This window comes from Cuculus canorus, chromosome 4, assembly GCF_017976375.1.
Source record: "Cuculus canorus isolate bCucCan1 chromosome 4, bCucCan1.pri, whole genome shotgun sequence".
Taxonomy (NCBI): Eukaryota; Metazoa; Chordata; class Aves; order Cuculiformes; family Cuculidae; genus Cuculus; species Cuculus canorus.
This window is the reverse complement of record NC_071404.1, coordinates 61,069,166-61,357,523: the sequence shown is the minus strand read 5'-3', so window position 1 is coordinate 61,357,523 and position 288,358 is coordinate 61,069,166. Positions and strand designations below refer to the sequence as shown.

The window sequence follows — 288,358 nt, the reverse complement described above, 5'->3', positions numbered from 1 at the left end:
CTCAGCCTTCTCTTCTCCAGGCTGAAAAACCCCTACTCTCTCAGCCTGTCTTCATATGGAAGGTGTTCCAGCCCTCTGATCATCTTTGTAGCCCTCTTCTGTACCCGTTCCAACAGCTCCATATCCTTCTTATGTTGAGGATTCCAGAACTCGACACAGTAATCCAGGTTAGGCCTCACAAGAGAGGAATAAACTGCAGAATCACCTCCCTCAGCCTATTGGCCAAGCTTCTTTTGATGCAGCCCAGGATACGGTTGGCCTTCTGGTCTGTGAGCATGCATTGCCAGCTCATTTCAAGCTTCTCATCAATCAGCACCCCCAAGTCCTTCTCGGCAGGGCAGCTCTCGATCACGTCATCCCTCATCCTGTATTGAAATTGGGGATTACCCCAACCCAGGTGTAGAACCTTGCACTTGGCCTTGTTGAACCTCATGAAGTTCACACAGGCCCACTTCTCCAGCTTGTCCAGGTCCCTCTGGATTACATTCTGTCCTTCCTGTGTGGCAACTGCACCACTCATTTTGGTGTCATCTGCAAACTTGATGAAGGTGCACTCGATCTCACTGTCAATATAATTGATGAAGTTATTAAACAGCACTGGTCCCAATACGGACCCCCAAGAGACACCACTTGTCATGGATCTCCCATCTGGACTTCGAGCCATTGACAGCTACTCTCAGAATGTGACCATCCAACCAGTTACTTATCCACCGATCTGTCCAACCATCAAATCTGTATCTCTCCAATTTAGAGAGAAGGATGTTGTAGGGGACCGTGTCAAAGGCTTTACAGATGTCCAGATAGATCACATCCATTGTTTTTCCATTAATGAACTTTTCCTCTTATAAAAAGCCTAGGTTTTTATCAACAGTTCAATACTATCAAAAAAAAAGCCTCTAAACAACCTTAGTAATAGTTTACTACTAGAAAAAAACTAGCTTTATTCGAATTTTATCGTATATTAAATATAAGAACATATCAGTCACCTCTTTAAAAGCTGTAAAATCATAACTAATCATAGAACCATAGAATCACCAGGTTGGAAAAGACCTCTAAGATCATCAAGGCCAACCATACCAATCTGGCACTAAACTGTATCTTTAAGTATTTCATCTACTCATTTTTTAAATACCTCTAGGGATGGTGACTCAACCACCTCCCTGGGCAGCCTGTTCCAGTGCCTGATGACCCTTTCAGTAAAATTTTTTTCCTAATGTCCAATCTGAACCTCCCCTGGTGCAGCTTGAGGACATTCCCCCTTGTTCTTGGGAGAAGAGACAAGCACCCACCTCTCTACAACCTCCTTTCAGATGATTGTAGGCAGTGGTAAGTTCTCCCCTCAGCCTCCTCTTCTCCAGGCTTTAGGAGGAACCCCAGTTCCCTCAGCTGCTCCTCTTAAGACTTGTTCTCCAGCCCCTTTACCAACTTTGTTGCTCTGCTCTGGACATGCTCCATAACCTCAACATCCTTTTTGCAGTGAGGGGCCCAACCGAACAGAGTTTTTGAGGTGTGACCTCACCAATGCTGAGTACAGGGGCACAATCACCTCCCTAGACCTGCTGGCCACTCTGTTTCTGATACAGGCCAAGATGCTTTTGGCCTTCTTGGCCACTTGGGCACACTATTGGCTCATGTTCAGTTGTCTGTCAACCAACACCCCTACGTCCTTCTCCTCCAGGCAGCTTTCCAGCCACTCTTCTCTAAGCCTGTAGCACTGCACAGGGTTGTTGTGTCCAAAGTGCAGGACCTGGCATTTAGTATTGTTAAACCTCATACCATTGGTCTCAGCCCAGCGGTCCAGCCTGTTCAGATCCTTTGAAGACCGTCCCTACCCTCAAGCAGGTCAACACTTCCTCCCAGCTCAGTGTTGTCTGTGAACTTGTCAAAGATACATTCAATGCCTTCATCCAGGTTACTGATAAAGATATTGAACAGGACTGGACCCAGTACCAAGACCTGGGGAACCCCGCTTGTAACTGGCTCTCAAGTTAGATTGAGCTCCATTTACCACAACTGTTTGAGCCTGGCCATCCATCCAGTTTTCCACCCACTAGAGTGTGTGCCTCTCCAGGCCAATGGCAGCCAGTTTCTTGAGAAGAATGCTGTGAGAAACTGTGTCAAAGGCTTTACTGAAGTCAAAGTAGACTACGTCCACAGCCTTCCCCTCATCCAATAAGTGGGTCACATTGTTATAGAAGGCTATCAGGTTATTTTGGCAGGACCTGCCTTTCATGAACCCGTGTTGACCTGTCTTGCATGTGCTGTGTGATAGCACCCAAGATGACCTGTTCCATGACCTTCCCTGGCACTGAGGTCAGACTAACAGGCCAGTAGTTTGGTGGATCCTCCCTCCGACCCTTCTTGTAAATGGGTGTGACATCAGCCAGCCTCCAGTCAACTGGAACTTCCCCAGTCAGCCAGGACTGCTGGTAGATGATGGGAAGGGGTTTGGCAAGCACATCCACCATCTCCCTCAATACCCTTTGCTGGATCCCATCTGGCCCCATAGACTTATGAATGTCTAATTGATCAAGCAGGTCTCCAACCAATTCCTCATGGATCATGGGAGCTTTGTTCTGCTGTCCCTTCCTGTCCTCTGGCTGAATACTCAGGGAGCATCTTACCTTACTATTAAAGACTAAGGCAAAGAAAGCATTAAGTACCACAGCCTTGTCCTCATCCTTTGTCACAATTGTTCCCTTTGCATCCAATAAAGACTGGAGATTCTCCATGGTCCTTCTTTCACTGTTGATGTATTTGTGGAGAGATTTTTTATTATCTTTCACAGGATTGGTAATTCTGAGTTACAGTTGGGCTTTAGCCCTTCTGAATTTCTCTCTGATCTCACTTCATCGCTGTAGTCCTCCCAAGATGCCTGCCTCTTCTTCCAAAACTCATAGACTTTCCTCTTTTTTTTGATATCCACCCAGATCTCTCTCCTCAAACAAGCTGTGTTTTTCCCAGACGGCTCATTTTCCAGCACATGGGGACTGCTTGCTCTTGCACTGCCAGGATTTCTTCTTGAAGTGCACCCAGCCCTCTTGGGCTCCCTTGCCTTTAAGGACTGCCTCCCATGGAACTTTATCAACCAGCCTTCTGAACAGTCCAAAGTCTGCCATTTGGAAGTCTGAGATCGCCATTCTGCTGACCTGCCCCTCACCTCTCATAGAACTGAGAATTCTACCATCTCATGATCACTGTACCCTAGGTGTCCTCCAGCCATCACATCTCCCACAAGACCTTCTCTTCACAAACAGCAGGTCCAGCTGGGTGCTTTCCCTAGCCAGCTCATTCAGCAGTTGTGTGAGGAAGTTGTCTTCTACACACTCCATGAACCTCCTAGACTGTTTCCTCTCTGCTGTATTGTACTTCCAGCAGACATCTGGTAAGTTAAAGTTTCCCACAAGGACAAGGGCTAGTGATCGTGAGACTTCTCCCAGTTGTTTGTAAAATAACTCATCAATCTTTTCTTCCTGGCTAGGTGGTCTATAACAGACTCCCACCACATCATCTGCCTTATTGTCTGCTCCTCTGTTTTTTACCCACAGACATTCAGTCCTAATCATCATCATTGTCAAGCTCAAGGGTATCAAAATGCGTAGAAGGCTACCCCACTGCCTCTTCTACCTTTCCTATCCCGCCTGAAGAGTTTGTATGCAACCATAGCAGCACTGCAGTTATGTGAGTCATCCTGCCATATTTCTGTAATGGGAATTATGTCATAGTCTCCTTGCCTTACGATGGCTTCTAGTTCCTCCTGTTTGTTGCCCATGCTGTGTGCCTTAGTGTAGATGCACCTCAGATGGACTGTTAATCCCGCTGCACTCCTAAAGGGAAGAGTCTCTATTCCTAAATGACTGCTCATTAAATTATCTAACCCATCAGTGCCATTTACAATGCTGTCACTTGAAGTACTCACCCCCACTCCCTCTGAAGTGGCATACTGAAGGTCCTCACCAGTAGACCATCTCTCAGACACTGGAATGCCATTCCATTGCTCTTTACTGTCAAGCTTGGTTTTGTCCCCCTCCCCCTTCACACCTAGTGCTTCATTAATGAGCACTGCTAGATTCTTGAAGAATATTCTTACACCCCTTGGGGACAGGTGTACCCCATCCTTGGGAAGGAAGCCTAAAGGTGTGTAGGCCAGTCTGTCTAGTTATTTTGTTATGTCACCCCAAGGTACTTAGTCATTTTACTCTAGGAAGATTTTTTTTCTCTACTCTTCTATGTACATTGTTTCTAAATTTGCTAAAGGTGGTTCTCTTAGGGAAGGGAATTTCTGATTCTGGAACATTTTATGGTGGGGCTTCAATGGAGAGTAGGTTGCTGAATAGCTTTAGTCTTGCTTTTACCCACCTGCATCTTTATCAGTGCATTCACTATATTTGTTGGAGAACTGGTAATATGGCCCTCATGTATTTGTAAATGAGAAGGGGAGGTCTGAAAGATGAGTTTGTACATAATGAGTTGTAAAGACCGACTCATTTACTTGTATTTGTTATGTCTTGAACACTGTCTGAATACAGGGCTGGTGGCCATGAGGGGCTTTTCTGTGGCTCCTAGTTAAACCCACCCTCCCTGGAGAGTATGGGCTAACTATCCCACACAGCTGCAACAAAGGAGGGGGAGGAGATGCAGCAGCAGGTCCTGCCCCCTCCTCACCTCCTGACTGCACATGTGTACCCGAAGACTTCGCACAGAGTTTATTCTGGCAAGGGTCTGTTGAACTGCCAGTGAACCTGAAGCCCCCATCCCCAATTCCAGAACCTTCCTGAACCCCTGTGCATCCCTCAATTCAAGAACTTTCACGGCAAGACCACCCACCACCTGCTAATAGGGCATGGACTTGCCTTGTAAATAGTGTCTGCCGAGAAGGCACAGATCATACACACCCACCACCCCACAGAAGTGGCATAAAGAAGTGCTGCTGCTTGAGTGTTCTGAAGAACTACTGGATCACATGTTCCTGAAGAATTGCTGCTGGAGGAGTTGCTGCTGGATGGACCACATTTTCCTGATGTGCCACATTGGAGTGATGATAATTTATCTCTTCCCCCTGCTACTTCTTTTTCCTCTTTCTCTGACTTACTTTACTGTACCTTCTTTTTTTCTTGTCACTGTGGTGCATTGGGTCAAATCCAAATTGTATTGTAGTTTGTTTAGCGACCTTGGCTGTGTTCAAGGTATGAGATTGTGATTGGAACAGATTGGGATCTGCTTTTGCAACTTCAAGAAGCTGTGACTCAGAGTGCATCCACATATCTGTTTTGTGATTTTTGGCTGTGACCAAAACAAATTCTACATTTGATTGTACTCTGGAAGATTTATCGGTCTCAAATTTACCATGCAGATATCAAAAGAAGTCTTTTTACGCTCCATTTTTAACTGCGTGTGTTGGGGTTGGCCCTTACACTATGGGTGTCAGGAGAGGGCTGTAACATGAGGGAAGGTCTAAAGTATTTAACCTATTCCACTCTTGATTTTTTTAAGGAACAGTTAATTTTATCAGCTGTGTTGATTGAAGTGCACCTTAATTACATTGTCTTCCTGAAATCATGCAGTAAACTAGCTGACAATGTGTCTTACTAGCTTCTGCTAAACAATTCTTTTTTTTTTAATATATTCAGCATTTGCTGTTTCTTGCTTTCATTAATGCAAAATTTGTTCAGTTTCAGGTTTTTTGTTAAATGGAAATTCTTTTCTCTAATATTACTACCACAGCAGTCTCAATTCCCATTTTCCAGGGAGAAATAGGTTGCTAGTGTATTTATTGAGGGCTATTAGAATTGCTTCATAATTTCCTTTTTGCTTGTTACCATACGATAAAGCAAGCAATTGATAAAATATTTTCACAACAAAGCATATGTTGACTGTTTTGGAGAATGATTGAGGAAAATGTGTTTTTAATAGTTAACACATAATTCAGGTTGAGGCCTGACGTGGTTGTCTTTTTGTTGGCTTTCAAATGCAATCATCATTGGAACTTCTACGCTTACATCCATGTTTCCATTTTTCTCTGTATGGGATTTAAAAGAATGATACCTGTGTACCTACTAATTTCTGAATACAAACGACTGCACTGCTGCTGTGGCTTTGCTTTTGAAACATGCACTGTAGTTTCACACCTGAGTGCCTTTAAAGCAGCATATCATGATTTACAGTACTTGTTCCTGAGTGTTTTCAAAAGCCAGAAAACTTGAAGGCAGCACTCTCCAACATATTCTGCTTAGCTGGACTGTACTATGTGTAGACCATCCCAAGTTACTGCACTAAATATAAAACACAGGGAAATTGTAAGGTGTTGCATTCTTTAACTGTTTCTTTTGGTCCAAATCCACTGCCAGCTATAATTCTCTGCTCTGAAAACCAGCAAATAGTGACTTATGATAGTTACTATTGTCTTGTTTTCTTATGCTTGTTATGGCATTTCATTGTGACTTCTCTTAGCTTCTAGCATTGTAGGCAATACTATGTTAATTTTTTATCTTTGAATTAGCATATTTATTATCTGGAAACAGATAACTGCAGCTATGTATTTTTGCTTTATGGTAATGGATAAAACCAGGGAGGAACAGCTGGAGAATTTTTTTAAAGTACCACAGTCTTTGTAAGATGTCTTGTCACTTGAATGTGCGCCAAGCCTGCACTGTTTCCTTTTTAGAATCATAGAATCATAGAATAGTTAGGGTTGGAAGGGACCTTAAAGATCATCTAGTTCCAACCCCCCTGCCATGGGCAGGGACATCCCACTAAATCAGGCTGCCTAAGGCCCTGTCCAGCCTGGCTTTGAACACGTCCAGGGATGAGGACTTCCCTGGGTAACCTGTTCCAGTGTCTCGCCACTCTCATGGTGAAGAAATTCTTCCTAATGTCCAGTCTAAATCTGCCCCTCTCCAGTTTATACCCGTTCCCCCTCATCCTGTCACCACAAGCCTTTATGAATAGCCCCTCTCCAGCTTTCCTGTAGGCTCCTTTCAGGTACCGGAAGGTCGCTATTAAGATCTCCTCTGAGCCTTCTCTTTTCCAGGCTGAAGAAGCCCAACTCTCTCAGCCTGTCCTCGTATGGAAGGTGTTCCAGCCCTCTGATCATCTTTGTAGCCATCTTCTGTCATCTCCTTTTTCAAAATGAAGTAAATCCTAACATAATAGTCCCATTCTTCCCCAAGTGAAATGCCAGGCCTCTTGCAAAGCCTGCACTTGCAAAAGTATATGCATTAAGTAATTATGGAGACTCAAAATAAGATTTAGAAAAATTGTGGATTAAAAATGGGAAAAGGTAGTGCTTGTCTGTTCTCAGCGTGATGTGTTAATCTGTTCATATCCATCTTGCCGCACTGTGGGGACTTAAAGCACTGATTTGATGTGATATAATTTTTGAGCTTTAAATGAAGGTAGGTTCCTAGTTATCCTAGTTTATAGGTTTTGTTATGTACAGAGGAAAAAAAGACAATAAAAGGGTGTGTGTGAGCTGCTGAATGTAAGCCTCCACTAAAGGCTTCTTACAAACTTTTTAAGTACAGGAGATACATATATAACTAAAGCTGTAGCTTGATATAAGTCATTTCCTTTTGCTTAAAGCAGTTCTAAGAAATGTGGCTGGAAGTCTGGATCTATCTTTGTAACCCTTCTTTACCAGCTGCTGACAAATAGCTGTGACCTACGATATTTTGCTAGTATTACTATTATATAATATAATATATTATATAATATATATTATATTATATTTTGCTATTGTTCCTCTAAGCTGAAGGCATCTTCTCTGATCAGATGCTTTCTCCTTTCATGAAGGGTAACAGAGAGGGGAAGATTATGACTTCCCTGAAGGCTTTGTGTGGGTAGAGGGTGGTTGGAAATTCAGGATGAACACACAGCCAGTGAAGCTAAAATAATATGCATGGCCTAAGAGGGTGTATTTGTACTGTTGGGGTAACTGAAGACCTGAGACAGGATCAGAAGGACTTTTGGTGGTCTGTGCAAAAGGTGATACAACTTCTACAGCAAAAAAGCCCTTATTTTCTAACTCAGGTTTAATTTGATTTTTATAATTGGTGTTTTTAGCTGAAATTTGTCTTTGGATTGTAAGTGAAGTTTCTCCTCTTTGTGGCATGTGTGAAGAGCAAAATGGAAAGGAATTGATCACTAGGCTGGAAACTCAGTTTAGGGCTTTTAGGCTTGCTATTCTGTCAGTAATCCCAGGGAAAATGTATCAGAAGTGAAATGGGATTCACCCACAGGATGGGAATGTATTGGTTTAAGTCAATATGGCTTAAAGAAAACCAAATGCTAGCAAACAAGCCATGTGGTGTTTCTTAAGTAGAAGTACTAGGGTTGAAAAAAGTACTTGTGCATGTGTAGAAGACTTGGGAGACAAGAGGTACTTGCTTTCACAGGAGTCTGTGATTTGCAAGAGTTGGCTGTTCAGAGCTGATAGGATAAGAGTTTCAGAAGTCACTGAATCAGATAAGTTAACTACATTTTCTTTCATGGAAAGCAGGTTTACTAAACTAGGGTAAGAGATGCAATAACAAACGGGTAGATGTTGAAAACATGCAACTGTAATGAGAAACAAAGCAGCAGTTACCAGGAGCAGTGATTAAGCTCTGGAACTGACTTTCAAGGGGAAAGGGTACGTTTCCACTGATTTGCTTTCTTGAAATGCAGACCAGCTGCCTTGCTGCAAAGTGGCTAGTCAGCTAATACTAGCTGAGTTTAATCCAGAGGTAGTGGTGCAGTTTAAGGGTCTGATCTACAGGAGATCAGACCTGGTGACTTAATGGTCTGTTCAGGCCTTAGGCTTTTTGAAGCTATGAAATTATTTGAAGGTGAAAAGAATTTTGGCACAGCAGCCCTACTGCAGGTTTTAATTATTTTTATTCTGTGATGCTTATATTTGAGGCAGGGTAGCATCAGAAGTTTGTGGTCAGACAACAGAGCAAGCAAGCTCATCAAGTAGTATCTACATTAACGTCTGGGTTTGAGTGGAAGGCTACATTCTATTTTCTAAGAAGGTAATTGCACTTCATCTGAAAGTTTAAATTTAACTAATGAAATAATACATGTTTAAATAGCTTGATCAAAAATTGAGCTGCTAGAGTATGTATTGCCACATGTGAAACACTTTTTTTTCTTTTTCTTCCATTGTGGTTTGCTATAGCCAGGGATCCCACCTTTAGTTTTATACCACATACTTGCTTAGAAATGGTCTTGCAGTTTCTATTTTTTTTGCTAGTGAAGGAAGTCCATGGGCCTGGCAGAAAAGGAATTTCTCAGTGGGTGCTCAGCTGAAAGAGGTAGTGTAGTTTTTTTCTGTGGGAAGACGTAGGCTATCCTGAACACATGGGGCATTTTGAGCTATGCAGAGGTCAGGCTTTCTGGAAATGAACTATTCTTGCTTTGTGATAAACAGACATACTTTCAAGTACTGGTGTTGCAAGGAGTTAAGGAGCCTTGGTGAACAAAGGTCCAAGCTGATGCACTGGAAGGGTTAGACTATGTCAACATAGCACGAATGAACAAACCAAGTATGAATGAACAAACAGACGCAATGTGGCAGTAGCATTAGGTTCCAGGCTAAGAAAATGAAATTAAAGAGGACCCAGGATGAAGCCTGTTGTGTGCTTGTGCCGGGAGATTGGCAAATACTTACATCCTTCAGCAGTAGTGAGATGCATTCCTCTGTCTGGAGACTGGATCATCCCTGTTGTTTTCAGTTTCTTCCACTGATGGGTGGAGAGTGGTGTTAGACAGCTAAATCTATGAGAATATAGCCTCATCAACTATTTAATTTCTTGTTCGGGTTGTGGTCTCTGGTTTTAAAGCCCCTTCAGGATGGCCGGGTCTCTGGTGAAAGCTGTAGGGCTGTCATCAAATGACACCTCTATGCATGCTTCCAGACATAAGCCATGGCTATTTATTAAGTGCAAGTACCTTTGGGCAGACAAGGTAATAGCTGAATGATGGCATTGAGGAGTCAGTGGTGTCTGGCTGCTGGATTTGGGCACTCAACGAGGCAGAACAGCTACTAAGCAGCAATGCTTGAAGAACTGCATGTGTCAGAAGGGTAGATAGTATAGTCTTTGAATAGGTACATAAGTCTTTGAATCTCCTAATCACATGACTTTTTAGTCTGTATTTCCTGAGTTGCCTCTTGTAGGAGAATTATCAAATATGGATGAGAAGCTAATAGTAACTGTGCCTTGCCTGCTAGTGAGGACTAGTGAGTGATACTGACATTTTACTGATGCCAATGAATGACAGAGCTAGATACCTGGGGAAAATGAAAAGGTAGGTGGGTGGTTTTCAAGGATGTTTTATTACCTTGCATGTGTGGGGGCTGTTAGCAGAATGAGGAGGTTGTTCAGAAATGCCTTCTGCTGTCAGCTAGAGCCTGTGGCATTGGTCTTGCTCTTAACATAATTTTCAGATAGTGGTGCTGGTCATGAAATTTTGCAACTGCTCTTTTAAATCCCATCAGCACACTGCCTCCTGGCATAAACATGGATAGTCTTTAGAAGTCAGATTGGTAAAAGACCACTAAAAGGGAGAGATTGGATAATCAGTTGTAATACTTCATGACACTGGACTCTTGTGTAATTTTTAATTAAAAATTATGTGTCCTGACATGTAGACATTCAATTTCAAAAAATAGTTTCTCCTCTCTCTCTGCACAATGACAGATCTGATTTTGTCCTGATCTTGCTTTTGATGTCTTAACATCTGTCCATTCTGTGCTCACATTAGGCATTGGGGATATTTAGGTGTGTATATGCATATGGGAGCCGGGAGGAAAGTAAGGTAGTGGGCAGAATTGAAGGTGATTAAAGAGAAAGTGTGGTTTGCTTTGTGGAAATACTCTATTTTATGAATTTAAGTCAGGCTGTTGAGGACAAATCCTGTACTTTAGCTTGCACCAAGTTAATGGCTTAATTCCCACCGATGGCTGTTTCTGGGTCTTTCTTTCATTAAGATACTATAATTGATATGTTGGTTTCTGATTACTTATTTTTACTCAAAGATCTCACTAGGAGACAGACACCTGCCAGCTGCTACCTGCTCCTGAGGGTCTAAAACAATTATGATAGTGAAAGAAGATCGTTAAAGATGTAGCAGATTAATAGCTTAGTAGATGAAGGTGTTGTTTAACCAGAATTTAGTAAAACCTTTGACAACATTCTTCTGGAAAAACTGACTGTTCATGGTTTAGGCAGGTGCACTCTTTGCTTGGTAAAAAAATGGTTGGATGTCCAGGCCCAGAGAGTTGTGGTGAATGGAGTCAAATCCAGTTCACTACTGGTCACAGGTAGTGTTCCCTAGGCCAGTTCTGTTTAATAGCTTCATCATTGATTTAGATGAGGAGATTGAGTGCATCTTCAGTAAGATTGCAGACAACACCAAGCTGAGCAGGAGTTTTGATGTCTGAGAGTAGGAAGGCTCTGCAGAGTGATCTGGACAGGCTGGATCAATGGGCTGAAGCCAACTGTATGGAGTTCAATGAGGCAAAAATCAGGTCCTGCACTTGGGCCACAACAACCCCCTGCAGTGCTACAGGCTTGGGGCTAAGTGGCTGGAAAGCTGCCCATCAGAAAAGGACCTGGGGATTTTGGTTGACAGCCAATTGAACGTGAGCTAGCGGTGTGTCCAAGTGGCCAACAAGGTCAACAGCATCCTGGCGTGTATCAGAAATAGCGTGGCCAGCCGGAGTAGGGAAGGCATTGTCCCCCTGTACTTGATGCTAGTGAGGTTGCACCTCAAATACTTGTTCAGTTTTGGGTCCCTCACTATAAGAAGGATGTTGAGCTGCTGTAGCATGTCCAGAGAAGGGCAGTGAATCTGGTGAAGGGTCTGAAACACAAGACTTACTGGGAGCAGCTGCGGCAACTGATCTTGTTCAGTCTGGAGAAAAGGAGGCGGAGGGCAGACCTTATTGCTCTCTACAACTACCTGAAAGGAGGTTGTAGTGAAGGGGGTATTGGTCTCTTCTCCCAGACAACAACTGATAGGACAAGAGGAAATGGCCTCAAGTTGTGCCAGCCTGGTAGTGGATATTAGGAAAAATTTCATTACCAAAAGAGTGGTGAAAGATCAGAACAGGCTGCCCACAGAAGTGGTTGAGTCACCATCCCTGGAGATATTTAAAACATGTGTAGATGTGGCACTTCTGGGCATGGTTTAGTGGTGAACTTGGCAGTTTTACCTTAAGGGTTGGACTCTTAAACTTTTCCAACCTAAATGATTCTATGTGTATATGTTCCATGTGCTCCTCTGGGGTTGTTATTTTCTTTCCCACGCTTGTGGAGTTGTCAGGCATTTACTTCCTTTGTTGACATACTGCAATTGCTTCTGGCTACTGTCAGCATTGATCATGGTGTTAGCTTGTATTAAAATAGGAGAGAGTCTATGCAAATGGTTACTTGTTCTTTTTCACCAGTACATAGCAGTACATCACCACTCCTAAGCTGTGAGGTATAGCAGAACAAATCAATGAATTCTCATAAAATGGTATATATTCCACTTTGGCAGGAAGTCCTTTGTACTTACTTGGATTGATTTTCCTGAGAGTGCCACAAAGCTGAATTAGGGTTTCGGCAAGTTAGACGCAGTCTAACTGGGAAGGGAGTCTGTTGCCTCGCATTTTAAGGGCTTCTGAAATAAAGCATTGATTCTGCCTCACGGCAAATATTATTAGTTTGTAGTGGGTATACAGGCTTTCTGTTAGCATCTGTACATCTTATGCAGGTAACCAGTCTTGCTGTTCTTCTACAATAAGCATGGACAACTAATGCAATTTGAAGTCAGTGGTGTTCAGTAAATTTAATACAAGTTTTACTTGCTTTCTGTGCATATATTGGAGACTTTGCTCTTAAAGAAACATGACTGGGGGAGCTGAAGAGTGGGCCTCATCCTCTAACTGAAAGTTAGTCTTTTTAGGTAATTCTTTGAAATACCTTACAAAGTGGAGAATTGATTTAAAAAAATCACAGGGTAATTAAAATGAGGTCATCAGAGATAAAGGCAATAAAACTGTACAAGGCAAGATTTTTCCTGTAATTGACTATTTGTTCTCACTGTGTGACCAGAGGTTTTCACAATGGGTAATCCTGCTTTACAAGCAGTGTAATCTTTGCTGGCCTCATGGCAGACAGAAAACTGGCTTAGGTCCTTTGGTACTAGACACCCATGATAATTGCTGTCCTCAGACTGTCTCAGCCAGATGAAAAGCCTTTTGTGAAAACAGAATGTTCTCAGTTGTTAGTTCTGGGTGTTCATAAATCATTTTCTATGCTAGGTACAGTTACAAAACCCCTGAACTACATCTTTCCTGTTAAACAGAATCTGGTGAGCTGCGTGTGGTGGGGACGTGTGCCCTGGAGTTACAGCTCCAGCAGCTTAATGTGCTGCGTTTTCCCCAATAACAGTCATGGATTTGTAATTATGTCCGAAGAGCTACAGATATGCAAGAGTAACTTAGTAACTTGTTTACAAGATTTTTTTGTTTTGTTTGCATGATGGGGTAGCCACAGCAGTTGACATTGGTAAACCAATGGGCATGATCTATCTGGACTTCTGTAAAGCCTTTGACATGGTCCCCTACAACATCCTTCTCTCTAAATTGGAGAGATACAGATTTGATGGCTGGATGGTTCAGTGGATAAGTAACCGGTTGGGTGGTTGTATTCAAAGAGTAGTGGTCAGTTGCTCAAGGTCCAGATGGAGATCCGTGACAAGTGGTGTCCCTCAGAGGTCTGTACTGGGACTAGTACTGTTTAATATCTTCATCAATGATGTCGACAGTGAGATCGAGTGCAAATTTGCAGATGACACCAAAATGAGTGATGCAGTTGCCGCACCAGAAGGATAGGATGTAATCCAGAGGGACCTAGACAGGCTGGAGAAATAGGCCTGTGTGAACTTAATGAGGCTCAACAAGGCCAAGTGCAAGGTTCTACATCTGGCTCGAGGCAATCCCCAATTTCAATACAGGATGGGGGTTGATGTGATAGAGAGCTGCCCTGCCGAGAAGGACTTGGGGGTGCTGATTGATGAGAAGCTCAACATGAGCTGGCAATGCATGCTCAAAGACCAGAAGGCCGACCGTATCCTGGGCTGCATCAAAAGAAGCTTGGCCAGCAGGCTGAAGGAGGTGATTCTGCCATTTATTCCTCTCTTGTGAGACCTAACCTGGATTACTGTGTCCAGTTCTGGAATCCTCAGCGTAAGAAGGATATGGAGCTGTAGGTATGGATCCAGAAGAGAGCTATGAGGATGATCAGAGTGCTGGAACACCTTCCATATGAAGATAGGCTGAGGGAGTTGGCGTTGTTCAGTCTGGAGAAGAGAAGGCTCCAAGGAGATAGCAACTATCTGGTACCTGAAGGGGGCCTACAAGAAAGCTGGGGAAGGACTGTTTACAAAGACTTTTATTGATAGGACTAGGGGGAATGGACATAAACTGGAGAGGGGCAGATTTAGACTAGACGTAAGGAGGATGAGAGTGCTGAGGCACTGGAACAGGTTACCCAGGGAAGTTGTGGATGCCCCATCCCTGGAAGTGTTCAAGGCCAGGTTGGATGGGGCCTTAGGCAGCCTGATCTAGTAGGACATGTCCCTGCCCATGGCACGGGGGTTTGGAACTAGATGATCTTTAAGGTCCCTTCCAACCCAAACTATTCTATGATTCTATGATTCTGTGATTCTATGATTCTGTGATTCTATGATTGTACAAGAGGTAGACCATGAGACGGAGAGGGCCCAAGTTGAGTTAGCAGAACTGTACTTGTGAAAGCTGATGTTGCATAAAAAAGGGCTGTATTTTGGCACTGCCTTCACAGAACTGTGTTGGCATGGGCCAAATTCTGAGCAAGTGAGAAGTCTCTGAATGAAGTGGATCACAAGATTAAAGCATGTGCAGCAAATCTAGTTAGGAAACCAAGTGAAAATATCCTGTCACACTACCTAGTAGTACAAATGGCTGCTGTAAAATGACATCAGTTTTAGTACCTAAAACATTCTCTGATCTACATCCCACTAGAAAGTTACTCTTTAAAGTGATTAGCTGTTTTGGGGCATGTGTTAAACAGTTAATCATGTGCAGTATTAGTTTAATTTGTGATAAAGGCTTTCCTTTACTGCTCTGTACAGGGTATGTTTTATTCATGCATTCCTTGCAGTTCTTTGGTTTTATTTCCTGGAAATGGCTGCTATGCATGGTGACCCAGAGAGCCACCTAATGTCTAAACAGCATCTCCACACCTGTGACGATGCTATAAATGGGTTGTTTTCCTTAATAAGCAGCTGAGTCCCACAGTGCAAGGTTCCACTGCAAGGGGAAAGACTATGTCTGCAGGATGTAGCAAGCTTCTCTTGCATGCTATTTTGTCCATCAGGCAGTCACTCCCATGAGACCTGAAAGCAGAAGAACAAGATAGGAAGCCATGCAAACGCTCACTGCAAAGCATTTTGGGTTTTGACTCATGACAGTCCGGTGGCAGAATACGCGTTCCAGTTTCAAGCTTATGTTCATCCACTGTGTCCATGCTGCAAAGGGCTTTGTACCATAGAAATATCCAAGCTACTTAGTGAAGACAAGCAGGACAAACCAGACCGCTCTGAATTCTGAGCTTTTATGCATAACCTTTTGTAGGCTCTCAGTTCACCCCTGTTAAGGCTCACCTTTCTATCTCTTGATTGTGCTAAGTCTTAATCATGCCTCAGTCTTTAATAGTAAGGTAGGATGTTCTCTGGGTACCCAGCCCCCTGAGACAGAAGACAGGGATGGGGAGCAGAACAAAGGTCCCATGATCCAAGAGGAAATGGTTAGAGATCTGCTTGGTCAATTAGACATTCACAAGTCTATGGGGCCAAATGGGATCCACCCAAGAGTATTGAGGGAGCTGGCAGAGGTGCTTATCAAACCATTTTCCATCATCTACCAGCAGTCCTGGCTAACTGGGGAAGTTCCAGTTGACGGGAGGCTGACTGATGTTACACCCATCTACAAGAAGGGTCAGAGGGAGGATCTGAGGAACAACAGGCCTAGCAGTCTGATCTCAGTGCCAGGGAAGGTCATGGAGCAGGTCATCTTGAGTGCTATCACACAGTGCACACAGGACAACCAGGTGATCAGGCCCACTCAGCATGGGTTTATGAAAGGCAGGTCCTGCCAAACTGACCTGATTGCCTTCTATGACAAGGTGATCCCCTTAATGGATGAGGGAAAGGCTGTGGATATAGTGTACTTAGATTTCAATAAAGCCTTTGACACCATTTCCAACAGTGTTCTGCTTGAGAAACTGGCTGCCGCTGGCCTGGACAGGCATACCTTCTGCTTGGTAAAAAACTGTCTGGATGGCCAGGCGGAAAGAGTGGTGGTAAATGAAGTGAAATTCAGTTGGCAGCTGGTCACAAGTGGTGTTCCCCAGGGCTCAGTGCCGGGTCCATTTCCGTCCAATATCTTTATCACTGATCTGGATGAGGGGATCAAGTGTACCCTCAGTAAGTTCGTGGATGACACTAAGCTGGGCAGAAGTGTTGATCTGCTTGAAGGTAGGGAGCCTCTCCAAAGGGATCTGAACAGACTGGGTTGATGGACTATGATCAACAGGATGAGATTCAATAAGGCCAGGTGCCAAGTCCTGCGTTTGGGACACAACAACGCCACGCAACACCACAAGCCTGGGGAAGAGTGACTGGATATCTGCCTGGAGGAGAAGGTTCTGGGGATGATGGTTGACAGCTGACTGAATATGAGCCAGCAGTGTGCCCAGGTGACCAAGAAGGCCAGTGGAACCCTGGCCTATACCAGATGCAGTGTGGTCAATAGGATCAGGAAAGCGATTATGCCCCTGTACTCAGCATTGGTGAGGCTGCACCTCAGTTTTGGCCCCTCACTACAAAAAGGCCATTGAGGTCCTGGAGCACGTCCAGAGAAGGGCAACAAAGTTGGTGAAGGGGCTGGAGAACAAAGCTTATGAGAGTCAGCTGAGGGAACCTGGATTGTTTAGCCTGGAGGAAAGAAGGCTGAGGGGAGACCCTATCCCTGTCTACAATTGCCTGAAAGGAGGTTGTAGCGAGGTAGTTTTTGGTCTCTTCTCCCAAGCAACAACTAATACGACAAAAGGAAATAGCCTCAAGTTGCACCAGGAGAGGTTCAGATTGGGCATCAGGAAAAATTTCTTCACCGAAAGGGTTCTCAGGAACTGGAACAGGCTGCCCAGGGCGATGGTTGAGTCACCATCCCTCGAGGTATATAAAAGACAGGGAGATGAAATGCTCAGAGATATGGTTGGGCTTGATGACCTCAAAGGTCCTTTCCAACCAAGTGATTGTATGATTCTATGATAATGAGTTATGGCAATCTCAAGCAAAAATAGAGTCTGGGAGAAAAATTGATTGAGAGTAGCCCTGAAGAGAAGGTGGATGTGAAGCTCAACTTCATCCAGCAACGTGCACTTGCAGCCCATAAAGCCAACAATACCCTGTATTGCAGGAACAGAAGCTTGATCAGCAGGTTGTGGGAGGTGATTCTCCCCTCTACTCTGCTCTTGTAAGACCTCACCCGGGTACTGTGTTCAGTTCTGAAGTCCTTGGCACAGGAAGGACATGGATTTGTTCAAGTGAGTCCAGAGGAGGGTCACGTAGATGATCAAAGAGCTGGAGCACCTCCCATATGAGGACAGACTGAGAGAGCTGGGCTTGTTTAGTCTAGAGAAGAGAAGGCAGCCTTCAAGTACTTAAAGGGAGCCTGTAAGAAAGCTGGGGAGGGGCTCTTTATCAGGAATTGTAGTGATAGTTTTGCTACCATAAAACCTAGCCAGAGACAACACTTGGTTAATTCACGAACACTTGCTGCTTTGTCATTCTTCATGTACTCTGCAGCTGGTCTCCTTTGCTGCTCCTAATCTCTGCTGGAACAGAGATTAGATTTTAAGCTCATAAGAACACTCAGTGATTCACAGTTGTGTCATAGTTTATTTTCAGTATTAACATAAAGGAAGCATCATGTCACTGACCTCAAGAGCCTACAGGCTGGTACATTAGGGAGTCTCTGGAAAAGCCTAAAGGTTGCTGACCTGAGACTAAAAAATCCTTTCTTAAAAATAGTAAATTAAGAACTTTCTTAAAAAAATGATTTATTCTCTGCGGAAATCTGGGCTCTTGCTGGTGGTTTGCACGAATATCTGCATGTACTATGTTAGCCAGGGATTAATTTTTGCTAGATGAAAAATACCCTACAGGGTTTTCTCTAGCATTGGAAGGCAAACTGTTGAATTGTGCTTGTCCCTGGTGACACCTTCTGGGTTAAAATTCCTCAGAGAAAGGCTTGGGAGAATGCTCATCCACAGTGCTTTCTTCAATACCCGAGGGCAGAAATTAGTCTTTGCTCTTCTGTTGTTTCCTTTTTATGAAGAATAAGCGGCAGTCTATTTCTAAGATCTGTTTAGACAAGAAAAATTACAAAACATAGCCAAGTGTTATGTAAAACTTTAGGATCCCTTGGGGTTTGAATTTGTCAGGTTTGCTAGATCTGGAGGTGAATTTTGGGAGGAGTAGCTTGAAAATGTGATGGGAGGCCACACAGAGCACTTGCACGTCCATTCAGATGAGTATTTCTCAGAGGGAAAAAAGCAATCCCATCTAAAACCCCACTGATGCCAGTGGTTCAGATAAGGGAGTACACAGACTTTTGTCCTGTATCTTTAATTTACAGACAAGCTAATACTAGCCAAACTGAATTAGCATTTCTGAGTACCAGAGAGGACAGCCAGATATGAGTTGTCCCAAACAATCATAGCGTGGGCTGCAAGGTGGTCAGGCAGTGAGGATGCTTCTCATGCTGGATTACTCTGCGCAATAATCATCTGTCTCTGTAGCTGAGAGGCACCAGAGAAGTGGTTCACTTTTTAAGAAGTGTGGGACAACTCATACCCAGGAGAGCACTTGCCTATGGAGGGAACAAACACGCCTTGGATTGTTGCATGCTTACATCACCTTTAGACATCATTCATTGTGCAGAACAGGTGGTATTCAGAGCACTCTCCCTGTCACTGTGACTGCTTAGCCACATGATCCAAAGGGTTAACTGTTCCTCTAAGCATTATATCACCCCAACTGGTTAACTTCTTCTGTAGAGATTGAAACGAATCACAGATATGTTCACATGAAAAGGAAAACGTGCTTGTGTTGATGGTAACAGAATCAGTGTAACTAACTTGTGACAGTACATTAGTCTTGTCACTTCAAACTAGAGGGAAAAAAGCTAGTTTATTCATATGAAGAGAGATAATGGAACAAAGTTTTCTCCTCTTGTCTGAGCATGTTTCTCTTTAGAAATTTCTGGGATTGTCCCTGCCCTTCCTTTAACTTGTGAGTAACAATTTCCTTGACAATTCTTCCCTTGTTATCAGATCTTGCACTCTGATGTATAGAAAACTGCTATTCCATCTTTTAAAGCCAGTTGACCTACTGGAATAAGTGCACTTCAATTAGTCATTGTGGGTTTTCTTCCTCTTCTTCCTTGAGACAGCTGTCTTTTTGGAATAATCTTCCTTTCTACATTGCAACGTGATTGATTAGTAAAAAGCAATTGAATGTTACTGTCTCAGTTTAGCAAAACAACCCCTCTGGCCAGGTCAGTAGCTAAACTGGGCAGCTTTTAGTCCCAGTTCCTCCCTGACAGGGAAAGGGGAGAGGGAATGAGAAAACGATGGACTTGTGGTTTGGAAACTAACACTAAAGCAGCTTTAGTGAAAGAACAATAGTAAAAGGAAGATAATAGTAATAAGAAAATATATAAAAATATACAAAACCAACTCAAACTCCTCCTAGTGACCAATATGTCACTGCTGATGCTGCAGGGCAGGTGCTGGGAAGGTCCCACACTGGGCTCAGGAACTGATTTCAGGAACACACAGATAGGTTCAGGGTCAGACAGGCAGGCAGTCTTCGCTGAACTTTGCCACTGAAGAAGAGTGTTGATCCTCGTGATCTCCAAGCTTTTATAATGAGTATGATGTGTATGGTATGGAATACTTTGTTGGTCAAGCTGGGTCACCTATCCTGTTTGCCTCTCCTGCCAGGTGTGACAGCCTTCCACCAGCTCTGGGATGTGCTTAATTTATATAGGAGTAGGTGTGAGCAGTGGCCTCTCTGCACACCTTGGTGATAACTATCAGGCCTCTAGAGGCAGCCACTGTCCGAAAAACTCTGTTGTAAGCTTCAGCAGCTGAAGTTTTGAAAGAGGCTTAGGTGAAAAGTCCGAGGGTATGCTCTGCTTTAGCCCAAACCAGAACAGTTACTGATAGCATTTGGTGCTATCAATCTTCTAAGAAAGAGTATAGCAAGGGAAGCATGTGAGCCTGTTGATGTGCATGTGCCCTCTTGACTGCAGAGCTGTGGAAGCAGACAGGTTACAAGATGCTAATTATCAAACCGCAATTGCTTCCTGTTCAGTCCCTATTTCTTGGTTTCCTGTGGCTGCATGAGAATCCAAGTAGATTATTAATCTTAAGGGAGCAGTGGAATAAACACTTTTTCTTCAATGCATACAGTTTCATAAATTGTGTGTATGAAACTTTATATTTGTGTTCATCTAGAGTGAAGTTCCTTTACTCCTGTTTGCAATAAACACTTTATTGAGAAAGCAGAAACACGGGTGCTCAATGGTTCCCAGGACTGGGCTTTAGTGCAAATAAGTTTTGATAAGGACTATTTGCTCTTCCAGATGACATAAATACCCTTCCTCCCCTCACATGTTGGGTAATAGAACTTGACAAAAGCATTGATGGTGAGCAGAACTGAGAAGTCCTGCTTTGTAAGGAGATCTTTGAGGTAGCAATAAAGAAAATCTACAAAATCTAGCCTGAAGCAAGTGCCTGTTTTCAGCTGAAATCTTCCAGCATCTCCTTGTTAAAGGGAGGATGGAAGATACATAACTGGTTTTGATCCCTGGCTGTGACCTGAGCCGATCTTGAGTTTGGGGGTAACTTTAATACAAATATTAAAGTTTTGTTACTGTCACACAGTAACAACAGGAAAATATCTTCCTTATTTACTGTAATATAGACTTTCTTTGAGTAATGGAGTAGCAGTTAATAGGCAGTGCTGAGGGCAGCTGTGACGAAGATGGTGATTGGATATCTAAGGTTTTGTTGTCTTTGCAGAAACTATCTCAATACTTATAGCTGGAGAAACTGTTGTGTTATTCCTTCAATGTGCCACAATTAGCATTGCCTATGATTGAGAAAATGAGAACAGAGTTGTTTTGGCTGTGGTAGAATGAGAGCCACAAAAAAGGAATACAGATGTGTGGAGACTATTCCCTATTCTCTTGCACCTTCCATCAAGGAAGGAAGGCTAGGTAGGTATTAAGGTAGACTTAATAATTATGAGCTATAGGATAATGGATGGAATTAGCACTGCTAGAGCTGAGGTTATACAGTAGGATTCAGTGTGTTCTCAACACTTAGATTGTCGAAGAGGGATGAGTAGAGGAGCGAAATAAACTTATGAGGGAGTAGGAAGTGAGCCAGATAGAGTAGTGATGTGTCTGAAACTGAGTTTGAGGTGAGAATTTGTGTTGGCAGAACACATGATTGCAAGTGCCTGCTTAAGACACAGATCAGCAACTTTGTTGTTGTGTCTGCTAATCACACCCACTACAACCCCCTGTGCTTTTAAGGATCAGAAGTATTTGGCTTCTCGTTTATATGTTAACTGTGAAACCTACTCTTAATACTATCCTGAGCACAAAGATTTTGCAGCTGCACGTTGGAAAGGAGGAACTCAAACAAGGTCGAGGCTATTTCTTAATAAGCTGCTACTAGTGAAGTGTCCTGCTGGTCTCTGCTACTATTCTGTTTACCCAAATGCCAGTTATTATCTTACTTTTTAAATTGCCTGCATGAAAGTTGAGTAGGGACTGTCTCTGCCCCTTAAAATTTGTACAGATCTGTTAATATGGATTAATATATACTAATATATATTTAGGTAAAATATATACCACAGCTGCTGGGCAATTTATTTTCACTTGTGGAAAGACTATATTTCAAGACAGTGGTGAAATGTCAAGTGAATTATGGGGTTGGTTCTCTTGTGAAAATAAATTGCATATTCTATAATCTGAAAGAGACTAGGTTTTAATTATGTGCTGTTTTGCTTTGATTTACTAGGCAGGTTATCTAGAGGCCAAAACACTAGCAGATTTACCGTCATCAGTCTGGAATGACTTAAAGGGCAAACATTAGACAGAGTATTTAATTTTTAACAAACTACCACAGTTATTTGCTAGGCTTTCTTTCATCTTTTGCCTACGAGATTAACTCTTTTGTGGATTAGTATTAGCTTCTTCTTTCCGTTTTATGTGTTGACAATTCTTCATTAACTCTGTAGATTCTGCATAGAACTTAAATCCATAGGTTTCTGGAGAAATAGATGTAACTTGACTGTGTCTATCCATGGCTTTTAGCTAATTGACTGCTCTTTCTTGTGGAGATTTGAAGCTGAAAGATAAGTTAGAGGGATTTGGTGGTTCAGTGAGATATGTGCATCTATGTGCTCAGGCAGTGGTTGTCAGTTTGTGGCTGTTGGCCCTGTGACTGGGACCCTGGGCAAGACCAAAATTAAAGCCAAAAGAGACACTGCTGCTACTGTAGCAGATTGATAGAGAGAGACAAGAGAGCTCATAGACTTTAATTTCTTGGTACCACGGACCGGAGACAAGCAAAGATTGGGAACCAAGTGGCATCTGGTTAACTGGAGCCTTGTGGACCTCTTGGAATGGTTCTGGTTGGCAGCACATGAGGTAAGATGATACTCTCTCATGCTCACTATAGTCCGGCACTACTGATAGCAGCACTGATGTCTAATCTTCCTAAACATATGATGGTCCAGCCAAATACCAGTGAGATTTTACCCTTTTACATTGATTTCATACTTCAATTTTGTGTTCAATTCAAATGCTAAAATTTTCTGCAGAGAGATGAGTTTCAAGTTGGACAAGCATTTCTTAGCAGTGGATTGAGTGCTTGTGGTAAGTAGTGAAAGTCTAACATAACAGTTTTCTTTGCCTTTTTCCTATGTGCTGGTCATGGATAAGTCTGCTTTATGACAGCACATTGAGAAGCGTGGTGGGTAGACTTCCAAAGTTACAGAAGTGTGGCACCCTTGTGAGCAGTCAATTGAAATGGTTAGTTTGGATTAGTAAAGATAAGAGCTGTGAAAAGCTAAATGTAAGGACCACTTGTTAACATCCCAATCTGCCACATGGTTAATCCAGTAGATTTTAATAAATTCATAATACACTGAGGATGCAAAACTGTCATTGGCCTAGAATCCCTGTGTGAAGTACCTAATAAGCTTACCTAGTGTCAGGGAAGAAAATTTGGCCCTATTCCACAAGTAGTCTATTTCATTTTTAAAGTCAAACATCCCTGTTTTAAAGAAATTCCATAACCAGAAAAGCTGGGTGGAACTCTTTGTTCACCAGCTTTGCCTAACACTAAGTGTTGAGTGTTTGTGATGACCCTGCTATAAATATTACCAGAGTGTACTCTGAGCAGCCCAAGGCAAAGACTGCTTTTTTTTTTTTTTTCATTTATTCATTATCCAGTTACCATGCACTGGCAAGGTTATGGAGAGCTAGATGAATTACTTGATATATATTGGAAGCCAGATAGTGTCTAACTCAATTCTCCCCAGAGCTAAAGCTGCACTTGATTATTTTTTAACAGTAAGTTTTCAATTACCTTGTCATTGCGTACACCAAATTTGCAGACAGGTTTCAGTCTGTATATTGCAGTACAGCTACTGAGTGTAGCACATCCATGGATGACATGCTATATCTGGTAGGTCTGTCAAGAGGGGTTTTAATTCTTCACATTATTATCAAGTTATCATATATACAACTTCAGAAGTGTGCATTTAAAAGATTTTTCTCTGGTAAAACATCTGTTTGAAAAAAGAAACTCTACCAGTTGAGAAACACCTTTGAGCATCAAGAAATAGCACAATGTTCACTGGCTGTTGGTGTCAGGGTTGCTTCATAAAATTTTTTTACTCTTGTAGATCTTTTCTGCTAGAGCCATGTGACTAACTGTTGTTTAGGCAAATTATAGACAGATATAGAAGGAATTGTTGCACTTCTCAGAAAAGGAGGAAATAGCAATAGGGCAGCTAATTAAAGTAATGATCTTGTCAAGAGAAAGGGTGGGTCAAGGAAAGACACTGAAAGCTGAAGTATAGAGAAGTGGTTATGAGACAGGAAGAGAGGTGCTGCATTCACCTTCTGTCAGACGACTAAAAAATTAGCTACAGTTGTCTGTAATACTACCCTGGCTGTGGTCTAACAATCACCATTTATTCCTGAGCAATCTATTCCTCTCATGGAATCTGTTCTCCTGAAGTAAATCTGAGAGCATATTTATATAAAATCTTCTAAAGCAGTTAATTTGTAACTTCAGAAGGGCGTAGAGGGCTGTCATTTACACTTCCTTTTTTTTGCTTCACGTGACTCTGCCCACTACTTTTTCCTGGACATAATTGTACGCATTAATAAATAGTATAAGGTTTTCACAGCAAATGTCATTACTTAGCTGAGATTTTACACAAGCTAAAATTTAAAGTCAGTGAAATTTTTCTGTGTCACAGGAGAGTCAGATACTCCCCAATACACAACCCAAGTTTGCTCTCCACCTGAGACTAGACATGAAGGAGTAAACCAGGCAGTGAGTGAAAACAGTAATTTTGTGCTTCTGGAGATATTTTGTGTGTTGGTGGCATGCAGGAGGTCAGGTGGCATGATCAGGTCTATTCCTTTCAGATTTCAAATCAAGGAGTCTGTAAATTGAAGGAAATGTTTTACTGGTCATTAAGAGCCATACTTCAAATGTAGCCATTGAATTTCTCTGTTTAATGATAATGGCTTCAGAGACTGAAATATTTAATACTTGTTAACTTGAATTCAGGTAAATGTTTGCACAGCTGGGGATAAAACCACATACGAAACTTAGGTGTAACCTTGAAGAAAGCAGGTAATCTCCACTTAGCTGCATGAAAATATCCTGCTTTCAATACTGGTAATATACTTGTATTATGTAGCGTATTTCTAATTACATGTTGCTAGGTTGTCGGATGTGTGGCTGTTCCTTGGAGCCTTTATAGATGGATGAGTTGTGTGCTACTGAACACATCTATTAATCTTCATCTGATAGAATAACTAAATAAAGTAGTAAAAAGTAGAATTACAAAGATAGATATCTGTATAGGCTGGTTGCTTCATGTTCTGGTGTAATTGAAAATTGTTGGATAATAGCAGTGTAGTGTTACTCCAGGGCTTATCCAACTAGGATTATCAGGGTTCTCCAGCAATTGCTTCTAGCTGTTTCAAAGATAAGTGTGAGAAATGGAAAGCTTTGTGGAGAAGGGCTGGATGCAGATATGCAAACCCTTCAGAACCTTTGTCATAAATAATAACATGTGAATGCAAGCAGTGCTCCTCTGAGGGTGTGTAACAAGGATTTGGGGGATGGTGCTGTGTGGCAGGTATACTCAGTGCTGGGTGTGGAAAACATTAATTATATCCTGTAAAAGTAGTAATAGCAGTATCAGAAAAAATAGTTGTAGCACTTCACGTTAGTAAGGTTTCCTGACTGCTTGGTCATGCATAGTATGGAGACACAAAGAATCCAGTTACTCATTTGCTGTTACATTTCCTGAAGATAGAAGAGGAATTTCATTGCTTTTTGCAATTAATACGTTGGTATCTAAAGCAATTTGTTACACTGGATGCTTCAGTGAGGCCCTGTCCTGATACCCCCACTCCTGGTTATGCGGCAAACAAGCCATGAATACTACCAGAAGTGAGATTAAGTGAAGTAGAAATGAACACCACTTGTACAGCCAGGTCACAACATCTTTAGAAACTTGTGGGGAGTTCAAGGATTGTGCACACTCATTGTTTCCTATGGTCTTTGTCATCCAGGAGTTCGACACCTTGACTTGACAGCTGTTTTGGGCCCTGGAGACAGGAAGGTGTAGTCTAACAGAGCATCTACCTTGTAGCTGGAACAGTAAAGGAAAAAGTGCTATTTGTGAATTTGCTGCTATTTATTATTGATTCAGCAGCACTCAGTGCCTCAATACTGCAGTGACATGAAACACATAAGCACATGATACCACATTGGCAGGTACACCTCACTGTAATACTTCTCTTTGCCAGCGACCAAATTCAAATTATCCAAATCTTTTAGCCCCCTCAGAAGCTGGGCAAGTAATTTTCTCAACTTGCTCTCAGGAAACATTCCAGAGCTGTAAACTTTTGCAGTGGAAGCTGCTTCCAATGATGCTGAGAAGGCACCTTAGGAAAGAAGACACGTCAAGGACCTAAAGTCCAAAATCAGCTGATGTTCGAAAGGTGGGTCACACTTGTTGTGCCCTCCACATGTTTTATCCTGTATATAATTGTGTGTGAATGTTCCTATAAATATTTCACATCTTAGAGATATAGTTTTTTTAAAAAATTGATGAAGAGGGCACCCATTCATTAAGGTTTTTGCAAGGAAGGATCCCAGTTTTGTCTTAAATCAGAAAACTTTCAAAAATATTTTAGCCCCATTCATTGATGGGTTATGTTTCTGGAAAGACTCCTATAATAGAAACAAAATGCTTATAGTACTAGTAGCAAATTTCCCTTGAAAGGAAGTACATGTTCTACAAAAATGTTTTTCACAGTAGGTAAAAACCTCCAAACCATAAACTTCAGAATAAATATATATTATTGATATGCTAATAGCCAAGTTTATACCTTCTGGATGCTCATATGCTAAATTACAAATATTTTGATGAATAACTCAGCAATAAAAACTTGGCAAAATATCTTCTCTGCAGTCAATTGAGTTCATAAAATGTGGTAAGCAGAGAAAGCTCCTAGTTAAATTAAAAGAAAAACATCTGATGTCCAACAGGGGAAGGGCTAATAGTGTGTGCTTCAGATGACATTTTACTGTTTTGATCTGCTTGACTGAGATGTCTGAAGCACAGTTACGGTTTACACCACATAAAAAGCTTTGAGCAGCCTTCCTAGGGGTGATTTTCTGTGGAATATAGTATACCAAAAAGATGTACTGGTCTGCAATATCATCTGCAGTTCTAATGCAACTTCGACTGTAAGCTATCTAGGTTCCCACAGCTTTAGTGACCACAATCCCAATGCTAGGAAGTGCTGATCAGTGTTTTTCCCTACCACTTTCCTTGCCCAGTAGGACACCCAAACAAATATTTGTGCTTCCTTTCACTATCCTAGAATACAATGTTATTTCTGGAAGGTCTAAATATTTGTAAAAGCAGGTATGAATACATGGATTTTCCATTGGAATGATACAGCTGCTCCCACTGGAGTGGTCATGTGATCTAATAGTGTTTAATCTCTTCAAAAGGAGAGTTAGAAAGCTGCTATATCATTGCCCTATTTCAAAGAGAAATTGAAGAACAACAAATAACATTATAGTGTTTTCATACCGTTTCTTTTAATCAGAAGTTGAGAGAATGAGATAAAGTTTGGAGACACTAGTCACAACCCCTGTGGCTAAACTGGCTGTTTTCTCCTTGACTTCAGTCTTTTAAGTGACATTTTCTAGTAGTAACTCCAGGTATGCATTGAAATAGAATTTTAAGTATTCTAGAAACAATAGTTGGAATTTACTTTTTTTTAGCTATATAAATTATGTCAAAAACTTTCCCATCTACATTCTAGGTGTAATGTGCATTTGTTGTGTTTTTATTGGTAAAAAATATTTCTGAGTAAATCTGTTGTACTCCTTATTTATGGCCCTTATTTATGGTTAAGTAATGAAAAATTACACTGATCATAGTTGCACCAATACGCTTTTCATTCCAACCAATTCCTTACAAGCATGTAACACTAAGTGTTTGAAAAGTAAGCTTTCTTCTTGCAGCATGATAAGGAAGGGGAGACACTGTGGCGGCCACTGAATATAGAGCATCGCTCTGAGATTATGTGGTCCGGTGACAGTGCCCACTTTTCTACTGACTGACCGCACCAGCCAGGGCAAATCATGTGCCAAGACTGTATCAGTTCTGCTGTCTCTAAAATAGGGAGAGTAACTGACTGCTTTCTCCTAATGCTTTCACATGGATAGAGGAAAAGACAGCATCAATAGTAGCAAGGAAAATATTTTTCTCTTCAGTCTCACAACTTCTGTTGTCACAGTTTAAACACTTGAAAATTTGCTACCTGCGGAAATAAGCAGATCTGCCCTCACGTTAAGGTGTCTTCCTTGTGCAGAGCAAAATGTAGCACTAAATGTACCCTTTTCTTCTCAGGTTGCTACATTCACTTGTGGAGACAAAGGACAGAAATTACTATTCTGCGGTGCTACAGAGAATTGCAAAAAAATGCTTTCAGATTTAGTACAATTATTCATCTGAGTGGCGTAGTTCTGAAATTAGTCACCTGTTCAGGGACCACCTGGCTTTGACTTGAGAAATAATAAAGGAGAGGAAGAATAAAAAGAATGGTTTGTACACCATTTGGAGCAATGATACTTTGAGATGCTTCGGTAGACCCGTATCTTGAGTGCAGCCTTTCATGTTACCTCTGGCTGCACTCTTAGCTGCAGCCTCTACCTTTTTACTCATTTGGCTGTTCTTCTCTTTGAAAGGATTTATATTTTTTTCCTGTATGAACTGGCTGGAATCTGTTTCAAGGGCTTACTGATCCTGATGGAGTTTACTTGCTTTGGAATAAGGCTCTGATGAGGCATGATTGTAAGGCATTTCCTAAAATTCATAAATTTCTTTAATCTGTTCCCCCCGTAAACTTTCTGTGGCCATGTTTTTCCCAGTCTCAGCTTGCTCCTACTCCTCCAGTGAAGTGTGAGGATTCAGTGAGCCCCATCACATCTTGAAGGTGACTAGTGAGTAAGTCTTGTTTTTAAAGGAGTTGTGCCAACTTCCCCAAGGTGTGTGAGTTTTGGAAACTATGTAGAAATGCCTCTTGCCTCTTAGTACTGTGCCAGTATTAAGCTCAAATCAGTTCATGCTTTTCTTTTTTTTCCTGCCAAAGAACATGAACAGTCAGGTTTCTTCTCATCTGTTGCCTCTTGTTGAATTTTTGAGAGATTTCTTGAACTTCACAACTAAGATAAAACTGGGGATTTAAAGAAATGTGATATGCAGTGGCAGATCCCAACCTTGGAGTCATGTGATTTCTTGTTAGAAGGAAAACAGGTTTTGCAGTAAATATTCAGAGGCCCACATATCCTAAGCCTAAACTTCACAGCTGTAGCTGGCAGCCATGCCCTGGCTGGGCTGTGGTGTGACCTTTGTGCTGCAGGGAGGTGCTTATGCCAGGTGGGCGGTGCACCAGCCATGAGTGGGGCTGGGCATGGTGGTGAGGCCTCCCCGCTGCAAGTCAGGTTGGAAGCTGCTGGCAAGGCTGGGTGGGGTGCATTTGTGGACCGAAGAGGCTTTTAGGGATCCCTGCCACCACCCAGGAGTGGGTAGGACACGGTGAGGTTGAGGAGGAGGGTCCCCAACAAAATGAATATACCCCTGCCTTTTGAGTGGCTCTTTTTAGGCTATTTAGGGGTTTGAAAGATGCAAGACAATTTCCCAGTATAGAGCTGGAACTGTATGTATATGAGGTGTGGCACCTCAGAAAGAATTCGGTGGCTGATTTGCTTACAATGAACATGTATTTTATATATACAATGATTTTTGTTATTGAACTTCTAAAAGAAGGTATAGTTAAAGAATATATGTGTATGATATAGTTGTTAAACAAGAAATAATAATACTATTTCTCTGACATTATTTCTGGTATTGATAAGCAAACTGGGCAGTCTTCTCAGCTGTGTCCTAATTCCTTTTTTACAGTAGAATAAACAGTTAATTGGGACGGTTTCATTAATCACCAGTTTTGGATCTCAAATACATAAAATGCTACTGTGTGGTAGTATGGTAGATACTTTTTTCAATAAGCAGATAATTGACTTTGTAGCTGTTATGGAAAATTTAATTGATGAAAAGTGCAGCTATCGTCAATAGTTAATATAGTAAGGTGACTGTTCAATACCCTTTTTTTTTACCACAAAGCAGAATGTCAAGTTATGTGTATGATGGCCAGTGAGAGACTGCAAGTCACATTGAGCTCTGGATTGTTTAATATGCACATTTCTTGAATGGAAGTAAGACATCAGGTGTAATCCTACTATTACCTTTTTCTTGCAGCAGGCAAACTGATGAGGGAGGATTAGCTGTTTTACTGATAACCAATTAAGTTGTTACAAATGTGTAAAGTATTAGATAAGCACGGATTTGGTGTGGTTGGGTATTTAGTTACATGTAGGTGTCCTTACATAATGCCTATGCAATGATCATATCAGTAGAAGCAAATAATTCTGCAAAACCTGGTGAATTTTAGAGCTGTCCTTAAAGCCCCAACCTTGCCAAAGGGTCTATGTAAGAAGTCCTTCGCCTGTGTGGAGAATAAGTTATCAAATCAAAACTGACCATTTGCTTTGTGCATAGTAGTACTTTCATTAATGCAGTTTTGAATTCTTGTTGGGTTTTGCCTTGTGTTTATATATATTCAGCACTCTTAAAGGAAAGTGATCAGTATGTTTTGGGAACCGAGGCTTTTGTACTTGAACAGGGTCACTCAGAATAAGAAAGAGTATAGATTAAAAAGTGAAAGTTTTTGTTCTAGAAAACAATATGTGAAATCATATCTTATGTTTTTAAGAGTGCATCAAAAGCCTGAGTGCCATGAGCTTTATTAAATGTTCTGTAAGTGCTGTAAATTAATGTGGAACTCAATCTGTCCTTCAGCTCTAACACATGGACTGGTGAGAAAGCGTTAAAACCAAATGAACACGTTTAGATTAAGAGTTACGATTTTAGAATCGCAAAGCATCTTTTAAATGGAGATCTTCACATATTAACTGTGACATCTGGTTGTTTTTTACTGTGAGATCTGCTGAAATGGTCATAAAGAATTTCAAGTGTGGGATTTTTGGTGGGATCAGAAACCTTTCTCTTTCATAATTATAAGATGGGCAACAACTAAAAATATTCCAAGCACTTTAAAGACATAAATGAAATTTAGAGCATACTTACAGCTAAGTATCTGTATCCTGCAGATCTCCTCCAAGGTGGAGGCTTTGTGGCTTGTTCCGTGTAGCTACACAGTAATACATCAAAGTTATTAACCTCTAAGAAATGGGGGTTATGATAATGGAAATGCTGGCACATTTCATTTTTAGGGGTACAGGGAGTGCTACTGTAATAACACTGTCTTGTTTCACCATGTGAATATTGTGAAAAGAGACCTTCAGATGCTCAGCTCCTTTTTAAAAACAAATCTGATTTATCACAGAAGAAACTTTGGGACAGACAGCTCTTGAAATGAAATACTGGGTTTACCGTTAGTAGAGGTATAATGCAGACAGTAGAAGTGTGGGCTTCTTAACACTGATAACTAGGAACTGTGAGTTATTTTTAAGACTGGTTCATAGAGAATTATTTAGATTGTGAAAGACCCATGAGGTCATTGAGTCCCACTATAAACCTAACACTGCCAAGTCCTCTGCTAAACCATGTTCTTGAGCATCACATCTATACTTGTTTCAAGTATCTCCAGGGATGGTGACTGCACCTCTTCCCTGGGCAGCTTATTCCAATGCTTGACAGCTCTCTCAGTTGAGAACTTGTTCTCAATATCCTCTCTAAATCTCCGCTTTTGCAACTTGAGGACTTTTCCTCTTGTCCTATCACTTGTTACTTGGGAGAAGAGACCAACACCCTCCTTGCTGCAACCTCTTTTCAGGTAATTGTAGACGGTGATAAGGTCTCCCCTCAGCCTCCTTTTCTCCAGTTCTTTTGGTGGCTCCTCACAGGACTTGTGCAGTTGGTCTTGGCCCATCAATCCAGCCTTCCCAGATCGCTCCGTAGCGCCTTCCTGCTCTAAAGCAGGTTAACACTGCTGCAGATCTTGGTGTCATCTGCAAACTTACTGAGAGTTGCTCTCGATCCCTTTATCCAGACCATTGATAAAGATATTAAGCAGAGCTGGCCACGGTACTGAGCCATGGTGAACACCACTTGTGATCAGCTGCCAACTGGATTGAACTCCACTCACCACAGCTCTTTGGACTCAGTCACCTAGGCATTTTTTTACCCAGCAAAGTGTACACCCACCCAAGGCATGAGAAGCCAGTTTTTCTAGGAGATTCTTGTGGGAACCTGTGTCAAAGGGACAGGTATAGATATCCACAGCCTTTCCCTCATCCATTAAGTGGGTAACTTTGTTGTAGAAGGAGATCACATTAGTTTAGCAGGACCTGCCTTTCATAAACCCCTGTTGACTGGGCTGATTACCTGATTGTGCCGTACTTGTCATATGGTGGCACTCAAGATGATCTGCTGCATAACCCTTCCCAGCACTTCAGTCAGACTGACAAGCCTGTAGTTCCCCAGATCCTCCTTCTGGCCTTCTTTTAAATGGGCATTGCACTTGCTAACCTCTGTCAACTGCCATCTCCCTTGTTAGCCAAGACAGCTGAGCAATTCCACCAGCTCCTTCAGTATGCTTGGGTGGACGTAGCTTGTTTCTAAGTGGTGTAGCCGGTCACTAACCATTTCCCCTTGGATTATAGGGCCTTCATTCTGCTCCCCATAGAGATCTTCCAGCTCAAGGGCCTGGGTACACAGAGAACAATTGATTTTAGTATTAAAGACTGAAGTAAAGAAGGCATTAAGCACCTCAGTCTTTTCCTCGTCCTTTGTCACTATGTTTTCCTCACATGTCCAGTAAAGGATGGAGTTCTCCTTAGCCCTCCTTTTGTTGTTAATGTGTTTGTAGAAACATTTTTAATTGTTCCTTACTGCAGTAGCCAGATTAAGTTCAAGTTGGGCTTTGGCCATTCTAATGCATAATCTCCCTGCATAAAGTCATGACATCCTTGTAGTCCTCCTGACTTGTCTGCCCCTTCTTCCATAGGTCATAAACTCTCTTTTGTTCCCAGAGTTCTGGCTGGACCTCTCTGTTCAGCCAGGCTGGTTGTATTCTAGAGGCAGTCATCTCCAATGCCACATATGAAGTGTTCTTGTACATTGCAAAAACAGTCTGCTGTAGTTAGTGAATAAATATGAAGAATCATAACCACCTCAACTCTTCCTGGTGGCGGAATTACATGATTCCTCTTGCCATATGCATACTTGAACTTACAGGAGAGGTATTGCTGTGGATGCTGAAATGCTTGCTATGTAATATACTAGAAAAAGGAGATTATTCTATGGCAGTTGTTATTCATTAATAATTGTGTAACCTGTCAGGAAGAGTTGTAAATTTTGATGCTGGTCTTCTAAGGCAATGTAGTGAAAATAAAGAAGCAACAGAGGCCAATGGATTTCCTTAGAGAGCAGCTTGATTTAAGCAGAGGTAACTTACCTCTGTTCATTTTGTCTGAGCCTACAGAGAAGACTTAAGGTAAGTGCTTGTCTAGGGTAGTTAAGTAAGTGGTGGTAGGAGACTGCCTATTTTTCATGTTGTCTTTATCACCTCACTCTTTCCTAGATATGAGAGCTCTACAAAGGCAGGGGACTGAGGAGACACAAGATAGTGTCAGCTGAACAAGAGATCATTACCAAGAGGAAGAAATAGGAAAGCACTTAGAGGAGGTGAATTGTACAAATAGAAATAACTTGTGACAGTGCCTCGCTACTATACTTCTTTCCCTTTCTTACAAGGACTAGGTATGTGTTACAGGCTGTGGAGACAGAAGTTTTTCTAATATGGCTGGTTTGTACTGGCCCTGAAATAACACAGATAATGTTAAACTTGTAGTAACAATACTTCTTTTTTGGCTCCTAGAAAACCATGCCTTCGCTTAAATATTTTGCCTCTCTGACCTTAGCATGTTTGTTATGTCTGTAACCTGTTGCAGTAATTTGTGTACTGTAAACCAGTATTTATGTGTATAAATAGAAATGTGTGTTCAGCACTGACACATGCTGGGCTGTGTTTTTCAACCATGGCATCATCTGGTCAGCTTGACATGGTTTGGAAACATGCATTCAGGGAGCTACTAGCATATCCTCTGCTTGCCTGAAGAAATTGCTGAAGACTGCAGATGGGCAATACTTAGAGGTGGCCATGAACCATTTTAAAGGAGAAAAAGAGGGGAGAGGAGGACATGGGTCTTGATTCAACAGTTCCTGAAGGGAGACAGATGGCTGAGAAAGATGACAGAATTTTGTGAAACTAGAAGGAAAACAGAGATGTTACTAATTGGTTTTCTTTCTTTTTACCAAGATCCCCATGGCAAGGTGATTGAACACTTGGTGCTTATTTTTGTTGAGCTAGTTGAATGATTTAGCACCATCACATGCACTTAGGAGGTTAGCTGTCCTCTGCAATTGCATGACTTCATCTGCCTGAAAGGGCTTATGAAATTGAGTCCTATTGCTCCCTATTATGTCACTAGCTTGCACTGGGCCAAACCACAGGTAGACATTCAGGCAGAAGAACCTGCGTCTTGGTTCCTATTTATGCCAGGAGCAAGTCTGTTTTGTGCCCAAATTAGGCTGACAAAGGCATCTCTGCTCAGAACCTTAGAGTCTGAGCACAAACTGGGATTTCAGAGCTCATGTCATGCCATTGTTAATGCATGCTGTTGGGATGCATGCTGTCAATAAGGATAGAAACCTACCAGAACTAACAGCTTTGAGGTGTGTTAACAACATTTTGTCCAGCTGCTTGCTTACAGCTATTAAATACTTTTGAAAATTCTTAAGTCACTCATCAGCCATGGTATACAAGTGTACCAGTGGTTTGTGTCTGGAAAGTGGTTCAACTTGCATCTTACCCTTATGTCTGCTCTTCGTGAGTGGGAAAAATGTTATTTCTGCTTTACAGATGGGGAGCTGAGAGTGAGTAACTGGTTTCTCAAGAGCCTTATAAGAAGAAGCCATTGGAGACAATTATTTCTAGGGTTGCCAAATATTAATTTTACAAGTTGACCATTGGCTACCTTTCATGTCACAAAGACTGGAGATCTAAGTTGTGCTACAGTGCTTGAACAGTATGGTTACATTGCTTTATGATACACTGACCGGGGTGTTTGGAAATGTGGGAGACCATTGGTTCCTTCTTAACATATACCTAACATGAAAATTTTCAATAACAGAAATTTTTCAATATGTTATTATTTTCAATGTTATGTCAAAGTTTTCAATAACAGAATACAACTTCACATGGATGTATAAAACGGTCTCCTGCTAATACCAGGGAAACCTTTCCATTTAGTCTAACTTTATTAAGTTTCTGTCATCACAGAGAAGTAATAAAAGCCTTCTAAGCCTGAACACGGATTTTTGGTGTTTGCTCTGAACAAGGTTGGACTAAGGGTGTGCAATTTTAATTTTAATTTTTTTAAATTAATTTTAATTTCTCCTGTAAAAAGAAAGAAGGAGGGAGTAGTTGTATTCATAAGGTTCCCTGTATAGACTGTGTGTATAGGTGTCAGTGTCAGAAGACCATTTCTCATGATAGTACTAGCTGAGATGTCTTTCCGTGTTTTAAATAACTAGGCTTTCACTGAATGTTTCAGTGATGGGTGTGGCTTTTCAGTGTATCTTGTTTTCCCACCATTGTTTCTGCTTGGTCAAAAGCAGATCAAAAGTCTGAGGGAGAGTAAGATGGAAATTTGGGGCAGTTGAACAAAAACCACAAAAAAAAAGGCAGAGGTTTCATGGGGAGTGCCTCAGGGATGATGTCTGGACAACAAGATGCAGCAAATGTTTTGGAGCTGGAAATGAATGTGAAGAATGGGGACAATGGTATTTTTGTTTCCCGTTACTCCAAGGAGCAGAGAAGAGACATTTAGGGTGTGCAGTACAGCAACCCTTAGCAACAATCAAACTGGCTCCATGCAGAAGCAGTACTGGAGAGCAGCAAACTACCTCTCCATGAGCTCTGCTTTCTACTTGCATAGATCAGGCCTAGAGTTTTACAGAATGTCTCTTGGAGGGAAGGCAGCCTCTCCTGTAAGGAGGGGTTCTCCCAAAACCTGTTCTTGGTGCAGATGCATCCCAGTGGGCTGTTTCATGGGTTGGTGAACTCTCTGACTTCATACTCCAAATTCATGGTTAGCCCAGGAGCACTGGGGCAGTGCTCCTAGATGGACCCTGAGGCAGCCTGCCCCTTGAACTGTCTGCTATACTGACGTTTCCATTGGTGATAAAGTTTGATGAAGAACAGTAAGAGAATACAGATCCCTCAAGGATTTGTATACGACAGTCAGTATTTCTCGTAGCAAAGACAGATTTGAGGGGTTGCCCTTAGCACAAAATGGTGGACTACTTCAGGTGTTCTGTAGCTCATCCCGTGGAATGAATGAGGCTCTTAAAAAATTGAGCTCTCTGCTAGACCAGAATACAAGAGCACTTGTTATTAAGCTGCTGAAGTCCAGTGTATGGCTAAAGCTCTAGGAAATGAGCGCTCTAAAGCGACTTTATGCACTAAAGGTAGAAAATAATTTTCTTAATGGATGTAGGTGAAAGGAGAAAAATAGGGTTGCAAGATCATCGGCAATGTGGTAATTGCTTCAGTTGCCCACTTTGAGATGTGAGACATTGACAAATGAATTACAGATGCTGTCATCTGTCTGAAGCAGTCAGACTCCGATTTAATCTGAACAAGCTTGTCACCTTAATATTGTATGTGATCATAATGGTTGTCAGATATGAATTGAATGGATTGGGTAGAAAAAATAAATCTGCTACTTGAATGTGTGTCCTGACTCAAGGAAAGTAGCTTTCTTTCTATAATGTTTTAAATAATATCTTAACATTTGTAACAGTGATGTTAAGGGTAAGTAGCATTTCAGTCAAGTGCACATGATTATTTCCACCCTTGATCTCCAGCATGCTGTGCATTTTTGGACTGGAGGTCCAAAATATGACTCAGTCTGGATTTCATATCCTGCATATCAGGGACACTAAAGTCTGAGACTTGGCTGTTCAGCCAGTAGCGGACACTAGCTTCTCATCTAATCATTCCTGGTGTTATTCAAGTTTCTGTCCAGTCAGCTGTCTAATTTAATTTGTTAGTCCTGACTGCTCTTTCATGATAGCACTTTTGATGGCTCTGTTAACTCCAAAAGTCATATGCATGCCATCTAAGTTCGAAGAACCAGGGCACTGTGGTGTTAGTTCTGAGGCAGTCTGGACTGAATAGAAATTGTCAGTTAAAATCCTAGTAGATATGCCATCTTAGTTAAATCATTCCACCCAACCGTTCACAAAGGGAGCCTGGTTTCATTTGCTTAAAAGTGGAGGGCAGGGTAGGAAAGGAAGAAATAAATCTGTTGTCTAAAAGTAGCTTGACTTTCAAATATTTAAGGTGCTTCAGGATGTACTGAGGCAAAGATAGAATCTCCAGTAAGGAATTTTGCAAGGACTTGGGTTTAGTTCATCCTTCTGTCTTAGTTATGTAATTGGCTTTCATCACCTTGTTTCCCGAGTGCTTGCTGGCTGGTTACTGCTCTGAGATTTATGGAGAGGTCCATTCTTTCCAAGTCAGATACAGGGTAAACATCCAAGCAAAAGGCAGAACTCTTAAGGCAGTATTTGCTCTGTACTCAAGCAAATGACCTCTGGATATTCTAGTTTTGCAGAATTAAGTATCCTGTGATTATGGTATTACAGGTGCCATATTAAAGAAGTGTGAAAAATATTGAGCGGTATGATCAAGGGAGCAATGTTTTCTCAGGATATGTGAAAAAAGGCAAAGAAATGTTCCCTCTGGTAAGGCTCACTAATTATCTTAGAAGGAAGCAGAAACTAACTCATCTAGGAAGAGCAGAAGAAAAGTAAGTTTAAAACTTAAATTGGCCAATTCTGTGAAAGATAATAAAAAATGTTTCTACAAATATATTAACAACAAAAGGATGACCAAGGAGAATCTCCATCCTTTACTGGATGCAGGGGGAACTATAATGACAAAGGATGAGAATAAGTTTGAGATACTTAATGCCTTCTTTGCCTCAGTCTTTAATAGTAAGGTAAGATGTTCTCTGGGTACCCAGCCCCCTGAGACAGAAGACAGGGATGGGGAGCAGAACAAAGGTCCCATGATCCAAGAGGAAATGGTTAGAGATCTGCTTGGTCAATTAGACATTCACAAGTCTATGGGGCCAAATGGGATCCACCCAAGAGTATTGAGGGAGCTGGCAGAGGTGCTTATCAAACCATTTTCCATCATCTACCAGCAGTCCTGGCTAACTGGGGAAGTTCCAGTTGACGGGAGGCTGACTGATGTTACACCCATCTACAAGAAGGGTCAGAGGGAGGATCTGAGGAACAACAGGCCTAGCAGTCTGACCTCAGTGCCAGGGAAGGTCATGGAGCAGGTCATCTTGAGTGCTATCACACAGTGCACACAGGACAACCAGGTGATCAGGCCCACTCAGCATGGGTTTATGAAAGGCAGGTCCTGCCAAACTGACCTGATTGCCTTCTATGACAAGGTGATCCCCTTAATGGATGAGGGAAAGGCTGTGGATATAGTGTACTTAGATTTCAATAAAGCCTTTGACACCATTTCCAACAGTGTTCTGCTTGAGAAACTGGCTGCCGCTGGCCTGGACAGGCATACCTTCTGCTTGGTAAAAAACTGTCTGGATGGCCAGGCGGAAAGAGTGGTGGTAAATGAAGTGAAATTCAGTTGGCAGCTGGTCACAAGTGGTGTTCCCCAGGGCTCAGTGCCGGGTCCATTTCCGTCCAATATCTTTATCACTGATCTGGATGAGGGGATCAAGTGTACCCTCAGTAAGTTCGTGGATGACACTAAGCTGGGCAGAAGTGTTGATCTGCTTGAAGGTAGGGAGCCTCTCCAAAGGGATCTGAACAGACTGGGTTGATGGGCTATGATCAACAGGATGAGATTCAATAAGGCCAGGTGCCAAGTCCTGCGTTTGGGACACAACAACGCCACGCAACACCACAAGCCTGGGGAAGAGTGACTGGATATCTGCCTGGAGGAGAAGGTTCTGGGGATGATGGTTGACAGCTGACTGAATATGAGCAGTGTGCCCAGGTGACCAAGAAGGCCAGTGGAACCCTGGCCTATACCAGATGCAGTGTGGTCAATAGGATCAGGAAAGCGATTGTGCCCCTGTACTCAGCATTGGTGAGGCTGCACCTCAGTTTTGGCCCCTCACTACAAAAAGGCCATTGAGGTCCTGGAGCACGTCCAGAGAAGGGCAACAAAGTTGGTGAAGGGGCTGGAGAACAAAGCTTATGAGAGTCAGCTGAGGGAACCTGGATTGTTTAGCCTGGAGGAAAGAAGGCTGAGGGGAGACCCTATCCCTGTCTACAATTGCCTGAAAGGAGGTTGTAGCGAGGTAGTTTTTGGTCTCTTCTCCCAAGCAACAACTAATACGACAAAAGGAAATAGCCTCAAGTTGCACCAGGAGAGGTTCAGATTGGGCATCAGGAAAAATTTCTTTACCAAAAGGGTTCTCAGGAACTGGAACAGGCTGCCCAGGGTGATGATTGGGTCACTATACCTGGAGGTGTTTTAAAGATGGGTAGATGAGGTGCTCAGGGGTGTGGTTTAGGTATAGTTTAGGTAGAGTTGGACTTCATGATCTCAAAGGTTTCTTCCAACTAAATGATTCTAGGATTCTAAGTTAGTCAGAAGCTGCTAAGAACCTCATGCTTAAGCTTATTTATTTAGGTAGCTACCTGTCCTTCACAGTCATAATATCTACAGGAAAACCCTAACGTAATTAGGTACTTTAATGGGTTTATGTCTAAGCCTTCTATGCTAACATGTCCTTCCCTTTGCCAGACCATAAATAAGTATTATGCAATGTTTTCTTTAGTTTACTTAGCTTCATTCTAAACACTCAAGGTGTGGTAGTTCATACTAATTTGCCTGTAGGTAGCATATGGCAAATGCATGAAAAGGCAGTGTGGATATTTTAGTCTTACTATTTAGTCTAACAATTGAAAAACAATGCTGCTTATGTTATCTCATGCTTCTCTGTTTTAAGTCCCGTATCATTCCTTATTCCTTGGTATGTTAACATTATTGCACTTGCTGAATATGAGTGTGTCTTAAACTGGTGGAATGTGTCCATTTTTTTTTTTTAGAAAATAACTTTTACTTTCCATTTTGAGCGAAGTATTAGGATTTAGCAGTAGAATGGGGAAGCTGCTAATTGAACACATATCTAGTTTAACCCATCTTCAGGTCAGAGTTCTGGTTAGTTTCACTAGTGTGTCTAACTACAGACTATTCAATTTCAAGCCTTTGCTAAATCCTGTGATACTAATCCTAAAGCTTTGGCCACATGGTTGAACATTACCCGAGAAATGGGAATTGGCCTTGGTACCAAAATAAAAAAAATCTGTCTGGAAAGAGCTTCCATCAGAAAGCAAGAGTTGAAAAGCAGCTTAGGTCAACACCCTAAAAATTACTTTAATTGTAGATATGCATCTGTCAGCTTCTTTTTCTCTCATGGCCCCACCTAGGGCCAGGACTGTAACTTCTTCATATGCTATAAGAAAGTTTGTAAGAAAAGTCTGTCTCTGTGTTGCCTGGATAGCCTGTGAGGCAGACTACGCTCCCTTATGAATTCACTAAAGTCATGTTTATTTTAAGCTAAATCAGAAATTTAGAGCTTCAGGCTATTCTGTTTTCCTACCTGCTACTCAGTCTGTGCCTGTTTCTAGCAGTCATAAATTCTTTTTACCTTTCTATCAAAGGAGTCAATCGTGCATTTCTTGAAAAGTACTCACCTGTGCAAAGACTGTCCGAGCTGCAACTTGCTGAGATTGAATCATTTGCCACTGACTGATCCTGAATGCCTTAACCAGTCTTCCCAACCTCTGTAGTTTGCTTATACAGTTTATCCCGGTCAAAAAGAGCTACACAAGTTAAGGTTCAGGAGTACTTACATGTTTGTTTCAGATACTATATCCCCAGGTAAGGAGGAACTATGCTGTTGGGAGGTGGAAATACTTCCATCTTTAGTTAACCACTCAGAAGGCAGTATGATTTTTAGGGAACTCACAGCATTCTTTTGCTTGCTAGACTCCAGTCACAGTGCTTCAATACCCCGTGGCATAAAAGTAGCAATGAATCCTCATCGAAGGTGAGGAAAAAACAGAGCTTGTTGGAGTCTACTGAAGGTTGGCATCAGCTCTGATTTGCTTTAAGAAGTAATAGCGTACTATGATGCTTTACAGCTGGTTATTCAGCAGTTCACTGCTCTGAATGTGCCCGTGTATCCCTATCTTCACGTTGCCTTTGACTTCAGCTGAAACAGAATCACAGAATCACAGAATCACAGAATCACAAGGTTGGAAAGGACCCATTGGATCATCGAGTCCAACCGTTCCTAACACTCCCTAAACCATGTCCCTAAGTACTTCATCCACCCGTTCCTTAAACACCTCCAGGGAAGGCGACTCGACCACCTCCCTGGGCAGCCTGTTCCAGTACCCAATGACTCTTACTGTGAAGAATTTTTTTCTGATATCCAACCTGAACCTCCCCTGACGGAGCTTCAGGCCATTCCCTCTTGTCCTGTCCCCTGTCACTTGGGAGAAGAGGCCAGCTCCCTCCTCTCCACAACCTCCTTTCAGGTAGTTGTAGAGAGTAATAAGGTCTCCCCTCAGCCTCCTCTTCTCAAGGCTAAACAACCCCAGCTCTCTCAGCCGCTCCTCATAAGACTTGTTCTCCAGCCCCCTCACCAGCTTTGTTGCTCTTCTCTGGACACGCTCCAGAGCCTCAACATCCTTCTTGTGGTGAGGGGCTCAGAACTGAACACAGTATTCGAGGTGCGGTCTCACCAGTGCCGAGTACAGAGGGAGAATAACCTCCCTGGACCTGCTGGTGACCCCATTTCTGATACAAGCCAAGATGCCATTGGCCTTCTTGGCCACCTGGGCACACTGCTGGCTCATGTTCAGTCGGCTGTCAACCAGCACCCCCAGGTCCTTCTCTTCTGTGCAGCTCTCCAGCCATTCTTCCCCCAGTCTGTAGCGCTGCATAGGGTTGTTGTGCCCCAAGTGCAGGACCCGGCATTTGGTCTTGTTAAACCTCATCCCATTGGTCTCGGCCCAGCAGTCCAGCCTGTTCAGATCCCTTTGCAGAGCCTCCCTACCCTCCAGCAGGTCGACACTTCCTCCCAGCTTAGTGTCATCTGCAAACTTGCTGAGGGTGCACTCAATGCCTTCATCCAGGTCATTGATAAAGACATTGAACAGAGCTGGACCCAGTACTGAGCCCTGAGGAACTCCACTTGTGACTGGCCTCCAGCTGGAGTTAACTCCATTGACCACCACTCTCTGGGCCCGGCCATCCAACCAGTTTTCAACCCAGGAGAGTGTGCGCCTGTCCAGGCCAGAGGCTGACGGTTTCTGAAGCAGAATGCTGTGAGAAACTGTGTCAAAGGCTTTACTGAAGTCCAAGAAGACTACATCCACAGCCTTTCCCCCATCCAGTAGTTGAGTGATTTTGTCATAGAAGGTGATCAGGTTAGTTTGGCAAGATCTGCCTTTTGTAAACCCAAACATGGGGTTATGCCTTACAGTATGGTTCATGTCTGCACTAGCTCGCTGCTTGTCTGTCTTAAAGTAGGATTTGGTGTTGTGGGGATTTCAACTACACAGAGAACTAGTGCTTGCTGTTATGGACTAGTAAACCTTTTAAGAAGGAACTATCTTATCTGGTGGTAAGAAATAAACCAGATATACTTTTCTGTCACCCTGAGAAAAAAAGCAGAGTTGTGTAAGAATACTACTGTTTTATTAGATGGCTTTTTAATCTACCAGCTTTCTTACCGTGCTTGCCTTCAAATTTCAGAGTCACTGTTTTTTATTTAGGCAGTGAGACATACATTCTACGGGAACTCTTCTGAGTAAAAGAAAACATGATTGTTCACAGGAAGTAAAGACGAGAGAGCTAGATTACTCCTAATCTTATACCAGTGAAAAGGCAGCAATGGTCACAGACAGAAAAATAAGAAAATCTGTTTTAACATAAGAAATCTTTCAGATTTTCAGAAGTTGCTCAGAGAACCTGTGAAATCTCCATTCTTGGGGATGTTCAAAACTTAAATGAACGTTGTCCTGGACGGCTGACCTGTTAAATAGGGGCATTGGACCAAATGTTTTCCAGAGGTCTCTTCCAACTCAGTCCTCTGGTTTGTGTGCAGAGTGCAACCTTTCCCTCTGAAACATCTGCAGAAAGCTGATAATTTTACTACAGTAAGATAAAGAAAAGCTTTGTTAAGCCATGAAAGGAAAATAGACACAGGAAGTGCTGTCTTTTTGCAGGAAAGCTCAGGACACATATAATTCTCTTTGGAAATAAGCAGGAGTTAATACTTTCAGAAAAAATAAATCCCTAATTATGAATAACTTAAGCAGTCACTTCAAATTATAAACAAAGTGTGCTTGTAATGAAGTTGACTTTGAGGTGAGGCAGGTGGAACAAAATATGAGTTAGGCAGGGGTAAGATGAGAGACGATTGAGATTCTGAGCAACCAGCTTTGTATATTTACTGGTGCTTTGTTTGTTATAGCTACCTCATTCTGTTATGATTTTTTTTAAAGTTATCTTGTCTTTTTTTTTTTTCAGAGCCACAGATGGTAATAGGAAACATGCAGCTCATGAAGGACTAGACTTGTGCAAAAGTTGCCCACAAAAGCAAATTTCAGAAAGCATTATACTGAGTTTCAAAGGATGTGATCTGGATTAGTGTTCTGAAAGTCAACATTAAATATTCATAGTTCTATAAAATAAGACTGAAAGTGAAATTAGATCACAGCTGCTGCAGCTGTTCCATGTATTCCTAAAGCCTGCAGGATACCTTCTTTTCACTTGGATAGCTGTAACTGTCAAGAATCCTTGCTGCTCTTTCTGGAGAGTGGAAACATGACTCTTTATAGGGGGCATTCTTCATGTTTCAGTCTCTACAGAACTGAAGTGGAGTGATTTTCTTAAAAACTGGGAACAGTGAAGCTTTTTTAAAATCTGGGCTTTGTTATAATTTCCCTTTGGAATGTATTTAGTATAAGGGTTTTGTATCAGCAAATATACAAGCCTCTCAAACCAGGAAGAATACCCACAAGAAAAGTCTAAGCGGGGTGTCCTGTATTGTTCCCAGTTTTCATCCAAAAAATGAAGCTATTGATTTCGAACTGCCTGGCAGTGTTGATTTGTAAGCTTACTGACACTGAAGAGATGCTCTTCTGTAAGGCAGCTACTGAGAAAACTTATTGTGTAGGAAGAGTTTTCTGTTACCTTGGTCATCAGTGTTTAGTCTCAGAAACTAAATCTTTGAGAAGAGGACCTCTTCCTACCCCACTTCCTATGGAAGTGTTGATTCTAAGAAATATCTGACTGTCAGGGAAGGTCTTGGCTGAAAAGCCTGATGTTTCTCTCAGCCACATCTGCTGAATAGGTCTTTTTTTACCTGGCTAGGAATGAATTGGCAGTTAAAGCAGATGGAAAAATAGTTCAAATGAAATTTAGAATAAAAAAATTCCCCAGTGCCATTATGCTGGTTTACTTTGTCACTAAATCCAATAGTGACAGCTGTACTTAATAGACTGTAAAGGTAAACATCTGCAAAGCGTAACTTCTACTTTACTGGACTTTTGCTTCAGTGATATTTTAAGTTTTATGATGTGTAAAGAAGTTTCTGGCGTTGGTTGAAGTGAATTCTCATTTTAGTTTTCTCAACTACTCATTGCTTTTGATGCAAACACAAAAGGTAAGGTCTGTTTTCAGCTGATTTTTTTTTTTAAAAGGGCATTGAGAAAATTGATAAGTGCCTTATTGTTATGTTTTCCTTGATCCATGTGACTGCATAGGTGGTGTATACCATTAAGTCATCTCATTAGGTGAAACATGGAATGATGCAAAAATAGGAAGAAAACTTTGCAGGCCTTTTTAGACCTGATATTACTCAAATCTGGTTTAGGTCAAGAATGACTGAGAGGCATTTTCATGTTATGTTCTGATGTTTTGTTTTACAGCAGTTCGTGTCAGACACAAGTGAAGCTGTCAAAAAGGAGGTGTCTTTCAGCCTTTTGTGGGCAATATAGCCTGAGTTTGTCTGAAAGAACAGGTGATACACCAAAGAATTTGCTCCTTCAGTGAAATAATTCTTCCCAAGCTGCTGTTATGGAACTCGTTTGGATTTCCATGCCTTCCCTTACAAGACAGGATCTTGCACATCAGCCGCCTTCTGGAGTTTAAGTAGGACAATTAAGAAAATATTTAGCTAGGGTTCACTGGTGTAGAACATGTGGGAAGCTGCCTAGTTTGAGTGAGAAATTTTTTTTCGTTTACAAACAAAAGACATACAGGTGCTCTAGAATTCATGGTGGTGTGGCTGGTGGATTTCAAGGGGATGGAGGCAACTTAATGTTTTTTGTTTTGGTTTTGGTTTTTTTTTTTTTAACATTATTGCACTTTTTGACATATTTGAAGTGATCCATTTGACCAATGAGACTGCGTTTTCAGACAGAATTTTCCAGGCAAGGGGCATGATTCACTTATTAGCTGGCTGCCCTTAGACCACTGTGCTCATGGCTTTTGACTGCTAGTCTTAATCAATGAGCAAACTAAGGAAGAATTATGAAGAGGAGCATGTAAAAAGGCTGAGAAATTAAACTGAAGAATACTTGTAGTACTTGATTTACACTGCAAAGAAAATGCTCACCTTTTCAGCTGGAAATTCCTTCTTTTATTTGTCTTAATAGTTTTTATTTTTTATTTCTCTGGACACAGAGTTAAGCTGTCTGCTCTAGCATCTGTTCTGCAGAGGCCATCCTTTTGGGATAACTTGTTTACTTTAAGTCACTTCCTCTGAAAATGAAAATTCTATATTCCCATTAGTGTTCATGTTTCTTGATCGTGTCTATAAGAAGGAAGTAAATATTCTTTTTATACTGTTGTTTTTAATTGTTGCCCGTTCATGCTTTTGAATGCTCTAGGCATAGCAGTTGCATGATCTTGTGTTTCTCAAGGTCTTTTAAAGAGCCATGACACAACTTATTACTCCTACACAGCACTTCACCAGCAATCTTGATACATATATATATGTGTAAAAAAAAATAGTCTCTTGGATATAAAAAGAAAATACTTGAGAAAAGAGACCTGTGTGCTTTGTAATGTGACATGTTCTCCCAGAAGAGTCTTTAGTTGTGCCCATTTAAAAGTTTGGCATCTGTAGCACTAGTTTAATTATGAGGCTGTAAAACCCACAAATTCAGCTTAGTCCAGGCCCACATCTCTGAGATACTCAAATAAATGGCCATTATGTCTGCAGATTGCTGCTTTTCCACTTGGCTTATGTCAGATCCGATGGTTGGCTGACTCAGGTGGTGCTAACTGAACCTGCTTATAAAATGTTTTGTATGAAGTTGCATTACAAGCTCAATTGATGGAGTTGCTAGCAACAAAAAAACCTCAGGTACTTGTTTGATTTCATGATGGTAGTACTTTTATTAATCGTAGGTTTTAAATTCAACTACAAACAGAAGCTGTTTGCTTTTTAAATGCCTTCACTAGTTAACCACTTTCATTTATTTTAAACTTCTTGCATAAAATTCAGTTAGTTGAATGCCCGGCAAAATCAACAGTTCTACATACAGATATTTGCTCATTAAATGTGCTACTCGGTGGATATTTTTTCTCTGCTCTTTGGGTTGATATTTCAGCCTTGATGTACTGTACAGGTAATTTCTGTCTTATCAGGAGGTTATGATTGTGAGTTTAATCAAAGAAGCAAAAAATTAGGGAAAAGCCCAGTCCAGTAGTTAAAGAACAGGACTAATAGCAAGGCCTGCTGAATTCCAGCCTGCAGTGCAGTGCAGGTGTTACCATGGTAACTTTTTAAAATCAGAAAAGTATATGGGTTCACAAACTTAGCAGAGACTTGGGAGACAATTAGTTCTGTCCATGAGAGATACAGGCTCTGAGCTGTATCACAGCTGAGCTGCTCACTAAAAGCCAAGGGAATTAGGGAATAAATGAGCATTTGAAAAGTTAATTAATTAATAACACTTATTTTCTGAGCATTTACTGTAAGTGGATTGAATAATATGTGTAAGGGTGGCATGATCTGTCCTGAATTAAAATGGAAAAGAAAGTGTTTACTGGCAAGACCTGAGGGTTTCATTGTTCAATTGCCTCTGAATTCCAAATTAGTTCTATTTCAAATATATTTCTTGACAACTTCTTGAAGTGGCACCTGTTAAAGGAAGGATGATTATTTCCAAATCTGCACTATGCAAGAGGTTAATGGGCTGACTAGGCTGGCTTTCAGTCAGTCTTCACTGTGGTCTCAAGCAGACACGTTATGGAAGGCTGATGAGAAAGGGCAGCTCATCTGTCTTCTGCTGACTTTAACCCTATAAGCTGTTTGTTTTCAGTGCAGTATGAGACTGCCGGTACATCAATTCTGTGTTTGCTTTCCCAGAACATAGGAAAGCTGGTTTCCTGGCAACTGTTATGGTTTAATTAATATTTGAGATTTTTATGGGGTAGAACATTTTGTACCAGATTCACTGTCACTTGACATTCTGGTGATGAGAGCGATGAAATCCAATTCTGTTTGTATGTTCACGCATCCTGTCCTAAACTGGGGTTGCATGGATTATTTCCTTCAATGTAGTGGCCAGGTGCTAAGAACCTACTTTCAGAGAAACCACTGTTGTAATAATTCCCACAGACCTTATCACGTACACGCCCTGTGCAGTGCTCTCTGAAGGCTATCTCTAAGGCAGGCACAGCTCGTTGAATAATACCTAGGCTTTTTGCTGGTACTTCAAGAGGATTTACTGTAGTCGCCCTCCTAAAAAGAGGTCAGACTAAGCGAATTACAGAGAGGGGTTATTAATAACACGTGCTAGGAGAGGGCAGAAGAAGAAAATGGAGGAGACAAAAAGACACAGTTCCCTTACATAAGCTGTCTACCAGGCCAATGAATGAAAATGGTCAGTGGTGTGTCTGGAGGCTGAGTATGTTTTCACATGTTCCAGCTTGCTGGAACAGCTGCATGATACAGTCACCCCAGAGATAACTTCTGACTGGACACCCAGAGAGACCATAAAAAAATTGATCACAAGTCAGAAGTTACCCTGGCAAACCCCTTGGGAGATGGTTTATAGGACTTCAGACAGGTGAGCTCATCAGATGAAGAGGTGGCTGCCACTTGCTGTTTGCTGGTCACCTCTGGTACATCACAGAATCACAGAATCACAGAATCACAGAATCACAAGGTTGGAAAGGACCCATTGGATCATCGAGTCCAACCATTCCTAACACTCCCTAAACCATGTCCCTAAGCACTTCATCCACCCGTTCCTTAAACACCTCCAGGGAAGGCGACTCGACCACCTCCCTGGGCAGCCTGTTCCAGTACCCAATGACTCTTACTGTGAAAAATTTTTTTCTGATATCCAACCTGAACCTCCCCTGACGGAGCTTCAGGCCATTCCCTCTTGTCCTGTCCCCTGTCACCTGGGAGAAGAGGCCAGCTCCCTCCTCTCCACAACCTCCTTTCAGGTAGTTGTAGAGAGTAATAAGGTCTCCCCTCAGCCTCCTCTTCTCAAGGCTAAACAACCCCAGCTCTCTCAGCCGCTCCTCATAAGACTTGTTCTCCAGCCCCCTCACCAGCTTTGTTGCTCTTCTCTGGACACGCTCCAGAGCCTCAACATCCTTCTTGTGGTGAGGGGTCCAGAACTGAACACAGTACTCAAGGTGCGGTCTCACCAGTGCTGAGTACAGAGGGAGAATCACCTCCCTGGACCTGCTGGTGACCCCATTTCTGATACAAGCCAAGATGCCATTGGCCTTCTTGGCCACCTGGGCACACTGCTGGCTCATGTTCAGTCGGCTGTCAACCAGCACCCCCAGGTCCTTCTCTTCCGTGCAGCTCTCCAGCCATTCTTCCCCCAGTCTGTAGCGCTGCATAGGGTTGTTGTGCCCCAAGTGCAGGACCCGGCATTTGGCCTTGTTAAACCTCATCCCATTGGTCTTGGCCCAGCAGTCCAGCCTGTTCAGATCCCTTTGCAGAGCCTCCCTACCCTCCAGCAGATCGACACTTCCTCCCAGCTTAGTGTCATCTGCAAACTTGCTGAGGGTGCACTCGATGCCTTCATCCAGGTCATTGATAAAGACATTGAACAGAGCTGGACCCAGTACTGAGCCCTGAGGAACTCCACTTGTGACTGGCCTCCAGCTGGAGTTAACTCCGTTGACCACCACTCTCTGGGCCCAGCCATCCAACCAGTTTTCAACCCAGGAGAGTGTGCGCCTGTCCAGGCCAGAGGCTGACAGTTTCTGCAGCAGAATGCTGTGAGAAACTGTGTCAAAGGCTTTACTGAAGTCCAAGAAGACTACATCCACAGCCTTTCCCCCATCCAGTAGTTGAGTGATTTTGTCATAGAAGGTGATCAGGTTAGTTTGGCAAGATCTGCCTTTTGTAAACCCATGTTGACTGGGCCTGATCACCCGGTTCTCTTGCATGTGCTTCATGATAGCACTCAAGATCACCTGTTCCATGACTTTCCCTGGCACTGAGGTGAGACTGACAGGCCTGTAGTTCCCCGGATCCTCTCTGCAACCCTTCTTGTATATGGGCACAACATCAGCCAGCCTCCAGTCTAGTGGAACTTCCCCAGTCAGCCAGGACCTCTGGAAGATGATGGATAGGGGTTTGGAAAGGACATCCGCCAGCTCCTTCAATACTCTTGGGTGGATCCCATCCGGCCCCATAGACTTGTGGGCGTCTAGCTGGGCAAGCAAGTCTCTAACTGCCTCCTCTTGGATCACGGGAGCCTCAATCTGCCCCTCTAACTCTTGGATTTGTAAACAGAAGGAACAACTTTCTTTGCTATTAAAGACTGAGGCGAAGAAGGCATTAAGTACCTCAGCCTTGTCCTTATCCCCTGTCACTGTTATTCCTTCTGCATCCAATAGAGACTGGATATTCTCCCTCGTCCTCCTTTTCCTGTTAATGTACTTGTAGAAAGACTTTTTGTTGTCTTTCACAGACTTAGTGAGTTTTAATTCTAGTTGGGCCTTGGCCCTCCTGATTTTTTCCCTGCACGATCTCACTTCGTCCCTGTAGTCCACCCAAGATGCCTGTCCTTTCCTCCAGAGCACATAGAGCTTCTTCTTCTTATTGACGCATCTTGAGATCTCCCTGCTCCACCAAGCTGGCTTTTCCCCCCGCCGGCTCCTTTTCCGGAACACAGGGATGGCCTGCTCTTGAGCTGCTAGGATTTCATTTTTCAAGAGCGCCCAACCCTCATGGGCTCCCTTGCCCTGAAGGACTGTTTCCCACGGGACTTTGCTAATCAACCTTCTGAACAGGCCAAAGTCTGCCCTCTGGAAGTTTAATGTGACTGTTTTGCTAACCCCCTTCTTAATCCCACCTAGAACTGAAAACCCTATCATCTCATGATCGCTTAATCCCAGGCGTCCTCCAACCGTCAAATCCCCAACAAGACCTTCTCTATTCACAAACAGCAGGTCTAGGAAGGCACCCTCCCTTGTTGGTTCGCTAACCAGTTGTGCAAGGAAGTTGTCTTCGATGCACTCCAGGAACCTCCTAGACTGTTTCCTTTCTGCTGTATTGTACTCCCAGCAGACATCCGGAAAGTTAAAGTCTCCCACAAGGACAAGAGGCAGAGATTTAGAGACTGTCCCCAGCTGTTTATAGAAGAGCTCATCAGCAGCTTCTTCTTGGCTGGGTGGTCTGTAACAGACTCCTATCACAAAGTCCCCTTTCTTGTGGGCTCCTCTGATTTTAACCCATAGGCTCTCGATCCCGTCCTCACCGTAATCTAGTTCAAGAGTATCAAAGCACTCTTTGACATAGAGGGCTACCCCGCCTCCTTTCCTACCCTTCCTGTCCCGCCTGAAGAGTTTATATCCCAACATAGCTGTAGTCCAGTTATGTAAGTCATCCCACCACGTTTCTGTGATGGCAATGACATCATAGTCACCTTGCCCTACAACAGCTTCCAGCTCATCCTTCTTATTGCCCATGCTGCGTGCATTGGTGTAAATGCACTTCAGCTGGGCTGATGAACCTTCAGCCCTCGTAAAGGGAAGAGAGTTTATTCTTGATTGACTGGTCCTTGGAATAACTAATTCCACAGACCCAGTTTCATCCTTACTGTCCCCACTTGTACTCGCTCTCACTTGCCCTGTTGTGGTGTACTGGTGGTCCTCTCCAGCACACCATTTCTCAGCCGCTGGTTTCCCACTTCCAGGCTCATTCCCAACTAGCCTGGTCTCCTCCCCTTCCCCCTTCACATCCTCTGATGCTTTACTTTCCACTTCAATACTGCCACATCAAATGTCAAGGGAGGATTTTAAAGCTTAGAGCTTTTGTTGACTATGCTGACGTAAAATTATTTGACCACTAAATGCTGTGTATTGAAATGTGCTGCTTATGGGTCCTGGCATTTATTTTCTGGCTTAAATTCCAGATCTGTCAGCTTGCAAGTGACACAAACTCTGAAACTAAGAAAATGAAATGATGCACAGTGATATTCAGGTACTGATAGTTTTTTAGGATGGGTAAGAGCAGGTTATTGAAGCAAAGAAAGAGGTGTAAGGTTAGGCTGTTTCAGATCACATAGCCAGCTCTATATTAAGAGCCTTACGCATATTTTGGTAAAAGATTGAAGAATTACTGTTCCTTTATTAATCAGTATCTAAGTTATACCAGTTATTTGTACTTTATTTCAAGTGTTACTTCACAATAAGGTTTGTGACACTTATGAAAGCATAAGCTTTCATACTTATGCTTGCCCTGTTCACAATTTTCGTAAATTTATAGGAATAAATTTGTTTGAACATTCCTAGTTAAGTGTGAAAAAAATATCTTCCCATGAATATAATCTTTTTGGCAAGCATTTTTGTGAAAGTCCTGGTTTGGAAACTGTTCTGTGTGTTTGTGAAGGACTTCCTTTGAAATCCCTTCACAATGCTGCAAAAATAATTCAGTTAGTCATTGCACAAAAGGCCTGCAGAAACGAAATATAAATTTCATGCAATTGTCTGTGATATTGATAAATAGTGCTCTGCTCCCTGAAAGATTTTTGAGGATGAGGCTGAATATAAGGGCCATGTTTTCAACAGTATCTGAGTAAACGTTATGACCTGTTTGAACAACCAGGGTATACTCCTTATTTTAACACGTAAAAGTCAATCTTGTGTTGCAATGGTTTAGTGACTGGGAAAATTTGGTATTGATTTCTTGGGATGGAAATAATTCCACAGTTTAATTGTTATATGCTAATTTTACTAATGTAAGCACTGTTTTAATGGTAAGTATGTGATACAATGACTGTATATGAAAATGTAACATTTTCTGCTCAGCATATTGCAAAATCTTTGGTAGTTCCTTTTCAATACTCTGCTTACACTTACAGTACTGTTACATCTCTGAAGCGTTTCTGGAAGAAAGTCTCTATTTATAGGTAAAGTATTTATTTTCTCTTGATCAACTTTTCCTTTCACCTTGTGTATATAAAACCATGATATATCCTCAGCTTAAAGAGCTGGCATGAGCCACGTTAACAGGATATTATTGCAGTGTTCCCCCTCTCAATACCCTGTATATTATTTTTTTCACATATATAATTTTCCTTTTACTGTTCCCTGCATGCACACAGATTGTTGCAAGCAACTGACAGCTGTATTTTCAGTCACTGAAAGGCCTCATTGTTTACACATCTTTGTTCGGTGATTGACATGATAATTTCATGGTTTCAGGATAGGTCAAAATACAGGTAACTTGGTAAGCACATTTTTTAGTGATGGAGGAAAGTACAAAGACGGTGTTTCATGAAACTTTGTGAGAACACCTGGAATTACTTTTATATCTATTGGGCTTATTTCTTCTGTGTTGACAAAACTGTGCGCAGTGTTTGTATACATGGTATTTAACTCACATTTGCCAAGCTACCTGCAGTTCAGATCTCGGGATTCTGGGGACTGTCTTGGTTTGAATCGTAAATCTCTGAATGTGACATAGGTGCAGAAATTTCAGAAGGCTGCCTTAACTCCCCAGGCTTATGGGATGCTCCTTGAGAGGGTTGTCAAACCTTTCTCAGCAAGTTGGCTTCATATTTCTGAGGCTTTGCCTTCTGTGGTTCTCATCCACACATAGTTTTATTCCACACATAGTTTGTGCTCTGCTGGTGTCCTGGCAAGGAGGTCTGTGTTATGTTTTCCTGGCCAAGTTTGGCCTCAGCTCCTGCCTTGTATTTCTCTTCTTTAACCTGCTTTCCCTACAAAGGTCCTTCTAAAAAAGTTCTCATGGAGGTGGTTTTTTTTGTGTTGTTTTTTGTTTGGTTGGTTTGGTTTTAAGGCACCTGCATTTTACAAAACAGGGCTGAAACGTGACTGTCAGTGCCATGTATTTGACAAGCCACTCCTCCATAATGTTATTAATGTATTGGTGAAGAAAGGAAGCAGGACTTTTCCTTCTTGGTACATCGGTCCAGTACACCCATAGATCACCAGAATTTGTTTTTTATCTGCCACAATTTGACACCTCGTACTGGGATTGGAGGAGAACTCTTGCTTTTTATTACGTGTTAGCAAATTAAATATTTAGCAAATTAACTTGATAGCTCACCTACTCTTGCTGCACACCTACAACTGAGATGTTCAATTATCAAGTGCTACCACAAAGTTGAAATAAAATATTGATAGATAGTCAGTGAAGAATAATCAGCATGAAATCCCTAGCTTTCCATACCTGATGATAGCTTCCTTGTGCATGAGAGATACTGTCTCCCATACTTGTAGCATGCAGGTTCTACCCCACTCCAGTGCGTTCTTCCAGAAAGGTTGGTACACCAGCATATCCCAGCATCCAACTGGCCCTCAGAGAGGTAGGTAAGGGGTGGACTTGGTTCATCCAGCAGTTAAAGAATGAGGTCTGATGTTTGCATAGCCATACGATGAAAGTGATGCTTCTTGCTGGGTCTTTTACTGCATATTTCCTTGCCATGATATTTTTCTTGGTACTCGATCTGTGGCAGATAGATGGGAAACTAAAAGCAGTATAAAGTTTGGCACAGAGTTTTAGAGCCACTGACATAAAAGGGAGGGAACCCCTCAACCTTTGTTCAGTGTCTTTCTCTTTGGGCCTGATCTGTCTGCTGCGTCGTAGGCACTGCAGTTATTTAGCTTTGTTCTGGCTGAAGATGAAGAGCTCAATTTTCTTTCCTTCTACAATTCTAAATGGTAACACAGTGATAGGAGTAGAAAATTGGGACTGAAGGAAAGTTCTGTATTGCAGTAGCATGAGCCATGTGACAACCAGGTGAGTGAAACAAAATACAAACCAAAAGCTGTTTTGTAAATATATAGACACATTTTGTATCAATTTAATTATACCATCTGAAAAATGTTTTAAACCAATGCAGTTTAAACTGATATTATATGGATTTAAGCATACCGATTTTAAGCGAAGATCAAAACACTCTAGTTACACGATGGTAAAGTTAGGAACAATTTATCTAGGTCCTTATTTGTTTTGTCAGAATGGTGTTTGCAGCTATTCTTGCTTTGCTTTTTTTTGTGTAAGTGAACTTGTATTCAGTCTGTAACAAACTATCATTGTTTCAGTGTGGTTGCTGTGTCACCTTTTCTTCCATTCACACCAGTACTACCATTGCCTCAGAAACTTGGGTTAACTAGGGCTGCCTACAAGGAAGGTGCTGTGAGCCACTAAGCTTGCACAGATAGGGGAAGCCTCTAAGAGGCAGATGAGAAATAATAATTGACTTTTTTGAGTTTGAGAAGCTCACAGGAGGCAAAAGCTTGGGCTTAGACAGCATGAAGCTCTGTCTGGGCCAGGATAACACCACGAGTTTTGAACATATTTTAGTCTGTCATTCATTGAAAACTCCTTTCCGATAGATAAAGGAATTTGTGTTAAGTCTTTGTACTAGTGAAAGAAAGTATTTTGGGAGAAGTGACCTGGAGGTAGCAGCTGCCATGGATTACAGACTTAAAACAAAATATAACCAAACCAATTTACAGGTACTTTTAGAATAAAAGCAGTGAAAATAAATCAAATATATTCTCTTTGAGGTTAAGTTGTCTGAGCCTGAGGTATGGTATGACCTAGTGTCATCCATGAAAATAAACAAGATACCTGTTTTCATCATTTGGGAAATGGATGTTATAATCTCTATTTTTCTGATTTCTTGCTCATCAAACACTGAGGTAGGAGCCAGGATGAAAATTTAATTTAGCAGTTAAAGCAGCAATAACCCTCTCCACAGCCATAATAACTTTTTTGATATAAAACAACAGCATGTTGAAACATTAAAGCATATGGAAGGCTTCCAGATGAAAAAAGTAAATTAAACTAACTTAGGAGCTTCTGATTTATAGGACCAGTGGATACAAAGTGCAAGATTGTCTCTCTCAGATGCTTATAATTAGGGTATCAATTTTCTTGTGGGAAGCTGTTTCTTTGTATAACTGAAAGGACAAATTTCTTATTAGTTCTATAATCTACTTTTATTTATTTTACATGTTATGATTCAGCCAAAAGTATTTTTCAAAGGTTAAAAAGTCAGCAGTTCATGTTTGACAAGCTGTGGCTCAAATCTATGAAAAAAGAATTCACACATTAACTGACAAATAGCACTCTAGACTCTCTTTATTACACAAAAGTCTAAAGAATTTTGTGTTTTCGTAATACCTTAACCCTGAAATTAAGTTGGTTGAATCAGTCTTAAAAGCTGCTCTGTCTAAGCAGTCAAGTGAAGAACAGGAGAGCTTGTCAAATGGCCATTTCCCTAAGGACATGGTGCCATTTAATACCTGGGTAGAAACTTCTGGCTCCGTCTTGAGCCTCTTTAGCAAAGAAAATGGGAATAATAACCTAGTTAAGAATTATAGGCTCCACAACAAAGAACATGTGTGCACTCTGTTACTGTTCTGCCTGAACGTTTTGTATGTACATCAAAAGCAGGTGGTGGTTTCTTCACAGTTGAGAGATCATATAGCTCCTGTACTCTTCAGTTACCTCCTGTTTCTAAATGTCTGATTTGTTTTGCTATTTGTTCAAGGTTTCTTCCTGTAGTCAATAGTTTCCAGCTATTGGGAAAGTCAGCTTTTGGAAAAGTCAGATGTTTTCATTAACTAACACTATTAAATATTGCCTCCAAAAATCTAGGGGATTGTTCAATAGCCAGAAGGAGTCAAAACCAGTCAAAAAAATTAGATGTTGTGAATTATAACTTGATGAAAAATAGTTTTCTATGGTGGATCCTTCCTCTTTCTGCTTGAACTGCAGGATGATGGAAAAGAGCTTTAGTACTAAGGAAAAAGAGCTAGTAAAGGTTTGGACGTTTAAGGATTTATCAGATGGTATCTGCTGTTGCCTTTCTTCCAGGGCTTACTGCCCTGTGAGTTGTGTGAGTGCCAATGAGAGGGAACCTGTGGGTCTTCAATGACTGTTTTACACTGAAGTCCCGTGCCTGAGCTGAAGCTGCTGTCCTCTATACTTAACTGTGGCAAGAGGGCTCAGAGTAACACTTCCCACAAAAAAGAGTTGTGGGAAGAGTTAGGCCAGCCTAACTGCTAGGAAGAAAGAGTGTTGTCAGTCTGTAAGTAAATGTGTGTTTAAACCTTAGCACTTTTGTAAATTGCTCTATAGGAAATGTGCAGAAGCTATTAATGGTATTTAGCAATTATTGCACGCTGAAGGAGTTTTCAAATTAATTATCCTCTACATTTAGTTTCTGCATTGTACTTTTTAGTAACATATCTGATAGCTTCAAATGAAGCACTAATCATGCTTTCTTCCATTTACTGTATAGAGTTGATAGTATTTTGTTAGTGAGTAGTTTGCCATTTCTGTCTGAAAGGAATCTTATTTTGCCTGTCCATTTATTCACATGTGTTTAATACCATAAAAAGCAAACAAAAAAAAGAGGGGATGGAGATTGTTTTTTTAACTGAAAAGTTGATGCTAGACAAGGTCAATTATAAATGTAATTCAATGATATCCGAAATGGCTAACATCATCTTCTAAACAGGAGTTCTAACAAGATGTTTGAACATTTGCAGTTGCACTAGGGTACTGTAACTCTTTGCAGCATCAGTTATCACTTAGATTTTAGGTCATTTTGAGTGACAATGAAGTTGACTTACCATATTTAGTAATACTGGTCAGTATCTAGAATTAAATTTAAAGCCATTTGGTATGCTGGATTGCTCGACATGCAAACTTCCGTGTAATGGAAATAGGGTTAAATATTTTCTTTAGTAAAGGACAACCATGTAGTTGCATGTGTTTTATAAAAAAACCTATTCAGTTCCACTGAGATTAGATTCTTGTGGTGTAAGTAATTCTCCTTTGTTAAACATCACTTGAATTCAGCCTGTAGAGGCTTATGTGGGATTTCGGATAGGTTACACACCACCATCAATGGTCGGACTCGGTGATCCAGTGGGTCCTTTCCAAGCTGATGATTCTATGATTCTATGATTCTAGCTTTGTACTTAAACTGGAAAGTATAATTTTGTTTATTTCAAAATAATATGCAATTTTAAAATCTAAAAATGGTAGTTAGGATGAAAAATACTATTTTTCACTTTTAAAAGGGCACACACCTCTGAGCTGTTTTGGTCAGGCCTCATCTGCATTTTCTTCATTTCTACCTGTGCAGATAAGATTCCTATATTAAAAGTCTAAGGAAAACACTTGATACATTTCCTTTTTAAAGGTAAAGTGACTCAGATAACTGGAAAACAGAAAATAAATGTTCTACCTAGCTTGTGATGGGTCCAAATATACTTAAATATTTAAAGTTCAGCATTATTTGATAATAGCAAGGTATACTTGCAAGGACTGCATATCTATTAGAAATAATGGATTGTAGAGCTCTTGATACCCTTTTTAGGTTATTTCTGAAAATGAAAAGCTTGTTGAAGAAACCTTTTATGAATCTAACATATAAAAATTTGTATGTTGGTGTATGCAGAATTTGGAGTGCTGGCTTTTCATCCTAGCTGTTAGATGAAAGGCCAACCTTTAAATTGCTGTCAACGCTATGAGAACTGTGAATTTTTGGCCCATCAGTTAAAGACTGTGTCTAATGTTCCTTGTGACTATCGACATACTTCAGTGCTAGACAAAGAAGAGCTCACATATTGCCCCAGTTGCACAGTAGTCCCAGGCTCTGAAGAAGGACTAAGATCTATTTTGCATTTTCTTCAAGCAGCAATGCATGTTCAGAGCGAACATGAGTGATGAACCCTTTGTCATTGAGTAAATCAACAACAAAATTATTTCCAGAATATAATTACATTGTTATAAAATACGTTTTTTCTTTCAAAAATGATCTTCTACCTGTGCTGCTCTTATTTTGACACAAGAACCTTATCTGAAAAGTAAGTCTAGAACATCTGCGTGATGAACTGAATTGTTTAATCCAATTTAGAGTAAGGGTAGAATTGTTGTGTAAAAAGTGATATTTTAGCCTGTTGTACAGAGAGTATGTATTATCTTTACGGTCTCTGTTGTAAGCAATTTACTTGTTTGTATGGTGGCACATGGATAAGAGGGCAATATATGTGTCTAGGAAATAACTATTCCCAAAAATCGGAAAACTGCAATAATCTTTACTAAAATTCATGATCACTTCTGTATTGGGTTTTAAAGTTGACTTTTCTGCGTGTCTCCGAAAAAATACAATGCCTCTATTGATGAGGTGGCTATAGCATTCAGGAGGAATGGTGGGCTACTATATTGTATAAGCAAGTAATGTCTTTCAACAGTTTGCCTTGACAGTCTTACAATTTCTTCAGCAGATTTATAATCATCAAATATTTGCACAACTCCTTTCAAAACTTAAAGTTTCTATTTTGTTGCCATTAATTTAGGTCTACTCTTTCAGGAGGCCGTCTCTATCCAGTAAAAAGGACTCATCTGCTTTCATCTCCTCAGTAGTGCATGTTAAAGTTGGTTCTGCCCCCAAAATATATCTATCTTGGGCCGGTCTGTGTGTTATGCACAATTTGGTACAGATTTAACTTCCCAAAGTCCATACTCATTATGTCATTCTCTTATTTTTTGAGGATGCTTCGACCACAAAGGGTGAGTCAGTAGCTTACTGAAATGGAAAGTATTCTAGAATTTGTTATGTAACTAACATCTTCTTGGATGTTGCTTGGGTTGAGTGACTTACTTACTGTGTTATAAATGTATTTTGTCTCTTTGTGCCTCCAAATAAGAGTGGGGTGTAGTGAGTGGTTGGCTGACAGAGGTGATGGTTTAATTAATGGAGTTCATAAAGTACAATGCAGATTGCTTTGGGGAGGAATTAAGCATAAGTATCGGCACTGGGATATTACCACCAAAACATCTGTGCAATAGAATGTTTCTCCCCTTAGCTAAATTCTGGAAGTAATTTGTTTCATGTGACTAAGCAGTAGTAAAAATAGTTCTATTTTCTCCTCTAAGATGTGGTGTGAGTTGTGCATATCTATTTCTCCTTTGGGAGCCCCTTCCAACATCCCAGTTGTATTGTTTTAATAGCCAGGATACCGCTGCAGGTATATGCCTTCAGATAGTCCAGTGAAACAGTGGTGTGCCTGCTTAGGACTTTCTGCCCTGCTGCAGTGTATAGCTGGCCCTGTACTTATGAGCTTTGGAGAAGGTATGCTGCTGAGTCCTTTTATTCATGTTAGTGTGCATCTCAAAACAAGAGACCTCTCTAAATGTGGTTTATTTTACTAAAGCAATTTTCATCCCAGAGCTTCTAAGACCAAAATGCTGTGTACATCTCACTTGCTCTTTTGAGACTGTACCTCACCCAGTAGGACCAATACTGGGCTACTTTTTTCTCCCCTCTTCCAGGCCACCTATATGCCACCAAATGCAGAAAAAAAAAAAGAACTTGCCCAAAATAATCTTGTGCCAGAAAAAGTCCTAGAATCAGTGAGTTCTCTCTAATTTTTATGGTCTGTGTAAAAATTGGCAAGATATTGTTTACTTATGCTTTATACAGTTGCTTGAAGTGATATCTAGACACATTTCCTGATCTGTTGAGATAGGATTCACAAATCACATTCCTCTTAACTTTGCTTCCAGTGCAATGAAGGGGCAACTTCATCCTGTTCCTCTGCAGCAGATTATTACAACTATTATTACAACTATTACCCAAGAGTCAATGGGATAACTTTCCATAAAGGTAAATATTCTTCCTAATTTTATGTTTGTTGTTATTTTGTCTCACTTTCTGCCTGTTGAGATTTAGTATACATTTTTATCCACTAGTTTATATTCTCTGATACCTGATACAGATAGCAATACAAAGCATGAGGCAGATATGAATCCCTGGTAGCCTCTGTTGGATTGCCCTCTTGTTGTTCAGCATTTGTTGTACAGTTCGAATGCTAGAATTGTGTACTGACTTGCAAATGCTTCTGTCTACAAAGGATGAAAGGTGACAGCTTCCCTCATGTTGAGGAAAACTTCATGACTAAGGCTTTAGTGGGAGCAGCTGATGAGTTTCTCAATTCTGGAAATAGCAGATCCAGTCTTCATTTCTCCATTTCTGGATCTGGATATCTGTCACAGAAGGGTTCTTCACAGCTCTGAAGAAGCTGGAGAGCAGTCAATGTTGATTCCCATGCATAGCTTGCCTGTAAGAGGAGACAGATCTGTGCTTGCAGTATGTACTGTGAAAATGAGATTAATTTATTTTTTTTAAATAGGCAGCAGACTTTATTGCCATAATTAGATATCCAGTTATGTTGCTTCATTTGAATATCTGATTCCATGTAGCATCTGCTCATGTCATCACGTCCACACACTGCATCTGTTTTGCACAGTGTTGGGGAAACTGTGACAGAGGCTTAAGACATATGCAGGTGGCAAGCATAATATAGATACTTTAAAATACCTGGATGTAAAATTCTGCTCATGAGGGCAGAGTTCTTCTTGGGTAAAGGGTCTCAATGAAGAAGGGAGTATCCATAGAGAGCTCTAGGGGAAGGAAGAACAGATGACAATGTCATTGCAAGAGAGAAGCTAGATGGAGTTTTTTTCTGTTGGAAGATTTTTATTAAGCACCTGGAAGGCATAAAATATATAGCAGAAGTATACTGAGTCTATGGAATGGCCTTGAAAACAGCTTGTATGTGGGATAAGGATGGACAGATGCTAAAGAGGCATTCATGTACAGAATAGCAGAAAGAAGTCCTTATTTATGTTTCATCAAAAGCAAGTATGCAGAGTGGCAAGTGGGGCTTTTGGACTATGAAGATAAAGGCCTTATTTTGTTGTACTGTTAAAACTAAATGACTCGAGCTCTCTAGTATTTTAAAGTAAGTGCTGTTGTTTTAGATGGAGGATTGTGTGTCAGTCATGCCTCAGGATGCATCCAAAGGAATGGAAGAGAAAGGACTTTGGATGGCTGTGTTTTCTGTTAATATTGAATCTGTTGCTAGAACTGTTACTTGAATCCCCTTTCGGAATTTGAAGAGCTTAATTGGGAGATCCTGAAAGCTCTCAAAGCAAATAGTGGAGCAGAGTAAATGTTAAGCGGCTGACAGTTAGTGCTTAAATACTCAACTGGCTCTCCAGATGAAGCAGGGAACTGTAGCTGTATTTGTTATAGCTCTCAGCTCTGTGCTACAGTGGAGCAAATAGTTCATGTTTATCCCCAAAATCTCTGGTCATACTTTATGACATTATAGCTGACTTACTGCAGAGTGATAGCGTGGACTGCACGCAATCTGTCTTCTTTAAATTCTTTCACTAGTTGTTCCTGATGCCCTTCTGAATCGTGTTTTCATAGAAAAAGGGAATAAACATAGCAGGGCTATGGCATGAGTTTGGGAAGTGATGGATATTGTATTACTTAACTGTCTGCCATCAAGACAGGTGTACTGCACTACTGCTGGACTGAAGTAGCACTCAGGTTCTCCTTACCTCATGTTCATGTGAAATGCATGATGAAAATGAGGTTCCCTTGGCATACAATGCATTGGTAAAAGTAGGTCCAGATTTTATGCAAGTATTTATATACTCATGGTACAATTGGCATCATGATGATGTAATGAGAGAAGACTAGAAGGGATACTTGCACATGGAAGAACATCCATGAAAAAGACAAGATTTGCACAATCTGGGAAACGGTATGCTTAGTTTGTAAGGCATTGCACAAGTCTTGATAGTAGCAATCCTGACATAGTAACTTCATCGGATGAATTCAAGGCATCTTAGCAGTCTTTGGCATGTTCCTTAAAATAATCCTTTAGCAATATGGAACAGTCTCTTTGTTTTCATCATCTCTGCTTACTTTTCCTCAATAATGAAAGCTGACCTACAAACGCCATGCAAGGATTGTTTACTGTCTTATCGAGTCTTCAAAACCAAATTTTCAAAGTTGCCCCTGGTGACTAAGTCTGTTGCCTCATGCAGGAAATTGTTTTGTGGGCAAATTGCAAAACAATTGTGTTTAGGTTTTGTTCTCTTGGATTTTTTTTTTTTTTTGTGATTTGGTCACGTTTGTCTTACCTCTGTTGCCCTTTGCATCTTAAATGAAGTAGTTCATACGATGAGGCTTTTCATTCTTCAGAACTGCCATCCAACAGGTCAGAATTTCCCTTGGGGTATCTGTGTTCACGTTAAACTCTGGTTCTGTTAGGTTCCTCCTTTTCATGTGCCACCAGGGTAAAATACAATGCAATAGTTGTGTTCATTTTCTCAACTAAAAAATACAGACACTTCCTAATAAAAGGTGCTTGACTTCCTACCCCTCTGTGCTTGCTCTTTACTGATGTAACATAACAGTGACTGACTCAGAGGGTGGTATTTTGCTGCAGATGTCAGCAGAAGTCATAGATTTGCACTTGGGAATTTTTAAAAGGACATAAATTGTGCCTCATGGAATAACTATACCTATACACCTGCTGTAAAAGCTTTTTGTTACAAGAAAGCATACGAAGGAGTACAATATCAGTCCAAGAGGATGTTCTTTTTGGTGTTTTCATGTTTCTGCTTGGAGATGAGCCTTGCCAGTTAGATGAATGACTGCCCTCTGGACAGGATGTGCAGACAGCTCAGTACAAGTCATGAGGATTATGAAATACAGACACAGTGACAATGCCATAATTTCATTGTTGAGGTTTTTCTGAATTCTTTACCTGTTGACTTAACTGTGCTAAATTCATCTCATCTGATACATTTATTTCTGCAGCCAGGTTCACTGCAGGGTACTGTTTTTTCCTTGTAAATTTATGTCTGCTTCACTGCGTGGATGTTTCTAGTCCATGCCGCCTATTGAGAGGCAACATAAACTGCAGCTCCTGTTTACTGTTGATGAATAACATTCTCTTCCTAGTGGCTTGAGAAGATTTCTTGGCCAGTGGTGAGATCCTCTGAGCTCTTATGACTTGTTTTTGTTCTGCTACTTAAGCTGGTATGTTGCTTATGATCCCTTTGGGATCCTTGGCTTGTTTACTCCATTTAAAAAAAACCCCAGCATTATTTTTGTATGGCACAAAGGACTCTGTGAAACATCCAAAGTGAGAAGAAACCCCACGCTATTTGTATATTTGAAGGTTTTACTCTTTCTTCATAGTAAGGAACAGAAGTAAAATCATGTTCTGTTCTAATTGTCCTGTGCAAACAGGACCCAGAATTTGATAGTTTGAGCTTTGACTTATAATAGTAAATTAAGATTCACTGTCAGAATGGCTACATTAGAAAGGGGATTTTTGCTTTCATTCCTTCCTAACTGCTGCCATCCATTGCAGAGATACATATGCTTGTATTCTGTGCTTCTCACAAAAGATTCAGGTCTGCTTGTCCTATGAGTCCAAATGAAATTTGCTTTATGGCTGGGAAAGAACCTTAGATTTATGCTAGTAATGTCTAATTCCAAAGTAATCTTGGAGCAGTACTGGAAGATGTTTAGGCATAAAATCAGAGCTAATCTGAGATCCTGGCAATAGACTTGTGAAAGACTCAGATTTTGTAGTTACCAAGTACCTGAACAAAAACATTAGTTTCAAAGCTTTTTGTTGATGTACCTCATCTTGGTTGTCTGCCTTCTACATTTATGTATTGATCTGTCACATCCATAAATCACTATGTCTATTGAAGCTATCTTCCAACACTTTTCAGTTCTAAAAAATTAGTGTAACTTGAAGTGCATAGTATGTGGGTGACCATCTTTTCCTCAATCAGAATACAGTTGAACCAGCTTCCTTCTGTGTGTCTAGGGTAGCCTAATTTTGTTTTTCATAATGTTTTTAGTACAACTCTAGACTCAACAACCTGGACTTGAAGGAAGCAGACCAGATAAAAGGGAAGAGAAATTATCTGCTTAATACTGACATCTGGCTTCAACACTACGTTATTCTGAGCACCTGCGCAGAAAGGAAAAGGAAAGTGATATAAAATCTTTTTTAAAAATTTAATGTTTTGGTTCTCTCATGGGACTTGACATATGACATCACATCTCAACTGGGACTAATGTACTACTCTGGTCTAGACTGGAAAACAGAACATGTAGTTAGGAATTATGTTACTTGGTGCAGCTAAAGGTTACACATGAGGTTCATTTGCAAAGCACAGGACTGGAAGAAGTTGTAAGCCAGGGAAAGCAGAAAATCTACAAACGGGTAAGGAATATCTTGCTGCAGCTGAGGGAGGTGGATGTGAAAGTGACTAGATGCCCATGGGTTCTTTGAGATAAATGATACCCAGCTAGACATCTAGATTTTGATAGATTTGAAGACATATAAATCATCCAGACATTCTTGATGACTAAGTTTCCTTTATGTAGAGGGAAGATCATACACTTTTCAATCCATTTTCAGATACTTCAGATTTTGGTCCTGTCTCTGAGCACTTGCATGTCTGTGCTTTAGGGCTGCTAGTGTACATAGCTTTACTCATTTGTCAAACAGCTTGCAGAATCTTTCCCTATGGAAACAGAAAAGATTTAAGTGTCATCAATTAATTCTGAGTATGATTTGTCCTTTTCTTGCTGGAGACTAATTATACAGAAGAATATTTATTTGGTGAGCTGTGGTTATATATTCTACCTCATGGCCTTAAATTTTGCTGAAACCTGCTATAATAAATTCCAGCTCTTTCCTTATTGACAGCTGTAATACTGGATGAATCAAGGAAATAGAGGTGAGCCAGTACTCCAAAATATCCAATGAAAGTTAAAACAGTAGTGTTTAAAACATCCTATGTCTCCCAAAATATTCCGGGTACTGGGGAGATAAGGCAGATCTCTTCTGTAAATGAGTTCAGGGTAAGCTGAAATGAGTTCCACGAAACTGAAAATGGGAAATGACTGTCAGCCTGTTCTGTTGCATGACATAACCAGTGAAAATAGGATGAGAAGTTATTTCCTGAAATGTGTAGTGAATCCAGTACTGCCTTCCCCATTGCCAACAGAAGCTGCAGTGGTAGCAGATGCCTTCTGGATTTAGTTACCTTGAAAAAAGTGGTGTATTTTCCTGTTTGTTTATGCATTTGCCCACTTTTCTCGCCAGATTACAGTGATGCCTACAGAGAATCCCTGTTCCAAAGAATGTATGTATATATACACACGTGAACATGTAGAGTAAGAACAAGACTCCGATATATATATATATATTATCAAATCCACAAGATGTGCAAACCCACTCTTGCTAGATCAGCAAATGACTACAGAATAAGTTTGATTTACTGAATGAAACTGGTTTCTTTCCTGTTTGTGTTCCTGCGGGTCAGATCTCTTCAGCATATATCTTCAGTTGTTAACAGCCAGGAGTTAACTTTAGCAGTAGATTTAAAGTAAATTACCTGTTATGCCTTCTACAGTGAACAATTGAGAACGTGACCTCTGCACAGAGCAACAAAGTATATTTGCTGCTTCCACTGGTATAAAAGACTTGGACAAGAAGCTTAGTAGTGATCTATAAGTAGTTCAGTAGCTGTAGTAATTACAGATCTACATAAGATGAGCAAAGAAGAGGCCACTTGACTAAGGTATTCTGTGACCCCCAAACTAAGTGACCCCACTTGCCAAAGGAACATGTTTGCTCAGACGGGCAGAATTACCTTTGGAACTGCCTGGACTTGGCCATAGGTATTCCATGCCTGAGCAGACCCAAACTCTCCTGTGCAAATGTAGATTTCATCCTTCTCCTTTGTTTGATTGCTTGGTAAAGTGTTCCTGGTTTGTTACATTAGATGTTTTGGGGAAAATAAATGTTCTTCTCCCAGAGGGAAAGATTCAAAATCTTAGTTCCCTGCTATGCAAAGGTCAAGTCTTTGAAATGTCTCAGTCTGCTCAGATTTGTTATCCAAGGAGTTAGATAGGTACAGTCTTGGCACAGAAATCTGGGTACCTACCAGCACCAATGCAGGCTTTTCATAGCCCTAAGTGCATGTTGCATGGAGTCAGATAAACTTTTTCCAGTTATAGACCTGTTCCTACTGGCCTTTCCCTACTGTAGTGAATGAATGATTGGATAGTGATGATGTACATGTAGAAAAGACAACTCAGGCTGAAGGATTTCAATGCATCTCACAAATAAGTCTATAAGGCTGCAAATATTTATTGTTTTACAGTGTGAAACTCAGCTTTTAGAAGGATATCTGCTAGCAAACCATAACCACTGCAGAGAGAAAGAACAGTAGCAAAGGACCACCAGTAAGCAAAGTGAGGAAGGCAATCTGTCTATGAAGGGTCCCCTGATTGTTATAGTTGTAATTATGTTTTAATAGCCAGACTTTAGATGTGCAGTTCTTCAAGGATATGAATGTCTCTGCAGCTCAGTTTTTTAAAGTACCTGCATTGTGGGCACAAGGCTGTGAGCTTTCTTTCTGCTGTGCATGAGCAGGTCTGGTGTGGGTCCAGAGGTTCTGCACGTACCCACTGCTGTTCCAATCTGCCCTGCAGCTTGCTGCCTGCGTGTCTCTGCACTTAGGAAGTACATTGTGCTGCTCTTCTTTCTCTGTGGTAGCTGGAAATACCCCTGAGGTTACTTCTTTCTTAAGAGAACAGTACAGTAAGAAAGCAGTAATTGCCTATAATTTAAACAAGAGTTTTTTTTGTGTTAATATGGCTGTTGTTCAAATAAAGATGCAGAGTCGTGGAGATGAAAGTTACACAAGTGCCTGAATTAATTTTTTATATAATGTTGATTCCTGTGATGCATAAAGTGAGGCTTCCATATGTGCAGGCACGTTGGCAGAGCAGTCATGGTCCTTGACGGCGCAAGGCTTTCCAGCCCATTAGAAAATGTTTTTTCTAATGTGTCATTCTGGGTGTTTGCCCTGTGAGCCTGCATTTGGCAGCTAACGAAACTGAAGACCAACACAGGTGTCTTGCTGTATGTTTAATTTTGTCCTCCTCCTCACCATCTAAAGTTCGTGCATGTTTACTTTCTTTTCCTGAGCAGCCATATCATATCATAAGGGCATATGAGTATGCCCTCATTACTCTTTGAGTAAAGAAAATTACGCTGGCATAATGCCGGCAAGACTCAGTCAGCGATCGGATCTCTTTCCCGGGAGCGCCGTGAGAAATCCCGCCGCCCCACGCCAGCCGTGAGTCGCCCTGAGAGGGGGCGGGCCCTCCTTGGCGAGCGCGCTGAAAGAGTTAACCGAGGGGCTGCGAGGCGCTGTTGGGGCGGCGGGTGCCCTGCCGCTGGGATTTCCAGAGATGTCTGGGCAGGGACCCGGATGGCGCGGTGCGGAGCTACCAGTGAAACCTGAACCGCGGGGGCTGTGTCTGAGGGTTGGCCCCGGGACGCCGTTCCAGCCTCTCGTGGTGTGTATTTACGCGTTCACACACACTGAGTCAAGCTTTCGAACTTCTTGGGCTGCTCCTCGAAGGGGCGGCTGGGATTTCTCGAGGACCTACGCTGGGAGCTCCGTGCGCTGGTTGTAGCTCTGAGCTCGCACAGCTTTTCTGAGCGGCTGAGAGCGGTGGAAGGACAAGAAACTTGTAAGTGCAGTCAAGCTGAAATAAGCTGTCGCTGTTTCAGAATTTGTCTTGAGAAGCCGCCGTGTTTATGGGTGAAAATATTGAACGTGCTTGTGGAAGGTAGGAGTCCTTGTCCGGGACAGTTCTGGAGCTCTCGCTGGATCGGGTCAGCGCTGCAGCTAAAACCAGGGTGGGTGGCATTGATGCGATTTTTATCTCGGTGACAAAACTACGTGGTCTTTCCAGGACAAACAATTGCTGCAGATCAGGAAGCAGAGGCAGTAGCTGCCTTTGTATGTCTGCCAGGACCATGTAGGTGTAGGCATCTTCGTAGTAGAATTCGGTTTTTGTTGGTTTCAGTGGTACAAGCAGAGTGTGTGTCATCTGACTGCTTGTTGGTTTAATTATAAGTAAAAGCTCTCTGTTTTCTGCAGTCTCCATGTTAATGTTCATCTTTGGATTTGTGATGATTCTCTTACAATCTTCCTCCTTTTGCACAAATATCTGCAGCAGGTTTTCAGAGATAAATTCATTGGGACAGACTTTACAATAAGGACTTTGATTGTAATCACAAAAGAGTTGGGGAGTCTTCAGTGGACTTTTAGAGCTACCAAGTCGATTTAGTTTTAAGATAAGAGAGTGATTGTCTTTTCTTCCCCTCAGTTGGGCTTGTCTGGAATATTTCTCTTTCCTAGAACTAACATGCGTATACTCTGTCAGTTTGGGGGTTTTCTTCTTTCAGCAGAATGGAGAGCAGTAAATAATTCATGCTTGGTGATGTTAGAAATATTTTCATAACAAATGAAAATATCCCATAACAGATGAAAGTATCCCATCCCCTACCCCCCCCCCAAAAAAAAAAGCTCCATCATTAGTTAAAAATGTAAAGCAATGATTCCTTAAATGAAATTGCCTCCCATTAATAGTTTGAATTTTTGATAAGGTCATGTGTTCAGAAGCAACTAGGAGAGAAAACCCCTGCAAGTTCCACGTGCAGCGATAGCACACAGCCATCTCTCACAGGACCTTTTCATTTTCTGCTGCTTGATTCAATATTTTTTTTTTTTTTTTTTTTAAAGTGGGGGAGGAGAAAAGGGAGCAGAAAATCACGTTGGGTAGTTTGAAGTGATTTTCATCTTATTACTTTTAGCTGTCTTCTGCACAGGCTGTTCGATGTTTATTGTGCCCTGATGGCCTTTGGAACTATGCTTTATTCCTGAAGCTATTACCTGCTGGGTTTGGACAGAGGGAATGCTTAATATGATTGTGTTTTAAATAACATCCTGGAACAGAGTTCGACACTTTATCATACTGAGGTGGCATTTGTATTGTAAACTGTCTTGAATGAACTGTATGTTAGCATTAAGCCAGGAAGAAAAATAAAATATTATTTTCTCTTGGCATTCTAAAATGCCGAAGGAAAATATCTGCTATAGATTTTCTTCATTCACTATCTGGAACTTGGCTTTGTGTAATATTGAGGACTCCAGGTAAGATGAGTGGCTGATGTTGTTGAATGATAAGGAAGCACACAAGTTCTTATAAAACTTGTTGCTCCACTGCCAGTCTTGAGAGGAATAGAAGCTTAAGATAGTAGAGAGCAAATTTCCAGTTTAGATTCTTTTCCTAGATATAAAAATGCAGAAATTGCAAGTGGTAAGACTTGATCTATGTTATTTTCTAATATTATGCTAAAAGCAAGGATTTTAAATTATAATTGTTTTTTATAGTTGTTGCCTGCATTTATTTAGAAAACCTTGATTTTTTTTTCATTTTTTTTTTTCAAGCTGCGAGTGAAAAGGTGACTTGGTTCTATAGCACTCAAAAGGATATGAAAATGCCAGACATCTCAAAGATGAGTGTACTTTAGCTTCAGTAGCATAACAGACGTCAACAAACCGTATGTTGAGACAGATAAAGACTCTTCATCTGCAGAGATGTGATCAGATGATGCTGAAATCTCAGCCTTATGGCAGCAGGGAGGAAACACAACCTTCAATGACAGTGATACTGTGGGAGCCAGGAGAGGCTGCCTTGCCAGGCGCTGTACATGAGCTCCCAGAAGCAGCTGTATAGTGTTAGGAAGCAGCTTGCTTTGGTCCTGGCGCTGGTAGGAAAACCACTATGGTTGGTCCCAAGCCCCATGATTTTGTCGACTTTGTTTTCAATATGCTCCTCAGACACCTCCAGGATGTGCCCACAAGCTAGCCGTGGCAGCCAGTCTGTAGGTGGCTCATCAGGGTGTGAGGACCTGCTTGCTGAGAAACTTCTTCCTATTCTGCAGCTTCTTTCCTGGATCTTTTGTTCTACTTCACTTTTTTGCCAGTTATATATGAGTGATCAAGGTATGGATGGCAAGGACTAAAGTGAAGCTGTAAATTTATTTTGTGTTTAAGTGATTATGGATCCAAAATGAAACAGAAGAGTCCTTGATTAGAACATTTAGGAGCTAGAACATTTATTTTCAAAAAATAGCCTGCTTTGCTAACAGAAAGTCACATCATAGACTCTCAATGGTCTGCAATATATTCACTTGATGTAATTACCACTGTCTTAAATTACGTGCTTTAATGTTTGCTTAATTTGACTGTCCTTAACTACCGGCTTTGTTAGCTCTGGTTCTTATTAGCTCTTTGTATGTTTAATAGCCTTGTCAATCAAAATTTCTGCTCTTTCTACAGTTACTGTCTTATTCTTTACCTTCTCTTTGTGGAAGTGGAAAATATAGTTCCTTCATTATGTTTTCCCATTCTTTAATTATTCCAACCTTTTTAAAATGGTTTCGAGTTTTCTAAATGTTCTAGATGTTTCAATAGCAGTACTGGAGGTAATACTTGGGATGCAGTCCTGTGAAATCCAGAGACGCAATGACCTTTATACTTTCTTTTCCCTTATTATATAGTCTTGTGATGACACTAGAGATTGTTGAACAGGGATCTTGTTTTTTCTCTCAGGAGGACACTGTCAAGTACTGTCAGGTCTTCACAACTTCTTCATCTGTTGCACAAGAAGATGAAGGCTGGTGCACACAGATGGCTGTCTTTCAGTTGTCTTTCCTCCTTGTAATTAACAGCTTCCTTGGTACTTGTCACCTGCATAGTTTTTCAGTCACGATCTCACAATCTCACAGTCTTTTTTTTTTTAATTATTTTCTTCCAAGTCATTGGCTAAACTGCAAAATAAGATAGCTCCCCTGAGACTGAAACCACCTGCAGTATGATGTTTTTATGTTTATGGTCATGGTTTTTGACTTATGTGTTAGCTGTTGGAATGAATTTAATCTGCCTGGCTTGGCTCTTGTTTGGGCTTTCCTAATGAAAATGTTGTGCTTCACCAAGCCAGAGGCCTTGCAGAAGCACACAAACTCAGTGCTTTTAAATTAAACAAACTTCTGTTGTTTACTGTTTTACTGATTAGTTTGGAGGGTCTTTCATGCTCAATGAGGCAAACTTCAGGAACACATGTTGAATTCCTTGGGAATGTTTATATAGTTTCTTGTTCTGAAATACTTTTAGTTTTCATTTCCATTTAGTTATTTGCAATTCTGCATAATAGCAATTATGATTAGTAGCTCTTTAGCAAAACATTTTTCATGTCTGTTACTCCAAAGAAATAACTGGTGAGATGCTGTCATCCTTTTCTCTCGTCTGCTTTTGCTTTTAGAGCAGCTTAATTTTAAACTGGACTAGAAAAAGTAAAAGCAATAACCCAGCTATTCACCTGTATCTGGGAGGCACTAAGATCCCTCTAGATATCATTGATTGGGAGAACCAAACATGCTTTTTCCTGGGTTAATGTGATCTTGGCCAAAATATGTTGGCTATTTCCATATTTTGAGCTATTTCCCTATTTTGCAAGGACGTAAAGTGCTCCTTCAGTATGGAGAGTAAGTAGCCTTTTGGTTAATCCTTACTCAAATGACCTGACCTCAGCTCCAGTGGTAATATCCTGGATTTTCTGTAAGATGACTTTCTAGCTGTTTCTTTCACTTCCCTGAGTACCACATTGTTTCTTTTGTCAGAACAAAAATGTGAAGAAGGCTAGAGGTGACACCAGGGGAGTCCCTTGCTGCCTGAAAATCTAGTAGTTTACAGCTTAAGGTGGAAAAGATTTTAAAAAGGGCAACAAGAATGGTCAAGGGCACAACACGAATTCTGTCCAAGAAACAGTGAAGCAAGAAGGAACACTTCAGTCTGGAGATGAGATGACTGGGAAAACTGCATTAATGAGTGGCAGGGAAAGAGTGAGCAGGGTCCAACTCTGCTTATTTTCCAGTACAGGAATCCCAGAGTGTGTCCAGGAGTGACTGTGGCAGGCTCAAAACAAATTAAAGGAGTGTGCACAAGATGCAAACAAGGCCTAATTTAGGTGCAAAAGTACTTGCCAGAAAATGCTGTGGTTATTAAAGGGGAAACCCAGTTTTAAAAAGTAGATAGCCAAAAGTATTGTTGTGTGCTTGTCTTAGTTATCATGCTTGTCCCCGAGGTTTTACTTTAGTCACAGCTGGAGATGGGATGCTGGGCTGGGTAGACCCTTTCCATCCCATTGTAGCCTTCTTTGTTTAGGTTTAACTCACTTTTGTTTGGCTGTTACTTACATAGGGGGAAAAAAAACCCTGTTTCTGGCTTGATGGAAGGAGCTGAATGACCGCAGCAGACCATTGCTGTACATGAATACTTGCCTTCTGCAATTGGAAATGTGTGGACATCAGGGAAGATAACAGCTGGTGTTGCAAAGCAAGTTGTGCTGACTTTTTGAGCTTTTAATTTGTCAGGGTTACACACAACCTTGTTTCCAAGTAATGTTGTGAGGGCACAGTCTTACAAGATGAATATTTAAAAAATTAATGGCAAGAGTGGATCACATGAATTCAAGTAGACCAGACCCGTGAAAACACACTGGAGCTTACTCAAACAGGAAGTCTTTCTCTACATACCTATGTGACAGCTGGCACTGTAGAGGTAGAAAAAGAAGAAGCTGAAGTGCTACTGTGCTCCCACAATCCAAATGTGCTAAATGACTCTTTAGCAAATGGGACAGCACTATAGTCAAGAGTGGCTTAAGTATGCTTAAGGCCTCTCTTGACTTGCTTGAAAAAGAAAAATGATGCAGAGGCTTCAGATGCTTAGCGTTGCTTCTCATTCTTCAAATCCTACTCTGTGTATCATCTGGATGTGATGAGTGCCCTGCACAGCCAAACTGGTAGATAATTCTTTCAGGATTTTTGGGGAAAAAAAGTTTCAGTAAATCCTCAAACCTTGAGGAACTCTGCATTCTACAATAGCTCCAATATCTTGTCACCATGGCTGTGTGTATTTAGAAACAGCAACTTTAATTTAGTTGATTATTACTATAATGGAGTGCTAATGATATTCACCTAACGTACTTGAGCTTGGACTAGGAAATATGAATTGCAGTTACAATATATAGCAAAGAGCATGACAGATCTAATTCTTAATGCTACTGTTGTTGCGTAACAGATCACTGCTATATGAAGACAAGTATGTGAATGCAGACATGTATCTAGGAGATGCAGACAGACTTTCTAGAAATCTAATTATATAATTCCCTAATTATCAAAGTAGTGTCTTGGAAAGCATGATGAGTAATTTGGGGTCTTAGCGGTGTTGTTAAATGTGAGATAACAATGAGGGAAAAAGCTTAGAATTATAGGCTACCTACCATGGTATTATGGTGGTTCACAAGAAGGCAGAGCAAGCATCCTATTTGCTGTATAACCTTTTATATAGTCGGAGCCTATAGGCACTTTCTTCAAGGGTTTGGGTTTCTGGTTGTTTTCTCTGTGTGTGTGTTTGTATGTCTCCATAGTGTACTTGTGTTGAGCTTTTTCCTTTTATCTGTGATTGAGATCAAAACTGCGTATCACATGGATGGATAGTCACTGTGGTTATCCACTACTAAGTTGTCTTGCAAAACATAAACCAAGAAAACCTGGTTGCTAGAAGGAAATTTTATCTCTGGCAGTTGCAATATTTGTGCAGCTGTTTCCGCAGCTGTTTCTTTTTTCTTCTCTCTCTCTCTTTTTTTTTTTTTTTTTTTTTTTTAATATATTTCTCTTAAGAAGCAAGCAACCGAGGGAGAAAAGTTAAAGGGCCTGCCTGGAGAAAGGGAAAGCTTGCAATGCCTCTTAGATGGAGATTGTAATGTACCTTGTTTTAAAAGGACTATAAATTCTCACTTTATGTTTGCAGCTAAAAGCCTGCTTAGGCTTTGTATTCAGTAGAGTTAAATGGAAGTGTCCTAAAACGTGAGCTTTTCAAATGGGCTTTGACAGTCTGAATCTGGGTATAGTAATTGGGGATCTTAATAGCGTTGCTGGAACACAAATTGGTTTCATTTCAGTAACTTAAATGTAAAATTTGCTGAGTCTATAAGTACATAGGAAATGTCCTGGTCAAAAACCTTGTTCTGACAGAGTTCTGCAGTATGGCTAAATGTGAAGTTTCAGAATGAAAGCATGGTAGCAACCTTTCCCTCCCTGCAGATCAATAACTGGTTTCAAGGCTGGGGATAATTTTGTTCATATGTATTGTGAAATATCATTCAGCATCCACTGTAATATAGGTTTATTCATTGCCTTAAAAAAGGCAAATACAATTCAATTAATATGGCAGTGGGAAGTCTCGAAGATGCCATTTTAAATACAGTTCAAGTAAAAATTCCTCAAAAGTCAGTAAATTTAACTGAAATGTAAAGCATTATTAGCATTTGATGCATAATGCTATAGCGCTTCGTTGAGGAGAGTACAAGGCTCAAACTGGAGTCAATTAACTTCATCCTCCAGAAGTGTATAATAAATGTTATTTAGAAAAACATGCGTTTGTGTAAATCTGTCTTGATGTCAGCAGACTTTCTTAGGTTGGGGTTTTCTCACTGGTGGCACAACTAAGTAAGTGACAAGAAGCTGTAGGAAGGGCACGTTGTTAGTAGTGTCTTTGAGTAATGCCAAGTTATGAAAAACAATATTTAATTTTCTGTAAGCAAAAGAGAGGCTTTTGGGTTGTTTAGTTTTCCCTGTAACCTAGTATGTGCGTCACGTCTGCTGCCTAGACTTAACCAGCCACGCTTCAGTCCTCTTACTTAAGAGAAAATCAGACTTGGCTTTTTGTATTCTAGTGAAAATGAGAGAGCAGCCTTAATCTCTGCATGTAAATATATCAGGTGGGTAAACACCAGGGATTGAGCAGAATTATTTTGAGTGATAATGCAGAGAAATTGGTGTGGACTAGTACATGAGTGTGCTAGGATGAAAAAAAAATTCTAGCAGAGTAAGGAGTTCCCAGGTAGCCTTGGACTGTTGGGTTAGAGATATTAATTAATAATAATATTTAAAATACCTGTTTTGAAGATGCTATTTTATTATCAGAAAGTAAGTGTGGTGTTGTCTCCCATGGGGCTTCAGAAGCTGGGCTTAATGAGTCAGCAGGTCCTTTCTTTTCCTGCCCGTTAGTCATGTAAAAGTTGTAAAAGAATCTAGTCACTGATCTTAAGAATATTTTACGTGTATTATAAGATGTGCCACCAGAAAAAGATAATTATCAGCAAATCAACATGCCTACAGCAGGAACCTAATTATTTTCACTGTGATGCTCCTGTCCTGGAGCCATCTATTAATTAATTAATTTCTGGTAACTTTACTGATTTTGAAGAATTTACTAGGTTTTAACATTAAGGTTACAAACAATTCTGGTCACTTAACAGATAATTCAACTCCTCATTTGTTCAGACGCTACTAGTGGGCTTTATCACATCTAGAAACAGTTATTAATTCTGCCCTTTGCAATGGTCTGTGGGTCATTGTGTGGGAATAGCCACATTACTACCTGCTGCCTTCTGCCCCGCATAGGGGGAGAAGGAAACTTCTGGGAAGGAGCAGGGGGCAGCTGTGATGATGACTCTGTAAACTGGGGATCTTGCCTCAGTTTCCTATGCATAGCACTTAAAGTATCTTGCGGTTGGCTGTCAAGTCCTCTCCTGTTTAATATGAGCTGAATTTTCCTATGTAACTCTTGCGCTCCTGCTGTCAGCCTGGCCTCACAAAGCATACAGTGCTCTCAGCTGACACCAGGAAAGGACTAAAGCAGCCAGTTGAGTGTGCACCACATGATACATTCACTGTCAAGACTATTTATCACGTAATGAAATTAAGCCATCATGTAGCACTGCCATACAAGGCAGATTCACGCAGGTCCTGATAACTTTCCTTGAAGTGCAAAACAGGAATTTGGCAGACAGGTGATCTGCTAGCATATCTAGTAAGTGACGATGAAATACTTTACAATATGTGGTGGAAATACCCTGTAAAGGAAATAATTTCTAGTCTGTGCTGTTATACCTGAATGAAGCCAAGACAATGAAACAATAAAGAAAATGTTGCGCTACTACAGTGGTGGGGGAAAGACTGGAATAATAGGACAAAAGCAGTGTATCTGAGAGATTTCAGAGAGATATGCCTTTGCGGTATTTCAGTTTCTTTTCTGAGGCTGTGAAAAACGGTCAGTTATCACTGAGGTGATGCTGTGGACATGTAGGGATGACAGGGAATAAATCTGATTTCACTTGCAGACTGATTGTTTGATAGTGCTCCTGAACTGCCAAATTGTAAAGAGTGATTGGGATGTGTTGATAGGTGCGGAAATGTGGCACAAGGAAGTAATTATTTCTCAAATGACTAGTCAAGAAATTTTTGTGCTTTTTGTGCCTTAGAGTTCATTAAAAGCTTTCACATGCCATTTAGCACTCCCTTACAAGTCATTATTACCTTGAGGCAAGAAGGATCCTGTGCTTTGAAAACGCAGAGCTGTTTGTGCTTCCTCTGGCGAGGATGGGTTTGTGCTGCTGGGTTGTGCACTGAGCCTCCAGCCTTGTTGGAGGGGAAAGGAAAGGTCTGTGTGGAAGCAGAGTCACCTGCTATAGGTGACTGGCAAAGAAAGGGCTCAAGTCTTATCATCAAAAAAAAAAAAAAGATTGACTCTCGGAAATTTGAAGAACTATTTCATGGAGCCTAGTAGGCCTGTTAAACAAGCTTCTTGATTTGGACATGTTCAAAAGCAAGAAGGCTTGAATGGTTATTCTAGTTTATATTTTATTTATTCTGATATGTTTGTTCTGAGACTCATTGAAAAGTGGAACAAAAGGAAACTGGTTTTTAGCTAGTTTATCACATTTTTTTTTAGGCTAATAAGGTAGGAAAGATTGTAATATGGAAATTGTGACACGAATTTCTCCCCTTCAACCAGCCTATGAAATTTTTAGAAAGCTCCTTAGAGAGTATTTGTAAGCTTATCATATTTTTGGTGGTGGTGGTGCTGAAACACCTCTGCAGAAAGGCTGGGTATTTTAGCTGAAAGCTTATGTGAAAACATATCAGTTTTGACCAACTTACCCTCAGAAGGCCCCTGAACTCCAAGATGGTGTTGGTAAGACAGAAGATACTCGTTTGCTATCTTGAGACAAAAGAGCACAGGGTAGAATTGCTGTTTGATTAGAGTGACCTGATTTTTTTTTTTAATATTATGGGATTTGTACTGACCCTGTTTAATATATATATGTGCTATGTCAGATACTATAATAAAATTGTCAGTTCAATTAATATAAGTTACCTTTGAAGTCAAACACAAATAATGCTTTATTATTAAGTAGCATCTCTCACTAAGGCCTTGGTGCTCCATTATAACATTAGAATGGCTGATTGGTTTGTAAATTTTGTGAAAAAGTAAAGGAAGGTGCAGAGGTCGAAAAAATTTCTCATGGTAGGCATTCTAGAGATGGGAGAACAATACTAAAGCTTCTGAAGTTGAGAAATGGGGAAGAAGGCCTTGGTCTTAACCCTTGTATACATAGGACAGGATTAAATTGACTTCATAAAATGATGTTGTTCAGACAAGGTGATTTTTCTTGAATATTTTGTTTCTTTGTAGAAATATCTGAGCTACTTTGTCTTAGAGAGAACATAGTCCAAGATCGGTTGCTGCCAGTTTCTGCTACTGGTATCTATGTTTAAATTTGGCCTTGTGAGTGAATTTTTTTGTTTGACTTGGCAACATTTCAGCAGCTAGCAAATTAAATACAGATATATGTGATTGATTCTTGATGCCATATCTCTCGATTTTTTAGCATTACGTATTTCCTTAGGGACTGCCTAAAAGTACCTAATTTTCTAGGTCTAGCATTTTTCTACCAGTTTATCTTTTGTCATGCATTGGTTTGTCATATGCTATGCTAATTTACTCTGAAAAAAACTTTATTTGCTGGGACATAAGTGAAGGTGTTTTTCTGCATAATTGTGTGTAGAGTATGAATCTGCAAAATTCTCTGTTGCAAATGGATTATGGAATCTGGAAACTAAATTACAGGAAAAATAACCCTCTTTAGTCTCCTTGAGAAATGGTGTTGAACTTTTCTAAACATTGTCATTCTCGTTGTCCATACAGATGAGAAATTTAAATGAGAATAGTCATTTGCAGAACTGGGGAAAAAATTCTCCGTGGTGGAAAATCAGTAAATGCCATGGCTGTTCTGGCTTTTGCACTACTTCACTTTATCCAAGCCTGCACGTATCAGGTATATTTCATATTTTTAAAAGTCACCCTTTATGTCATTTAGTAGCACAAATACGTGTCTTTACACAGCTGCTAAACTTTCTAAAGCTTTTGTGAAAAGGAAGCATTAAAGGTGAGCAGTTTACAAGCATTCCCTTGCAAGAAAATAAATAAATCTCTCCATCAGTCAGGAAACAGACACTGTATCATGTTATTGATCACAAACATCAAACACAACCAAGAATAAAACTGTGTCTCACTGTAGAATATTATCTCACTGTAGAATTCAGGAAGATTTTGAATAGTTCAGGATGGCATTTTACAAAAATGCTGCATTTGAAGTGGGAGAATGAGAAGTTTAATTAAGTAATTACAAATGATCCCGAGTCCTTTAGTGCCTTGAAAATTGTCTTTAACTGTGAACTTGAAACTGCTTTTTTTTTTTTTTTCCAAGCGGTGATGAAAATGAGTCCTCTATCGTTTCAATTAGCCATCCACAATTTCATATTTCGTATGAGCTGACATTAATCATCCTCCCCTTTAAGCTGTTGTATTTCTCCTTGGTGTTTACACCCTTCAAACATTTGTGGAATGTTTTCTGTTCTTTGCTTGGCTGTCACTGTCAGTCCAACCAAAAGCTCATCTTTATTCCTCTGCCCTGAATGTTTCCCAAGTTGTCTTTGTTGTTTCCAGTGGAGAAAAATCAGACTCTGCTTGAGCAGACCTGATGATATCAAGCTGATGATGTGTTGATACAGTGTATTATTTCCCGTATTGAACTGGAAAGCAAGTTTGAAATAATTTGTTACATATTACTACTGGCAGGGAACTGTAATGAAGAAAGAGACCTATGTTTATTCTGTATTCCTTTCAGGCTACTTATATCAGAGAAGGCAAACTGTATTTTTCAAATGTGACTCTTGCAAGAAATAGGCCAGAGTTGCAGTGCCTTCTCTGTTTGTTCTTTGTACATCAAATGTGATTCTTGCAGTTCTTACGAGGATCAAATAATCTTACAAATCTTAAAGGTGGGTTTCTGTCCAAGAAAAACCACTTAACTACCTTAGTATAGGAAGGAAAAATCCAGAATAGGTTTGACCAAGTCTGAGTTTTATAAATTGTACCTTCACTTCCAAATTACGATTCCAAAGACTTGTTTTCAGGAATGCTGCAACAACTTGCTAAGGTTTTGCTTTGTAAGTTCAAGTTTTAAATACTTCCTTGGGAAAAGATTTGTTGCAGAGCTTCTTGAATATTAGGTTCTTTAGAAAATCTGGACCATGCAGTGAATTATGCCAGAATGCTTCCCAAGTCATAGATGTCAGATATCTTTTGGGGTACTCTAGATTCCTCAGCACTCTCTCAGGAAATATCACGCTGCTGCTAGAGCGGCTTACATCCTTCCTTCCTTCCTTACAAAATACAAAGAAAAATTCCCCAGTGAATGATGCAGATAATAAAACAACTTTGTTCTGTAAGACTTTTGAAATCTGTTCCTCTTAGAACTGGTTTTGATTTTTTCATTCCGTTATGTGCTATGCTGCTTTCATGGGCTTTTTGGTTTTGACAGCAGAAATTTGCCTCTTCTGGGTTTTTTAGTATTTCTGAAGTGCAATTCAGATAACTTGGGATTAGAGTTTAGCACAACTAATGCATATTTTCCAGAGAGAAAAACTGGTAGTCATGTTTAAAATATTTTGATTTCATAATATCCAGATGTGTCTAGACTTCCTTTGTCTGTCAGCTGTGGGAACATCTCAGTTTTCTTCTTTTCCTTTCACTTCATGTTCTTCACAATTGAGTAATTCAATGGATGAAATGTGGCTTAGTCCTTCACGTAAAGTGTGACACAGGGACATGATCAAGTTCCTCTCAGCATCTGTTCCAAATTGAAGTTATGTTCACTTTTTCATGCTGTTGGATTTCTGTCTCTAGGAGTCATGTAACACTCCAGTTGTGTATTGTATTAAAGAGAGCTGATCCTCAGCTTCCCAAAACACTTGCCCATCAGAAAGCAGTCATTCATGTAAGTTTAACCATTAGTGGGAACTTATCACTTGCATGATTTTTTTTTAATTGAAATACTGCATTGCTTGATTTTGAGAGTATTTTGTCAGCCAGCACCTAACATAAATAAAATACCATGTCTTGACTTTAAGGTATTAGGAGGTTTCTGAAATGATATTTCAGTGAAAAGTAGGACTCAGATTAAAGTTTGAGATGAGAAAATATTTAGAAAGGGGTGTATATGGGTTTCTTCAGAATGTGAAGTCTATGGTTCAGTACTGTCTGACAGGAATGCAGTCGTAATTGCACGTTTAACAATCTTAAAATTATGCTATTCATCTTCTCAGGAGCTGTTATGCATACTTGAGCTTGTACATGGATTTGGCAGTAAATAGCATACAAAGATTTATTACTAGGTATCAACTTAAAGTGATCATCATGATAAATGTCTACTTCTTTGTTTACATTGTTCTTCATTTAAAATTCTGTGTAACTCTTGGCACTGTAGTACTGTGAAAGAGCTGCCATTTGACCACTCTCTCTTTTTTTATTTCCCACCAGTATCTCAGTATCTTCTAGATGCAAAGAGCTGGTTGCAATATTTTCTTTGGACTGCCTCTTGTAATTTCCATGTGATGGCAAAATAGCCGTAGACCCTGGTTATATAGCATCAGTGATATGTTGGTCATTAGTTTTTTTGTCCCTCTGACAAAAACAGATTTCTTCAGAGATGGTCTCATCCTCACTTTACGATGGCTTTCAGATTGAAAAGTGTACAGTTGGGCCCTAAAATTTCCACTCAAGTTGTGGTTTCCAGTTCCTTTTGTGTCTTCATACTCTGGTTATATCTTGCAGAATTAGCAGTCCAAAGCAAATATCATTGGTTCTCTTTGCTGTCTTTTTCAGACTCCTTCTACAAAAGAGCTGATAATGTTTCAGTGTTGGAAAACCAACTAAAATGAAGGCATTATGGCTGAACTGATATTTGGCGGGTGTGGGAATTTCAGGATCAAAGAGATGGTGTGTCTTGAGAACTAGTTTCTCTAAGAAATCCATTTGGCAATGGATTCCAGCATTTCCCTGTTTTGCCGACCAGTAAAGCAGCATTTGTGGTTGCAAGCTAGGTTAGCTACAGGTACTTGTTTGTAATTCATCATCTGAGCTATGAATTCAGTAGAGAGGCAAACCTGAGAAAGTGAAATGATTAACCTTGTTTTGATTCGTATCAGTTCCTTATGAAAATTGATTTAACTAAAATGTATGATTGAAACAAGTTATATGCTAACTGAGCTCTATTTCTTGTATAAACAACAATATTGTACTGGAATAATTTATTAACAAACTTATTTGCTGAATGCCTCCTAATCTTACCAACCTGAAGATGTTACTTGATAGATGTGCCTTTTTAAAATATGGTTTCTGATGTTGTCTGATACTACTATTATCCCTGATCAGGTCTTATTTTTCTCTTTTTCCCCTCAAGTACTGTGTTCAGTTTTGAGCCCCTCCCTACAAAAAGGACTTGTGCAAAGAAGGGCAACAAAGCTGGTGAGGGTTCTGGAGCTTACGTCTTTCAGGGAGTGGCTGAGGGAGTTGGGTTTGTTTAGTCTGGAGAAAAAGAGACTGAGGGGAGACCTACCTGAAAGGAGGGTGTAGTGAGGTGAAGGTTGGTCTCTTCTCCCAAAGTAATGAGTGATAGGACAATGGGAAACAGCCCCAACCCGGGGAGGTTCAAATTGGATTTTTTCAGATTGGAAAATATTCATCACCTAAAGGATTCTCAAGCATTGGAACAGGCTGTCCAGAGAGGTGGTTGAATATTCTGGAGGTGATTAAAAGATGTGTAGATGTGGTGCTTAGGGACATGGTTTAGTGCTGAACTTGATAGTGTTAGGTTTATAGTTGGACTTGGTGATCCTAAGGGTCTTTTCCAATCTAAATGATTCTGTGATTCCACACATAGTGGAGGGAATGGCTTCTCTTCAAAGCAATAATCAGAAGTTGTATTAGCAATGGATGTAAAGAAATGTTCTTTCCATGCTGTAATTTTTTAAATAATAAAATTAACAAGATTTATATACTAGTGGCTGAGACTGAGGACTGCATGTGCTTGTGCTTTTAATTTATCTCTCAGTTAAATATCTCGTAGGCCTTGGTCTGCCTTGGGGGTGTTGGGAAATCAATGGATTTAGTTCTTTGCTCTTGGGTTTCCTGAGGCTGCCACTACTGAGAGGTGTACGTTCTTTCCCTTTTTGTCTTATTTTTTCCCTTTGAAGTGGAGATCAGGCTTCCATTGAAAGCAAAGGTTGTCCAGATACATGACACATGAACATCTGCCTTTATTCGAGGGTACGTGAAAGGCTTTTATTACTTTCTTTTAACATTTCTGTCTCATAATGTCTATATCGAACTATGAAATAAAACTGCCTGAGTTCCCTCTGTGTTGTAGAAAGCTTAATGCTGTATGTACAGGATCTTTCAAGGCCTAGCTGAGATTTCAGCTGCATTGTCTTCCATATATTTGGAAAAAGCCTTCATCATCTGCATCTAATTAGCAGTGTTGGCATGCCAGCAATATATTTTGTTTCTGATGAAATGTAACTGCGAGTACTTTGAGAGTGAAATATCGGATTGTAGTTGTTCCTCTGTTTGTGTAAAGCAGAGAGGATTTCCAAGTTCTAGCTGCTTTTATCTATTTATAGGTTATGGTCCATATCTCTTTGTTGTGGCCTGAGCCTTGAGGGCTGCAATGAGTAAATGCCAAAGTCATCAGGTCAGCTGTGGTTCAACTTAGCTATTGGTGCAGGGTAGAGGAGCCCTACTGCTGCTCAGTCCTTGCTGCATGCATATGTGTGATCTAAAGTCCTTAATGAGCTGACTACTCCTGTAGGCTTCTCACACATTCTAACAAAATGTATTTGGTGATATTTGATACCCTAAATCTTGTGCTTAGACTCTTCAGCTGACCTCGATGCAGAAGGAAAGTAGACGATGCTGCTCTATTACAACATCTAGTCATGAATAGCAATTGAATGAACATTTTTTTTTTCTTATTTTGCTGAAGCACATGGCAAATTTCATCATCCTAAGAGGCAAACTGAGTTTGTGCTTATAAGCTCTGACATGTTTTGTATGTATTTCATCCAGATCATTTTACTAGCTTATTGCCAGGGAAGATCAATGCCTTCCACAAACAAAGTGTGATATCTGTTAGCTATACTTAATTGTTTTTCTCTCTGTCAATTCTGAAAATTTTATGTATAAAGCTTTTTTTTTTTTTTTTAATTTATTTGAAGCTTCCAAAGAGTTTCATTAGGAAATTCAAGGTTAAAGATTATTTTTTTTATGAGTCTTCCTGCTTAATCTAACAGTTCTGAAGTGCCACCAGCAGTCTTATGTCTTCTGAAAGACAAAGGCCTTTGGAATAGTTGCAAACAAAAAAGTGAAGCATTAGAAAAGCTTTTCCAGAGCTAATGTAAAAAGAGAGCTTGGGTGATAGGACAATAATCAGGCCATCTGTTCTGCACATTCCCTAAGTATGAAGTTCCTTGTGCTTTCTGGAAAACCCAGCTGTTGCTGCAATGTCATCTATTATTTACACTGTTGAATGTATTTTTTTAAAAAAGATTAATTATATTTTTCTATTTGTAATGGTTGAAATGTTGTTTTGAGAACTAGTTCGTCTATTGGAAAATAAGCTGAAAAGTCTTACTCTTTGTAACTGATGTAATTAAACTCGATTCCTATATTTAGGTGAGAGATGAATCAAGCTGACATAAACTATTCAACTTAGAGAAAAAAATTGCTTACTGTGGGTTGTTATCTAGAAGCTTTACCTTCCAATTTGGAAGAACAGAGTTAAATTTCAAATCTTTATCTTATCAAGGGTAGATGAAAAAGTAAGAGTGTAGTTAGGTTTGCAGATGCAGAGAAAAAGAAAGTCGAGTATGAAGTCACCAAGAGAGATTTTAATTGCCTTACATTTTTTTTTTTTTCTGCAATATCTGTTCAAGAGTTCTAAGTATAATTCCTTGGGAAAAAATCATATATAAGTGATAGTTTAAAATAATAACAGTCACAATTGTAGCTTTTACCTGACTCTACTGCACTGGCTTGCATGTGGAATAAACTGTGATTTACTGTGATTTGCTGAAGTCACCAGTCATCATGTTAACACATCAGGATGCTTGGAGATGAAGTTACATAATATTCGCTGATTACTGTGTTTCTCAGCAATCACCTCATGTGATTCATGCTTTCCAGAATGCATCTTATCCTGAAAAAGTAAATCCTCAGACACTCTGTGCTTGGGCGAGTAAGGAGCTGGTTGAATTTGTGAGGCATTGATTTAAACTTCTGCTGCTTTTGTGCACCGATTAAACATTGGTTTTGAACTGCAGAATGATGTTGGTACAGGTTATACATAACCTGAAGGTTACAAGTAAGGGGAAAAAAAGGCATCCTTTCCTTCTTTATAAAAATAAATATTTTTGAAATGACTATTTTGAATTTCTGCTGTAGATGATGGAGGAAAAAATAATTATTCTATGAAAGGAATTTGATTTGTCCTGTTTTTCTTAACCTGTATACACCAAAAAGAAGGGAAAGATAAGAAAACTTACCTATGCATTACTCAGGGCTACTGAAACTCCTGAGAGAGCAAAACTGCATGAACGTGAGGGTGAATAGGTCCTTGAACAAAGCTTGAAACTAGAGACGATAGCTATCATGTACATGTTGTATGAAATATAAGAAAGGAAATAAACAGTTCAGCTAATAATAAAAGGTTAATAATATGGGTAGAAATTCTTGTAAAATATTACTTGGGATTCCTGACATTGCTCTTATTGAGGACAATAGTGTATAGAAGATATATTTGATATTTAAGTGCAAGGCACTACACTGCATAATATTTATGTTGCTGTTCTCTGACTTTTAATCTATTCAAGTCCTGTTTGTATTAGGTCAATGCAGTTCTATTTTCTTTCCTTTTAAAATATGAATCCTTATTCATGCTATTTGATTTGTGATCAAGCTTCCTTAATTTTATTGTTGTGGGAATTGCATAGCAAATATGTCTTTCCCAGCTTTATGGAGAGTTTATTAGACTGGGAAGGTCCTGTTTGTTCTGATCATCTACGTGTAGGAAGGCCTTTCTATTTTATTTCCTTCTTTATATTTCTGTGCTATTTACTGACTAGCATTGGCTGGCTGACTGTAAGTATCATAGAGCTGTTGCAGTTACTCATCTTGTGATGACAATTTTGAAAAGTCTGGTGTCAACAAAGGGGCAAAATTTAAAGAATGGAAGGGCGGCTCACTGGAAGAGGAATGCTTATTTGTCACATTGCATGAAGCTGCTTTTCCACTTGAGGCACAAAAAGAAGAAAGTCTGTATTGAGACCAAGAATATACTTTCCTATTGTTCAGGCACAAGCTAACCCTGTGCTACCACAGAGGCAAGGACCTCAGCTGGCAGCATTGCTAAAGACATTAGTGCAGCAAAATAGGCAGATGAGCCTGGTGATCCTAGTCCTCAAACCATGCTTGCTTGACAAGTTGATGACTGCCGTCTGCTGTTAACTTGTATCTGTAATACCAATGTGAATGTGGTTACTATCTTGTCCTCTAATTTTTTGCTTCTGATGGCATACGGCAAATAGGAATGAATTTTACTCAGTCATGATTGAGGATGTAATTTGGAGGGAAGTGAGGGGCAGGGATGACATAGTGTTATTAGCTAGCTGAGAAGACTAGGAAGTAATTTACAGAGGCTGTCTTGTGATCCTTCTGATCTTGCATGCTATCGTGAAGCACATGCAAGAGAACCAGGTGATCAGGCCCAGTCAACACGGGTTCATGAAAGGCAGGTCTTGCCAAACTAACCATATCGCCTTCTATGACAAAGTGTCCCGCCTACTGGATGAAGGAAAGGCCGTGGATGTAGTCTTCTTGTGCTTCAGTAAAGCCTTTGACACAGTTTTTCGTAGCATTCGGCTTAGGTAACTGTCTGCCTCTGGCCTGGACAGGTGCACCTTCTCCAGGGTGAAAAACTGGTTGGATGGCCGGGCCCAGAGAGTGGTTGTAAATGGAGTTAACTCCAGCTGGAGACCAGTTACATGGGGTGTCCCCCAGGGCTCAGTGCTGCGTCTACTCGTGTTCAATGTCTTTATCAATGACCTGGATGAGGGGATCGAGTGCACCCTAACTAAGTTTGCGGACAACACTAAGCTGGGTGGAAGTGTGGATCTGCTGGAGGGTAGGGAGGCTCTTCAAAGGGATCTGAACAGGCTGGACTGATGGGCTGAGACCAATGACATGAAGTTTAACAAGGCCAAATGCCGGGTCCTGCACTTGGGCCACAACAACCCTATGCAGTGCTACAGACTAGCGGAAGAGTGGCTAGAAAGCTGCATGCAGGAGAAGGCACTGGGGGTCTTGGTTGGCAGTGGCTGGCCATGAGCCAAGAAGGCCAATGGCATCTTGGCTTGTATCAGAAATGGTCTGACCAGCAGGTTGAGGGAGGTTATTCTCCCCCTGTACCTGGCACTGGTGAGACCGCACCTTGAATACTGTGTTCAGTTCTGGGCCCCTCACTACAAGAAGGATGTTGAGTCTCTGGTGCATGTCCAGAGAAGAGCAATGAAACTGGTGAAGGGGCTGGAGAACAGGTCTTACGAGGAGTGGCTGAGGGAACTGGGGTTGTTTAGCCTTGAGAAGAGGAGGCTGAGGGGAGACCTCATTGCTCTCTACAACTACCTGAAAGGACGCTTCTCCCAAGTGTCAGGGGACAGGACAATGGGGAATGGCCTCAAGCTCTACCAGGGGAGGTTCGGGCTGGACATCAGAAAAAAAAAAAATTCACGGAAGGGGTAATTGGGCACTGGAACAGGCTGCCGAGGGAGATGGTTGAGTCACCATCCCTGGAGGTATTTAAAAGATGGGTGGGTGAGATGCTCAGGGGCATGGTTTAGTGGTTCATAGGAATGGTTGGACTTGATGATCCTGGAGGCCTTTTCCAACCTACCGATTCTGTCATTCTGTGACATTAAGAGTGCAATATTATGTAACTTGGTCTCCAAGCATCCTGATGTGTTAACATGGTAACTGGTGACTTCTGGCAGCTCTCTGAAAAACTAATATCGTTCAAGAGTTATTCTATAATGTGTTTGTTTCCCTATTGATTTGTTACAGTCAGCAATTTTTTGAAAGATGAAAAAGTTGAAGTATGATGAGTAACATATCATCACAAAAAGCAAATGTGTGTCTTGGCATTGTCTTCAGAGATAGTGCTGAAAACATTTCAGATTTAAGCACCAAGTCTTGTAAGTACAGGTGTGAAGAAAAGGAGGTCTGTGAGGAAGTGAAGCATGCTTACTTTAAAATAATCCTGTATATTTCTGGTAGAGCTACAGACATAACTCAGACTCAGGCCCATATGTACTCCTTGTGAATTCATGCTGTAGGGGATGGGCTCAGTTAAAATGAGTGGTAACCTGAGTAACACTCAAGGAAATTCTGCATGTTCAGGTTTGTAAAAAAAAGAAGCCCCAACACTGAGGGGTTTTCCCCCCTTTCACACACCAACTAGAGAAATCTGTTCACAGGGTTCATGTTTCAAGATGTGCTTGTCCTAGGCAGCTTGTGAAATCACATCCATTGAAGTGGGAAGAGAAAGTTAAATCAAGAAAGCAACAGTGCAGAGCAATGATCTCCATACAAAGAGTTAAACTAATCTGAGGGGAGGGCAGTGAGACTTCTCCATTGCTTTGACTACAGTAATGTGAAATAGTAAGGTCCTCTGAATGATGGTCTCCTTTTCTTTGAGCATGCTGAAATCCTGCACTACAGATAGTGACTTACATAAAACACAGGCTCTCCTTACTGTAAAAGGAGTTAATAAGAGATGGTAGATCTTACTGCTTTGTTCTTAACATTTTAATGAGCTCTGTCATTCGTAGCAGAAGGAATTTATATTCTCAGGATACCTTGCCTCTCTTAAAGTAGATGTTGAGTAAACTGAACTATGTAAATATGAACATGCTCAGCACAGTTTCTAAGTAGCTACAGCTTCAGAACCTGCCATCGTTGGAGTGTTTCTCTGCTGCTTTTGCTGCTGTTTCTCTGAAGTAATAGTTCTATTTAATGCTTTCTCTCTCTTTTTGTAGTCAGTCTATTTAAAACCTGGGAAGTGCCTGGTTAGCTGGTGCTTTTTTTAAGTAAACAAACAAAAAAATTTTTACCTTAAGTTTTGTGTAGATAAGAAACATGCATGTCTCCTGTTTACGAATCTTGTGAGTAAGTTAACTTGGTTTTCACTTCTCTTTTTCTTTTGGTGCAGCTAGTGCCAGAAAAAGATGTTTACATGGTTTCAGCTAGCTTTCAGGTTGCTGAAGATCACCTATTTGAGCAGGAAGGCTACACACTATGGCAGCATGCAGTTATGTTTTATGTAATGACCAGAAAGACGCTCATGAACAAAAGAATGCTTTTGAAGAAGGTGTATTCACTTCGAAGTGTATGTTATAGTAACGAGCCTGAAGACTGTGGGTGCAGTACTGTAGAGTAGCAACTTTGGCTTTAATGGTTCCTTCAGTACAAGCTGGAAAAGTATGTGGTACCATCCATGCATAGATTGACCTTTTAAGGGGTAAGGACTACATTAATTTATACCATTCCTTCATATTAATTAATTTCAGAGTCAAGCGGTAATTTCTTGGTGCTGCCTTTGGGGCCAGTATTCACTTAGAGCTTTAGTGGAAAGGGCAATGCCACAATGGCCTTATTAGTGTAGTACAACATAATTTTTAATTTACTAAAACAATTTAGATGGCATAACATACTCAGTACTACTTTCTGAAATACATAGGAAGGATTGTAGAGTCTATTTTTCTGACACAATCTTGGTTTAAAATAAGTGAACAGTTAATTCCAAAGCTACAAATTAATGCTTTTCCTGGGCAGAAGATGGAGCTGTCAACTACAAAGTAACGGTGCTAATTTTGAGTTGGCTTTTTCCATGGCAAGACACACATCTGCTTTTAAAACTTTTGACTATATTGTCTCCAGTGTTCTAACATGGAAATTTATGTCAGTATGGTTAATGTTTTGAAGTGACAGAGGCAATCATCATTTATATAAGCATTTCTGAAGAGCATTAACATTATACTGATTTTTGTTTAAAAGTAGATTTATTTTAAGTTTAGCCCCTGCTGGGGCTGGTATGCAGAGAGAACACAAATCTTGGCTCTAGTGCTGCATTTATTAGGAGTGGAAGCGGATTTATCCTCAAGGGTGCCATGTTTGAGCCCTTGGTTTTAACTTGCATTGTTTTTTTTTTCAGTTGGGACAGTGCCCATGTACTCCCTGAAGCTGAGTGGTTGCTCACTACCTGTGAGCCTACTTATTTACTATTTATATGCTGTTATGGATGTGTACAATACATGTGTGACATGATCACATGCCATTACAGTTGCCCCCATGTGCTGCACTGTCTGTGCGCCTGCAGAGCAAGGTGAGAAATGGATGTGGTAATTCTGTATTTCAGTGCAGGCGAGTGCTGGAATTCTGTCAGTTCCTCTGAGACACTGGGCAGGATGCTTCCAAGTGCACATTTCTGTGATGTCCTGGTTCTTCTGGGGAACATATTTCTGAGTGTGAGAGGTTTGCTTCAGAGGATCTCTCAGAAGAATACTAAATGCTACTGTTACTTGAACTTCTTTGAACTGAAAAGGAAACACACTACATTGTACTTAACAAAGCAGAAGGAAGTAATTTCACATGCAATGCTAATAGTAAATATGTAAAAAATAAGTTTACACATTTTGTTTATCCATTGTGAACTAATGTAAGACTTAAAAGGTAATTATGGGATGAGTTGAGGTGGATTGAATCTTCCTTTATTTCCACTGTAGCCAGAAATAAGGTTCCTCTGCTGTGAATAGCACAACACAGAAAGTCCTGTTGTGTTGGATTTCCTAAAAGAGCACGCAGCCTCATTCCATTCTCAGTGACTCACTGTCAAAGAGCTGCTGACATATATACTCAGATGCCTTTGCCATCAGTCTTTGAGAACAAAGAGTAGTACTAGAGATTATTTTTATACTTTGAGAGATCATCTGTTGACATCATGCTTGGACACAACTCCAATAAGCGCTGAAGTATTCACCACTCCTATGTGGGAATTAGTTACTTTTAAGCTGTCCTATGATCACTTTCTGCATGTGAGGTATGAAGCTGTAAACAGGGTTTGAGATTTTTCAGTGTCATATATTCAGAGGCAGTGTAACCCATGGGAGAGATATGTGGGAGTTGGAATATCTTTTTGCTTTTCCAGATGCTTCTTTTGATTTGCTCCCTGACCTTTTCACTGCTCAGTATTTCACTTTGTGAGACTTGCCAACTGTTCCGCATTTCTTTGTGCATCTTGCATCGCTTGACCCTTCAGCTACCAGAGGCTCTTTCCTGTCTCGTCTGCAGTTTTGTTTGCCTCTCCAGACAGTTACAGCTGTATACAACTTCTATGATTGCCAGTTTTGCAGAGAAGGACACCTGAAGTGGAAGACTGGGCAGAAACATGGAAAGTGAGGGACCACTACATTCTAATCACGCCTTCACTTTTCTGATCACATTGATAGCAGCAATGTTGTCTTGCAGCTGTGTGGTACCATGTGAGGGCATAAGTGCATAATAAGTAATATGCAAAAATGTAACAGAGACAGTATCATCCTTGTAAGTTGTACCTTAAACCTTCAAAACCCCTTTTTAGGGTGTGACATTTCATAATCGCTGCTAAATTAGACATAATATATCTGCACTTGAGAAAAGACAGCCATATAGATTGTATGTAAATGTCTATTGGTTAAATAAATCTTCTACATGTGGAGTCCTTCTTGACTTAGAAAAGGCAGTGGGATTACAAGGTGATGGAGAGAACAAAAGTGTCATTTCTATGTGTCAGAATAGAGTTAAACGGCACACATGTATACTAACAATAATCACAACCACAGAAGATAAATATGAACACACACAAGTTGATATTTACAAAGGTGCCTAACACAATTTGTTAACTAATTTCCATTGTAATTCATAAGAAGTTGAGTACCTTCTTATTCTTTACAAATTCTCTAGTCTTGTTTTATTTGGGCTATTTGTAGCTGTGCTTGAATTTCTGTAAGTATAAAGTAGGCTTGCAAAAGTTTGACTAGTGTAGGAATATCTGTAGGATGGTTCTGGTGTGGAAATTAAATTCATGTCCTGCAGAGTTATATTTGACCAAGACAACAGATTTCTGGCAAAATTATTGGGTCTTCGTTTTGGAACATATCCCAAAATGCACTGAAAAGTAATGGAAGTCTTTTCCTTAGCTTCACTGGGAAGTGGATCAGGTTTTTTGCAGTCTGACTGCTGGTAACACCTCTCATGATTTTTTATTGCATAAGTAGTAAGTATTTCAGTCTCATAAGTGAAATTCTTTGAACCAAAATATCTTCAGGCTGTCCCTGATAGGACAAAGATGAGAGTGGGTAATGGGGAACAGACAGATGTATCTGTGATTAGGACTGTTACTGCCAGTAGTACAAAAAGGTTTTCAGATGTCTCAGAAAACCTTCCGGTTAAAAGTAGGTCTCTTCTAAAGGCTTGTGGACGAAAGCTACAGGCAAGTGCAGTGCTGGAGCTTTTGAAAAAGAACAAGACAGGAATGCTTTAAAATCTGTCCTTGCAGTAACAGAACTTGAGACATGGTGTTTGTAATGTGCATCTTATAAAAATGGTTGCTAAGCACTAGCAGAAAGCCAACTCTCTTTTTTAAGTTTTTTTTTTTTACCTCTTCGACATGTTTTTTCCTTCCATGTGCAATATCCTGTTGACATGAGTAGCAACTGATTTGAAGCATTCCGATGCTGAGAAATAGGCCACTCTTTTGCTTCCTGCAGCACTTCCTCACAAACTCATGCCTCTGTTGTATGAGGGATTCAGGTTTCTTGAGACATATTAGGAGTAAGATAAAGGCAGACCATGTTTTCATGTACTAAATGGTGTTACAAAGTTGGTACTCAGCCAGACTAAATAAAGAAAAAACAAAAGGAGAGTTACTGGTCAGAGTCAGCAGTCACGTACCTGAAAGATACTGATAATCATAAACTTGTGCACTGATGCACTATATAGAGATCCAATATCTGTTGGAGAAACAACAGAGCAAGCAATCCATGAGGTTCGTGGATGATAACTTCCTTCTTCAAGTGATACAAGAGCTAACGAAGAGAGGTGTTATGCTGGACCTTGTTTTCATTAACAGGGAAGGGCTGGTACTTGCTACCCTGGACTTCAGGAGAGCAGATATTGGCCTCTTAAGAGATCTGCTTGGTAGAGTACCATGGGATGAAGCCCTGGAGGGGAGAGTGGCCTGGGAAACCTGGTTAGTCTTCAAGGAGACTCTCTTCTAGGCTCAGAAGAGATGAATCTCAATGAAGAGAAAGTTAGGCAAAAATGCCCGGAGGTCTGCATGGATGAACAAGGATCTCCTGGACACGTATACCAGAGGGAAGGGATGCCATCCAGAGGGACCTTGACACACTTGAGGTGTGGGCCTGTGCAAACCTCGTGCAAGGACTTGCACCTGGGTTCTGGGGCATTCCCAAGCAGAAATACAGGCTCAGTAGGAAATGGTTTGAGAGTAGCCGTGAAGAGAAGGACTTGGAGTTGCTGGTATATGAGAAGCTCAACATGACCTGGCAAACTGCAGTTGCAGCCCAGAAAGCCAACAGTATCCTGGGCTGTATCAAAAGAAGTATGACCAGCGGGTAAAGGGAAGTGATTTTAGCTCTTCACTCTGCTCTCATGAGATCTCAGCTGGAGTCCTGCGTTCAGTTCTGGAATCTGCAGCACAGGAAGGATATGGATCTGTTAGAGCAAATCCAGAGGAGGTCTGTGAAGATGATCAGAGGGCTGGACCACCTCCCATATGAGGACAGGTTGAGAGAATTGGGGTTGTTCAGACTGAAAAACAGAAGGCTTTGGGAAGCCCTTAGAGCAGCCTTCCAGTAGTTAAATGGGGTCTACAGGAAAGCTGGGGAAGGGCTTTTTTTCAGGGAGCGCAGTGATAGGATGAGGGATGGTGGCTTTAAGCTGAAAAAGGGGAGTTTTAGATTAGGTATTAGAAAGAAATTTCTTTTACTGTGAGGATGGTGAGGCACTGGAACTGGTTGCCCAGAGAAGTCGTGGCTGCCCTAGCCTTGGAATTGTTCAAGGCCACGTTGGATGAAGCTTTTAGTGACCTGATCTAGTGGAAGGTATCCCTGACCATGGCAGGGTAGCTGGAACTAGGTGATCATTATGGTCCTTTCCAACCCAAACCATTCTATCATTCTATGATAGCTTACAGGAAATAAGTAGGCAGGTATCCAAAATTAAACATCACTTTGAAACTGATATTATCTCTTCATATTAGTGTTTCTGTGTTGAAATAACCTAGTTTTATATGGAAGTGTTGTGTCACAGAGATTTTTATGAATTTTACACATCTATATGTGTGTATATATGTATTGGGCAGACGTGTTCATCAATGAACAAGTCAATTGTTGCTGAAAAATTGCAGCCTTTTCCTGGATATCAGTTAACATATTTGACATAGAAAAGTCATTTGTGCAATGTTGCATTGCTTGCCATTTTGGAAGAGCAGGGGGAATAGATCTTGCAATGGGCTGGGGCAGGCACTTTGGTGGCTTCTTAACTTTGTTCATTTTATGCCAGGCTGGCGTTGGGCAGCAAAGGACCTGATATAGCATTTGAGCAACGGCAAAGATGAAGAAAGGTTGCTGAAAGTGAATGCTGATTATGTTTTGCGTGCTTGAAATGTGCTGTCTTGGCCGTGAGAAATTCCATTGAGAATAAAAACATGCTGCAAATCGTCAAGTTTTCTTGCCAAACAGGTCATCTTGGTGCAATCCTATGACTGTTCATTGTAACTGGATTTGCTGTGCTTTAAGGACTTTTGCTGTTTCCTGGCAAAGTGCTGGGATCTGGAGGAGCTGCCCAGTTTCACATTTCAAGTATTGAGTAAGTGGTAGCTGAGGAGAAACACTTCTCTGCTGTCTGTGTGTGGCACCAGCATGGCTCTTCCACATTGCTGAGAACATAAGTGCAGTTATTTGTCTTCTAGACAGATTAGTGAGAGAGGCAGATGACCTCATGGAAGCAGAAAAAGGTTGGATTGGTAGATGATGATGAGCTTCATGGACCAGGAGGTGTTTCTGCAGAGTCAGTGCATCAGGAAACATTTCTCATTTTGTTTACTTTGCACTCCCAATGTCCAGACAGTCCCAGGAGAGTTAGCTCATGGTGAGGCCCAAACAAACAGACTGTGTAGCATTTGTTTGGTTCTCGTCATTACCTAAACTAGAGATTGGCCAAGTCAGTAGACTTGACTCTGGCAGCAGGTACAATTTGTGTTTCCTGTTCAGGAGATGGGCTTGAGGAATACACTCATGTAGTGCTTGAAAATACACGGCATTCTGCCCTGTCTCATGAGAGCGAGAGGACTTGGAATATGTTGATGTAATTCCACACTTTGTCATGTATTATTTACATACTGTTTGCACTTCGCTGTTCTCTGCATCAGTGCCAGCACCTTGATATTTCTGCAACTTATTTTTATGATCTTGGTGTTGAAACAGCTGTAAAAACAGTTAGTGAAAGTGAGCCAGCTGCTGGAATTTCTGATTGCAAGTGTGGTTTGTAGTAGGTAGATTCTGAAAGGGAAGGAGAGATGGAAAACAACAAATAAACTTAATCTTGTGACTAAATAAAATTCCTTCTACCGAAAAAAAAAGTTAGGTGGCTTAAATTTTAACTGCTGAAGATAATTAAATCATTGATAAGTGAAATAATACACAGTTATGTAAAGAAAGTGTCCAAGGATATACTACTGCTTTAAAGGACATCTTATACTCGCCTGTGAAGACTTGGGAGCAGTAGAATGTCATCTCTCTTACACCTCATTTGGTTTGGCATTGTAAAAATAGTTCAAAATACAAATCTTACCAGACTGAGAGATATAGATCAATTAACATTTTCCATGGGTACCTAAATCCAAATACTTAATTTGTACACTGGTGTTAAAACTGGTAAAATGTGACTTTAAGAAACAAAATTAAGAATTTTCATCCAAGTAGTTAATTGCTTTTGACTTCAGTATTTAGATTCTTGTTGGTGGTCCAAGTGTAATAGAGACCTAGTGTCCTTAATGCTGCAGTGATACACATAATTACTGTATTTAAACTCCTTTGATCTGGCCTAAGATGCAGAGATAAACCGATAGGCTTAGCTGAAGCTGAGCACTGTCATTTTCTGCAGTTCTGCAGCAAGGGGAAGGGGTAACCTATGGGTAATGATTTTGTTACTTACTTTTTTCTGTTGCAATAACTTACCTGCTGTTTATAATGCTTCCCTTAAAATATTTGCTAATTTACTTTCTAAGGATTTGTGGAGTGCTTCTTCTTGACATGTGCTTTGGCCCAGCCAAAAACCAGAGGCAACCAAGAGATTTCTGCTTGTATTAAAAAAATGCCAATTACAAGTTGTGTGCATTTCGTTTTGGAGAGAATGATCTCATGTAGTACAGATGTTTTCATGTTTTCACCACACACAGTGATAAGCAGAGGTAGGTTACAAGTGAGTTTAATTAAGAGTAATGTGTATAGACGAAGTCAGTTCTTGGAGATTGTGTGATCATTGCTTATTCCAAATAATTTCATTTAATTAGTCTTCCTCTTCCTGAAGAGCTAATGTAAAAAGTGAGAGAGCTTGGGCATCCAGGGATAAAATTGTAGGGGTTTCAGAGGTTGCTTGGCCACTGCTTTGTTGCATTCCTAGTTAATTATTACTTGTGTAAAGTGAATGAAAAATGTTACAAGAGCCTACACCACCTTGCAGTGTGAGCAGATGTTTATGAACAAGGCACTGAGAAAGCAAGCTATTAATTTTGCTAGTGGTAGTTGTTAAATTTGCAGCTCCAGATTGGAAGGAGGCAAGATTCAGTTTAAAAACTCAGTGCAACTTCTATGGTACTCTGCAGCTCCAGGTTGCAGTTTTCAGAGCTGTACTCTGATGGTACGTAATGCTCACAGAAACGCTCTGTCAGTGTAGTCTGAGGGTTTATCAGCTGTTTCATTCTTGTTAGGATGTCATTGTAACTGCAGGCACAAAATAAATCTTCATCTGCTAGGCTGAGAGCCAGATACGTTTTTATGTTTTTCAGGGACGCTTTGCTGAAGTAAATAAATGGTACAAGTGTTCTGGGTGACACTAAGTGGAACCTTAAAGAGGCAGGAGAAGGATTTTCTTTACCTTTTTATGACTAGGATCCCGAGTGATTTATGTTTTCATCCTGCAATTTATACTTTCCAATGAATCCTCTGTGCTCCTGTTGAAGTCTGTTGACCTCAGTGGCACATGGTAGTTCAGAGTTTTAATCACAGCGATCAGATTCCAGGATCCAGCCTGTGATGTGGGGATGTGACAGCAGACTGTGTGTGTAGTAAAAGCAGAAGATGTAAATTCACAGCAGAGATGGCAGCTGGAGGAGTTCTTCCAAAGGAGAATAAGTGTGAATGATAGGAAGAAAGGAGGCAAATTAAAAATGGGCTGAAACCACTCCTGACTGGAATCTATTGATCCATTTATTTCTTCTTGCTTGATTATACTGCAATTTATTTCACAATGAGGTAAGACTATCTGGACAAAGTACTTGTATTAATTGTCAGGGGGATAGTGTTGTTCATCAAATTAATGTATATTTCCACCTCTAATCTACCTTAGGAACTGAGCACATGCCTTTGCAATGCTGATGTTACTATGTTCAGTAACAGTATTGTGGCACTGTAGGGGGCTGGAGCAGGAGTGCCAGGCTTGGACTCACCAGTCTACTTTGCCAAAGTTAGAACAGGAAGCTCTGTTCTAGATACTCGTAGTCAGAGATGTCTCCTGCTTACAATGTCTAGTATGCTTTACTCTTTCCTGCTCTGATGTTTGGAAACAATAGATACATTACCTATAAAGCTGTTTCTCCCATGCCCTAACGGCTGTGCAGTTCCTGACTAGGCAAGAAAGGCTGCCAGTGGTAGTGTAGAAAGAAAAGAAACATTTTGATCTTCAAACACAGACAGTGAATTTTCACCATTAATTTAGCACACTGCTGTGTTTGTGGTTATAGTCACAATTTATTCTGTTTAATTATGCACTATTTGGCATATACAGGTCTCAGCATGCATTGTATTTCAATTGAAAATATCAGAACTTGCAACTCAAAATCCTGGGTTTATTCAGCAATTTTAGTAATTTTAACAAGGCCAAAAAGCCATATGAAACTGTGCCAAGTTTAATTCCATACTTCAGCGCTTGTTTTGACATATTTTTTGTACCTTGAGTTGATGTGCCAAAATTCTGTGTGATTTGCAAAATGTCTGTAATAAGCATGGCTGGACACACACCCACTTCAGTAAGGGGGTTGCTTGTATGAGGGGATATTCTTGTATTTACTGTCATCATTCCATTAAATGGACTTTAGTAAAACAAAACAAAAGAAAACAAAAAAAGCCTGCTTGTCGGGTGGGATATTTTAAGACCTAGAAAAGCAGAGGCTTTAATATACCCTGAGAGCCCCAAGCCCATCAGGGAATATTAAATAAGCAGGCCTGGTCTTCCTCTGTGCCAGTTAAAATATCTTACGCTGTGCTTTTTGCGACAAATCTTTTGCCGCTTGCTTGCATTTTAGCAACTCATTTCTTTATTGTCGTCATCTATTATAGGTGAGTAATATTCACTCACTTGATGGGGTACTAGTAGAATAAGTAGGCAGGTGGTAAGTGCTTTTCTAGTACACCTTTGTAGTTGGGGTATGTTTCTTTTCCAGCTGCATTGAAAGGAGCAAGTTACTGCCTGGATAATAATCTAATTACTTTATCTTTTCCTCTTGTTTTCTCAACAGGAGAGTTGCCCAGTCCCAGTATGGAGGAACACAGTGGCTCTGCAGAGACTCCTCCACCAAGCCGAGGGCAGCAGTGTGCCCTTAAATGTGGCTGGCTGCGAAAGCAAGGAGGCTTTGTCAAGACCTGGCACACACGCTGGTTTGTTCTCAAGGGTGACCAACTTTACTATTTCAAAGATGAAGATGAAACCAGGCCGTTGGTAAGTGAAAGGAGGAGATAGGATGGGAGGTGAGGGAGGAAAAAAAATTAATGCAAGCAGAGTTGTCTGGTGTTTAAAGAAGCAAACCTCTCCTTCTCTGTCACTGATTCTGTACAAGTTGGGATTTTGATTACAGTGTTAAACCGAGTCACACTTCGGCAGTTAGTGTGTTTTCCCCATTAGGCTTGTTTCTAAAACTTCTTTTTCCAGGTCAGGTTCTCTCACTGAGCATTTTAAAGGGAGTGCAGTATACATGAGGTTTAAGTGACAAAAGTCGGTCAGGTGGAATTGATTGAGGCAGATAAATAAACCATATTTGAAAAGGTACTGCTTATTTTTCTGCTGCTTAAATTGTGAAGCATCCTTGCTTTGTGTCTCCCCAAACAGGAAATCCCGTAAGACTGTAGCCTGAATATGGTGCCATCTGTAACATGGAAAAGAATGTTGTCTGCTGCCTGTTTCTGTTGTGGTGATTTACTGCTCCTTAATGCTCATCTGTTTTCCTATTTATTTAGCTTTTTCACCAACATGCTGTACAGCTGCTTAACTCCAGAGTGCTGTAAGCATGGAGTAAATGATACTGGCTCTCAGGTCAAGGCAGGCCTGAGCCTCTGTGATAAAAGTAAAGGGAGACCTTGTGCTGGCATCTACAGGAGTATGATAATCCTCTGTTTTAATCCTAGATGCTCGTGACTTCAGAAAAAGCTCTGACATCTGTGATTTAACTCTGTGCAGATATTAAAAAATGACCAGTTGTATTTTTTGTCTACTAAATTTTTGATGGTGTACCTTTGTGTGGATTTTCACAGGGAGTTCTCAGATATGCAAAGCCCATAACATTGAGCTTTCTGTGTGAAAGAGGTCATCATACTTTCTCAAGCTTTACAGCATGCATTATGGTGCACATGTAATGCATTCAGTCTTGAGATAACTGCTCCCAAAGAAGGTTCTTGTATGAGTTAATTTCTAAGTACGAATTTCACAGGTTCAGTTGCTGTTTGCCCTTAAAATTATCCCAGATAGACAGGTTAATTACATAACACACTGCATATTTATGAATTATATGCTAGTGTGACTACTTTGAATGTGAAATAGCTAACAATTTCTGAGTAATCAAATGTATTTTTCACTATATACACTTTCAATTAATAAAATATATAAAGCAGCCATCAAAATAAAAATGTTTATGGGCCAGAGCCTGGATTTCCAGAATACAACTCTGCTTCCTAGTGCTTGACATCTCTCAGAATGTTTGCGTGCAAGGACTTAAAGGACTTAATTGGTTTTTGAGAGGGACACAATGCTGTATTGCATTGAGCCCAAATTATCATCTTGTCTGCCTCCAGCCGACCTATGGAATGACTTCAGAAGATCTACTGAATTTACTGCTTCCCTTTTGTGAAATGGAGGTGGTGATTCTGTTGTCTTTGGTTGTTTAGGTTGCAGTTGACTAAATAACTAAAAGTTTGCTTGAGTTTTCCTCATAAGTTTCAAGTGAGAAACAAGTAAAGACACCTAGAGATACAAAGTAGGGACAGAAGTGTCAGTAGAAGTATAACTTCAAATATGCCAGTAGGTTTGGAAAATGAATAAGCCTGTATAAATTTGGATCAGTCAATATCTCACCTTGCTGTAGCTTTGGAATCTTTCTGACAGATTCACAAGTGTTAGTTTCTGAAATATGTCCCACGTTCAATGCCATGTACAGAAATGGCTGTTTTTCCCCCACTACATTGAATGGTTTACAGAATTAACTTTGACAAGAAAATTACTGTGACTGTCTTGGAACCCTGTTGTCCTTACTGTGGAGAGCTAAAGCAAAGAACTCCACTGAGACCATGAATATTCAGTGCTTAGGGATGTCATTAGGGAATGGCAAGAAGCATTTGGTTATGTTGTTTTATTGGCCATGGAGTATTGGATCTGTATTTAGGATAAATACCTTTTTATTCACTACCAGATTGTTAAGTCTGTACAGTGTACAATTGCACAATAATTCTTTTAGACCATAATACATTGGAAGAGCTAATTGTAGTTTTTATTTTGCTTATTGGTCGATTGCATTTGGAAGGAAGAATAGAGTGGTGATTACTCTTCATGAGGAATGCTCTAACTGCACACCTTATGTATATATATTTATAGAAGGTGAAGAACTATAGCAGGAGAAGAGAAGCCAAGCCAGTGAGTTTATTTTCATAGCCTTAATGCGAATTAGACAAAAGCAGAATCTAGTTTCTGATATGAATTCAGCAGATGTCCTAAGCACCAGTCTGCTTAACATTTGGGCTTAGGTTCTGTCCAGTCTGTACCAGAAATTACACCATGACATTTGCATTTTTGAAAGTGATGGAGGTGTGAATAGAACATGTTTTCGGAAAAATATTATTGTCTGTCAGACTTTATTCTACAAGTGTCTGTGTGTAATGAGAGTAAAGAAAAGAAATAATGTCTTCTGTCTAAACCATCAGTAAATGCATTGGAATTCCTGAAACATGCTCATTTTCTGCTAGTAATATAGTTAGCTACTACATATGCTTTGGTTAATATGCGTATATCTACTTGGTGTTAGACAATTAAATTTAAAAGTCATTAACTGTCATTGTGAGTGTGAGGAAATGTCTATGCCAGTCTGTATCAGATGCCTACAGGCACACAGAGCTAGAGATGAGCTACAGAAAAAAAAGCAGTACACAGTCGGATAGTCAAGGTCAATGAACTGTCATTTATTCTTTATCATTATCAAACACAATTTCCCTTGTAATATTTTATCAGTAAGAATAGCAGCTATACTTTGCTCTGATATCCTTGAGATGCCTCTGGGGATCTGACAAAGATGGCATTTCTGATTTCTGAAGATGCAGGTATGGATAGCAGTGATGTAGTTAATTCCAGAAGACAACCCCTCCAATAAATAAGTGAGCAAAACAGGTGAAGAAATAAAATATAATTTCTGAAAGTTCTGTATAATTTTTACTTCTTGGAAGTCATACTGGATTTTGCCTTGTTAATTCTTTTTACTATCTTGGTAAGTCACCTTACTCCTGACATCCTGTTGTCTTTTAAAAAGCTAGTATTGTGCTAGATCTGAAGGTCAGCTATCCAAGTTTGAAATGTGGGCAATTGAGAGAAATTCCCATTTCACAGTGCAGCTGTTGTTTAAATGCAGACCATGAAAATGTATTTTTTTGCTTTCTTTTCTCTCTATGCTCAACTTCTCCAGTTGAGTCAGGGTTGGCATGGTCTTAACTGAAGACAGGAGAAAAAAGTCAGTGCCTCCTCAGTGAGACAGCTCGTTTTTTTTTCTGTGGTTTTGTGAGCTGCAGGAAGGAGCTTCCAAGCGTCATCTCCTTGTGGCAGGTTTGCTATCACACTCTCCTGGTGTTATCCTGGTGTTACTGAGGAAGTGCGCTTATGGGAGCAAAGATGGGTAATCCGTACTGATGGACCATCTTTGATACTATGTTGTAAATGAACAAGAATGAGCAAGTTCATTCAGTCACAACAGTGTTTTATGCTTAGGTATGTATTTAATGTAGTTGCCCCTCAACTTGGTTTATGGACTTCAATTTGAGGTGTGTACAGTAGAGAAATCTTAAAGAACTGTGGACTAACCTTCAAGAAATACTTGTGGCTTCATGCCTGAAAACAGGTGATAATCTGCAGTTTCAGGTTATATCCTATACTGAACACTTCTCTGTAGTTTTTATCCTCTAGGTCTTGTTAAGTTCTCAAGTGTTTGGCACTGGTAATGCTAAAGAGTGTTTAGTGACTCACAGAGAAACTCTGGGAAGGGACAGCAGATATGAGTGCTAAAGTGTGAATCTTAAATGTGGAATTTGAATTGGTCTTTGAAATGGAGTAAGTAGCAGCTGGAATCTTAAGTACAGGTCACCATTTGTCTGTAAGGTATAGGCTGTCTCTGATGTGCCAACTGAATATATTTTGAGGTATTGCTTTCCAGCAAAATACGTGTTTACCGTTTAATTAAATTTGTGTAAAAAATTCATTGACAGAGAAATCCATTTAATGACATTAATAGGAAACATGAGTAATTTCAGTTGCATTTTTTAATTAAAAGAAAGCTTCTGATGAATGTATTATATAGAGAATAACAGGATAATTACATAATTTGAAACTTACCCTGTTGGTAGGGAACATCTTTCAGTATTAGTATTGAATATGGTTAAAGATTGAGCATCACCTTTTTACAAGCTAAAAGGGAATGGATAACGTTTCTGGGTGGAGAGTAAAAAAAAATTGTACATGTACTTTGGAACTGCATTACAAAAAATGACCATCTCTCCTTGTTGCCTAGAGGCTTTTCGGTGAGGGACATCAGAGTATTATTCACTCTGATCCTTGCCGTTGAAAGCCGCAAGAACCAGCTTTTGTGTAAGTATTGAAAAGCAGCAAAGCAAGCAAAACAGCTTCTCAGTAGTTATTGCGTTGACTTGTAATGGCACCTCCCTCAGTCTTGCATAGTGGAGTATGTCAAACACCAAGTTTCTGTGTGTTTGGCTTTACGAGCCTAGCTCAGAACTCCACTTTTCATGAAGCAAATTCAGGGACTTGATGTGAAAACAGAGAGGAGTGTCCATACCACTGATGATATTTTTTTCCACATCTCTAGGCAAAACACTAGTCTAAGAAACAGAAATTTTCTTGGGATGGACTAGGCGATCTCCCACCTGCACTTTGAAATATTGAGTTACCTAAAGCCTATCGCAAACCGTGAGGGAGAAGTTAATCAAATACAGTTATACAATTATACAAGAAGTGGGGGCGTGGGGGATTGTGGTTGAGAAAGAAAGCATACTTCTCAGGTATTTCACTGGAAACTCAGTATTGCTGAATGAAATTATATAGGATTTTCTTGAGATAAGTACTGATGTTTGCCAATAGTGAAAGGATTTGCCAGAAAGGATTTCTGTATTGGCTTTTGGGTGCATTTTTTTGAGGGTGGTGAAAACAGAACTTAAAAACAAAACAAATAAAAACCCTCTACACAAAAATCTATCAGAAAGCACACCTTAAATAGTTCACATGAATGCAGTGGAATGGAGGGATGTCCAACACACCTTAGATGGAGGTTTAAAAAAGTCAAATAATATGGTATTCTGCAAAGGCGGTCAGCTGCCAATGACTTCTTGAGATAGTAACATGCTCTGGAGTGGTCCTGATAAAAGCTTTCCAGGTGGTCTTGCTGAACTTTGTTTAAAAGAAATATGTAGTAGACAGGAAATAGTGGTCCCACTGTTTAGATGTCTGAATGAATCGTCCTCGTGACTGGCTGTATGCCCTTTTTAACAATTTCTGCTCATGGGTTGCTTGTTGTTGGGTAAACTTACACTGCATGTTACAGCAGAGCGGTCAGCTCAAACTCAGCTCAGCACACTCATGGCCAGGTTGTCATTTAGTGGTCTGGAGTGTGATCTCTCCTTTATTTTATTTCCCTTCATGGCTTTTGACCTTGCACAATCTCACTAAAGTATGGTACTGCTCATTGCAGTTTTGCACACATCATGCAAACTAGAAACAGATTTTGGGTTAGCTGAATGTTCGTCTTGTAATGATATTTCCTATTTCTTGAAATGCTTTGGAAGGAAGCGTTTGAAGGAAGGGAAGCCTCTGTGTAACATACCTTTCTATTTATGATAAGTGCATTTTTTCCTTTCTGATTGTTCTTGATTTCCAATCACTGAACATAAGGGCTGTCAAGTTTTAAACTGAAAATTGGCTTCTTAACTCTATCACTCTTTGACTTTCAGATGAGGCAAGAAGAGTTGTATCCAGTCTGATGTGAACGGCAGAATATCATGCTTTTTTTCTGTGTGAGACAGAAATGACCTGGCATGGCAACAGGCAAAGCAATTTAATGCCTGGTCTTTTCCACATAGTGAATTGGTACAGTGGTGGCTATTCAGTGCAGAAAGTGAAGTGAAAGCTCCAGAACTACTTTTTCCTTTTGTATGGGTTTTCAGGAAAGCAGTCCTTGAGTAGATCAATATGAGTAGGCTTTTGCAACTCAAGCAGTAGAATTTCTGGAATAAAGGGATGGTTATTGAAGGATAGGTCTTGGCTTTTACATGCACGAGAAAGTTCTGCTATTTTTATTACCTGTGTGCCTTTGTCGGTTTTAAAGTCATTTATTGCTGCAGGTTTCAGCAACTTATTTGTAGAGACATATTTTTTTTTTTTCTGCAGTGACTTATGTCAGGGCTATTAAAAGCGTAAGAGACTTTGGTCAGTAGATACCCAAGGGAATTGTGTACAAAAGAGGTTAGGATGATAAGGCTAATTTTTTTTGAAAATAGGGTGTTTCTAATGCCATTATTCTGTTGCTTGGGAAAGGTTTCTCAGATTTGCAGGACTGAATTTCTGTCCTTAGCCTAACATGAATAGCTGCAAGATCAGTCACTGAGGTGCTCAACTTGGATGTGATCAAATTCCACCTTTAATTTCCTTTTCTGCTTTTTTTGAGACAAAAAACATGAGCTTAAATTTTTAATAATTGTCCTTTCTTTCCTTTGAAGACTTTGGAGGCTTTGGGGTTGATCCAGTAAGAACCTTAAAAATTTTCAGAGGAAGAAAAAAGATTTCTCCTCCAGCATTAACTGCCACATTAATTGCAGGAGTGTCACTAAACACTGTGCAAGGGTAGGGATTCTCTGCCAAAATGGGGCAGTTCTTGCTCAGTGCTTTGCCCCAGCTTATGCTGCTGGAAATTAATTTCAGAGTTTTTTTAGATTTCAGCCCAATGCAAGGGGTATTCAGTGTCTCTCTTACAGATTGAGCTTTGCTTGTAGCAGTTGTGTCATTGTCTGTGACTATCACAGATTCTGTGATTTTGTATTGGTCAAATCTACAAACTACTATCCTGCTATTGTACCAATTCATTTAAATCTGTACATACTTAATGCCTGAGGACATGTAGCTTTTCATTCTCCTTGGACTTGAGTGAATTTTCAGAACAGCTCTTAGGTGAGATCTTTGTCATTGCATTGTTGTTGTTCTTTTTCTTCAGACCCAGCTAAAACCCCAGCTTCCCCTGGGTTTTCCTTTGCCTCCAAATTAATTAGCTGGTGAAATAACTGCCCCTGTCCTCTCCCAATATCAATAACATTCATAAAGGACCAGTTGTGTGGTTGTTGCTCTCTGACACAACTCAATGTTTCCGTCCCATTTGATGACTTGAAAAATAACAAATTAAATTGTTACCTCCCTACTCCCCATGCCCCCAGCAGTTCCATGAGCTGCTTGAGTAGATCTTCAGTTTAAACTATAAGTTTGTAAGTATTTTCCATATTCAGCTTCTTTGTTGAATTTTGACACCCACCTGCCCCAAACCAAAAAAACACAAAGAGTGGGCCTAGATGCTGTGCAAATCTGAGAACATGTCTTTCTCCCTTCAGACTTCAGAAAACCAGTCCAGTGACTGAAGTTCAAAATTCTCTGAGGTGAGATGGTTTTGTAGGTGGGAAATGTGAACCTTTCATGGTGTTTGGACTAGGACCTTTTGTTGTTATAACCAAGCTTGGAAGGTCAGGATAGTAAAGAAAAGGTGATCCTACCCTAGACTGCCTATTGATGTGGGTGGCAACACAGCCCCAAGTCCTCTTCCAGGCCATTTGTGAAGAACAAATACATAGTTTCAGACTTACATATCTTTAATCAATCCAAACTCAGAAATTAGTTTTAGTAAATATTTTTATGGTAGAACAAAGCAAAAATGCCTTGTGGCATTAATTGAAAATGCTAGCACCATTGACCCATGTATGCATTCACAGCTCAAGTTCTCAAGTATGCTACTGTGTGTATAATTAGATGCAGCCACCAGCTGCTATTAGATTGGAAAAGATGGTTGCTCTAATAAAATGCAAACTAGCCAAAAGCTTAATTTCAGTTCTTGGTGGCCAGTGCTTCTGTTTAGTCCAAAAGTTTGGGCAACTGCCCCCACCTTTTGCTTTGTGGGACCAGGGAACTGACTTGTTTGTAGCAGCTGGCTAACTCTGAAGTAAGTTAAACCCTTAGTATACTTCACTGCATTTCACGGATGAGCAATATTTCCAGATATAAGAAGCTGCTACATGGTACAAAACTGCTTTTCCATAATGATGGGACTGTCCAGTCTATAACTGTCTGGAGTCTTGCGTTTATTTTTATGCTTGTACTATCTCTCCCTCCCTCCTTTCCTCTCCATTTCTGACTCGTGACAATTGACAGGATTTGGAACAAGAAGGAGAGGAGAGATACTCTCTTTCTGCTTTCCTCTGTCACCTGCCAGATGACAAGTGCGTTTCTGGTGGATACTAATGCCTTTGTATTTGATAGGTTAATGAAGTTGTGTGGAGAAGAGTAAGGATGGTGGTAGGCTGCTGGTTAAAAAATGTACCTAATGGTTGTCATTGATTGTCTTCTTACTGCTGCCTTCTTGTCTGAAAGATTGTTGATCTAAATTCTTAATCATGCTAGTGGTTTTATATTATCAATTCCAAAGCAGCACAGTGCCTTTTGTCAGATTCAGTTGCACAGCAATAGTCTGCTTTAGATGTTTCTCTTCCTTACTTAATAGCTGTTGTACCAGTACACTAAAGCAACTAGCATTGATACTGCTACAGAGCACGTGTGAGGGTACAATGTGAAATTCTGCAGAAACCAATCTCCAAATTAATCTTTAAGTAAATTCAATGATTTCTCTTCCAAGTATATGTGGAGCTTTAGCCATTATAAAAATTCTGGTTTTGCACTCTGTTAATTTGGGCAGCAGAGGCTGTGTGATAATTCTGTCTCATCAAAGGGTAAGTAGTTGAGTTAATGAGTAGACGTGGATGTTATGTTTTGGAGCCTGGCTGACCAAATTCAGTGACATATGATCAACTGATAACCTGGAGCTGCTGCAGGTAGCTTCTACCTAAGTGTTATGCCATTAAGGGAATGTTTGAGATGTGGAAAAGTTCAGCTGGTATCTTGTGTAGGTCACAGTTAACATTCCTGTTCAAATAAATCCTAGGTGTGCTTGCTTATTTCCTTGCGTATTACTAAGGAACTTATTGAATGTTGTTACTGAGGACTCATTCTAGCAATAATTTTTAGCAGTATTTGTACGAGTCCATTGATTTCAGCTTCATTCAGCTGGACTGCATAAATGTTCTTTTGTGTGAGCTTAGGCTCCTCATGTGAAAAAGGAACTGAATCCTATGCAAGTTCAAATGCAGTGAAATGGTGAAGACATGCTGTGTAATGCAGACACTGTGGACAAAAAAACCTCTTTCTCAATGTCTTAGTTATTACAGTCTTAGCATTGCCATGTGTTCCCTGACAAGCTGAGCCAGACCTTCATACAGAACAAGTTTATGAGAATGGCCATCACAGGTGATATTTGTGTTGGCAGCTTCAGAAGAGAGGCTAAGGGCTAAATGATAACAGAAGAAGCTAAATTAACTTCTAATGCTATAGGGACATCCTTTTCAGCAGTCTTGCAGCACAAAAGTTGAGCTAACAAAAGCTTTCTCTGTTACTGCTGGGGCTGTGAAATAAAACTAATCAAAAGCCAATGCCGCTACCCAGACAGAGCTCCTGCTCTGAGTAATTGCAGCATCGACAGGAAAAGCAGATGCTTTTAACTCTTGGCTAATGATGACAAGCAATTGAAGAGTACTAGGGACTTTTATAGACACGGACATGAGTTTTGGAAGCCTGTTGACGGGAATTGAGGAATTGAGCATTAGTATAATGATCTTGTCATGCAGGTGATAGAAAACAGACCGAAGGCTGTGATTTAAATAATGAGCTAATGCTTTAGTAAGCCATTAGGAGTGTATTTGCCACACTAAAGTGGGGATCTCACAAGAATCTTCTTGTATGATGGCTCGGCAGCTAGAGTTTCCTTACCTAATCCATAGGTTTCAATTCTGGTTTAGGACTACTTACTTGCCCCCTTTCCCTCTCTGTTTCCATAATGTCTGTTGCTTCAAAGTTCTCTTTGTTTCCCATAAACAAAGGCAGAATGGCAGGTCTCCTTTGCTTTGGAGGGATAACTGTTTCAGCCTTGAAAAAGTGCTATACATTTGAAGGATGGGGAGAAATTAAAAGCCTGGATGCTATGGTCCTGTATCGGTTAGAGTAATTAGTATATTTCTGTCCTTATGCTGTGAGGAGCATAGAGACCACCTTCAGACTCCCGCTTGGTCTTTGGTGAAGATCAACTCCTTTTTTTTTGCATGTTTATTCAGAGCTTTAATATCCTTAAAATGATTTTTAAAAAGCACACTCGAGCACGATGGGAAAAAAAGGTAAGTGAACAGCTTGAAAAAAACGATGGAAGTGTTTAGGTGTTTTGGAACCCAATAAGAATGGGACACACTTGTAAGTTTTTTCACTCTTCCTTCTTTCCCTTTTCTTCGCTTAAGAGTGATAAATAATGCTCCACATCTGAAGAAGAGGATTAATATTTGTGGGGAATGATGCCGTGAAAAAGCTAAACTCAGTAATCACTGCCGAGTTGATTATAAAGCAGGTATTCTTTTAATGCGATGCTGGACACACAGGGAATGATTCCACCTAATGTGTGTGACCATTGCAGCTGGTTACATGACTTTTATACTTGTTAAACATACATATCCATGTAGATTCTGGGAAACACATTACATATTCATTATTTTTCCATGAACTCATTATCATAGTTTATCACCCACTCTTGTATGCATATCATAATTTCTTCGTGTCTTCAGAAGCCTCTGATAGTCTTAATCTTGTCTCCTTCATCACTGTGCCCTCTTGGTGAGCTCAGGTCTCTTCTTTGTTTCTGCTGCAGCCAGCCTTGCTTCAGTGGCTTGGAGCATCAGTCAGAGATAAGTTTCTTTAAGATACACAATACTTGATTTCTTGCTTGTTTCAACTATTAAACAAGCTAAACTCCTGTTACAATCACCTTCTTTCAAACTGCAAGCTGGCCAAGATTAGCTTAAGCTTATTCTTATGATTCTTATTATTGCTAATTCATTTTCTTAACATAATGATTTATTCCTTCCTTCAGGAGAAAGGATATTGCTAAAAATTTCGGTCTGTCATTCTTATTAAAGGTACCGTTTGCCACATACTGCCTAGTGTCAAGGTGCCAGATTTCCTCTCTGGCCTTAAAAGCGATACCTATTCCATTGTATACCAGCAAGTACTGAAACTGTTTAGCTTTTGCAAGCTCAAAGTAAACTCAGCAAATTATTTATATGTTATGTTTTTCCTGATTTTTTTTCTGCAAATAAATGTTGCTCAGTACACTTCATTATAAAACCTCTCATTTCTAATATGGAATCACTAACCATGGACTATCTGGGAGCAAGCTTCACGACTTAATATCTTGATGCTTTTGTTGAACCGCATTACCTCTTCATCTGCATACTCTTAAATCCAGTATAATGATTGTTTCCTGTAGTGAGACAGATGATATGCTACATAAATGCAACTTTTACATGTCACAGCAACAGTCCCTTTCAACAGGGGAAAGATTGCCCAGAAGAACTTTTTGAGAAAACACCTCATGAGAAGTGCTAGTGTGATTTGTATTAGTTAACTTCTGTTAGCACTTCTCTGAAAAGGGTAAAGAAAAAAGACTGAGATCAATCTGTTTTCACAGTTCCTTACGTACATGTTTAAGATCAGAGAGATTGGCCATGGGTAGAGCTTGGATGAGATGTGCAGTGGTGTTGGGAAAGAAAAGGAGATTTAGCTACCTGAGGTTTACTGTGCTTCCTTTGTGCCTCCAGCGAATGCCAGATTAGTCTCATGAGCATCAAACCTGCTTAATTTCCTTTGAATGAACGTGTGTTAAATTCCATACATTATCAAAACTCTCTTGTCCACAAATATTTTGCCAGGAGTGGAAAGCTATATGAACATGAGGCTTAGCAAGGTGTGTGTAATAGCAGACGCATGATTTCATTTGGTATGAGAATTCACAGATTAGTCTGGATAAAGTCCAGTTTTATATTTCATTCACAGTCAAAGCCATAAAACAGGTATGTTGCATTTAGGTAATATCAGATCAACAGAAGACCTTTTTTGTTTTGCCTCATGAGTTGATTGTTATTCCAGGTGTGTTTCTTCATTTTCTTTCAGTATTTATATAATGTCATTTTTACAGCCAACTATTGTGCTATTGCCCAATGACAGTCTTCTTGCCGAAAATGGAGAAAATCTTCCTCCAGAAGGAGAAATTGAAAGTTTCACGTATTAAGCATGTGCATGCACAAGCAACCTGACCAATCCTGTAAGCAGAGGAATGAAAACTTCTGTTCAGCTGAAAGAACTTAGAGAAACTACAAAGTTAGGTTCCTAAAAGAAAAATATTCTTTTAAACCCATGGAGTATATTGTGTAAGGGACAAAGAGGGCTGAGCTCCCTGCAGCTGGAGAGAATAGGGTTAATGTGTCATGGAAAGACTCCATGAGAATGGCAACTATTCATTGCATCCTGGCTCTTCGTATCCAGGACCACATATGGAACTGGCCTTTTAAAACTTGCTTAAGACACAGTTCTGAATGTGTTTAGAGCTTGGGTGCACTTGGTTGAATTGCACAGATGTCTTGATGTTGCCTTCTGTGTGTTCTTAGCAGGTTGGTGAAAGTGCACCAGAGCTAGGAAATACAAGTGGGGTGAGCTGGTGCTTTGTACCCTATTCCACAGCATGGTTTCTGAAGGCTGTGGTATGGCTACTGGTAGCAGCAGTGTGCCAGTCACTGCTGAGAATAGTTGTAGCCATTTTAAGGACAAGTAAAATGGCTTTTGTATTATCTCTAAATTATCAGTAAATTGAATATAAGTGCAGCTGGCAGGAATCTGCAAATCTGCATTTGCAGTGTTGTAGCTCTTCACTAGAGAATTTTTGTGTGTGGTGAAATTGTCTTTGGTCTGCATTACTTATTTCACTTACCTGCAGGAAGGAACCATAAATTTTGGTTAGGGGGTAAACTGAGAATAAAACTTACTGTAATGCTCTCATTTCTAATTTCTTTCAAGAGACTGTAACTGCCCTGTCTTGAAATAATGAGTAAGGACCCTGTACATTCAGCTGTGGGGAAATAAAAAAGGAAGGACTTTTTATAACTTACTATGAGACTGAAAGTGCATTATTACTACAGAGTATAAAGGTAAAATACATTGGATATTGCACACTGTCCATGACTCGCATGGAGCTGGTGATACAGTCAAACATTATGTTTATTTATTTTAAATGTATAATTGAAAATTAAATGGACAGAACAGAAATTTCACTGTTTTATACTAGAGGTTTTTCTAAAATAGTAAAATATTTAATGACCTCCAAACATTTCTGTAAGGACTATATTATTCCCTATTGAATTCTACAGGATAACATCAAACCAGAAGCCACAGGTTTTTTTTACTAGCTTCTGCATGTTTTTTCCATAAGTGTCTCTCCTGTCCCATATGATTATAACAGAGAAGGCAAGCTCCCAACAGTTTTGGTTTGAGAGAATAACAATCCCAATAAATTAGAGATGACTGTCACTTTTTGTCATCTGAATTATAAAATAGAGCTTGCTGGAGTAGAAGAGATGTTGTTGATAGCGATGGTGAGGGTTATGGTGGGATGCCTAAGGTAACATAGTAGTGACTGGAAGCAAGTCTTAAAAGCTCTTCTGCACGACCAGCCATCCCGTGTGGTGGCTGCGTGGGCAGTTTTCTAGGAAATCAAGTGACTTTTGGTGAGGTGGGCTGTGGTAAGCCATTACTCACACTCTACAGTTTGAGAGGTGACCGCTGCGTTGCCAAAAAATTTCAGCAGGTGACTGTTGTGTTTTGTAAGGCAGTTTTGATTTTTGCATTCGTTTCTACTGCACACCAGAAGCTGATGTTTTCTTACCAGCTGTTTTCATTTCTTACTATGTTTACTCTGACTTGTGTAAGACTTCGACTCAGTAGCCTGTGCATTTACATAGGGAGTCAGATTGCGTTTTGTTCACTTAAAATTACTTACCTGAATATGCAAATAAAACACAAGATAAACTTGTGGAGGCATGATTGATGAGTTTTCAGTGCTCAACTGAATACATTGACTAGATGAAAACGAGGCGATGAGCTGAATGCCTAAAAGAACAGTTTGCTGCTTTACCAGCTTAACCCTGATGCTGCAGTGGATAATTAAAATACATCAATAATGCATTAATGTTGAAAAAAAAGTTTCTTTGGAGGTGGTTATTGTGAGTTACACACTGATCATAAGGAGTTCACATCTTCTGTAAGTTACATAGCTAAGTTACTGTAATGGTAGTTTATTTTGAATACTTGTTGCTCTGCTTATATGTAGTGAGAAGCTTGATTATAGGTATGTCTGTCTAATTAGAAGGAATGAGACAAAGCCTGTCCTGTGTCTAATGTTTGTTGTCTATCGACATGTTGCAGGTTAAATGACAAAGAGGAAATGAGCAGAAAAATAAAAGCCTTTTGTAACAAAAATGTTGCGATAGAGTTGGCATCAGCAAATGAACTTTGTTGGTCTGTTCTTGGCAAAATAAAACATCTTTTGCAAAGGATTTTATTATAGTTTGTTTTGCTGGAAAATTGATAGGAGTAGGAATGAAATGAGCAAAAAACATTGGAAAAAAGTATAGATATTAGGTATAGAATTAGGTATAGATAGCTGTCTTGGTGTGGTGGTAGAGAGAGAAGGGACCTAGTAGCATGCCTTGTGCTGTGTCCATGGCTAGCACTATGTGAGGAATGCTTGGAGCTAGAGGGTTGCAAATGGAATAGCAGTGACTTGGGGAATGGAGGTTATATTTTGATGGCAATAGAATGAAGTGCAGTTCTCAATAATTGTGTCTTAATTGTCTCTTTACTCTTTTTTTCCTTTTTTTTTTTTTGCATCATGCTTTTATTAAAGTATTAAACTTCAGTAGCAGAGGCCATATCATCACTACCTGACTTATCCAATCATTAACTATGATTGTTAGGTAGAAGGAATAATAATAAAATATGGAAAGTGCACAGATGTTGGCAAAAGAGTAAGATTTTCTCAACAAGATATAGGCCATCTTCCACCTTACTTCAAAACACCAGACATTAATATATGTCCACCAGTAGTTAGCAATACTCTTATGGTTTAAGTTTTTAAAGGTGTAATTAGAGGCTTGTGGCAATCAGTCTTGGGTAGGTACAGAGGAAGATAAAATGGGTAGCCTTCACAAGAAGTCATTCCCAAAAGTGGACATGACAAGCCGATAACAGTGGTCCTATTCCTTTTACTCTCATGTGATGTCTTTATCTTGTCAGAAAGGAGCTCTTGTGTGTTAGACCAATCATGATATCAGGTTGATATTGAATGGCCTGAGAATCACAGAATCATTCAGGTTGGAAAATACCTTTAAGATCGAGTCAAACCAGCACTCAAGTGTTTCCATCCTGCTCAGTCAAAATGCTAGTTGTAAATGTTTAAATGTTGCTCTAAAAATTCCCAAACAATTAGGAATGATAAGCAATTATGTGATAATCATTTTTGTCAATAGCTTATTGCTTGCAGCACCTATGTACTCTGATGGGCTTTTTGATGATCTTTCTCTTTTCTTGTTCTGCAGTGTAGGAGGTCTGTATCCCTTACAAAGGCCCATAATGATGATTTTTTTCCTCCCTTCTTTTTATTTACTTGGATGTGGTACAAGTGCCACATGGCTCCTGAATTAATAAAATGAATAGCTCACAAGTGAGCCTTGTTAGTCTTTAAATGAAAATAATTGAGTTCTTTTAGCCTATTAGTGCTGCTTAAGAATAGGCTTCTCTAAGTCCATTACCTCTAGGATAAAAGTGGTATTTGCAGCTGAATAAGCAGCATGTACAACATAACTTGTTCCTAGGGAAAGAGGCTTTCTTAGTTCTTTGACAAGGGAGTGGCTTGTGTACTAGATAAAAACTGAATGACCTCAAACTGCATTCTTTAAATCCTCTTTACTCTTCAGTTGGCGGTCTGAAAATATTTCCATAAATGACTCTGGCTTTCTGGAGCTGTTCTCCGTTCCCTTTCCAACACTGATATTCAGTCGCTTGGGAAAAAAGCCCATCCTGCTTATTGGGGCCAAATTTACGAGGCTAACACTCGCTGCAGACACTCATCTCATCCAAGTGAAATGCCCGGAGCTCAGCCTCGTGTGGCTTTTATTGAAGCCTGAGAGATATGGGCAGAATAGTCTGTTAAATTGGCAGTCTTTCTCATTTTCATCAGTGCAGCAAAGGGCAAACTTCTTTGCAATGCAAAAGAGAAATGCAGAATACGTCCTGGGAAGGCAGAATTTTACTAGCAAAACGTGTAGTAACTGACTCAAGGGAATAAAATAACTTGGAATAGCTTTGCAATTTTTTTAGTGTAGCTTTATCTCCGACCTTGCAATTGCTGCAGCCCCAAGCTGCTGGAAAGCCTATGATGCTGCTTCTGGATTTGGCACAATGCTGTGTGGGTAGTGGTGGGCTTTTGTTTTTAATGGTTGAACCCTGGTTTTGGTGGAGTCATTCCAAGGCTATTAAAATAGACTGGGGCAGTGTAAAAGTGCGTTGAGAGGAGTCTTGCCAGAGTACAAGACATTTAACTCTTTATCAGCAAAGAGGCATGTAAAAAAATGCTTTTTGCTCTTTAATAGCTGAAGTTTGTAACAACTGCACAAAACAGTGCAGTGGAGAAGAACTTGAGATGATGCTGTACTGATTAGTATAAGATCTTTCAATAGAGCTGGCCCATGACAGTGTCTTTATTCAGCTCAGATCCTTTTCAGATGGGTCGTTTACCCCTGTGGAAATGAGGACAGTTCTGTTTTAGAACTCATCCTTCTCCTTTAAGAGCAGCACATTCAGTAGTTGATACTGGATGGGCAGAAAAAAATGGTAGTTAATAGTTTTTCAAAGTATAAATGCCAAAAAGCGCTCAGTGGTTTTTGCACTGATACCTGCTGTCTTACTTTCCAATGTCTGTTTGTTGTGAAGACATTGCACAGGGCAACAGGGACCAGGACAGACTGCAACTCTCTTGATACTAGCATGATATTCGTAATAACGAGTGTCAGAAGCCAGAAAATCCTGATGGTGTCTATAATGTGAGGCTGCGTCGTACCCACCCTTTGGGCAGATGCTGTAGCTGTCTCAGTTTGATAATAGAGATATGAATCCACAAGGCTGTTGATGGCTGTTATTCATTTGACTGGCACTAGTATTTAAAAGGCCTCTTGACCAGAGAAATCTTAAGTCTTGAATATATGGTACAAACCGGCTGTGTATTAGTTAAAATGCTCAGAAACTCAGTGACGAGGGCTGTGTACTGAATATCAGACAGGAGCCTTTGCAGGCTTTGGTACTTGCATTGTTTTTTCTAGATGATAAATCTGTTTGTAGATGTATAAATCTATTTTCTTTATTCTAAATTCTTCTCATCACTTGAAGCTTCTTTAATCTTTATGTAAACAGGAACACAAGAATTTATACTTGGCAGGGAGGTCATTAAGATGTAGTATAAATTTGCGTCTCAAAATGAAAATCTACTCAATCACCTGGAGTGAAATAATATCTCATCTGTTTATCTTCTCTGCTTTAAAAGCTGGGAAGGGAGGAAGGGAGGAAGGAAGGAGACGTCTCCCTGCATCCGTAATTGATATAAACTCCCCTTATGAGAGGGAAAACAGGTCATTTAGAGATAGAGATTTCTAATTCAGTTCTGGAAAATAGTCTTTTGTTCCCTAACACAAACCCTGCTAAAAGCAGCTGAATACTGTTGCTTAAAATGAACCTGCTACTGTTTACGTTTGAGTCACTGTAATGTTTATCATCATACAATTTGAGGGAACTCTCAGGTTGAAGAGTTTTTTTTTTCTTTTTCTAAATGTATTTCAGGGAGTCAACACTTCTTGACTGGGGCGCTGGTGATAGATCATAGATGATAACCTGCTTCCTTCTGCACAGCTCCAAGCGTCTCTTGAAATATCTCTGATGATGCAAGCAGAAAATGAGATTGAACTCTTCTGTCTTTTATTTTTAGGCTTCAGTAGCTCTCTCAGTTCAGTTTTTCGTAGTATATATAATTGAATGTTTGTTGGGATAAGCAGCAAGTATATGTGAAAGTTTCCTACCTGGATGGATGGGATCTGGGATGTGAAGCCCTGGTGTTCTTCCTCTGAGGTGGGAATGTTTAACCTCTTTGTTGTTCCTAGTAGTTATGTGCACCCAGTCTTCGCTGACCTGCTCCACATAGAGGACCATCTCCTTTGGGTGCTCATTGGAAAACATGGGAATTGTGCCTGGTTTTTGTGCATCCGTGTGCATACACAAATAACTGTTTCTGATTAAAAATGGGAAATCATCGTAGTATAATGACTTTAATTTAGACAGATGTTTCCCAGGATAGCTGTTTAGAGAAAAGCCTTGAAATGTCTGAAATCTTGCTTTTTAATAAAAGTACCATATCTACCCCCCATTCAACTCCAAAATCTGCTTGTGACTCTAGATATCTCGTCTTGGCTTGCGATAGGGCATGTTCAGAAACAGCTCACCTGCAACAGTCTGCTTTGCTTGGTGTATCCGTCGAGCTACGTTAAATTAGTTAACCAGTTTGTGTTCAGTATTTTCTTGACAATTATTGGTTAAAATGCAAAAATTACCAGAATTGAAATAGGAAACAAATTGAGAGAGCTCCAAAGCAATAAATATGAGATGCTGATTGTAAAAGTTGATGCTAACATTTTTATAACAGTATTTGATTGATGTAACATTTAAAACGTCAGCCTGGAACTGTTGGGAAATGGTTAAGTGAAAAAGGACATGAGAATGTTGAAAAATGGATTGAGGAATGGTTAAGTGAACAAGGACATGATTCGATAGAAAAGCTTTGTGAGACACGTATTGTGTAAGTGGAAACCTTGTTAAACTCTGAGTGTAGATATGGACTGAAAGAACGGTAGGCATGCAAGGAGGAATCTCTAAGAAGAAACTTCTGAAGGACAAGCGAATCTTTCCCAAGGGAACAGGATGGAGCACCGAGCCCAGCTGTAACTGTAATATAACTGCAAGTAGATAAATGGAACTCAAAGTAGCAACATAGTAATAATGAATTAACAAGGGACAATGAATTAATAAAGAACAAATAGTTTTAAGTAACTAATCATGTATAAACTGTAACAAAGCATAAAGCACAAAGCATCTTTTGAATGTTAGGGTATATAATCCGTGTTGATTTTGAATAAAGTCGAAGCTTGCTCTATCACTCACACTGAATCATCCGCTTGCTTCCCTCGCCGTCGCAAAGTGGCGCCCGAACAGGGACCCCCAATCCCTGTTTCCACCGGACGGCGAGCTCGGCAAAAGCACTGGTATGCAGCGATCAGGGGGCGGAAAGATCGGGAGCACTGAATCAGTACGAACGATCCGCACCTGAACCCGGATATCTACATGAGGAGGTTCGCCGGCCGAGTAAGAGACTACCTACTCGTGAGTAAAAAGGCTGCAACCTTTCATGGCTGGTCCATGAAAAAGGGTCGGACCGGCTAACGTAAGAGGGTCCGTTAAAGCACGCATGCAATGGAACGAGAGGTAGCATTTGAAATTCTACGCTTTTTAGAAAAGCGGGGAGCAGGTCCGATTAAGGACTTAATAGACGAGTGGAGAAATTATGGAGATTGTTTGTAAAAGTTGGGAAAAGCGCCGGGATACAGCGGCCGGAAGGTGAAGATTAAGAGCTTATGATTTCATTAGGGATCGTTGCACTCTAGTTCGAATGCCTGAATCGTCAAAAAGGGATCCGCCGCCCGACATCATAAGGCTTTGGAGAGATAAGACGGAACAGGGCTACACGTAAGACTTTATAAATTTATAAGGGTTTTTTTTTCTCTGACCAGAAATGGATAAAGAAGTGGCTTATGAAATATTACAGAGCTTCTTAGAGAAGCGAGTCTTGACTCACAATATCTCAAACAACTTGCGGGCCTCATTGCCTTAGGAAAAACTAAGGGATGTTTTAAGGATCCGAATGAGATATTCGAGGAAAGTGAACGGCGCAAATTTGGGAACATCCCGCGGGAGTGATAAAACTGCAAAGAGACTAACGAAAGCTTGGAGAGAGATTACAAATTGTATAAAACGTTACAAGGTAGAAAAACAGTTAGATGTTGAAATCCAACACCAGAAAATAATAGCGAGGAATCAGAGGAGGAAGATGCCACGAAAATGCTGTAACAACCAAGGACTGTTACCTGTTAAACAATTGATACAAACCTTATTTTGTGATATATGTGCATGTTTTGAGTGTTGTGTGTGTTCGGTGCTGTGTGTAGTTTAAATATTCATACCATCATGCTGTTCTTACTGACTGGTCGTAAACAGTGTTGTATAGGTATATTAATCCAGCTCAAAAGAGTGGTTCTGTGTGTATGCGTGTGTGTTTAAAGCGCTTTAAACGTTTGTAAGACTTGCAAATTGCGTTTTGATTATATTGAGCCTCTGTTTTGATTAATCTTTAAAATGCAACTCTGAAACCTTTCAATCTCAAACGTCCACTAAGCTGGCAAACAGGTAGATTTACCTGGGACCTTTGAAGTGAAAGGCTACAGATGACAAGATTTTAAAATACATAGAAAAAAAATAGAAAAAAGAAAGAAAATATGAAATACAGAAAGAAAAACAGAAAAGAAAACAGAAAAAGAAAAAATAGAAAAATAGAAAAAAGAATGTAGAAAACAAAACAAAACAAAATGGAAAAAAACCCAGCCCTGTGGCTGTGTGTGTGAGTCCCCCTCCCCCCCATCTCCCCCCTTTTACTCCTGTAAGGTTTTTTGTTTTGTTTCAGCCTGGGAGTTTCTATCTCTCTCTAGGGGAGTAACAGTTTATGAAGAACACTCTGCATTCCAGTGTCCCTTATCAGATCAGCAACTGCTGGGTCCTAGTGCAGACAACCGTAAAGGGAATTTTAGCCAGATACTAATGAAGACATGATTTAAGAGTCCAAAAGGAGTATCCTCTGAGAGTAAAAACTGCAAAGGAATAGAAAAGTTAATGCATTTGCACCCTTGAGAATTCCCATACAGGTAAAAACAGATAAAAGAAGCCAAGGGTAAACCGTTAACATTAAAGAACGAAGGAAACCAGCAACCCAGCATGCAGCGGAGACGTGTGACAACAGTAAATGCTCCTGCTTGGATCTTCTCCATAGCCTCCTCAATAATAAGGGATTGAAGGTTTTGCTCTAAGCTTTTGGTCCTATTGGTAACGGTTTAAGTGTTTTGGTTAGTAGGTCATTCGAGTGTCACTTTGCAAAGTCTTTTTGTGTAACTTGGTGTTATTAATTCTAATTTTACTGGACAAATACAAGCCTTTCCCACCTGTGTATATCACCCAAAGCAGTTGTGTTAGTCAATTAATACCATTTCAAAGATTGTATTAGAGAAAATAGGCCTTCAAGTCGCAACTGGAAAAAATTCAAACCTGGAAATATTTTGAGTGGAAAATTTTGAATGCCACAATGGAACCCCAGCAAGCCAAATTGCAAATAGTAGTTAAAACAATTTACAAAAGCTCCTAGGAACAATCAATCGAGTTAAACCTTATTTGTGTCCATTATTTGATCTTCTTAAGAGAGGACATGGCTTTAACAGCACCTCAGTGATGCACAACAAACTTTGAGCAAAATTGAAAAAGGCATTACTCAGAGAAAACTCATAGTCGACTTGATGGTCATCCAATATGTGTGTTTTTGTTATTCTGTGTCAGGCATTTGCTGATCATAGACTTAAAGGACTGTTTCTTCACTATTCACTTACATCCTAATGACACTCAACGCTTTGCATTCACTTTACCCACAATCAATAGGGAAGGACCTGATTTGGGCTTTGAATGGACAGTATTGCCGCAGGGCATGAAAAATAGCCCCGCTTTGTGTCAGTTGTTTGTGGATAATGCTTTAAGAGAAATAAGGCATGCATGGCCACAAACCATGATCTATCACTATATGGACGATATTCTTTTTGCACAGAACCAGCCATTTACCACTCAACAAGAGAAATATTTGTTACACAACTAACCACACATGAATTGATTATAGCAATGGAAAAAATTCAATGTTCCCCTGTTTGGAAATATCTAGGATGGAACATAACGAATTCTCAAGTACAACCACAAAAATTAACCTTTTGCACCTCGCTTACAACAGTTAATGATGCTCAGCGACTTTTAGGAGACCTGCAATGGTTGCGACCTATAGCAGGAATCACCAATGATGAACTAGATGTTTTGCGTCCTCTTTTAAAAGGAACTGATCCAGCACGGAAAATTAACAATCGAACAACAACAAATGATACAACACCTTAGTGAAACTCTTGTCGACCGTACAGTGGACCGTATAGATCCCAACTTGCCTGTGGACCTCACAATTCTCCAAGAGCGATCCCAATTTATCGGAGCCCTTACGCAAACAAAAAAAAAAGGGGGAGACCAGGGTATTGGAGTGGCTCTTCACCAGCATTCAACCAAAAATGACAATTCAAGAAAAAACGGCTAATTTAGCAGAAATCATACAAAAAGGCCGTCTACGAATTAAACAAATTTTTGGAAAGGAACCTCACACCATCTATTTACCTATAAAAAGGCAAGATCTGGAATGGTGGATTCAAAACTCTCCCTCTTTACAGTTAAGCCTGTTGGAAAATGAAGCCACCATCAATTTGGAATCATTGAAGACACCTAATTTAAAATGGATAACTCATAATAAATGGCTTGAACGCCCCAAACGAAGTGAACGACCTTTGGAACAGGCAGTCACTATATGTACAGATGCAGGAGAGAAGTCACGACGAGCTGCTGCTACATGGTTTGAAGATGGAACTTGGAAACATGAAATATTGACTGCTAATGAGAGAGACTCATTACAGACACTAGAATTAGTTGCAGTCGTATGGGCTTTTAATTGATGGATGAGGAAATATCTCAATGTAGTAACCGATTCAATGTATGTGGCAGGAGTTGTAAGCAGAATAGAAGACGCCAGGATCAAGGAAATCATTGACAAAAGACTGTTTGAACTTATTCAACAATTACAGTCTGCTATCCAACAAAGAACTCATCACTATTGCATTATCCATATAAGAAGTCACATGTGGCAAGATGGATTAGGAAAAGGAAATCACTATGCCGATCGGCTAGTCTCAATGGCCGCACCAGTAAATGAGTTTGTCAAAGCAAGGGAGTCTCATTCTGCTTTCCATCAAAATGCCAGAGGACTACACAGGCAATTTAATATCACCATGGAAGAAGCTAAAGGGATAGTTCGAACATGTCCAATTTGCAGCCATCATGGCCCTGGATTAGGAATGGGAGTCAATCCTCGAGGGTTAAAAGTAGGAGAAGTGTGGCAAATGGACGTTATGCATGTCAATGCCTTTGGGAAACTGAAATATGTGCAATGTACTATTGACACTTATAGTAGATTCATTTGGGCTACAGCTCAGCAGGAGAAAAGGCTCTTCATGTCATCAGACATTTGATGCACATGCTTTGCCAATAATGGGGTACCACAGACTATAAAAACAGACAATGACGCAGCCTATACTAGCCTGAAGGTTTATAGATTCTTTCAAGCTGGGGGGTGCAACATAAGACGGGACTACCACATTCACCAACAGGACAGGCTATCATAGAGCGAGCTCATCAAGTATTTAAAAACGTACTTAAATAAGTTTAGGGAAGTTAAGGACATTCAGGAACGATTAAGTAAGACACTTCTTGTCTTAATCATTATGTCTATTTGGGGAACAAAAGGAACCAGCTGCATGGATTCACGGGAAAGGAGAGATACCTATGGGCCCTGTCATACATGTAATGTATAGAGATCCGTCAACAGGTATATGGCAAGGACCAGCTGAAGTAAAATACATGGGTAAAGGGTACATGTGTGTACTTACTCCCACAGGTCCTAAAAATGGATTCCCAGTAAATGGACTAAAGCAGCAATACTCAAGAAGTCAATGACCGACAGATTGTTTCTTCTGACGGAAGAAGACAAGCAGTGGGTCAATGACAAACTCTTGTTGATTGTAAAACCTATTATTGAGAGGTTAAGAGGCTATCAAAAAGAGATTGACGACAATAGTTGAAAGTTGTACATCCTTTGAAAAATATTGTAAATGGGATAGAAGAGTTAGCAACATTTAAAGTTGAGGGACCAGCTAAACAGGACTGTCTTGGATGCAAAAAACCACAATGTGCAGCATGGGTAGCTTTACAATGTGGAATGTGTAAGAAATATTTTGGATTAAGGCAAAAATTTTGAGAGCACTATGGTGTTCAACTTGTGAATTTAAATTTGGGTTTTATAATTGGCAGAGAGAGCTGCAGAGACAAAACTAAATTACCTTTGTCCATTTCCATAGCCTTGTTTTGAATCACCAGAACAAAAATATTGGCCTTTTATTGTTTCTGAGACTGAGGGCCTGTGTAAGAAGGAATTCAGGCTCAGTTAAGTTCAAAAATTTTAACCTATTGTTGTTCCAAGAAAGTACCATTTACAAGACATTCACTGTTTGGTCCTATCAAGGGAAATTTAAAGAGGAAATTGTATGAAGCAATTACAAAAGAAGATTCGCAATCATGTTTGCAAACTTTAATCACATTATATGGCTTGGTGTACTATTAACTGCTGTTTAGGAATAACGCGTTTTAATCAGCCAAGGGACAATATTTGGGTAACGTTTTGCAAATCAAATTGAACCAGTCTTCGCTTTGTCTTAGCTTAGGAGGAGTGACTAATCCTTTTCAAACTTGTTTAATAGGTCTACCAGTGTGGAAGCCTGAAGAGTTTTTGTGGTTAGTGAGCAATGAAACATTGTGTCCGAAATCTATCTGCGGTTAAGGTTTTAAGATGGAGCGATTAATGGAACTCCACCACTTCATGATGCCTATCGGCAGTGTCAATTAATACTGTCACTCAACACCACCTTGGCAATCGCCCCCTGAAGAGTTAGACCTTGGGAGCGCTAATGCCAGTCTGTCAAGAAACAATTCAGGAGGATGGGTTGACTTTACTCCTGTAAGTGACACAGCGCCCCAACTGTGGTTAAAATACAGGGGTGCTTGGTCTACTTTGGATTCTAATTTAGATTGGTTTTAGTGTTTTTTGACCAAACAACGTTGATCAATGCAATGCCAGCAAAATTGTCACCTCAAAAAGGCTACCGAAAGGCATCTTCTTGATTTGTGAGATAGGAGCATGGAATGGCATACCGGCACAACCACAAGGAGGGCCTTGTTATCTTGGCAGACTATCACTGTTTCATCACCCTAATGTATCTTTGATCATGCAGTGGAGCCAAAATACGAGCAGGAGAAAAGGCAGTGTACACGAGCTAGACTGCAATCAGATAGGAGACCCTACATTTTGGAGTGAATTCAAACAGGTAGCAATTGCGATCATCCTCCCTGGAGCTGCAGCTAATAAGGCAATGAATTTAGCATAACAATTGGGTTGTTGGGCAAAAGACGAATTGAACATGGCATCAGAAATTCTGGACATGCTCACAAGTGATGTGCAAAGCGTCAATCACGCAGTGTTACAAGATAGAGCTGCCATAGATTTCTTGCTCTTGGCACAAGGCCATGGGTGCGAGGAGTTTGAAGGTATGTGCTGCTTGAACCTGTCTGATCACTCCACATCCATACATGCTAAAATAAAAAGATTACAACAGGGCTTTCACCAACTGAAACAGGAAGATGGACGGGGAATAGACAATTGGATACGATCAATATTTGGCTCTTTATCACCTTGGCTCCTCTCTGTGATTAAAGAGGTATTGCGTTGGACAGGCTTAATACTGTTGCTTATAGTTGCGTTTAAGATAGGCTACAACTGTATTATGCGCAGTATAACAAAAAATCACCATGCTCTGCTTGTGCAAAAAGAAAAAGGGGGAAATGTTGGGAAATGGTTAAGTGAAAAAGGACATGAGAATGTTGAAAAATGGATTGAGGAATGGTTAAGTGAACAAGGACATGATTCAATAGAAAGGCTTTGTGAGACACGTATTGTATAAATGGAAACCTTGTTAAACTCTGAGTGTAGATATGGACTGAAAGAACAAGAAGGCATACAAGAAGGAATCTCTAAGAAGAAACTTCTGAAGGACAAGCGAATCTTTCCCAAGGGAACAGGATGGAGCACCGAGCCCAGCTGCAACTGTAATATAACTGCAAGTAGATAAACGGAACTCGAAGTAGCAACATAGTAATAATGAATTAACAAAGGACAATGAATCAATAGAGAACGAATAGTTTTAAGTAACTAATCATGTATAAGGTGTAACAAATTATAGAGCACAAAGCATCTTTTGAATGTTAGGGTATATAATCCGGGCTGATTTTGAATAAAGTCAAAGCTTGCTTTATCACTCATATTGAGTCGTCCGCTTGCTTCCCTCGCCGTCGCATGGAACAGGATACTTTTGTGAACAAGATAATTTATCTCAGCAAATACATTCACTTAAATGTTTTAAAGTGGAAGGTGAGCTAAATCTGTCTGGAGCCTACACACAGTACAGTTAAACCTGCCACCTGTTTAAAGAAGTTAAGAAACTGTTCTTTATTTAACAGAAAAAAGTCAAATTAATGCTGCCACTTGCCTTGCTGAGACTTCCCTCATCTCAGGCACTCCGAGATATCTTTTAGCAAATGCTTCTAAGTGGAACAACTCCGGTATTTTAATTAGACTTGCAGCAAAGTAGTGAAGAAGGCTATTAAATCATAATGTGGCTTTTGTGCAGCTTTGCCAAGAGGATGGTCTTTTTGTTCAAAAGCCATAGGGACCTGGTATTTTGTCAACAGCCAAAGGATGCCCAAGCTCCTGTTGGGCCATGAGAGTAATGGGAAATTAGTTCCTATAACTGGATGATATCTTTCTCAGGAGTAAACCAAAAAATGTATTAGGATGTTATAGTTCTGTGTGTGTGAAAGAGAAAGCCTTTGAGTTCATTATGCCCTATAAGACAGGACTCCTTTCTGCAGCCTGTTTTCAGAGGGGAATTAGGAGATATGTAATATGTCAGACTTCAAACATCTGCATAAGGACAAATGCCATCCTCTGAGAGTCTGCTTAGAGTGGCAATGGTTTGTAAGATTACAATTTATTAGAATATTTTTTCCGATGCTCTTCAATGAACCACCTACTTTTATTTTTCATCCAGAAGAATAGTGGATATTTTTGATGTAGTTTCCTTGATTGTCCTTCACTCAGTGTGGATGTGGAAAAACATTTCTTGCTGAGTGAATGGTATTCGACTTCTACTTAAGCTATGCAATAGCCAGACTGAAGCTTTCTGATATTGTAGAAAGGATTAGAAGGCGGAAAGGTGCTAGAAAAAGTAAAGCATATGCAAGGAGGTAGAATAGGAAGAGAGAAGAGATTGTGTTTTAGGACAGCTGTGGAGAGATTTCTGAGGTACATAGGCAGAGTAATGGGCGCAATCAATAGTAATCATTGGTAAACAGCACAGGATTTTAAAGTAAGTCCTTAAAAATAATAACAAAGCCTGTTAATTACCTTTCTCTATTCAGACTTAATAGACTTTGAAGTCAGCCTTGAGCCAATTCAAGTATGAAATTGAATTAATGAGTTTTTTCTTTTTTTTGTCCTTTTGACTGAATTACATTTTGTCCCGTAAGACAAAATAACGTGACAGTTTTAACAAGCAACTCTAAATTTGAGACACCCCCTCCCATTTTCTTGCTGTGTCCTAATTGGTGCCTCGGTTTCCTATGATGATCCAGTGTCCAGCATGGAGCATGCCAGAAAATGGGGCCCTTCTGGTTAGGCTCCAAAGTAACACATTTTTTACTTGCAGGTTGGGGGACTAACAGATTTGTCATCTTTGCCCTGTGTTTTCACTTTGAAGAAAATAAATATGCAACAGAAATAAATATGCATCTAAAAATACTTAAAACCTCAGGAACTGTCTCTCTTTTCAAAAAAGCAGATCCCAGAGTGTTGACAGCAAATGACTGGTATGAACTATTTTTTCTTGTTAGTTGGAAACGCACCTTTTCAACAATAGCTCCGGCAGGAAACAGGTCTGGTCCAGAACCTAGTGTGTTTGCCAGAGAACCTAAGAGTTTTGTTTCTGTTCACCTGCTGTGTGAACTTTGTCTTGGTTTCTTCTCTTGCATAAATTGCAGTTCATCCTCTGTTTTTGTAAGAGACGCCGTGGTCTCTCCCCCAGACTGTGAAGACCTTCATGGTTGTTTATATTTTGGTAATTTATTAAAATAGCAACATGAAATCTAAACTATTTATATCAATGCATTGTGGAACAGAGCAGCTGCTACAGTGAAGTTAATAATGTTGGCCTCCAGTCACCCTGAATCCATTGTAACGCTAGACTGTCTGGTACTCTGCAAGGTATTACCCCAACAGGTCTGCAGAAAGCTTGTCACACTGTCTTATGGAAAACCATATAAATGATGGCTCACTGTAATAAACCCAAGGACACTCAGTTATTCTTGCTGTACCTTTACAAAATGTTGTAAAATACTTCAGTGCTATTAGAAGTAAGTAAAACTCCAGATTATGTGTCTTATTTACTCTCACTGAAATAAATACTATTTTGAGACAGGATAATGGTTGAAAAATATTGGTTATTTTTAAAAGACATGTTTAATTCAAAAGGTCGGCTTCCCTGCAGGCCTTGATAAGGTCCAGGAGTGAGGCCTTCTGGGACCTTTTGGATACAGAGGAGGCAGCCATGCAGCTCAGCTTCATCGGAGGTTTGGATACAGTCTCCCATAGTGTCCTTATAGCTAACTGATGAGATTAAAGGCTGGAAAAGTGGACTTATTTACCCATGATTACCTTTTGAGTATAGCGCTTCCAGCCTATATATTAGCTTATGACTGTGTGATTTTCACAGTAAACTGGTCCCTTCCCGTCCTGACTGTCAAAGGAGGTAAGTGAGAAAGGGATATCCAAGAGGAAACAATAGGTCAATCAAGATGAGCGCTGAGAGGATTTGTTTGTGATGGTCCTTGAGTGGTTTTTGCATTATCCAATGTTGATTTTGTGATCCATATCAGTTCATGGACTTGCCTCAACTTGAAAGCCATGAATGTGTGGTGCAGGTTGAGGATTACAAAGAAACAGTGTGTACACAGAAACCTCTTCCAAAGCCAAGCAAGCAAAATTGGAGAAACTGGTGCACATGTTTTTGTACCCTGAACTGATCCAGAGGTTTGGGGCTGTTGTGATCTATTGGCATTTGACTTGACCTAAACCAGCTCCCACTTAGCAACTGCCTTTATTTTATAGTTTTTAAAGTGGGGAATAGCTGGCGATTTTTGTTACGTAGATAATAATTAAAGCATTGTTCCTGAAAAATGCATCATTTTTTTTTTGTACAGTGAAACCTGCAAGACCTATAGTCTGCAAAGCTCTTCTTTCCTTTCTTCCCAGCATGTAGGAAGGCACTAGAGCAAATTCAGCTGTAGCACCATGCAGTAACTTCCAGATGAAAACAAGTGTTTGATTTATATTGTCTCTCCAAAAGTCCACCTCAAGTTGTGAAAGTGTGTTTTTCATTCAACGGACAGTTGCGTAGGTATCTATTTTGCCCAAGAGCCTAGTTTTTAGGATACCTTCAACTTGCCAAAAGCATCAGCTTCCCATGGCAAACTCAGTATGGTTATAAACCATGTCAGAGTTTTTTATGCTTGCATCAGTCAAATATCAAGCAGTTCAGTTCCTAAGCAGTTTTTAATCAGCCAGAATTCTCTGCTCAATATTTGGTTGCATAATAAAAATATTTAAGTATACTTCTCTATACATTCTAATACATTGATCGAAACAGCCCAGATCTTATGCAAAAGCTATAAAAAATGTGACTCAGATTGCTTAAAGATGTGAAACTATCTGAAGTCCCAGTTTTTAAATTAGAAACAGTATCACAGAATGTAAGAAGCAGAATAATGCACTGAACTCAAAGTAAACCTGGAAAAAAAATATCTACTGTACAGAAATTGTGCTATTTGAGAAGTAATTTTTAATTGGTGAATCAGTTTTCCAGTTATATTAGTTGCTCAGATAGCATAGAAGACATGACCTCAGTCTGCCTGAGACATTGTTAATTAATGTAATCCCTTAGACAGGGACCAACAAAATATCTCTCATTAGATGTCAGAAAGCTAAATAGGCTATTTAATTTGTGTCAATGTGGTATTTGTAGTGCAGTAGCACTTAAGCCATGCTTATAAAATGTGGGCTATATAGACAAAATATAAATAATATATAGATGTTAAAACAACAAGCAGTACAGCCGCTTAAAAAAACTTGAAACAGAAACATAATCCTTGCCATTAAGCTCTAAAATTTTTCCATGTGAAAGTAATTTTTTTCAATAAAAAATGCGAGATAATAATTTATATAGGACAGGTAAACTCCACTGGAATATTCTTGCTAGCCAAAAGCCAGTAAGAATGTTTGCTCAGGAAAAGAAGTAACAACGTCAGAGGAGTCGTATTCCCATTTCCATCTCTGCCTGCCACCTTTCTTTTTTATGCTGTAAAAGTTGCACTTTATGTGTAATTTCTAGGAAATCTGCAGCAGCTTCAGACTTTACTGCATACTGACCTGGAAATGAATTGTTCTTAGATGGGATGCTTGGCTATATATAGCTTTCCTGGAAAAAAAGCTGAATGAGTTGGAGTTGGAAAGGATTTTACTTCTTAAATTCAACATGGAAGTCATTAACAAAACCAAAACCAAACAAACTGATTTGAATCATCCTGTTTCTCAGGGTTAAAACAGTTTTATGTTAATCATTCCTGATAAATACTTGTCTTTATCTGTATTTGAAGAGCTTTAGAGCTGAAAACTTCTGTTTCTCAAGGCTGTGCCCTCCAGCTATTTATTGTCACACTGCTGTTCACATTGCTGTTCACACTGGACCTGGACAACAAAGGTGGGTTTTGTATATTTATAAATAATTTCTCATTTGATTTTTTTCAGTTTAAAAAGCCTGATTTTGTCCTTTTGTAACAGCAGAGTTGTATAAGTTGTTTTAAGCAAGACTGTTAGCATAAGCTAAACCAGTAAGAAATGCTGAAATAGAGGGAGAGGGATGTGGGAGAAAAGGATAACGATCCTAGATGAGAAACTTTGAAAGTGCTAACTTATTTCTGGTGGTCAGAAGCAGTCTGACCTCGTCTTGGGATATACGTGGCCATGGTTTTAGCCACTGCTGTTTTTCTGACTCAGTGTGTTAGGGTAACTGTATTTGCGTGATAGTGAAAGGAGACTTCTTCTGGTGCTAAACAAGAGCAACTGCAGGGTTCCTGCTGGCACGTGTAGCAGGGTTGCTTGTGGTCCAGCCCCAAGCACCTGAGGAAGCTTCCTCCCCTACAAAGGCCCTTCTAGAAGGGTTTTCTGTGACTTGGAAATGGTGAAATCTTAATTATGGATTTAATTTGATTATTATTTTTCCATCATCATTCTTTTTTCTTTTAGTTCTTGTTGATGATCTTCAGAAAATGATGGCAAGCCACTACACTGAACCATGTGATTATTTTGCAGCAAATTGCTTCAGTTCCTTTTGGCCCACTGATAAGCTTTGAGAGAAATGTTGCAGAGTTTAGCAGTCTGAGCACTGTGGGTTTCCTCTGCCTTCTCTGTGCGGGATCTGCCCCCACCTTCCATGCAGTGCCCCAAAATGGGCCTAGTGCTCAGCACAATGCAGTTTAAGTTTGGTGGATGATAGACAGATTATTTGTTGCTTTATTATCTGTACTTCAGTGTGACATTTACTCATTTAAGTGTTGTGATATCTATTGCTTCTATTAATCTGTTAGCTGTTACAGTGGGTCAGGTCTTGACAATCTGCTCTGAAACCCAACCATAATTATCTAGCTGTATTTTTTTCCAACAAGGATGTAATGTTGTTAGTGTTTCCACAGATTGTTAGACTGTTTTCCCCCTAAAGTAATCCTGCAATGTGAAAGCATAGTCCAAAAATGAGACCCAACAAGGCACTTGATTATCATTAGCAGTTCTGATGACTCCAGTTGTGTTGCTTTTCATCATGGGCTTAATTCTAACCCTTCCCATCAGCTGTGGGAATTAAACTAAATAGAGTGTATGAACGATATCTACTTGACCCTTAGAGGTAAGAAAACTCTGTGCAGTCACCACTTGTTGTCCACCTTTTCAAATTAAAAAAGAAACCAAGATGGAATTAAAAGGTTTAGAGCCTTTTTTTTCCCACCCTCTGAACCTTAACTTGAAAAATGTTTAGTCCAATATTTAATTACTGACTTCATTTGACTTGCTCAGGCATACAAGATACATTCTCTCACAGTGTTGCTCTATCTGTCAAGTTTGTCATTGGACAGCTCTGTATAGAAATGAGAGACCATACTTGAAATTTTCTACTGCCAAGCATCATTGTTTTGGGGAGTAATTGGATTGTTTTGGCCTAGTCACTCTCAGGACTAGAAGTTAGTAAGTTTCCTTTGCAAAAGAGAGCTATAAAGCAAGACTTGGTCCTCTGTGTTCTGATGCTTTCATGCTTTATTGGCTTTTTCTCTTGGGAAAATAGTTTTATCTAATAGTAAGCTAAATTTCTTATTGACCATCACTACTGGAAGTAAGATTTTCCAATAGCTGCCTTTCTCTTCTATACTAACTCAGTAATGTCCAGTCCCATTATTATCTATTGATGAAAAGTTAATGATCATTACAAAGCCTAATTTTATCAAAACTTCCATGCATGCATCTGTTAATGAGCTTAGCTTGTACTCATGAGTCCTTAAACTCAGTGCAGTCTCTGAATTTATTTATATGTCTCCTTTTTCTTTGCCTTCCTTTCTGTAATTAACACATCATTTACAGAATAGGTTCCCTGGGAAGGCACCTTATATAGTGAAGCTCCTGCAATGCCTCTCAGCTGCTGTACCTGTCCTGTCATTTTAACTGAGCTCAGTCCCAACATATCTGTCTCCCCTCTCCCAAACTAGTAGTAGTCCTAATTACTTCTTTTGGAAGTGCTTGTGTGGGAGCAGCCTTCATGCCCAATGTAACTCTCAAGAGTTAGTCTTGATTTGACTCACCCCCTGTAACTGTCCTCCCCATATACACCTACCCTGTGACAAACTTGGGAAAGAAAAGCAAAATCTCTGCAGGAGGAGCAATGTTTCTCACAGAAGCTGGTGATATATAATTGAATAAGCTCTTCATTAGGGAGAAGTCAGGGTGAAATAGAGGTGTTAAAGCTTCTCTAGGTACCATAGAAAGTCTGCTTTAGAAAGGAAAGCTGCTTCATATTAATCCAAAATCTGTCTGAAACTTCAAATTAGCAGGCAGAATTTACATGTGGGAAGAGAGCATGTTAAATTTTACTTTCAACTGTAAGGTACAGAGGTTGGTGCTGGGAAACAGATTGAGAAAAAGAAAAAGCTTTTAATAATTTCAGACCTTGTCTCAGATGTGTCAGGAAATGATCACTCTTCTCTCTTGCCCTTACAAGAGAAATTAAAATCATAGGCATGCAATATACCTATATCTAGTCTCTGATTTTAGGCAAACTTTACTTTTATGTGTGGTTTTATAGCTTGACTTCGTGTGAGCTTGCTTTCTGTTGTGGAACAAAAAAGGGTGTTTCTTCTAGGAGCTGCTCATGCCAAGGGTGTGTCATTCTTGAGGAAAGAAGTTTCTCTCAGGCAGAAAAAGGCACTCAACCATTAAGTAAAATGTGTGGCAGGAGAGAAAGATAGAAAAATCTGTGAAGAAACTGTAATCACACTCTAGTAAAATTGCCATCTCTCATGTCAGTGAAAATGTTTTGGTGCTTATTGCCAAGCAAACAGTACATGTAGTATTCACCACAGAGCTGAATTTACTTTTGTTTAGAAAATTAAGGTATGAGGTAGGTTTGGATCTTCCATTAGGTAAAGGAAGAATCTTCTTGATACTCCTGTTCTCAGAATTTCTGAGAACTATACACAAATTCTCACTCTTCAACAGAAACAACCTGGAGTAATGTGTTAATGTAGTGGGACGAGAAAACATCAAATGCAAAGAAATTTATACCAGAAAATGGTATGCTGTGTATTGACTGATTTTTATCCAACCAACACGATTTCTTTTGTAGTTTCTCTGTCCTACTCTGTCTTCATTCCTGGCATGTTACCCCCTAAAAAATAGATACCCCTGGATGACTCAAATATGACAGCACTTGTTGTTCTCTCCTTGTTCACACTGCAAAACTGTAAATGGCTGCAATGACTGCAAGACAAGGACTGTGTTACCTCCTTTGGGAATTGTACTTCTTCCAGAGCTTTGTTTGTTTAAGTGGTATAAAAATCCACTCTTATAATAAAATTTTAGAAGTCTTATTCTTTATAAGAAAATAATATTATAAGAGAACATCCAGCTCCTTCATTCTCTTATAGTTTGTACTAACTTCTTTATTGTTGTCTTGTGTGCTAGAAAACCTTACATTATACATATATACATATATCTCTCTATCAGTGGCAATTCAGTAAAATCAGTAAAACTTTTTTTATGTAGTGTTTACCAATATGATTTAAAGCCCCTAATATAGGTGGAGGATAAGAGACCTCTGGACAAAAATACCTCCAATTCAAACTGAAGAACGGCAATTATGTACAGCTTCAAAGTATCACTAGAGATTAGTAGTCAGAGCATTTATACTGCTTGAATCACAATTACAACCTTTCAGGCTTATCCATGGATCTGTTTTTAACTAATCACACCAAATTACCTGATACATTATGATTGTAGGTCAGCAACAGGAATGGCTGAAATGTTTTGAAATCCACCATTGTTATTTAATGGGATAGAGAAGCCAGTGAATTTGAAGCAAACAGTTGGCCTTTGGCAGAAAATGTGTTCTAGGCAGACAAAAGCTCTGAAAGTAAGTTTTGTTTCATGATATGCAGTAACAGCAAACATTAGGGCTCCACAAGGGCAAAAGTAAACCAGAGGCATATCAGCCAGTGTGTTGTGAATGCTGTTGGGTCATGCTGTGCTGCGTGGCCGAGTGTGCTCGGGATCAATTAGGCTTTGCCACAGTATTGATTTGGGATTTGGAACCAGCTCATTAACTTTCACATGTTCCAATTGGAAATACAGGTATCTCTATGTAGATAGTTGTTACGCCCTGCTTCTGACCCCAGTAGTGGTAGGGCCCACTCTGACCTGCACAGTCAAAAAGTGAGGGTGAAAAGGGTTCTTTTGATATCTGTGTGGTAAATTGGAGAATGACAGATCTCCCAGGGTAAATTAAAAATGCAAAGTTTATTTTGTACACAGCCAAAATCACAAAATGGGTACTCTGATGCACTCTGTATCACAGCTTCCCGAAGTTGCAAAACCAGATCCCAGTCTGCTCATATCACAGTCTGATACTCTGAACACAGCCAAGGTTGCTAAACGAACTACAACACAACTTGGACTTGATCAATGCTTCATAGTGCCAAGAAAAAAGAAGGTACAATAAGATAAGTCAGAGAAGGAGAGGGAAAGAAGTAGCAAGGAAAAATTATGACCACTCCAGTGGACTTTTCTTTCTTATCTTATATCTCTAGGTTCCTGACAGTACAAAGGGCATACTTGAACTTGAGATAATCCAATTTTGTCATGGTTTGAAGGCAAATCAGTAGTTACATGATGATTTATAGTTAACTGATATCAGCTTATGTGTTCATTTTACCCTTCTTCGCTATGTATCCCTTGTTCATGAAATCAAGTATATGTACATTTCTGTGTGTACATTTGTATGTATCAGATATTTTATTTAATCCAGGTTGATTAACAGATGTTACTGTGAAATACAGTGGATGCTTTTCAGGCTGTGACCTTTTGAATACTAGTGATGTTGAGAGTATTACCCACTAGATGTATTTTGCAATTTAAGGTGCCATCCAAATTGAAGTGTACAGTTGTTCTAAGTATGACACTCGAGACTTTACAGAAACAGCAAAGGTGACAAAAGGAACCACACAAGAGCACTGTGTTGTACACTGCTGTAAGTCATATGAGAGACACATTTACCCAAAGATCCTTTCTGCCTCTTAATGCTCCCCATAAGCTGCCCTTTTCCTAGCTGATGACTTTCCTGCCTCTCTGGGAGCTGATTCTTCCTTACCCCTTCAGAGCAAAGCTTTTCTAAGAGCTATGGAGATGTTTAGTCTGGTACCACCTAGGGAGGAAGAGGGCTTGGCATGGGGAATAGCAGTTGATTGTGGGCTTCTTAGCACTGTTTCTGAAGACTGTTTTTTTCCTGAGAGGTGCAGTCCAGTAGATTTGGGAGCCTTCTTGCAGGGAGGCATGAGTACCTCAGCTGTGTTTGTTCAGAGGATGGGTTCAGTCTGGAAGGGTGCCTGTTAACATATTGCTGTGCAGCAAGAATGACATAAATTTAAATTGCAGTCTTACTTAAAGAGGTTTTTATCCCACATTGATCTCCTGCAACACTTTCAGCACCATTCAGAAGATGAACTTCATGAGGAAGTATGGAAGAAGAGTCAGGATGACCACCACATAAGAGCTTTATAACAATGAACTGACAGATGGTATTTCTGGTATGCACATTCTGTGTAAGTGAAGCAACTGTGTCTCTCTTTCTTTTCCATTACTCTTCCCTAGCCTTGCTTGAACTTCATTTTCTGAAGCAGACTTACCATCTGTTCAAGAAATAACAAGTTTTCCTCAAGAAACCTTACAACACAAAGAATTCACTTGCCTTTAAGATGCTGACTGGCAACTAAGAGGACAAATACAGGCCCAGTCCGCATGAGTTTATGAAAGGCAGTTCCTGCCAAACTAACCTGATTGCCTTCTCTGACAAGGTGACCCGCTTAATGGATGGGGAAAAGGCTGTGGATGCAGTGTATTTGCACTTCTGTAAAGCCTTTGATGCTGTTTCTCACAGTATGCTACTTGAGAAACTGGATTCCACCAGCCTGTACGCAGGACCAGGGAAGTGATTGTGCTCCTATACTCAACATTGGTGAGGCTGCACCTTGAATACTGTGTTCAGTTTTGGGCCCCTCACTACAAGAAAGTCATTGAGGTCCTGGAGCGTGTCCAGAGAAGAGCGACGAAACTGGTGAAGAGGCTGGAGAACAAGTCTTAGAGGAGCAGCTGAGGGAACTGGGGTTGTTTAGCCCTGAGGAGAGGAGGCTGAGGGGAGACCTTATCACTGCCTACAGCTACCTGAAAAGAGGATGTGGGGTTGTAGGTGTTGGTCTCTTCTCCCAAGTGATACGTAATAGGACAAAAAGGAATGGCCTCAAGCTGCGCCAGGATATGTTCAGATTGGACATTAGAAAAACTTCTTCAGAGAAGGGGTTATCAAGCACTGGAACAGGCTGCCCAGGGAGGTGATTAAGTCACCATCCCTGGAGGTATTTAAGAGATGGGTAGAGGTAGTGCTTAGGGATATGATTTAGTGGTGAACAAATATGGTTGGACTTGATGATCTCAAAGGTATTTTCCAACCAAGGGATTCCATGATTCTAGAGTTTAACTGACTAATAATATTTCTTCAGTTAAAGGTTTCATATATGCAGATTTTTAATTTTAACAGAAATGATGTTGTTCTGCTGTTTAAGTTATCTTTGGTTTGAAGCAACAGTGTACTGTAGTAAACAGTGTACTGTACACTTAACTAAGTGTGTGAAAAACTCCTTTGAAAGTGGACTTGATACTTGATTACAGAAAAGGCCAATGCTTTTTGAGCAACCCAGATTTCTGCATCCTGCAATTCACCCTCAGCACGCTACTAGAGGAGCAGAACTGCCCTGGTAAAGACAGAAGTGTTGGAACTTGAAAATTAACACAGGCTTACCACAGCTTTGCAAAATGCTGCTGACCTGGTGGAGAACAGAATGTTGCCCACTAACAGAATGGCAATGAGAGTGAGGAGCAGCTTGGGTCAGGGCCACGTTTTTCTCCTACTCCCCTTTATTCTATGTTTCTGCAGACTGCATGTCTTTCTCCTTGCTGGCACCATGTTTTCTTCTTTCCTGTTTGAAAGCAGAAGATTAGTCTGGTCTGATCTGCAGTCTTGGGATGAGATTTTTTTTAACTGTTTCAGTTGATTGTAGAGCTTGTTATGAAGCAATGTGAAGCTTTCTAATTATGGAGCATTTACATGCACTGTTATCCAGGTATTAAAAATATGTATTTCCTCTGGAAACCACCTTCATCTTTTATGTGCAAATTACTGTCTTGTTAGATGTCTGAGGCTAAGATAGTTGCTTTTTTCTTATTTCCCCTTGGAATTAAAGACTCAAGAGGGAAAACAGAGTCTTAACTTGTTGAATCTTTGCAACTCTCTGATAGTCCTTACTGATTGGGTTATCCTTGGGTAAGGATGGGCCAGATGTTGCACCTTAGGGACCCAGAAAGGCAACTGAGCAACAGGGACATGGGGACTGAGGGCCCTCTGCTTGCATCAAACACCTGGTAACTAGTGCTCTGTCACATGAGGTGCTGTTGGGGTTTTTGTTTCAGTACAGATGTGTTTCCTGAATGTCAGCACGTTCATGTGAAACACACTGCTGTGCTGAGAAAATAAGCAAAAGGACACTCCAGACAGCTATAAAACTTACTGAAGGGGAAGTGTTGCCATATGTTGAAGGCAGACAGATTAGTGTGAAAGCAGACAGAAAGGGAACTGAAAGAGCTGCAGTCACTCTCTTACACTTTCCCCATTAGTCTGGGGCATCCAGGTGTGTGTTGCACAAACAAAGGCATTTTCTTATTTAAAAAAAAAAAATCATGTATTTTTTTAAGTATTTAACATGCACTGATGTTTCTAATAATAGTTCTGAAAACAGACAGTAAAATCAATTTACCATTTGAGGATGTGTCTTCTTTTTAAACCACAGCAACATTCTGTATGGTGTTGCTATCTGGATTCCCTTCAGGTTAACTTTGCTGTCTACTCACTAGCGACAGACATGCTGCTTCTCATTATAATGCAATACTTTCAGTTTCTTTGACATAAAATCCTTTTAGTATTTAATTAATAGTGAGTTATCTTAATGACATTTTTTTGAGGATATAAGAAAAAAAAGTCAATATATTTATACCTTCAGTGCCTTCATTTCTTAGATGAAACCTGTTTCATCTACTCAAGTGTGAAGTCTAAAGCCAAACATGACAGTTAAGTGGAATGCAGTATTTATTTACTGTCTTGTAAATTGATTTTAGTTTACAGTGCTGTAAGCTAGGTCTCCTTAATTTTGTATTTTTGTTTAATTGAATAGCAAGAGGTACAAGTAACTTACATACATTGTATGCCCTCACTGACACAAGCTCCTGAGCCAGTGAAATTTAGTCCAGGATGAAGACTCTGACCTGCTCATCCACTGTGCTGGGTGGTGATTTTTTTAGGTGAAACCAGCTCAAGCTGAAAGTTAAAGCGGGCAAGAAAATTATAGCAGTTGTAATGCTCTCTTACGTGTGTTGTAAAATACCTGTGGTTAAAAATGTTTCTTAAGATATTCTTTATTCCTGGTCTTCCATAATTCTCAGAAAAATGTATTCCTTATATATACTTTTTTTTCCTCCAACTGTTTATATATATATATATATATTTATATAATCATTTTTGTTTATGGTACTATCCTTGCCTGAATAGTTATTTCACAGAAGGCTTTGAAGTGAGACAACTATTGCTGCTTGTAGCAGGAATGAAGGAAAATAGACTTCTAGTAAAGCTATTGGACCAAGGCACTTAATGCTTGTAATACATCTGTATATACAGTAAGTGGGGAAAGCTGCCCTCAACTGCTAATGCTTGCTGCTAATATACCTCAGCAGAGTACTGTTCTGTTTCATCTGTTTTCAGATGATTTTTGTATGATCTGATAAAATATCTGTGCACCTTGTCTTTGGCTTCTCATGACAGCTGTACTTGCTGTCAGACATGAATAAACTGAAAAGTTGGTGTAGAGCTAAACCTCCATAACAGCTGGTACAAATACTGATTTTTGTGAAATGTTTGTTACCTCTATCTTCAGATGACTCCTGTTAATTTGTAAGGTCTTCAAGAAGACTGTAAAATTATGCTTGTATTGTGAATGCTTCTACTTGTAATGAAGGTTACAGACCATAGCAATGAATACTGGATATCAGGATTAATGTTTTTCCTGTACCAGGATATCCTTACTACTGTTTAGATGAGGAGTTTGGCAGATATTTAGAAGCAGCATGTAGTGAAACTGCTATGGAGAACAGTGCTCTATGTTGAACTCAGTGGTCTTTATGAGGCCCTTCCAACTTGAGATATTCTATGTTTAATCCATGTAAGTTATGTAAATTGTTTGGAGATAAATGGATCCTGTTACGCACTAACCAGAGAATATTGGTAAGTAGGTATTATCTCTCCCGTGATGGAAAGCTCATACCTGATACAATTCCTAGGGTGCTGCTCCTATTTACCCCTGGGTAGCCATCCCAGCATAATTGCATTAAAGACTGCTTGCTAACTCAGGAGGAAATGGTACTATGAGGAACCATAATATCTAAAAATGAAAAAGAGCTCTCAGAGGAAAGGGGTGATCTATCCATTCCATGTGACAGCAGGGCAAAGTGGGGTGGGGGCAAGTTATGTTTTCACCCCATTACAGCCCCAGAAATATTTTGAGGGTTGCAGGCATTGTTCTTGGTAAACATACCCAATATGCACAGCTGAAAATCCCCATCTGCCTTTTCAAGGTATGATAAAGGCATTCAGTGCTCATAACAGAGATTATTCAACGTCTGTTGGTAGCAAATGCATCTTGAATAGGACTCTGGCTGTGCTTGCTGTGGCGTTGTGGCATGCCTGTATGCTGGCGCTGCCAGTGGGTAGAAGTAAGATGTTTTGTCTGTAGTGCTTCCCTGGGCGGTATGGCAAAAGAACACAGAGCTGGAACAGGGTACACACCCCACAAATTTGGGTTACTCTTTTGTCCACATATTCTTTGGCTTCAGCCAAGCATAGCTGCTAAGTTCACTTGCCACACACATACAATGTCATAGCTTTTCAGTAACAGAATCCACCTAATCTTTTCTTTTAGTATCGGATTTTTCCTGTAGAGCAGTGGAATTAGTGCATGTGATCAGTACAAAAATCTGCATGGTATCAAACACCCATGAGAGGGAAAAAACCCTAAAGCCATTATTGAATGCCATTGTTAATTAGGGGATCTGATACATTGGCTTTTGGGATAATCCTTCCGCGGTCTCCACTTTGGAATTTAACTGCCCAGGTGCAACACCACAAATTCATGTATACCCCAGTCAAAAAAGAAAGAAAGACATCTTAGTCTATTGTAAGTGTGGTAGCAGTTTTAATCCTATGTTTTTTGTTATTATTTTCTTTAGGGTACCATCTTTCTACCTGGCAACAGAGTAATTGAGCATCCCTGCAATGAAGAAAGTCCAGGAAAGTTTCTTTTTGAAGTTGTTCCAGGTAGGATAATTCTACTCCATGTAAAAAAATCTTTGCAGTTTTGTTCTTGGTGACAAATGGCCACGTCTGTTCTGCTGGAACAGAAGCTGGAGGTGATTAATGACTAGGAAAAAAGAAATTTCTAATTTTTTAATAATTTCATTCATAATTCTTTCATTCATTCCAGAGCATAGGAGAATGATATGGATTTTATTCATCAATGCAAAGCATGATTGTTCGCAGCATCAAGGGGCTGCACCACTGAGTGACGTAATGACAATACAAATGTAATTGATAATTATTTTACATTATATTGGATGTTATGAAGTAGTGTGTGAAGTAAGAATCTGTAAGTCAGCATCAGGAGCTTATCAATATAGGACATGGTCTTGATGACGTCAGTACCGTCACTTAAGAATGTTCCCTGGTCACTATGGGTGGATAAACAGATTGTAACGTCAGCAAGCATCACTGCTTTGAAATCCTAAGCTTGTTTTCAGCTGTTTTTTTTGATTGGGTGTTTTTTTCCTGGGGCGTAGATTTGTCTAAAGACCATTAAACTTTCAAGTGAATGGTACTTCTTTCTGTGTGTAGTGCTTACAGTGATTTAGTAGCCTTCTCTTTGCTACCTTGGACTTTGAGAGGACAGACTTCAGCCTCTTGACAGAGTCCCTTGGGAAGCAGTTCAGAAGGACAAGGGAATCCAGGAAGGATGGACATTCTTCAAGGAGGAAATCTTAAAGTTGCAAGAGCAGGCTGTCCCCATGTGCCAAAGGAGAAGCCAGTGGGGAAGATGACTGGCCTGGCTGAACAGAGAGCTCCAACTGGAACTCAGGAGTGTTTATGAGCTTTGGAAGAAAGGGTAGGCAATTCAAGAGGACTACAAAGCTGTTGTGTGGTTATGCAGGGAGAACATTAGAAGGGCCAAAGCCCAACTAGAACTCAATCTGGCTATTGTGGTAAAGGACAATAAAAATGTTTCTACAAATACATTAACAGCCAAAGGAGGTCTAAGGAGAATCTGCATCCTTTACTGGATGTGTGAGGGAAACATAGTGACAAAGGATGAAGTAAAGGCTGAGGTACTTAATGCCTTCTTGCCTCAGTGTTTAATAGTCAGACCAGTTGTTCCCCAGGTACTCAGGCCCCTGAGCTGGAAAGCCGGGATGGGGAGCAGAAAGAAGCCCCCATAATCCAAGGGGAAATGGTTAGCGACCTGCTGCAACGCACAAGTCTCTGGGTCCGGATGAGATCCACATGAGTGTACTGAAGGACTTGGTAGAAGTGCTCACTAGGGCACTTTCTGCAGTTTATCAGTAGTCCTGGCTAACTGGGGAGGTCCCAATTGACCGATCAGCAAGCATGGTGCCTATCTGCAAGAAGGGCCAAAGGGAGGATCGAAGGAACTACAGGCCTGTCAGCCTGACCTTGGTGCTGTGGCAGGTTATGGAGCAGATCATCTTGAGTGCCATCACGTGGTATGTACAAAACAACCAGGTGATCAGACCCACACAACAGGGCTTTATGGAAGTCAGGTCCTCTTTGACTAACCTGGTCTCCTATGACAAGATGACATGCCCAGTAGATGAGGGAAAAGCTGTGGATGTTGTTTATCTAGAATTCAGTAAAGCCTTTGACACGGTTTCCCACAGCACTCTTCTGAAGAAACTGGCTTCTTATGACTTGGATGCGTGTACACTTTGCTTGATAAAGAACTGTCTGGATGACCAAGCCCAAAGAGTTGTGGTGAATGCAGTTAAATTCAGTTGGCAGCTGGTCACAAGTGGTGTTCCCCAGGGCTCACTGTTGGGGCTGGTTCTGTTTAATATCTTTATCAATGATCTTGACAAGGCGATTGAGTGCAACCCTCAGTACATTTGCAGATAACACTAAGCTGGGTGGAAGTGTTGATCTGCTTGAGGGTAGGAAGGCTCTACAGAGGGATCTGGATAGGTTGGATTGATGAGCCCAGGTGAATTCTACGAGATTTTACACGGCCAGGTGCCAGGTCCCAGGTCCCACACTTGGGCCACAACAACCCCATGCAATGCTACGGGCTTGGGGCTGAATGGCTGGAAAGCTGCCCAGTGGAAAAGGACCTAGAGGTGTTGATTGACAGCCGGCTGAACATGAGCCAGTAGTGTGCCCAGGTAAGCAAAAAGGCCTGTATCAGAAATGGTGTGGCCAGCAGGAGTAGGGAAGGGATCGTCCCCCTCTAATTGGTGCTGCTGAGGCCACACCTCAAGTACTATGTTCAGTTTTGGGTCCCTCACTATAAGAAAGGTGTTGAGCTGTTGGAACACATGCAAAGAGCAATGAAGGTGGTGAAGGGTCTGGAGCACAAATCCTATGAGGAGCAGCTGAGAGAATTGGGATTGTTTAGTCTGGACAAGAGGAAGCTCTCTACAAGAGGTTGCCCAGGGAAGCTGTGGCTGCACCATCCCAGGAGGTGTTAAAGGCCAGGTTGGATGGGGCCTCGAGCAGCCTGGGGGTTGGAACTAGATGGTCTTTAAGGTCCCTTCCGACTCAAACCATTCTATGATTCTATGAATCTATTTGCAGGGTTGATTTTATTTTGTCATCTTAAATGAATGTTGTGTTAAATGTAAGGTGCAGAAGCTCATGATGCTCTTCGATTCTGTTTTCCCTGTATTAAAAGTTGAAGTAATTTTAATTATAATCTTAAAGGCTATGGTGACAAGTCCTCTTTTTGTATATCATGTCTGTGGGTGGCCTGAAAACTGGTGTGTACGTGTGTGTGTGTGTTTGTTTATTGGTAATATATGCAAATTATTTTGGGAATGTATGTGGGAGTACGTTTATACTATGAAACTAGTTTTCTGTCCATAGCCATCTCTGGAGACAAATGAAAAAAAAAATGTGTGTGGAGACAAGTATCTTGCAGTTTTGATGCTGTAATTAAAGTACAAATGTCTTTAATTTGCATTTTGAAAAATTCTATTCATTCCTTAAGTCATGATGTGGTTCAATACTCAAACCAGGTCATTTTTTTTCTTTTGCTGTGCTGAAGAGGTTTATTTACAAGAGTGAAACTGTCTCTTGTGTAGCATGGGGCCCACGCCACTCTTCTGTCAGGAGTTTTCTGTACCAGAGTCAATGTGACCAAGAGGTGGTTAGTGATGTCTGTAGTTATTAACAGCTTCTCTCATCCTTGGAGGAATGTTGCATACTCAACAAAACCAGGAGAGCATTTAAATAAATACCTTTTAAATGGGAAATATGCACATGTAGCTAAGTTGTGTGATTAGGTTTGTTCATGTGGTTGTGATTATTTTCTGATTGTTACTAGTTTTATTTAGAAGATAAAATCTCATTCGGTGTCTTTTTGGGAGTCCTCTGGACTTTGCAAGAATTGCTGCTTGAAGGCATTTTGAGTAAGGGCAGTGTGGAAAGCCTTGTGGTAGGAGCCTGCTTTCCCATGGATGTCCAGATGTTTGTAGGAGTTCCTAGGACTTGAATCCTCATCTTCTGATGCACTCAGGAAGGACCAATAGCTCCAAATAATCTGGGACTATGTAGGTAATTGCCTAGAAGAGATTATAGTTGTTAAATAGGTGAAGGAATGTGCTTCATCATTGACTGGACTTTAATCCTGGAAACTAAACTGCTCGTACTGCTACCTCCCCAGTTGCTGTTATTTGAGGTCCTTATGCAGTTTTGTATAGGAGTGAGAAATCATTTTACAGCTTGGCATCAGAGGTAAGAAGATACTTCACCACTCCAATGGTATTTCACCATTGGAATGTTATTGAATCATCTATGTCTTTGTCCCTGTCCTGTATTACGTGCAGATTACATGTAAAAACAGCACTGAAAGACGAGCTTACGGAACCTTGTTTGCCAGCATGGTATCTGTTTGCATAATCTGCTCTAATGCATGAATTCCTCTAGAGACACAAATATCCCAAAGATTTCTCTGATGATTTTTTCAATTGTATGAATGTTAATATTTAATTAGAGCTGTTTAAACTAGAACATAATTTCTGAATGTTGATCTTTGATATTCCTTGTGGAATCTTTTGCTTGTTAACTACATAAGTGTATGCTGTATTTTTTTTTTCATTATTAGCAAAGTGTCGTAGTCCAGCATGTGCATCGGTGTCTGTGAATCTTTACTTTGGCAGTACTGAGTTACCAAAGTCTGTTCAACCCACCAGCATTCTCAGTGCAGCCTTAAGTTACATGTCTGCAGAGTAAGGCGGGGTTTCATTCTTAGAGGTTATTCAGACCATTAGGAAATTAATATTAAGTAACTTTCATGGAAGTTACTTCTAAGTCTTTGCTGCTGCTTTTTTTCTGCATGTGCACATTTGTTGATTTCTTGTGTGTATGGCTCCTGGGCTATCTCCTTACCATCTGGGAATGTGAGATTTTTCTTGAGCATGGCTGGTAGAGATTGCAGAAGGCAGGAATTACCATCAGCACTGTATACTTTCATTTAGAATCACAGAATCATAGAATCACTAGGTTGGAAAGGACCCACTGGATCATCGAGTCCAACCATTCCTAAAAATGCCTAAACCATGCCCCTCAGCACCTCACCCACCCGTCCCTAAGGTGGGACGGGTTTGTTTAAAGTCAGTTTGTCCAGCCTGAGAGCTGTAGTCAAGAGAACAAGTGCAAATATATTGCTGAGGAAAATAACACCATTTTTATTCTCATTTAGATGATATCTCTCTGTACACATCTTTTTTTCTGCACATGTGTCTTTTCAAGAAGCAATTACTTAGTGATGCTCTGCAACGGAAGTGTTGGTTCTCTTTGTGGTACTAACTGAAAGCAAGCCAAAAGGAAAAAACTTACTTCAGCTTCTTCAAGCAGAAGAGGAGGATATAAATCAAAATATGACATGTACTTAAAATACTTAAACTGTCCTCCGAAATGCTTCAGCTGGAACGGATGTAAACCAAAAGCAGTTTCGCTGGACTGCCATGTACAAGCCTGTCTCAGGACTTAGTTTTGATACTCCAGCAGTCTTTACATCTATGATACTGTTCAAACATTTAGTTGCTTTTGCATCACAGCTTTTGTATTCAGAATTATTTTCAGATAATTTAGAAGTCTGCCGTAGGTTTTACAAACTGATGTTAGCAAAGTGCTGCGTAGTGCTGATGTGAAGAATGCCCTATGAAATATTTTTATCTTTTTATATTATTTTGGAAATCTTCAGTTATTGTTCACAGCATGTTTTGAATCCCATTTTTGTGGCATTAAATGTTTACACTGTGCTTTCTCAGAACAGTGAGCATATTTAATCAGATTTCTAGCCTGACTTTATGGATTTGTGAGTCATTGGCTACATAGCGTTTCCCAAGAGCCTGTGACTTTATTAGAGAATCTCTACAATGGAATGAAATATTAATTGCCAGAACTTTGACATTGTTAGACTGATTGTTTTTTTCATTAGTCAGAAAAACAAGAGAAGTGTCCACAGGCCTTTTTCTTTATTTCTTTATGTCTTTAATTGCATACCATCTGGCAAATGAAATTTCCTGCAGATTAACTGTTCTCATAGGGAGCATGAGGTGGGTTGTGCATGTGTGGTATGTTTAAGCTTTCTTTACGTAAAAGGTTGGATAGTAAACTATTTTGATTCTGCTGCTGCAATAGGCTTTTACTCCTCAAAGCTTATTGAATTTTTCAGTTCTGAAGGATGATGGTATTTCATTTCTGCATGATCGCTATTTTATACTTAAGTTAGCTTAGATTTGCTTAGGTCTGTGCACCCATGACTGAGTCAGGAGGGATCTGGTTTGAATATATGTATGTCACACTGATTTCACCGTCAGTCAACAGGCTCTTTAGACTCCATAAATATGTTGGGAGGTTTGAGAAGATAAATGGCTGCCAGCACGTTTTAAAGTTATTAAAAACACCCCAGTACCCTGTTGATACACAGTGCTTAGCAGATTAACTCTTTGAGACTTTTGCCATGAGTTCTCAAACATCTGAAATGGGAAGGACACAGTAAGTGATAATTCTTGTCACCTACTGATTGACAGCATATTTAACTAAGGCCTGGAAAATGTGGATAAATTCACTTGCATTTTTTCCCATAAGGGACATAAGTAACACAAACCAGGAATTACAGGAATTACAGATAAATCTTTTCTTGGCCAAACAAGCAGTTTTCTTTGTAGTGATCCCATTGGGATCATGTAGTGATCCAAACCTTAAGAAGTTGGATACTGTAGTTTCTATTTCAATATTCTTTGCTTCTGATATTAATACTTTGCAGTCCTACAAATCTTATGATAGTAGGACTGCTGTGGGGTGGGAAAGACTGGACTCTACATTGAGGCACCAAATGGGGGGGCAGATGATTACCTTTGACTCTGACTGGTATAAATCAACGTGATGTCTTGGGGATGGAAATGCTTTATAAGGTTTTGAACCCCGTTGTTTTGAAGTAGAACTGTTTGTTTTTCTGTAAGGATTTATCCTTGTGAGAAATAAGGGGCAAGAGATCCCATGCCTTATTGTCTCAGAAGTAATTGCCATGTCCAGGGTAAGAATACACCCACATGTATGGCAAATAGCTTTCTTTGAAGGCATAGCAGGGTGTTACAAACATAATGGACTAAGCAAATTCTCTTCCCTTGACTTTAGTAGAAAATTGTTTGTGTATAGATGTTTCTCATCGTGTTGTAAAAGATGCCTTTCCATGGTGCACATGTGCACACAGCCAGGCTCTGAGGTACTCTCTCTACCTATGCTGTCATGTATTCCTTTCATCAATAGCGTGGGTAATGCAAAATTGATTCCCTTTTCTCCATGATATAAACCCCCCAAATGAAGTGTTAAACCAGTCAGCTACTTTGACTTTTTCCTTGTACTGAATTCCTGTTTCCTCTTGGTGTGACCCTAGTGGGTTAATTTATGCTGCCACAAAGATGAATGCCTCCTCCTACACACACTGATAGCCCACAGTGCCTCTTCATTAGTTGTCAGGAGCACAGGACCTCAAGGGCATTGCTGATACTGCCAACTGAACTAATTGTGCCTCTGATATCTTCTGGAGAGAGCTCGCAGGCTGCTTAATCAAATAGGCACCAGCCTTACTGTGCATAGATACATAGATAGCTCCATATAATGGCATAATGCGCTAAAGCAGCTTTAAGTGCTGCTCATTCCCTGTTAAAGATTTCCTGAACACATTATCATCCTTAGTAACACAGTGAGTAACAGAGTTCTCAGAGTATGTTTGGTAGGGAGCCACCCCTTTGCATATGGACACATTGGCATTCTTATACTGTCTCATTCTTATACTTCAAAGGAAGCTGTAACAACTCTAACCTGCTTTTTTTTTTTTTTTTTTTTTTTTTTAAGCGACCCTTGGAAATTCTTAGTGATACAGCTTGGACGTGTAAAAAAAATTAGCGGAAGTATGAGTGAAACATGAGGCATTAGAAATTTTCATGTATGAACTTTGCTACCTTGAGTCCCTTCTGTCTTCGTAAGCAAGTACAGATTATAGGTTGAAAGTGTGTGTATTTGTATTAGAAGAAGTAGTAATACTGCCTGTTTCCTGAATGTTATTTCCTAGTTATGGCCTATTTTTAAGATAGACAATGGATGAAACTCTTCTGAAAGCTCCTGAACACTTGTAGCTTTCATCGTCTTTGCTGTAAAGTAATAATTCCACTTACTTTTCAATCATCTGTTCTCAATGGCATTAATTTGATGTAGCGGAACACTGCACAGAATCTGTAAAAATTCTGAATGAGTTAATTTTCTTTGCCTGCCTTTGCCATTACTCAGGGATGGCATATGAAGCTGAAGTCTAGAAGTTATTTTTCACTTCAGTCTTTTCATTTGGAAACAGACTGCTTTTATTGGTCCTGCTTAACATGCGGTGTGTGTGAGCTGATGCATGTTTGCTCCACAGGTTGAGTTAGTAATGTTACTCATTTGGACGAGCTTTTCTGTGTGACCCATTGGTGTCACTCTGGTGGCCATCTGCTACATACAAGAGTTTGGAACATAACAGCAGAGGCATCTTTAAAAACTTAGGTGTCATAAAAGCAAACTTAGAAATTGAGTTTGTGGTGAACATCTTCCACCATCAGTGTAAGCATACACCAGATTTTCTCTTAGTGAGGATGTAGCTTATGTAATGAAATGACGTGTGGTGACATGATTTATTCCTACCATGTTTTAAATGCTACCTGTTGAAATCACAGCAGTGATGAGATTTACCTCCACCTCAGCAGTGCAGCTGGCACTGAAGGTTGATGATCAATATAGATATTGGCAAATGGCTTAAGTAGTGCCAGACATGCAGAGATAGTTCCCATGAAGCCTGGTGGTCTGTGGGAAGTGAGAAAGGTAACTGGAATGAGAGCTTTTTGCTCTGATGATTTTTGATAGTGATTTGAGGGACCAAATGGAGGAGCAGGGGAAGCAATGGTGGCTTTTTCCATTGTTCTCTTAAGGTGGGACGAAATTCCTGAACTTTGATAGTGCACACTTAGTGGGGCTGAAGATAAATCACACTCCAGGTGTATGGCTTGAATGAGTTGTGAAGCTACAGCATGTCTTCAGCCTTGTCTGTGTTATATCCATTAAATATTGGACATGGCCATGCCATTTTGTTTGCCAATCCAAAATCATGTGTGTTAATACTTTAGGCGTTCTGTGGTGTGTAAATACAAACTGCATCTCAAAAGAAACAAAATGCCCTTTATCCTCCTAACTACAATAGCATCCTGAGCAGCATTTTTAACATCTACTAGCTTAATTTATTTAGTGCCATGTATGTCCCTCTAGTGGCGACATTAAGAAGACTTAGTGAAGTAATAGGTGCGCTTCTATGTTGGATGCCCTGTTCAGGGCTTCAGTTTTTAGGTTGACTCATGTAGCACAGCTTGAAACTTAGATTCGCAAACAAATTCTGTGAAGTCGGAAGACAGTACTGGCAAAAATCAGGCAGTGGTAACTCAAGCTTTTTTAGAAATTATGTTCCTCAATAGAATCATAGAATCACTAGGTTGGAAGGGACCCACTGGGTCATTGAGTCCAACCATTCCTAACACTCTCTAAACCATGGTCCTCAGCACCTCATCCACCCATCCCTTAAACACCTCTAGGGATGGTGACTCAACCACCTCCCTGGGCAGCCTATTCCAGTGCCCAGTGACCCTTTCTGTGAATATTTTTTTCCTGATGTCCGGCCTGAACCTCCCCTGGTGGAGCTTGAGGCCATTCCCTCCTGTCCTGTCCCCTGTCACTTGGGAGAAGAGGCCAGCTCTCTCCTCTCCACAACCTCCTTTCAGGTAGTTGTAGAGACCAATAAGTTCTCCCCTCTCCAGGCTAAACAACCCCAGCTCTCTCAGCCGCTCCTCATAAGATTTGTTCTCCAGCCCCCTCACCAGCCTCTTTGCTCTTCTCTGGACATACTCCAGAGCCTCAACATCCTTCTTGTGGTGAGGGGTCCAGAACTGAACACAGTACTCAAGGTGCGGTCTCACCAGTGCCAAGTACAGAGAGAGAATAACCTCCCTGGACCTGCTGGCCATGCCGTTTCTGATACAAGCCAAGATGCCATCGGCCTTCTTGGCCACCTGGGCACATTGCTGGCTCCTGTTCAGTTGGCTGTCAACCAACACCCCTAGGTCCTTCTCCTCCAGACAGTTTTCTAGCCAGACTTCTCCTAGTCTGTAGTACTGCATAGGGTTGTTACGCCCCAAGTGCAGGACCCGGCATTTGGCCTTGTTAAACCTCATGCCATTGCTCTCAGCCCAGTGGTCCAGCCTGTTCATATCCCTTTGCAGAGCCTCCCTACCCTCCATCAGATCCATGCTTCCACCCAGCTTAGTGTCATCTGCAAACTTCCTAAGAGTGCACTCAATGCCTTCATTCAGATTATTGATAAAGACATTGAACAGGGCTGGACCCAGTACCAAGCCCTGGGGAACCCCACTTGTAACTGGCCTTCAGCTGGAGTTAACTCCATTTACCACCACTTTCTGGGCCTGGCCATCCAACTGGTTTTCAACCCAGGAGAGTGTGCACCTGTCCAGGCCAGAGGCTGACAGTTTCTTGGGCAGAATGCTGAGGAGAAACCGTGTCAAATGCTTTACTGAAGTCCAAGAAGACTACATCCACAGCCTTTCCCCATCCAGTAGTCGAGTCACTTTGTCAAAGAAGGTGATTGGGTTAGTTTAGCAAGACCTGCCTTTTCTGAACCCGTGTTGACTGGGCCTGATCACCCGGTTCTCTTGCATGTGTTTCATGATAGCACTCAAGATCACCTGTTCCATGACTTTCCCCGGCACTGAGGTGAGACTGACAGGCCTGTAGTTCCCCGGATCCTCCCTGCAACCTTTCTTGTAGATGGGCACCTCCTCTCCTGCCCTTCCTGTCCCGCCTGAAGAGTTTATATCCCCCCCCTATGGATGCACTCCAGTTATACGAGTCGTCCCACCATGTTTCTGTGATGGCAACAACATCATAGTCACCTTGCCCTACAACAGCTTCCAGCTCCTCCTTCTTATTGCCCATGCTGTGTGCATTGGCGTACATGCACTTCAGCTGTGCTGGCAAACCTTAAGCCCTCATAAAGGGAATAGAGCTCATTCCCGATTGACTGGTCCATGGAATAACTAACTCCACTGTGCCAGTTTCATTCTTACTGTCCCCAGGTATAATTGCCCCCTCTTGCTCTGAGGTAATGTACTGGCAGTCCTCTCCAGCACACCATCTCTCAGTTACTGGAGTCCCACTTTCAGGCTCACTCCCGACTAGCCTGGTCTCGTCCCCCTCCCCCTTTCACATCTAGTTTAAAGCTCTATTTAAGAGCCTAACTAGATTTTTAGTAAGTCCCCCTATGAGACAAGTGTGTCCCATTCCTAGTAAGAAAGCCTAGGGGGGGGTGGGTCACTCCATGATCAAAGAACCCAGAGCCTTTTTTCTCACACCAGGCTGGGAGTCAGGCATTAATGAACTGTTTCTCTTTGACCTCCTGCTTCTCATTCCTTAGCATTGGAATGGAGCTAAACACTACTTGTGTCCCAGAGCCCTCCAACGTTCTCCCTAGAGTCCTGAAGTTTCTCTTTATGGCTTTCAGCTTTCTGCACCGTAAGTCATCATTGCCTATTTGAAATACTACTAAGAGGGTAGTAATCTCTCTCTTTCATCAAGGAAGGAAGTTTTCTAGTAACATCCTTCAATGATCCCCCCAGTAAGCAGCAGACCTCCCTGAGGAGCAGGTCTGGTCTGCAGATGGGTTCCTCTGTTCCTTTTAGAAGGGAAGCCCTAAGACAATCACTCTCTTCTTCTTATTTACTGAGGATGTTTTTATGGTCATCTGAGGGTGGCGCAGCCTAGGGAATGTTTCTAGGCTGTGGGAGCCATCTTCTTTATCCTTAGGGATGGATTCCACCTGCAGCGCTTCATATTTGTTCCTCAGGGGGATCTGGGAGTTTGTTGTCTGGTTGAGGGGAGCAGGTTTCCTGCACCAGGCAGGAACTTGTTGCCATTCCCCATCTCTTGTTCCCCCAGTCTTGCAGTTTGCAGGTGGGAGATGCTCAGCCGCACTAACTCTAGCAGCCTGCTGATTTTGTGGGAGGGCGCTGCTCCAGTGATCTATCTCCCTCTCACATTTCCTGATGGTCCTTAATCTATTCACCTCCTCCCTCAGCTCTGCCACCATGCGCAGAAGTTCCCATACACGAGCACAGCTTCCACAAGTGGAGCCAGTGCCAGAGGCGTGAGCTGGTGTAGGAGGGGGCTGCCTACAGCCCAGGGTCTGGGTAGCTGCATGGGCCCACAGGCTCTGTCTGGGTGGCAACATCTATCCTGCTCGCTGCAGCATTTGGAGCTGTTTTAATCTTCTGCCGGGTTGCTACCATAGTCCACGGTCCCTTATGCCCAGCCTCCAGCCCCTCTCTGTGCCCTCCCTGCTCGAACTGCCACTCAAACTGCCCTGTTACACTAATGTGCCCTGCAACTCTTTGCCATGCTCCTCTGCTGTGCTCCGGGTTGCCATGCTCCCAAGGGATGCAATCATATTGCTGACATTATTTTGATTAATTATCATATTGTTTGCCTTGCTGTCTGCCTCTGCTTATAGAATTGAGGATCCAAGCTTGATTTAGTCAACGTGCAAAGTTTTATGATAAGATATTGTTTTTATTACAATTACCTGTGTGCACTTCTTGTATTTCAGTTGTTATAAGATGATCTGTACTTAACTACACTAAGTAATGAAAGCAGCATTGTAGTAGGAAGTAAGACAGAAATGTTATGGGGGGGATGCTCCAAAGCATAGACATTCAAGATATCATTACATCTGGTGGGGCGTTCTACAGTACAGATGTCTGCCAGTCTTCTGCAACAACAACATCATTAAGAATAAATTCCCCTTGCTTGTTGCCATTGTCAGCAAGAATCTCTGCAGTAAATCAATGAAAATGCATATACTTCCTCTGTCAAATAGCTAGTGGTATCCCACGTGGAATGGCAGGAAAGATAGAAAGTAGGTGACTTGCCTAAAACTATCTGGGAAGCCCGTGGCTGAATCTGAAGGCAGATCTGGCCTCCTTGGTGTATGAAGGAGCTTGTGCCCCTGGTGTGGCAGTCAGAATTAGACAGGAAACAACTTGTGCAGCCCTCTTACCTCTGAAAGAAGCAGGAAATGCAAGATCTATTTGGAGCGAAGGCTGATTTAGCCAAACAGCCTCCAAATATGGTACTTCTAGTCCCTATGTAATCTGAATAGAAACTGGATTATTTTCGTAAAATTTACAGATCATAAGGCAGATATGCTTTGTGTTTTCTCATGTGCTTGGGTGTTACTGTCCAACCTTATTCTCCACCCTGTGGCTTTGGCGGTAAAAGGCTCACAAGTCCTTTGCTCTTCATCCACTTCTTGCAGACTTCTTTGTTTCCCCCCCTTTCCCTTATGGGTGCTAGGGAAACATTGATCCCTATTTAAAATAAAATGTTATCTTTCTTCTTCTTCAGGCTTGTATTAGAGGAGTAAGACACAACATTTTCACCCCGTGGGGATTGTGAGGATTTCAATTTAAGCCTGAAAAGCAGAATTTCTACCTCATATCTGCCAGTTTCACAGTTGTATCATGTACTAGTACATGGTGTTGATTTTTTATTCAGCATGGTAAAAGCCAGATTAACCTGACTCCTTCCCTTTTACAGGAAAGGAAGACTTTTCTATTTGATGTGAATGTCTTTGCCCAGGGTGACATTGTGTCATCTCCCCTTTATGGAGTCTAGCTTGTACTGCTACCTCTAGAGATGGAAATCTCAGCTATTTAAATAGTATGTCTTTCATAAAGCTAATAGACATAACTGTTTGTGAAATCTTGATCTTCTGTGCTGTATTTCAGATTCCTGCTATATTCATAACTTCAGTGAGTAGTTAGTTCTTATTTTCTGGAAGAAATAACAGGGAGGAACAAGTGATTGATGTAGGTTTGTGAAGAGATAGCTTCAAACTACAACTGCAAGGTTGACCGTCAGGTCCTAATTAAACTGGTCTACAATTCAGGTGATGATTAATGAAAGAAAAATGTAAAAGAGTAATGCTTGATGGTATTATCTTGATTTCTGCTGCAGACCAAATAGTCTCTTCTTTTGGAGGAGAAGGACTTCTGCACTGGCTTGAAACAAGCTGTACCCAGCAGCCAACATCCTCCATGGTATGCAGGCACCGCATGTCCAGGGGCAGCCTGCCTTTTCATCTGTGCACTGATTTTGTGCTGCCAAGGCTGGCAGGAGGATCTGTTCTGCAAAGGGCTTCTTTCAGGGTGACTACGAAAAATGTGATAGCCTCATCAACAAGTCTGCTGTGTGCCAGTGTGGAGGAGGGAGAAAGAAAATGCCCAGGGAAGGGTGATCTTTATGGCTTGCTAACTACAATGCCACAACTACAGAATCTAGGGGCAAGATGCCATCTGCTACCATTTGGCGTGACTCAGCCACAAGAGCATAGAGCACATTGCTGTCCTCGACCTTGGCAGTAAAAGCTGGCAGTAAGCTTGCTAGGCTGCTGTCTTCAGCAAGAGATGGGAGTGGGAGGGATATGGTGGCAAAATAGTAACCCTGTCCGTGCCTTCCATGCTGTGGTGCTGTGGCTGTCTGGGAAGAGGGACAGGGATGCCTCAGACACTGCATGCATCTCTGTTCCTGCCATGAAAGGCTTCACCAAGAGTGAATGGGTCCTGTTTACCCATGGGGCCAACAAGGGGCTTCCAGACTCCGGTGGAATAATGTGACTGTCAAGGACAATAACACCATTAAAGTTATGTTAGAGGGGTAATAACAGAAGGTTTACACAGGCTGATGAAAGAATGAGCTGGCTCAGTGGAGACCTTGGTGAACTTGGATAAACATCTCCAAGCAAGATTATCTACATCAGGGGCTGTTTTCCGTAAGAAGGACAGGGTGCCTTCAGCTTCATGCCTTTCAGTTTGTGTTGTGGTTTACTGTAATCTCTAAGTGTGGACCTCATTTTCTAGGGATAGAGAAGAAAGCAGGGGCTTAAGGAAAAACTTCAGATATACTCCTGAAACCCCCAGGTATATCTTTGCTCAGAGGACAAAATAAACATCTCTACTATATAAGATAGTTCAGAGGTGAGAGAATGTACTTTGAGTAGCAGGCGGGCCAACCAGTAAAATCAAGGTACGAGAGACTACAGAGGTTGGAGCTAAGGAGAATGAGTAATGGAATTAAACAGCGGGCTGCCAAAATGTAGGTAGCTCTCCAAAAGGGAAGTATTTAAATAGGGAGAACATGAAATGATTTGGGTAGTACTCTTCTTATTTCCTTATCAATGGAAAACCAAGTTAAGCTATGGGTAAAGGCAAAAAATATTCATAGTATAAAACTTGCTCATGCAAGGCATGCATGCCCTTACTGTCTTTCCATTTGTGATATAGCAGGGGATCAATGGTGAAAGAGAATCCAAGCACAGAGACCAGCCTACAGATTGTTATGGCCTGTGATGAATAAAAGCTTGTTTAGCTTCCATCTGTTCTGTCTGGACGGTGCCAGTAGAAAGGTCATAGCTTGGGCAGTGACAAATACTTGAAAACATTGCCATTTTTAGCTGTTTAATTTTTTTTCCCATTCTGTTTATTGGATGTCTAGTGTTGTGTTGGATATGGATTGCAAGATACTCTGCAGGTGGTGATTAGCTGCAAGGGTTGGGTATGAATGAAGCTCTCCTTGCTGTATCTCCCTCTTCCACACTGCTCTTGGTACAGAAATGATGGGTAATGGAATGGTTAGGGATATGTTTTGGCCTTCCAGATAAAGTAATTTTGCTTTCCTGGAATTATATGCATTAATTACCTACCGTTTATGTTTATGAAATATTATTACAGTGTCAGTGTAGCCTGAAAGTAATAAAGAACCTGGATGTTCAACTATAGTGCAATATAAGAAGTGGATTACTTGCCAAATACATTATTTCCTATGATTACTGAAACGTGAACAATTATATTTTTTTTGTTACATCTGTCCTGACTCATGATTTAAAAAGGCACTGGGGTGTGTCTTACATAGTTCTGTTTTAATTAAAATAAAAATGAACTGTGAATATGTAGCATGGTGCAATACACACAACTATAGCACTCAGTAGTTCTTCCTAGAAAGTGGCAAGAGAATAGCAGCACAGACACACTGAAAAGCCTGGGATACTACTTTAGAGAGTTGTCATTATGGTAGGAGCTGGGCCCATGGACAAGCCTGTCTTCCTTCCAAAGGTTTGGTCATTCGCTGTGTCTCTAGAGCAAGACTTTGCCAAAAGTTATTGCAAATCCATTTGTTGTGGTTCCATATTATTAATCTTTGTATTTTCTTGTGATACCTATTCAGGCTTTATTTAAAATACTGTAACTGTTCCATTGACTCCAAATGCATATTTGGGATTGTCATTTAAAAGCCTTGCCAAAGGCGAGTTAGATTTCAATGTACTAAAACCCATTTAAAGACTCCCCAAAGGCTTTTTACATGTCAGTCTTTTTAAAGCCACATAGAAGTGGAGTCTCTTAAAGGAGCTATAATAATCGTAGGTGTATATGTTGATGTTCTGTATTTTGAGTACAACTTTGTCCACACATGCAGGTGATGGGAGAATAAAAATGTGGAAGTTATTTTCCACTTGAAATTTCTTTTGATCTCTTGAGACTCCTACGTACCTTAGTGATAAAACCACAATTCAAGTATGTTTGGCAGAGAATGTTGACAATGGAGCTGTGATAACTGAGGTCTACATTCTCAGAGTACCATTAAGTACTGCTGAATCTGCAGCTGTTTTCTTAATGCATCATCTCTCTCTTGATTCCTTTTATGTTTTAACAGTGTCCAACTACGTATCAACATGTTATTTGAAATAAATAGACTGAGGATACTCCCCCTGGAAATGCCCTGAAAATCTTGGTCACATTCATAAGTTGCCTTACACCACAAAGGCTGGGGAAGAGATTTAATAAGGCTTTTATTCCATAGTAATTAATGTCTAAACTGTGACACTGTGGACTTAAAAGATTAAATTGCTATATGTGAAAGCATATAATGTCATGCATAGGTGCACAGACGTAATTACTAGTGCTGGATGGCACGTTTGTGACACCCCCTGAAACTGTGTAGCCTTGGTGGAGTTTCCCATGTCTGAAATAGAGGCAGTAATGCATTAAGTTTTTCCTAAGGTGTTTTGTGTGTCTTAGTCTACATGTGAAATTGAGACAAGTGTAATGCTACCGAGCTATGCAAATTTTGAACCTTAAACTGTTATTTTCAGTTTGCTCACTGTCCCCTGTTCCTTGATGGTTTTAGGATTATTGTTTGTTTTAATATAAATGTTTTTGTTATTTTCTAAAGCACATAATTCATAAAGTTCAGAGCCCAACTAAAATCTCTACCAAAAACATTTGGACAATTCGGCCTTGATGTAGCTGGAGTGCATATTCGGAGGTCTGTTGTACTTCACCTGCTTCTATTTCTGAAGAGAATAGGTAAAGATTAAATCCTGTGATTAGCTCTTCAACTTGCCCTTTCCTCCCTGAGTTGCATAACTTGCTGCAAAAAAAAATTATTAAGGTTCTGTACAGCCCTACTGCTCAGTGGAATACCTATTCTCTCTAACAGTACTATGAAAATTACTTTTGGGAATGATAGTGAGATCAATGTAATGCTGGAGTGATGTGGCAGTTCTTTTAGTGGTTTGCTTTGCTAATTTATACACCTTATTATATACTTATATCTTTGTGAGCTTACTAACAGAATGAGGTTTAGGATCCTCAGCTGGACTTTTTGTGCATCTGAGGCAGTTGATGCCTGACCTCTGTGCTCCCATGGCAATTATTTTGTTTTGCAGCTATGACAGAGAACTCCTTCTCCTAATTTCTACTGAACAGACCTACTGAATAGTTTATCTGTTCATAAGATTAATCTAAATACTCACAGAGTATCTTCTCCAAATCAGTTAGTTCTATCTACTGAGATGGGTTACAAAGTAGTATGTAAAGACATCTTCAATGTCCTGTGAACAGGCTGAACTCTGCCCTGGTATGTTGCCAGACAATTAGCTGAGAGCACCGCTTGTTTGCTGCTGCTTCCAATTTACTTAAGATTTTGTATCCTGTGGTAGCAAGCAGTCGTATTATAGCCAGGCCTTTGGTGATTCCTGCTTTTTCCATCTCTCTCTTTGTCCTGCTAAGGGAAAGAATTGCAATCCCCTTTTCATCCGTAATGAGCTTTTCCTATTTCTCTCCTACGTCTTCCTGCCTTAGGGTTAGCTTTGTTTCTGCTCTTGCTGTGGTCTCCGAGTGCTGGCAATACCAGTTCTGTCCTTGCTACTCGGCATCCCAGTATCCTTTTGGAAGGCACCCTGGTATTATTGGCCAAAGCCTTCATGCTGCCTCATGAAAAATCTTCCTCCTGAAAGTCTCAAGAAGGGGGCACATGGGCAGAACTGAAATGGGTGTTGTACCAGCTTTCATTATAAAGGGCCAGTTACTGCATAAGCATGTAAAAAATCTGATAATCATTAAGAGTCCTATGGTTTTCAGGAATCAAGGAAATTTAATGATCCATGCAACCATGAGGTTAATAAAGTTAATATTTTATTGCCTGTGATGGGTAATGCAAGCCAACTGCATTGCAGTGCTGCCCTCTGCAGCCTCCCACTTTGGTGGCCACGGTGGTCATCAGGAGTTGTTTTAGGGCAGCCCTAGCTGAGTATGGCTGGAAAGCTACCCACCTCAGCAGGGTATCTTAATGCTCCCTCCTTCTGTTGTCCATCTGCTAATGTGCTTTTGATGGCAGGCTACTATACACCTATACATATGATTTTGGTATTGACTTTATTGTTCTGTAGTCAGAGTTGTGAGCTGACAGAAGCAGAGAAACATGTCTTTTGGTAGCCAAAATAAAACCATGTTTCTGTGTGCTGTAAAGAACTGAGGGATTGATGCCATATATTATCAGCTGTGTAAAACTGAATGTGTCTGGGCTCTTCCAGCAGTTTAGCTACCGAGGTGAATCATCCCATTAAAAAGTCTCCATTGAGTATGAAGTAGCCTGAACAGATGGAGGTTTTTTTTATGAGCCCCTGCAGATGTTGTATCAGGTCCTGGAAGCAAAACTGGCAAGAAATTAAAGGTGAATGCTTAATAGAATCTGGCAGTACTCTAATCTCAAAGCTGGCAATTTATGATAGGCAGCAGGTAAATATATATTTAAGGCTGAATCGTTTTGCCTCTCTCTTGACAGGCACACAAATCTGTCTTTGATTAATATATATATGTTACAAGAAGAGAAAGTAAATACATAAAGAGTTTATTCTAGTTGCGTTTAAATTACAGATTATTTTGACATTAAAAACCCAACTGGTTTGTGCAAGCAAAAAGATTTAATATATGAATGTAAGTTTATGTTTATGTTTACTTTCTCCTCACTTGATTTATGTAAAATGGTTTCCAGTTGCTTTTCTGGTAGGCAGCTGTACTCCAAAATGCTGTATATGTTTGTCTTGTAACTGAAAAGAACAGCTTAGTGATACCATGCTAATGATACTGTAAGCATCTTGTTGTCCAGGGCTACTTAAGAGTTGGAGAGTATTCGAGGTAGTATAGCAGCTGCTGTAACCATTTTTGTGTGATGAACAATTAGGGTTTAAAAACATCTCAGTTCTGGCTGCTAGACTGAACGTTCAGGAAGTGTTAGCAGACAACAGGTATAAAGACCAATTCATCCAAATGCGCAAGAAAAAAATCAAGGTAATCAGAAAAAGCCCACCTCTCTAGAAGGTGGCCAGCCAAGTAGTTCAGCCAAATAGCAGCTGGAAGTATTTAATGGAATAAAAGTAAAAGAATTGAAAAATATACCAAGAAAAAAATATAGAATCTGGTGGAATTAAAGTAGATTTTGGAAATCATACATACACTTAAACCTGCTAAATTAATTCAAGATATTTTTCTATAATTGTACATAAGTATTTATAGGCTGAACTGTCCTGTTGTGTTGTGAATAGTCATCAAATGGAAAATTATGATTGATATTCACGTTATATTTTCATAAATTATGATCACCCTTTGCATCCTTTTGGAAAGTAACTGTTGTTTCTAAAATTGAATAAACTATATCTCCTTTCTAGGGAATAATCCTCTCCTGGCCTTGAGGGCTCTTAGAGAATTGAAAATGAGCCTTAAAGGTGGAAAAATTCACCTGAAGTACAAAACAATTCAGATTTTCTTTCCATCTGTGATATGTCCTCACAAGCAGTTTTTTTCTTAAGAGGATTGTTCTGCTCATGTTGCTACTCAACAGACTATCTTCTGAAAGTGCTGTCAGCCTCAGCGTGCAGCTCTCCCACCTCTTCTGCTTTGAGGATGAGTGCAGAAGAGTATGGAGGATTCCAAACTGTAATACAAGTACTGCTTCGTAATTGCCATAGAGTTTAAACTAATGACCACCAGTGGGAATGAAACCAACACTGGCTGACGATGCCCAGGTTGCTATGCCAAAACAGACTTCTCTGCAGGCTATCAGGACATGACACAGCGCTGTCTGTGAGGGTCACAGCAATCATCTGCAGACTTTTCAAAGGTTAAGGGGTAAATGTGGGCTGGTTTGCTAGATTGTAAAGACCCATTCTCAGTCCTGCAACACTGCTTACATTACCATAATCTTTCTGTTAATGCTGGGAAAAAGCTAGACTTACTGTTTTTGCACAGAAGCATGCATGCTCAAGAGAGATGATGCGTACTGTGGTACAGCATTTCTGTGACTGATTGTACTATGTGAATATAGATGCTTTATCTAGGATGGGTTTTGACACATGCAGCTATTTCAGAAAAGCCTTTCTTGAAAAACTGTGTGTTATGTTTTAAATAATAAATAAGAACGAAATATTCTGCCTTTGTTACTGTATTTCAAAACGAGCTTATGTTGAAGAGGGATGATTCACTCTGTTGTTGGAAAGGAAGTGTGCCCACACAGTTACTGAAGATTTTAAGGGTTTATTGTGACACTTGACCTTAATCTCTGTTTAACTCTGGGAATACTTGGAAGTCTGGCCCCAAATGTCCTCTAGGCACCTAGGAAGTTGTTTTGATTCCTGTTCTTCTCCCATTCCACTATTAAACATTTAACTATTCAGTCATTAGGGTAAAATGTTCCAGATATTATGCTAACTGGTGTCTCATCTAAGTGATGCAAGGAAAAGAACCATAAATATTTAAATGAAATTAATTTAATCATCTTTTGCTATTTTTTTTTTTAGGGGGGTCTGCTTATAGGTTTTGAATTTGTTATTTGCTTGTTTAAATTTTCTGGTTAATAATAATGTCTCAGGAAAACTGAAGAATGCTGAAGTTGTGCCTGTCTCTCACAGAACTTGTGCACAGACAAGTTCAGTTCATAACTGAGAATCCAAAACAGACATGCAGAACTGGAGTGGGAGAATTTCCCTGCAGGTGTACAGCCTCAAGGGAGAGAGGAGAGTATGCAGCAACATGGGTGTACCTGTGGGCTTGTCAGGAGAAGTTTGGGGTGCCACTTCCCCTGTGCATTCTCATGGGCAGTACTCAGTCATATGTTTGGCAGGGTAGAGGGGATTGAAATCTACTTCAAACATATCACTAAAGATTAATTAAAAATAAGTGGAGTGGATGATTGATAGAGCTGGAGGGAGAATGCCAATTCCGTATGGACTCCGGGCACGCAGATTGTAGCCTGCACGCTAGGTCCCACCCCCACATCAGCTGGAGCTACCTTCTCATTCTCAGATGTATTTGCAATGTAAATTATATTATGTGTTTAAAAGAAAAAATTAATCCTGTGCAAAAAAGAACTGTATGCACTCAGAATAAAAGGTGAGCTTGACTTCAAATTTCCTGGTTGCCTCCAGCTTCAGGCTGCAGACGAATAGGAATATAACTTGAACGAATGTGAGGACTGTACTGTGACACGTTTCAGGTCTTTGAACCACTTCTCTTTACATGTAGTTCTGAATAAGTAGACAGATTTATGGAGTTTTGGACAGTTGGTATTTATGATCTGAGAAGCTGCAAGCTGTGCTGCTACACCTCACTTTCAAGTACATTGAAATGTTTGGCAAAACTGACTTCTCAGTGGAGATGAATTTACATTTTTATCACTACTGGAGAGCTGCCATTTAATGTCATTGAAATAAATTTGCCTGAGAAAGGAAAAGAAACATGCAGCAAATGGGAATCCTCTAACAAAGTGGTTTAGTGCTTTAGCACTTTTTGAGAGAGTATGTTGTTACAAGAGAGATCTGCTTGTTATTATTTTTAGCTGACAGTGTTTTAATACTTCTTTAAGAGGCAATGTTGTAACTAAAACATACAGTTTAATTAATGCAGGGAGGAAGTAACTTAGTCAGGTGCTTGTGTGCTGATCCTACTTGTGGCTGGCTCAGTGATTCCAATAATGATTTGCAAGAACCAAGCTCCCAAATACTTTAAAAATCTTATAATGTATTTTCTCCTTTTTTTTCTGGTAAATCACCACTTGGAATTTTGTAGCATTATATCTCATTCCTGACCTGAGTGGCAAAATTCTCAGGAACTTCAATAGAGACAAGATTGCAGCCCAATTATGACAGGATATTGTGGAAAGTACCATAATATGTTGAAATGGCAAAGAGCATTTTAGGTTGAAAACTAGTAACTATCAAATTTGAATTTAGCTGTAACAGCTACGATTAAATATCTTTTCTCCACTCACTATTCCCATGTGAATGCCTGGGGAGGATAAGGGAGTCTAAAGTCATTGCAAGGGCTTGAATAATGGCATGTGGTCAGGAAGTCTGTTCCAGTAGCATCCGAAAGTTTTACATGTAATAAGATATACCACAGCTCTAAGGGTATGTTTCCAAGTGGAAAATCAAGCATAACATTGAAAGTTATTCTGTTGCTCTTTGTGGATCTAATTGCATTACAGAATTATGTAAAAAGAATAAGAAAACCACACAGCCATGCCCTCTCTAAGCTGTTCCTTTCCTGTAGTTAAAAATGTAGTTATTACAGTTAGAGAAAAAAGGTCTGTGAGATTGAGCTAACTCTGAAATGTGTTGACCTTTACATAAGAACAATATTTAAAATTTCATTTTTACTGGCTAGAAGCTTATTCTCTTAAATTAATTTAGAACAATGTTTGCAAAGATCAGTTCCTATTTCAGTGACAACCAACACGATTTTATTAATGAAAGCATCTACAGGGAACGTTTATACTCAGCAGAGGGATGTGTGTGTGTAAGTACATGTATGTATGTATACTTGCTATTGTTCATTTTTATATATGAGTATATGTTTAAAAAACAAACAACCCTCTCCTTTGTGAGCTCAAAATTTATGCCTAGTATTGATAAAATCCATCTCCATGGTGATGATTTTCAGAAACTTCAACAAAAGGTGCAACATTAGAACTCTTCTACTCCTTCTGCATCTTCTACACAGGCATCCTCCTGGGAAGTGCTTTTGCTTATAATGTATACATGCCTAACAATTCAGTACTCTACATCATGTAAATTTTTTATTCCATACAAAGGATTTTTCCCCCAAAGATATTTTTTTTACATACTTATTATTAGATAGAAGAGCATCATATTTTAAAATTATGAATTCTTTATTCTTTACCTTTTTTGCTTGTACCACAAATTTGCCTTTGAGTATATGTTTTTTGGGGTTTGGGTGGTGGAGGGATGGGAATTGCAGGTTTTCCCTTGATGCTGCTGAAATGTGTTTGTCAGTGCTCTGCATATTATGAAATCACATCAGCACGTCCCATGAGGCTTAGTCAAAGATGAAATTCATGTCCCTTTAACGGCAGGAAGGAGAAGAAAAAGGAAAAGGGCATTGATGTACAAACACTTTCTACACCAAGCTGACTCTCCCCGCCCCTCGAGTAGATTTAGCGGCATAGCTACTTAATGACTTCAAATAGCACTAAAATAAACAGCTACTTCCAGTACTTGCTAGCTAGTATAGCCTATCAGCTCCATGATTCATGGCAGAAAGATTAGATTCACTTCATTACTGATGAAGTAGCTGGGAGACTGTAGGGAAAGGTGTTTTAAAGAATAGCAGGCAGCTAACATCAGTCTGATGTCTCTGAAATGCTGGATGCTTTTCAACAGATTTGTTTTGGGAATTGGAGGGAAGAAAATTTGGGAGTGTTTGTAGCCTCTGAGAAGCACAGGCAATAAATTATGTGATGCTGCTCTGAGTCTTCGCAGTATTCTTGAGGACTTGGTCATCTTCAGAAGCTACTTTCTAGAGGGACCAAGTGAAGAAGACACTATTCCAACTGGGGAAGCATGCTGGTGAATAAAGGCTATCAGTTAAAGGGAAGGATTCAAGATCTTCACTCTTCATGATCTTCACTGCCTGGGAAACAAGATTGCTCAAGATCTGGGAGAAAAATGGTAAAGAAAACTTTAGTAGATGCATATGCTTCTCTTCTCAGCATTTGTGAATGTTGCAGTCAGTGCCAACATGGTTAAATATGGATCCTGGAAGCATAAATTTTGACCTTTAAATGATTGATATTTTATACTAAATGCAGAAAACATGCAGGTTAATACAATTATTGTTCTCTTTCCCGTACTGCAAGTAGGGAGGCTTTGTTCTCACTGAGATCTATCAGGAGCTGGGGAACGCTGTCCCTCATGGCACCACTGCTTTTGGTTCCTCTCTGTTGCTGTCCCCTGCTGCCTGTGGTGGTGGCCTTGGGCCAGCTGCTTGTCTTGGACCTTCTTCCCTTTGCTCTTAATTTTTTTGCTTGGAACATCAGTGCAGTTGAACCATCACCACTGATGGCCATGGGGTGCTCAGCTTTTCTCCTGCAGTACGTGTGAGTGCCATGAATCTCTTTTTAATTGCCTTTGTGCTGTTGCTGAAACTTGCCGAAACTTGCACTTACTTGTGCAGAACTTGTGGATCTACTTGCATTTTCAGGCTTTCCCTGCTGAAGCACCTTGTATGTGCCAAGAAGCAAAAGGCACAGGTGCCCATAAAGGACAGGTTACACAGTTGGTGGAGCACTACTGGAGGATTGACATCTAGTTGGTTTACACCTTTTTATTTGTAGTGAGATAACTCTTCCTGATACATTAACAAGATAAAGCCATGGTTTGAGTCTCTCAGATCTTTCAGTGCTGTAGCATCAAATAGGCTAAAAGGCTGAGTTACTGCAGATGCCAAGTTGTTGACATTTGATGTTGATACGGCTTACAGCTATAGTTCTCCCTCAGCAGCAGGCGAGGAGGCCTGGAAAATGTCCAACTCCATTAGCTGACTTGTGTTGGCCAAGTACCGCTACATTCTGCTGCTGAGTAGTCTTTATGCAGCGATATCAGGAGCACGTCTCCCGTTTCAGATTGCACAGGAAAAAGCCAACCATGCTTCTCATTCGGAAGTGGATATTCACTGGAGTGAACTGATACCAGCCAGGTAAATGTAAGAAAACATTGTTTTTACTTGCAAGTTGCTACTGTTAAGGATCTCCCATCTCTGTGTTTGTGGTTGCCTTGTTTTTCTCCTTTTCTCCATGGGGTGATACTCTTCCAGGTGCTTGGACCATGTAATTGCTTTCTTGGTGGTATAAAGTGCATCATGGTTGTGCTGAATTCGTGGCATACAATGGTTGTGTTTTAAGTGCGATGTCTTTATTTCAAAGTTTAGAACATACTTGGGAACCATGAGAGTGTAGTTTATTAATTATAAACCTCTAAAATGAAAAAAAGAATGCAGTCAATTGAAAGGGAATTCTAAAACCGTGAAATAAAAATTGTCCTGATCTTAGTTCTAGTTGTTAGAAAGCCTATAGTTTTTTTTTTTTTAAACAGAGAGACAGTACTGCTTTTGCTTCATGTATACTTTCTGGTGTGTTTTGTAGCATGAAACTGGATGCAAGTCTGCTAATCTTTGGCACTGAAAAGCAGAAAGCATAACCAAAACACACTGGAGTACCTGTGCACCATGAACTACTTTCAGTGGTTCCTAGTGTACCGCTGAGTTGTGTGACAAGCTTCCATAAATGGTGCTTCAAGCTCTCTGTTCATCATTTTACGTTGTGGAACTCTCATGGTCTTAAAATCTGGTGGAAGAAAGGAGGCAGAAAGAAACCTAATGGATGCTTTGTTAAACTAGCCAAATTTTAGTAGTGCTGTTTGTTTCAGAAACAACACACAAAGCCCAAGCAAGTGTATTTTTGTTGTGGCCACCACCAACAAATTCAAATACAAAGCACCTGCTGACAAAGCCATGTCAAAGAGTGGGTCTCTGGTTTGCATCTGGCTTGAATGGTTATTCACTTACCACAATGTAGGAAATGTATTGGGCTTCTAAGTAATTATTAGCCCAGTTATTCAGACCTACAACAATACATTGACAGCAGCTGAAAAACCTCCACTTCAAATACATGAAGTCTGACACAAAAAAACCCAACACTGTGCCTGTAATTCTTCTTTATTCAACGAATTAGGAAAATCCGCTACTATTGCCTTCAAAACAGTTCGTTTCTGAGTTGACACACAGCTATATATGATGCTGCCAGAGTTCAAAGCAACTCCCACAGATAATTTTATGAAAGGTTGTTTGGGATCTCCATAATTTTTGCTTGCATGTTTTTTACTGACAAAATATGGGTTCCTTTGAGTGCTGACTTGATCTTTGAAAAGAGGAAGAAATTGCAGGGGACTAGGTCTGTCTGGGTGCTCAAGCACAGTGACATTGTTATTAGCTAAAAACTGCTTCTCAGACAAAGTGTTGTGGGCTGGTATGCACAATATTCCAACCAAGAATAAGAAAATAAATATTTGGACATGTGTCCACTCGTATTGAGTGAGGCGATTGAGCTGAGCCTTGCCTCACTGTGACAGGTTAGAACATGTTCTATAAACATCTCTTTGTCTCTCCCCTCCCGCTCTTTGATCCCGAGTTATGGGGTTCGTCTTGGTTTTTTTGTGTTGGACCTTGTATTCTTCATAGTGTAATTTTGTTAGGGTAATTATCTGATTTTTAGATCCTTTCAACAGTACCTACTTGTTATTTCCCCTAGGAATCAGATAAAAAATGGTATTTTATTTCTTGGAGTAAGAATGTAGCCTAAAGATCTAGCATGGATGCATGTATTTGTCTTCAGTGCCACATAATGACTTGATCCCTCCTAAGACAAACGTTTCTTGACAAATGGAAGTAGTAATGCTCTGATATGGGAGGTTTTCCTAAGGAAGTTTAGGTTTATGAAAAGATATTTTGATTTTTAGGAGAGAAAGTCCATATCTGCAAGCTGTGGTGCCAGATGAACACTGGTATTTCCCCAAAGCTCAAATTTTTGCAGGCCATTTGAGTTTTCACATTAACTCAGAAAGTAAATAAAAGAGAAATTAAACTAGCAACTAGCTGGAAAGTAAGAGTTATTGCCTGATGGCTATGAGCCAAGTTGCATTCATGGAATATTTGCACTCATAGCAGTGGTATCTCTTTGATATGCCTACAGATAGTGGTAGTTTCACGATGCAGCCAGAAACTTGAATATTTGTGTGACTGGTATGGCAGACACACAAGCAAAACAAGCATCCTGTGGTTTTATCCTTCAGTTTTTCATTGATAGCGTAAAAGCACAGTAGTAAAAAGCTTTTATACTGCATTATTAAGGCAATTAATGTGAATGGGTTTTTATGATTTGATTGAGTAATACATTTTTTTTTTAGGAATGAAAAATTCTGAGGGAAGTCACCATACCATGTTTATTAATTCTATTCAATGAAAGATTCAAACTCCTTTTACAAGGAAAATAAGGCACATGCCTCGCAGCTGCCTTTCCGTAGCAGTCCAGAATTGTTCCTTTGAAGCCATTATGATTTGTATGTGAACATGTGTCCAGTTTCAGAGATTATTTCGTAGAGTAGTATGTGCTGTATGAATTTTGTAATAAAAACCACTGAAATAAGTGTTAGAACTATGTGGTATTTGTCACATATGAAGGAATGTGTGAAGCCACTATATGTAATTGTGAGTTCCCAGTGTTAGCCTTGTTAGGGAGGTTGCTTTGTGCCCACCTTTGGAGAAAAGAGCTGTGCCTTTTCTATTAGTTCTTAAAAACGCAATTCTATTAGGAAGGTCATTGGATGTCAACAAACTGAGGCATAAGTAAAAGCATTTTTTCTGGCTGTGAGTCATGTGAGCTATCTTATTGCAATGGTATATGCAGTGGCCAGCTAACCCTGTTGTAAACCTGGATTTAAATGATCTGATCCATGAGTATTTCTTCCCCTCATAGTATGCATGTAACAAGCCCTTCCTTTCTGACACAATGCTTCCCGCCCCTGTAGCTGCATAAACTATGCCTTAAGATACTAGGATGTCTAAGCCCTAGTACTAGTTAGGGTATGAGGTACCCTGAACAATAAAGGATTTGCCTTACATTATATAAGAGGAAATCACTATACAAACTGGGATTTTCCAGTCTGCTGAACCTTACACTTCCAGACTTATTCATTAAGAGATTTATTATAAAAGAGCTAAAAGGATTTATTGAAGATGTATTAAAGAATTATTAAAAGAGGGGAAAATACTCTTCAGAAACAGTTATTCACTACCTCTCCCGCTTCTCTGTGCTGATTTTAAGGCACTGTTGTAAATAGCCAAGCACACAACCTAGCAGTGGTTTGAAGAAGCCCCATACTGGGCCCAAACCTGTCTGGGCAGGCAATTTTAAGGCTGGAATCATGAAATGTAGCAGGTTTCTGCACAGACAAGAAGGTTTGGATTCTGGGTGCAACATGACCTTTCATTTCCACCCCAGGCAGACCTTGCCCTGCAAAGGGTGCGATTGAGCCTAACATGCATGTCTGGTAGTTGGGCAGGATTTGGTTAGTAAGCTGTAGGAAGCAAGCATGATAAGACAGAATAACTCTGATCTGCTCACTTTTTTCTTCGGGTAGGTGCCAGCATGCAGGGAGCAAGAGAAAGATTATTGCTTGTTGACAAAAATGAATGGCTTTGCATATAAAACATGGGAAACCTCCAAAACTATATGTATGTTTGCCCTGGGAAACTACACGCTCATGAATCCTACTCGGGCATCCCTGGCCCTGCTCAAAGCAATTCTGTGTGGTAACCTGCTGTACTCCTTCTTTAAAAGGCAATTCTGCATGGCAGATGCTATATTTTTTTATGCATCTAGCTAAATTCTAGACGTTAAAATAACTATATATTCTTGGGGACATTCACACCAGCCAAGAGAGCTAGATGGGAAGAACAGAGTGCGCTTGACTCATTATCTGGTTTCGGATGGAGTAGGGATCTTGGGAAGGGGTCCTAGATCCCTCTCTTTTCACCCACCTCAGCCCTTTCTCAAAATATTGTGTTAAATGAGTAGAAATCTGAAGAAGTGTTGCCTACTTGTGTAACATTAATCGTGAAAGATATGGTGAGCGTGTACCCTTGACCTTTAATGTAATTTTAAACTAATAACACAGCTTAGATATTGTAGAACGTATACAGCTCAGGTGGCTGAAATCGTTGTTCCAGCACCATGTCCCAGCACAAGGTGTGCTCTTGGGAGTATTTCAGGATAATGAGCTTCATGCTTTGGTTCTTATGGGTCTGTGTTACAGGATATGTGTATGTCTTGTTTGTGCACGTAAGTCTTTGATATGTTCGAAGTGTACATGCTTTTAAACCAGGTTGTGTGCTGGTCACTACTGCAGAAACCCCTAAGTACATGTGCCTCAGTGGACACAAACTCCAGGCATTGGATAGGGACTGAAAGACAACTGGAGTAGAGTTAATAAAACTGATAGGAAAATGTGTTTGAGGAGAGTCATCATGGAATAGACTAGGAAAATTTTGAAAGCCAGAAGAAACCCATGCTTGTAATTGGAGCCCTAGGACCTAAAACCTAAGAGGTAATGTAATTAATTTGTAGCTCTCTGGAAAGCTCAAGGTTGACACAGAGCAAGCCAAGAGATTGAATTATCTATAAAACTGTGATTTTCTGCAGAGAATGATTTGCTTTCTCCTTCCATAAATGTAATAAACATGTTAAAACCACAATTTTTCTTTTATTCTTGAAACATCAGTGACTGAAAGAGTCGCTTAAATTTCTCAGTGCTGGTGAGACTGTATTGTTTTGGGTTTATTACTGCAATGAGTTGAACTTGTACCATTCAAGAAAACAGTAAAGCCAGGAAGCTTGGGAAAGAAGTGTTGAGCCAGAATCCTCTTAGTTCCTGTTTAGAGAATTAGTTGCTCTTTTAGGCTAGTAAAAACTGTCCAGAGCATCAACTGTGCATTTACCATCTGAAGAGATTGGCCATCAATAACTTTTGAGCTTGAACTTAGAAGACGCAAACACATAAAATTGTCCATTTGTGTTGATAGTGTTATATCTTCTGATTTATGTTCACAGTTCATATTTCTTGTTATGTGTGAGGACAGAAGTAATTCACATGCATTTCTAAAGACTTCAAAATATACATGAACTGGAATGCAAAAGATGATTAAAATATCACGATTTGTTACTTACTATAACAAATCAGTCCAGTCTACTGCATATTTCTAACTCACTGATATTTCTGGATTCCTCCTTATAAGATTTTTAGAGAAAATGCTGAGATTGAGGGTAAACAGTAAATATTTCAGTAATGTACGTTTGAAAATCAAGTCATAATCAGAAAAACAATGGTGTACTGCATTTCTTTGAATGACTGACTTTAATGATGAATGATACCTTTGTTCTGCTAGTGCTTTCAGTGGAGAGGGACAAGAATTTGAAATTGTTCCTCTATCTATTCGCCCTCTGTTACTTTGCCTACTGAATCCCAAAAGGTGCTGTTGGGTCTGCTTATCCTGGATGAACAATTAAGAATAATGTCCTTTCTGTTTTTATGAAAAAATTGAATGGGAAAATGCTCATTTACACATAGAGAATGGATAAACTTTGCTTTGCAAGGGACATCAAAGAGCAGCACACCCATGGGTTTGCATTTGCCCAAGGAAGCTTTATATCCCAGCTAGTACTAGCCAGCAGCCTGTTGATGTTTGGTACTCGGCTGTGGCAATTGCTGCCATTTGGCAGACAGCAGCAGAAGTCAGTAGTAGGCCTGGGCAGGTTAACCTCAGTGAGTTTTACTCAAATTGTGCATGAAAATGTTAGTTTTGCGTGTGGGACCTGTTTCAGATACTGGCAAGGAACACTGATTCTGTATTTTGCCTGTTCGACTGGACACACTCTATAGTGTCAGTCTCTGGCAGAGGAGGTATGCTTAAAAGTTGTCTACAATGCCTTCAATTTTGAGGTGTCTCCATTTTATTTCCAGCACTTTGCTTCCATGCCATTCAGTCAAATGCCATTATTTCTATAATACTTCACACGCACAGTCTGGGAGCATGCTACCAAGGAGTCTCAAACTCTTGTCATGATGCTAGAGCTTTGTGCCATGACTTGAAGAGTTGAAAGTGGTTCTTTGTGGCTGTGCTGAGATAATACTGAAGTTAAATGAGAAGGTACCTTGTGTTTTCAAATCAGAGATTACTTTTAATTGCCTTTTGTCATTTCTTTCTTTCTTTCTTTCTTCCTTCCTTCCTTTCTTTCTTTCTTTCTTTCTTTCTTTCTTTCTTTCTTTCTTTCTTTCTTTCTTTCTTTCTTTCTCTTTCTTTCTTTCTTTCTTTCTCTCTTTCTCTCTTTCTTTCTTTCTTTCTTTCTCTCTTTCTTTCTTTCTTTCTTTCTTTCTTTCTTTCTTTCTTTCTTTCTTTCTTTCTTTCTTTCTTTCTGTTGTTGACCACACTTTCCTTTGCTGTTCAGAATGACCAAATACTAGCAACCTGGGACTGCGTAACAGCTGCGAGATACCAGTGCTCTGATACTTGATCATCTCCCCTATATTTGGACTGCTTGTGAAGGCTATGGATAAGGCTTGGAAGCAGTGCTGACATTCATTGCCATTAATTTTTGAAAACTTAAAATTATTCTAGGTGTAAGTGTAGTTGTTATGCTTGGCTTGTACCAGGTGGTCTGAAGAGAAGCAATTCAATGAGCCTGTTCTGTGTAAAGGTCACAGAACTGACCTGCTTCTTTACCATGTGGTGAAAGTGTATGCTGATGCACTTTGACTGCATAAGTAAAAAAGCAGGAAAACCCAAAGCACTGCCAGTCTGTTGCATCCTGCACCCTTGGTATGTGGTGGTATTGGTGTCACTCATGTTTGTTAGATATAGTTACTCCTGGCATTTCTGCAGGTTTCATACCTTAATGTATGTGTCAAGGGTTACAGCTTCCTGAGGAACATGAACCAAAAGTTCTCTGTTTCTTTCAGCAGTTAGAAATCTCATGCAGCACAAGTTTGACAGTCCTTTTGCTCAAACAGTTGACTCTGAAGGCACCATGGGTTGTCTGTCCTTTTATAGGAATTGCTTTATTTGTAGCTAGATTTGAAGTATTTCTAGTGCTCTGTGGCATCCTTTACTTTTATATGTAGCTGAAGTTGAAAAGCTGAAGTACTATTTTCAATAGGTAATAGTAATAAATTATAAAAATATATAGCATTTTTAGGAATCGGGAACCAACAAGGCATTATACAGCTAGAAGCAGCAGAAATGTGGGTTATCTAGTCTGTCACAGCATTGTTCACGTCAGACAACCACTTTAAGATCTTTTCCATTAATTACTCAGTAAGCAGTGCACACGGGTGTTTTCCCATTGCTTTTTGAAAGTGGATTGATATCATTTGACGAAGTGCTGTTGTCTGCTTAGGCTGCTGAAATGAATTGTACACCAAAGGCTAGATGGAAATTCTTGCCTTTCCTCTGGTGCCAAAGGATTTCAACTAGTCACTTTAGCTTTTAAAATGTTTATACAATATTGCACAACACAAAATCTTCTAAAGACTTGTACTCCCCAGTGTGAATGGACAACAAGCCTAGCTGATGCTGGCTGGATGAGCACAGTTTGGAGTCCACATGGTCCATATGGGCATCAGTTGTTCTGCTGGAGCTTATGTGGAGCTCTGCATTTCTCACTTGAATTGGCGACTGTTGTCTGCATTAACAAGTCTATCTCTCCTTTCCCAGACCACATCTTAATGGCGTCCTGACAACAGAAAGCTAGCAAAGTGAAACATTATGTAGACTACCTCCTTTCTCTGGGCTCTAAGAGTTAGGGATTTAAAAAAATTATTTCCTCAATTCTTCTTGCAGTAGAGAAACATAAGGTGAGATTTATGTCAAGGAATCCCGACCCTCTAGAAGATGACTTGGTGGACATGGTGGACAAGGAGCCGAGCAGGTGTCAGCTGGACATTCTGGGGCAAGGGCAGCCAACTGTAGCCTAGGCTGTTTTAGCAGCACAGTGAGAGAAGGGTGCCTGATCCAGTTGGGACTCCCCAGCACAAGGGAGACTACTACTAAGTTGTTAGGGGGATGGCTGGAGCGGTGACCAAAGAGGAGAAGTTGAGGGAGGTGGCCTTGAGAAGGTGAAGAGGAGTCAATGTTGCTGTCTGGTGCTACATTATGGAGGAGGGTATGGAGAAGGGAGGAGAGAGATACAGAAGTGTTGGGGTTTGGGGTTTTTTGTGTGTAAGTGAGCATTAGTATATTGTTGACAGCTTTTACAGCAGGCTTTTGATATCATGGGTAGTAGAATTAAAGTCGTGCCTCACAGGGATAAGGCAGAGGAGATGCACACACAGGTTTTTTTTTTTTTTTTCACCAGTATGATTAGAAGAGGTTTATTTTGTTCCTTTCAAAGTAAGCCAGCCTAAATCCCACAGCATCACAGCAGCTCAGTTATCTTCCTCCCTTTTTCTACTCTGACTTTTCCTTTCTGTGCAAGAAAGATAATTACCACTTGCATTCTGGTGGACAGCCTGCAGACTTCAGTGCTTCCAGGGATCCTTCTGTGTGCGTGCTGTGTCTGGGCTGGGGCGAGCTAGCAACAGGCATCCATATGGGAGGAATTTATATTGTCTGAGAGGCATGAACACTGGAGTACTGTAAATAGTGTTTTCACACACTGCAGTTAGTTCCCACAGTTTCCATTGCTTTAGGCTGTCTCTTCTGATGAAAAACAAACAAAACAGTCTGGGAGCTGAGGAATGTAGTCTGAAGTGCAGTCAGCATGCGGTCTCCATTGCAATGTACAACTGGAGTCAGGAATGGAGCTGTGTAATGCCTGTACAAAAGAGAGATGTCCAGGCATGGAGTTCAGCACTCCTCAGTGTCAAGGCTGCAAATCTCAGAGGCTTTAATATAGGTAATCCACTTCAGTGACTGGATGTTTTACCCTGTCAGTAAATGAAAGTGATTCTTTGAACACATGCTCAGAGCAAGTTTCAACACTGGATGTGCAGAGTTAGTAAAGCAGTTTTCCAGTCATAAGTGGGTAAGTGGAAATACTCACTATTGGGGAGGGTTTCCCAAATTTCTTATTGAAGAAGAAAATAACTCTGGTAGGGGTCAATGACCTTCCAGAAGTCTGCTGAGCAAGCATAGTGAGTGTATCATGTCTGTATTCTGTTAGGATGACCATGGATGTAATAATGCTTCAGCTTCCCCTTTGTACTGCTGCCTGCCTTTTGCTCAGGCCCTCGTGTTCCTCTCTGTATACCTGATCTTTCCTGTAGTACGTTGCTTGACTCCCCCTTGAAATTGGCATGCTGCACTTTTCTCATGAAGTGAAACGTATACAAAAAAAAGTCTGATTTCGACCCTAAGTAATTCTTCCAGTATGCATGCCATGGTTCCAAATGCTGATATTTATTATTAGTACATATTTATCACACCCACAAGTAATTGTCTGATTCTCGCACTGGACAAATTCAGCCTTTTTTTAGGATGCCCTTGCACAACAAAATATTTTGCTGTGTGCAACATCTAGAAATTTTTTCCTTGGCTAATTATGCCAAACCTGAGGAATTGTCCTCATTATTCTGCATTCTATCAAACTGACTTACTGTGGTTAAACATAAAAACTAATAGAAGTTTTTGTTGGGAAGTGAGTCATCAAGATTCAGTTGGGTTTTCATGGTTAGGGTTGACCAGTATCTGATCATCAGTGGCAATAGCTTTTTGACACCCACAGATGCATCAAAAGACCTGTAGAATCTTCCTGTTAGACGTTATTAATGTGCCTGTGCAGTCTTGCCGCAGGCTGCTTGTAGATGAATGCCACAGACTTGGGTAGTTCATACAGCTAGAGCTGAGATGCACGAGTCAGCTGTGGGCCTGACAAGGAAATCACTTTCTGGGTAATAACATGATTGATGTTTCTGAACTATCTGAGCATGCCACAGCTGGCATTCTCCCTTCATTCCCTTCAGGAAATGCCATAGCTCTCTGTGTGCATGTCTGCTGTAGAGGTTAGGAGAAAGGAGTGTGTACAGTTTTGACTACTTATCATCCTCTTGACTGCACTTTGGGAAAAGAAAGGAGAATATTTTTGTCATATTAACAAACTCATAGGCTCTGACTTGTGAATGCGAAGTCAGCTCCCAGAAGGATGACATGGGCTCGTATGACAAGGAATCTCTGGGAACAGAGGATTCACAATTCACTGTGTTTAGGAGTATTATTTCCCTTGTGACTTATAGTGCTTCTCATTTTGATCATGATATGTGGAAGCTTCATTTGAGGTCACGGAAGTTCCCAAGTGTTGTCTGCTTGGGATGTCAAATTGTTCCAGGGTGCAGCTGCCATGGCAATCTCTGTGTAGGAGCTGCCCTTCTGTCCTTTCGTAGGGGGAAAAAAAACCAACCAACCCAGCAGAACCAAAAATACATTGCTCTGAGATGGGGAGAGTTTGCGTTTTATATTACGGTGTCTCTGTATATGAATCTGTAAAATCCCCTTCTAATTATGACATGAGTGTCACTATCTCACTATATATATCACTATATAGTGGCACATGTCTACAAAGAGAGAAAGTAAGTTAATTTTTTTTTTCCTCAAGTGTCTTCCGTGTCCTAGAGGCTCCATAAAAAAATGTTTGTTTTAACAAAATATTAGCAAGACTTTGCTTTAAACACAGTGTAACTAACATCAGCAGTCAGTCGCTGAGGTGGGCTGTTCTGAAGCTGGCCTGAGCTGCAGTGAAGTGGCAGATCTTGGCACACAGAGGTTTTCCTGAGGCAGGGAAGCACTAGGGCAGCAGAGAGATGAGCCAGCTGGCGCCTCATTGTGGGAGCCACTGATAAGGTGTGGGCATTGGCAAAGAAACAGTGACATCACACTTCCCACCCCTTACTCCAGAAAAAGCAGCCTGGGGTAACTTCATTTGGTAGTCATCATCCTATCAGAAGGAACCCAGCTATGGTGTCCACACGGTGGAAAACTATGTCCTCTGCATTCACCAAAATGAATGTGGCAACCCAGACAGAGCTCTCGTGAAAACATGCGGCTGTCCAGGTCTCAGGCTGCAGGAAGTGCCAGTGCCTTTCACTGGCAAGGAATAACAGTAGTAAGAACAGCTGTGTAAGGTGTGACCCTGACTCACGGAATAACAGCACCAAACGCAGAGTTAGGTGCAGGTATGCGGCTGTGCACAGGGTGCAAGGGGGATCTTTCCTCCAAGCTTGCACACCGTGCTTCAAAGCCGACACATATTTATTGTGCTATGTTGCATCACCTTGCAAAGCTATGAAAAGTGGTTGGCCTTTGTGCTAGAGGGTTAGTTCCTCATCTTGTTCTTTTCCATGATGACCTTATTATACCACTAGGAATCTCTGATTGATTGAATATTTTACTCTAGGTTATCAGGAATCCTCCCGCACATATTCCTGTCTAATTAATGGGTAGACTCTTTCTGGCCCATCCATCCCCACAAAGCCACCAAAATCCAGGGCCCAGCTTACGTTGCTCAGTTCTCTTACTTAGATAGAATAACTTGCCTTTCTCCTTCTTATTAATCTCTTTGAGGATTACATTTAGGTTTCTAAGTGATTCAAATGTCCCCACATTTTGGCCTCCTGTTTGGTTGTTTAGATATATTATATTTTTCTCGTTCCATACTTGTAAATCAAATTTGGGCCCCTTCTTTTTCTGCACATCCTTTCCAAAGGTGCAATGGGTCTTATTCCAGGCATTCAAAGTCAAATTTGTAGATAATATTCCAAACAAAGGCAGCCCTGGACTTCCTCTGGGAAGAGCTGTACACATCCAACAATCTGAATGATTAAGATGGCTTGCTATGGATTTAGTCATCTTTACATATGAGTTCTGTTCCCAGAAATCACTATTTCTACCGATAATTCCAGTATGACAAACACAGTTATTTTCCATCCTTTCGCTGGATTCGGAGCTTTAGGGGTCCAGTCAGTGTTGATTCCCAGCGTGGCGTAGGAGCTGTCTTCATTCTGGTATGATGTATCCATGATGCTTGTTCCTTAATCCTGACTGCGGTATGAGATGTTAGTAGAACTTGAAAGGGTCCTTCCCACTTCGGTTCTAAAGATGAGTCTGAAATAGATCTGACATACACATAGTCACCTGGCACAATATTATGAACTGGTCCATCAAGACCTCTCACTTGAGTTTCCAAAACCTGTTTTTCAACCTTTTGGAGTTGTTTTTGTGAACATATTCAGACAATATCTCATTTATGATTTGTGTTGTTGTACCCATTTGTATACCATAAGGTCTGCCGTTTAATATTTCAAAGGGACTCAATTCTTCCTTGGCCCTCAGCTTCGTTCTAATTCTCAACAGGGCCAAAGGTAACAACTGAGGACAGGGCAATCCAGCTTCTTGCCCCAATATTACAATTTGCAACTTAATCAAATGGTTCATCTTTTCCACCTGGCCACTTGCTTGTGGCCTCTAAGGTGTATGTAATTGCCAATATATTCCCAATACTTTATTAACTTGCTGAACAGCTTTTGCAATGAAATGCTACCCTCGATACGAAGATATTACTGCTAGGACCCCAAACCTTGGTACTATTTCTTATAACAATACTTTAGTTACCTCTCTAAATTTATTAGTTCAGCAAGTGAAAGCTTCTGGCCATCCTGAAAAGGTATCCGTTAAATCCAGTAAATACCTATACCCTCCTTTCTTTGGCAATTCTGTGAAATCAATTTGCCAATGCTGTCCTGGGTGACTTCCTTTTCCTATTTGTCCTAACTTAGTCTTCCGTTTTACTGGAGGATTTGTTTTTAGACATATTTCACACTGTTGAGTTACCTGCTTGATGGTGGTATATAGGTTACAAGCAACTATATTTTGACTTAAATATGCATATAGGGCTTCTATGCCCCAATATGTCTTTCCATGCTCTGCCATAATTATGGCCCATAATAATGTAGACAGTATTACTGTTTTCACTTGCAGAGTCTTTGTCCACTGCCCTTCTTCTACCCTTCCCTCTAAATCTTCAATTAATTTTTTATCTTCTCTGGAATATTTAGGGTCACAGTTATCGATTTCTATTTTACCATCAGGGACCAGGGATTGCACTTCTATTTCTGGTGGGCTAAACTCAGCCACTCTTTTAGCTTCAAAGTCTGCCATAGATTTTCCCAGCTCTTCACTAGTTGTTCCTTTTTGATGAGCTTTGCAGTACATGATAGCCACCTTTTCTGGCAACTGGACTGCCTCCAATAACTTAAGAATTTCTTCAGCATGTTTTATGTGTTTTCCTTGAGTAGCAAAAGTCCCCTCTCTTTCCAGACTGCCCCGTGGGCATGAACTACTCGGAAGGCATATTTGGAATCTGTCCAAATAGTGATTCTTTTCCCTTTTGCCAGTTCCAAAGTCCAAGTCAGGGCTATAATTTCTACCTTTTGTGCTGGGGTATTTGGGGACAGGGCCTTGAATTCTATCACCTGATCTGTGATGGTCACCACATATCCAACCTGTCCAGCTTTATGAATGCCTTGTTGAAGCTACTCCCATCTGTGTACCAGGAGCCTTCAGCATCTTCCAGTGGTTCTTCTTTCAGGTCTGGGCAGCTGGAGTACACAGCTTCAGTCCTTTCCAAACAGTCATGAGATATTGGATCTCCCATAGTTCTGCTAAGAAAAGATGCTGGGTTGACAATGTTAGTAACCACTATTTCCACATCATCTTGCTCTACCATAATGGCTTGGTACTTTAGGAATCTCTGTGGTGATAACCAATATCCCCCTTTTACTTCTAATTCTGCAGATACAGTATGTGATGCAAACACTGTAATTTTCTGGCCTAGTGTGAATTTTCAGGCCTCCTGTATGTTGAGTATAACCGCTGCTACTGCTCTCAGGCAGCTTGGCCATCCTTTGCTCACTTCATCAAGTTGCTTTGAAAAATATGCCACTGCTCTTCCATATGGCCCTAAATTTTGGGCCAAAACTCCTAAGGCTATTCCTTATCTTTCGTAAGAGAATAACCAAAAGGGTTTTGTTGTGTCCGGTAAACACAGGGCTGGTGCTTTCCTCAGTTCTTGTTTTAATTGGTGGAAGGCCTTGTTAACCTCTCTGCCCCAGACAAGATTCTTCAAATTTGTTTTCAAAAGGTCATATAAAGGTTTTACCAAAAGTCCATAGTTAAGGATCCATAAACGGCACCACCCCGTCATACCCCAGAAGGTGCGAAGTTCCTCGACTGTTTGTGGCCTGGGAGTTTGACATATGGTTTCCTTTCTTGCTGTTCTAAGTGTCCGTTGTCCTGCGGTAATCTCATATCCTAGGTATGTTACTTGTTGTTGAACCATTTAGGCTTTCTGTGGAGAGACTTGATACCCAATTAGTCCAAGGAAGTTTAGCAAATTAACTGTCCGTATCATACACAGTTCCTTTGTTTCAGTGGCTATTAATAGGTCATCATATTGCAATAGTACTCCTGCCCCAGATGGCCATTCCCATTGCTCCAGATCCTTGGCTAATTGATTTCCAAAAGATTACGACTGTTTTTAAATCCTTGAGGTAACACTGTCAATGTAAGTTGAGTTCATCTCCCAGAGTCGGGATTTTTCCACTCGAAAGCAAACAATGGCTGGCTTTCTGGGCTCAAAGGCAGACAGAAGAAGCATCCTTCAGGTCCATTACAGTAAATCAAGCTAATTCAGATACTAATTTGGTTAATAATGTATAGGGATTAGCCACCACAGGGTGTCCCCAGTTATTTTATTAATATCCCTAAGATCTTGTACTATCCTGTATTTCCCATCTGGTTTCTTTACTGGTAAAATAGGGGTATGATATTCTGTCTCACATTCTACCAATAGCCCATATTTAATAAACTGAGCTGTTATTGATCAGATACTTTCCCGCTCTTCCATTCTTAGTGGATATTGTTTGATTCTTTCAGGATTTTCCCCTTGCTTTGCCTTAAATACTGTTGGGGAGGCAGTTTTTGCTTTTTCCCGGTGCCTCTGATGCCCATCCCCACTGGGTATACCTGGTTCTGGACTTCTTCAGGTATCTAAATTTTGATGAGGGTATTGATGAGAGCTAAGCTTAAAACTTCAATTAGTTGTTGGTCTTTTACATTAAATTCTACTTTTCCATTTTCAAATTTTATTTCCGCTTTCAATTGTTCCAACAAATCCCTCCCCAACAAAGGTTTTGATGAATTTGGCATATACAAAAGTTTATGCCACCCCCCACTGTTTTCCCAGTTCAAAACGTTTCAAAAAGTTTCAAAAAGTACGTCTTTTCCTTCTGGCCAGTAGCTCCCCTTACCATTACAAAATCATCATCAATAGGTGTTAAATCTTGGTTTAAAACTGAAAATGTTGCTCCTGTATCAACCAAAAACTCTAATTTTTGTTGTTGTTGCCCTAGCTTTAATACAACCATTGGATCCGCTAGGGTAGATTCCCCGGTCCCCGTCAGTCTTCCTTGACATGAGCCTGTATCCCATTTCCTTTTCTTCTTTCGGGGCATTCTTTCTTCCAGTGTCCCTTTCTTTTACACCATGAACATTGCTTTCTTCCCAAAACCCTCCTAGATCCAGGTTTCTTTATTTCCCAAGTTTCCTGTAACGCTGCAACCAGCATCCTCCTATCCTTCTTCTTTTCTTCTTCTCAGTTACTATATATTCTCCAGGCTTCATCTAACAGCCTCTCTAGATTCCTACTTTCCGTTGGCCTTAATTTTTGTGAATTCCTTCGAACGTCCAGTGTTGATTTTTCTAAGAATATAAATATTAGCTATTGCATCCCTACTTCTGACTCTGGATCAAGGGGGGTACGTCTCTGCATGGTGTTCTGTCCTATCCTACATATTGAACAATATCTTCTCGACTTTATTTTTCCTTTTTTCTTGTTTTCCTTTATCAATGTTAATACCATAGGGTCTTGTGGAGGTGTCAGTCCACAGTTTCTCTGATAGTCCTGGTGATTTCAGAGGGTGAAAAACATATCCGCATGTACTGCCTCATCCCACTTTCTTGCTTTTCTTTAAAAACAATATCAGTTGTAGAAGGGTATTATAACTGAAAGTCCCATTCAGGGGCCATTTTTCCCCATCATCCAGCTTGTAGAGAGGCTACCACTGACTGCAATATTTTATAAGAGTTTTCTTATTCTCTGTTCCCCAATGTCCAACTAATTTTTCCCAGTGTGCTAGAATAATGCTAAAATTTCACCCTCTGCAGCTTTCCACTCCAAAGGTCCTCAGGTAAATCTACCTATTTGCCGGCTTAATGGACATTTGAGATTGAAAGGTCTCAGAGATGTATTTCAAAGATTAACCAAGACAAGCAGGGGCTTCAGACCCCTGTAGCAAAACCAGTATGCAAGTGTTACAAATGTTTTCATCGCTTCATCTGTCTCTGGCCACACCCCTCATGGGGTCACAGAACCGCAGATCAGGACTTCGCAGCGATGCTGCGTATCAAACGCACACACACACACACAGCCACTCGTTTCAAAGCTAGCTCAATACAATGTTGGTTATGCCCAGTCAATAACAGCGTGAGTTGTTCACTATTGAATCCACAGTGTTCCGATGTTATGGATATTTAAACTATACTCGGTGCTGGGGACATCATACAACACTTAGAGTATGCACATGCAATAATTATTACTCCAAGGAGTGCAACTCCAGGAGTGCAATACCACAACCCATCAAAACACCACTGGAAACTGGGCTTTTAACCAAACCAGACCTGACCAAACCAAACCTCCCGGGAGCCCCTGGGGGTAAGTCACGCAGACTTTTCTTTAACCATACGTGAGATGTCTCTCTGCGATTTATAGGTCCCCCCTTTACCTCACATACCTTGTCCGCTCAAAGATGGTCCTTGTCTGTCCCTGCAGTGATCTGGGTGAGTGAAGGGAGTCCTCCCAAGAAATCCCGTGGGTGCCCAGAGGAGTCCCCATCCTCAGCAGGTCCCACAGCCAGACAGAGAGGGTCCCATCTAGGGTGCCAAAATTGACTCGTGGAGTAACGACACCAAATGCAGAGTTAGGTGCGGGTATGCGGCTGTGCACAGGGTGCAAGGGGGATCTTTCCTCCAAGCTTACATACCATACGTCAAAGCCGACACATATTTATTGTGCTGTGTTATAAAGATGCATGAGGGTAACATACATAGTCATGACTTTTCCAAGAAGTGGGTAGGGTTAGTAAGATTAGACACTGGAACTCATTATCATAGTAAGATTAATTCCGGGAACTCATTATCATAGGTCTCTTCCTCTTAGCGCTTGCGCATTTTCTTGTGGTAGTGGTCGATGGGGTCTTTGGGGATGAAGACAGGCAGTCTTCCTCGCGTTGAACTTTTCACCTTTCCTACTTGCACATGCTCTAGGCTGCCTTTGGGCCTTATCTGGCCCAGCTGGTGGTCTTTCCTATGTACCAGTCCTTGTTATCTGGCTTCAACCAGATACAGTCACCGCCCCGCTAAAAAACCCTTTATGTCAGAATTCTGTATTTTAGTTAATTCAAACTTATAACTTTTAACAAATGATTTCTTCTTTCAACCAAATGGATGACCCAATCAACATGGTAGCAGAGATACACGAGGAGGTAGAAAGGTTAAGGAGCATGAGGGAGTCTGAAAAAGAGTGATGGAGTCAGGCCCTGCCCTCCCTGAGACAGAAACAGAAGCAGTCACCAGAGGAAACACAAGATCAAGGGGATCCTGTATCCCTTCCCACCTGGTTGAAAGCAGCAGCTCAAAGGAAAACAGAATCACAGAATCACAGAATCACAAGGTTGGAAAGGACCCATTGGATCATCGAGTCCAACCATTCCTAACACTCCCTAAACCATGTCCCTAAGCACTTCATCCACCCGTTCTCTTAAACACCTCCAGGGAAGGCGACTCGACCACCTCCCTGGGCAGCCTGTTCCAGTACCCAATGACTCTTACTGTGAAGAATTTTTTTCTGATATCCAACCTGAACCTCCCCTGACGGAGCTTCAGGCCATTCCCTCTTGTCCTGTCCTCTGTCACTTGGGAGAAGAGGCCAGCTCCCTCCTCTCCACAACCTCCTTTCAGGTAGTTGTAGAGAGTAATAAGATCTCCCCTCAGCCTCCTCTTCTCCAGGCTAAACAACCCCAGCTCTCTCAGCTGCTCCTTGTAAGACTTGTTCTCCAGCCCCCTCACCAGCTTTGTTGCTCTTCTCTGGACACGCTCCAGAGCCTCAACATCCTTCTTGTGGTGAGGGGTCCAGAACTGAACACAGTACTCAAGGTGCGGTCTCACCACTGCTGAGTACAGAGGGAGAATTACCTCCCTGGACCTGCTGGTGACCCCATTTCTGATACAAGCCAAGATGCCGTTGGCCTTCTTGGCCACCTGGGCACACTGCTGGCTCATGTTAAGCGGCTGTCAACCAGCACCCCCAGGTCCTTCTCTTCCGTGCAGCTCTCCAGCCATTCTTCCCCCAGTCTGTAGCGCTGCATAGGGTGTTGCGCCCAAGTGCAGGACCCGGCATTGGCCTTGTTAAACCTCATCCCAATTGGTCTTGGCCCAGTGGTCCAGCCTGTTCAGATCCCTTTTGCAGAGCCCTCCCTACCCTCCAGCAGATCGACACTTCCTCCCAGCGTAATGTCATCTGCAAACTTGCTGAGGGTTGCACTCAATGCCTTCATCCAGGTCATTGATAAAGACATTGAACAGAGCTGGACCCAGTTACTGAGCCCCTTGAGGAAACTCCACTTGTGACTGGCCTCCAGCTGGAGTTAACTCCATTGACCAACACTCTCTGGGCCCGGCCCATCCAACCAGTTTTTCAACCCAGGAGAGTGTACGCCTGTCCAGGCCAGAGGCTGACAGTTTCTGAAGCAGAATGCTGTGAGAAACTGTGTCAAAGGCTTTACTGAAGTCCAAGAAGACTACATCCACAGCCTTCCCCCATCCAGTAGTCGAGTGATTTTGTCATAGAAGGTGATCAGGTTAGTTTGGCAAGATCTGCCCTTTGTAAACCCATGTGACTGGGCCTGATCACCAGTTCTCTTGCATGTGCTTCATGATAGCACTCAAGATCACCTGTTCCATGACTTTCCCTGGCACTGAGGTGAGACTGACAGGCCTGTAGTTCCCCGGATCCTCTCTGCAACCCTTCTTGTATATGGGCACAACATCAGCCAGCCTCCAGTCTAGTGGAACTTCCCCCAGTCAGCCAGGACCTCTGGAAGATGATGGATAGGGGTTTGGAAAGGACATCCGCCAGCTCCTTCAATACTCTTGGGTGGATCCCATCCGGCCCCATAGACTTGTGGGCGTCTAGCTGGGCAAGCAAGTCTCTAACCGCCTCCCTCTGGATCACGGGAGCCTCAATCTGCCCCTCTACTCTTGGATTTGTAAACAGGAGGAACAACTTTCTTTGCTATTAAAGACTGAGGCGAAGAAGGCATTAAGTACCTCAGCCTTGTCCTTATCCCCTGTCACTGTTATTCCTTCTGCATCCAATAGAGACTGGATATTCTCCCTCGTCCTCCTTTTCCTGTTAATGTTAATGTAGAAAGACTTTTTGTTGTCTTTCACAGACTTAGCGAGTTTTAATTCTAGTTGGGCCTCTGGCCCTCCTGATTTTTTCCCTGCACGATCTCACTTCGTCCCTGTAGTCCACCCAAGATGCCTGTCCTTTCATCCAAAGCACATAGAGTTCTTCTTCTTATTGACAGCATCTGAGATCTCCCTGCTCCACCAAGCTGGCTTTTCCCCCCGCCGGGCTCCTTTTCCGGAACACAGGGATGGCCTGCTCTTGAGCTGCTAGGATTTCATTTTTTCAAGAGCGCCCAACCCCTCATGGGCTCCCTTGCCCTGAAGGACTGTTCCCACGGGACTTTGCTAATCAACCTTCTAACAGGCAAAGTCTCTGCCCTCGGAAGTTTAATGGACTGTTTTGCTAACCCCTTCTTAATCCCACCTAGAACTGAAAACCCCTATCATCTCATGATCGCTTAATCCAGGCGTCCTCCAACCGTCAAATCCCCAACAAGACCCTTCTCTATTTCACAAAACAGCAGGTCTAGGAGGCACCCTCCCTTGTTGGTTCGCTAACCAGTTGTGCAAGGAAGTTGTCTTCGATGCACTCCAGGAAACCTCCTAGACTGTTTCCCTTCTGCTGTATTGTACTCCCAGCAGACATCCGGTAAAGTTAAAGTCTCCCACAAGGCCAAGAGGCAGAGATTTAGAGACTGGTCCCCAGCTGTTTATAAAAGAGCTCATCAGCAGCTTCTTTCTTGGTGGTGGTCTGTAACCGACTCCTATCCAAAGTCCCCTTTTCTTGTGGGCTCCTCTGATTTTTAACCCATAGGCACTCGATCCCGTCCTCACCGTAATCCAGTTCAAGAGTATCAAAGCACTCTTTGACATAGAGGGCTACCCCGCCTCCTTTCCTACCCTTCCTGTCCCGCCTGAAGAGTTTATATCCCAACATAGCTGTAGTCCAGTTATGTAAGTCATCCCACCACGTTTCTGTGATGGCAATGACATCATAGTCACCTTGCCCTACAACAGCTTCCAGCTCATCCTTCTTATTGCCCATGCTGCGTGCATTGGTGTAAATGCACTTCAGCTGGGCTGATGAACCTTCAGCCCTCGTAAAGGGAAGAGAGTTTATTCTCGATTGACTGGTCCTTGGAGTAACTAATTCCACAGACCCAGTTTCATCCTTACTGTCCCCACTTGTACTCGCCCTCACTTGCCCTGTTGTGGTGTACTGGTGGTCCTCTCCAGCACACCATTTCTCAGCCGCCGGTTTCCCACTTCCAGGCTCATTCCCAACTAGCCTGGTCTCCTCCCCTTCCCCCTTCACATCTAGTTTAAAGCTCTATTTAAGAGCCTAACTAGATTTTTAGAGATAACTTTAGTCCCCCTTGGAGACAAGTATGATCCATCCCTAGTAAGAAAACCTGGGGGTGGGTGGGCCACCCCATGATCAAAGAAGCCAAAGCCTCTCTCCTCACACCAGGCTCGGAGCCAGGCATTAATCATCTGTATGTTCCTGACCTCCTGTTCCATATTCCTTAGTATTGGGATGGAGCTAAACACCACTTGTGTTCCAGAGCCCTCCATCATCTTCCCTAAAGCCCTGAAGTCTCTTTTGATGGCTTTCAGCTTTCTGCGCTGTAAGTCATCATTACCTATTTGAAATACTAACAGGGGATAGTAATCCATTTCCTTCACCAAGGAAGGGAGTTTTCTATTGATATCCCTCACTGATGCTCCCGGCAAGCAGCAGACCTCCCTGTGGAGCGGGTCCGGTCTGCAGATGGGACCCTCCATTCCTTTAAGAAGGGAATCCCCTAAGACGATCACTCTCCTCTTTTTCTTGACAGAGGATGTTTTTAGGGCCCTCCGAGGATGCTGGAGCCTAGGGAATGTTTCCAGGCTGTGGGGACCATCTCCTTCTTCCTCTGCTTCTTCCTGGGGGATAGGTTCCACCTGCAGTGTTTCATATTTATTTCTGAGGGCTATCTGGGGATTAGTTGTCCGGGTGGGGGGAGCAGGTTTCCTGCGCCGGACAGGAACTTGCTGCCATCCCCCATCTCTTGTTCCCCCTGCCTCACAGATTATAGGATCGAGCTGCTCCGCCACATTGGCTCCAGCAGCCTGCTGGGTTTGTGCGAGGGCACTGCTCCAAAGATCTATGTCCCTCTCACATTCCCTGATAGTCCTTAACCTGTTCACCTCCTCCCTCAGCTCCGCCACCACGTGAAGGAGCTCTGCGACTCGTGCACAGCTCCCGCAAGTGTAGCGGTACCAGAGGCACGGGCTGGTGTGGGAGGGGGGCACTGCCTACAGCCCAGGGTCTGCGTGGCTGCATGGACCCACTGAGGCTCTGTCTGGGTGGCAGTATCCATCCTGCTCGCTGCAGCACCCGGAGCAGTTTTAATCTTCTGTCTGGTAGCCACCAGCCTCTCCCTGAGCCCTTCCTGCTCGCCCTGACCGCTCGCCCTGCCGCTCAAACTGCCCCTTTGTAATAACGTGCCCCGCACCTCTTTGCCGCGCTCCTCTTCGCCGCGCTCCCAGTCGCCGTGCTCCCAAGAGACCGTTTAAATCTCCCGCGGTATCCGCCGGGACCGCCCCCGGTGAATGGAGGCAAGTTCATGCTCAGGGCAGCAGAGGAATGCCCTTCTTACCTACCTCACCTCCCAGGGTTCCTTCGCGTAACAGGTATGAGGCTCTGGAGGTGGAAAACCAGTCAGTGGATGATGTGGATAAGTGTCCACCTATAGCAGAGGTACTGCCAGCACCAGAAAGGTCTACGCCCTGTATCAAAAATGCCTCCACATAGAAGGAAAGGTGGATTATAGTTGGAGGCAACCCTGAGGCGTGGGTTAAGGACATTGCTAGGAAGCTTCCTAGCCTGGTACAGCCCTCATACTATTACCTATTACTGCTTTTCCGTGTGGGAGGTGAAGAAGCTGCAACACGTAGTCCAAGGGCAATCAAAAGAGACTTCAGGACCTTGGGGCAGCTGGTAAGGGACTGTGGAGCACAGGTTATTTTCTTCTCTCTCTTTCCAGTTATAGGCAGTGACACCAGAAGAAACAGATGCACCCAGTCTATTAACACATTGGCTCCATGGCTGGTGTCATCACTATAGTTTTGGGATTTTTGATAATAAGGTGGCTTACATGGCACCAGGCTTGCTGGTTTCTGATGAGGTTCACCTTCCTCAAAGAGGGAAGAGAGCCTTTGCCCATGCTATAGTGGGGCTCATTGACAGAGCTTTAAACTAGACTTGGAGGGGGAGGAGGATAATATCAGGATTGCTAGGGACAAGCTGAGACATGACACACCAAGGTCAGAGGGACAAGATGCTAGTGAGAGCCCTCAGCCTATATCTCTGAGATGTGCTGGGTACACTGGAGCACAGTTAAAGTCACACAGAGATTATCCAGGGGCTACTGAGGAAACAGGAGCCAAGGGGGAAACACCAGTGAAATACCTCAAAGGAATTAAAGGGTGTTCCTTTAAGAAGGTGACATAGACGACAGCCCAGCTGAAGTGCCTCTATGCCAATGCATGCAGCATGGACAACAAACAGGAGGAGCTGGAAACCATTGTACAGCAGGAAACCTACGTTATATTGCCATCATAGAAATATGATGGGATGACTTGCACACTCGAGTGCTGCAATGGATGGCTGTAAACTCTTCGGAAGGGATAGGCAAGGAAGGAAAGGTGATAAGGTAGCTTTTAGGTAGGTAGGGTTTGGATTATCTTGAGCTTAATGATAGTGTTGATAGGATTGAGTGCTTCTGAGTGAGAATCGGGGGGAAGGTCAGACAGAGGTCAGACTTTGGCTTGTTCAGGAGCCTGGTTGACCAAGTCCCTTGGAAAGCAGTTCTGAAGGGCAAGGGAATCCAGGAAGGATGGACATTCTTCAAGGAGGAAATCTTAAAAGTTGCAAGAGCAGGCTGTCCCCATGTGCCAAAGGACAAGCCAGTGGGGAAGATGACTGGCCTGGCTGAACAGAGAGCTCCAACTGGAACTCAGGAGAGTTTATGAGCTTTGGAAGAAAGGGTAGGCAATTCAAGAGGACTACAAAGCTGTTGTGTGGTTATGCAGGGAGAACATTAGAAGGGCCAAAGCCCAACTAGAACTCAATCTGGCTATTGTGGTAAAGGACAATAAAAATGTTTCTACAAATACATTAACAGCCAAAGGAGGTCTAAGGAGAATCTGCATCCTTTACTGGATGTGTGAGGGAAACATAGTGACAAAGGATGAAGGAAAGGCTGAGGTACTTAATGCCTTCTTGCCTCAGTGTTTAATAGTCAGACCAGTTGTTCCCCAGGTACTCAGGCCCCTGAGCTGGAAAGCCGGGATGGGGAGCAGAAAGAAGCCCCCATAATCCAAGGGGAAATGGTTAGCGACCTGCTGCAACGCACAAGTCTCTGGGTCCGGATGAGATCCACATGAGTGTACTGAAGGACTTGGTAGAAGTGCTCACTAGGGCACTTTCTGCAGTTTATCAGTAGTCCTGGCTAACTGGGGAGGTCCCAATTGACCGATCAGCAAGCATGGTGCCTATCTGCAAGAAGGGCCAAAGGGAGGATCGAAGGAACTACAGGCCTGTCAGCCTGACCTTGGTGCTGTGGCAGGTTATGGAGCAGATCATCTTGAGTGCCATCACGTGGTATGTACAAAACAACCAGGTGATCAGACCCACACAACAGGGCTTTATGGAAGTCAGGTCCTCTTTGACTAACCTGGTCTCCTATGACAAGATGACATGCCCAGTAGATGAGGGAAAAGCTGTGGATGTTGTTTATCTAGAATTCAGTAAAGCCTTTGACACGGTTTCCCACAGCACTCTTCTGAAGAAACTGGCTTCTTATGACTTGGATGCGTGTACACTTTGCTTGATAAAGAACTGTCTGGATGACCAAGCCCAAAGAGTTGTGGTGAATGCAGTTAAATTCAGTTGGCAGCTGGTCACAAGTGGTGTTCCCCAGGGCTCACTGTTGGGGCTGGTTCTGTTTAATATCTTTATCAATGATCTTGACAAGGGGATTGAGTGCAACCCTCAGTACATTTGCAGATAACACTAAGCTGGGTGGAAGTGTTGATCTGCTTGAGGGTAGGAAGGCTCTACAGAGGGATCTGGATAGGTTGGATTGATGAGCCCAGGTGAATTCTACGAGATTTTACACGGCCAGGTGCCAGGTCCCAGGTCCCACACTTGGGCCACAACAACCCCATGCAATGCTACGGGCTTGGGGCTGAATGGCTGGAAAGCTGCCCAGTGGAAAAGGACCTAGAGGTGTTGATTGACAGCCGGCTGAACATGAGCCAGTAGTGTGCCCAGGTAAGCAAAAAGGCCTGTATCAGAAATGGTGTGGCCAGCAGGAGTAGGGAAGGGATCGTCCCCCTCTAATTGGTGCTGCTGAGGCCACACCTCAAGTACTATGTTCAGTTTTGGGTCCCTCACTATAAGAAAGGTGTTGAGCTGTTGGAACACATGCAAAGAGCAATGAAGGTGGTGAAGGGTCTGGAGCACAAATCCTATGAGGAGCAGCTGAGAGAATTGGGATTGTTTAGTCTGGACAAGAGGAAGCTCTCTACAAGTACCTGAAAGGAGGTTGTATTGAGGCAAGTGTTGATCTCTTCCCCCAACTAACAACTGATAGGATGAGAGGAAATTGCCTCAATTTGCATCAGGAGAGGTTTAGACTGGATATTAGGAAAAAATTTTTCACCAAAAGGATTGTCAAGCATTGGAACAGGCTGCTCGGGGAAGTGGTTGCGTTGCAGTCCCTGCAGGTATTTAAAAGACATGCAGATGTGGTGCTTAAGAACAAGCTTTAACGGTGGTCTTAGCAGTGTTAGGTTAAGGGTTGTACTCGATGATCGCCAAGTTCTTTTCCAACCCGAACTATTCTGTGATTCTGTCATTAGCGCAATACCTTGGACTCCCTGTCACGGGATAGTATAATGTGTTTTCCAATACCTGTGTTTAATTGCTGCAAATCCAGCAGTTCTCATGCCTTGTTACAAATTCTTCCTACTAAAATTGCTGAATCTTGGAATTCACGCTATCAAAAACTGCATCTGTGAAAGTAATAAAACTCACCTTATAGTAAATACCGAATGATTTGAGATCACTACCTTAACTGTTTTCCTTCTTCTACCTCCCCTGGCAAGTTTTGTGGGGTTTTTTTGTTTTTTTTTTTTTGTTTTTTTTTTTTTTAACCTTATTTTCTGCAGAACTCTGCTATTCCACCTGTGAGCAATATTCTTTTTTTTCTTTGAAGACTTTTATTACTCAGATTGGAAGGGCAGTGTCATCTCAAACACAGTTGGTGTTTTGTCACTTTGTTTGCAATATAAAGTAAGTTCTTCTTCAAAACACTGCATGAGTAGAAAGAGTTCTATAACCCTTTTGAAAGAAATGGTGGAGAAATTTACAATTACGAATTTCTCATGAACACATATGCAGCCTGAGTGTGCTAAGACTGTGCAGCCAGGGAGCAGATTGCCTTTCCTAAGCCTCAGTGGCTAAATTAAAAAAAAAAGCTAATATAAATGACAATAGAAATTGTGAACAGCTAAATAATATATCAATGGGTTTTTTAATCATACCAGACATCATTTTTAAGAGAAAAGATAACTTTGCTGGGGGTTATTTTAATAATGTGATAGATGGTAATTTAGATTATCTCTTCACAATCACATTGTTGCACATAGATATATACACTACTGAAAATTCAGCAACCTAATGGCTCTCAAAGGATTTAACTGCATAATCAGATCACTCTACAGCTAAGCAGTCTCTAAACCCAGGGTTCAATAGGTGTCTTGCTCCTCCAGTATGCACATACTAAAGAAAGGAAAAATTTAGGAAAATTGGTGTGGCTTCTTTCAGAGAAATGCACTGGTGTGAGGACATATGAGGATATGTTCTTTCTGTGAAGTAAAGCAAGAGGTCTCTGTATCTATTTTTTAATCCCCCTCCCCCCTTTCTCCCTTAAAGTAAATAAGATCAACTTGACCCTTAAGATTCAATTCTTACTGAAAATCTTTTTCCCAGAGGTGAAAAAAGTGTTTGAACGAGCTTCCAATTAACAAAAAAGCCCCTTACTAAGATAAATTAGCTAAATGCCCATTGAAGGGGTGAAAAAAACCATAAATGAGTATCAAGTCTGTGAAAGTATTATATTTCCTTCCCTCGTCCAGTACAAAACTAGTGGTATTTTAAATGTCTTGGTAACTGCAGGCCTGGGAGGGATCTCCAGCAGCAGGTCAGTTCACTGGGTCACGAGTCAGAACTGACCCTGTGGGTCACCCTATGAACAATGAGTTGTACAAGGTAACAGTGGAGAAGTAGTGACAGTGTATTGGCTAAGTGGGGATGGGCAGTATTGGTGTATATGGATTGCCACTGGAGTACCCTGTTGCTTATTCTCTGCTTGACAAGGTACTTTGCCTCTCCCACCTTTTGGGATCAGAGCCCATGGTGTCTCCTTGCATATGTGTTTGGGGCACCTGCCCTTGCCTATTTCCTTTGTGAGGCTCAGCCGTCCTTACACTGCCAATGGTGTATGCATCCCCTGCACCTGGGAGTATTTTAGGGGGAGATAACAGATGGATTTTAAAGCTATAGCTGTATGTCAGAACCCTTTGACAAGGCATTTGCTTATCCCATACAAGATCAAAACAATACAATGATGATCTGAGTTCATTTTACTTACAGATACCTTTGAGGAGTGTACTGTAACACAAGCTTCCCCACACTCACATCTTCCTTTATTATACACAGTTTGCTCTATACATTAGCCAAATAAATTACTGCTCAGCTGTTTCCCAGCAAGGGTAATCCCTCTGTTAACAGGCGTTGATTCAGATAATTATCCCTACTTCAAAGCAGGCCAGCTTGGATTCACATCAACTTAGGAAAGTTATCTTTATCTCTGTTATTAAATTAGAAAATGAATAATAACTTCAGAATGTTTTTGAAAGAACAGACTATATAAGGAGCTAAACTGGGTATCATACAATTTATTGCAGCTGCATAATGTTTCAAGTGATCCAAATGTGCTTAGCGCAACTAGATATCACATTAAAATGAAGGAAGATTATATTTGTAATTGCTCAACATTTATATTTTTCTTGAAACATTTATAGTTTGTGAAACATTTATACCTATTTATGCTAAGAAGCAAGTAGAAAGTAAGTAATTCCACATAGTCTTAGTATTCTAAGAAAGATGTACACAGTTGTGCTCAGTAAACTTGAAAATGAAGGAATAATTTACCAGCTGTCTTAGAGAGATGTGGGCATCTCAGTGTTAGCTCCAATTCAAATGGCCTCAAGTTGTGCCTGGGAGGTTTAGACTGGAAATTAGGAGAAATTTCTTTATGGAAAGAGTGGTGTAGCATTGGAACAGGCTGCCCAGGGAAGTGGTGGATTCACCATCCCTGGAGGTGTTCAAAAACCACGTAGACTAACCACCTTCTGGAAGTGGTTTAGTAGGCATGGTGGTCTTGGGCTGCTGATTGAACTTGAGGATCTTGGAGGTCTTTTCCAGTCTTAATGATTGATTTCTTCTGAAAAAAAGTAGTTCAACTTCTCCAAGTGCTAAGCACAGTTGAATTTTTTCATAAACTAGCTAAGAATAAGTGCATAATAAGGGAGGAATTATTGCTGGTGAAGTTATGCGTAGACAATAACTGGTCCCCAGTTCATCAGAGAACTTACTCCATGTTAATTTCCTTTACATTTGCTCTTAATGCATTAGCTTTAAGCAGGAAAAAAAATTATCGTGCATATAGGACAAAGAATCGACAATGGCAGAGTACCTAGTGTTCAGTGAATCCCCAGCCTATGCCTGGAGTACCAGCTTTCTCCCTTAAAGCGATGGGAGGAGGTTTGGTCCAGCATTTTAGTCTTGCCTTTTTATGTTTTAATCTACTTGCCTGTGAACTGCTCATCTCCATTCTCCCTCAAGATGAAACTTTCCTTGGTTGAAAAGAAATCTTTTCTAGCTCTTGAAGACATCTGTTACATGCTTCCTTTTATGAACTAGTAGTTTGTTCCCTCTTCCACTGTGTTGTGGGCATGGCAAACTCTACCTGCTGAAGGTAGGGCCAAGCCAAGGCAGCTCCAATGATAAGGAGTATCTTAAAACCCAAGTGTGAGAGGACCTGCAGAAGAAAGCTGCTCATTTGGTGGTTCTATGTAAGTGCATACTTAAGCAATGTCAAATTATTTGGCATTTACTAATGTTGTTTCCAGCTAAGTATGAGCAATTCCGAGATGGATGTATAAGGAAAAGGGAAGTAACTTTATTGTACAGTAATTTTATAAATGGGTGTTGCAGGATCAATGAAGTTAAAAGATGCTAAAGATCCTTTCAGATCTTTTAAAGTTTCTGTTCCTCTTCTTTTCCCATCTTCCTTACTGCTATAAAGTATAACTTGTGACTCACCGTGGACCCAGATTGTTTTTCAGCCTCTTCTTTTCTTTTAATATTCACTTGAAATCAAGTGAGCTACTTACTGCCTAATTGCTTTAATTTGTGTACTGATAAGCTGAAGTGATGGTAACTGAGTTTGAAAAGCTCTCTGAGCAATTCTTACAGAAGACAGGTAATGTCTCTGTTAAAATTGCTTTCATGTCTTGAGGCGTCTCAGATTCAGAGAGCTTTTGCATAGAATCATAAAAATGAGACAATTTGCTTACTCAGATTGGAACAGTCTGTGTTTAAACAGGCAGGCCTCTGGTAAGAGAGGACTGCATCTCTGGATGGTGTCTCCTTTGCAATTTGACAGACCCAACTGTTTATTTTGAAAGCTCCTTGCCCTTCTTCATTGTGTAGGTGACCCTGCAGCTTTTCTCTGTGCTTCTGGCTTTTTGAACATTATTCTGAGATGAAACTGTTTATTGTGGTACATTGCATATTTGAGTCTTTGGAAGTGCAACTTCCCTAGCTAGAAAAGAAAATGTTACCCTATCAAAATGTAGCATTTTCTTACACCAATACAGATAATCTGCTCCATGAATAGTTTGTAGGGTCACATTTGTTTTAAACAGTCTGTCATCCCTTTGATATTGTTGTCAATTATTTTGCCTTCACGGGTAATTGGACTGATTTTTGTAATGCAAACACTTCACTAATATGGTTCAGTCCCTGGAGCAAAAGCTTGCTGGCTCCTCTGCCCTTCCTTGTCAAGATCTCTACATAGAACAGGTTAATCATGCATGGGTTGCACCTCTCGTTTGGATGCCAGGGTGCACAGTGAGTCTTTTCTGTGCACCTGCAGATTTCACTTTGCCATGGACGCTCTTGAAGCCACCAAAATGAGGGTTATGTTACAGCCTTCCCTTGTCTTAGGCAAACTGATCTCCAGGTTCTTTTTTCTTATTTTAACTCATGCCTGCATTTTTTTGTGGACATCCTGAACAGATTAGATGAAATAAAATGTGGAAAAAGGCCTATTGAAAATTAAGGCATGCTTTTCATCATTAAAGGTTTTTCTCCTGAAATCTTAAAAAAGGCTGTCTGTAATCATATGGTGTTTTCTCAAAGCAGATGACCTTGACCAGGAAACTTGGCTTATGCTGTCCTGTAGAGCAGCCAAAGAAGTAATATTTACCAGAGTTGACATGAGAGATTGATAGCAATGTACACAGAATAGTCCTTCAAAAGACACTGTTGTTAGAGCAATCATCCTGCAGCTTTGACAAATTTACTAACATCTGTTCTGGTGCCACTTCTGCTGTACAGACCTTCCATTAACCATAGAGAGGAAAGGGTTTTAATTAAATAAGCAGATTGACATGTCAAATTTAGATAAGATCGTGCCATCTGGGTGCATTATATTTGTAATTCTCTCCGCTGCCTCTTTGTTGAGGGGATACTTCAGCAACATTCCTGGCTATTCTCAGGAAGATGTACTAACACCAGAGCATTGGGGTTACTAAGCTGAAGTATCGAGCTGTATTTGTAATAAGATATATATTGCAGCATTGAATTTCCTAGCTGCATAATTTTTCTTTTATGATTTCGTTTTTGCTATAAGGTCTTGTTTCACTATTATATTGCTACCTAGTGCTAGCCATAACTGGTACTTCTAGATTTCAGATAGTACAAGGTATATGAAAATTATTTATTTACAATGACTAAACATAAGTCAGTAGACAGTCAATATGGGACACAGATTAAGAAATGCTTAAGACATGCCTTAGCCAAAGCCATGGTGCTGATGCTGTGTCTTGGCTGGTTCCTTATGTTCCTCACAGTGGAATAACAGTGTGCCTGGTGGAGGGGTCAAAATCTGATGCTGGGGAGTTAAAATCAACAAGGGACTGCATTTTAGCTTGCAGTGTAGTATAGGAGGCTGTGCAGGAGCTGCCTGTGTTGGCTATCACTGCACAGACAGATAGCTGTCCTCTATTCAGATAGGTCAGAACAGCCATGAAATGGAGATTAATAAAACCCCATGGTGTTCATCCCTGCTAGCAATGTATTGCTAGGTTTGTACAAAATAGTCAGTTAAAGAAAGTACTGCTCTTCATTTAGATGGAAATCGATAAGTAAAACTTTGCACTGCTTTTAAATGCATCATGCTCTGAGTGTATAGCTTATGCTTTAAGTGTCATCCCTTCAGCTTGTAATAGATTAGAGCAAGGTGTTTAATATGATGAGATGTGTCTATAAATAAAAGGCTTATATAAACTTTATACAGTTTAATTATGCAGACGTGTTCAAATCCCAGGAAGGCCAAGAGGGAAATTAATTGATAATTTTAACCCAGACTCAACTTTCCTCTGTTTTCAAAACATTCAACAATCTGTTTTTGCTGAAGTAGCAAGCACATTGTGGCTGGTGTATTACTTGAATTGGGCTCCCCCTTACACAGAACCAAAGTAGCTGCTGAACAGGTGAGGCCTTTTGAGAGCTGGTACTGCTATGCTGGTATTGACCTATTTAAGCTCAGGTAACTAATTATTTATCTGACAACCTTTTATTTCTGAGTGAGATCATCTTTCTGGTGCAATTTGTGACCTGATGCTAAAAGGTGCTCTTGCAAAATACTGCCTGCTTCCTGCCTTTGCAACTGCAGAATGGTGTCTCAAATGTTGCAGGAACCTAAAGGAAAGGATTTGTCAGGATTTGAAGGGATTTAAATGTCTGAAAAAGTCTGAATGACTGCATGGGAGGCTATTGCTAAAATCTAGTAATCTGTGTAAAGCACAGGAAAACAGCTCCAGACTCTCTCTCTCTCCCCTGATAATGGCGCTTGGTAAAAATAATAACAACTTTTACTTTAGTTTTCGTGTATACCAATTTAATCAAAATACAAGAACGAGGAACTAGGTTGTCTTTGATCAGTGAGGCCACCTTTTACCCATGAGGCAGCGAACTTCCTGGCGAATGCCCACAACTTGCAGTATTTTTCATCTCTGTTTTTGTGTACTTGCTGTAAATGCAGGATTTTGTTGAGCTACTTGAGTTTATTTGAAGGAAGGATGTCAACTAAGACAGGTGTGTTTGTAAATCCTCATAATGCCTGACTGTAGCTTATCTAGTACATGGAAGGACATTAAGGTTTGGTATGTGTTGTTAGTCTGGCTATAATACCACGCCTGTGTACACATTTTGTCTGGATAGGCTTTAAACAGAAAGCAATATGAGCATCAGATGAAGAGTCACATGCTACCAGATGTAGGTGTAAAGCCAAGGAAGAGGGTAAAGAAAGATGTGCAAAATAAGAGAAGTGTGTGCTTATCATAGTGAATGCATATCTGCATTTTGAAACATGCTGTATTTCTAGTATCAATGAAAAATTCATGTATGCTTTTGCAATACTCTTAATCTAGTTGAAATTATTTAAAGTATGCTTACTGGTCATAACACACACATCCTGTGTGTCGCAGTGTGTCTGAAGGTTGCCTCTCACTGTACAACTGCATTGGTTGGAAAAATTTTTATTATTTATACTCCAGTAAATAGTACTGGCTGTTTCCAAATGTTATGAAACAGTTACGTCTTTTGATGTGATAGTGTGTAGGATATGGATAGTTTAGAATACCTGAGCCAAGGCTTTGTGGTTGCTCGTACTTGTGGATTGTGTGTGTATGTGTGTGTCATGTGAGAAGAATGACCCTCCTTAACATGATCATGCTGAGCTTGGAAATACATGGGATATTCAGGGATGATTCCTCTATAAAAAATTTGTGTACTTGTTTCCCCAAGCAGGAATAAAACTGTCTTGTGTTTATGTCCATAGGTGCCAGGGTTGCAGTGAACCTGCTGCACAGGTCAGGGAGCATAGCACAGTGGAAGGCTCTAACAAGCCCTGTCAAACTATGAATCCCGTAAATATAAATGGAGCTGTGAATCTATCCACAAGCCTCTGTTTGTATGTTAAACCGATCATTTATAGAGTACTGGCAAGTCTAGTTGGTTTCTGATAGGGCTTTTCTCTCAGCACATTTTGATTCTGCCATTTGGAAGATACTCACAATTTCTTCTGTAGCCTGAATTGACCAAGAAATTAAGGGTTTCTTGAGTAGCTACTAAAAGGCGTGCAGTGAGCATGACAGCTCAGCACCATCAGGCAGCAAAAATGGGCCATTTGGGTAGGAGGCCCTTTGGAGTGGCAAGTTCTGGGATTTCTCAGGGATGCCCGCCCCATACTGCTGTTGAGCAAGCCAGACTGGAAATATGAACATGGCTATTCCCAGTGTTCACTGCAGAACAGAGGTGTGTCTGCTGAGGGAATCTCTGCCGTAGGCAAAACAAATAAGTTACTATTTTATCCTGGTTATTGATGGAGCAAGTAGTGGCAACAGCTAAGGAAGGAATGCATTACATTTTTGTTCCTGGAGCTGTTTCTCTGAGGGCTGTTTTAGGTATTTCACTGTTGCCTCATTACATTTGCTCTGCCATCTGTGGAAAGGGGATAAAAATATTTCTCCACTTACTGCAGCCTAGAGAAATATGTTTATGTTTATGAAGCTTCTTTCTCAAATATATTTTATTAGCATTAGCCATAGGAATAACTGTTTTCTTGTTTTAGTCCCCAGAAGACAGTGGTTTATACCCAGTAGACCCTTATTATTGTAGGATTTACCTCCAAGGGTTATGGAAAATGAGTATTCACTACTCTAATTTTGACTCTGCTTATAAACTGCACAAAAGAAGTGAGGTTTCTGCCTTCTTACTATGTTTTCCCATGACCTCTTCTCAAAGTTAGGGCAATGCAAAGTACAGAAATATAGCTTTAGCTTCCAGTTTGCTGTTAAGTCCATATTTTTGGAATAACCTACTGACCCTAGCTGTCAAGTTGTAGCTGATGTGTCTGTGTGTGAGTTGGGAAATGGTGGTGCACTGCTAATTCTTGTCTCATTGCTATGCTCCTCTCCTGGAAGCTTTAGAATAAATACAAGCATGAATTAATCCATGCCCTAATCGGAAAGGGAAAGTGTTTGGTCTCCTGACAGAGACCAAGTTACACAGAATAAGACAAGTCTCTTCTGGGATCTATGCTGTAATTTGGGAAAACTACCAGGGCCCATATGTGTAATTTGTCTATTATTAATATTTTATAAATTAGCTGTAAGTTGCAGTTTGCTGTAGGACCTCTGAAAGTGCCACAGAGGATATAAAAAGGCAAAGCACTTTTGAATAAGTGTGTTTTCATCCTTTCAGCAAAATAGTGTTTACCAACATCTTATTCAGCATAGTGCAGCAGAAATGTTAGTATTGCCAAGTATGTCTAAGAGTTAGCAGGTAACAGAAAGAATATCCAGAACTTTTAAGAGAGCTGAGACTCAGTATGTCTTTTCTTCTGTAAGCTTTTCTTTCCAGAACAAGAAAAAATCATAGGACGAGTTAGAGTCTGTCCTCCACACGTGTCCTGCCCTTGGCCTTTTTAATAGAGCTGGGTATCGGATGTGCTACTGATTACGGTCACTTTTACAGTGATGCTTCTCCAGCAGCAACATGAATAAAACCACTGTGTTGTTTCACTGGAGCTGCTTTGCAGGTGTCAGGCTATAGCAGGTTTCAGTCATTTCATATCAGGGCTGTGTTTGAACGGATGGCCCAGGAGGGAACAGCTTTAAAGAGTCTGATTCATAACTGTGGTGCTGCAGATGAACTGTACCACTCTGGTGGCACATGTCACTAACTTGTAGAAAAAAACTCACATGAAACCAATCCTTTGACTCACAGGATGTGCTGTCTGTGTTTCCCAAAGGAAAAGAGTTTGAGAAGTTTTGTTTTCCATGTAAGAGAAAGTAATATGCTTTTCTGGCTCACCTAGAGGGTTATTTTTCATGGTCTAACCTCAAAACCATATTCATTTTTAGAACTTCTTTGTTATTTTCTGGATTTGAAGCCAAGTCACCAACATTTCACTGTGCAGAAGGAGACACAGGTGGAAAAGCATATGGCCACTTCTCTGTATATGTATAACTCAATTTTGCTTGAGCACATGAGATACTAAAGTCTATGCTTGATTATGTCAGACAAGATGTTAATACCACATGTAAATTAAGTGCCAAGTTACCACTACAGAGAATATACTGGGGTATCCATCTTGTTTCATGTGCTCTCCTGGACTCAAAATGATGTGATTGTATAATAAGTTTTAAATCCAAATCTTAGCTTTCTGAATTCCCTATTTAATTAATAAGTTTTTGTTTACTCATATTTTTAATCTAAGGAAATAACAGCTGGTGTTTGCTTATGTCAAAAAGACAGATACAGTATACCCTTCACCTCAGCTGGCCAGCAGAAGACGAAAACTTGTTAAACGATCTGAACACAGGGAGCTGCAGTCAGGATTATGACAGTTGCAGACAGCGAAGTTGATATTTTTTCCATCTCCCTGTCCCACCCCTTGTTCCTTACCCACCTACACACACAGCTGCTTCATGCTTTGGGCAGCCCTGGTGTAAATCCACATCCAAAAACTTCAGGAACGCAGTCCCACAGAGCTGTGGCAGACACAGAAACATGCTGTTTACAAAAGATTGCTATAGATATCCCTTGGTGCAACAGAGAGCAGAAGTGTGAGGCGATATAGGGAACAGAGAGAGATTTTTCACCTTTCCCATTACCTGCAGGAAAGGTGGAAGGTTATTTATAAATTAATTTTTATTAAGGGAATTCAAAAGTTGAGAGCCTGATCTCTGATGTAGTGCACCTTGTGAGGCTATTGACTTGCTCATCTGAAATGTGTAATTCACCATTCACACACAGAAATGGTGTTTATCCTCCTCTTGAATTGGAGCAGCTGGTGAGGGGGCTGGAGAACAAATCTTATGAGGAGCGGCTGAGAGAGCTGGGGTTGTTTAGCCTGGAGATGAGGAGGCTGAGGGGAGAGCCTATTGCTCTCAACTACCTGAAAGGAGGTTGTGGAGAGGAGGGAGCTGGCCTTTTCTCCCAAGTGACAGGGGACAGGACAAGAGGAAATGGCCTTAAGCTCCACCAGGGAGGTTCAGGCTGGATATCAGGAAAAAATTTTTCATGGAAAGGGTCATTGGGCACTGGAATAGGCTGCCCAGGGAGGTGGTTGAGTCACCTTCCCTGGAGGTGTTTAAGGGACAGGTGGAAGAGATGCTGAAGGGCATGGTTTAGGGACTGTTAGGAATGGTTGGACTTGATGACCCAGTGGGTCCCTTCCAACCTAGTCATTCTATGATTCTATGAATTGCTGTGCTTGATCAGAAACCATAACTCCTGTGCTTTAGAATCTGTTTTAAAAAATCCCCTTACCAAAAAGGGACTAAGTTACTAAGTGAAACTCACTCTTCTGGTTTTTACACAGTATGATGACTCAAGGTTGCGATTAGGACACTGAATATCGTTACTTGTGCACTTGTTGGGTTAGTTTTTTTTGAGTTACGAGACGAGTCCTTCAGAATATGGAATTACGTTCTGTAGCATACTTTACACTTTTCACCAGTGATTAATCTTCACTTTTTGTGGTGTTTGTCTTCCATAAGTCACGCTTCTACAGTGTCTACCCTATTCCCTACATGTAAGGTGTAAATACAACAAATTAGAACAAAAGCAACATTGCTAAGCTACCCATAGCAAGTTGCAGTCTGCTTACCTAACGCTTCAAAATATGGTTTTGTGATGTTAATGACCCATTCTGTTGCTTATCAAAAGCAGTTTCGCAGGTGGGGAAGTTGACACATCATCACAAATAGAAGTAGTAACTTCTACATTTGTACTAGGAGCAACAGTTTATCTTAGTGGTGATGAATTGCATTCAGTCTTCACCTTTGAGCCCTGGGCAGAGCAAGTGGCCAAGGAGCTCTGCAGGCTCGTGGCAAGGCTTTTTCAGTACTCTCCCAAATCCAGCTGATTTGCTTAGGTGCGGTAACAGAGAGGATTCAGGTTAGCCGAGACGTGTAATGAGGAATTCTACAGCACAAAGCTTTAGATGTTTTATATCAAACAATTAAAAAACGACCACTCTTTTTCAGGGTATTCTTGGGCCCAGAAGGTATATGTTGTTCTTGCTTATATGCTTTTGACCAAACTATGCAGTAAACTTATCGGCTGGTTCCCAACCAAATACATCTTGTAGTCTGTCTCACCCTTATATGGGACCACCAGACTCTGAGGGATTTGGATGGATATTTAGAAGGAATTTTCTCAGGAGGACAGGGAGGCTTAACCTCAGCATTTATAGTGATACTTGCCATGATATTGTTCAGCTGCCTGCAGGGCAGCGGCAGTAGCAATCCCATTGTGCGTTCAGTAGTGAACTTCTCTAAATCTTGGCAACCATGGTCCTGTATTTCCACTCTTCATTCCCTGCATAGTGTCAGCCCATGTCTGACTTCTTGGGCAGTGGCTTCTTGTTGAACATTTACATTGCTGGCCCACTATTAAACAGGAGAGGTGAATTAATTACCAACAGTGCTGAAAAGACAGAGCTTCTCAATACTTTCTCCACTTCTGTCTTTATGAGTGTTGCTGGGCCTTGGGAACAAAAATCTAGGTTGATGCAAGCATAGATGCACCACCCATGAATGAACCATTGGTATGTGAACTAGTATAGGAGCTTGACCCCTACAAATCTAGGGGCCCTGACAAATCCACCTGAGGGTGTTAGGAGAGCTGGCTGATGTCATCGCAGGGCCACTCTCTATAATCTTTGAGACATTGTAGAGATAGAGGGCCATCCCAGAAGACCGGAAAGAAGTCTAATCTTACCCCTGTCCAAAAGAATGGCTTAAATGAGGATCCAGGAAATTATAGGCTTGTCAGGGACTTACTTCAGTCCCTGTGAAAGTTATGAAATGACTCCTGGGGGCTATCACAAGTCAAATGAAACACGTGATTGGGAAAAGTCAGCATGGATTCACCAAAGGCAAATCATGCTTGACAAACTTGATTGTCTTCTATGACAAAGTAACCCACTTGGTTATGTGGGGCAAGCAGTGGACATTGTCTACCTGGATTTCTCCAAGGCTTTTGATACAGTCTCCCACCACCTCCTCCTTGAGAAACTGATGCATTATGGTCTAGACAAGCAGTTTGTGCAGTTGGTGGGAAACTGACTGGTTGCACTCAGAGGGTGGTGGTAAATATCTCCTTTTCAAACTGGCAGTCACATGTGGGGTCCTCCAAGTATCGATTGTGGGCCCAGCCCTGTTTAGTATCTTCATAAGTGATCTGGATGATGGGATCCCAGAGAAGTGGTAGATTTCCCAACACTGGACACTTAAGATTCAGCTGGACAAGGTATTAGGCCATCTTGACTAGACCATTCTTTTGCCACGGAAGTTTGGACCAGATGATCCTTGACGTCCCTTCCAACTTTCTGTGATTCTATGATCACTCTGTAGATGAACGCACTGCAGAAGTAGCTGCAGAAAGCTGGCTGCTTGAGCCTGGGGAATGGGTAATGTTTGTACCTCTCTTATTGCCCCTCTGACTGGGTAGAGAGTTGTGAACTATTGACAAAAACAATAGAGTGAGATACTTGCTCAATATGACTGCAATATGGCAGCATTCACCTAGATTTTGGCAGGGGAAGGAGCTGCTATGTAGCATTGGAGTATGACGTATTCAGAGGGGAATATTCCTATCCTCTGGTGATTTCACTGGATGCAGCTGCTCCTCAAATGTGTTTTGAAGTAGTTTCTCATTAGGATCATGGGCAGTAACAGATAGTGAAGAGAGGCTGAATTAGCGAGAGCTTTGTGCTTTGTTAATGTTCTTTCTCCCTATAAATAATAGCTGGGGATTGGAGCAGAAATGAGATGCTGTATGTTTGTTTACTACCCTGCTGCTAGTAGATGTTAAATGCTGCATTGCACCATGTTTGTCAGCATAGAATGGAGTAGGAGACTTTTCCAGCCCCTATTACAAGGTGAAAAATGTGTGCATTTCTACTGCAAAACAATAAATCGAAGCAATGTTGAAAGACTTAGATGGGAAAAAAAACTGTGGGAGACATTTTAAATTACAGCCAATAGTCATACAACTACCCTCTTCTTTTCAGTTTCAACTTCTTCCAATGAAAATCAGTGAAATGAATATTTCTGATATTCAGTATACTCACTGATTTTAGTGTTTAGTTCCATCCTAAATCTCCTATACATATAGGTATCTATAGATTTCTCTTTCCATGTATAGGGGTGTGTGTGTATGTTTATATGCAAATATGGATGTATGTACAGTACTACTCTAGCCTGCAGAGCTACTTCTGGAAAGCTTCTCTGGCAGTGGCAGTTTATTTGTTGTTATTTTCTTGCAAAGTTATCCTGACTTACAAAGTCACTAGGCATAGTCATATATGACTAAAGTTAAAGGTGCCACCTTCTCACTGGTGTGTGTTTTGTGATGTAGTCTGTATTTCTAGATGCTTTTACAGATTAACGTACTGGCAGTAGTAAGACTTAACTCTCTGTGGTTCAGACATCCTGGCTGGTGCCCATTTCACAGCTGAATCAACTACCAGGAGAATGACGGTGGCTTTACCAGCCTTTTAAAATGCCACAAATATTTGCTGCCAACCACCATCTGCACCTTATCATTTCTTGGCTTATCCATCTGTGTGCCACTGTGTGAACGTGTATGAGTCTGCTGTGTGCTGACTGGAAGTTTTGCATCTAAATGTGCTTCTGGGATCTCAGCATGGACATTGACAGCAGTGCTGGCATCTATATCTTATTTTTTGGAACCTTTGTCTTTAGTGATTGGTTTCAGGGCCAGTAGTACTGAAAAGCTTTGCAAAAATAATTCCCTCTGAGCTGGTTTGTTTTTTTCTGACTTGCCAGTCTAATTGCTGTAAACTTTCATATTCAGCATCCTCATGGGCCACTTTTCTGTACCTTATTAAAAGCCCTGGAGGACAGATGCTTCTGTTAATCATCCTCTTGAGATGTTAGTCTGAAATCCTGCTCTGTTTCCCATGCTGGCGCTAACTCTGTAGTCGAAACAGGTGTTTAAAACGCAAAACCAAAAACCCCAAAAATGTGAAATTGTTTTTCAGGGGGGGCATATGGCTCTCTAAACAGCCCAGAGGTTACTAAGGAGAGATATACTTCCTCCAGGGATCTTTTATCAGAGAAAGCAGCTTAAGTGACTCACTCCGTGAGGATACTCTTAAAACTCCATTCATTTTATCCTTTAGCAGTCAGAAACAGGTTTTATTTTGTACTGTCTTCAAAAAAAAATAATCTTCTAAAAAAGTCATTGGCCATATTTCCAGGAGGATCAAACCCTTGACTGTAAGACCTGGAAACTGCCACCCTGCCTGCCAGGGATCTGCTGGAAAAGCAGGAGGACAAGGGTGTGGCGGCGTGCTAGCCATGCCCAGGACTCCCAGCTGATGCAGAGAAGTACACATCACAAAAGAGCTATTTTAAAGCATTCTGTTAGCCCTCTCTGCCCAGAAAGTGAATCTGCCGGTCAGAGACAGGGAATGAACGTACTAGCGGGTTGGCTCTATCTGCTCCTGCCCTTAAAGATTTCATTTCATAAATTCCTGTCCTGGCCATCGCTTATTAAATCGTCTCTGCTGCGTTTCCCTAGTCTATTCTGGGCTTTTGCAGGATCTCTGGCAAGTTCACAAATGACAATAGACGAAGCAGAAGTTTTCCACTGCGACGGCATTCCTCTTTAAGGAAACACACCGTTTGGGTGCACGAGTGAGTAGCCTGTAAACAAGTACCGCTCTCCATTCCTTTCTGCTAACTGCATTAACTTGTAAAAGAAACAGCTCGGCTTTGTCGCCGGCCGGCGGAGGAGGACCCGATCAGAACCAGCCCGGGGTGGGGGGGTTTTGCGGGCAGGCTCTGAGCGCAGGGACAACGCGGTGCCTGGCGGCCGCCGCTCTACCCGCTGTCACCGCTCTCCCTCTGGCAGCGCTCCTGACCTCTTCTTGTCCCCGCGGTGCTTTCCGCAGGTCGGTCCTACGCGAAGGGAGGCTTAGGGTCCGCTCCTGGCGTGTCCGGTCCCCGCGTTCGCGGGGCGAGGGGTCGGGGGAGAGGCTGCAGATAGCGGGGGCTGGGGGGGCCGGCGCGGCCGCGGGCAGGACCGGCTGCTCCTGCCAGGTGAGCGCTCGAAGCTTCGCATTTGTTTCCTAGGCACATATTTGATCGAACGTGTTGTGTCACAAACCTGCTACCCGGGGGATGAGGTGTCGGCAGCATCCCGCCCGCCTCCTCCGGTTCGTAAGAGCTAGGGCTGTGTAACAGCTTCTTAGAATGTGCTTTTTTTTTTTTTCCAGCAAGGCTTGCAGCCTGCTGGGTCACACGAGAGTCCCCAGCTTTCGCAGGGTGCTGGAGCAGCAGATGCACTTAGGCAAGGAGACTTTCGCATATCTAATATAGCTTGGGTGGCTCTGCTGCCTTGCATTTGCTTGCCCTGTTCTCCGCCCCCCCCCCCTTTTTTTTTTTTTGACTTGGTTGTACAGTTTTGGCAAATTCCTTGCTTCAGAGTCAGACCCAGACTTTGAGGTGACACTCGATAAAGTTTAGCTGCGTTGCTGTGTTTTAAAATAACTACTCATATTTTACCCTTAATGATGCCGTTATCTTAAAATAGCATGACATGCTGCGTATTTTGAGTCATTTGGTAGAGAATGCAAGGAACGGGAACTGTCAAATTCCCATGAACTTTGTGTTTAAAGATCCTGCCTAGATTTTGGCGTGCTGTGCTGCTACAGCCTCCTCTGTGCACTAGAAATGGGTGCACAATGAAAAGCACCGTCCCTGTGCTGCTGTCTGTGCTGCTGTGGTCACGTTCTCTGCCTCAGCTGCACTTTAGGTACTTTGAAAAAGCCAAGTGAAGGTGACAGTTTCATAATCGAGTTTTCAAAGTGTAGTCCTGCTAGAGGGTGTGCATTTGTACATAAGCAGTGCAGAAGGCACATGCCGAGGTAGCCTGTAGCTCGTGTTGGCTTATGTTTGCATGAACTTTCGGATAATTAGCCCAGTAATTAGTAATGTTCATGTGAGATTAGATAATAAATGTTTTGGGGCTTGTTTAAAAAAAACATTCATATATTAAAGTTTTAAATACCCTGGTTTGTTCTTCAATTTTTTTATCCTCCAGAACAGTCCTCAGCACTGCTGAGCTGCTAGTACTCAGCCAACTGATTTTTAAATTGAAGGCATGTGGAATGAAAGGTCAGTTACTTCATGAGCTGAATTCATTAAACTGAGTCTGTGTGGTCTAGAACTCATTACTTTATGAATAATTAGGATAAATTAGCTGGGTTTTCTTTTGGAAAAAATAAAAGTAGGTGAGATTTCATCAAAATTTCAATAACAAATGTTTTAGTGCTATGGCAAATGCCATTTCTTTGGGATACATAGTACATGTTTGTGTAAATTAAAGCTGTATGTCTAGTTTTGGTGATAAAATTCATTAACTTTACCAAACTGCTGGAAAGGTTGACTGGATGTTTCTTAATCAACGTTATATCTTCCTATCTTCCTCCTGTTATCCTGAGTTTCTCAGCAGCAGTTACTGAAAAAATCCACTTCTGGACATTTGAGCAGTTGTCAAATTCATTCTCCTTTCACATCCTGTAAATGCAGAGCTGTAAATCACAGTTACATGGTTTTAAACTACTGTCTGTTTTGGGTTTGTTTTTTTTTTTCTTCTCCTGAATTTCATTAGCTATTTTTAACTAAAATAGCTCATTAATTAACCTGAGATTTCTAATGAATCCAGCTCATCCTTTTTAAGCCAAGTCTGATACAAACCCAAACTCATTCTAATCCTTAAATCATTGAATGAAGTCATTGACTTTTCTGTCTGTGAATGTCAGATGGCAGCAGGTTACTGAAGTACTTAATCCGAACATTATCTGTAGACCACAGCTCCCTCTTCTTCCAAGGCATATACTTTAATACAGTGCATGTGAAAATTTGCAAGTTCTCACCATTCATTCCTGCTGGTAGAGGAGCAATTATAACCTGCGCTTGGGAACAGGTATTGTGAAAAATACGTGTTTGATTTAATGATGAAAGTAAGTGGCAGACTTCGAAAATACCCAGGAACATATTGAGATCATTCAGGCCATGACAAGATCTGCTGTTTCTATGATGCTTCTGAGAACCTTCCCCTTTTCCAGATATGCAGATAGGTTCTTGACTACTTGTGAAAACCTGACCCCATCTGTGGGAATAGGACTCACCAAAGCATAGCCATGAATTTTACTGGCAATGAAAAAGTAACATAGTTTTCAGGGACCCTGAGGTTTCCCATGTCTGCTGATTGGATACCAGTGTGCTGGGACTGGTCTGTGGGGTCTCCAGGCTGTGTGTCATGGCATCTAAAGTCAGGGAAAAAGGAGGAGGGTTCCTGACTTAAGGGTAGGAGCAGGACACACATCCCCAAGGGGTTGGCTGCAGTGTTACACTAGTGGAGGTGCAGGGTTTCCTAGCCCAAAGCTATGTCCCTATTGTGACAGCTCTCTGCTTGGTCAGGACCAGGCTTGTCTTTGCAGGTAACATCCTAACAACCCTACAGGTGACCCACACAGTGCAGTCACTGGGAGGAGTGTCTGACTGGGAGAGGTCACTTAAGGAGTTGGTGTGGCAGTTCTGAGAATATGCAGGTTGCATAAAACTGCAGGGAGTCGTGTTTGTTGGTAGCTGTAGAGGTCACTGAGCCAAACTTTGATAGGTTGACGTTGTTATTTCTGTTTTCTGTGCTCTTTTTGGATGACCCCATCTTTGCATGTAGCTGATTTGACCAGTGCATTTTTCATTCCGCTGGCCAGGGTGAAGAGTGGCCATACTTGTGCACAAAAATAATAAGCTGAGCTGAGCTGTGCTCAGCTTCCGTGGTCAGAAAGATGTCAATGAATACCTGAATTTACACTTTACACTTAGAAATATGAAATAAGACAGCTAGGAAGCAGCAAAGAATGTTTGTTTAAAAGCAGGATCATACGCTTGCAGATGAGATAGGATAGGATAGGATAGGATAGGATAGATAGGATAGGATAGGATAGGGATAGGATAGGGATAGGATAGGATAGAATGTTTGAGTTGTAGGGACCTGCAATGATTATCCATCCAACTGCCTGACCACTTCAGGGCTGACTAAAAGTTAAGCACCTTATTAGGCCATTGTCCAAATGCCTCTTAAACACTGACAGGGATGGGGCATCGACTACCCCTCTGGAAAGCCTGTTCTAGTGTTTGACCACCCTCTCTGTAAAGGAATGCTTCATAATGTCCAGTTTAAACTTCCCCTGATGCAGCTTTGAACTATTCCTCCGCCAGATAATGCTGTGTACTTAAGAGTGTTTCCTGAAAATGTGTGGAAGAGTTACCAATATCCAAAATGTTTTTTAGCTTCATATATATATATTCTGCTTCAGGCTTCTCTTGGTTCACTAAATTCTCCCCAGGGGATACCTCCATTACAAATGAGCTGTATTTGTGATGATAAAGTACTAAGTTTCAAATACTGAGTGGACAAACCCCCAGAATGATTCCTTGAAGAGTAAAAACCCATGGTGCTTGTCTGTGGACTTTAGAACATCTGCCACTTGGGGATCTGATTGATAGTCTTTTGTTACCAGAGGAAAGAGATGGGTGTGTTTTGGCAGGCATGTAATGTTTGTGTCTGTTCACATCCTCCCATGGCCTGCTGTTGATATCTTTGTTTCAGTATAGAAGAAAAGGAGGGTTAGCAGCTTTTTGAGATTTTGAACTTCACATTCCTAACATTAAAACTAATGAAAGGATAGGATGCAGGTGTAAAAAGTGGGCTGCAAATGACTTAAAATATGGGATAGATGGACATGCCGTTGGAGCCTGCAATAAATGTCAAAATATAAAATGGGAAAAATGAGCTGTGGGCTGCTTTGAATGAGAAAATGTGTCTTTGAAGACAGTAATTTTTTTCATTGAAACTGAATTTTAGGATGTTTGAAGTGTAAATGTATTCCTGTGAATTGGATTATGCCTTGATTATTGTGTTTCCTCTTCTACAGCATCTTTTCTTTCTCAGATTCATGAAATAGCTTTTTCCATCCTGGTTGCTACTGGGCCTGTAAAATCCTTTTTTTTTTTTTGTCAACACAAAAACAGGTGAATTGGAAATGCTGTGGGTGGAAGTTTTGCGTCATTAGAAGGAGGCACTGAAGAGATACAAGGTCAATTAGCCAGATATAAGCAAGCTCAAATGTTTTTTCAGAAACAGCATGGTGATAAATTAGTGTCAGCAACCTCACTGCTGGATCACAGTATCATGTGCTTTTCTGCAGCCTACATAAGCTGTACTGCACAAGCTCTTTCTGCAGAAATCAGGTTGCACACTTTACCCGCCCACATCACACACATATTATCTAGTGACCATTGCTGGCAGGAATGGATGTTGAACCACAGCCTAGTGCATTTAAGTACTGACATCCTGAGGAGAACAAATGAACATGGGTGATTATCTTTGCCGTTTTTCCTGCACCTCGAAAAGATATGATAATAGATTGGGAAGTAACAGCTCACTTTGCCTTTCCGCTGGGTACCTTGATACATGGCAGAGCCTGTGCTGTGACTGGTGAAGGAGAGGGGGAGGGGGGGCTGCTGCCCAAAGAGCTGAGGAAGCTGTCAGGTGGATCAATGGAAATAAGATGCTGAGAGCCTTCAGCATAGATTTTCTTACATTAAGCAGTCACTATCTGGTTCCAAAAGAGTGTTAAGCCATTGCTGAGTTCTGCTTTTAAAGGGACTTTGATATACTGAAATCATGTGTTGCTCCCAGCAAAACCGGGAAGGGTGACGCCTAAGTGCTTCACCCTTGCTGGCTGTGCTCCTTCCAGTCTTTGCAAGAAGTGATATATGCCCCAAGGCATTCACAAAGGCCTGTAAGGAGGACTGCTTGGGGAAAGGAACAGTGCTGACAGGATTTGGGAACAAAGGAGATGGACAATTACATAAACTTTGGTAGCTTTAAGGGCACCCAAATGACCTTCAAAAACATTGCTGGGCCTGCTTTCAAGCAGGAGTACTGGTGCTCGCTGTGGCTAGTTGTTTACTGACTGAAGCATAAGGTACCCAGGCTCTTCTGGAGGGTAGCAATGGCCTGCTACCCTCCCTCATCTGTGGTCTGACTATGTTTGCAATCCTCCAGCTTTAGCATAAGGGTCCCAAGGCAGCAGTGAGAGCTCATGAGATGGTGTGGTCACGGCTATGTAAATTATTACATGGAGGACTGTGAAGTATTTGCCCTAATCTGTGACTTAATTCGTGATGCTACCTGGTCAGGCCGGCAGCTGGCAAGTTTTTAAGCTGTTGAATGGTAATGTTGCTTTACAGCAGTAAGGTGTGAAAATGTCCTGGGGCCAAAAGTCCACCGCTGACCTTGCACACATTTCTGCGGTAGAAGCGGCAGCCTGTCCTCTGCCAAGGAGCTGATTTCTTTTTTAACACCAAAACTTAAAAGTGGCTTTTAGTTAAAGCTCTTGATAAGTAGTATTGAGTAGCAATTTTGCTTGTGCTTGCGTGGGCCCTCACTCTGTCTTTTACAGCTTAAAGCAGATAATACACCAACATTTATAATTATATTTCTGCCAGGTGTCTGATTGCAAAATCACCTTTAAATAAATTCCTTCCAGGTTCACCAAGTAGCATGCGGGAATTATGAACTCTTTGGATTACTACTGTAAAAATCTCAGTTAAGATACTGTGGGAAGCATTGTAGTATTTAAATTACAACTTATTTCTTTACATCTAAATGGGATCTTATTTGACACACTTCAGATCTGACCCTTTGTGTTTCATTTTCTGGGTTTATGTTGCACTTCACATTACTATAAAGCCCTTCACTGGGTGATCTTAAATCTTTACAAACTTTAATTAACTGAAGTTGAACTCTCCCTGTGAGGTCAGTAAAATAATTGCTTTTGTGAAGAGGAAAAACGTGGCAGACAAATTTTAAAGGAATTCACCAATGCTGGGCGAAAAGCTACTGAGGGGGCAGGAGCAGAGGCTGCGATTCCTGACCCCCTTTGACTGCGCCATTTCTCTTTATTAAATAAACATGCACAGGAAAGATGTAGTCTAGAATAGTGAGGCAAGATGTAGGTCGGGTTTCCTTTGTCAGTACATTATGTGTTTTTTGACCTGTAAGTTGCTGAAAGCAACTAAAGTCTATGAATGAGGGAGTCTTTTCAAAACTGGTTAAAAAAAGCAAGAAGAAACCCTGACAGACTTGTTCCCCTCTAAAGACCTAGTTTTTAGGAAGTTAAGTAAAGAAGAATACCCTGGGGGGTCTGTACCCAAAGTTTCTGTCTAGCTAGCTGCTTTGGATAGCTTAAGTTTTAATGCATTTGTCAGGCTGTTGCCATTTGTGCCTGGTGAGAAACAGGGACCAGAACGAGCAGATCATGCTGATGGCACAACATAGCTGCTATATAGTGTGCTGCTATGCAGGAAGGGGACAGATCCTTCTTCGAGGCTGCTGGTGCTAAGCCTATTAACAGGAGGTTTTGTGAAGAGGCAACATGCAGTGTTAAGACAGCTTTCATTCCCATTTTGACGACAGGATGTTGTTGACTGTGTCCTGGGCAAAAGAGGGAAAAAAGATTTCAAACAGGTATTGTTGCTGACAGCTTTATCAGAAAAAATGGCAGCATGCAGAGCATGAGCAGAAGATACCATATTTATTGATGGCAATCCATGATGTCCAGTTTTGAGGACCACCGAGGAAGGAGGCTTAACATCATTGTTTTCCTTCCATAGGAGTGAAAATCAGTTTGCTGTGTCTGTTGCTTCAACCATGCTCCATCCCACATTGAAATTTGTTTACCGTTGGGTACTTTGTTGTTTACTTTTGGTGAAGGTAGAGTAACTCTAATGACAACGCTGGAAGGCTTTCTTCTGCATTTGAATGTCCTGAATGCAGGAGAGCTGTTCTGTTGAGACACAGGGGAAAAAAAGTGCTCCCTCGGGGTGTAAGAGGCTCAGGGCAGTAGCAGCACCGTGGGAAGGCAGTCCTCACTGCTGGTGTTTCCAAAACACTTGGGTGAGAGCTAGAAGCACTGGCTTTGCACATTTGCAAAGAAGCTGGGGCAGGGAAAGCAAAACCTTCATTTACTGAAGTCCTTAGCAGTGGTTATACCATTTTCTTTTACCCAGTACATGATAAGTAGATATATTAGTAAGTGCAGTCATGACACTACAAAACTGTATGATTTAAAAAAAAGCTGATTTGGGGTAAAATGAGAATTGATGAGGAGTTAGCTCTAGACTATTATTGCTTTGATGTTTATAGTTCACATATTTTCTTCCTCTCCTATTCTTCCTAGAAAATAAACCTTTTTTTCTACAAGGACACTAGAAGGATGAGTTACACACAACTGATACTGAACTGTCAAGCTGAAATAAACAAAGAAAAGCATGACCCCCCAAGAAAGCCTCAATAAAGCAGGGAAAGCTGGAAACATTATAGCAGCACATTTGGGTGGCCTTGAATTCTGCTGCTACAGAATAGTTGTTCGGTTTTGAAACAGCAGTTATCATTTTAAAATTGCTTTGAATTCTTGCCTTGACACATTAATTGGGAAATTGAAACAGAATTGGCTGATAGAAAAGAGCTGTGATAGATCATGGGGTAAGTTAAGGCAGTGTAAACTAAAACAAGTGCAAGTGATGGTAATACTCATTTAAAACAGACAAAAATACTATCAACATGGAGAGGAGCATACCCATAATCTGGTATGTAAATGCTGGGAACCACTCTGTTAGCAAACAGACCATCCCAGTCAGCCATCCCAAACTGAGGGAAGCATGTGGGAGAGGTGTATTACCTAAGAATTGATTCATAGGCACCAACACAGCACGTAGGTTTGGTAGGTATGCTGTATAACAAAATTGGAGTTGTGATTTTGCCTATCTCTTGTGGTTATTGCTGTTAAATTTGGAGTGTGAGAGTGATTTAGTTAGCTAAACAAAACTTCAACTGTTACAGCTAAAGTGACTTTTTGTCTGCTGTAGATTGTGCATCTGTAGTCATCCAGGGACTTGTAATCTATAAGACTGGTTTATAACATGTTTTAAGGACACATTGTTTTGTGAGCATTTGATACCCAATACTTCTTGGCAAGTTGTCACAGCATGGGTTCAGTGTTAAAACTTGTTAGCACCTCATAACAGATACCAGGCAGCAGTCCTGTATTAATGAATCCACATGTACATTCAGTGCTCATTACAAAGGCTCTGTCTGCTGACATGATGCTCTCTAAGGACACAGCTGCCTGACAGCAGGCTTGCATGGCAGTGTGGTATTTCTTGTTGTGTGGCAGGGTGCTGTATGAGGCAGTGTTGGCTGCCTGCCCTGCCACTGCCCCCCCCCCCCAGGTGAAAGCAAACCCAAAAGCAGGCCCTGCCTCAACCAAGAAACGGAACATGGCTTGTGAGCCAGGACCTCACACCTGGCAGAAATAATTTATTGTTAGGCAAGCTAATGCTTCCGTGTTTTTCAGCCAATTCAGTTAAAGATTATTTTGAAAACACTAGAAAGCTGAAATTACTAGAAAGTTTGAAATTCCCTTAATTGTGACAGCAGGAAGTTACTAATACTGAGGATTTCAGTGTTAGAAGTCTTCTGTCTTGGAAAAGCTGGCTTTCATTGGGGTGGGATGGCGGGATAACTCCACAAACCCTTTTGCTGCTTATACGTTTTTCCTGTTGTCTGCCTGTGTTGTCTGCTGTGTTGTAGAGTGAAACAATATTTCTCCTGCATCTTATTATGAACTAGGATAAATCTATTCAACTAAACAGTCAGGAGGACAGAGTGAATCTGACCTTTATTTTTGACAGCCTGTCTTCAGAGTTCACGGTAGGATTCCCAGTACTGGAGCACTTATATAGGGAAGTGAATCTTTCATTCTTACATTTTTCTCTAACTAATGTGACTAAAGTTACTTAGCAGCCACAGTGTGGAGTAGGAAGTACTTCTTGGCCATAAGCAGGGCAAAATGCTGTGTAGCTGATTAATTATCAGATCTGGAAGAGGAAATGCTGAAATGTCACTGCTTTAAATTTCTTTGGGTGCTGTTTAGCTTCTAGTTTGTGGAGACTGACAGGCTTGAGGGTAAAAGTATAGCTTTATTCTAGGAAATGTAATATGTATGAATAATATCCTGTGTGGTGGTAGGCACCTGAGCATTTTCAGTATTGCCATCCAAGCATCAACAAAAACACATGACAGGTATGTTCTTTTTCTGTAATCTGTAGGATCAGTGGTAACTTTCCATCATTGCAAAGTCACTGCTGTGCTGTCCATCCATTTTGTTAAATGCCTCTTTGGGTTTTTGTTGCTATTTTATCTACTTCGCACCTCCCGCTCATTGATATATTGGATCAGAATTTCGGTTATTCTAAGTGAATTGTATGCGTACACGGAGCATCCTAATATTCTTCTAGTGGCAGCTGAAACCATGCTGTGAGTTGAATTGCATGCCTAAACTGAAAGAATTCCCTTAGATCTTTTTTACACTAATATACGAGAACAAGGTTACTTGTACTCATAGTATAAAAGGAATAGGTGATTGTATCTGGGACTGTATAACACTAGTTTTAGTAGCCTACTCCTTACACCACCTCCCCCTTACAGTCCACTTTTACATCTGACAAATCAAAAACTGTGTTTTCTAAACTAATTTTTTTTTTTGAAGCTTAACAGCCAGCCCCAGAAAGCTTGTTCTGTGGTGGTTGGCAGCCAGCTGACTTGAAGGCAGCACAATCTCAGTCCTCAGAACTGCAGGTCACAGGGTTAGGTGGAGCAGCATCACAACTGCTACAGGCATGACAGACATTAATGGGAAATGGCTCTTCCATTTAGAAATTGCTGTGGCGGCATAGGTCCTTGTCCAGTGCTCTTTAGGCAGCAAACTGAGCTGCCCTCATGGGGAATAGAACATACGTTGGACCAGTGGTGGAGAGCTGCAATTTGGCTTGTTAACAGATGAAGTGTGGGGCTGGGGTCAGCCGGAGTGTCTTCTATCCGAAAAACTGGAAAAGAGGTAACTAGCAGAGGTAATCTGTGTGCTCTTTGGCTTTGTACTGGGTGAGTAAAAAGGGACAGCAGCTGTTAGAGGGGACATTGTGTTTTGTGGTGAAGTGAAAAAGTCTTTTTTCAAAAATATATACTGAAAAGCTACTAGTTGTCCCAGGGTAAATATCGGATGAAGTTTGTTGATTTCTGCTTGAATGTGTTTGCCAATACTGCCATCTGTAATCACATGAAGACATTTACATCATGTAGCATATACTGTTATCTGTTTGCAAAAGCCTATATCTGCTGAAACTTTCTGTATGTGGAAAATTTCAACTCATGTCAGCTCCTCTGAACAAAACACATAGGAGCTGTGGGCATAAAACACCTTCAGCTGGAGGGAACAGTAGTGCTTCCTGATGAGAGAATTTCTATTGTGTCCATCCTGGAAAAGCCTGCGTATGTGTCAGCATGTGCTAAGAACGATTCTCAGAGAGAATTCTTGCTTAGGAGTTTTACAGTTATTACATAGCAGAAATACAAATTATTCTGGACAGAATCATTTCACTAGTCCTAAAACAACAGGCAGAATTATTTGTGGGTGTATTATTTTTTTGCCATCAAAAAATGATCAGAGACTAAGGAAAAATCCTCTGGACTTCTCAAAAAAAACGATCAGAATTGGAATAAGTCAAGATTTGTTAATCTGTGCTGCAGTCATGCCAGCTTTATAATGGTAGCTGTTACATAATATAGTAGCATAGAACTGTGGTTGTTTGGGAAGTTGTCTGCAAACAGTAACGTTAGCATAACTCTCGCATTTCATATATAGTATCATCTTCTCACGTTAGATCATAAATCACTACTTTTTTAACAAAAGCCTGCTATGAAAGAGATTTTAATGCAGCAGAAACAGAGAGTTAAAATGAATGAGATGAAAAAGAATTATAGGTTGAAGTATTGTTCTTGTAAATATGAAGGGGAAATAACATACTAAAACATGTAGGTAGGGTATTCTGAAACACAGCTGTTGGGAAAAGGCTAACAATATAATTCAAGAAAAATTTGGATTTACTGTGATTGTCATTTAGAGGATGACCTATGCAATACTGGAAGGTTTATTTGTGGCGCTTCTTCCTTACAGTGCTATACTTCACCTGCGAACTTTTTTGTCTGAAGGGAGCAATTGACAAGATAGGAGAAGTCAGAGAGGAAGCAAGAGGAGAATAACCTGGAAGCAATGGCTGCATCTGTATCGCCTCTGTACCATGGCTGTAACAAAGGCCAGGAGAGGTCAGTCTGAAAGCAGAGCTCCTGAAGGGAGGCTAGGGAGGAAGTGGAAGTGACAGGCTACTTTGCGGAGATTACAAATCATAGAATCATAGAATAGTTTGGATTGGAAGGAAAATTAAAGGTGATCCCGTTCCAACTCCCCTGCCATGGGCAGGGACACCTTCCACCACACCAGGCTGTTCAAGGCCTCATCCAACCTGGCCTTGAACACTTCAAGGAATGAGGCATCCACCAGCTTCCTGAGCAACCTGTGCCAGTGCCTCACCACCCTCATCGTGAAAGAATTTCTTCCTAATGTCTAATCTAAATCCTTTTCCCTTCCACTTTAAAGCCACTTTTCCTGTCAACTCTATGCCCCTGTAAAAAGTTCCTCCCCAGCTTCCTGTAGGCCCCCTTCAGGTGCTGAAGGCTGCTCTAAGGTCTCCCCAGAGCCTTCTCTTCTACAGGCTGAATAACCCCAAGGCTCTCAGCCTGTCCTCATAGGGGAGGTGCTCCAGCCCTCTGGTCATATTTGTAGCCCTCCTCTGGAGCCATTCCAACAGTTCCATATCCTTCTTATGCTGAAGATTCCAGGACTGGACACAGTACTCCAGATGGGGTCTCATAAGAGTGGAGTAGAGGGGCAGTATCGCCTCCCTCAAACTGCTGGCTGTGCTTCTTTTGATGCAGCCCAGGATACTGTTGGCCTTCTGGGCTGTGCACATTGCTGGCTCATGCTGATTCTCATCAATCAGCACCCCCAAGTCCATCTCCGCAGGGCTCCCCTCAATCACAGCACCCCCATCCTGTATTGAAACTGCAGGTTGTCTCAGTCCAGGTGTAGGACCTTGCACTCGGCCTTGTTGAAGTTCGTGAGGCTCACACAGGCCTACTTCTCCAGCTTGTCCAGGTCCCTCTGGATGGCGTCCAGCCCTTCTGGTGTGACAACTGCACCACTCAGCTTGGTGTCTTCTGCAAACTTGCTGAGGGTGCTCTCAATCCTGCTGTCTATATAACTGATGAAAATATTAAACAGCACTGTGGTATTTTGTATCATTTCAGCAAATTTGCATGCTGCAGGCAGGATGAAGTTAGAGCTGGTACTCATTCAGTGATCAGTGATAAGTTTTTAGAGATGGATAGAAAAGACTCCATACTTTTATAGTCAAATTCTTTATCTTTTTCCCCTCTTGGTTTTCAGTCTTCTGCAGGTGTCGGTATAAAACTGCATATCAGCTTTGTTTTCATCCTCTTTGATACCACCATGTTGGAAGGAACTGGCTCCTCCTGTCTGTTCAGCCAGCTGTGCTCATAAAATACTTTGCTTCTAATCCAGATGCTGAGGAAAGCATCATGGGTCATGCTCGTAGGTCAGCTTCCTCAGCCTACTGTGACTTGCCTGGGTGACTCTTTTGATATATCTTATGCTTGAGCATTTTCATATTCAGGGGCTGGGCTCAAAGCAACACATTCAGAGAAAAAGTGGTAGCAGCTTGCACCTGCCCTCTCCTTGGCACTGCTGCCAGATCTACATTGAGGTTATGCGGAGTGTGAACTCTAAAATGAGATCTGTGTTGGCTGAGGCTGGTCCCTTTGGAGAAAATAGGATTCCAAAGTGTGTAAAAGCTGACCTGAATGCCTGTCTTGCTGTTGGCACAGGTTTCTGGTCTCTGTTATTAGTATAGTGTAATTCAGTTGCAAGGTTTAGCTTGCCATTTTTGCTGGCACCTAGAGGGATTTCACCAAGATAATTAGATCTTAAGCTACGTAAAGGATGTGGTTTAAAAGTTCTGTAATTGTTGTAAGGCTCAGTTTAAATCAGTTGAAATACAGGCAGGAGTTATCAGGTAGGTTTCTGTTAGTGCTGTCATCGCTCCTGTTTTTCTCTTTGGCTTTTAAATCCTTTATTTGTTTCTTAAAAAAGCAATTCATGGAACAGTTTTCCTTGTGGAAGCTTTTCTTAGCGTCCTATCTTTCCATTTGTAACTGAAGAACTTAGGGCAAATACAAGAGCTGGAAGACTGCAAGAATAACAAAATGTGAGTTGGAAATAAATTTTTTTTCAGTGTGTTAAATACCATCCATGAGTTAGGACACAGTCTGTCTTTTGTGGAGAGAGACGGACACGTTCTTGAGAAAATCAGGATGAGATTCCTCTGAGGAAACGTGTGGAAGAGTGGGAGAGGAGAAATGAGGCCATGACAAGCTGTCACTCCCCAAAGGTGCTTCTGGCAGGCAAATACGAATGAAGAGGAAGAGCACAGGGAAAGGGGGCATGCTATGGATTGCCTGGGGAGGCCAGAATTGAGGGCCCAAATGCTGCAGAGTTTTGGCTCCTGTGGCTGAAGGTGACCTTCAGGAAATGCCTGTTGGACAGAGTGTGGTCATACTGGCCCCTAGAGCTCAGCTAGTAAGAGATGCTGAAGTAAAGGTTAGAGTAAGGGAATGGCATTGGTGTTTGCTAAGTTGTCAGACTGTAACTTTTATGCCTTTTCTGTATAACTTTTAAAGTAAGATTAACTCAGCATATGAGGTGTGAAAAGCAGATGTGCTTTGTATTTCCTTCAGCAAAAGGAACCACAGGATAATGGTGTTACAGATGACGTGACTCAGGACGAGACAGAACTGTTAGAGCTAGGGTCAAAACACACAGGGCATGGTTGCCCCACTGACTACTAAAAAAAGCTCTTTGCGCAGGGATGTGTGCTCAGGGGCAATAGCTAGGTGAAGGACTGACACTGCTGACTGACTGCATGCAAGGAAGTTGAATGCGTTAGAGTGTGTGTAAAAATTCAGAACATATATTGCTTGTTTTCATAGAATCATTAGGTTCGAAAATACCTTAGAGATCAACTCCAACCATACCTGTCTATTACTAAATCATGTCCCCAAGCACCTCTTCTAACCGCCTTTTAAACACGTCCAGGGATCGTGACTCAGCCACCTCCCTGGGCAGCCTGTTTCATTGCCTGATAACTGTTTCTGTAAAGAAAGGTTTTCCTAATGTCCAACCTAAACTTCGCCTGATGCAGCTTGAGGCCATTGCCTCTTATCTTATTGTCTGTCACTTGGGAGGAGAGACCAGCACCCACCTCTCTGCAACCTCCTTGTAGGTAATTGTAGAGAGAAATAAGGTCTCCCCTCAGCCCCTCCTTCTCCAGGCTAAACAACCTCAGTTCCCTCAGCCGCTCCTCAGCCTCATCCTCGTCCTTTTTCAGTATTGTTCCCCCTGCATCCAGTAAAGGATGGAGATTTTCCTTGGTCCTTCTTTTGTTGTTGATGTATTTGTAGAAGGACTTCTTAGTATCTTTCACAGAATGGGCCAGTCTAAGTTCTAACAGGTCGTTAGACCTTCTGATTTTCTCTCTATGAGATCTCACTTTATCTTTATAATCCTCGTGAGTTGCCTGTCCCTTCTTCTAGAGTTTGTAAATTTTCCTCTTTTTCCTGATTTCCCCATTCCAGCCAGGCTGGGTTTCTATCCCACCAGCTCATTTTCCAGCACACGTATATGGCTTGCTCTTGTGCTGCCAGGAATTCCTCCTCAAAGAGCAACCAGCCCTCGTAAACTTCTTTGCCCTTAAGGACTGTTGCCCATGGAACTTGATCAAGGAGCCTTGTGAACAGACCAAAGTCTGGCCTCTTGAAGTCCAAGGTGGCCATTCTACTGACTTCCTGCCTTGCTTCTCCTAGAACTGAGAAATCTATCATCTCAAGATTGCCATTCCCTGGGCGTTCTCCAGCTGTCACATCTCCCACAAGTCTTTCTCTGTTAACAAACGGCAGATCCAGTGGGGCATCTTCTCTAGTCAGCTCACTCACCAATTGTGTGAGGAAGTTGTCCACACACTCCACAAACCGCCTAGATTGTTTCCTCTCTGCTGTATTATACTTCCAGCAGACGTCTGGTAAGTTGAAGTCTCCCACAAGGACAAGAGCTAGCAATGATGAGACTTCTCCCAGTTGCTTATAGAATAACTCGTCAGGCTCCCCATCGTGGCTGGGTGGTCTATAGCAGACTCCCACCATGATATCTGACTTATTAGGTGAATCTCTGATTTTCACCCATAGACATTCAACCTTATCATCACTGTCAATGAGTTTGAGTCTGTAAAAACTCTCTCTAATATAGAGGGCTGTGATTTTATGGGATTCAGCCCAGGCTGGACCTGCTGGCTCATGAAGAGAGGTGCCATTCTCTTTCTTGCTGCTGGGATTCCTGCGTTAAACCAAGCAACACAAACACTTTTGCTGAGATCTGTGCATCAACAGACCAAAGAAATTATTCCTGGTCTTTGTGCATTATATTTGATTCCCCCTATTGTATATTTAATTGCCTGTCTTAATGGTTTGTTACTAGAACTAGAAATTCCCAGCTTGCTTGCAAAATAAGCAAAATACTGCAGTTGGCAGCCAGATCCCAGGCAATGTGTTACTGTGGTATCAAACATCTGGCAGTGATCAAGGTGCACACATACAAGGTATCAGAGTGATAATGACTATTTACTCTTGCTTTATGCTAGTGGACAAGACCGGTGTATGTGGAGGAGGGAGAGCAGGGAGGAATTGAACAGATGGTGGCTGGAGTTGGTGCTTTGTATTGAGGGGAGCTGTGCCCAGGCTGTGGATGCTGCCTGCAGCCATGGAGAGGCTTTGCCGTTGCCTGTGACTGCACAGATGCTGCAAGCGGTGTTTTATTTATTCAGAACAAAAATTCTTAGAACAGAAAGGGAGAAAAACTATCTTCAGTTAAGTAGCGCTTGGGTGCTGTGGTAAAAGGGAGCTGGAAAACTTGCTTAACATTCTTGGTTGACTAAAGCTATACATGAAGTTGACTTGAATTTATCAAGTGGGTCAGGTAAAAAACATAAGTAGATACTGTTTGATATTTTCAACAAGTAATGGATTTGGAGGTGGTTTTCATCTTGCTGTTATAATGTGGCATATAATGAACAAAGTCCTTTCATATTGGATATCCATATTTTGTATTGCTCTTAAATGAGCATTTTCAGTTTTGTTTTACCAAGGAAACCAAAAAGCTTGTAATTTTTAGTTAGTGAAGTGACTGGTTTTCTTTGGCCAACACTCCACAAACTCACTCACATAGCCATAAATAAGGATATTTTAATATTTTCATATCTACACGTTTTGATTTATAGCAGCAGCAGCTAAAGAAAATAGCTTTTCCCAGTCTACGGCAAACTGCTGAAAAATACGCTCGCATATCACTTTTCTTTTCATAACTGAGTTATACACATCACAGAAAAATCCTGATGATATAAAAATGTGTGTTGCCTTTGTGCCACAGCCTGTGATAGGAATTAAAAAAAAAAAAAAATCTATGTGGGGGTCAAAGGTATTTGTTGAGAGAGATTTTCATAAAGCAACAGTAACAAAGCAGAGGTCCTTCAGACTCCCTTGTGACACAGAGCAGACAATCCCTAGTTGTGAGGGAAGTTGAGAAAATACTGACTTTCCCACCTTCAGTCTCTTCCATGGCTAAAAGCACATTCAACTAGAAGCAGACCTGGTTGCTATAGCTGTTAATTTTCCTTCATCCTTCCTTTCCTTCCACGCAAATGTGTGTGTGTCTGATGGACTTGAGAGCGTGTCCTCTCCTAAAGGCTTCCTTTATATTGCCAGGGTGTTGCAGGAGTCTCAATGACATGTGTTTACCCTTCTGCCTCACAGCCTCCTTGGAGGAGCTTGTTGCTTTTTGCTAGCTGTACTGGAAACACATTTCAGAAAAAACCCGGAAACATAATAATCTTGTGTATCACAGGTTACATATCTCCTGTGGAGAATTAATTCACAGAGCCTGGGGCAGGCTGTTGACACCAGGCTGGAGAGAGGATGTGGGAAAAGGCATGCTTGTGCTGCTAAATGTGATCAGTAAAGTGGAGGACTTGCTTGTAATGGAGCCATATGTTTTCTCTTCTTGAGTTTTTTAGGGAAGTAGAGATTTTTTTTTTTGACTCTCCTTCCAGCAGGAGATATGATTTGGTGAAACTGAAGTGGCAGTATTGCAAGGACAGCAGAGATGTGAGACATTCTTTTAATGTTTGCAGCCCTAAGGGGAATGAACAGTTACCTGAGAGGGTGTAAGGCGAGCTGGACAGTGTTGCTTCCAGGCAAAGGCTTCTGCCATTCAGAAATAGCTGTATCTGTTTCTGGTGCTTCTCCTTCTGCTGCTCTGAGACAGCCAGCCCCAATGGCATCTGCTGAGGCTGTTCGTTGGTCAAGTCCTGGCTCTGATTTTTATCTTTGTAGGGTCATTAGCAACTTGGCATCCACTAGCAGGTAGAGTCCTCACCTTGTCATAACTGCCTTTTGCTATACTTCTGCAGTTACAATGGCCTTTTGTAAAGGGGAGTTCCACATGTACATTAGAAAAAGTAGTAGCTGTGAGCCAATGTTTTGCTGAGGTAGGAGTTGTCACCCTGAGAGCTCAAAGTAAAGTCTCATATTTCCTTCTCATCTGTGATGCTTGCTGTCCAGGTTGCTACAGCTGTGCCAGCATGAGGCTTGTTCCCCAGCAGAAAGACATGAAGAGAGGTAGCCGCCTTTATGTTCTTTTATTAGAATATACCGGGGTACTGAGCAACCTGGAAGGCCTGTGTTTTTTAATAAATCCATGGCTGTAGCAGCCAGTTGTTCAGCATCTCTCCGTGACTTTTCACTGTGGTAACTGTGGTGGTTATTAATGCCTTCTGCAGTTGCTAAGAATAGAATAGAGCTGCTGTTGTTCAGCTGCTTGTTAGAAGCAATCCCTGTGTGAGGCAGCCTTGGCTATTTAACCTGCTCTAGGCATCCTTATTTAGGAAGAATGTCTCCAGTGACAGACCATCAAGCTGCGGAAAACAGCACTGCTGATGGCAGCAGCAGTTTGCCAGCTTCATTTGTTGTGAGTTGATGTATTTGCTTGCGCTATCAGCAAGAATACAGAGTCCCATTATAGCTGCTGGTTTTATGGAGAGATGAGGACATCTACTTCCTACAAAAGCTGTTGCTGTAGCAGATATGTGCTAGAATGGCTAGTTATTTAAGGTATGCTGTAAGGGTTAAATGCAGCACAAAACAATCAATTTAAGAACCAACGTAATTGGACATTATGCTAAACCATAAGCATAACTGGAATTAAGCCTTTGGGGCTAACTCTCCTTATCCAAGCATCTCCACACCCATCACATCAGCAGTATGTAGATATGTCACGTTCAGAATTGCAGAACTGCTTGTTGTAAGCCGACTTATCTACCTGTGTGAAAATAATACCGTATGTTACTTTTACTGCAGCTTGGCAGAGTGTGTGAGTCTGCATGTTTTCCATGACTAAGTGGAATTGTATCATAACAAGGACTTAAAATTTTTTAATGATGCAACGAAGACCAAGTTTAAGAATGAGCTACATGAGTCTATGGAAATTACAATACCAGAAATGGGACTGAGGAAGACAAGACCGAGGCTGTTCTGCACATTCTTCCTATGCACATATATATGAAAAGATACTCAGAAAGAAAGGAAGCTTGAGCTGCAAATGTCAGGCTGCAGCACGGTTAACTTCCCAACTGATTTTTTTTTTTTTTTTTTTTTTTAATGCTATGTCATGTCTGAGATCTAATTTCTACCTAACTGGGAGAAGGAATTTTAGTATAAACTGTAGTGTCATTCTCCTCTTGCTACATTAGCATGGAAAGTGGTAGAATGTTATTTGTTTGTATAAATATTTTACTTTCTCATTCTTCATGCATATTCCCTAAACAAATCAAAATTCCTTAGGATTTAATAGCCAAATTTTACTGAGGTCCTTTGTGAATCTGGAATGAGAGTTTAAATGAATAGAGAAGAGGAGAAATGAGAGTTTTGTCAGTTGTTTGTTCTCAGCTGTCATTCTCTGGGGGCTAGGTGCAGTGCAGGGTTACACTGAGTAAAATCCTTGTCAAAACAGAAATGTCATCTGTAGCTGACTAATAGAGTAGAGTGCTCCTTTGTCTGCCTGGTCCATCTTTGGACTGGAGACCACATGCACTGTCTTCCATTAGCCTTAGTTGTCATAAGCAGGACCAGGCGTCATCCCATGCGTGCACACGTTTCTAGACTGGTCGCTCTCTTCCTCTGATTAATGTGCTGTAGTCAGTAGTCTGAGTCAGAGCCTTTTTCTTCAGTAATCAAGCTTAAGTGTCACTGTTGAAACACTACAGCTGAAACAGGACCAGGTCAGAAATGTGCCACGATTGGCTGTTTGTGGAGGTCATCTGATGCCCATGTGGCATGGTGGACAGGCAGCTTTCTGTTCAGAACAGATGCTCACCTCCCAAGACAGGTAGTAAGCAATGTGCTCACTTAGCCCTGAGACAGGCTCCTGCCTGCTACCTACACTGAGCCACAACCTGCTTTTTTCCCCACCACAGATCTGTACTATTTTTAGGGGACCCATCTTCAATATTTATTTATCCATATAATTTGAAGCACCTGGTAGAAATTTCATCTGCCAGTTAATGTTTGTCTGCAATATTTTGAATACAGAATACTAGAGAAACACTCTTCTCCCTCAGTCTCCTTCCACTCCCTACCATTAATTTTAGCTTTGCAGGCAAAGACATCACATACAGCCCCTGTGAAAAATACCATTGGTGCACGTGGGACTACATGCTGTCCCACACTGGTCAGCACTGAATAAAATGCTTTGCCAACATGGTTATTGGGTGACTTGGAGCCAGAGGGGTCATCACATGCCTCTGTAACCCGACCGCTGCAGCTCTGTTTGTGCTGACCACTGCAGGTTTGGACAAGGAACTGCAAGACAAGGTACGTTATTCTCACAATCTCTACTTTTTTGATCTCATAATTTACCAACTGTATATATTTTTCAAATATATCAGAGTAAATTAAATTTGTAATTCCATCTCATTTTTCTTTTGTAATTATACCACTATATGCTCAAAGGTTTATGTTACCAAGTCCAACTCTTGAATTACAAACACAGTCTGTTGAGTTGGAAGTATCATCCTCGATAGATATTGTAGTCACTGTGCAAAAATAATACACCAGTCACATCAATACATAGGGAAGCCTAATAGCATGGGTTAAAGCCTTTTTAACAGTGTCCTTTTTACCAGAACTTAGTGTGGCAATTATGTGAATCAAAACTAAGGTAAAATGTCTATTAATGTAAAGCCTGGAAAACAACTGCACTGCACTCCAGCTTGAAATGCCGTCTTGGTATGTTTTAACATGTGCTTTAGATGGACTGAAAAATTCAAAGTGTATCTGAAAGAATGAGCTCTGAATGAGTGTAAGAGGCAAGCTTCTTTTTAATAAATGACAGCCTAAATTTTGCTTTCCTCCCTTCAGAGCTCTGGATGTTAGTGCTGTCTTCATAGCTGCATCCCTGCTGCCCTCTAGGAATTTTTATTAATTAAATATTGTCGGCAATACCACTATACTTATATCACAATCGTGGATTCCCTTATTAATATTCAGTCATAATGTTATTGAAAATACTTCAGATTTCCACAAGGACTGCTGAATTATCATATCCTATTTTTATGAGACCTTCAGGAGTTCTGCAAAACCTCTCTGTTACTGTGATGTGCATGTGCAGCATAACTGCAAGAGTTGGCTGCAGTGTCACTTGTGACTGCTGGATTTGTTTTCACAGGCCTGTTTGGTAGCACGGGCTTTGCAGAGAAGAAAATATTATAGGATCTTCTGATTGCTGTGATGATGAAAGTGTAAAAGAAGAGTGTGTCCTTCTGCACTATCCTTAACTGTGTCACAGTGTTCAGTGAGCTGTTGTATTTTTTCCTGAATAGTTTCATGAAGGCTGAATGAGAGACTGCAGTGTTTTCCGTAGAATTGAAAATGAAATATATTTGGAGTAATGTTTTTGGCTGAAATATATTCAGTTGTGCATTCTTTCATGACATGATTACCATTTATATCAACATGTTTGAGAAAGAAATAGGAGAGTGTTATGTTTTAGTTAAAAAATATTTAGTTAGTTAAAAGATTAGCTTGCAAAAGCATTCTGTTAATATGTTTAGACTAGTTTAACCGTATTGTTTTCAGTGGAAATATTCCCCACTTGCGCTTATGCTGCGGTTAGAATTGGCTGGTTACTTGTTGTGTAACACCATAGTATATCTGTCATCACATGCAGTACAGAAAAGATGTTGATCCAGAAACATGTGCTTTTATTCATATGTTGTAATCAATTAAACAGTTATGTCTGAGGTGAAATTGACAGCTTAAAATTAAGATTGGTGGAAGTTAATACAAAGGGCTGTAGTGGAGTCAGGGATTTCATTTGCTGTAGACTGATTTACACTAGTGAAAACTTTATTATCTACCCAGGATTGGTAAAACACATAATGAATACATACATGCTATTAATGGATGTCCCTGAAAGTTGTTTGTCTTCCATCTAACTTCTGTCAGCCAATGCTGTCTGACACACAAGGTTGTTACAGAGGGGGAATTTGTTTGTTGAGGAACAGATTAACCCAAACACCTTTTCGAGCAGCTGGACCAAATTCTCAGCAGGTCTCAAAGTGAAGGAGGAGCAGCCTGGGCTGCCTCTGGAGGCACAGCACGGTGTGGGGAATGGGTCACTACAGTTGCTGACCTTCTGGTAGCAGGAAGGTCTGTGCCCCGTGGGTTATGGGTGTTGTTTCTGTATAATACTTTGGGATTTCCATACTAGACTGCCCTCATTGCAGTGTAGGATCGCTGCAGTCTCTGGTTGCTGGGGGTCTGGATGTTTGCTACAACTGCAGTTCTTAGTCTCTCCCATGTTTTTTATTTCCCTTGAAATAAACCCAGCACACGGCTTTTGACACAGCTCAATGGCTCTTAACTCCGAGAGCTTCTCTGGGCCCAGCATTCTGTTTCACAGACTTCACATGCAAACATCACTGGGGACTTGTCCTTTCTTTGTGTTTGAGGCTTGTGAATGGTGCTACCACAACTCATATGTGATCAGTGACTTTGAAAACCTCAGGTGCCTGCCTCCTATGCCCTTCTGCTGCTGAGTTTCAGTCATATTTGTGCTTTGAAGTATAGTTTTCTAGGTCTGGTTAAGAGCAAAAAGAATGTCTCAGCCTGTTGCTGCTAGGCAGGTATGCCTTGCTGGAGTCCTAATAGTGTATCCTTCAGGAAGCACTGGAGTCTAAATGCTGTTTATTCCACATGCAGAAGGGGCCAGATGCTTATCATTTTGTGTCCTGTACCTGAGGCTTTTGTTCTCACAGAAGTTGATAATGCTGCTTCTGATAATTGGGCTTCCCCTCCTGTGCTCCTCACCAGCTATGGAGGAGATGGGAGGCACAGCCAACCTGGTGGCTCACCACTGTTGAATCACCACTGTTGATTCAGTAGTGTCAGCTTTCCTGTCGAAACTGGATCCTGAAGCTCGAAATGGGACAGTGGTTCCCATTGGACAACTGTGCTTGAAATGCCTCCACTGTAAACAGTGAGCATTCAGCAGGTTCCGGGAGACATGGAGAGCTGCTGAGTCCGTGGGTGATTTGCCATGATTTTTATGATCCTATAACTTAATTTCTCTCATTAATTCTCTCATTAATTTCTCTGATGGAGAAGTTATGCTTTGGGTTTACTTGGGGTTTCTGTTGTTGCTTTGGACTTTTTGTTGCTGTTTTTAGGAATCAAATACTTGTTTTTTTACTTTTAATTCATAGAATCATAGAAGAGTTTGGGTTGGAAGGAACCTTTAAAGGTCATCCTGTTCCAACACCCTTGTCTTGGGCAGGGACACCTCCCACTAGGTCAGGTTGGGGCATCCGCAGCTTCTTTGGGCAACCTGTTGCAGCACTTCACCACCCTCACAGTAAAAAAAATTTCCTCTTAATATCTAATCTAAATATCCCTTCTTTCATCTTAAAACCATTACCCCTCCTCCTAGTACAGACTATGTACTGTGTGGTTACAGTATTTTCAGCAGAGGATTTAGGCTCAGAATATCTCAGTGAATAAATGCAATATCCAGTCTGTTCAGAAGGCAGCTTTTTCATATCAGTAACTGTTATCTGTGCCTTGAAAACTAGTGTGTCAATAAGTTTCTGTTCTTGTAGTGGGCCAGTGGAAAGTCTGTTCTTACATTATAGGGCTGAATTCTGCTTGTCTCTATCTCTAACCTCACAGAACACTCATGGAGATTGCTTTGATCAGGAGTTGAAGTAGCCTCTTGTTATCTAAGTCATCACAAATGCTGAAAATTTCAGAGACCAATTAATTATATTTCTGACTATCTTTGACATTTGCAGATCACATGACAGAAAAAGCTATTGAACTTGTGTGCAACAATAGATAAAAGTCTTGCCAACAGCCTGTTTAGCAGCCACTTTGTTTTTTCCAGTTCATTGAACTGTACTGCATGCAGCAGTGTGTTCAGCATGCAGGACACAGAAAGGAGAGCATATTTCTTGGCTAAATGTACCCAAATGTAATCTTGGTGTACAGGATGGTGATATACTTGTATTCATTAATTGCTGTTTCCAAATACATTGTCATCTGGAATTATATTAATTAAATTTTCTGCTGCTTCCCAGAACCTGGCTGTGAGACTCAGTAATTTCTCTGGTATATCTACCAAAAGCAGCTTTCTATGTTATCTGCTTCATGGAGCCTATGGTCAGGATCAGCAACTGCTTTACCCTTAAAGTAACAGCTCAGGGATGAAATACAGAGGAATTGGCTTGGTGTGTAGGAAATATTTTTGGCTAGTTTCTTTGTTTTTACATAAAGCCTATCTACACTTGTCCAGCTAGAAAATGTGAAGTTTTCTTTCAGAACTTGAACCAGTATATGTGTTATTCCTCCCTTCCCCAAATGCAGTCTGGGAATTATTTCAGCTAAGTTTGTCCTTAGAGATTTGCTGTTTTTAAAATGGGTGGCTGCTGCAAATCCCATGGTCTCCCTCACCTTGTTCCCTTTTACAGTACTTTTTTTGCATCAGACGACATTTGTTATATGCCCAATACTGCATACACTGGGATAACTTATATGAATAGCAGTCATTCTTTTAAGAGAAAACATATGCACATACAAACAAAATACCCATCGAAGATCTTTTATGTAACAGCTATGTTTCAATTCTCAGTCTTGCATCTTAACCCCAAAATGAATTTATCAATTCAGTCAGCTAGCTGAACTGCTTCACCTCACCCTCTTACTGCAAATAAACTGTTTGATCTGTATAGTTTGTGATGCAAATGACAGAGACCTCCCAAGTTACTTTCTAATCCTGCCTGTTGGATAGGATTAGCAGTTTATCCCAAGTGTAGTCTACCAGCATAACTCTTCTGTAATAGAATTGCTCTCTCCAGCATGGTGCCTGCACCTCCATGCACACATCAGAAACCTCCTTTCATTCCTGAGAAATACCTTCTGTCCTTCTTCTTCCTTGTTCAAGGAATAACTATGTTTTCAAGGTTAACAGTATGTTTAAAAATAATTTGTACATAAGGACACTGAATTCTAAGGCTGGAATGGCAACTTTATTCCTAGTGATAGGATGGCATCAAGGCAGCTGACTTTGAGGACTCAGCCACCTTCTTTCATAAAGTAACTGTTCTGGCTTTGCTCTTGTAATTTACTATTGGGTTGGTTTGTTGTATGCTATGTTCTTCTAAGAGAAGTCTAGCAGTTGCCAGCCTCTGACACAACAGGCTTGGTGCCCAGCTATGTTTTTTCCCCAATTGTGTGCTTAAATAGAGAAACTCAAGTGGTTTTGTTGTCATCTCTGAGGGAGAATGGATGTGCTGTCGGGGGGGGGTGTCAGTTTAATTTGGTAGTGTCTGAGAGAAATTTAGTTTATTTTGCAAACACATTCTTGTTCATAGGTCTTACTAAGGCTGCTTGCAGCTGCTTCAATAAAGCTTATATCAAAGCTTAGCAAAACAAAATAAACAGATGCATTTGTCAAACCTGCCAGTGTCACAGCTGTTTTGCACTAGCAGACAGTGAAATGGAAGATTTCATGCAGTATACACACAAGCCTGCCCTTCGGCTAACTATTTTAGTACCTGTGGCCCATGCAAAGTGGCTTAGGGAGTAATGAAGCAGCCGGACTCCTAAAGGATTGGATTTGACATTATTTGTCCAAATTGCGGAGAAAAGAGTAGCTGGAATAGGGTATTTTAGATTATTATTATACCTGGTGTTTGCTTTCCATCTTCACCTCATTAGAATATAACCATTTTCTATTGCACTATTTACCAAATTCTTCCAACACCTCGCTACTTCAGGGGATTACTCTAATGAGCTACGTCTTAAGGGCACTCATAAACTGAAACTTGTGCAAGAGGCCATGATTTTCTTATTAAGTGGAGTTGGATGAGGCTAACTTGACCATAGTACTTTGGGACGCAGAGTGGCAGCGTGCTGGTATGTAGGTGACTGCGTTGTACCTTTTACAGTTTGGGTGACAGTTAACTGATGAGCAGATCTCTTCCTGTGTTGGTCTGTTTTACAGAGCTGTAAGGCAGATCTGTGCTGCTGTGAGGACAGGATTGCCAGGAGGAGATGCTCTTCTCCAGTTGCAGTAGAGTGCCTCTCTGCACCATACAGCATGACTGGGCTGTTGTGGGTCTGGGCTGTGTAGATCTGTTGGTCGTTGTGCGAGATGTGTTTTTTTCCATTGTATGGTGGGAGGGTAAATGAAGCTATGTGCTGCAGTTGGTTGTCAGATTTCAATGTGCTTGTTTCAGCCTGGGATTTAGCTCTGAGATTTCTGTGTGAGTCAGTAGCAAAAAGCTGTGTGGAGTGTGGAAAATGAGGTTGTTCTCTTCTGTGCCCAACTGCTGGAAAACTTATGTGGTGACTTGGGCATATCCATAACTGCTACAGTAACTGGCTAGTGGAGGAAAGGACCAGTCTGGTCACTGGAGTGCGAGGCTTGATCTGTGGGCCTTTGAGACTGTGTTAATCCATTTGTTGATCTTTCAGCATACTGTCAGCTGGAAAAGAAGTTATTTCTGTAGTGGTCCCACTAAGAAGGAAGCTTGCAGATTACTGCTGCCAGATGCTTTTCAAGGCATTGATAGTTAATCCTTCCTTAGAAGAGAAATCATCAAGTTCTTTTGTGTAAATTATGTTTATTTACTCTGCGTATACAAGATGTAGAACAGATTAATCTGAATATTGAACCGGTGGTTTCCCCTCGTGGAAATCTCTATTCAAGGGCTAAAACCTAATTCTCTGGGAGTGATTCTGCATAAAAAGTGAGTCTAGTCAGAGACTGTAAAGAAGGAGAAATTGTGGCAGAAAACAAACTACCTTGCCACAGCAGAAACTCCAACCTACAGCAGAGCAGTGCAGCATTTCTAGGAGGCTGATAGCGTGTATACATGAAGGACTTTCTCTTAAGTGTTGTTCTGAAGTGTCACATAGATTTACCGGGGTGAGATTTGACTTGGCTCATTAAGGTATGGCTAGCAGCCTGGCCACAGCCAGTGCAGATCTCAGTCTGGTTCTTTTATTAGGTACCTTGATTCCCAGGTGGGGCTTTTTTTTTTTAGCCTGGTTTGAGTTGCTACCTCCATTGCCAGGTCACTTTTTCTGTGTCTGTGTGTACTGTCTGTAGCAGCTCTGGACAGATAAGCTGTTGGAGTATGGTGGCTTCTTGTCTTTTCACCAGGAAGTCCTTTGGTCTTTCAACTCACTTCTCATGGCATTTATTTTGAACAAGTCTATTCTGATAAAAAAACACTGCTACTGGCAGTCAAGTAATTATTCTCTCCACTTCACTGTGGTGTAGTCACAGAGTAATTTATAATGCTGCACATCAGCTAATGTTGTATTTAATACGTAAGGCACATGGTGAGATCAACTGGATGTTGACCATCTATCAATGGCAAGAAGATATCAAATCATCAAAAATTAAGTTGTAGTAAGTTTTAAGTCTGTTTCCCTGTTTAATTAGCCATAATCAACTTGGATTTTTCTTTTCTTTGTGAGATTTTATTACAGATTTACTGTGTAGTTCTTCCGGAAATATCTGTGCTTTCAATTTCAAAATGTACTGTGTGTGATAGAAACTGTGTTCCTGTATACCTTGTTACCAATACATGTTTCTACAGTAGAATACTTGCAGAAAGAAACACAGAGAATGCAGTTCCAGGGAATTTGCTTAAATAACTGAATGTTCTGACTGACTTTGCATGCAGTTTATTTTCTTAACAGTTTGGAAAGTGACAGGGGAAATGTGCTTGCAAGGGAAGTACAGCCCTAGAGATTAGACCATGCTACTTTTTCTGGAGCTGTACAATAGATTATTTTTTTTTCTCTAAAGCTTTGAACAAATTATGGTAAACAGATGCTTTTTAGGTGCTTTTATTATTTTATTCATAATTTAAAGATGCTATATCTGTGATCATAGCAATGTTTTGTAAACAAGTTCTTTGAAAGGAAGTGAAAATTGTGCTGCAAGTGCAACACGTGGTTTGGTCTCATCAAAACATCGACTTTCTAGTATTTTCATTTGCTCTTTTTCAGTTTCAGTTTCTTTTTTCAGTTTCTTTTTTCCACAGTCTGCTCTATGGCCACTCTACCACTTGCCATTGTTGGCTTTGGGCTAGGTAGGAAACTTGCATGGGAGAAGTGACTCAGCTTTCATTATAGTAGGAAACCTCTCTTTGACAGCTGCTGGCTGTACTCTAAAATACTTGGAGAAATAATTTTAAAGTTCTGTGTCAAGCTCACCTGGGATTTCTGTTCAGTTCTCGGGAGCGCAGCTGTGCTGCTGTATTGAGTGTGCCCCTTAAAACCACCCTGCTCTTGAGGGCAGTTGCCTTCTCTTCCCAAGCCTCAGTACACCTCAAAAAGGCTCAGCAGTTCGGCTTGGATAAGCATCAGAGAGTTTGTGTCATTATGTCCCTATCAGAAAACTTAATTTCTAGAAATTATATAGGATACCTTACAAGAGCTGTCTGTCTCACAGTCTTTCTAATACTTGCCAGTTCAGGGTGTGCCACTGAGAGTCTAAGATACCAGAGTCACCTTTCAAAAAAAAATCACTCGGGCAACTTCCATGCACAGCATGATATGGGATCCTGCAGTTCCCACTATATTTGGAATAGGAGGTCTTGTTGATTAATTTAGTCATCTTACCAGCAAATACTTATCTCTTACTGACTTTTAACTTAATCTAATTTCTATTTCTGTTTTTATAAAAATACCTTCTGCCGTACATGCTTCATGGTTTAGGGACAGTTGCTTATTTTGTCTGTCTTCAGCACACATACAAAAAAATATTCCTTACCCTCCATGTGGAAATAACATCTGTAGTGAAGGGTGTCAGTGAATGAGTAAACCCTCTCATTGACTTTATAAACGTAATGTGAGGATAAGACAGAAATTTTAAAAAAGCAAAAAAAAAACAAACCTCAAAAGAACATAACTTACTATTCAATAATTTTATACCTTAAAAAAACATAGCTGGAGAATCTTGTTAAATTGTATGAAAATCATCTTGGCTAACTTCCAGGTAACGTTAGCATTCTCTTTAATTGTTCTGTGAAGACATCAGAAAGTTGTACCAACTTCTTTATAGAGGCCTCAGTTTACAGTGCACGTGGTCGTTATGAACATTATTTTTTTTGAAGAACCAGTAGCAGTTAAATTCCTGTCTCCTGTTTTGTCAATAGCAGATATTTGCATATCATCATTAGTTCCTTATTCCAAGCTTTTAACTTTTTCTTGCTTCAGGCTTTGTGCTTCTTAAGAGGGTCAGTATTTACCTAAAAGATGGATACTGTCTTTTCAGTATTAGCCAGCGTCTGCTGATTGTGTGGCTTTTGTTAATACATCGATGGTGCCCAGGTTGTCATTGATGGATTTTTGACACCTTTCCCATTGACAGAGTATAGAGTCCTTCCACTGATGTATAGAAATTTGCCAGAAATTGTGTCAAAAGCAGAAGTGCCTACCGGTTACCTCTCATGTTTGTCATGCACTGTCTTGACTTTATTATATGAAGTTTTTATTTCTTTTCTAGTACGAAGAGCAAATGTCTTGAATAACTTTTTCCTGCTTACTTACAAATTATTTACTTTGTATGTTTACTGATCTTTCTTGATAAAGAAATGGTTTGTAGATACTTCAGGGATATGTTTTCAATCACCAGCCATTTAAGAAATGCTAATACTTCTTCGAGTCTTCACAATCATAAACTTGTGCATATCTAAAAGTTGGTATGTTGACCAGAATGGCCCAGAGAACAAGCTGCTAATATTTGCAAGAGAAATGGACCCTTAAAGCATGCGTGTGCATGTCCATGAACTTGTAAAGAAAGCCAGTGTGAGTGTTCCTGCACGAATGGCTCAGAAGAGAAGTGATAGGTCCACAGTGTGATTCATCTCATCCTAAAAGAGGCTCCAAAGATAGCTCACATGAATCACTCTTGGGCAGTTGTTCTTCCTTGCAGTAAAAAGAGCTTGTGGTTACTAGATAAAATTTAACTATCTGACTGCTTTCTTAAAGGTGTATCTGTGCTTATCTGTGAGTTGTGTTCAGATGGAATGAGGGTGGGGGAGTAGTCCACTGATATGAGAAGTTGAAGATCCATTGGCTGAAACTACTGAAGGCTATGACTAGCTGAGCCTAAAATCTGTGATAGGTTCTCTTTGACTAGCCTAGTGATGTACTTGTGAGTAAGAAGATATAAGAAATGGACAGTTTTCCTTCGAGCTAAACAGCAGCTGTTGGGTTATACATAATATCCCCCCTTGCCACATCTGCCTGATAAAGGGCATTGATATCTGCTGTTTCCTTATTCATACAGATGGCATCAATCCTGAAGTGTTGTTTAATTTCTTGGAACTGAAGAATTCCTGGTATTTCTCCTAAGAAGGAATGGACCCATGATGAGCATTTCCCAGTGTTGTGCATGCTGCTGCCAAACAGTTTTTGAGTTTGTTACATGTATTAGGCTTTCTCTGGATTTCTTCTGTGTGGGAAGTTGACCGGGAGTCAGCAGACAAGGAAGGAGGGAAGGGTCATCTTCACCTGTTACAGACAGGTTTGTGGCTGTGGGAGATCATTCCTGCTTCATTGGTGGTCTTCTTCCCAGTGTTACAAAGAAAGGAAATTAGACACGGCACAATCTTTTCTTTGTACAAGATCTGTCTGTGAAAATGTATGTGTATTATCCATTCTACATATTTTTCTGTACCATGAACCAAGTTAGCATCCCATATAATGTCCTTTAAAAAGCAATACTTCAAAATACACTGTGTTTCTCCTTGGAAGTACTTTCTGTTAGCATAGACTGCCAAATATGAGTTCCAAGTGATCTTTGTCTGAAAAAGACATCCTGTGGTATGCAGGCTCCAGCTGTCAAGGCAAAAGCACAGACCTACCCAAATTAGATGTAAATATCCTCTGGGATCACTCAATGCTCATATATGAGAAGGGGAAATGCGGATGGTATTATCAACAGGTGTCTGTCTGTGGCATATATTTTACAAAATAAAGCTGAAATTAGATTTCTGTTCATTCTTAGCTTGACCGGCTCTAATTGCAAGATTTGGAGGTTTACAGAACACTAAGCACTGTTTGTGCTCTGCAGATAACTGGTGTTTGGTGGCTCTTTCTTGAGGAAAGCTGCACTTGAATTAGGAATTTCAGTCATTTAAAGGACTGGAGAGTTGAGCTGATTATCTGTTGTGGCATGCTTCTATCTGAGTTAATATTGAGCTGACATCCCAAAATGGTGCTAAGAGAGACTATGTTCCTGGAGATGGTTGACTTCAGATCAGCTATGTAACCAATATCCTGAACTGAGGGCTACAATCTCCTGTTACGTTAGACAAGCAAGACTGTGTTATGCTAATCCTTAACTCTGTGTTAGGTAATTGTCTTCTACGTAAGTAAATTAGCCCATGTTTTATTGAATAATGTATTCAATATTTATTCAAGGTTTATTTTCTAAACTGCTTAAAACATGACTTTGCATTTCTAAACAAGTGGAATTACGATGAAATTATGTGCATGCATGATATATACTTGCTCAGTTAGGATATTTGTATCCTTTTGCCATGTATCCATGCCATGAAGAGCTGGGTTTTTTTCATCTGTGATCAAATTTAAAGTCAGATATGAGCTGAAATAACTGGTGGCTCTCTGGAGAAATGAAATTTTTCTATATTTGGGCATAATTCAGTGCAGACCAGAAAGCATAATGTCCAGAAGTTGAGAGAGTATGGTCAGTTCCTGGGAACATTACTGGGAATAAAGTAAGGGCAGTAAAAGTGTAGGAGAGGAAGAATGAGACGTGCCTGAAAATATTAATTATTCTGAAAAAGATCAAAGCTCTTTTATTGTACAAGGGATGATTTGAATTTACATCTCTCTTCCTTACTAATGCCATTTTTCTAACACAGTTATAACTGCTGGTGAGCAAGCGTCTTAGCTTTTTGCTCAGGTGTTCAAGCAATAGTCATTAGGTTAGGAAAAAGACTTAGTAGCTGTGCAATACATAACATGCTTAAATATGGCACTGATTTTATGCTTTTATTGTGCAAGACACTAAACTTTATATAGACAGATGTAATGCAGTTGTAGCCCTGCAACACAGAAGAAAGCTACCTGTAGAGTATTAGTTGTGTTACACATGATGAATACATTTTCTGAGATTGATTTCAGGTATTCAACAGCAGCTGGTTCAGAGCTTCAGGAAAACAACACTTTGGAAAAGCCATGCTATCTTCCAGGCATTGTACAAATACAGAAATTGTGACACAGCACAATGCCCACCAAGGAATGTGCTTGGGTTAGCAGTCTTTTTCCATTTAGCACTTATTTTTAGTCTGCAGCTGTTATGTTAAATAGTCCCCAAAACCACTACAGCCTTAGTGCAGAAAACTGCTGTTCAAGATTATTAATGCAAAAATTTGGCTTGTATACTAGCAGCAGAAAATGGTATTTATACTGAGGTATTTAAAAGCAGTATTGTCATCATTGAATTGTTTGGAGTTACTTAATTCCCCTCTTTAGAAAAGTGTGTTCAGAAACAGAATTTTTGTAGTGTACCTGATGTGGTTTGGTAGTAAAAAAAACCAGTTTGATAACTCTGTATTTTAAAATTCAGATTTTTCAGTGGTGGGGCTATTAGTCTTTTAAAACACATAGGTGGTCTAAGCGTATCTTCCAGCAATCTCAATCTCCTTTAAGAAGACAGAGCAGCATTAAGCAACAGAGGATGTAACAGGACAGGACTGTCCTGTAAAAGAATTGAAATGTAGTTTTTATATCTTCTTCAACCCAGTCTGTTATCTGTCATGAGGGCTTCAGAGGTAATGCAACTGTGTAGTGGAATTCAAAATAATGAATTGAGTCTGCTACCTACTCTAGTTTTACTAGAACAACAGAGGATATTATTCAAGTTCTGTGAAACACCTTAGGAAATGCTTATTAGTTAAATTCAATGATAGCCACTCTTGTGTTGTAACATCCAGCCATCTATTTATCTGCCTAAACATCTGTGGAAAACCACTTAAAATACTTTTTCATCTAATACTGTTAAGACTTTTAACGTACATGGGAGTTCCTCTTAATATCTTTATGATCTTTGGAATCTGGTTTTCCCTATCTTATGTAATAGGACCAGTGACAAGTTCCTTGTCATGTCCCAATTGTTTTTTATTTTCACATATAGGTGAAATGTTTTCAGTGTCTTTTTCACCATCTCTTATGATGGTATACTAAGAAACATGAATTTATTAACTTAGGTGCTTAAGTTTTTTGTTTGTTTGTTTGTTTGTTTCCTAGAAACTAGTTTCTACATTCCGTTTTGTTGTAAAGGTCCTCAAAATACAAATCCTAAAAATCTCAGGAATCATAAGATAATAAACTAAGATACATGATTACTCATATCTCTTAGATTTTAAGCTGGACAGTGTTTCTTTGTGGATCTGAATGAAATGCTAAGAGCTCATGGGTTGTACCTTCAATTTAGTATCTGGGGAGCTCAGTGCAAGATGAAACAATTGGGCATTTAGGATTTGATTGTTCAGTATGCAAGGAGCCTGTAACTTTCTCAGTGCAGCCTAGCGTAGTGCGGGCTTTCTGTCTTACTTGGCTATTGGGGTTTCCATCGCTGATGTCTCTGATAATGTCTCTTAAATAGAGACCTTTCTAGGGTGCTGTCCTTTATACTCCAAGATCAAGCTCCCTCCCTGCTCTGCTTTGGTCTTAGCATCTTGGTTGATTTTCAGCCTCAGAAGTCCATATCTTCAGCTCATGGACATCATTCACTCCTGTAAAACATATGCTTTGCTGCTTAGCACGCAGTATGTGCAGGTCAACAATATTCTGAGTTTCAAATAGCTATGTCTCTGTTCTTTAAATTGGCCATATGAGAAGCAGCATTTTCTAAGCCTTCAACACAGATTCTCACTTGCTATGAAGAAAGGCTTCTCAATGAATCCCAGAGCAAATAAGACATTAAAATATCATTAAATTACAATTGCATCACAGAGGGTAGCTCCTTCATTTTGCTTTGCAAATTTCAACCTGTGTTCTGACCAAGATTTTTGCAGTTAGGTTTCTCCACTGTCCCTGTTGGAATGAACATAAAATTTCTTAGTACTCAAACAGTTTGAAGGCAGTTTGAAGGGCAAACTGACCCATATCACTTCAATGCAGGAATGCAAATCATCCTTGAAAGACACCTACGTGTGGTTTTCATCAGACTTGGGATACACAGAGTTCATGAGTACAGGTGGTGGCCAGCAGAAAACTTCTTATGTCCTGTTAAGTTGAATGTGAGTCTAAGATATAACTGCTGAGACAGAGTCTTCTTGGCTTACTTGAGGGAAGATGGATCCTGTAGTTGCCAGTGTCAATATGTGGAAGACAGACATGTATGGATTTGAACTGTCTTTTAGTAAGTCATAAGTATGTCAAGTCAGACTTCTAAGCTTAAAGCAGCAGTGGTTAGTGTTAATATCAAGGTTAGGTAATCATAATTTTTGTTTCCTTCTTGCATGAGGAGAAAGGAAAGGAAAGGAAAGGAAAGGAAAGGAAAGGAAAGGAAAGGAAAGGAAAGGGAAGGAAAGGGAAGGAAAGGAAAGGAAAGGAAAGGAAAGGAAAGGAAAGGGAAGGAAAGGAAAGGAAAGGAAAGGAAAGGAAAGGAAAGGAAAGGAAAGGAAAGGAAAGGAAAGGAAAGGAAAGGAAAGGAAAGGAAAGGAAAGGAAAGGAAAGGAAAGGAAAGGAAAGGAAAGGAAAGGAAAGGGAAGGAAAGGAAAGGAAAGGAAAGGAAAGGAAAGGAAAGGAAAGGAAAGGAAAGGAAAGGAAAGGAAAGGAAAGGAAAGGAAAGGAAAGGAAAGGAAAGGAAAGGAAAGGAAAGGAAAGGAAAGGAAAGGAAAGGAAAGGAAAGGAAAGGAAAGGAAAGGAAAGGAAAGGAAAGGAAAGGAAAGGAAAGGAAAGGAAAGGAAAGGGAAGGGAAGGGAAGGGAAGGGAAGGGAAGGGAAGGGAAGGGAAGGGAAGGGAAGGGAAGGGAAGGGAAGGGGATTGTTCATCTTGGTTTCTGATATTCTAGCCTTGCAGAGATGATTTCTGTTTAGGATTTAAAAAGTCTGAATGCAAATGCTATAAAATGACAGTTGATTAAGGAAATGCAGGTGTATTTTCCCCAGAGAAATGGTTTAAATATGTCACTTAATGTGCAGCTCATTTGCAGCATAGAGGAAAATTTAAGAACATTATGTGTAGTGGAAGAATCAAGAATTCTATTGTAATTATTGGTGTTTTCCTTGTGAAGGATTAATAATTAGAATCCTGATCAGGAATTATAAATTATATACTATTATTATGCATCTGAATGGAGAAGAGCACGCTGGGTTCATTGCACAGGGTGATATGTACATTTCTGAGTTGCAAACGTTTTGTATGGAATATCAAAGATCAGTTCTTCTACCACAAAGGCTAGTACAACTCTGAGGATTCAGGTAATACTGGGATGTGTGGGAGAAGAAGGCACTGTTCGGTGCACTTATGCAGAAATGTGGTAATGGACAGTAGTAGTTCGAAGAGAATTCCAGACCATGACATGGTAAGAATTATTTGAAAGACAAAAAAAAAAAAAGACCATGGAAGTGAACACAGAGTACAGTAGAAAGTAAGCAAAGGACTCCTCAGGCAAGACTTTCAGAAATTAGTGTCTGAATATTGATTCCTCTTTTTGTAATTGTATGGCTTGATACTTTCTGTGCAGTGTGATGAGTAGCCAAGAGTTCATATATGAATATCATATGGAGGTATATCTGAAACATTAGAAAGCTAAAATCTTAAATAGTTAGCATCTTCCTGACAAAATATAACTGTAGGAAACAAATCTGAAGCATCCAAGCAGGAGGACATTTCTAAAGAAAACCTGATAGATTGTTTTATAATGCCAGTCTGCTTTTCAGCATCTTAACTGGAGTGCAGCCATCGTGGGGTATAAACTCTTCAGGCGGGACAGGAAGGGTAGAACAGGAGGTGGGGTAGCCCTCTGTGTTAGAGAGTGCTTTGATACGCTTGAGCTCAATTATGGTGAGGAAGGGACTGAGTGCCTATGGGTTAAAATCAGAGGAGCTCACAAGAAGGCAGATATTGTGATGGGAGTCTGTTACAGACCACCCAGCCAAGAAGAAGCAGCTGATGAGCTCTTCTATAAAAAGCTAGGGATAGTCTCTAGATTGCTACCTCCTATCCTAGTGAGAGACTTCAATCTTCCTGATATCTGCTGGAAGTACAATACAGCAGAAAGGAAGCAGTCTAGGAGGTTCCTGGAGTGTGTGGAAGGCAACTTCCTCACACAACTGATGAGTGAGCCAACAAGGAACAGTGCCCTCCTGGTCCTGCTGTTTGTGAACAGAGAAGGCCTTGTGGGGGATATGACGGTTGGAGGACACCTGGGACAAAGCAATCATGAGATGATAGGGTTTTCAGTTCTAGGTGAGATGAAGAAGGGGATTAGCAAAACAGTCACATTAAGCTTCCAGGGGGCAGACTTTGGACTGTTCAAAGTCCCACGGGAGACAGTCCTTCAGGGCAGGGGAGCCCACAAGGGCTGGGCGCTCTTCAAAAATGAAATCCTAGCAGCTCAGGAGCAAGCCATCCCCATGTTCCAGGAACCAAGCTGGTGGGGAGAAAAAGCCAGCTTGGTTGAGTAGGGAGATCTTGAGAGGTGTCAAAAAGAAGAGGAATGTCTATGAGCTTTGGAAGAAGGAACAGGCGTCTTGCGTGGACTACAGGGAGGAAGTGAGATCATGCAGGGAAAAAAACAGGAGGGCTAAGGCCCAACTAGAAATCAAACTGGCTAAGTCTGTGAAAGGTAATAAAAAATCTTTCCACAAATACATTAACAAGAAAAGGAGAACTAGGGAGAATATCCAGTCTCTATTGGATGCAGAAGGAACAACAGTGACAAGGGATGAGGACGAGGCTGAAGTACTTAATGCCTTCTTTGCCTCAGTCTTTAATAGTAAGGAAAGTTGTTCCCTCTGTGTACAAACCCAGGAGTTAGAGGAGCAGAATGAGGCTCTCATCATCCAAGAGGAGATGGTTGGAGACTTTCTTGCCCAGCTAGACATCTACAGGTCTATGAGGTGAGTTGGCATCCACCCAGGAGTATTAAAGGAGCTGTCAGATGTCCTTTCCAAAGCCCTTTGCATCATCCTCCAGCAGTCCTGGCTGACTGGGGAAGTTCCACTGGACTGGAGGCTGGTTGATGTTGTGCCCATCTACAAGAAAGGTTGCAGGGAGGATCCAGGGAACTACAGGCCTGTCGGTCTGACCTCAGTGCCGGGGAAAGTCATGGAACAGGTAATCTTGAGTGCTGTCATGAAGCACATGCAAGAGAACCGGGTGATCAGGCCCAGTCAACACGGGTTCATGAAAGGCAGGTCTTGCCAAACTAACCTGATCACCTTCTATGACAAAGTGACTCAACTTCTGGATGGAGGAAAGGCTGTGGATGTAGTCTTCTTGGACTTCAGTAAAGCCTTTGACACAGTTGCTCACAGCATTCTGCTGCAGAATCTGTCAGCCTCTGGTCTGGACAGGCGCACACTCTCCTGGTCTGAAAACTGATTGGATGGCCGGGCCCAGAAAGTGGTGGTATATGGAATTAACTCCAGTTAACAAGGAGGCCAGTTACAAGTGGGGTTCCCCAGGGCTCGGCACTGGGTCCAGCCCTGTTCAATGTCTTTATCAATGACCTGGATGAAGGCACTTTTAGCAAGTTTGTGGATGACACTAAGCTGTGTGGAAGCGTGGATCTGATGGAGGATAGGTAGGCTCTGCAAAGGGATCTGAACAGGCTGGACTGCTGGGCTGAGACCAATGGCATGAGGTTTAACAAGGCCAAATGCCGGGTTCTGCACTTGGGGCTGGAGAACAAGTCTTATGAGGAGCGGCAGAGAGAGCTGGGGTTGTTTAGCCTGGAGAAGAGGAGGCTGAGGGGAGACTCTATTGCTCTCTACAACTACCTGAAAGGAGGTTGTGGAGAGGAGGGAGCTGGCCTTTTCTCCCAAGTGACAGGGGACAGGACGATGGGGAATGGCCTCATCCACCACCAGGGGAGGTTCAGGCTGGACATCAGGAAAAAATTTTTCGTGGAGAGGGTCATTGGTCACTGGAACAGGCTGCCCAGGGAGGTGGTTGAGTCACCTTCCCTGGAGGTGTTTAAGGGACGGGTGGATGAGGTGCTGAGGGGCATGGTTTAGGGACTGTTAGGAATGGTTGGACTCGATGATCCAATGGGTCCTTTCCAACCTAGTGATTCTGTGACAAGTCTTCAGTAGAATCTGCGCATGTCTGGGAAAATCTGGATTTTGTGTTCACCAAGTTCCAATGTAGTCACTTATATAGTTTTGTGTTATAATTATGTGAAGTGTGGACTATACAAGCATGTTCATTCAGAAACAGTTGTGCTAGGAAGTTGTGGTTGCATTTTCTAGCCATTAAGAAATTTCCGTTAAAAACCTAGCTGTTCCAGTGCCCAGTACTAAGCATGCCAGTCTTCAGAAGGCCTCCCAGGAACAGTATTCCTGCTGTGATGAGCAAAGATATTTACTTTAGATGTCAGTAGAATCAAAATTAGGGATGGGAGAAGCTGGAAAGAGAGGAACAGAGAAGTCATGCAATTTGTAGGTGCGTCATGTTTGTGTGTGAAGTATATATGCATGCCCTTGGCTCGGTGAAAGGGCTTCAAAATGTCTGGCAGTATCTTTCTGGAAGGATTTGCTCCTTATACAGTGCTGGAAAGGTGGTTTGAATCTCTGTGCGCTCTTGCACTAACATAGTACCCATTAAAATGGAGATGAAGCAGCACTACAGTTGTGAAAACCTGAAGCTGTGGCAAACCAAGTTATGGTTTTGACCTTCTTAGTGTTGGCCCATGCTTTAAATAAAGGATAGTAAGGCAGTGTGTTCCCTCTTAATCTAACCATCATTGGACCTGTCTAAGGCAGTGGGTTGTACTATGTCACTTGCCACTGTTGGCTGCCTTCACTTAGAGATTCACAGCATTGCTTGGGTGTATCAAATGTTGTTGCCATGAATGTGACATATCGTGTTCCTGAAAATAAAAATGGATTCATCCTCACTTGTTCAAAGCATGCTTATTTCTCTCTGCATTTATTCTTTCTACCATGGTACAATAACTACTGCAGAATTTCTAGTGTGTATATCAAGCTACAGATCAGTGTGGGCCTCCATGGTTCTTAGAATGGCATGGGGCTGTTTTCATTTACCAATGACATTCATCCTCTCATTTTCTTTGGGAAGCATGACAGCTTCTCACTGTTGCATGGGGAATGTACTGACAGAACCTTTTTTTTGTGCCATGTCTGACAATGAACACTACACTGCACATTACCTGTCTCTGCTTGCTGTGGACCCACTAACTGCTTTCCACAGTCAGTTTGGGAGAACTTGGCTGGACAGGAAAGCAAGTGCAATTTTAAGTGCAATTCTCTTCTCTTGCAGGAGGAGACCGAGAGCGGATGACAGCTAATCACGAGACTTACCTTCTTATGGCGAGCACTCAGAATGACATGGAGGATTGGGTGAAATCCATTCGCAGGGTTATATGGGCACCATTTGGAGGAGGTGAGTCAATGAGGGAATGTGCAAGGCTTCCGAATACACAGACATAAAGATTCTTTTGTTGTCTCTGTCACAACCAGAGTTTTAAGTGGAGAATGGTCTAGAACTTGATTTTCACTTGCACTGCAGGTATCAGTCATGTTCCCATGAATAGGGCTCAATTAAAAGGCTTTAAACTCTCTGGAACCATTTCCCTTGATGTGGATAGTACATGATAGTGCATTACCAAGGTGAGGGAAAGTTTTCAGAGGTTAGTCTTCCATATGAAATCATCTTTCCTGTGGGGAGAAGCATGGTAATTCTTCTGGTCACCAGCTAAAAGACTCTCCATGTGTTTCATAAATGCCTGTTACAAGAAGGTGTCAGTGATTCTACTGCAAGTATATAAAGCTATGCACTCCAATATACGTCTCAAAGTATTAGCACTAGCGGTACAGGACAGATTATTTTTCTTTTGATTGGCATACTCAATAATTTTAGTAGTACTTAATCAAAATTTATTGTTGGATGTCCAGCTGTTTTTTTTTAAAAGCTCTCATGTTGAATGGGCTGCAAATTATTATCATTATTTTCATCATTATTATTTAGTGATAATGTCTCTATTATTATAATACAAGTATGATTGATGTATGTATGCAAAATGTCAGTACACTAATCAGTCTTGTTCTTTTGAGCTCTCAGTTCTCCAGGTCTGGGGATAGAAATATTTTTCTACTGCGAAAGAGGACCCGTATTGCATCAGACACTTTTTGGTCTTGTCTGCAGGTTGCTGGAAAAGTGAGTCAGGCAGGATTGTCCGTGCTGTTTAATGACTGAGAGGTGCGGTTATGACTGAAAACTGTGATGGCTGACCGCAAGTGTGTTCTTCTCAACTGCCAGGTAGACCACAGGAGAGAGGATGGGAGGGACTGAAAGCAAACTCCCATTTTAAACACAACTTTTCTTTTAAGCCACCCGTCTTCCTTTGTGCTCTGTTCAGGTCACACAGTTCTTAAGAGAAGGCTTTGGCCTTGCTGGTGATATGCGCTGAGGAACTTGGTTAACTAGGGCCTGCCTGGCACCTCTTCAGACACGATGGTCTTCTCTTTGGCTCCTCCTGGGGAAATATGTCCTGCAAAGATGGTGCTAAGCAGACATCTCACTGGGATCTGGCCCTATATGTTAATAAACTGGCACGGTCCTGGATACAGACATGTGGGAGGATGCTTAAAAAACCCCCAAACAACAACAACAACAGAAAAAAAAAAGCCCTAAAAACCACAAGGGAAAAGGTTTTTCTTAAAAGGTGTGATCTTTTACTGGCAGGCAGTTGGTTTGCTAGAGAGGAGGTGCGAGGAGTACTGTCTTCTGCTATTAGGCTTGGTAAGGAATCTGCTTGTTTATTTAGCATAAAGATTACCCATCCCGACTTTCATTTTGTAAAGCAGGCCTCATTCTAAGCTCCTTAGAGTTCTCTTACTCAAGTCCAGTAGTAGCAGAAGCAACTGTGGCAATGATAAATTTTGGGGGTGTAACACAACTGGATTTTTCCAAGAGTATCTTTGGTTTTTTGCACCTGGCTTCCAGCATCACTGTATCTTTCTGTGGCAAATTGAGAGGAAAGGCCACAGTTCTAGTTCTTCACCAAGTGGAGAATTGTCTTCAAGTTTGAATAGGTGGGAAGCTAGATTAGGTGAAACTTCATTTCTAGCCCAAGTCTATGCACACAGCTGCTAATAGAAACCAAATCTCCCAAGTCCTGACCCCATCCTTCCTTCATCAGCCCCTCATTTGCTTTTTATAGGTCAGGAGCTATTTCTGGCTTACAGTTGGGAATCCTTCCAACCATCGTGAAAATTCTCAGTACACTGTCATTGTTGTAGGAGCGTTTAATACCAGTTACTGAGGGGAGCAGCTCACTGAAGATTTCATGTGCTGATTTGCATAGAACAAGACACAGGTGCGATCCTTGAATTACTATTTAATTATTGGAGGTTTTTTCTGTTTTATTTCTTGAGAAAATACACTGAACTGGGATTATTTGTGTTGGGAAACAAACAATTAACTCCCTGGAAAACACGAGAATAGACAGAACATCATTTTGCATTTAGTGTTCATGAAGAAGATTTGACCCTGGTAACAATGCAAAAGCAGTATCATTGGGATCTGTCACCATTAAGAACTGTGCTGCTAGCATGTTCCCCATTTTGTTAACTACGTGTTCCTTAAGTTGATAGTCTGAGCTATCTGAACAAGTCTTCATAAGCCCTATTAAACGTTCTGTAATTATGTATGGCTGGACACTCATATTTTTATTGTCATCCGTTGCTACATGGGTGTTGCCACAGCTCTTATGGTAGTCTGCCCCTTCTAAAGAAGGGCACTTCTGGCCCATGTTGCCTATCTGCCTGCCTTTATAAGCTGTAGCCACTGAAGTTAAAAATGTTACCTCTTACATTAGCTATAAACAAGATATGGAAAAGTTGCAGTCGCATGATGATGACTAGCCAGTAACAAGTAATGACTTGCAATGCAAAATTATTGCAAACAGCTAACTAATCAAAACACCATTTTTATATCGGCTTCCTAAATTTCAGTACTAGATGGTAAACCACAATAGTCTAGTGTCATACAAGTCAGGTGCCACTTTAAGTAACATATTTGAATTTTTGTTCTTTTAAGCAGTGTAAGCAAGCTGCATGTGTGTCTGTGCACTCATGCAATGGATGTGTCTGAGCCTTGGTGAGCCAGTAATATTTGAAGTTTGTCTGGCAGTGGGAAAGGACTCCTGGTACCAGAGCAAGGAGCTCAGTAAATTATTAACAACTTAATTAAATTGTTATTTGTTAACCTGTGCTAGAAAGAGAAGGCAGGAGGAGGTCAGGTGGAAATCTGCTAAGGTAGTCAGAAACAATTTTTTTTTGCACCAGAAGAATAAGATAGCTATGGAAAAAATACTGAAAGGAAAAAGAAATGTAAATGAGGCAGGGCACAGAAGCCTGGAAGCCTGTTTACACATGAAATTCCTTTCCTGATTAGATTTAAAAGGTAATTATTTTTACGGGAGGGAAGGCCTGAGCTTTAATTGCAGATCTTACAACTCAGAGGGAGGGAGGAAGTGGGAAGCCGAATTTTAGCAGAGATAGTAGCGTAAGGTCTGGCACCTCCTGTGGGAGCCAGACACAGCTTTCTTGCTTTTCAGGCTGCTGCACACAACAGCTGCCTGAAGTCAACTCAAAGTCACACAGAGAAGCAGACAAATCTGTGTTGTGGCGGCTCCCTCCTCTGCATCATTTCCCTGCACCTGCAGCACGCGAGGGTCTGGCGCAGACAGTAGCAGCAGCCGTGGCTGCCATTGCCAGGCACAGGACTGGGAGGGAGTTAGCAAGCACAGCAACCTCACGTGGAGGCGCATACTCCTCAGCAGCTCCCCAGGATCCTGCCGGCAAAGATGTGCTGCTGCCGCATCTGAAGTGCCTCTCCCATGAGAGCTTCTGGTGGTTCGAAGGCAATAAAACAAGCAAGAAGCCCATGACTACATCAGACAGGGTACTGGGTATGTAAAGGGCTTTTTGAAAGGAATCCATTGTGGACAGAGAGCCTTTTGGGTGAAGGGGCTGTTTTTGCTTTTTGGTTGCAAAGATAAAGGGAGCCAGCAAGAAGTATCGTATCCCAGCAAATTCTTCAGTGGCCTTTTTGGTATTGTTCTTCTCTATCCCCTTGTGCAGCACGAAGCACTGACCTTTTCCTGTGGAATTGGAGTTTCTGCCACTCAACCGCTGTTCCAGCTGGTAGAAGAGATTTTTCTCCTCCTCTGTCTGTGCAGGCGCTTCTGTTTGAATGAAAGATATACTTTTTTGCTGAAACTCTTTTGGTATGACTTTGCGTAATAGACAGTTGTCTTGCTGCAGGAAATAAAAGAAACAAAAGGAAATAAGGAGACGGAAGGAAATTATTCCCCAAAGCAAAATTGAAGCAGAGAAGAGAACATTTAATTTACTGCAAGCCCTACCCAAGATCTAGAAGACCACAAATCTCCTAGCTCCAGCAGAAAATACACTATTATTAAAACTCCTCAGCAGTCAGTAATGGTGAGAAGTCGTGGTATTTTGTCTGGAAGCAGCTGGTAAAGGAAGGCTTTGGAGGGACGTGGGAGCTCTGGCCTGTATGATGCCTGAAAACAGGAATGCTGGATTCCGCAGCCCAGGTGCCTTAGCAGCAGCTCCTTTCATTCCTAAAACTACTTATAGGAGAATTAAGCGGTGTTTTAGTTTCCGTAAAGGTAGGTCCATTTTGTCAGTGTGTTCTGTTTTGCTAGTGAAGCCATGGTTTCTGAGAAGTCAGGGGGCTGTGTGTGCACGGACAGATGAGATTACTGAAACAAAAGGCATTAAAAAATGCAGATGTCAACATTTCACAAATTATTTATTTACTTCTTTGTTCATTTGTTTGTACTGTTTGTAGCTGTCCAGCTGATATGGACTTCTCTACATAATAGCCCATGAATGGGCTTCCTGAATGAGGTAGCTTGAGACAAGATTATTGCACAGTCTCTGTGCAAAAATCAGTGAGAGCAGTGGGGGAATCAGACCTGTGGTGCTCCGAGTAGCCGGTTTGTCTGGCAGAACATTAGTAAAAGGAATTTGGGTTTTCATTTTGTCTGCGTGGGAGGAGGAGGGATAAGAGAGGGAGCAAAGCAACATGACAAATGTGCATTTGTGTAGAATCCAAGAAGTCCTTGGATTCAGAGATTTCTGATGGATTGAAGTGTAGCCTTCCAATGCATTGTCCTGTTGCAAGTGCTGCATTGCCAGTTCATCCTGCTGCCCTGCAGCCTGCATTTGCCTTTCCACCTGCTGCATAGAGATGTTTAAAGCCAGTTTTCTTCTGCATTGCACATACTAATGTTGGAGCAGAACATGTCAGTACTGCGGGAAGGAGGGCAAAGAGGAGGCTGGCTTTCAAAGTATATCAGCTGGAAGGAAAACACACGTTTGAGAAAGAGATATGACAAATGATGATAAAATATCACGGTGCTTGAGGTCAGTGAGGACAAACTGTGATGAGGACAAAAACTTCGTGTGTGGAAGGAGGACAAGATTGGTGGTACCTTAAAAACTGCTGGACAGGGGAATCTAAGTGAAAGGACTGAACTGTCATGTTGTTCTGAAGTGTGAGAAATGATCTTACTCAGGGCTTATACAAATGCAGTCATATTTATCTCCTGCTCCTCCCTAAACTGTTTGTCCATGCTACCATTTGTTCTTTTGCAAGACCATGCAGCTCTTTGCTTGGAAGACTTGGTAGTGATGTAGTGGCATCATTGCTTTTGAGGGTTGTGTGTGCAGGCAGTCAGGGCTGATGCCTTCAAATGAGGGTACGTAACCAGTGAGGGACTTGCTGCAGAACTGCAGTAGAGATCAGCTATCACCTGCAGCTGAGATAGTATTGAAAACTGTTTGTCCCTTTCCCAAGGTCAGCGTTTCCCTTGGTTGCTGCAATTCAGTCCTTCTGTGGACTGGACAGGAGGACATGTATTTGTCTGTATGAAGTGTGCTAGTGCATTTCAAGGTGTTAGTGTGAATTAGAGCTGTCTGTGCCCTGTTTGTATGCTAAACTATTTGAGATATGTTTGGAAATTGAATAAAGGATTAACTGATGATTTGCAGACAGCTGCCTTTGTGCCTGGGGTGCAACTTCAGCCGCTCCAAGAGCTTCAGCTGCCGATTCTTTCTCTGTAAATTCTGGCACACAAGCTCTTCATGTCTAAAACTCCAAGTGAGACTGCAGCACTTGGTGCAGAGGACAGAATGATGGAGGCCATGCTGCTAATTTGCTTTACTTTAGGTATTGTGTGTTTCAGTTGCTTTCTTATACTGTTTTCGGTCAAGGGTTTTGTCACAAGGCCTATAGATCAGAGCTGCAGAATGTTGGGTGCGCATGTTTAACCAGCTCCATGTGCCACTCAAGTCAACAGAAAGATAAATGTTAACTGGATTTTCATTCAAGCTTTTACTATGGTTGCACAGTCAAATTAGGCTAGCTACACTACTCTTACTAATGGCATACTGAATTATTATCACTTTGCTTGCAGACTGTATACCTAAACATAAGGAGAGGCAAAAGTAACCTTCTGCAAATCTAGCCCATGCTTGCATAAAACAGATCAGTTAGTTCTAAGCTACACAACACCACACAGAAAATAAAAACAAGCAGAAACAACAGTTGGGTAGTCATTGGAAGAACTGCAAGGGTATCAGGATATTATATGCTTAGGCAGAAATACATCATCATCTTCACTGAGAATTCAAGGTGCAGAACCTTTCCTGGAAATCCAGATCAAAGCTGCATTGTGATAGATACCAAAATATTAAATGTCAGACCTGTTTGGAGGTCATGTCATAGGAGAAGTCAGTGCTTAGAGGGCAGCATCTGAACAGAAACAGAACCAATTGTCTTTAAAATACAATCTAGGGAAGATACTTTCTGTTTAAGTACCACCACAGGAACCTCCTGAGAGCTCATGCAGGGTAAATGGAGAAAGCAAGAACTGAGGATAACTTTCTGGCATGCAGTGGTGAGTGCATTCAATAGCATGGTGAATGGGGGGGGGGGGGGGCAGAGTTTTGGAAGAGGAGTAAGTGGCATTGGCCATAGCCAGAGAAATGGCATAGGCCCTCATGTGATCAACTCTGATAAGTTCGTGGTGATGTTTTTAAAATTGCCTCTCTTCCTTTCCAGCCCGTAACAAGTTCTGCTCTTATATCAGCATTGTTTTCTTTAAAGCAGTAACCCCTGGTGTGCAGCTGTGCAGGAGTTTATCCTATCCTGTTAACTGCTGGCATTACACTGTCTGTGGGGTGGGAGGAAGCTTGAAGGAAAGAAAATGAGTCAGGCACAAACAAAATTCTGCCACCACTATTTCTGTGGGTTTTTTTCCTCTCATGTACATTACAAAATTCTGTATAGAAAAAGAAAATACTCTCCACCTTTGTTCTACTCAAAACAGAAGTTAGAGCTGGGGTTCACTGGAGCAGAAAGATGATAAATAATTATTTAAAACTCCAGATTAAGTGTCATGTGACCATGACAGCCACTTCTTTGTGTCATTCCAGGACCTTTGTTCCCAGCTCTACTGTTGAAAGCTATTCATACCTGATCTGTTATTTTCACTGGCAGTGAGTTACTGGTGTAGAATTGAGAGCTGCTTAAAATTCTCATCCAGATTATAAACTGAGATCAATTCCTTAACTGACCTTTTCTGATCAGTGTGGCCCATAAACTCAGAACTTGTTTTGGAAGGATGCAAGTTGAGCGAACACATGTACAAGTGTGGGTCTTCTGTACTGAAAGCATCAGGCTTCTGTACTTTTTGCTGTCTGAAAATTATTCTGTCACCTGAATTGGTAAGAAGTGGCTTGGGAAACGCAGAAACCTGGCTCACTGTGCACGCACTGTGGTAGAGCTAGACTGGCAGGTGAGCTTTTTGAAGTTATTCCTTATAGAGCAAGGAGACAGAACTGCTGCCTAGGTCTTTCTCCTTTTTCCTTACTGAATCAGAAGCTTGGAGTAAATAGACTTCAGATGTGGCTCCTGCCTGCATTCAGTAGCTAAGGAAATCATTGACTAATAGGATTGTTTGGTTTTAAAATCCTACTCTGTGAATGTGTACCATTGAAAATACTATGATGCTTTCACAGTTCTTGAGTAGACATATGCGGAATTTAGATGTAGCATTGTAGTGTCTTTCATAAACTATATAGGTATCTGCCAGGCTTGGAAATCCAGTTTCCTAAAATATTTACAAAATTTTTGCCACAGGAATGTTCTAGTTAATCAATAACTGCTCAGCATACCCTTTACTATCATGTGATTTTCCTCTTCGATGTTGCACGTGATCTTGGCTTAATTGGATATAGCTTTAAAGACCTCCAAGAGCCTCCTTGAAAAAGCAGTTCTGCTGATTAAATCTAATAACTGCTCAGAACTGGAATCCTGTACATTTCCCTGCCTTCTGACAGCTGTGGAAGAGCCAAGCTGCTGCTATTCAGAATCTCAAGGTTTGTTGTTGGTTTTGGTTGTTTTTTTCCCCTCTGGCACCCTATCCGAGGGATAAAAACACCACAGGTCGGCATTTTTGCATCTGTCCATTTCTAGATTTTAGAAATATTGAGACTGAGGAGGAGAATTTGGGATTGCAACATGAGTTATGAAGGGTCTCTTTTATTTCCTTCTCCGCAGAGGTGTTATTTTTTAGTTCCTGTAGTGGAAATTTACTTTCAAAAAACAGTCTATGCAATTGTCTGTGTGGTTTGCTTATGTTGTAGTCTCCATAAATTGGACTGTCTTTTCCTTGCTTCTTTGCAAAGGAGATGGTAGTAATTACCAGGTATAGCTGATACTGTGCACCATTGTCACAATGGAAGAAGGTGCACCTTACAGGGCAATAATCATGGCTTTTATTTTAAAACAGTGAAAAACACGGCAGCAGAAAGGTGATGGACAAGGTAGAAGTTATGACAATGTGATGTGGAAGCAGAGTTTTGATGTTGAGGCAGAGTTCCTGCACTTCCACCCCTGGCAACAAAGTACTTTTTCCATAAGGCATCAGCTAACTTTAAGTCAGTATTTATGCAGGTTTATCATGACTGATTCCTTTCACAGCCAAGTGCTGCCTAGTGCAGTGTTCTGCATTTGTTAGGTGCAGGAAATACTTCCTTCGGAGAAGTTCAGCCTAGACTTTGAAACCAAACCAAGCCTGCCTGAAATGAATTCCAAAACCAAACAAATTGGAGTGTGCAGAGTATAGTAAGTAGTGACTTCAGAAGCATTTCATAGTGTGACATGGTGATTTCCGTGAGACTTTGGTATTAACTTCATGTTATTACATGGATGGCAGAATTACCACGCTAGTTATGACTTTCCCAAGGCTGTGTGGAGATACTCTTGCCTGTGAAGTAGATATGTTGTCATCACCAGTCAGACAGATGGGAAGCCAAGTCCCTGAGGCTTTATCTAACATATGAGGGATGGCAAGGCATATGCCTACCCCTCTGGCCATGAAGTATATGTGGGCAGACTCAATGTAGCTGTATACTGAGGATTGAGTAGGATCTGAATCCAATCAGTCAAATCCAAGACAACTGCTATAGTTATTCCGTCTCTCCTTTAGGCATTCCTTGCTTTAAGTATTTTAAGTGTTTCAATGAAAGTCCTTTGATTTACAATGTCTGTTATTAAAGTCAGTAGTAGAAATAATTGAATGTTTACATTTAACGGACCTGATTTGGATTTTCTTTTTTTAGTTGACACTGGTTACCTCTCCATCATATCAGGTTTTATTTTCCTTCAGGCATGGGTATTTATGGTTTCCTTCACTTAGTACCTGTAACTTGCTACTGCAATACAATACCAAGTTTGTAAATATCCATTTAATATGTCACCTTTCATATGCAAATCACTTATTACTATCTATTTGTCTTAAAAAGCCCTAGTTTGACGCGAGTTACAGACATCTTAATACTTCATGGTTGCCTCCTGTTTTCAGTGCATGATATGTCAGCGATTTATGATAATATAAGAATGCTTTTTTCCCCCACTGTGCAAAACCCCTCTTATTCTGATTTTATTCATTATCTGTTAGACATGCTTTGAAAGCCAGTTCTAAAATGAAGGGGGGGGAGGAAGTCAGCATCCTGAAAAATTTTTTAATAGGAAGTGATGTGTTTTGACTGCAGTGTCATTACTAATAGGAGTTTCAAAGCAGTCTGGTAGTCTAGGGGAGTTCCACTAGACTGGAGGCTGGCTGATGTTGTGCCCATATACATGAAGGGTTGCAGAGAGGATCCGGGGAACTACAGGCCTGTCAGTCTCACCTCAGTGCCAGGGAAAGTCATGGAACAGGTAATCTTGAGTGCTATCATGAAGCACATGCAAGAGAACCGGGTGATCAGGCCCAGTCAACATGGGTTTACAAAAGGCAGATCTTGCCAAACTAACCTGATCACCTTCTATGACAAAATCACTCGACTACTGGATGGGGGAAAGGCTGTGGATGTAGTCTTCTTGGACTTCAGTAAAGCCTTTGACACAGTTTCTCACAGCATTCTGCTGCAGAAACTGTCTGCCTCTGGCCTGGACAGGCGCACACTCTCCTGCGTTGAAAACCGGTTGGATGGCTGGGCCCAGAGAGTGGTGGTCAATGGAGTTAACTCCAGCTGGAGGCCAGTCACAAGTGGGGTTCCCCAGGGCTCAGTACTGGGTCCAGCTCTGTTCAATGTCTTTATCAATGACCTGGATGAAGGCATTGAGTGCACCCTCAGCAAGTTTGCAGATGACACTAAGCTGGGAGGAAGTGTGGATCTGCTGGAGGCTCTGCAAAGGTAGGGAGGCTCTGCAAAGGGATTTGAACAGGCTGGACTGCTGGGCTGAGACCAATGGCATGAGGTTTAACAAGACCAAATGCCGGGTCCTGGACTTGGGTCACAACAACCCTATGCAGCGCTACAGACTGGGGGAAGAATGGCTGGAGAGCTGCACGGAAGAGAAGGACCTGGGGGTGCTGGTTGACAGCTGACTGAACATGAGCCAGCAGTGTGCCCAGGTGGCCAAGGAGGCCAATGGCATCTTGGCTTGTATCAGAAATGGGGTCACCAGCAGGTCCAGGGAGGTTATTCTCCCTCTGTACTCGGCACTGGTGAGACCGCACCTTGAGTACTGTGTTCAGTTCTGGACCCCTCACCACAAGAAGGATGTTGAGGCTCTGGAGCGTGTCCAGAGAAGAGCAACGAAGCTGGTGAAGGGGCTGGAGAACAAGTCGTACGAGGAGCGGCTGAGAGAGCTGGGGTTGTTTAGCCTGGAGAAGAGGAGGCTGAGGGGAGACCTTATTACTCTCTACAACTACCTGAAAGGAGGTTGTGGAGAGGAGGGAGCTGGGCTCTTCTCCCAAGTGACAGGGGACAGGACAAGAGGGAATGGCCTGAAGCTCCATCAGGGGAGGTTCAGGTTGGATATCAGAAAAAAATTCTTCACAGTAAGAGTCATTGGGTACTGGAAACAGGCTGCCCAGGGAGGTGGTCGAGTCGCCTTCCCTGGAGGTGTTTAAGGAATGGGTGAATGAAGTGCTGAGGGACATGGTTTAGGGAGTGGTTAGGAATGGTTGGACTCGATGATCCAATGGGTTCCTTTCCAACCTTGTGATTCTGTGACTCTGTGATTCTGTTTGAGAACTTAACTATTCCATCTGCAAATGTAAGCTGTGATATGCACATTGCTGATTAAATAATGTTAGCATGGAGAGAGGAAAGTATATCCAATAGAACAAAGCTTATTAATACTTATTGTACTGTCAGTGAGCATGGGTTGTAATCATGCATCATGTAACTGGAATATCGTGTCTTCTACTAATTAATTTTGTTTGAAGAGCGGCATAACCTATTTTGTTTAAAACCAAGAGAGCTCATGGACTCTTGGAGGGAAGCTGAGACTGTATGTTCATAGGACAAACTGGAGTCCCAGTCCTACTCTTAGGAAGACATAACCCCAGGGAAACAACTCTGCAGAAAGGACCTCAGTGCCTTCGGGAACAGTAAACTGGATGAGCCAGCAGTGGGCCTGGCAGCAAGGGAAGTTTGACAGCCAGTATCAGCAGGAGTAGTGCCAAAACAAGGAGGGGAGTGGTTAACCCCTTCTCCCCAGCATTTTGTTTTTGAACATTTTTAAAATACTGTGTCCATTAAAAAAGTAGGGGGAGAAGAAGGGAGGCAGGGACAGAGGTAAAACTGAAGGGCCACCAAGATGCTTGGGAGCTGGAGCACACACTCTTTGAGAAGAGGCAGAGGAAGATGGGCTTGTTCAGCTAGGAGAAAGGACAATTTTGGGGGCACTGAACAGCAGCCCTCTTGTATATTAAAGGAGGACATTGAAATCCCCAAATTCCCATAATCACACAGATTCCTTAACTGACTTTCTGTGGACCTTCCTCCTTAACTCCACTACTATTGGAAGGAAGGTCTAGAAAACAGAGACCTGAGGGTTTCCTCTATGTTGAGCAGCAGCAACCATTAACTCAGACAAATACAAGAAACTTGAATTAGTTTAGTACTCCTGCCATCTCCATAGGCAATTCACAGCAGGTTAGGAAACTATGTAAGAATGAAGAAAACATACTTTAACTCCTCTGCCAGCAGGAAGAGGCTGAAATTCGGGGACACCAAGTATTCCACATCAATCAGTAGTCTTCTAAGTTTGACTAACTGACATTTCAAAAGTTTCTCCTTTGCTTGCTGATTGTTGGGATGTGTTTGTGCAACATGAAAAAAGTGAATTAATGAGGAGTGACTGTGTGATGTTTCAGTTCCTCTGTCTGCTGCTGGTTTTGGCATACACAGGTGTGGGTACCGTGAAAATTGCAGAATATGCAGCTCTGCATCTCAGAATACTTTCTGGATGTCATAGCTGGACTTCAGTTACTCTCTACAATTATTTCCTGTGCTACAGTAAAAATGCACTTAATACAAACCCCAGACCTTCAGTATAGGCAACTGACAGCTTGCTACCATCTTGCTTTGTCATCCTGGAGCACATGAAAGGCAAATTTCCCCTACAGTTGAGCTGTGAGTTATCTTTCTTTTGTTGGGGGAAAAATGTACACATTGTAGGTTATCCTGAAGAATGCTGCGATCTGAATGCTGTCTTAGCTTCTGGTTACTTGTTAATGGTAACTGCAGTTTATGGGGGAGTGAAATTTTGAAGCTGACTAGCTCAACTTCGGGCTTTCTTAGAAAAAGCAGAACAAAACAATTCTGTTCTCCTTGCTAAATGTTTTTTAAACTGATAGTAACTGAATGCTCAGTGGAGGGCACAATTTGACTTGCTGCTTTGGGGTTTTTTTTCCACTTTAGAGTGTACGTAATTGGAAAAGGAGCCTGCCAAGCATAAGTAGTTATTTGGTCCTATGTTTCTGATGAGGACTGCCTTAGAACTATTCGTTGTCTTGATATATGTAGCAATTGAGTTGCCTCAATTCAGCATCAGTACGATTCAACAAATGGTAGTCTCAAGCTTCCATGCCTCATATTCCGTGCCTCACATGCCTCAATATTATTGTGTTCCTATGTTGGCTGGTTCTGCATCCTGAAAGGGAGAAGCAAAATAAGTTATGAAGAGTAGCTGCCTTCCCATTAGTAGCAATGATATAATGCAATTGGTAATACGTTATAGGAATGGTCTTTTCATGTGAGAAAACTTAGTTAATAATTTGATTTAGAAGGAATCAAAGCCTTTGACACAGTTTCTCACAGCATTCTGCTTCAGAAACTATTAGCCTCTGGACTGGACAGGCGCACACTCTCCTGAGTTGAAAACTGGTTGGATGGCCAGGTCCAGAGAGTGGTGGTAAATGGAGTTAACTCCAGCTGAAGGCCAGTTACAAGTGGGGTTCCCCAGGGCTTGGCACTGGGTCCAGCTCTGTTCAATGTCTTTATCAATGACCTGGATGAAGGCATTGAGTGCACTCTTAGCAAGTTTGCGAATGACACTAAGCTGTGTGGAAGCGTGGATCTGATGGAGGATAGGTAGGCTCTGCAAAGGGATCTGAACAGGCTGGACTGCTGGGCAGAGACCAATGGCATGAGGTTTAACAAGGCCAAATGCCGGGTCCTGCACTTGGGTCACAACAACCCTATGCAGTGCTACAGACTAGGAGAAGTCTGGCTAGAAAGCTCTCTAGAGGAGGACCTGGGGGTGTTGGTTGACAGCTGACTGAACATGAGCCAGCAGTGTGCCCAGGTGGCCAAGGAGGCCAATGGCATCTTGGCTTGTATCAGAAACGGCGTGACCAGGAGGTCCAGGGAGGTTATTCTCCCTCTGTACTCGGCACTGGTGAGACCGCACCTTGAGTACTGTGTTCAGTTCTGGGCCCCTCACCACAAGAAGGATGTTGAGGCTCTGGAGCGTGTCCAGAGAAGAGCAAAGAGGCGGGTGAGGGGGCTGGAGAACAAGTTGTACGAGGAGCGGCTGAGAGAGCTGGGGTTGTTTAGCCTGGAGAAGAGGAGGCTGAGGGGAGACCTTATTACTCTCTACAACTACCTGAAAGGAGGTTGTGGAGAGGAGGGAGCTGGCCTCTTCTCCCAAGTGACAGGGGACAGGACAAGAGGGAATGGCCACAAGCTCCACCAGGGGAAGTTCAGGCTGGACATCAGGAAAAAATTTTTCGTGGAGAGGGTCATTGGTCACTGGAACAGGCTGCCCAGGGAGGTGGTTGAGTCACCTTCCCTGGAGGTGTTTAAGGGACGGGTGGATGAGGTGCTGAGGGGCATGGTTTAGGGATTATTAGGAATGGTTGGACTCGATGATCCAGTGGGTCCTTTCCAACTTAGTGATTCTATGATTCTATGAATGAAATCGTGATTTATATTTATAAATCTTTTGATCTCCATGTGTAAAGGTAATTTTTGTATTCTATTGAAACTGATACAGGAACTGCTTACTTTTTTATAGATAATTAGGAGATTAAAGAAGTTGGAGGTGTGTGTCACTTTTGAATCAGATGTTTTGTCACAGAAAAATCCTATTTGTATGATTTCTATGTTTTCTGTGCCTGTCATCTGAAAAGAAAAAAATTTACGGTATTTTATTTTTATTAATGCTTTTAAGCATTGTCGTAAAATATGTCAGCATTTTATTTCCATGAGTGTATCAAGGTGAAATTGAGCATTTCATCGTTATGAAAGGAGTAAATTAATTGTCCGTGCATTTAAATAACCTGTAAATTGTGTGCATTTAAGTAGAAGAGATGGGCTCTTCAGAAGTTTTTATGACTCTCAGTGAAGTCACATCTCTTTTTCGTGCAGGTATTTTTGGCCAGAAGCTGGAAGATACTGTCCGATATGAAAAGCGATATGGGAACCGCCTGGCTCCTATGCTGGTGGAACAGTGTGTGGATTTTATCCGACAGAGGGGGTTAAAGGAAGAAGGCCTTTTTCGACTGCCTGGGCAGGCTAATCTTGTCAAGGAGTTACAGGATGCCTTTGACTGTGGAGAAAAGCCTTCTTTTGACAGGTAAAATCCTCCAGCTGTCCCCACTTGCTGAAGCCTAGACAGGACATAATCTGCTGCACTGGCTGACCCATGATACAGATCTGTAGTACTGGCTGACCCATGGTGTTGTAAATCACTTGGCAGCAACAGATAGAATTATGTGGTTTTGTAGGTTTTCTGTATGATTCCTATTAGCACTATGAAATGTCTTGGTTTTTTTCTGACTTTGATGTCTGGTTTCAAAGCGTGTCTGGAGAATTTCCATTTGTGAAAAGTTGGTTAGGAAAAATATTGTTAATGGTTTGGCTTAATCAAAAATAACTGGATTGCCTTGATCTCAGTGTCCTTTGAAATATAGCGGGTGATGCTGGCATTTAGTCAGTTCCACAAAGAAAGAATTTCTCCTATCACCAATTTAAATATGTTCTGTTACCTTTAAACTGATTGGAATGGAAGTCTGCTTTTTGTGTGTTCCTTTATAATTTTAGGCCTTTGGTCTTAAAATAAAATTAATTCTGATCATAATAACAAACCCACATGGTTGTTGAGGGTCCAGGGCCAATTTGTATTCCAATATTTATACAGTTTTGCAAGCTCATGAGAATTTTCTGGGCCAAGGAAGAAATCAGTCCTGTTCACATAGCTGTGTGTGACATTAGTCTTTTTTAAGGCTAATACTTTGAGCAAGTTCAGCTCTCCTCCTATAAGCACTGGTAGCAGCAGTTCACCTACTCTGAGTGCGCAATCGGAGAAAAGAACTATTGGATTATGAATGCCCCGTGGCCTTTTTGAACTCTCTTAATATGATGGTGTTGACATTGCAATTCAAGAGACTGTTAAACAGTGGTTGTCCTCTGTGTGTGCCATAAGTGATGAAACTCCAAAATGGAATCAGGATGCTTCCCTCAAGTTAAAGATCTCATGTGAATTAGGAGAAGAGGCAGGTTATATTTATTTTGTGAGACCTTTTGCTGATACCAATGCCAGGAACAGAAAGAAAGCATAGCTTGATCTTTTAGTGTGAAAACGTGCCATGATATGAACCTAATGGCTGGAAATTATTTACCTCCTTCCTCTCCTCTATGAACTGACGAAATTTGTTATGCTTCAAGGTATGTGTATTACAGGTGCCCAGAAGGCAGACGTCTGTAATGCTGTTTTATCCCTCATGATTTCTTCAGTCCTGACCTTCACTTTTATAAATTGACATTTCTTACGCTCTGGAAAAGTGAATTGTCTTCGTATGAGGCTTATTAGTTTCTCATCAGAAGGTGAGAGTTAGGATACTTAACCAGAAGGAGCCAAAGGACTGTGGGAAGTGACGATGTCAGCTGATAAATGTTTGTAGTGTACTCACTGACACTACTGTGTAACTTATTTAGAAATGGTAAAGAAGCATCCATTGGTTATGTTTTCCTTACTGGGATATTAAGATAAATATTTTTGATGACATCTCTGCACAACCTTGTATGTCCACAAGTCTTGTTGTGAGGGGGACTTCTGCTGTTTACTTTTTCACATTGTGTTTGGAGAAGAGTGATTTAGGTGTAGCAATGGTCTACAAGTCAGACAGATATAAATTCTGTTCTGGTAATTACCATTGTATCTGTTGGGCATCTACTTTTTTTTCCCTCCAGCCTTTTGTTCCATTTGTAAACTTTTGAGGGTGAAGTTCATTTCACAGTGTTTATATAATGGCTGTGTGATTACCTTGGTTTGGGGTAACTTTTATTTTCACTGTGCTGAACAGCAGCTTAACCTCCATATTTCATGCAATCTGTTTGGCAAGTTGAGCTCTTGGAAGGCGGGCCACAATATGAAAAGTTGCTGTAGCGAAAAGAAAAAAATATATACTTTAGGAGTCTATACCTGCTTTTTTCTCATGAACCTCCAGATCTGCTGTGTTTAATCTATAATTATAAGTTTCTATTAGTTGAAAGTCCAGTAGCATAAAATCTTTCTATGTTCTGTTTATTAATTTGCATTTTGCCCACTCTCATACATCAATAACAATAAAGATGTTTGCAGTTAGGGCTGTGCTCATGTTTTATTGATGAAACACAAACCACAATGGAATCCAGGTCATGCTTCCATTGGGGTGCTGGGTCACTGGCTTTGACATCAGCTGACTAGCTGCTGTCATCAGTGCTGGAACTAATACAAAGAGCTGATGTTTGAGCATTTTTCATGCTGATATTTTTTCTGTGTATTAGTGCACATAAGTCAAACAAAGACTATAGAGCAAGTGAATATGCTTTGAAGTGTGTGTGTAGGCTAGTATATGTGAGAAATTTATTATTAAATAATCCTTCTCTTTATGCTTTCTTAGCTAATTCAGTAAAATATGTAACTATTAGAATTAAAAGCAGAACCAAAAGTAAAATCATACAGTCATGATTAATACTCCTTTAAAATGTTATCTTAAGATAGTGCAGCTATCTTAAAACAACTTATCACTGTTGGGAGATTGAGTTCAAAGACACAGATCTGTTCTTTTGCCCAGAGTTCAGCTGCTATCCACAGTTCTGTGGAGACTTTGCCCTTCTCCCCTCTTGCATTCCTTGTCTGATTCCCTTTGCCAAAGAAGACCACAGAATGTATGCAACGAGAACAATGTGGCACATGTGAAAGAAGTAGGAAAATAGCTTTGCTCAAAAGAAATGCAACCATGTTTGAAACATAAAACAGTGTTTGACAAATGGTTGCTGTCAAATGAGCTAGCAGCTAGATGTTCCAATACTGAAGTCAATTATAAAAATGCAGAGTGAATCCAGGACAGATCAGAGAGTGGAAAAACACTTTGTATTACTGTAATCCTGATTTGAGAGTTGGATAAAATGTTCCTGAAGAGTTATGAGCTATATGTGTGAGAATGGAGCCAAAATTTGAAATTTCTCAAACTCACAGATGAGAAAACGTAATGTCTGATCTGAAACAGCCAACACCTCTTCCTCTCTAGTATGAAAACTGGAACATTCAGCATTTCTTGTAGTCTTGAGAAGGGGAGGTACAGCTGCTACAACTGAAAACTGCTGAAGCCTTTCATGTGAAGAAAAAAAAAATCTGAAAATTATATAAAATTTTAAATTAAAATCAGTAAATACTCCTTCCGTAAGTGTCTGCACATATTGTGAAATCTGCTTTAAGGAGCTAACAGTGTAATTAGACAATCACTTATGCTTGCTGCTACTTGAAATATCCTTGGTATTTCCAGTACTGCTCCCCCTCTGTGTAAAATTGTCCCCTCCAGGGAATTTATTTTGCTTGCCCTTGGGGTATTTGCTTCTCTCTGCTTGTATGGCTTATATTTTAAGTTTAAAGTCTCTCAGCTTCTTTATAAATCATACATTTGTAATGAGATAAAGTGGATTATAACTGTTTGTTCTGTAAATTAGCATAGTGAATATGGCACTACATAACAAAAGTAACATAAGGGTTTGTTCTACAATTACTACCAGATGACATGACAGTTAAGATTGCTTTAGGGAGTAAAAAATATTTGAAATGTCATTGAAACAAATATTAATGCTTAATATTGATTGGTGTATGTGGCTTGTATTTTCATAACTACTACTATTCATGTATATAGTCCAGTAGTTCAGAAGAGTTTGTGTGCTGTTTGTGTGTATACATGACTGAGAAGGAAAGCATATAAGTGCATATTTAGCAAAACAAAACCCCTGTTATGTTCTCTCATGGATATGAATTCCTCTAAAGAAGAATGCAAGTTCATTGTAGGACAAAATATTACATACTGCTCTAGTCACCATGCAGTCAGCTGAGAAAAGAGCGTGTAAGTGACAGTGTGTGGTAGTTGGCAAATGCTGTTATTCACTGGGCCAGATAATCCAAAATGTAGAACTGCTATGTTCCCGTGCACTTAATTACTGTGATTGTTGAAGCAAAAAAAGGATAATGATGAAGACGGTGCTCATGTAATATCCTCAAGGTGAGAAGGACCATATGCACAATGTTACTCTCCTCCAGATGTAAAGAATGGTTTGAAATTTTGATGAATACAAGAAATTTGATCTGTCTCAGTGGGGCTGCAGCCTGCACTGCCACTGCACAGACTGTGACTAGATTTCGACTGATTATGGAAACTGTTCTTTTATTTTTGCAGATACAAACCTGTAGATAAGTATTTCTTTGTTTAGGATCAGGTAGTTGTCCATAAGAAAGGGGCTTCATTCCCTTCCTAGTGAGAAGATGCAGCAACCTCTAAACAAAAACATCTGTGTGAAATGAAGCCTTCACTAGGAAGTTGGTTCCTGCCAAACACAAATGGCCTTTAGCATGTGAAAGTGGTTGGTTGTTTCTGCCTGTTCCAGGCTTTCTTCCTGATTCTCACAATCTGCTCATCAGTTGTACCTCTGGAGCCACTTCCATGTCCTTTCTAATTCCAGCCCTGTTTCTAATCACCTAGGAGAAATAACTGTTTCATATGGCACAACTTAAAAGAGCCAGTCTAACAAGTAAACACATGTTAGGAGACAGACATATTTGTAGCATGATGCAAGGGTCATTAAATCAGCTTAATTGGTATCTTGCTGTAGGAGGGTGTGGTTTTAGTTATCAGTAGCAAATGAACATGTGTAGTAGCTTCAGGTGAAATGGAGTTGGTGTGTCAATCATGATTTAAAAAAAAAAAAAAGGCAGCCACGTATTTCACTTGCCAATGACAAATGACTTCTTAGATGGGCATGGTCACCCCTAAGAAAGGATGATAATTTGTTACTACATGGAAGGAAGGGTGTGGGTTTTTTAAGCATCCTTTTTTAGGGTTGCAAGATTTGTGGCTTTTTCTTCCAGTAAACAAGAACAGGGGTTTTTTGGTTGGTGGTTGTTTTTTTTTTTTTTTGTGATGTTAAATACTTCTAATTCTTGTAAAATCTTACAGGAACTTAACAGCCTTTCTAAGCAACCTGTCAAATGATAAAATAATTTAGCAGTTTTCACTGGAACTGGTTGATTTTTTTTTTTTCCTGGTGGGAACTCATTCTTAGGCCTCTGCCTACCTCACCTGAAAGCACTTGTGTCCCTTCAAGGATATGTATTATTCTAATTAATTTTTAAGGTCATGCTGCCATAGACTTTATCTTGTTATTTGTCTGTCATAAATTGCTGTCTTCATTGCTGCTTTTAAAGCTTCACTCTAACCTGCATGAATTAACTGCTGGTGTAATTACTGAAGTGGATGTCTAACTTGAAAATAGAATCTTCAGTATTCCTTGCAGTGCTTACTCCTCTGAATGGGTCCCTGGCAGATAGCATGGATTGTAAAAATATTGAGCACAAAGATAAAGGAGAAGAATACATGTTTGTTTTTTTTCTCTGTCTAAACAGAAAAATAAAAATTGAGATGAGTGTTAAATTAGTAGAGGCAGGTTCTTGCAGCAGCAAGGAGAGGAAAGACAGCTCAGGGCTTAAAATAGCAAATGCTTTCATATATGTTCCACAAGTTGTTGGCCAAATTTCAACTGTTACATAGATTAGACGTGATACTGCTTCTGCTAGATATGCATTATATAGGAAATGATATGGAGAGTAATATTTTTAAGATACCTATACAGGGGAACAAAAATCACATAGGACATTCAACCAGCATTTTAGCTGACCTTTGAATTGCTGGACCAAAGTCTGACTCCCAAAATCAGTTCCACCACTCCTGATTCACCATAACATTGCTGAACACAGGCTCTACCCTCGTAGCCTCTGGCTGCTGGCTTCTCAGTAGTAGCAATGGTCTAATTTACTCTATATGTACTTATGCATATTTGTAATATTTCCTTAATTTTGCTTGCTCAGTGTTTCATCACTGGATTATCGTGGACTTCAGCATCTCACTTAAGATGTCTGCAGACTGGCAGCAAAAGTTACACACTGGGCAGCCAGTTTAGGAGCTCATCCTCCCATGTCAGGAAGACATCTGTACTGGTTGGAGAGCACTTAATGGTACTTGTGAATTGAAACACCTAAAATACAGTAGATTAAACCTGGAGTCTGCACTTTTGAGATTTCCCCTGTATTTTAAAATAAAAGGTCAACAAAACAATACTAGACTGCGAGGTCTAAACAGGTCTTAGATTATATGAAACACTCTTTTAGTTACATAGTTATAAAAATATTGACTTATTTTTATACCAACATATACATAGAAAAAAAGGTTTCTAGCTTTTGTCTAATTGTTGCTGAATAGAATGTAAAAAATTCAGTTCTTAAAGAACTGCAAAATCTGTGTGGTAATTTCTGTGCAGATAAATTAAGTCCTAAGAAGTGTTCCAGTACAGTTTAGAGAAAAGAAAAAGGCAACAAATTTTCCAAAATTTTGCAGTCCCACCTGCAGTTGTGCCTTAGCATTAGGTCAGCAGAAGCAAATTAAAGAAAAGATAAAAAATAAAATTGAGAATGTGTCCTCATCTACTGATTGGAAACTGAGTTCCTGGGTTTCTAACCCCAGCTCAGAAAGCACTTTTCTCTAGGCTCATATACAGCATGTACTTAGGAGTTTAAGAACACAGAACTTAATGTTTCCTTCCTTCTGGCATCCTGCCTTCCTATTTCTTTCTCAGTTCCTTGCTAGAGCCACAGTTTTTAGCACTGAAGTAACCCTTCATGGTGATAGTATTGGTATATCACGTTGAAAGGAGGGAATATATAAATTGCATCAGTTTTCTGGGCTTTTGTCCTCCTTCTTCAACCTTTTTATCCTCCATCTGCTGTGCCCTCATGGAGCAAGTATTCCGCTTCACACCAAAGGACTGGTGTAAAATTATTCTTATGTACCACACAAAGATGATCCTGGCAGTACAAAGAAGGGAGAATTCTCTCATGGGGAGACCTGTGTGCCAGCTTTAAATTATTCTTCAGTAATTTCTTGTTTGAATCTTGTATTTTGAGAAGGCCTTTCTAGTTTTATGCAAGTCTCTGGAAAGTTGTTGTTCAGTTCTTCAGCAAGGTGTGGTGAGTTCCCTTGTTTAAGTAAAAATAGTAATAATAACATCTTCAGAAAGATTATCAATGCTGAAACCAGTGTTAAATTCTCTGCAGATTAAGGGCCTGTGCTCTCTTTCATGTTGCAGTGTAGGGCACAGGCTACCAGTTCACATGTGCTCTTTGTGGCTGCTACTCTCCTTCAGTATCTGACTAAGCAAAAGTCTTTCTCTCATTTCATTTTTGCTTTCCTGATGCTCCAACAACTTGGGAAACTGAAGACCTCTCTATAAAATTTACTTCTTGGATAAGGCTGAAAAGTAGCAACTGCCTGGGCTTGCATGCCAAGGTTGTGCTCAAAAAACTAACACCAGTGGCAACAAGATGTGAGAGCAACTACCTTAGAGATTACTGGGGTCTGGGTTTTAAGACCTGAAGTCGTGTAGTCTGTAAAGAATTTTGTTGGTCAGGATGTCAAGAAGAGCTTCTGTTCACTTAGTTTGCATCTGGATCTGGGATAGATAGAAGGCAAAGGTTAGAGGCCAAATCTGAGCTTGCATTTGAAATCTCATAAAATAGTAGAACTGTATCTGGTTTCATGTATAGTACTGTTCCTTACGTATGTTATATGTACGCCTGAGGAGCAGAGTGGGGTAAACACAGTATTCCCATTTTGGATCAAAGCCAGTCTGCAAGTAAAGGGTTGCAATCAACAGATTAGAATTTGAACCTTCTTTAAAAATGTGGATTTGCACTAGTGCTTTTGTTTATAGAGTTTCTCTAGAAAACACTTTCGGGAATTTTGGATGGGAATTATTCATGATTGAAATAGAAATATTTTCAGGGAATTTATTTTGAGAAGGGGGTGGTGGTTTACATTTAAATATATACAGTACTTTATAATTTCTCTTCTTCTGCTTTGACTTAGATTGCTTATAGTATAGCACGTTAATCTAAGGTTGTTCCCATAATTCTTGTTAAGATTTAATTTAGTAAAGGCCATTACTGTTTTAACAGATCATTCCAAAGTAATGATTAACATACCCCTAGCAAAGCTTAAGTGCTTCAAATACCAGTGGCTCAGAGTTTAAAAACTATTCCAAGTGTGAAGTCTTCAAATAAAAAGAAAATACCCTGTAATGTACATTGTAGAAATATCTGTGAATTTTCCTGTTTCTTATGAATGGAATTAGCATAATTTAGTATGTGGGTTTTTTTTGGTTTTTTTTTCAGAATGAGAGGGGAGGGTATCAGCTTGCAGTACCACTCTTATCTGAATCAGGGAAGGCATGTAGAACATTCCACTAAGGTTTTGAATAAGGGCCTGAGTAGCTAAACAAAGAGAGATTTCTTCATGCTAAATTGTAGTTTTTATCTATTTCTATTTTATTTCTTTTCAGAGAAGTGCTCCTAAGTTACTACAATATAACTTTACACACCACAGAAACCTTTAAGCAAGTTTTATTGCATACTCTAACCTTGTGATTTTGATCTTTCTCTCAATCTTCTTATGGATAAACAGCCCAGTTTATAGCTATATCAAAAGAAACCCCTTAATATAATTCTGAGAAAAAATGTGTATGTCATACCAGATATTTGACTATCAGCGCTGTAGCGTTGCTTGTTGTACTGGCACTCAGACATTATCTATGCTTGGTGACTTGTAATACCTTAGCTTACTTGGTACAGTATAAAGCTAAAACTCATTTCCAGTGCATTTACAGTTCTGTGGGTAAGTATATCCAAGTTCACAGTGTAATGGTACAGCTAAAAGGCACAGTAGTCATTTTATGGGGGCCCATAGAAAAAAGATGCATGCCAGGGGAAGAATGGTAATTCGCATGGGGGAGTTTCAATTATATACCTGTGGCACATATGGTCTCCTTTAAAACTCGCTTACTTAATACTGATACCAGAGGGAGATGGTGATACAGTGGAACGCTGAGCATGTTTTGAGAGCTAGCCTGGTCTCTGTCTCAAGTGAATATGAAAAGCATCAGTTAAGATGGATTTTGCATGCCTGATGTGAGATGCCTGACAACGAAAGCCAGGATGTTCTCTACATCTGTGCCTCCAAATAAGGTGTTATTTGTAAGTATTCACAGTAATGAGTCAGCAGAATTGATAGATTCTTGCTTGCAGGTATCCTAAGTTCTTTATAGGACGCTCCCTTCACCCGCCCCCAAAAGGACCAAACAAACCAGATCACAGATATGATCTATAGAATCATAGAATGACTAGGTTGGAAGGGACCCACTGGGTCATCGCGTTCAATCATTCCTAACACTCCCTAAGTCATGCCCCTCAGCATCTCGTCCACCTGTCCCTTAAACACCTCCCTGGAAGGTCACTCAATCACCTCCCTGGGCAGCCTGTTCCAGTGACCAATGACCCTTTCAGTGAAAAATTTTTCCTGATGTCCAGCCTGAACCTCCCCTGGTGGAGCTTGAGGCCATTCCCCATTGTCCTGTCCCTGACACTTGGGGAAAAAAAGGCCAGCTCCCTCTTCTCCACAACCTCCTTTCAGGTAGTTGTAGAGACCAATAAGTTCTCCCCTCAGCCTCCTCCTCTCCAGGCTAAACAACCCAGCTCTCTCAGCCGCTCCTCATAAGACTTGTTCTCCAGCCCCCTCACCAGCTTCGTTGCTCTTCTCTGGACACACTCCAGAGCCTCAACATCCTTCTTGTGGTGAGGGGCCCAGAACTGAACACAGTACTCTAGCTGCGGTCTCACCAGTGCCGAGTACAGAGGGAGAATAACCTCCCTGGACCTCCTGGTCACACCGTTTCTGATACAAGCCAAGATGCCATTGGCCTCCTTGGCCACCTGGGCACACTGCTGTCAACCAACACCCCCAGGTCCTTCTCCTCTAGGCAGCTTTCTAGCCAGACTTCTCCTAGTCTGTAGCTCTGCATAGGGCTCGTGCCACAAGTGCAGGACCCATGCAAGCATCTGGCCTTGTTAAACCTCATGCCATTGGTCTCAGCCCAGCAGTCCAGCCTGTTCAGGTCCCTTTGCAGAGCCTCCCTACCCTCCAGGAGATCCACGCTTCCACCCAGCTTAGTGTCATCTGCAAACTTACTAAGAGTCCACTCAATGCCTTCATCCAGGTTATTGATAATGACATTGAACAGGGCTGGACCCAGTACTGAGCCCTGGGGAACCCCACTGTAACTGGCCTCCAGCTGGAGTTAACTCCATTTACTACCACTCTCTGGGCCCAGCCATCCAACAGTTTTTCAACCCAGTGTGCGCCTGTCCAGGCCAGAGGCTGACAGTTTCTTGGGCAGAATGCTGAGGAGAAACTGTGTTGAAGGCTTTACTGAAGTCCAAGAAGACTACACCCACAGCCTTTCCCCCATCCAGTAGTTGAGTCACTTTGTCAAAGAAGGTGATCGGGTTAGTTTGGCAAGACCTGCCTTTTCTGAACCTGTGTTGACTGGGCCTGATCACCCGGTTCTCTTGCATGTGCTTCATGATAGCACTCAAGATCACCTGTTCCATGACTTTCCCTGGCACTGAGGTGAGACTGACAGGCCTGTAGTTCCCTGGATCCTCCCTGCAACCTTTCTTGTAGATGGGTACAACATCAACCAGCCTCCAGTCCAGTGGAACTTCCCCAGTCAGCCAGGACTGCTAGAAGGTGACGGAAAGGGCTTTGGAAAGGACATCCGACAGGTCCTTTAATACTCCTGGGGTGGATGCCATCCGGCCCCATAGACTTGTGGGTGTCTAGCTTGTGGGCAAGCAAGTCTCTAACCACCTCCTCTTGGATCATGGGAGCCTCATTCTGCTCCTCTAACTCCTGGGTTTGTACACAGAGGGAACAACTTTCCTTACTATTAAAGACTGAGGCAAAGAAGGCATTAAGTACTTCAGCCTTGTCCTCATCCCTTGTCACTGTTGTTCCTTCTGCATCCAATAGGGACTGCATATTCTCCCTAGTCCTCCTTTTCTTGTTAATGTATTTGTGGAAAGATTTTTTATTATCTTTCACAGACTTAGCCAGTTTGATTTCTAGTTGGGCTTTAGGCCTCCTGATTTTTTTCCCTGCATGATCTCACTTCCTCCATGTAGTCCATGCAAGACACCTGTCCTTTCTTCCAAAGCTCATAGACATTCCTCTTCTTTTTGATGCCTCTCAAGATCTCCCTACTCAACCAAGCTGGTTTTTTCCCCCACCGGCTCCTTTTCTGGAACATGGGGATGGCTTGCTCCTGAGCTGCTAGGATTTCATTTTTGAAGAGTGCCCAGCCCTTGTGGGCTCCCTTGCCCTGAAGGACTGTCTCCCCTGGGACTTTGCTAACCAGCCTTCTGAACAGTCCAAAGTCTGTCCTCTGGAAGCTTAATGTGACTGTTTTGCTAGTCTCCTTCTTCATCTCACCTAGAACTGAAAACCCTATCATCTCATGATTGCTTTGTTCCAGGTGTCCTCCAACCATCACATCCCCCACAAGGCCTTCTCTGTTCACAAACAGCATGTCCAGGAGGGCACCGTCCCTTGTTGGCTCACTCACCAGTTTTGTGAGGAAGTTGTCTTCCACACACTCCAGGAACCTCCTAGACTGCTTCCTTTCTGCTGTATTGTACTTCCAGCAGATATCAGGAAGATTGAAGTCTCCTACGAGGGCAAGAGGTAGCTATTTAGAGGCTATCCCCAGCTGTTTATAGACGAGCAAATCAGCTGCTTCTTCTTGGCTGGGTTGTCTGTAACAGACTCCCATCACGATGTCTGCCTTCTTGTGAGCTCCTCTGATTTTAACCCATAGGCACTCAGTCCCTTCCTCACCATAATTGAGCTCAAGGGTATCAAAGCACTCTCGAACACAGAGGGCTACACCACCTCCTGTTCTACCCTTCCTGTCCCGCCTGAAGAGTTTATACCTCACCATAGCTGCACTACAGTTATACGAGTCGTCCCACCATGTTTCTGTGATGGCAATGACATCATAGTCACCTTGTCCTACAACAGCTTCCAGCTCCTCCTTCTTATTGCCCATGCTGTGTGCATTGGCGTAAATGCACTTCAGCTGGGCTGACGAACCTTCAGCCCTCATAAAGGGAATAGAGGTTATTCCCGATTGACTTGTCCTTGGAGTAACTAACTCCACAGTGCCAGTTTCATCCTTACTGTCCCCAGGTATAATCGCCCCCTTTTGCTCTGAGGTGATGTACTGGCAGTCCTCTCCAGCACACCATCTCTCAGTTACTGGAGCCCCATTTCCAGGCTCCATCCCGACTAGCCTGGTCTCATCCCCCTTCCCTTTCACATCTAGTTTAAAGCCCTATTTAAGAGCCTCACTAGATTTTTAGTAAGGACTTTAGTCCCCCTATGAGACATCCCTAGTAAGAAAGCCGGGGGGGGACGGACGGACAGGTGTCACCCCATGATCAAAGAACCCAAAGCCTTTCTCCTCACACTAGGCTGGGAGCCAGGCATTAATCAACTGTTTCTCTTTGACCTCCTGCTTCTCATTCCTTAGCACTGGAATGGAGCTAAACACCACTTGTGCCCTATAATGTATGTATTGCTGATGAGTAAAATCGGGGGTGATAATGGAAAAGTTAAGTGGTGGAGTTTTGCCTGTTGATCTCGAAGTATTATTCTGATTCACAGTAACGACTTGTATTCTAACCCAACAGCAGTACAGATGTGCACACTGTGGCGTCACTGCTTAAGCTGTACCTAAGGGAACTCCCAGAACCAGTCATACCATATGCAAAATATGAAGATTTTTTTTTCCTGTGCCAAAATGCTCAGCAAGGAGGAAGAATCGGTGAGTTGACAAGTTGAGTAAGATGAAATAAAAGACCAGCATGTTATAACCTGTTCTCATTTTGAGAAGGAGAGAAGCTGATTACCTGTCTTAATTTATGATGTGCATCTGTTAATTGAGGCTGGTTTTATATGAAAACTGTTGCCACCTAGGTAACTTGGAAGTCTAAGTATAGGTGCATAGCATACTTAGCTGTATTTATTGCATGTCACCGAATCCAGTTCAAGTAAACTTCATTGTGGTCAATAGCTTCCATTTGGCACGGAAGAGACCTATATTTTTATTGGTCCTGACCTGTGAAAGGAGGGGTCTTAGTAAGTGCTGTCCAACTTTTACCGTTAATCAAAGGTCATTTTGTTCTGAGCATCAGAATGCCAACTTGTACTGACTTTGATTGATGGTCATTGAAATCTATTTGTTGCTGGTCATTGAATCAGAAGGCCTCAAAAAGTTGGAGGGTGCTCACTTTCCAGACTCTTTTAAAACAGCGTAACACAAATGAGCAAAATAAAGGTCTTAACTGCCCTGCAGTGGCATGGGCCTGCTATATATTAGTCTGAAGACATGGGAAACTAAGTGCCTAGTACTACATTGTTCTGTGTGCTTGTGGGTAGTGAGGTCAACTGTGATATTTTCTCTTCAAAGTAAATACCAATAGGCTATTTCTGTTGATTGCAGTCTACTCCCCTAAATTTCTAAGGCAGTTATTTCTGTTTAATTCCTTTTTGACTTTTCAAAACCTGTTCCAGTTTTTCAAAAACTGGAACATCTCCTATCTAATCTTTTAATTATTAAGATGAATATGATCGCCTCTTTCCTAAGAAACCATCTCCATTCTGAGCCTGCAGTTGATAACTACCAACAGCAGAGTGGTAGTTGTTCCCGTATGATGGCAAGGTCAGAGAGACACAGAGCTGTGCCAAACTGTCTTCTGTGTTGTCATAATCTCTTACGCCCACCGAAATCAGACTGGTTTCTTAGCTGTTCTTTACAGTTTACTAGAAGATGCATATTTTTGTCAGCTGCTTGCAAATGGTTGGAGTGGGCTGTTCAGCTGGTTTAATTTGAGCTGCTCTTTGCAAAAGTTATGGCAAGAGCTAAAGTTGCCACGGTTTGCTTGTACATGTTACATATGTCTCTAACCATTGTTAGCAGCAATGTAAAGCCACTTGACAGCTCCACAGTTAGTCATCATGCAGTTGTACTTGTAGTGATACTAATTTTCAGATTAAATTTTGGTCATTTTATATTGGCTTAGCCCAGAGTGTTCTTTTGCAACTATACATGAAGCACAATATTAAATTAATTTTGAAAGTAAGATTCAAATTATGGTGGCCTGTTGGTGCTGGCAGTTTGTGGAAAATCAGTGCTATAGATGATGAGCCACTCAGTCTTCTTTATGGTATCTTAGCAGTCTAGTTGTAAGGCTGTCTGACTGGATTTTTGGTTGATCCTTATGCAGAAGTTAAAAGTGCAGTCACAGTTAAGGGAGACAGTTGTGCGTCTTTTTTCCTTTCTTAGCCCTAAACCAGAAAACTTGTATGCCATCATCGTCCACGTATCTTGATTTGCATTTGTTTTTATAACATATTATAATCAAAACCCCACTGATGCTGGCAGAGTGCTAAAACTTCATACTGAAAAAGTCTAAATGCACTGGTTGGTGTGGACCGTAGCCAGTATCTATTTCCACAGGCACAGAAAATACTGTGTGACTTTCTGTTTGTCGCATTCCCAGGATGAGCACAAACTGAATAAATGTTTATTGGTCTGAATCTAGTATGGACCAGAACTGGGTTTCTTATATGAAGATGCCAACTAGTTCCAACCAGAACTGCCCTGGAAACCTCAGCCTTATTATTAGCAGGAGGAGGAACAGACCTGTTGATCAAAAAAAGAAAGAGTGAAAGAGGAGGGAGAGACAGGATGAAATCAAGTTATTTATTTACTTGTTTATTTTTGCCCAGACCTAATCCTTGTTAGGCAAATATAGCTTTTGCCATCCAAAATTGATTCTACGAGCTGTTCCTGATGGTAGCTTGTGTATAGTATTGGACACTGCATTTTCAGTGATGTGTTTATTGTCTTGTAGTTGGAATTACTGGCATTTTTCTTTTCCTTAAACCACTTAAAGGGCCTGCAAGAACTGGTGAAGCAAGTGAAGAGCCTGCCAGTTGTCAATTATAATCTGCTGAAATATATCTGCAGGTAAGGGCTCTTGCAAGAACATCACAATGGTATTTATAACGGTGAGCTGTACAGACAAACCAGTCTGCATTTGTGTGTACTGTGTGTGTTTACTCACAGTCAGGATTGGTGAACTTAAGTGAATGCACTCAAAATACAGGTTTACTGCATGACTAATTACTAAAATTAGAAAATTCTCCATCAAGGTGCTATATTACAACTTTTCTTTCATCAGCAAGCTGCCCTCAGCAAGAGATGCAAGAAGTTTAAAATGAATATATTCTGTCCATTTTATAGGAACCAGTTTTTTCCCATTTCTAACTGCTGTTAGTGGCGTTTGCTGTGTGCTCCTGAAGCGTGGTATCCTTGAAAACTGTGTTTGTCTTGCAGTATGTAGAATAGTTTTGTGGGTACATCCAAGAACTTACACAGTTGCAATTAAAAAACTTACACAGTTGCAATTAGTGAACTTGTAGAAGTTGCCAGCATAAAAAAACCCAAACCACATTTTAATGGAACATAAACTTCTTATTAATTGACATTTTGCAATTTGAGGATATTTTATGAGCCAAGTGGTTGGTTAATGGTGCTGGATAAAGTTACCATATTAAACAGAGTTATCTTCTATTCACTCTAGATTGAAATTGAAGTTTTGCTATTGATGTATCATTTTGGAGAAAATCTGAAGCAGTTGAGGAGAATAGCCTTGAGCTTTCAGGGTGTTCCCTGAGGGTTTTGAATGGAATATTTGACCTGTGTTAGGAAAACATCCACATGCTTTGACTTTTTTGTTTTTTTTCCTTTTTACATATTTCTTAAAGGCCTCTTTCTTCTCTACAGATTCCTTGATGAAGTCCAGTCTTACTCAGGCATAACAAAATGATGTGTTCAAAATCTAGCTACTGTTTTGGGTCCCAACATCCTTCATCCAAAGTGGAAGATCCTCTCACTATCATGGAAGGTGAACTTACTGTGCATAACTTCTAATAGAAAGAAGGAATATCTGTAGGTTATTAAACAGTACATAGCAGGTCATGTAGTACATGCAGAAAGTTACATATACCTCTTTTATAGAGAATTCTTCAATCTGAATGTACTTCTGGGTTTAAATCTTGCAGGTCGCTATAAAACTGGCTGAAATGTGAACAGATTTTGCATGAGATTGTGCTGTCCTGCAACTTCATTAGAAACGTACTTTTTCTCTCAAAACTTGCTGCAAATATGACATGTTCTTATTCAGCATGTGTAGTTGGAGTGCAGTTAATATATTACCTGCTGTTCTTAAGTACAAGAAAAAGTCGTACAGCTTCATAGTGCAGTGACCCATGCAGAATCCTGCACAAGGCAGTGGTATATTGCATGCCTTTTTGTGCAACAGTCATGAAATTGTCAGAATTGCAGTTCTGCTATTTACAGCGATGTCAGCTAGAGCATTTTGCTGTGATTAAGACAAGGATGGTCTCCTCCTATGACTTCCTCCTAGTCTTAATCTTTGTGACTTTAATTCTCCATAAAGTACATGACACCTTTTCTCCTTCCTAACACTTTTTTTCTTAATATGTAGCACCTGGACTGAGAATGTTCCCAAACTCAAAAATACTGTGTTCAAAGTTTATTCTGAGAGTGTATGAATTTATTATTTTTCTGTGAGTTTGATGCTTTTTTCTTCTTCCACAGATACCGCAATTCCCCATATACTTTGTTCATTTACTTGTTTACCTGAAGCCTAATGTTTCATCATTCTCCCTTTCAATCTTAAAATGACTATGTGGTGTAAACAGAAATATAGCATTCCAAAATCATGCCTGAAAGCAATGACTTACCCAGGGCTAGCTGTCTGAACAGTAGCACAGATGAGCCAGAAAAACCTTGTAACTTCTCTCTTGCATGAGAGATATTTTTGTGAGTGTACTCCCCTCTCTGTGAATATTCTGCCTATCACTTCACTTTCAACCTGTGTCTTTCTTTTGTACCTACAGAACTGTCAGACTGACCAGGATAGTAGCTTCTTTTACCCTGACACTTCAGTAGAGCTTAGCAGCCTGGTAGATAACTGCTGCGAGAGTTTCTCTTGATCAGGCAGCACCACTGTCCTTCTTTCCTATGGATTGCACTAAATAGTATAAAAAGTACTTAAAAGTGTTCAGTAGATTAGAATTGAGTGCCACAGAACTGATTTATACCATTGTAGTCAATGAGAATGATACAGGATGGTATTTACTTGTGGGATACCACGTATCTTCAGCTCACCTGGAGCACGGGAGGCAAGTGGAGATTTGGGATGGGAAGAGAGGAGTTAGACATTTCTAAATAAAATACTATATTCTAGGTTTATATTTTTCCAGAACTGGCTGCTCCCTAAAGTTTGTGGGTTGGCTTATTTTTGAAAGTTTGAGCAAGAAAGTTTTGGTGTTTCTTTGTTTCGGTTTGTTTTTTCATATGAGGTAGAAACAGAAAACAATATGCTATTCCAGTTCTTGAAAGCAACTCACCAAACTGCTTATCTGCAGCCATAGCACTAAAATGATGGTGGCTGCTTGTTGGAAATGGCATGAATATTATTACCGACTGAAGGAAATGCGTATATTTTTAGCTAATGAGAAACAGGTTTGATTAAACAGATTTATGACTTCTCTTTAAGTATAACTTTCAGGTTGGACATGAGACGATGATTTTGCAATTAGGATGCACATTAGTTCAAACGTATACTAACTTCTAACCAAAGACTGTACATCAGTTCATGCTCGTGGCCACCCTACTTTATGGCCCTTTACTTTTTGGAAGTTACAGAGTGCTTTTCTTGCACAATCATTCAGAGGCAAACATGCAGCTATGGGCAAACCTAGCTGTATAATGGGAATGAGGAGGGGTTTTTTTTTTGGTTCAAGAGAGATTTTCCCGCAATACCAATCATAGGTTGAGCACAGTGCTGAAAGTTGCCTGACTACAGTGCAATGTTTGTAGTAAAATTTCTACTCATAAAACTAGTGTTCTCAGTGGGAATATAGCCAAATATATCATGGGAGTAACTAACTGAGTTTTCCTGCTACATAGTTCTAATGTATGATTTTTCCTTAGCAAACAAATAAACAACATGTTGAGTACCAACAATGAATTGGCTCTTAGTAGTTGTATTTTAAAAGGGTGGGGTATAAAGATCCAGAATATTACAAAGGAGTTGATGTGAAACAATATTGCACAGTGGGAAAGTATTGATTAGAAGAGCATAGCATGCTTCTAAAAGGTCTCCAGGAGCTTGAAAATGGGGTAGTGGTTGTAACTATCTTGACCTTGTTACTGAAATATTGTTAATATCCTTAATGAGGGTCTGCTTAACAAAACAGAATTGCACATCTTTATTACCCGAAGTCCAGTTATAAATGCTAGTGTAAATTACAGTGCAGTCAAGTGGTGTGCACACCAAGGGATTGTTCTTTGAGAGGAAGGGTAGCCATTATTACAGCAAGTAGCAAGCTGCGGTCCTGCACTAGTTCCATACAATGTTATAAGGTGGCATAGTTTCTGATTGCATATACTTTCACCACAGAGTGATTAAAGACATTCACATGAAATTAATTTTGTCATATTACTTCCCTGTTATGCTCCAATAGACTAAACCATCCATGTTCCAGCAATGCAAATCTGCCCACATTCTGTTATTGAAATATAAGTCTGTGCCAGAATAAGACTTTGGTTTTTAAATGAATTGCACATTGAGTTAAAACAATGATGTTATCATTTGCTACTTTTTTTTCTCTTTCCGTGGTCTTTTGGTATGCAGTTAGAGTCACAATAATAGCTTCTTTGCAGAAGTTCCTGTTCTTAGGGGGTCTTTGAGGCCTGCTGGCTTGGTTTGAGGGAAGGAGAGACAGTGCTGGTCTCATCTAGTAGCCAGCGGCACTTCAGGTGTCTTAAACGTTCAGGGTGTTGCACAGGTGGATGCATTGTGTGAATGTTTGTATAAGTTGAATCTTTTCTATGCATTTGTGGATATCTGATGATAAAGTATATTTATGCCCTAAACAAAACAGGCTATTAATGATCATGTGATTGGTGTCTCCTTGCAGGTATGGTAGTAGTCCAGCAGCTAATGTCAGTGATGATTAACAAACATGAAGAGCTGTTTCCCAAAGGTGCAGACCCTCAGATGGGAGCTGAGATATGCAACAAGAATGAAATACCAAATAAAGCAATTGCAGGGCAGCTACAGAACAAAGAGAACAACACCACTAGGAGACAGCAGTGAGGCACTGTTCTTGGGACAAACCTGAGTCTCCCAAAGGGAGGTCACAGACAATTGAGGCTTCGACTGCTCTGCCAGGCAAGCAAGACCAAATAGCCCCAGGAACAGCATCCAGAAACTAGATGTCAACAGAAGCCCACCACTCATGCTGAAAAAAATCCTGCTTTTTAATAAGGCAGTGGCATAGTCACCAACGGGTCCCTTCAGCAGCTCTGTGGATGGCCCTGAGAAGAGTCAGACCCTTACCAAACTGTATCATGCAAAACCAGAAGAACATCGTCTCTGAAAGGGAGCAATGACTAAGATGGGCACACACAGCATGCAGAATGGAGGTGTGCGGATGGGTGTTTTCTAGCACCCAAGACTGGCACAGCAGCACTCTCAACAGCCAGACCACAGCTGCATGCCCAATGGCTGTGTCCACACTGAGGGACAACAAGCAGAAGGAATCGTTGGGTGATCGGGCCAGCACAACAGGACTTTCTAACTACGACCAATGTCCACCAGCAGTTCTCTATGGTAAACTCTGAGGACAAACAGAGTGTGGACAGTGCCACCTGGTCAACATCATCTTGTGAAATATCCCTCCCGAGCGCTCCAACTCCTGTCGTTCATCCACCACCACCTGCCCTGAGCAGGACTTTTATGTGGGTAACTTTTGAAGACTCTGTGCTTGATGAACCACCACATGAAAACGTCTCCTAGCCTGGGTGACTGTGAAAACAAAAGTGACAGAAGGAGTGTGGAGGGCCACAGCAGCCGAGCCACCAGCAGCATTGATAACAGCGAGACGTTTGTGGCCAACAGTACTAACAATCACAGTGCTCTGCACAGCCTAGTGTCCAGCTTGAAGCAAGAGATGGCCAAGCAAAAACTAGAGTATGAGACGAGGATTAAAGGTAAGACAAGTTTGTTTCTACCGTCTAACTGCCTTTTGCAGAGTAAATCCAAGTTTTTCCCTCTTGTTACTTGCTAGCAGTGGGCACTAGCTGCAGTCACTGTGTGCTTGCCACTGAGTTTCTGATCTTTCTGTGTTGACATACTCTGACATTGCTTTTGGTGATACCAAAGGAGTCTGTTTCAGAGGAATTGCTTGCCATGATTATGACACGCTATCCTATTGGCATCAAAAATAAACCCAGAACCTTGTGATTTTCTGTAGAATCTAATTAACAAAATCAGTAGGCTCTTACAATGTTTTTATTAGTTAATGCCTGTTCTCCAGAGGCTGAGAAGGGTAACTGGGCATCACCTTTCAGTGGAAGCAGTGTTGTGGCTTATTCCACCTGTAGATTTTTGGGGACATGGAGACTGATGGAACTCCTTTCCAGAGTCATCATTCCTCTGAGAGCACTGCTCGTGGTCCAGTCTCCACACTGCTTCTTTGCTCTTTGCCTGAGCCCTTCCTTCACAGCTCAGACCTATTAAAGAAAGCGAAGGAGAGCTGTGTCTTTGTCTACAGGTAGTGCGGACTCTTCTCACACATAAGGTTTGCTGGGGTGGATGGCCCACAATAACCTCAGAGTCTGGGCTTAGCATTAATTAGTGCACATAGCAGTACAGAGCTGAATGTGCTGTCTTTGTAATAAAGGTTCTTCAGTAAAGCTGTTCAGGGACTTGTCTTCTGTTCTCACCTCTGTTGCACAGCAGCCCTTTTCATTGGTATCTTTGGCACTGCAAGTCATAGGTGGATCACAACACTGAGAGCGCTACTGGCAACAGCAGCCACCCAGCAAAAGGTTCAGTGTACAGAATATTGCTGTCTCTTGCCCCACCGCTATTTCAGTGTAGTAGGCAGTGTAGTAGAGCACTTCATATAATGTTCTAGTATGCATGATGACTGCGTGTTTAGTACCCCTAGGATTTCTAATGCTTTCCATTGGAAAGTTACATGACAAATAGGGCCAATTTTTTTAGACACAAATCATGTTGACTGCAGGTTCTTTTGAAATTTTTGATCCATATTTGCAAATGGATAAAGCAGATAGGTCAGCTGAAGAAAGGAGATTAGCAGTGAAACAGAGGTATTTGGGGCATTATTCTGACCTTGGACACTAGTGCAACTACAGCAGGAGCTGGGTGACAAACCAATTCCAGAAGTAAAAGGTATTACTAGCTTATTTATTAAGAAGTAAATGTTTGCTACTGTGCGCCTTGCCAGCGGCAGTTGTAGGCATTTTCTAAATGAACTACCAAAGAGACTGCACTGTGAGAATGGTTCATGGTGAAGCTATGGGTTGTAGATGCACCTCTCAAAAATCCAGTCTGAACTTTGTAAAAGAAAAGACATGTATGAATTTGGTGGGTGGTGTGCATTGAGTGAATGAGGGGTGATGCTCAGGAGCTGTCTGCTTTTGTTTCATTTTTGCAGCCTGGAGCAGAGAAATCTCACCCTGGAGACAGAAGTAGTAGCCCTGCATGAAGAACTGGATCAAGAGCGGAAGAAGTTCACAATGGTAGAAATCAAAATGCGTAATGCAGAGCGGGCCAAGGAAGATGCAGAGAAGAGGAATGATATGTTGCAGAAGGAAATGGAGCAGTTATTTTCTCCACTTTTGGAGAACTGACAGTGGAGTCTCGCAGACCAGAAGAGGCAACACCATCTGGATCCAGTGAGCTTTGGAAGCATAGACTGTGGGACTTTGGGGAAGGGCTTGGGGGTATTATACTGTATCAGGTGGCTGGTCACCTGTATGAGGCTAGAACTCAACATAATGTTATAAACTGTTTAAAGAAGAAATCATGCAGACATTAACCACTCATATCGGACAGTGTGTACTTATCAAGTTATACTCTTTTGAATGCTTCATGAGACTACTGTCAAGTGTTACAACTGGATATATGTGTATAATTTTTTTTTTTTTAAATGACCTTAGAGAGCAAGAGATGTATCTCAAGAAATATTTAATGCAAGTCTTGTATTTAAACTGGTGAATTGAAATGTTGCTGCAATCAAGCTTTATATCAAGGCTTTTCTCCCTTGCACTTAACATAATAAGCTATTTTTTGGCATTGTGTTACCATCAGCTTATTTTGTATATCACGTGTTTTGGGGGTTTGGTTGGGGTTTCTTTGGTTGTAATTTTGTTACCCCTTCTTGCTGGAAAATGAAGATAAACAGATAAGTTCAGGTGTATGTGCCATTGTTTAAACCCTGATTTGCGTCACTTCTAAAAAGCCAGTAGGATGAGAAACAGCAGCACACTACAGCCAAAATAAAGTGTTACTAATTTAACTGAATTGATGGTCAGCACAGACAAGGCCCAAGACACACCTGTATCATAAAAACCAAATGAATATATCAAGGCAGCAGTGGCAAAGGGTAAATAGCTGCTTGTTTTGGAAGCACATGGGGGTGGCAGAGTGAGAAACTGGGAGAGGGGAAGAAGAAATTAAGGGAAAGATTCATGACTAGATTCATGACTAAAGAAGCCCTCTGTCTGATCATTGCAGGATCAAAGCAGGAGTAAAACCAATTGTTCTGACCATATTAGCATCTAACTTACTTCTGAGTGAAAGTGAGTTGGTTTTGTAACATGACTGGTGAAGGGACACACAGAGGGAATGAACCAGACATTCTGATGGTTTTGACAGTGTGAGGGTTGCTGAAAAAAAATAGCAAAAATGTTACGCCCAGCGTACGAATTATCAGAGCAACAGTGTAACAAATAGCAGGTAAGGAATATAGCACACCAACTTATTCACCACCCATATTTACAATGTATATTAGCAAGTTATTATAGTGTCCCAATGCTTCATGAGATTACTGTTTGGTGTTACAACTGTGAAAGTTCCCTGACTCTCAGCATAACCAAAGGAACATCTAGAGGGAACAGCCTGGAGCCTAATTGCATGCAGAGTGCCAGGGAACAGAAAAAACAGCAAAGCCACGTTGTAAAGTAATTATTTGTTTGGAATCTTTACACATAGCAAGTATAACTGGTATTTTCATGTTTTTAATTGTGCATTTAGGACCTCAAGAATTAAGAGAGGGTTGTTGGGACATTTTGGCTTCCCTCTAGTGTCCCTTAAATATATTGCAATTATGTTTAATTCCAATTGAGAAAAGAATGATGAAGTAGCCTCAAAGAACGTTCTTGGTTATAGCATGTATATTTGACAAGTGTTAATTAGATGTGGGAATTATACTAGGAAGCAAACATGAGGTTTATGTATCAGAGAAACAGTAACTTACAATGGAGCTTTACACATGGTGCTTGTGGATTACATATGGTGCTTGTGGATGCATTATTTGTGTCTGGTGAGGTTCAGAGTACTCAGGGCACCTGTTGCACTAATGACTGTGAATATGTTACACACATCCAGTTTGTGTGTAAATTAGAAAAAATCAGACAGGAGAGGTCAATGTAATAGGAAGGAGCATGTTTTGTGTGCTGGCGTAGATGGAGAAAGGCCTGCTTTCTCACTCAGACGAAGCCGATTTTCTCATTTTGATTTCCTCTAGCAGTCCATATGTTGTTCAAATTCTGTTGCTTTCCTAAAATTTAAAGGAATATGCAGCTCCCAGGAGTAGTTCAGGGACTTGTGTAAACAAGGATCATACAGGCATGGCAGAAGGTGGCTAGCGCGGCAGTGGAGAGAGGTAGCACCAAGCCTATCAACTGCTACAATAGTAAAAATTACAGCTACGTGATAAAATTTTATTTCTGATACTTCTTCAAAATTGAAGAGGAATAGGAAGTTAATTTCATGTCCACATGTGCCTCCAATGCCCTGGCTTATAATATATTGTTATGGCCCACTGCCTGACACCAGTAATGTTACGGCTCACCATGACCTGCACAGTCAAAAAGGGAAGCTAGAAAGGGTTCTTTTGATATCTGCGCAGCAAATCAGAGATCGACAAATCTCCCAGGGTAAATTAAAATGCAAAATTTATTTTGGACGCAGCCAAAATCATAAAACGTACTCAGGTGCACTCTGAGTCGCAGCTTCTCAAAGTTGCAAAGGCAGATCTCAGTCTGTTCAGATCACAGTCTGATACCTTGAACACAGCCAAGGTCAATAAACAAACTACAACACAATTTGGATTTTATCCAATACACCATAGTGCCAATGAAAAAGAAAGTACAGTAAGATAAGTCAAAGAAAGAGAGAGAAGTAACAGGGGATAAAGAAAAATTATTGCCAGTCTAATGGGGCACATCAGTTCCTCAGGAAAATGTGGTTCATCCAGCAGCATCTTCTCCAGCAGCAGTTCTTCAAGAACACATGGTCCAGTAGTTCTTCAGAACACTCAAGCAGCAGCACTTCTTCAGGCTGGTTCCATGGAGTAGTAGGTGCCCACACTGTGCCTTCTTGGCAGGCGCTATTTACAGGGGAAGTCGGTGCCCTATTAGCAGGTGAGGGGTGGAGCAGTGCCTGCTTCTACACCTCCTCCTCTCATTGTTAACAAGAAGCCACAGAAAAGCTCCTCGGCACACACAGCCCTGCACTCAGACAATGTTTGAGACACCACAAATACAAGTAAAGCAGTGGGTGTTTCCACATATGTGTGAAAGAAGAAGAGGTATTTAGAATAAATTTATTTAGCATTTTGTGTTCAATTTCTATTATCCTTGGTCTTCACAGAAACTGACTGGAGATTTCCAGTGATTTGTACATGCTGCATGGTTTCCTTATTTGGTTGAACAGGCTTCTTTGTACGCAGCTGTTTCTGAACTCAGATCACTTTGTTTGCTTTTTAAGGGATAGTCCACCTGGAAGTCTACTCACAAACTACAAAAATGCAGTTCAGAGTGAGGTTTTTTGTTTATATTCAGGTTTTTGCATATTCACCATGCCTGAGATGGCTTATAAGACAAACTGTTTCAGTGGAAAAAATTTCATTTTTGGTGTATATAGATCCTCCTCATTTTTCTATTGCTCTTTATGAGGATTGCCATTGAACACTCTTGATTCAGACTAAATGATGCTACTGTGTTGATTCCTTTAGGGCGTGATCTTGAAAAAAAATTATTTTCTTTTTGCAGGGACTCTGGGAAGGTTAATTCCTCCATGTTAATTTTATGTAGGGCTTAGGCTTGAGTAGAACTAGCTTCTTCTGACTGATGGCAGGCCAAGAAATCAGGATATCTGTTTTGTTTATATAGAAGACGACACCTGCTTTGAAATTAGGACTTAGTCTCTGAAGAATATATAAACCATCCACACAATTATAGTTGTTAAAACTAGCTAGCTGTGTCTTCCGGACGCAGAAGCAAAATTCTTTAATCAGACTATATTCTAGGAAAGTCTTTTGTTACTTTAGGAGCAGAGCAGCAGCTCATGTTTCTGTCTGTTTGTCCCAGCTCATTTTGGCTGTGATTCCTTGATGGATTTAAATCTATTCTTGATGCTGCTGTCACATTTCAGCTGTCTATACTTGTACCCTACTTGGTGCTCTTGTCCCCACAGTTCACCCCACAGCAGTTTATTTTCTGTAGCTGAACCGGCACAAAGCTGTTTCTCTGGGTTAGCTTTCTGGTGGATGCAGGTCTCAGTGCTGGCTCAATGAACTTCAGACAAGTTCACTGTAAACTATTGCTATTTGGAATCAGCTTAGTCATAGGATCACGCTGTTAAAGTTGTCTTTGAATGCTTTTTTTGGAAGCTCATTTTAGGCAGAATATGTCTGGTTGGTTGACGTGTGTCTTTGACTAGATCTGTGCCTTGTCTTCAAATTTGAAAAGGTATTTCAGTCAGTTCCTTAAAGAATGTTCAAGTTCCAGTTAGATGGCTAACTGCTGATAGCCTAGATTCCTTGCTCTGCAATCCAGAATAAGACTGTCTGCAGAAATCATCTAGACAGACTGGGAAACTTGAGCAGGCACAGTGAACCCAAAAAATATACCAACAACATTTCCAATTCCATCACAGTCCATCCAAAGTATCCTGCTTCTCTCCTCCTGTGAGGCTTCATCAACATTTAGGCTGTCGTGATAAAGTGTATGTTCTTAATGGTCATCTTCATGTTTCTATTATTGTCGTGCCATAAACTAGAAGCACAAAACTCTCAATGTTTCTTAAATTTGGAAGCAAATACCAAAATGACGTTGTTCTAACATTTGTAGCTTCTCAGTTGTATGATACCATTTCCACATGGTCCACAACCAATTTTCTGCTTTGTTCCCTTTTGCATGTCCAGTCTGTGTGTGAATTGACCTTGTTGGCAGAAGCAACATTGAGGGGGCATGCTAATGGATCCATGCAGCCAAAGTATAAGACCATGCTCCCTCCCGTGCAGAAAGAGGAGTGGAAAGGGGCAAGACTTATTAATGAGACTAAGGTCAAAGCAGACTAAGCCCAAAGGCTCTGAAAAAAAAACCATAAAGACTTCATAGCATATTTGTTGATGGTTGGATATCTCATGAAAGTTTTTTTGGGAAACTTACTGTTAAAGCCTTAGTGGAGACAACTAGTTTTATCACTAGTCTGCGTAATGGAATGAGTTGTTTTATGGCCAAACTGGGGGTGTCCACTGTGAGAAGGCACTGAGAGCATTTCACATACCAATTAAAAAAGGTGTAACAATAAATTTGCTTTCACCTCTTTCTCACAAGTGTTTCTATGAACTCTTGATATTAATCTGTTGTGGGAGTTCGCAGGCCAGCTCCAAACTGAGAAGAGCAGTTAACAGCTCAGCTTTTCTAGCACATTGTCCACTCTTGGCCTTGTACCTTTTAAGTGTTAAATTTGATGTTTTGTTCAGAAAGGCTTCTGTCTTCCTTTCTGTTTGTGAGAATCCTGGTGTGCATTTGGAGTGTTCTGTGGTGCAACAGAATAATTACTTATCTACAGTTCTTTGCTACATGTTTTCCTTTCAGCATCTCCTAAAACAAGTTTGCCAAATATAAAAATTAATAAATAAAATGTTACAATAAGTGATATGCAAAACTGGTATGTTAGGTTTTTCATAAGAATGAGGTGGAAAGGAGTTTGCTAAGATTAGCACTCTAAGGTCTGTAAGCAGTACTTGATCCAGTAGCTAAAAATGTTTTAGAAAGGTCCAGTTTGCTAAAAAGAATGAATATTTAACAAATATTTATTGTAAAGCACCCCCAGATGTATGGAACAGAGGTGGGGTAAGGAGACACTGAATAAACAGGTACACTGATTTGCATGTTTTGACAACCCAGTCAAAACAGTGAGTTGCCCCTGGCTGCTGTACATTTGAACACTTTCTGGCTGAGTGAAACTCTTAATTAATTTCCTTTTTTTCTGAATTCCCTCTGGAGTCTGTCCATTGAAGAGAAGGTTGTCTGGAGACTCTCTGCCCCCCTGGCAAATCTGCAAGGAAGTCGCAAGAATGGAAAGGGAACGTGGGAGATAAGGAATTGACAGGTATGTGTGATATGGGCATACAAAATCAGAGGAAACGGATGGGAGAGATGAGGAGAACAAGGAAGTGAAAATACCTGAAATTGCCAGGTGTAGATGATAGTAACTTGCCTCAGTTAAAAGCAGTCTTCCTGAAAGCTTGTCTCTGCATAAAAGTTACTACGGTAATGTGCTTTCAGAGCTTCTTTGTCTCTAAATGACTTTCTGGACTGACAACAGTAGCTAGGTCAACTGTTTCACAGACGACCTTCCTTGCTTTTATCAGTCCTGCATGCTGCAGGGAGAATTCATGTGGAGAAATACCTAGTAAAGCTGTTGCTATAAGAGCTGAATACAAGCAGGGAGACCCAGAAG

General features: G+C 41.0%; 1 protein-coding gene across 1 annotated transcript; it reads left to right on the top strand.

The window, feature by feature from the left end:
- Positions 1 to 67,934: 67,934 nt before the first annotated feature.
- On the top strand, positions 67,935 to 282,981 carry ARHGAP24 (Rho GTPase activating protein 24). The gene is given in 21 exon segments (XM_054064671.1): positions 67,935 to 68,169; positions 98,605 to 98,804; positions 140,206 to 140,293; positions 245,387 to 245,509; positions 260,338 to 260,545; positions 273,101 to 273,191; positions 273,193 to 273,234; positions 275,369 to 275,442; positions 276,262 to 276,353; positions 276,356 to 276,382; positions 279,489 to 279,650; positions 279,653 to 279,744; positions 279,747 to 280,016; positions 280,018 to 280,158; positions 280,160 to 280,247; positions 280,250 to 280,320; positions 280,322 to 280,366; positions 280,368 to 280,576; positions 282,036 to 282,204; positions 282,207 to 282,249; positions 282,252 to 282,981. Coding segments are annotated over 20 exon segments (2,244 nt in total). The 5' UTR covers positions 67,935 to 68,169; positions 98,605 to 98,624; the 3' UTR covers positions 282,281 to 282,981.
- Positions 282,982 to 288,358: the final 5,377 nt, after the last annotated feature.